Source organism: Hippocampus guttulatus, chromosome 10 (assembly GCF_054856545.1).
Source record: "Hippocampus guttulatus isolate MCC_2025c chromosome 10, RoL_Hgut_1.0, whole genome shotgun sequence".
NCBI lineage: Eukaryota > Metazoa > Chordata > Actinopteri > Syngnathiformes > Syngnathidae > Hippocampus > Hippocampus guttulatus.
Window position 1 is genome coordinate 3087599 of NC_141270.1, and position 276881 is coordinate 3364479.

At 44.3% G+C, this 276881-nt stretch overlaps 11 protein-coding genes and 1 long non-coding RNA gene across 22 annotated transcripts in view; 4 read left to right on the top strand and 8 right to left on the bottom strand.

Annotated features, from left to right (window-relative positions):
- The window catches only part of LOC147198915 (uncharacterized), a 17278-nt gene extending 5156 nt beyond the window's left edge, over positions 1-12122 (top strand). Inside the window, exon 3 of the long non-coding RNA XR_015101953.1 lies at positions 12021-12122. This is a non-coding gene — a long non-coding RNA (uncharacterized LOC147198915). The remainder of the gene's footprint in view (positions 1-12020) is intronic.
- Positions 12123-17230: 5108 nt separating this feature from the next.
- On the bottom strand, positions 17231-48290 carry LOC147198916 (protein FAM53B-like). Of its 2 annotated transcripts, XM_086121981.1 has the most exons (5): positions 48136-48290; positions 33024-33264; positions 30595-30649; positions 27922-28772; positions 17231-18274 (listed from the first exon to the last, which is right to left on the bottom strand). In XM_086121981.1, exons 2-5 carry the CDS (start codon positions 33102-33104, stop codon positions 17954-17956), a joined length of 1308 nt encoding a protein of 435 aa, XP_085978107.1. In that variant the 5' UTR covers positions 33105-33264; positions 48136-48290; the 3' UTR covers positions 17231-17953. The 2 variants fall into 2 exon arrangements, with proteins under 2 accessions (XP_085978107.1, XP_085978108.1); XM_086121982.1 differs by lacking the exons at positions 33024-33264; positions 48136-48290 and adding an exon at positions 31819-31989.
- A 2916-nt stretch (positions 48291-51206) lies between these two features.
- Positions 51207-55198, bottom strand: eef1akmt2 (EEF1A lysine methyltransferase 2). Of its 2 annotated transcripts, none has more exons than XM_086122178.1 (6): positions 55076-55198; positions 54791-54856; positions 54209-54323; positions 53912-54013; positions 52680-52887; positions 51207-51891 (listed from the first exon to the last, which is right to left on the bottom strand). In XM_086122178.1, exons 1-6 carry the CDS (start codon positions 55171-55173, stop codon positions 51794-51796), a joined length of 687 nt encoding a protein of 228 aa, XP_085978304.1. In that variant the 5' UTR covers positions 55174-55198; the 3' UTR covers positions 51207-51793. The 2 variants fall into 2 exon arrangements, with proteins under 2 accessions (XP_085978304.1, XP_085978303.1); XM_086122177.1 differs by having other exon boundaries at positions 53906-54013.
- Positions 55199-55269: 71 nt separating this feature from the next.
- On the top strand, positions 55270-63013 carry abraxas2 (abraxas 2, BRISC complex subunit). 2 transcript variants are annotated; one of them, XM_086122175.1, is made up of 9 exons: positions 55270-55354; positions 56199-56289; positions 56395-56431; positions 57004-57070; positions 57203-57393; positions 58075-58197; positions 58788-58872; positions 58957-59074; positions 59700-63013. In XM_086122175.1, the coding sequence occupies exons 1-9, from the start codon at positions 55283-55285 to the stop codon at positions 60242-60244; spliced, it is 1329 nt and encodes a 442-aa protein (XP_085978301.1). In that variant the 5' UTR covers positions 55270-55282; the 3' UTR covers positions 60245-63013. The 2 variants fall into 2 exon arrangements, with proteins under 2 accessions (XP_085978301.1, XP_085978302.1); XM_086122176.1 differs by having other exon boundaries at positions 58078-58197.
- Positions 63014-64105: 1092 nt separating this feature from the next.
- zranb1b (zinc finger, RAN-binding domain containing 1b) lies at positions 64106-79513 on the top strand. Its single transcript, XM_086122297.1, has 10 exons — positions 64106-64440; positions 65988-66996; positions 70731-70918; positions 72022-72175; positions 73095-73166; positions 74954-75152; positions 75728-75848; positions 76014-76143; positions 76419-76648; positions 77227-79513. The coding sequence occupies exons 2-10, from the start codon at positions 66069-66071 to the stop codon at positions 77443-77445; spliced, it is 2241 nt and encodes a 746-aa protein (XP_085978423.1). The 5' UTR covers positions 64106-64440; positions 65988-66068; the 3' UTR covers positions 77446-79513.
- Positions 79514-82862: 3349 nt separating this feature from the next.
- Positions 82863-123634, bottom strand: ctbp2a (C-terminal binding protein 2a). 6 transcript variants are annotated; one of them, XM_086121738.1, is made up of 11 exons: positions 123337-123630; positions 112691-112826; positions 89372-89526; positions 88134-88278; positions 87563-87769; positions 86701-86915; positions 85523-85653; positions 85082-85209; positions 84638-84755; positions 84254-84332; positions 83614-83758 (listed from the first exon to the last, which is right to left on the bottom strand). In XM_086121738.1, exons 2-10 carry the CDS (start codon positions 112746-112748, stop codon positions 84266-84268), a joined length of 1224 nt encoding a protein of 407 aa, XP_085977864.1. In that variant the 5' UTR covers positions 112749-112826; positions 123337-123630; the 3' UTR covers positions 83614-83758; positions 84254-84265. The 6 variants fall into 6 exon arrangements, with proteins under 6 accessions (XP_085977861.1, XP_085977859.1, XP_085977863.1 ...); XM_086121735.1 differs by lacking the exon at positions 84254-84332 and having other exon boundaries at positions 82863-83758; positions 123337-123634; XM_086121734.1 differs by lacking the exons at positions 112691-112826; positions 123337-123630 and adding an exon at positions 104993-107529.
- A 4407-nt stretch (positions 123635-128041) lies between these two features.
- Positions 128042-130088, bottom strand: tex36 (testis expressed 36). Its single transcript, XM_086122125.1, has 4 exons — positions 129878-130088; positions 129419-129559; positions 129043-129117; positions 128042-128856 (listed from the first exon to the last, which is right to left on the bottom strand). Exons 1-4 carry the CDS (start codon positions 130046-130048, stop codon positions 128554-128556), a joined length of 690 nt encoding a protein of 229 aa, XP_085978251.1. The 5' UTR covers positions 130049-130088; the 3' UTR covers positions 128042-128553.
- Positions 130089-130222: 134 nt separating this feature from the next.
- On the bottom strand, positions 130223-132414 carry LOC147198922 (autophagy-related protein 16-1). Its single transcript, XM_086122126.1, has 6 exons — positions 132221-132414; positions 132086-132149; positions 131910-131991; positions 131765-131838; positions 131022-131273; positions 130223-130963 (listed from the first exon to the last, which is right to left on the bottom strand). The coding sequence occupies exons 1-6, from the start codon at positions 132306-132308 to the stop codon at positions 130846-130848; spliced, it is 678 nt and encodes a 225-aa protein (XP_085978252.1). The 5' UTR covers positions 132309-132414; the 3' UTR covers positions 130223-130845.
- A 618-nt stretch (positions 132415-133032) lies between these two features.
- edrf1 (erythroid differentiation regulatory factor 1) lies at positions 133033-143944 on the top strand. The gene is made up of 25 exons (XM_086122545.1): positions 133033-133497; positions 134020-134234; positions 134477-134543; positions 134623-134748; positions 134844-134968; positions 135063-135201; positions 135797-135898; positions 135980-136101; positions 136188-136299; positions 136367-136514; positions 136589-136700; positions 136790-136901; positions 137855-138148; positions 138238-138309; positions 139374-139506; positions 139585-139776; positions 139858-140058; positions 140725-140940; positions 141027-141253; positions 141340-141498; positions 141586-141735; positions 141845-141998; positions 142093-142208; positions 142612-142766; positions 142862-143944. Exons 1-25 carry the CDS (start codon positions 133414-133416, stop codon positions 143022-143024), a joined length of 3696 nt encoding a protein of 1231 aa, XP_085978671.1. The 5' UTR covers positions 133033-133413; the 3' UTR covers positions 143025-143944.
- A 391-nt stretch (positions 143945-144335) lies between these two features.
- Positions 144336-191620, bottom strand: adam12b (ADAM metallopeptidase domain 12b). The gene is made up of 23 exons (XM_086122600.1): positions 191046-191620; positions 182916-183028; positions 179900-179973; positions 167351-167429; positions 166652-166728; positions 165436-165625; positions 164837-164902; positions 164135-164206; positions 163863-164032; positions 162742-162826; positions 161423-161571; positions 155544-155721; positions 152513-152602; positions 151482-151677; positions 151272-151380; positions 150041-150239; positions 149497-149574; positions 148904-149012; positions 148495-148633; positions 147970-148084; positions 146642-146902; positions 145356-145531; positions 144336-145215 (listed from the first exon to the last, which is right to left on the bottom strand). Exons 1-23 carry the CDS (start codon positions 191155-191157, stop codon positions 145164-145166), a joined length of 2889 nt encoding a protein of 962 aa, XP_085978726.1. The 5' UTR covers positions 191158-191620; the 3' UTR covers positions 144336-145163.
- A 1883-nt stretch (positions 191621-193503) lies between these two features.
- Positions 193504-203274, bottom strand: LOC147198925 (uncharacterized). Its single transcript, XM_086122367.1, has 8 exons — positions 203143-203274; positions 201851-201971; positions 200765-201327; positions 199130-199260; positions 198279-198441; positions 197283-197346; positions 196356-196455; positions 193504-194331 (listed from the first exon to the last, which is right to left on the bottom strand). Exons 3-8 carry the CDS (start codon positions 201225-201227, stop codon positions 194302-194304), a joined length of 951 nt encoding a protein of 316 aa, XP_085978493.1. The 5' UTR covers positions 201228-201327; positions 201851-201971; positions 203143-203274; the 3' UTR covers positions 193504-194301.
- A 9121-nt stretch (positions 203275-212395) lies between these two features.
- Positions 212396-242129, bottom strand: insyn2ab (inhibitory synaptic factor 2Ab). 3 transcript variants are annotated; one of them, XR_015102154.1, is made up of 6 exons: positions 241878-242129; positions 241635-241752; positions 232191-233325; positions 227528-227599; positions 215164-215630; positions 212396-214492 (listed from the first exon to the last, which is right to left on the bottom strand). XR_015102154.1 is itself a non-coding variant. In XM_086122824.1 (5 exons), the coding sequence occupies exons 3-5, from the start codon at positions 233318-233320 to the stop codon at positions 215447-215449; spliced, it is 1386 nt and encodes a 461-aa protein (XP_085978950.1). In that variant the 5' UTR covers positions 233321-233325; positions 241635-241752; positions 241878-242129; the 3' UTR covers positions 212396-215446. The 3 variants fall into 3 exon arrangements, 1 of the variants encoding a protein (XP_085978950.1); XR_015102153.1 differs by having other exon boundaries at positions 212396-214495; XM_086122824.1 differs by having other exon boundaries at positions 212396-215630.
- Between the last annotated feature and the right edge of the window lie 34752 nt (positions 242130-276881).

A 276881-nucleotide genomic window follows, 5' to 3' on the forward strand; every position in this document is an offset into this window, starting at 1 on the left:
TTTAGGGGGCAGTCTATTATATCCATTTCACATTTTTCCTGATTCGTCAGTGCAGCATTGGGCACACATGGTGGAAAGTAAGGTCAGAGATAGAGATAAGATTGTGCTTTAGCATTTCTGTAAGTGGTATGTGTCACCCTTAAGGTCGGGATACTTTTGGACCATTATTGCTCAAAATATTTTTTTCTAATCCAGATTTGTTCATTTTCCTTCAAGATCTGTATCTATATATCAAGATGATCCTGGCTCGGATCCAACCCATGACTCTGACAATGATAGTACCTCAGTCTTAAATAAGAGTGTCTCATGTGGCTCTCGTGATGTTATGCAGGAATTGTCTGAACATTTTTGCCTTTACAAAGTGAACGACGCTCTGTTTGGGTTGCTGCTGTCTGTTTCTAATATTTGGGTTCCTATCCTGTTCAGTTAAGACTTCGAGTAAAGCTCGGGAGAGGTCGATGCACATTAAGAATTCTTCACTAAATACTTGAAAAGGGCCTCCATCAATAATTCTGGCCAGTTGAAAAGAGGCTCATCTGCCCAAGGGGCCGTTGCTCATTAGTGGCTCCTAATAAGATATGACTGGACCTTCCAGGAAATTAATAGCCAACCACCATTCTCTTTAACCTCATTGATTTTTTTTTTTTTTTTGCACTACACACCAGGAAGTATAGTCTTTGTCCTTACTCAATGTAATTCAACAAAAAAATCATTTTGACTGAACATTCGGATTATTTTACTTGTATTTGTAAATAAATTTTATGATTTAAAAAAAAAAAATAAGAAAACCTTTATTTGTCTCACAATGGAGAAGTGGAGAAAAAAATTAACCCACAAAAATTACGCTCACAGGAGGAATTGGAGAAAATTATGAGAATTTTTCCACCCCGCCAGCAAAAAAGAAAATTTTTTAAAAAAAATCATAAAATACAGTCCAGTGCACAGTTGCATTTATTTATTTATTTTAAAATTTTAGCCGATTACATATATTTTAAAACATTAGAACCAAGGCAGCATGGATGCTAGTATCATTAGCGTGTCAATCTTATTTTTTATTTATTTATTTATTTATTGCATTGTGTGTTAATATTTAGCAAGCGCACGGCAAAGTTACCGGATGTGGTTTTGTTGAATAGGCAACGTGTAATTGTCTTTGTGTGATGTTGGGTTTTATAGTTGTTGCTGCTTGTTGTGAAGTTCGCTACCATACGTTACATGTACCTCCTATGTAGGGTCACTCAATCATAAAACGAGGTTGCACTGTATATATTTTAGTTTACTCCAATAAGTGTCCAGGTTTGACTGAGAGAATGTTCACTGGGTCTTTATTAGAATTAAAAAGACATTTGAGTCTTGCTTTTGAATTCTTCCTTTGTCAAAATGCGTTCTTCATCACGCATATGGGAGCATCATTAAAATGCGCTTTTGCGCCTTCGTTCAATAGATGGATATACTTTGTTACTCCCCTGAGGATAATTAGGGAAATTAAGTCCTAAATCACTCACCAAAAAAAGGACTAATTTGACCCATTCAAGTGCACAAAAGCATGAAGTCTGCCATCGTGCTGATGAATATGCCCCTCTCGCTTTTGCCGCTTTGTGTGCCTCGATGATGATTTATCGAAGCTTTATGGTTGTTGACTCGCCAGGGCTTCATGGGGAAAATGAGATGTGAGTTGTCTTACAGCCGGGCCACTCGTCTCCTTCGGTAAGCGACAATAGGTTGTGCGAGAGGCTGGGGGATTGTGGGGGGGTGGTCTGGTCCTTTATCGACACATCCCATTACTGAGGTCTTCACGTCTTACGGCCATTTCCATAAATTCTGGCCCTGGGGACAATCTCCTGGCCTGCTTGGGGCTGATGGGGAGATCGTATTGAGGCTGTCGTTTGACGCTTCACCACACACACACACGCGCGCACACTGGAACGTCACCTCCATCTCCACTCAGTGATGGAGGCCATCCCTCCCAGTGTTGAATGAGTTTACCGATGATGAGAGTCTTAGTTCAGGTCAGCGTGTATTTACAGCTCAGTGACTCCGCTCCCTTGGTTTAGAAAGCAAACAGAGAGGGTTAGGGTTAACCGATCAGACCTCTGGGAGGAATCGCGCAGGGGGCAGGGGGAGCGCTATTGTCCTCCCATCAACACTGCACTATTAATCCATTACAAGCGAGTTTTAACATACTGCTCAATTAAAAGGCAAACGGCGAAGTAAAGTCCAGAGACAAGGGAGTTCTATGCACCTTTTAGATCTAGTTGTTTATTTCGATCTGTCTGACTGGCTGTCAAGCTCTCTGTTTTGTCTTCTGTTGTTTTTAACTTACATTTAAATATTATTGTGGCATTCATTTTCAGGACCTTTTTTTTATCTGTTGTACGTACAGTATGTAAAATATTTCCCTTTATATGTCAAATATTCGAAACATTTCTCCATATGATACATTGTAGTCCTGCAGGACTACAAATTGTAAACACACTAATACTCATATTGTAAAAAAATAAAATAAATAGAAGGTATTATGTTTGTAAAGGCACAATTTAGGCTACAGTATTGTAGCTCTTTGATTGGATCTCACTTTTGTGTTTGTCGCCTTTCCTCAGAAGAGGGCGCTGTGAGTTTAAGATTCTGTGGATAAATATGACATCTGTGCAAAGTAGCATATTCTTTTAATATATATATATATAATTACCAGAACATTTCAGAAGTAATGTGTCACATGAATAATTATAGTTTAAATTATAATTTAAAAGCATGACATGGTTTGGCCCATATTTCATTTTCATCACTAAAAGTCCCAAACAATTTTTTATTCCTTAAAAAGAAATCTAAAGCCCCGTAATATGATTTTGTAAGAAAATACTGTCTGTGGTGTGAATCCGTTTTTCACCAACTCTGCGAAGTAAAAACAATTTGTAAAATAACGCCAGCTGCTGGCTGTCGATGGTAGTGCACGTTCCTTCACCCTTTTTTCCTAATAGATATTTGTTGAAAGCTCTGCGTGCGCCCGTGCGTGCACAGATAATTAAGAAGGCCTGTTTGCAGTTGACATGTCAAATGCACGCAGGCAGACGCACACGCGCACACACAAACTCTGCTGTCACCTGCGTTTGTTAAACATTAGCAGGCATCATCGCGGTGTGTCATTTCAGTAATTGAAGGATGGTTGACTGGCATAGTTAAACACACACACACACACAACCACACAAAGACACATGAGCCTCATCACCCAGTATCAACACGGTGTGCAAACACTGCAGGGCGCAGATGAGGAATTCAAAACGCTTGTTTATTGAATGTAATTTTGCTGCATATCAGACGGTCAGCAGCACCTCGATGAGGGCTTCCTGCTGAGGAGCATTGATGTATGCCAGAGACTGAACGTTTTTCCTTGGAGTGGGCCCACACAGGACTACTTCGCCAAACGCAAGAAACATATATTGTCACTTTTGTTTTGGGTTATAGACACAGCAATAATCGGGATAAATCTAAGAAGTTTGCGATTTTAGATTTTTAGAAAATGGAACAGTTGGATCGATTGGATCCACTCACACCTTCTAAATAAAACAACGATTTTCCGATTCTAATCCTTTTTTGGTTTCACCCCTGGATACCAGATACATTTTTGTCACTTCTAATGTGTAGTTGGCACAGCCGAGACCCCTCCTTTGGCACCCTTTTATTTTCTTTAATAGATATTGATTCATAAATATTTCACTTAGCTGTGTGGCCACACATATTGCACATACCAGAATCCGCCTGTGGTTGGCAGGTTGAGGAAGAATTGAAAAACATGTTAAAAAAAATTGTATATTATGTGCTCTCCGTGTTCACTTTTGGACAACGTTTGAATGTTATCGCGACACACAAAGACAAACCGGCAGTGCACTTCCTTGAGTGAAAGGCATGCGTTGCCTCTCTCATTATCTTTATTCTGCTTCAATTGCTGCGTATTGTGCTTGGCGCCGGCCGAACTGGCTTTGCAGAATCCTATCGGAGTTACTGCTTCACTCCCACAAGACGTCTCAATGCCAAACTTGGAAGACAGATGAGTGCCACTTGTATGTAGCGTGCACGCATGCTTCTGTTGCATGTGTTTCGTGTTAGTGGCTTCTTTGGTTCTGCTCGACTCCCGCTCGCTATTTTGATTCAGTGAGAGGCTTGACATCAAACCCGAGTCTCCCCCGCCACTCTTATCTCGACACTCGGGTGCCGTCCTTGTTCCCATAAAATCTCTCGGACCCTGTCCAGTTCTGGCACCCGTTCCCCCGTCCCTCCATCCCTCCACAGGGACACTCAAAGACCACAACAGGAACCACATTCTTTCCTTTGTGGCCCGTCTTCACATCCTGGGCTGAACCAGAAATAACCTGCGAGCGAGCATTGCGAGCTAGAAATGGTAGCTTTTGTTCAAGTTTTGCAGCAATATGTTGATTAAAATCGGCAAACTTTGTGAACTGTCCCAATATAGCTGCATTGAGTGAACCCAAGGTAGCAGCCTCGGTAGAACATGTTGCATTGGGTTTGTTATTTCACAGATGGACTTTCAGGTACCAAAAAAAAAGTTGTTTTACTCCCCCAATCTTGTGGCATCTTTCAACCAAGGAACTAAGTCGAAGTGAGTGGAGACCCCTCATTTAGACATGCTTTCTCTGTCTATTAGAAAAGTTGTTCTTTGGCGCCGCCCTACCTATAGGGAGTTCGAGCTGAGTTTTTTGTTTTTGTTAGTTTTACAATAGTTTTCGCTATTTGCATCAGGCCAAGAAAGCAGGCCTCTCTATCAGCTAAAAAAAAAAAATGTTTTCACAGCCACACGCCAGCTCAACATCGCATCTAAAGTCAACCGTTATGTCAAGTTTGGACAACTGTCACTCCTGTTGACCCAGAGGCAACGGCAGCAGCAGCAGCAGCAGCCTGCCAAACGCAGTGAGACAGGATCTAACAGGACAAGACAGTGCAAGGTGTGGTGTGTTTATCTTGTTCGTTAGGCTTCCTTCATTACGCACGCACTTCCTGGAATGCCGATAACCCCTTTGGAATGGCCGTAAACATCGGGCAGCCGAGGGCCACATTGCTGAACGGTAATAGTAGTCCAACGGAAGTGCAAAATTCAGGGCGCGTGAAAATCACGTGTGAATAATCCAGTCAAAAATCTGTTGATTTGAAGTGTGCATGAACTTCAAAAACCTACCTGCAAATTCGGGTCCTACCACTCAAAAGTCCAAACTGTAATCCCGAACTTCACATTACTGTACGCGCTCCCGACAATATCTGTTCAAACAAATCAAATATTTTCCAGACTCATCTCAAAATAGCACGTATGGATTCAACATAGCGGCCTTGTTTTCAGATTCTTCAGTAGTGCCTCGTGAAATGGCCCGAGTGTGAGGTCCAATTCTATTGTAAGGCCAAAGCCAAATCTGTTCATGTTATTCACATTAGGACAAGCTCCTTTAATATACATGGCTGTGATACAAAACATGTGTTGAGCGCAAAGCAAGGGAAAACCTCCCCCATCCATCCAGATCGCACAAAAGGAGGAAGAGCGACGTTTTAGATCGCACGCTCGCACTTATATACCTTCAATTTTCCCATCAGGTGTATTTTTTTTGTTCCCATTACCACTTGACAGCTTGAGTTGGACTCGCCGCCAAGAATCACCTAAAAAATAAACGGCTCGAAGGTGTGGAGGCCTACTGGGGCAAAGGAAAAAAAAAAGTCATGTATGAAAACAAGCTGGGTCAGGACATCTGGAGTCAATCCAGTTCAGGTATCTATGATGAGACGACAAGGGCTTCAGAAATCACAATTGTCAAGACTGCTATTCCCGTTTCATCAAACAACAGTAATTATCGGTAAGATTTATGAGGTTAACGTTCATCAGTCAGTGTTTACAAGGCCGTGTGATGCTGGAAAGTTGCTCTGCGTTGGCATTTGCCCAAGTCTTAATTACACGTTTCTGTTTCTTTTACAAGGTGACTCGTTGTAAGAAAGTGGTTTTGATATATGCATCGGGCCAAGTTGGGGTGGTGAGAGAACCGCCAGATCTAGCGGATGCCCGGTCATGAATTTCCAATCAAATCAGGATGTTTTTAGGATTGTTTGTAATTGGAGGCAGTGCCGTCTAGTAGCTCTCTGTCCCTTCAGGTTAAATCATACACAATTTTTCGAGGACGCGGGGGGTGCCGGAGCCTATCCCAGCTGTCTTCGGGCAGTAGGCGGGGGACACCCTGAACCGGTTGCCAGCCAATCGCAGGGCGCACAGAGACAAACAACCATCCGGACTCGCACTCACACTTAGGGACAATTCCAAGTGTTCAGTCAACCTGGCATGCATGTTTTTGGAATGTGGGAGGAAACCGGAGTAACCGGCGAAAACCCACGCAGGCCGGGGAGAGCATGCAAACGCCACACAGGAAGGCCGGAGCTGGAATTGAACCCGGTACCTCTGCACTGTGAGGTTGACGCTCTAACCGCTGGACCACCGGGCCGTCCTGAACCACAGTTATGGAGGAAAAACAATGTAACGGCTGTGGATTTGGTCAAAACAAGTCCCCTGAAAAAGTTAAGCATCCTCCCATTTGTAGGCTAGCGTGAAAGTAACGCCTACGATGTTCCCCATAAGTGACACTTTTACACACACTAATATTTAAGATCAACTGTCCCTAAGCGCCCAAAAAGTGAGCTTTTTGTATTTCACGTCCATATGGCTGCACTTTCAAGGTGTCGAGACTTGCGGTGGGGGAGCAGACAGATATGACACACATTTGAAAACACTTTGTGGTCTCTCTTTGGCAGCGACAAACACCGCGACGGCTCTGCGTGGTTTGCATTGCCAGAGAAAATATTCAGCGAAAGAAGTTTCCTTTGTTATCCTATGACGGTTTCATCGGGTCAGACCAAGAAAAGTACAATACAAATTCAGAGGATAATAACGCAAAAAAAGTCGTATGATCGAAATTGCATTTTTTTTTCAGCTTCATTCTTCCAAAATTTGAATCTCCTAAGATCCAACTTATTTCTCTGAAAATCCCATTGCCGTATCTTGTGTGAATTTAATCTTTATTTTCGTAAATACTTTTTGTCCCCTTTGACTTGATCCTCGATATTTTATCTTCTATGTTTTTCAGTCTCAGCGTAGCATCAATCAACCTTTTTTCTTAATTCCAACTTGATTTAGGTAATTTCTTCTTCTGTAATTCTTTTTTGTTTCCCATGTTATGTGGAAATGACTTTTCCCATTGTCATCTTAGCGTTATTCTGTATTTTATGGTTTGAACGCATTTCATTTTAGTTTCTTCCTTTTTCATTGCATCTTTTTCTCCGCAAATTCCGATTTTATTTATTTATTTGTATTTTTAAAATTTCATTCATACATTTTTTTCCCTGAAATTTCGACTCAAAATCCACTAATATGCGAGTATGGTTCTGAGCAGAACATGCATAATATTTTTATATGATTAGTTTGTTTTATTAGTCGTCATAGGAGTGATCTTAGAAGTAAAAGTCTTGTGAAAATATAAGGAAATCTAATATAATGACAGAAAAAAAATGTGTTGTTGGGATGTCTGCGCACTGCATGTATAATTCTGAGTTGTTTTCCCTCACAGTTCCCGTTTTAATCATTGATCGCCATCCTGTCTTTTTTTTTTTTTTTAAATAAATTGTTCCAAACGGATGTTAAGGAAGAGGAAGCTTATGTGTGCAGGGGCCAGTCAGGGTATTTTCGTGGCAAGTCCAAATAGGAAAATTCAATTAGGGCACATTCAACGTGAAAAGTGGTGCAATGCATTTTCTCCACGATCGCGTTCTTTTCACACATCGGGTTTTACTCTCTTGACACAAAGGGCATCCTTGTTGTTTTTATCAGCGAGTCCACATTGAGACGAGATGTGGCTGATGGGAAACAGAAATAGAATGAGTTAGTGACTAATGCAAAAAAAAGTGGAGTGCGTGCATGCTCATAAAACACGCGACACCCAATCAATCCCTGGCTGAAGTTCTGCCGGCTGCACAGGTCCACCCCTTAACAAGGCCTGTTCACATGCTCACATTTTATCGATGCCGTACGAAAGCCGACAAGAACTTTCTTTGTTTATACGTCGACGCAAACATCTGTGCGATTGGATCTCTGTGCGATTACATGGGCCTCCATGTATGCATGCACGTAGCGTGTACAAACATGTTGATGTGGCGCTGTCATGGGTCATTTTCATGATTGCTCTCGACCTGACTCAAAGTTCCAAACCTTGTTCCCAAAACAATTGAAGGATGAATAAAGTCTTGCTAATTTAGCTCAAAGTGCCAGGAAAACATTATTAATTTTGGGGGCGGGGGGTTAAAGTAAAAAACGAATTTTGACTCGCAAACTACAACATGAAACCACTTATTTCGAGCCGCGCATGTTAGTGCTAAATGCGCTTTCCGAAGACAAAGTTATTTTGGTTCTATGTAAATGCACGAGATTTCATTCTCTTTGTGTTATGTTTAGTTTTGCAGTAAACTTCAGCTTTGAGTGGCTATAAACATCTTAAAGCCTCTTTTCAAATAATCGTTCGCTTTTATCCAAACTGCCGCTGAAGTCAAAACAAAACAGAAAAAAATTGCCCCGAGGACGGACGGCCTTTGACAAAAACAACCTCAAGTCGGATTACTCAAATCTCAAGTCACCGCTGTGTTGTTTTCATGAATCTAAATAATGTCAGCCACGAAACATGCTCAGATTCCGGTAACAGTCGCAAATGAGCTTGCGGTGGGCTGTTTTCACATCATGACCTCTGACTGTTATTCTAACTTCAAAATATAAGAATGACTTGTGTGTGTGTCTCTGTTGTGTCCTCATCTTGCAGTGGTTTGAATAAATGAGCTTCTCTCTCACGGCTCAAGCCAAGAAGTATATGCCAGTTTAGTGTGCCCCCCCGCCCACTCCCGCCACCGGCTTTGTGTTTGTTTATTTACACTTACAGTGGATAGAAATCACAACAGTTAAAAAAAAAATCCTTGTGTTCTCATTCTCTATTCCTTCGTCAGGCTCACGGAGGCCATCTGAGCCGGTGTCCGTCTTAGGCGGGTGGTCCCCTGAGAGCAAGCCCGCCATAATAGGCGGGGTGGAGCGGGCTGGCGAGCTGTGGGGCTTTCCACACACCCCCATCCCTTCTCCTCCCAGAGTCCATAGAAAGCCTCGGTCAAACGGCATTGCGCTCAATTTAAAAATTCCAGCGTACACACCATCAGATGACAGCAGAAGAATGCCTTTTGTGGCCGTCTCACGCTGATGTTGGCTGGCAAATCCTGCAGCCAGCCTTGGAAATGTGCACAAGTCGTAATGCTGCCGCATTCTTGTTTCCATCGCTCCCTCCAATTTGCCTCTTTGACTCCATTTCTCTTTCCTCATAGATGTGGAAAGATTTGTATAGTCCGGGCATGCATTGTGAACCACTCCATAGTACCTTAAGATTCAAAATTTCAGATCTGTTTCTTCTCTCTGTAGCTTTGGTCTGGCCGGGGCATTGGTCTTAGGGTTGATGTTTCTCTGCTTTGTGTCTTGAAGCTTCTCTTTCCCGTGCCTTTGAGAAAACTCGTTTCTCTCTGGGATGAGACAAGCAGAAAGTCACAAAGCAACCGATTATCCCAAATCGGTGTCATGGCCTCAAAAGTGGTTTGCTAATCAAGCTTTGGACATTGGAGACGATGGGTTCAGAGTGCAATGACACTACCCTCAAATCTTGCCGTATGTCACCCAAGGGTGTTAACGAAATAACAAAAACTGAAACTGAAAAAAAAACAACTTTTCTTTCATGAAGTAAAAAAAAAAAAATAAATGCTTTTTAACAAAACGAAAACTTTTTGTTAAAAAGCATAGTAAGTTACCGGGGGCGGGGTGGCCGTCGGGAAAATATGTTAAACGCCACCATGCATGAAGACCTGAGCCAAGAATTGTCAGGCAGGCGAGCTCACCACTAATCCCACCATGCTGCCCGAGCATGTATTTATTAAGCCCCTCCCTAAATGACTGTGATCAACAGTTGAGACAGGACTTTCACTGGAGGAAAATGCTCCCTGCATCTCCCTTATTTTGAGTGCGTGCCTGTCAAACGAAGGGAGGACTAATGATAAAGAAGTCCAGTTTCTGAGAGGCGTGAAGTGCATTTCCAAACAAAAGGGCACCGATTTTCAAAAAAGACCAGGGACAGAGCATTCATTTAAAAAAAAAAGAAAATGCAAATGTGTCTATAGAATCATATTTTATTTAAATCATGAAATTCAGTTCATTCTCATTTGTAATTATATTATTTATCGTTGATTTACTGTTTAGAATTAACTGATTATTTTCTGAAATTTAAAAAAAATGATCATATTAAAAAAAAAAAGTCAAAACATTTATGTTCATCCATCGCTTTCTGCGTGTGAATATGTAAAGTAGGTTATTTTAAGACTTAATCATTCATTCTTACAGTAGTTATCAATTTTTTAGATGATGCAATAAGACACTGAACATATGTAAAATAGTTTATTGTACTTAATTTGACTTGTATTGTACAGTCACACCTCTGACCATTTTTAACAAGATAAATCAATGAAAATTACTTTGAAAAATGAATATATTTATGTTAAAAGTATGACGTTTGAGCGCTGCAAATACCGAGCCAAACCCTTTGCAGCATCTGCTTCCCTGACAGCCAGAGGAGGCCTTTATTGTCGCCGGGTGTTCCCTCTGCATGTGGAACTTTTCACACGATGGCTCGTGTTTGACATTGGCGGTGAGGGTGTAAAGGCGGCGCGAAAACACGAGACGGACGAGCGTGTGCAGGAAGCCTCAATCACACTGTCACCTTCTGTAGGCTTTCAATGTCATCGGACCTTGAAAGCTTTGCTGCACTGCTGGGGAGTGCTGGACACATGATAGCTTTATCAATGCTTTTATAAGACGGTGGTCCTCCTTCCCGGCCAGATCAAACGCGACTATTTCGACCTATCCTTGACTCGGAACCACACCAACGCCTTTTGCGCCCATTCGCACAGATTAGTGTTCCATTGTAGATTAGTGCTTGGTGGGAACTCTTGAGCAGGAAGCTTCTGTCTGGAGTATTCTGTTTAAAAAAAAAACAAACGTATCCAATTGAATGTGGGAGCGATGAAATATTGGTTAGCATGTCTGTCTTGTGTCTTGACTCTTCTTTTGCACCTTCATGGCATTGCTAATCATGACGACTGGTTTAATTTTTTTGTTTACGAAGCAGGTTGACGAGGCTTGGCTTTTAATGTGGACCCAGTTATCAGTTTCGTGTCCATCGGTTATCTTGCCAGCAGCTTAATGTCTGCGCTGATAACATCTCCCAGCGCTGCCCTCTCGTCTGCACATGTTTACAGATGTGTGACGGAGGCAGGCGCCTTTCCTGTGCACGCCCGTGCTCCAACAACTCGCCACCGCCGCCGTTGGTGATTATCCTCGCTTCCAATGGGGAATCCACACGCGATGCAAATGTCCCGAGCTTGCAATGCATTTACAATTCATTATACGTAAGGGGAGACGTATAGTTTTTAACCTGAATTTAAAATCATTTACGCTTGGTCCTGACTTAAGTTCTGTTTGCAGCTTTTCACATTGACGTTCAGCATCACAGCTAAATGCTGATTCACCATGTGTGCTTTGAACTACGGGCCCCGCTAATGAAGAAAATTATGGATGACGAATACTCGCCCTTGTGGTTTTGTTGGATTGTTTTTTTCTCACAGACTCAGTGACAGTCAGTTGACGAGGTCATTCACGCTTATGGGAAACCTCCCTGAAGGCAGCGAGAGGCAATCTGGCAATAAGAGCGGTGACTGTGTATTCATGTGCCTAACAGGTTTCGCCAACACGTGGAAATGTGATCGTTTCAGGCTGAATGTTTGGTTTTACTCGCGCTTTGTTTGCACTTCCACAACAGAGACCCAGTTTTATGGCATACAAAAACAAATTGAAAGAATCTTTAAAACCAGGTTCCGGATCAGGAGTTAGTCACAATCGCTTCTCTCCCCAGGTTATGATCATGCTGTTGGGGTCATCTCAGTCCATTCATCCAAGAGCCTCAAAGATATGGAGACAGCTGTCCACCTCCATCTTCATCATGGCTGCCATGCCCGTGAGTAATCTCTGATTTCACTCTGATTGCATCTCCAGAGGCCTGACTCAGCCATATTGGCTTTGGTCGCACATATGTGGTCATGCTTCAGATGCTCATAAATACAGTACACGCATACAGTACATGACTGTGTATTGTCCATGGAAGTGATCTTGATGGACGTTCCTGGAGGTTCCGTTTTAAGTAAGGTGTCTCCCACTCACAGTCCAGTCATTTTTTTTTTTTTTTTTTTGCTAGGGAAAAGTTCACAGTTGAGCATGTTAAGATTTGGTACGTTAATAACCAACAATCGTATCTCTTTCAATTCGTAATAACATAGTATAAAAGCTTCACCAAACTTGATTTTTTTTTTCATGTTCTGGTTCTTGGCCTAATTTGGGATCCTAGTTTCCTGGAAATTTTCGCTCAAGTTCCAAGTTATCCAACCGCCAAACCGTTCCCACTTCAGGCAACTGTAAATGGATATTTCCTTTTTCCGCACAGTTTTTGTCTTGAGCGTATGACTTGTGTTTCCAGTATGGCTGGAAAGGGAGGGAAGGGGGGAGGGGGGGGGGGGCGGGGGACGCGCTCAGCCAAGGCTGCCCTAGTCGACCCAGATCTTACCGAGGTGATGGATGAACTCGAACCAGAAACAACACATCTATTTGAGTCGGGCATTGTTGTCAATTCGGTGCCAGTGTATTATGTACGTGTGTGTGTGTGTTTGTTTCAACATGTGTGCGTCCACTGTAAAAGGCAGTTTCATAACACACACAGACGCACGCATGCACGCACTCTAGGCTGCTGTCGACTGGGAAATGTTTGGAAGGCATGGCAACCCATTTCCAAAATGGAATAAAAGCTTGGCAGCAGATGGACTCATCTGTGGGCCAGTGGCACTCCTTTTTCCTGTAATTGGAGAGCACTTTGTGGGCCTGGCAGGAGGAGTAGTGTCAGGGCCTGTGCAAAAAAAAAAAACGGCTCACAAAAACATTGCATTTGAACGAGTAGCACAGAACATTGACAGCAAACATACTATCCATCTGCTCCCCCAAAAGCTGATTTACAACGCCCGAGTTTCGATCTTCCGAGGAGTGTCTCTCACGTGTTAATGATACGTAGCGTTCAGGTGAAGTTTATCAACTACCATAAACACAAACGCTTCGCCTAACTGACAACGTGAGTCAAGAGGGGTGGGGAGAATGTGCATCCAACGGAGCATATGGCATCCAGACGATGCTAATTCATGGAAATTTAAAAAATGCGGTGGACCAGTGGTTAGCATGTCCGCCTCACGGGTCTGAGAAGCAGGCTACACCTTGGACTGGTCGCCGGTCAGGCGCCCACATAGCCAGAAATTCACTTTAGATCATGCAAAACATTTTATCTTGAATACGGAGTAGTCACTGAATCCGTACAGGGTTCCCCTGCATATTCACAAAACACTCCTTGCAGATTTTCCCGGTCACCTGGTGCTCCGTTATTTGCAGGAAACTCTTCCGCTTTTTTGTGTTGAGGCTAAAGTCCTGTCTAATATAAACGTATTGCTTTTGCGCCTTGTTGCTGCTACAGAACTATGTTGAAGTAAGTGGAGGAGGGAGGTGTGGGGGGGGGGGGGGGCTCTGTATTTTTATTTCAGTTATTTCTTTTCTTTTTTGGTGTGTGTGTAGGCCAAGTCTCTTTATCTGAATGTTCTGGACTCTTTATTTTGATGAAGAGTAGAATCATGCTGTGCCATCGTGTGGGCTAAGCTCAGTTTCCCATCGTTGGCATCATGTTTGGCCTCCCATGCTTTAATATGCGATGAATTAACAATCAAAATAAACATGTTCAATCTTAAACCACTCAACGTAATCCTCCCGAGCATTTTCTACAGCGCTTGTCCTCTTTGCCGACTGAAGTCCTTGACGTTGTTTCTTTGATTGTTGTCATGCAAATGTCCCCTCATACTGCTTGGGTCTGAGATTCCCACTCTCGGAGGGTGGCTGGCACGGAACAAAAGCCGGCATTAGGGCACATTTAAAGGATGTAAATCATACTGCCACGCCGGGCCAGAGGGGAGGGAATGGCATTCACTGGGAGCCACGGCGACAAAGTGTCGGGTTGCACTTTGTCAACTTGGTGTGGGGAATAGTCAATCAGTGACATGCGACACTGTCGGCCACCTGTCTGATGGCGCTAAGTGTCCAAGAGCGCGTAAGCACCTACTACGTGCATACGTGGAGACGAGGCGGGACCAGCCAGCTGTTCCGGACGGTGACTAAGAAGCACACAATGTTCCCCTTCGGCAAACGATTTTAATCATCCATCCATCCTTTCTCTGTAGTGCTTGTCCTCATTAGGGTCACGGGTAACTGGAGCCCATACCAGCCGACAGAAGTCGGGGGTTCGGATTTGCAGCCACTTTGATAGTAGCTCCTCTCACAAGCACAATGAATACTGATATAATTCCTGTCAAATGATTAGTTAGTCCCCGTCCTCAACGTCATCCATTCATCCGTCCAGTAATTTTCCACAGCACTTGTACTCATTAGGGTTGAGTTCTAGCTGCTGCAGCCTGGACTGGTCATCAGCCACCTGCAGATAATTGAATCGTTTGGTTCTCGCTTTTTGTTTTTTAATGTTCTTTCGAAAGAGACATATTTTTAAAAGAAGTCATGAATCAATGATGACCAGTGATGATGCTGATTCATCGTGGAATTGGTTGGATTCCGACTTTGAACGCGGTACCTTTCGCAACCGCAATGATTACATGATTAAGTCAAGTGAACCAGCTCACAGCCGCGAGATACGGGACGTACGACATCAAACTTCATTCGTCCTTATAAAACCCGCAACGAAGGTAGCCGTATCGATCCTACATTCTACATGCGTAACATGTAGAATGTAGCGTAACTACTGCTACGTTTTAAGTGGCTAATGTGTGAATGTGAATGTACACTCTCTTTTACAATGTTTTTTATGATTTGGATTTTACAATATAGTGTAAAAATATTGGTCTCTTTTTTGGGGGGGAAGAAGAGGGCTGGAACAGATTAACGACATTTCCATTCTTTTTATTTTCAATTTGCCTCTCAAGGCATCACAGTATGTGACTTCCTCCCATGGATGGATCGTAGTGTAGTGACGCAACATAACTTGTCTCTTAGAACTCCTCAAAAGACCCGACAAAGCTCTCAAGAGCATCACTGCGATACCACGCAGCGCCATAAAAGGCAGACAACTGACAGAAAATGACGGCACGGCTTTGACCTCGGCTCAAGTCCCTGAAGGGAAGTCGCGGCGCTTTTTTTTTTTTTTTCGCTGACAAAGTGAAAGAGAGTTTGCTTTGAAAACACGGACAATGTTTGCCCGCATGTAATCGAGGCCGTCCAGGCCGCTGTTGATTTGTGTAACGTAGCCTTTCCTGTCTACGTTGGCCTGCTACAATGCTCCCTATTTATAGTAGTTTTGCCTCAGATATTAGCACTCTGGCTTGCTCGGTTGCTCATTTCCTGCCTGAGAGGAAGTGCGTGCGTGCATGTGTGTGTGTGTGGGCGCGTGTGTGTGTATGTGGTCTACTGACCTTTGGGCTAACTTGGCGACTGCACAGCTATTGATGTCCACGTAATGGAGTCGAAATATTTGGTTATTGTTCTTAACGTGTAGTGGTCCCGCAATTTACAAGTAGAATCCAGCTCATATCTCTTAGAACCACATCAAGTTCGGCAGTTTGAGTAGCCTTCTTGTGTTGTTTTGGTTTTTTTTTTTCTCTCTCTCTTTGAGCTGAAGTCTGGAGGTTTTGCGCCACCACTGAACTGTTATTTGGAACTCACCAAAAGAAAACCATACAAACCGTGAAACCAATTCGGTTGTACAGTTCATAAAGTAGGTCAAATTAAGAGTGGAAATGTTAAATCTTGGTCTCTTTTTTTTATATCACAAAAAAAAAATTGCACTTCAGCAGGGGTGTGGAGACTTGATATTCACTGCACATCATTGACAGTAAACTGTCAATGATATGCAGTTGTCTATTATACATTTGTCCATTTTTGGTTTTACTTGATTGAAAGAGTGGAATCAGTACTGCTTTTACCATTATTATTTATACGAGCAAGTCGACATCCCATTGCTGCAAATAATTTTCCAGGCCAGCTGACAGTATTTTCTCAAGGTGTCAGGGGCGTGTGTTTGTGTAAGGCAACACCTCTTATTCGCAGATGTCAGAGTTTGCCATTCTCCAAGGCCCGTCGTCGAAGGAAAGTCTGCCGCTGGTCCGGGACATCCTGTTTTTGGATATAAACAGTTGTACAGCCGGGGATTTTCTTCCTTGTGTCGGGAAAAACAATCTGCGCACAGCCTCCCACCGCCACGGCGCCTTTTGATAAGGCTGATACAAGGCTTGAATGCAACTTAAAAAGAGCTGATAGAAGGACTTTTTTTTACAAAGCGGCAGCTTTTTGGAGAGAGTGGAGAGCGGTGGGATAAGAAAGCCCCCCAAATATTTGGCCGAGTCCGGTTGTGAGATGTTCTAGAGCAGGGGTTTGCTAAATTCTTGGGGTCCTTATGGCAGAGACATTTCAGAAAGAATTGAAGCTCAGAAATACAATTGGACCAATCTTCTCAGTTTGGCATTCGAATAGCCACCATTGAACTGATTTTTTTCCTTTTTTTTTTTTTATAACCTGTCCAGTCGCCGCCCAAAGAGTTTGCAGAAAAAAACACTTATTGCTATTTTTATCTTTTTTTTTGGGGGTGGGGGGGGGGGGTATTTTTGAAACCGATCTTGTAATCGCATTTTCTCAAAGGTTATTTTTTCATGGCACTTCTTTGGTGATTTTTGCTATCGCGTTGAATAATAAATAGTCATATGGCGAGCTACCTGTTGTTTACAAGACAAAGAAAAAAAAGTGGATGTTCATTATTTTTGGCAAAAAAATGTGCTTACAATTCTTGTGGATGGAGACTTTTCTAACCCATGGAGTGGTTCCTTTTTCAAATCATCTGTTATCATTCAATCTGTCCGCGTCATATTCACACTCGCTCGTCATTCTCGTGTTTATTTCTCATTTCCAACTCACGAAACGCACGCTGGATTTAACGTGTTACACATTCCCTTTCATTTCAAACCAGGAAATGAAACAAGACAATCGGTGGCGAAAGGAGATTTATTTCCACGTCCAAGATCATCCCTCCTCACGCTCTCCCTCCGCATACAAACAGCTCCATGAACAAAAAAAAACAAAACATAGAAATAGAAAAATAAACATTGATATCAGAACTAGCCATTTAAGAATTTAATTCAAATATACAATTTGCATATAAAGAAACTACAAAAAAGGAGGAAGGAAGTCAATGGCTGTGTTTACATGGACTGAAAGAACCAGTTTAGTTTCGGGAATATTCTTTTTATTATTGGCACTACAACTTCTGGTTGTTGGAAGTCTGTGCTAGGAAACGGATCCATAACAGGGCTGGTTATGATCAAAATATGAGTGTCCATGTAAATGCAGCCCACGTCTTAAAGCTTATTGAGCCTACATTCAGCGAGGGCAGGGACGCATGTATCCTAGTATACACGGCCGTCTCTGCGTCCACTCTTGAGTTGTAGGAAAGAGATGCTAAGCTAAGCTAATGTCGGAGAGCTCACCAGATGGGAAGACAATGGCGGATCAGTGTGCGTGTGTTTTATATTTATTTTTTTAAGACTACTAACCCCTTACTTTCACACTCCTGAGCACAGAAACAACTCAAGTTCAAAATAGTCCCAATATTCAAGGCAAATGCTCTGCGTCCTTTGCGATAGTCCAACGTCTTTCCTTTTCAACTGAGTCGCGATGTTCCTTACCCCTTTTCATTTGTCAACGTCCGCTTCAATTCCTCTCAATCTGCTCGAGGTCCAGCTCTCCCCCGAGCTGGAAAATATCCCTGGATGAGGCGCGGTCGCCCTTCCAGAGGGCGACTTTTCCCTGCGGGGAGCCGGATCTCGAGCCCACGCTACACGCCGAGTCGCTGTCCAGTTCCTCATCGGACGAATCCTTGCCGTCTCTCATCGCCTCCTGCCGCGGTTCTAGTCCCAGCTCGGACACGGCGGTAAATTCCAATTGGCGGTGGCATGACAAGGGCAGGCTGGATTGGCAGCTGTCGAAGAAGGAGAATCCGGGGCAACTCAGGCTCTGGAAAGTCTGGAGTTGCTGCAGAAAAAAAAAATGACGTTAATGTGAGAATGTGGAAGTAATCCAATAGAGTGCGGGCCCGCTATTTGCGCATCTGAAAAGTATTCACATCACTTTTTCCACGTCATGTTAGAGCATTATGGCCAAACGCTGCAAATGCATTTTTTCACATAAATCGCAGAGAAAATAATGTTAATGTTGGAAGAAATAAACATGGATTTATTGTGCTTGTGAGAGGAGCTATGAGCAAAAAAAAAAAAAAAAGTTTAAAAAACGCCAAGACCCGAGCTACTGATCCAGCCACCAAATGTGTCTATCATAAAAATTGTTTAATCAATGAGTGATCCACAGAATGCCGTCCTCTGGAAAGTCATAGTAGGCTACTCCTTTTGTTTGGGGAGGGGAATTTTCATCCTGGGGTTTTCCTGTCACTTTTTTGTGAGATTCGGTTTCGCTTCAAGCTGCCAAAAGTTTCATCTTGTGTTTCATTGAAACTTTCATCGCACATGCGAGCACACGTGCAAAGCCGTGGCCGTTCAGCCAAACTGAATGAAGTCGCAGAAAACGGCAAACTGTATTTTGTTTCCACAATCTCAAGGCGACTCGCCAGTAAGGCTTGGCTTTAAGTTTTTCGACGCTTGACCTTGTTGACGGACGTTCCAGCTGCGCGCAAGTCCTATCACGAGTTACCTCGATACAGGATGAACACCGAGCTCCTCTTTTGACATAAGCAAGACAGAGACAAAGCGGGGCTATGATGGGCGCAAAAAAAACAAACAACCCCCCCCCCCAAAAAAAAAAACATCCAAAATAAATTTCACAAAAATGTGTCTTCTATATGATTGACGGAGTTAAATTAATCTAATAATTTACAAATGTGACAACATTGATTTGCGAAATGGTCGCCTTAAGATAAATACTTTGTAATCTAGTTGCTTTGGATTTTGTGTCCAACATACAAGGTTGTAGGTTGTACCTGAACGTGTATTCATTGTGCTTGTGAGGGAGGTGGGCTACGAGCGGAGATGCCCAGGAGGTGATTTACGGAAAATGTCGCAGTCCTATCAAGAGTTTTTAATTCATAGATCCATCCACTTTAAGTTAATATCAGTCATTTATTTGTGATGAGACGTCACTGTTTATGCTCCCTGAAAAATGTTAAAAACGTCACAGGAACAAGGTTGTAAATGTTTGTTTGGTTTTTTTCAAAAGCAAGTCACAAAGTTAGACGAATAAAGTTGTAATACAGTGCAGTGAGGGGGTTAATAATCTGTGGAGCAGCAGATGTTTGGAGGCACGGGGATGAATAGAAATTAGTTTTTTTTTTTCCCCCCTTCCCCTTGAGCAAGGAACAACTTCCCTGCGGCTGTGCACCAGGAGTCTCTCGCAAACAAAAGCAAATACTTGAGGTGATAACCAGAGTAGTGGGAGGCCTTCGCTGTCTGTCACCGGAATGGAAAAAGGGGGATTTCTACACCCTCTCTCTGTTCAGTTCCCCTGGTATTACTTGACTACTAATTATCCCAGCAGAGGAGGAGGAGGAGGGTAAGAACGGAGGGGAGGGAGGTCGGGAGCTGCTTTGTCACTATGTGCTTTCCATGAAACCCACTGGGGACAGCCTGTGATTTGGGAGGGTCTGCAAGAAGCGGGGGTAACATTTCTGTATTGTGCCCAGCTTTTCATACCACCGCCGCACGAGATACACCCCTTAAGTATACCGCACATGGGCACACAATCGTTGTCAAATTGGGCAGATGGGCCTGGTCAGCCAAATGTTAAACATGGATGAAGAACAGTTCTTTTTTTAATATTAATTCAGTCGTCTGCGTTAGGTTCAGTGAAGACTAAAATAGGTCCTGGGTGTACAGATCCTCTCACAAGGATGGGTTTTAGATCAGGAGTCACCAACATGGTGCCTTTGGGCACCAAATGAATAAAAAAAATTGAAATGAAAAAAATTAAAGTGAGATGCCCCCCCCCCTCCCCGCTATTGTGAAAATGAATAAATGCCATTTACTAGTTAGCTGCATGTAACTCGTGTTTGTGCTGTTCTACTTTAAATCATGCATTGGCGTGAATGTCTTGACTGCGCAAAGGATGACTGACCACTGTTGATACACACACTGAACTAACAAATATGCTCAATTTACATTTAATCATGGTATTGTTTTTACTGTATATGTTATTGTTGCGGGGGGGGGGGGGGGGTTGATCGGCTAAGTCGACCACAAAAAAATTGTTGAATTAGAAAGCAATTTGGTGACTTCTGGTCGAAACCAACACAACCTCAGCAAGGGGGAGGAGCAGGCTAGCGTTTGTGTCACAATTCTGTTGACAGGACTTTGTGTATTCACTGTGCCTCAAAGTGTCGGTGTGTTAGAAGTTTCAATACTGCCATAAAAGGGCACGAAAACAATGCTGACTTTGCTCAACACAATGACAACGGCCTCACCTATGAAGCAAAAGCGCAAAGAAATATCAACAGGGGCTATTTGGAAATCAGCAACGTCTTTGGAATGAGGTCAGTCGAAAAAACGCAAGCAAGCGGGGGCCTCGGAGTGTCTCACAAAAAAGACGTGCAAGGAAGGAATCTTGCACTCATCCCCGACAAACAGATGACACAGCAATGCACTTGCGCATCAATCATTCATCTGCGCTGTACCGAGGCCAAAATGCAGATAAGCGCCGAGAGTTTAGGAAGAACAGAGCGCGGGCTGTTATTTAATGAGACAAACCATTTTACGCAGCGAGTCGCGTCACCGTTCCCACATTGCTGCTCAGCCATGCTCGCCATGTCAGGAATGAAGAGCCATGAGACTGGGGGCGTGTTATTTAATCCAGCGGGAGTTCTAGCATTTACGCAACCACTGGTAGTTTAGAAAATATTAGGGATTCAACAATAAAGGCAACATCGCAAAATTAAAATGGCCACAGTATCGTTGTCGTCATGTCGCGATATTAAAAGCACCACGTGTGTTGACCAGGCCAGGTTATTCTTAATTGTTGCAGTTCCAGTGCCCTCTGATGGTTAGTTTATTCATGTACCGTATTTTCACGACCATTCGACGCACCGTATGGTTGGGCGCAGTCTCATTAATGGGTGCTATTTCTGTATTTTACACATAGACAAAACGCACTGTATTATTGGGCGCGATTTTAAAGTGGTAAAACATACGCCAGTTTAAACATACGGCATGCATGCGCGCACGCTAAAAACACGTTAGCTTGTAGCATACGGTAGCATGCCAAGACATACAGATACAAGCTAAAAACACGTTTTTAAAAAGGCAACGAAGCAAAACGGAGTTCCGTTGTATTTTATTTAGCCATCGTACAATGTACTCACGTTTTTCGATCAATCATCACCCAGAAATCCATCAAAGTCCTCATCCTCTGCATCAGAATTGAACAATTGTGCAAGTACCGGTAATCCATCAAAAACGCCGTGTTCCCTTTCGTTGTCAGTCACTCTCATTGCCATGTGGCTCCACAGAAATGATGCCGGCTTTGCCAAAAACTCGAACAACAGTGCAAGCAGACACGTTCGTCCAAGCAGCCACAATCCATTCGCAAATTGTGGCGTAACTCGCCCGGCGCTGCCTCTCACTCTTTGTAAAGTTGTGTTTGCCATCGATCATTCATTGTTCCCATGCCGCTCGCAACTTTACTTTGAACGCCCGGTTGATGCCGATGTCCAGCGGTTGGAGTTCTTTAGTCAAGCCTCCGGGAATAACGGCAAGCTCAGAGTTCATTTGCTTGACTTGGTTTTTCACCGCTGCTGTGAGATGGGCACGCATGCCAAAAGCATAACCGATGGCTTGAAGTTTGAACTGAGCTTCGTAGGCGTGTCTCTTTGTAGAATTTATTTTCGGGGGTTCTTAGAAACCAAAACCGAAGTTGTTTTGCAACAATGCACATAGCCACACTCTATACAGGTGTTGGTACCTGCTTGTAGCGTCGCTTTAGCGTCCACTTACACGCCCACCCTTCACTCATTGGCGGCCTGCTTCCCCGCATGCCTGTCACTCACGTCTGCCTTTTCTCTCTCTTTCTCTCCATATATGTATATATACACGCCCACCCTTCACTGATTGGCCGACTTCTTTGCCGCATGCCTGTCCACAGTCACTTCCGCCTTTTCTCTATATAAACAGCGTGTCGGCTTTCAGTCAGGTTTTGGAACTCAGCGCATAGACAAGACGCTCCGCCTCATAAGGCGTCCTGTCCATTTTGGAGAAAATTTTAGACTTTTAATGGCGCCTTATAGTCGTGAAAATACGGTAGTTTCATTTGAATTGGGCATGTTTTGGTCACGTACATTGAAGTCATTTAAAACTGAATTGATTCGCAAAGTGTGCGTGTATTAGTAAGTGCGACGATATGAAGTGTGTACTCAGCCGAATACAGCATGGTGAACTACTGAAACAATTAAACTTTGTTTTTACTTCGATGAGCCAATCGCACTTGACGATAAAATTACTGGCGACTGGCCAATGACTTTTCACTGTTGTTACGCCCATTTCTTGAGATTCTTTTTTTTTTTAATAACACCAACTTCCCCACAATATCGTGATATCATATCGTGATATTTGGATACCATTACATCCCTTGAAAATACAGCAGCCATTTCTCCCGTAAAGTGGAGAAAAATTACTTTGGGTGAAACGAAACATCAACTAAAACAGTAAGTTAAACGCAATTTATTTATTTATTGCTTTTGTGACATCTCTCACATCGGAACAGAGGGGTTTGCTTCTACAAAAAAGCTAAAGCCCACATGTACTTTGTAAGAATGACTCGAGAGTAAAACGATGTATTTTCCAATGTACACATATGTCAGTCACAGGCTTGTATGCGTTTTTGTGGCTTTTTATATGGCGACCACCATCTTTGTCGCATTCAGTTGAAGAATCTCTGTCGTACACGACACACAGACAGTGCGAATACGATAACCTTTACACACTGTTTCGAGTCTAGAATATCTACGCTTGTCCAACCTGTGATCAATTTCCTCCCCCTTAATCACTCGCGTGTACTCAAAATATGGGCGGATCTCAAATCCAAACCCCAATCCCCACTTTGAGAAACTCTCGAAGAGCGAGCCGCAATGAGGAGTAGATGTGACAGCTTCCTTGCGTAAATAAGATCGCCCCTCTCCCTCATCCCCTTAAATCACTCGAACGTGGCGGCAAATCACAGCCGGCAGCCCCCCCCCCCCCCTTCCGCAAAAGCGGCGTTGACATTTCATTGAGCGAGTGGCCTCATCTTTGCCGATAAAAGCTCAGCCTCCGTCTGACGGCTGTCCGCAGCCGCTGCAGAGGAGGAAAAAACACGGCGGCCGGCCAAGCTGGAAGGGAAACAGCCTGGCGTGCAAACAACGCGGCCCGATAGCTTGCGAAATTATTCAAGGAATTTGTTTTGAGGATGGGGGCGGGCGTCCTGCGTAAATACCCATGACGGCGGAGCGATCATTGACCAGCATGTCACGAAAGCCCCCGAATTCACAGCCGCCGTCGGGTGACGTGCGGCAGGAAACGAAAGGCCACGTTACTGCATGTTGCGCTGACAGCACACACTGGGGACTTGTTATGTGCTGACCTTCCTCAACCTCGCGCGCACACACACACACACACACACACACGAATATCCACAAAGTTTTGCAGCGACAAACGTGTGTCTCAACCACTTTGACGTGGCAAGAAATTTCACAAACTTTGAAGCTCGTACGATTATGGCGCATCTCAAAAATGTCCTTTCACCCCCCCCCCCCCTCCCAGCCCCCATTTGAAATACAGTCGCTTTTTCCAGCCTCTTGCACATATGGGTGTGTCGACAAAAGGAAATGAAATGAACAAAGATTTATGTCATGCTTGGGAGAATAAATGAATTTTAATGCACGCGGAAAAATGTTAAAAGAATCAAATTGGATTTTGTTCTGGTCGTAATGAAAAGTGAAAGGTTTTACTTGTAAGAATAGTTCTGATATTTTTTTCAATGCTACGAGAACATTTTCATGCGATAAAAGTGAAGTCACAGCGTTGGAAGAGTGCAATCCAAAGACAGTTTGTCACGAGAATAAAGTAGTCATGTGATGAGAATAAATTCGGAACTTTTCAAGAATAAATTCCAAATGCCAGCAGAATAAAAGTTTGATTATTCAATCGTTGTCAAGGCACATTTGTAGATTTGACATTTGTCTTGCAAAATAAAACTTTCCGCCAAATATTTGGACTTTCTTTTATGAGTTCTTTCCCACGGTGTACCCCTTTTTACCAAGTCACCTTACAACAACATGCCAATAAAATCCAGGACAAGTTCCTGACGGTTTCAGAGGTAGTTAAAAAAATTAAATCCGAACAGATAGTTTGGTAGTAAAATGAGTAAGTGCCTTGTTAATCTAGAAGTGAACGTCAGCGGGAATAATCTTTAGGAAGTGTTTGGTTGCTCGGTTCATCTCGCCCGAGACAAAGTCCACTTTATGAGCTTCCTATTGAAATATTGACCAAAAGATGAAATGAGAGATTTGATGCGTGAGGTCAATGCTTCAAAAATCTTACAGCAAGTATCACCGTAAAAAAAATTCCTCGAGTGCCACCATAATTAAAAAAAGGAGTCGTGTAGTTTGGCCTCCCCGCCGAAAGGCCAGAGCCAAGTATTGTATATTATTATTATTATTATTATTGTGAAAGAAAATATGAAGGCAGAATTGGAATTCAAAAATTCATCGAGAAAAGTTCACTTGCATCCCTTTCGCAAAAATGCATTGACCGGTGTGTATTAATGATCCAGTTTAAATGGATTACCCAGATGGTAAAAGTTAAATCTAACTGAACGGTACTTAACAAATGATTACAAAAAAATTGGAACATTTGATTTCGTGTAAAACTAAAGAGATCCTTGCGTACCATTCGTGCTATTCGTACCACATTAAGAAAAAAAAATCACAGAATGAAGTTAACGACAAAACTTCAATTGTGTCAAGCTAGAAAAGATTTGACTCTCACTCTCTGGCACTGGTAGCGTTTTCGACAAAACCCGGCAGCTCTGCAATGAACATTTCGACAGAACGACTATTTACCCAAATGTGAACAAGCTGTGGTTTTTTTTGTTGTTATTTTACAGACAATTGGTAAAAAATTATTCACATGAAAAAGCCGTTTGGACTAATCTTAAATTTGATGTTGCTTCCAAATGCTCACTGTGTAAAACAACATATTTCAATCCATTGTGTATGTCAAATCTCAAAATTCCCATAAACAGATCTGTGTGGGGGAAAAAAACCATGAACAACAGCTACCGAAGCCACCTCCTTTGAAATGTGAACGCAGGCAACGTGTCCGTCTGTTAATCCCCGAGACATCTTTGAAAGCACGGTCCTAGTATGTGACGTGGGAGCATTCCTGCGAGCCGAGGTAACGTCAACGTGATGAGCGTGTGTGTCGTCGCGGCTCGGCTCATTGCCCCGCCTAGCACCTGGCACGATTAGAGGAAACTCCGCGCGTCCAACTTTCGCTCGCCCGCCCCTGAGGGGGACACAAATCTTTAGGAAAAAGAGATTTGGGACCTTGGCCTTCAGCGGCAACTTAATACACCTCCTGATACCTCGATCACATTGCAGTTATTTAAAAAATATGACAGCGTGCAACTGTGCCACATACAACATTTGGAGCAGTTCGGAATTTGGTCCAAATCAGTATGTATCAAATACCGTGATAAAAACATTGAGAATTTTACACCATAATGAAGGCTTTGATACTCGGATGTTGATTGTGGTTTCACGTGTGTAGATCGCTCTTGACCGTTTTGCAAGTCTAAAATTGGCTGTAACAACGTTGGTGATGACCAACCAACCCGACCACAGGATAGTCAGGTGCCGACCTCATCGAGGGCCAGCGCTCTGGCGCTGGGAGGGTGAATTTGAAATCCGGGGAAGACAAGTCCAACGTTTTCTTTACAACTTAGTCATCTCAACTTGTTTCGGCGCAACAGTACGGCACTGATATTAGTCATTCTTCGCTGATGATTAAGAATGTATGACCGCGAGTCCTGTTATATTTCTTTCTTGCGCATTGCGCAGTTTGTGTTCATTCCATTGCTTAAGGGGTTATAGCTAGAGCCAACCGATACTTTTTTTTTTCTTTTTAGGCCAAGGCTGATTCTGATATGAGGATAAAATTATGGTAACTGACGAATTGGCCAATTAATTTAAAAAAATGTAACTTTCTGTTTTGTGTTTAATTTGACAGTAAATCTCAAACTAATAGTGGCAATAATCTTAAAAGCTGAAGAAGTGTTTACGCTTCGCCAAAGCGCTGCTTCTTGTGAAGTGAGTTTGAGCTCACCGCCATCGTAATCCGCTCGTGTCTCAAGTCAGTGCAAAAAAAAAAAAAAAAAAAGATCCCAGAACAACGGCTCATATCTCAAAAAAGCCACATGGTCAGTCCCTTGTAGACATCGTACAGCAATTTCCTGAATGGTATATTGCATCTTTCAACAGTGTTCCAGATGCGTATCTCCCTGCATCAAAGAGTGCATAGCATGAAAAGACTTGAATGCTTCCATTTGAGAAGCGAAGGGCTCATTTACAATCACTGATTGCTGGGGCCAAGCATAACTTCAATTGGGTCTTGCGGCTTTTCTGTCCACAATCACTTCTTCTCTTCTCTCTCTCTCTTTTCTTTTTTTAAATATAATTTGACCACTGTGTCACTGCGATAAGAGCCAGATTGCTGCAGGAAATGACAAGTATGAGGGTGGGAGAAAATGGACCTCAAGGGGGCCCAACCTTTTGGATTTACCCAACAGACGCGATGAGAGGTTAACCCAAGCCTGGTTCTTTTTCGAGTGTGTGGCGTTAAGCGGCATGACTGAACATGAGGCATGTTCCATGAGTAAGCACCACTCCCTCCGTCGGATATTTAAAAAAAAAACACTTCAGATGGTTTAGTTGTGAAGATTTGGTTGAATGATCGAGAACATTCATTCTGATCAGATTGATTTACTGACAAGTTTTGATTGATTTAAATGACAATATCTTTTGGGGTGGGGTTTTTTTCTGATGCTAGTTTGCATTGCAGACTTTGTATCGGTCTGTCGTGGTGAGGAAGGAGCTGAGCCTTTCTCAATTTACCGGTCGACCTATGATCACGAGCTATGGGTCGTGACCGAAAGAATGAGATCCGGGATCTTAGAGGCCCAAATGAGTTTCCTCTGCAGGGCGTCCGGGCTCTCCCTTAGAAACAAGGTGAGAAGCTCGGTCATCCCAGAGGGGCTCAGAGTCGAGCCGCTTCTCCTCCACGTCGAGATGAGCCAGATGAGGTGGCTCAGGCATCCGATTAGGATGCCTCCTGGACACCTCCCGCCTGCTGAGGTGTTCCGGGCACGTCCCAGCGGCAGGAGGCCCCCGGATCGACCCAGAGAGACTAGTGAAAAAAAGAGTTTGGACATCCCTGATTTACTGTCTTCAGTGAACCTAACATATGCTTTCGGGATGTGGGAAAGCAAGCACAGGAAGAACGTGCAGATTTGAACTCTGACCCCGTCACCTAAACAATGTTGTGTAAATCCAGCCTGCTGTTTAAATCCAAAGTACTTTCATCACGAGACCTCGGCAAATGTTTTCCTGTGTGCGTTTTGTCTGCGCGCGTCAGCCAATTGCAGCTCACCTGAGTCATCTTTGCCAGGTCCAGCGAGGGCCTTTGCTCCTGGGCATCCTCTGGCCTCCGCCGCTTCATCCCGATCTTTTTGTCGTTCAGCACGCAGGGCTGCGACCTGCTACGAGACAGGCACCCCTTCCCGTCGCCTCTCTGGCCGGACCGCCGTCCCAGTTCCGGGGTGGAATCCGGAGAGCTGGCCTCTGAAGCTTCTTCCCTCTGGAGTTGGGGCAGGCTGATCTGCTCGTGGGAGAGGGAGAGAGGTCGCAGGCAGTGGCCACGGTAGGACTGGGGGAATTGCGAGCAGGGCGTGGTGGGGGACACGGGGGAGGCGGTGAAGTGCGGGTGGGCAGGCAGTCGCTGGTTGAAGAAGGGCAGGTCCAACGGTCCGTCCGTGGAGATGCTGGTACGAGAAGGAAAACTGAAGCTGGAGCTACGCTGCATGGCGAGGCAGTGTCCACCGGAGAACCCCCCACCGGCACGGACGCTCCCGCCACTGTAGCACCTTCGCTTCTCCACCGCCGTCCACACACGGGAGCCCTGAGGTCGCCACGACGAGCGAAAGCCGCCAAATTCGTCGGACAGTGACAAAGAGCGACATTGGCGCTTGCTGGGGGGCGCCGTGGGCGCTTGGCTCGTGGCTACAGTGGTGTAGGGCGAAGTGCTGGGGGGAGCGGAGGGGCGGGCATTGCTCAAGGTGCCGTCACCCAGGCTGAGATCTCTGATCAGGCTGGTGATGGCCATGGCAGCGCCCGGTTCCTTGGCCCAGGGGCGTCCGCCCGGTTCGGGCATCTCATCCCACAGGCTCTCCAGACTGGTACCTGACTGGAAGCTTAGCCCTGGGTTCAGCCATCGGTCTGCCTCTGCAAAAAAATAAAAAATAAAATCAACACACCACAAAAAACTTGAAAAAATCAAATTCAAAACACGCTGTAGTGTAAATGCCAGATAAATTGTTGGCGATAATACGAGGCCTGAGCTGACGTCATGTTGTACCTCTGTCGGCAGCAAACCAGTCAAGAGTAGACCAATGGCGCCTCACAAAGCCTCATTCATGATCACAGTCAGCGTGAAAAAACACATCACTCTTCCTAATCTCAAATTTAGGCCGACATGGTTCAATGACTGCGATGATTTACAGTCACCACGATTCAGGCACCCCTCGTGATACGTGAAAGGCACCGCTCCCAAAGTACAGTTCAGTTGTATTTCACCTTTTACGGCAGCATGTTTGCATTTAATCCATCCATCCCTGCATTTAATCTTGTTTTTTAAAACTTTTTATTTCCTAAAATGGTTGCGAACCACTGGTCTATATTGTCAAGGTGGTTTGAGCCACGGAGCCAAACAAGATGGCTTTTCTCACCCTAATCCTGTCCATTTTGGATCATGTTCTCTGACGCCGGCCTGTAAATGGTTTCTTTTGGCCAGACCATTTAAATGCAGCAACGGCCTGACAGGAATGTCACGAAAACAACACAACAAAAGAGACGACTTCAAAAGTGTCTTGTGACGCCCGAATGAACGAGGCACGCCATGCAAATCCCTCGCCACACGCCTCTAAATGTCAACACCCGCAAAGAAAAAGAAGAGAAGACGAGGGGTATTTTTAATCGAAGGAAGTGTATTGTTGCGAAGCTCCCGTGAGAGCGTAACGTGCATTGTAACATGGAGCAGGTGCACGTCGATCACGAGATGTTGTCGAGAGGAGAGGAAGTGAAAGCCAAATACAGCGGAACCTCTTAGTTGGAACACGATCCGTTCTGGCACACTTGCAGTTGCGCTGAAAGTCGGTTTAAGATGACCAACAGGACTACCTCACAATGTAGGCTCAATATTATGATCGCAATAATTTACATTTTTAAGAAGTTTTAAAAGGCATTTGAATACATTTCGAATAATTTTAACTGAAAAATGACGCCAGTCTGTTTTGTTTGTGTCGGTGGCCTTTTTGAGACTTATTAGCTTCACGAAGTTCATCAAGACCTTCATTTTGGATAATTAGATGCATGTTGTTTTTTTTAAGAATCCACCAACAACCACTAAGTAATATTTTAAGATTCTTGTCTTTCACACAAGTATAAAAATAAGTTAACTATTGTCTTCCTTGACTCTGATAGCACTGCATGCCGTCGTAAGTGAGCCAAGAGACCCTGTAATACTGTAACATTAACGGTCATAAAAGTGTAACAAGTTGAACATTGTTAATATTTAATATATTCCATCTTAATTATAAGAGCTGGTGCAAAGGTTATTGACACGTCTCATTTTAAGACGTCCAGTGCGTAAAACAGCTCAACGTGTCTGGTGATGCTGCAGTCTTTGACTGCGAGTGCATACATTACGCAAGTCATGCGTCACACGGTCAGTTTTTAAACATCGCCGTACAAGTGTAAAAAGAAATTAACAGCAGTGCCACCTAAAACCTGTCCACTACAACTCTGACAACACAAAATTGACACAGAGAGTGAAGCTGCAGTTTGGATGAGAGTCTGTTTAAGTCAGTGGTTTCCAAACTACGGCCCGGGGGCCATTTGCAGCCCACCATCAATTCTTCAGCGTCCCGAGACATGACCCAAAAAAACGTTTTTCTGGTTGCATGTCTTTTCTGACATCTCCGTTTTGCGCAACTTGAGAGACATGAAGACACGAATGGCTCAAATGACTACAAAGTAGGCAACTCACCAGCACTTCCACAAGAGAAGAGGGTCGTCCCTCTGCTCATGGTGTGGTGCTCACGCTGAAAAGAAGCCAAAAAGTATCAGAGAACCGAATGTATGCAAAGGGATAACCCAATATGAATGGCTTGATTGAACCCCAATTTGGATACACGTTATCCACACCTTGAAGAGTCACAGTCAAACGTGAACGTTTGTGTTTAGAAACTGTTTGGAATCTATGCAAAGAGTATCACATTCCAGTGGAGAGGTGGCTAGAATACTGCATTCCAAACCAGTGGCCTATATGTGACGCATGCCTCAGAATTATCATTGCTCTGGAAAAAAAATTCATGTAGCCATATAATTGTCACACGCCAATGAAAATAAAACATCTAGCTTTGAGTTGCGGGTGAGCTGCAGCCTATCCCGGCTGGCTTTGGGATCTGGCACATCCTGGATTGGTTGTCAGCCCATCTAGAAGGCACATATAAACAAACAACCGTTCCGACTCACACCCGTGCACAATTTAGTGTTGAATGAAACTTCATATTTTGCGGGTGTGGAGAACCCTTGCAAAACCCTTCCCAGGCACTCCCGCCTTTCAGGTCCTCCTTGTAGCTCCTTTAACACGCACGACAATACATCATGTTACGCAAAACTAGTGAACCAAACGTGCAGCCCAAAACATGACACCTGATTTTCTGTACACCCCTCAGGAAGAAGACAACATTGTATGCAAAAAAAATTAAAATATACGGATCAACTTACAACAAAGAATAACATTGTTTCGTTTTTTTGTCCTTAACCGAGAAGATTTAAAGTGGTGCTGCCTAAAATTAAAAACAATCATAATAACAATGATTGTGCCAGTGCAACTTACTTAAGGAAACACATATTTAATTTTTAATTTTTTTTAAAGATGTTCTGCCTGGTTCACACACATTATTTATTGACAAATTTATATTGTCCATAGGTGTCAATGATTGTTGGTCTCAACATGACCCGAAACTGACTGGCACCCGGTCAATGAGGACAAGTACCATAAAAAATGAATGCATGGATGTTCTATTTCATGCGATGTATCAAAAAGCATATTGATTTAGCCTACAAACGCAGTACAACCAACAAAGGTCTGTGTGTGTGTGTGTGTGTGTGTGTATACACAAAGGCCATTGTGCATTTCACTTATGGAATAATGGCTGACACGTCGCCCAACAGGCTGTTGTTATGCAAATAACAGCCAACTTACTCAAGAGGAAAATGCCATCCGATCCATTGATACCCTGCAAAATGGTCCATCAATGAAGACTCTTGTTCACATTTTGGCTTCTATTAACTTAGTTTAAGTCCAGTGGTGGAGGTTTCCTTGCGATCGTGGCGTGCGCAGAGGAAGGTTTTTGCCTGCACACTCCTGTCTTGTGATCTGTCAGTTCACTCGTTTGCAACAGGGTGGCGGCTTCTTTTGCACACGAGGGACAAAAGAGAAAATGCAGAGGGAAATTACGGGTGACTCACGCTGAGGTTATCACTAGCGCAAGAACAACAACAAAAAAAACAATAAACAAAAGACAAAATATGTTTTCTTTGGTGGAAAATGGTGCCGATGGCTTTGCGGGGCAATCCAAAACCTGTATACAGACACGTATGAAACGTTTATAGTGAAACCGCACTTTGTGACTTATCTATTTTCTATGTCTTTTTTTCCACTTCACTCAAGCGGCGATCCGTCTGAAGTTTACAACTATAATATTTTGTCTTGCAAATGTGGAATCAAAAAGTTCGTAAATTTGGGCACTTTTAAGGTCAGGTCCAAGTGTATCGGACTATTTGCAACAACTTGTGAGGTCGCTAAATAAATATAAGGATTCAAGATTAAAACGCAGCATGGCTCCGGCTTGTTGCTACATGCAGCGGCTGTGGGATGACATGAAGTGGTGATACTCATCTGACAAGGGATAAGTAGCTGCTAACATTACGCTGATGTGCTGTCAACCTAAACTGACGTACATGTGCAACAAAATGACAGACGGTCAAACGCAGAGGTACGCACGAAATACAAATTTTCTATAGGCAATAAACACAAAAGACTTTTTTTTTTCCTCCATGGAATAATCTTTTGAAGTTGGGCAGCACGGTGCGCTAGGGGTTAGCTTGTCTGCCTCACCGTTCCGAGTTCGAGTCTTGGCCAGCGATAGGCTGGCGAGCAATGCAGGATGCGATCGAGGCTTCCACTCACCCGCAAAACGAATAAAGGGACAAGCGCTGAAGAAAATGGATGGATGGAAAGAATTTGGAAAATTCAGATAACGACTAACGACACGTAAAAACACCACCCTGCGATACCAAATGAAACCGCTGGCGTTTTGAAAACAGAGTCCGCATTCTTCCCAATGGAGGTCGTGTCGTCAAAAAGGCCAAAGAAAAAAGCAAAACGGTCCAACTCTCGTCTCTTACCGGCTGTCGTTCGCTGCTCTTGGGCCTTACATCATTGACACCCTTCTTCTTTTCCAGGCTTTTGGAGAAGATGATCACCATGGTAACGCAGCGCTCTTCACAAGTCTCATCGGGCAGAGCAACAGGAGGCCACGGGCAGTCATCTTGGGCGAGGGTCCGAGACGGGCTGTCACTCAGTCAACTGGCACCTCCCATTTAAGCCAAAGAGCAGGTAGGACGCCCCTGGCACTTGAGACACTCTCTGTTCGGGACAAAAAGACAAATATGGAAAGTTCTTCTGGAATCGTTTCAAACATCTGTACAGTGGCGATGCTATGCAGGCATTGTCTTCTGGAACAAAAACAATTCCACTGTGATGCTGGCATGTGAGATATTAGATAACACAAAGCAGGTATGAGCGACACAATTTTCCAAAACATGATCCATATCTGGACACCATTCCTCGAATGGCATAATTGTGGCCATGAAGTTACAAAAATTGCTTCGCATTCACTCCGCGGCTAGCTTAAAGTGCTACCTTGGCTCAAGGGTTTAATTCGTTCTTTGACCAAGCTTGTCAAGTCAATTTAGTCGTATAGCAAATCAATTTTCACCACTTAAATGAATAAAAATGCCATTAATCCGTTCCGGCCCTGAAAAAAAATAAAATTAATAAATGTACGTGCTTCTAAATAAAGACAAACAGCACTGTTCTGTAACATAAAAAAAAGGGCAACGTAGGAACCAATAAATTTAGCTGAGGACATCTAGCAAGACTCACGCCCAAAATACACACAATTTTAGTGTCTGTTTTCCTTGGCCAAGATTTGTTTCAGTTTTGCATATAAATAAACTCATTAACTCCTTGTCAGAGTCAACAAAAGTTAGCACGCATCTAAAGCGGCTAAGTAATGCTGTCGGCTATTTGATTCGCAATTGTTTCTTTACAAAACAGCCTCTGTAGTTTGATGCGATTTTATAAGGTGCTTTGTTTTTTTTTAACTTAAGACAACAACGCGTGTTTAAGTCGGGCTTCTTCTGCTCCCCCTGGAGGTCTAACAGTGCAGTTCAGGACATCGTTCTTCCAACATCATGTGATGTTTTGACGACGCCTACAGCCACAAGTGCTTCATCCTTTTCCACAACACGCATCCAGATTTTTCCGTTCATTAAAATCCTGTTTTAGGAGCCAAATGAGTACTCCCTCAAGCTAAAAGCTGACGTACGCTTAAACTGCTTCCTCGGCCAAAACATGTGGAGAAGCAAACATGGGGGGAATCATTTGGCCAATCCTGGGTACAGGCGGCATGGCGAAAGATGTGGTCCAAGGCGCTTATATGGAAGTGTGGTTTGTTTCATGCACACATTGTGGCTGCAAGCAGCCGTGGTTGCTGTAAAAGAGGTTAACCCTTCGTTTTTTGTTTTTTTTAGTCATTTTGGTTTAGATGAATGAGTACGGCTTGAATTTGACAGATCTATTTTGATGTATATTGTTAAGAATGCCTATGATCCCTAAATTAACATAAAAGTGCAAAGCCGCACCAAAATCTCATTTACAGTATAACGAAAAAGACAACAGCGACATACATTTTACACATAAAAGATGTAAAATATTTGCGGCATGCTTTGAATGGGGGAAAGAAAAATTGTGCCGTTTGGTGGACAAATTAAAAATTATTTGAATGAATATACAAAACAATTTTTTTTTTTACATCAAAAGTAACTTCTGCTTATCAGGGAAATTCTCACTTCAACTTTGAATGGGGAAATGTGGTCTCACCGGATGGGCAAAGATGGAAAATCTGAACAGAAGCTAGAGTGGCAATTTTTATATATTTTGTCATTTTAATTGCTTTCGGGAAGAGAACCACACCAAGCTAATGGCGTTGGCAGGCCCGCCTGTGTAACGTGCCTACCTGTACACGTTGAGCGGAGGTTGCCACACTTATAAAACACGCCAGTGCGAGATTAGGTATTCCGCACACAGATTTCATACCGGCTTGTGTTACTTTCCATGTCATCTCTTGCAACCCCATGACCACACTCAAAATGTTTTACTTTGGCGAGGCCTAAACCAACTGCCAGCATATGACTCCCATTAGCTCCATTTATCCCGGAAAGTCAGTGGAGCACAACGGGGCCTCTCGCGGGAATAGAGGGCCCGTGTTAGCCTTCTTGTTTGGAGTAAAGAACGGGAATTTTTTTTGTTGATCGGTGTGTGATTACTTCGGCTGATTTGGACTGACAGTGAGTAATGGGCGAAACCCACGAGTGGGTTTTCGTGCGAATGTTGGGGAGCGTGGCGTTTTCATGCAGGAGTTTTACAATACAATACATCTTGACTTAGCGCTTTCACAACAGCTGCAGTTGCAAGCGCTTTACCAAACATTTTAACAGAAAATAAAAACAACACAACAGAACACAACATAAAACGTGGACAATAATACAATCGGAACACCTATTCCTGCATATGCCTTGTGTTTCTTTTTGAAAGAGGAGCGGTCTCCTTTTTTCCCTATTGTGCAACTGGACACAAATGCAAGGCAGTTGCCGGAATGTGTTATACTATCACCGCAGTGTCCTAGACAGTAACCAGAGAGTGGAGGACACATACCGGAACATGTTAAATAGCTACCTTAACGTGTTAGATATTTACCAGGTCGACGGCGACGGGAACATGTAAAACAGTGAACATTTTGCTAGGGAGTTACCAGAATGTTCCTGACACTTGCCGCAATGTGCCGGACAGTTAGCGGAATGGGCTGGAGTTTCTTAGACTTTAAAATGCGCTAGTTAATGAAACATATTAATCAGTTATAGGACTACACTACCGGATTGTGATATGGTAGCTACAGGAATTGCTCCTAACAGGTTCGAGAATGTGCAAGACAGTTACCCGAATCGACCAGATAGTTAACAATAAAGTGTTAGACAGTTACGAAAACGTGCCGGGCTGTTCCTGGAATGTACTGGGCAGCAATCAGAATGTGCCAGACAGCTACCGGAATGGCCAAATCACTGGTACGTGCCAGACAGTTTCTGGAACATATTCGACAGCGATGGAACATTTTAACAGTTACCAAAACGTGCTAGACAATTCCAGGAATGTACTCGTCAGTTACCGAAGGACACTTGCTGGAGTGTTTTAGACGCTTACCACCACGTGTTACACTCCAATTAGCTGTATTTATCCCTAGATGAAGAAGAAGGGGAAAAAAAATCAGTGGAGCACAACTGGGCCCCTCGCAGGAAAATAAAGCCTGTGCTAGCCTTCGTGTTGGGAGTAAAGAACGGGAATGTTCTAGCTGATCGGTGTACTATTACTTTGTCTGATTAGGACTGACATTGAGTAATGGGCGAGGCCAACAAGTGGGTTTTAGTGCAGGAGTTGGGGAGCAAGACTGTGACATGCAGGAGTTTCTCCTATTGTACGACTGGACATGCCGTGCCTGTCTTTAAGCCAACTGTGAGCGAGGGTGCGCGCGTGTGTGCGTAATGACTGGCAAGCAGGGGGTCATGGGAGAGGGCAGGGTGCAAATCAGAAGCCCCGAGCCATGCTTACTTAATGAAGCGGCTCGCCATGATAGAGAAACCAGACCCCAATGGTGAAAGAAGTGTCGTGAGCCCATACTCCGGTGACGACGGATTACATCAGCTAGCTCGTCAATGATCCTCTCCTCTCCTTCGCTACCGATGACACCGAATGCTCACTCTTTCGTGTTTGTTTGCTACACGGTGTAAAGGGGGTGAGGGGGAATGGGGTATCCACGTGAATATGGTTTTCCTTACCATAACAAAATTATATTCAAAAGATAAATGCTCGGCAATTGTTCAAATGTGCTAGACCATAAATGTCAAACTCAAGGCCCGGGGGCCACATCTGGCGCGCCACATAATTTTATGTGGTCCACGAAAGCAAAGCAAAAATCGCTGAAACCTCTTCAAAAAAATTCTAATTCTCAGTTGTAATAAATAAGAGTGACACTGTATGCATTTTCTTGTTACAGTAACTTAAACAATAGATGGGGGGGGGGGGGGGGGACATTATTCTTGACTTCTTTATATGGTTTCAGTCATAATGGCCCTCCAAGGGAAACTGTAAATAAAATCTGGCCCGAGTTTGGCACCCCTGTGTTAGACAGTTAGCAGAATGTTCTCCAAATGTTTTTATTATTGCTCGTCAAACACCAAAATGCCACATAGAGAACTGGAAAACTGTTACTTCCCACTGTTGAGCTACAGAAATGAAATGATCTCAGGAGGTCAACCCACTATTTGGCATTAGAGTTTTGCCTTGGCAGAGGCCTGCGGTTTAACGAATGCTCTCATTTGATCTGTGGAATCGTGAAGAAATACGGTTGCCAGGCAAGCCAAGCCACGAGCGCAACACTTATCGAATTTCTAAGTAACGCAACCGCATGTTTCAAAAGAGATAAACAACGGCTGTTGTAAACGTTCATACTAGCCTCAAAAATTTGGTTTGTTCACTTCCACATAAGCTTACGATGACCTGTATTACCAAATAAATCAAATTATATACAGTATATAACAGTCCCGTTTCTTGTCTGGCTTTGCAAAGGATGTCAGGGCTGCTCGCTGTTACATCACGTCAGATTAGAGCTAAACTGAAGGGAAGCTTCATCACTAAATGGGAACAAATCTACCGCTAGATCGCTCCAGATTCAATTGGGCCTCATCAAATCGAGTGGTAATTCCAGTCGGATTTGTGTACGCCGGGCAAGAGTGCAGACAGCGGCTCTTGGCTCATAAAGAGCAAGAGACTGGGGAGGGCACTGCAAAGGGCAGCTAAGATAATGTGGCTCCTTGCCTGAGCTCAGAGTTGTGCGGGCAGATCAATAGCCACCTATTTGGGGCCCTGTGAAGCCCTCTCAGGAGGGTGTTTTGTGCCCATCGGCGATTGGCTTGACCTACTGCATACTTGTGCAGAGCGTATCTGGTGTTAAGACTTTGATCGGTGGCTGCAGCCAGTGGGGGGGGGAACAAAACAAACAAAACTACCATAAAGTTACCATAAAGTGCTAGACAGACACAAGAGTGAATTAGACATTTTAAAGAACGTGTTAGGGTGTTATGAAAATGTGTTAAGAATTTACCATAATGTGCTATACAGTTACCCCGATTGTTTTGGTTGCTGGAATAAGCGACACATGTAACAGAATGTGCGAGACACTTATTAGAGGCAGTTAGCGGAACGCATTGGACGGTTACTGCAGCATGCTAAGCAGTTAGCGCAGTTTGACATTTGCTGGAATAGCAAACAGTTCCCTCGATCATTACCGAAACATAAAATTACCTGGGTGTGTTACAGTTTGCAGAATGTACAGGACAGTTACTGGAACGTGTTCGATGGTTACTAGAATGTGTTACAATCACAGGAATGTGCCAGACCGTTGCTGGCAAATGCTCGGTAGTTACCAGAATGTTGTCATGGAATCAAAATAAGAGCAACAAAAACAAAGGTTTCGAGCACAAGTGGCTGTTTTTGTCGGTATGCAAGTGGGACCCATTATTTTCCTTCCAAGTCCGCAGGGTGGACCATCCATTCAGAGTGAACTCGCAGCCACCTCACTCACCAGCCGTGAGGTGCGGGTCATAAAGATGGTTCCTAGAGAGGTCAAGACATACCACTGAAGGCTCAGACCATCACCCCTAGTATCCAGGCGGGTAGAGGGGGTTACATCGGCCCCGGAACACTCACTCCATCTTCACAAGTAGTCAAACAATGAGGCCAAGATCATTTTTACTTGTCATTTAATCAATGATGTGCTTGAGAATCAACCTTTAAAAAGTCCAGCTGTACTTCTCAGTGCTGAGTGAGCACAAAGAGCGAAGACACAAATGGGAACACTTTTCCCGTGCAGCGCAAGGATGTGAATTCCTTTGAGGTCATCACATTCAGAAGAGTCATTAAACACGATGCATTTCTTAACTTTACGGCATCATCCGGAGGGCTGTGTCCAATACGTTGCCCAAAACATACAGCATAAGCATCCAATGTTAAAGTAATACTTCTCTGACAGTGTCAATTAAAACCAAGGTATTATTTGGGTCATGGCAGAAGTTTGCAAACAGCTCTTGTTTCGATCCCATGTAATGTAGAGAGGGCTAAGTATTTATTTGATCCCTTGCCGAATTTGAGCGCTTGCTCACAGAAGTTGGATCTTCACTGTTGATGGTTGTTTACCGATTGTGCTAATAGACAGCATTTTGAGTCATGAAATGAGTACAGTAGTTCTGGCCCCCACAGACTGACTGGTGCCGGCGAGGCAGACGGCTGCGCGCCAATCACTGAACAATTCCGATTTCAAACGATCGTGTGTAAAAGACTGGGTGAGAAGGTGGCAACCCATTATTCCAAAGTGTAGGACACACAAAATGACCATCAAATGCCCTTGATCTGAGCTACATTCGGAATTGTTGAGAGAGTCATTCATAAGCGATGATTCAGAGTCACCTATTACCGTCATTACCATCATAAACAAACCAGCCATAGGAATTGACAATTGTGTCTCCCGCCCCTGCAAATCGAACTTGATGAAACTATTACGAAAGTCGCGATATCACTCGTGCACTTGTGAGGTGCCTCAAAACAGAACAATGAAAACCCAAAGTTTGTTACATGCGCCGCCGCGCGGTTTGCCAAGCTGTCGTGGCGGACCAGCGAGCTGCAAAACACACCACAAGGCCCTCTATGTGGTGTGTAATGTATTCGGGGGGTCGAGACCCCTGTCTCAAAGTGGGGCTTATTCAAAGTGAAGCCCTGACGTGCTTGACAGGCGCAAGATCAGGTGTTTTACTTTTGAGTGCGAGGAGGTAACACGGGGCCCCCTTTGTCCCAACCGCGGTGACCCCCACATGCCTGGACTCTACATATACCAGGTACCTCCCTCGCTAATTACACCATCCCCCACTCCTCGCTATGAATCTTTGCCTTTCCTGCCTGCGGTTTCCGTCATTATCCGCGAGGGCCTCTTCAGTTGCGTGCACACTAACCAGACGCTGGCCGGCAAGCGCTCCCAATCTCGCAGCTCTAAAAGTGGCGAGGCGCCTGCTGCAAGTATGCTAAGCACAAACAACAAGCGACGACGTAAAACCTCACAGATAGTTACATAAGATGACGTGTATGTCACGGTTGTGTGAAGCGAGAAGATTGTTGTTTGGAGAAGAAAAATCCCATGAGCGGCATGCCACCGCCCCTTCCATTCATTCGCGAGGGGGCTCGGCCAAGGACCCTCTGACTGCACAGCATCGTGAGAAGAACAAGACGGATGTGTACAGGAAGGCTCGGGGCTTTCTGTGTGGCCTCCGCATGTGCTTTTCTAAGCTCTTAAGCCAAATAAATCACCATTTTGAGGGCTTCGCCATACTCAGAAACTCACCAATTTCCCCTCGAGCCACCGCAACTTTTTAAAATTCTGCCCTCGAAGCCAGTTTTGTTTAGCAATACATCACTTGGTTGGCCTGACCCACAAAAAAAGTCTCACAAACACAAATACACGGGAAGTCAGCTTCTTTTTCTTTTCTTTTTTTTTGGTGAAGCTGCCATTTTAGCGTCATTTTTGGCCATTTCCTGAGCATCTCACAGATTTATCCGACAATTTTTGTCCCAGGGTTATGTCAAGTGTGAACCACATAAGATAAGATAGGTTACACTAAATTGTGAAAATGAATGTTGGCCATTTTGTTTTAAAGCTACCATTTTGGGATCATTTTGGCTATTTCAAAACCGTCCTTCAAAGATCCGAGCAAAATGCAAATTGATATAAGTAAACCCATTAAAAAGAAAAGTCCCAAGAACCGGTGACCGAAATGACATGGAAGTCGGCCAATTTCTTCTGAAGCAGCTCAACATTCGGCTCATTTTGCCCATTTAAAAGGCATGTCCTCAAGATTTTGTCCAAAGTGATCAAGTTGTGTTTCTGGTCATTAAACAATATTTATTTAAAGAGCTTAAGGCGTTAAGTGTGTTGGCTCTCTAAACATTAACCGCACCGCTTTAAATCCTGCGCTTTGTTGATCTCTGATTTGCAGATCCGATCTCCTTTTCGGTGAGCTCAGCAGTTGCAAATGTTGTTTGCAAAACACTTTGCAGGTGTATGGAAAAGCTGCCAACATGCAAATCTCCACTCAACCACGCCAGCCACTTGGACTGACACATGTCCCCTCCGCCCCATCATTCAAAGCAGGATCGTCAAGTCGGGACTCTTTCTCTCGAGTCTGAGCTTGCATCATGCGAAACTCTCGCATATGAAATGTCAGCTTTGTATGAAGAGGGGAGGCTGTTTGAGGTTAACTGTATAGGAGCAGAGCACAAAAGAAATTGCATAACTGGCGGAGAACAGGTTCTCAATGTAGGCCGTCGACAATTAACCTATGTGTGCCACACAATGGAGGCTTTAATTTGGCGAGGCTGCTCCAGCCAGCGCCAGTGTTGAATACACAAACACACGACGCTGCCTCGTGATGGCTGATGAGTAAATTAGGACAATCCACTGAAACCACGCACACCGTGATAACACATTAGCTCACTTGTACTCAGTTTATGCACACGCCCTGTCACTTACTTACACAGCGACCTGGTAGGGACGGGTTGTAAATAAATATGTGTCGGCGTGGAAGTGCTAAAATGTCTCTAGATTCTGCAGTGAGCATGCCAGGCCAGTAGTTGGCGACCAACTTTACACAAAACTGTACTGGAAGATGGCGCCCGAGTAGGCAGACTTCGGCAAGTGCTCTTCAAGAGCCTTGCTTTTTTGTTCTTTTTTGGTGTTTTTGTCTTTTGTTTTGTCACGTTGTTTGTTGTTTCATCGTGTGGACCTGATATGGACTGTTTTCAGCGTTTTTTTGGCCACGACATTCGTCAATGGAGAAGTATCTGTGCTTGGTGGTTGCGCCTTCTCGGCAGCACGCCTGTACTAGCACAGATTTTGATTGGGAGGAATGTCGACGCCATTGACTGTCAGTGCTGGACAGACCTGGGGCGCTTGTGTTTTTTGCGCCTGTAATGGGCAGCATTTTTCACAACCCCGTTTTGTTCAGTGGATATGTCGGCGCTGTTGGACAGTCAGCGTTGGTGCGGCTGGATGGATGGCTGCTGAAGTTGAAGTTGAGGATGAGGAGAGAGGAGCATTGGTGCAGAGCGCCGATGCGTATTTGGAACCAAGAGTCGCCGCTTGGAATTGAAATGGATTTCCATGGGACAGGAGAAGTGAACCGATCTCTTTTTTGTCAATGGATGCTACAGCTTCCTGTTGACTTTGAAACTTAGCTTGTAGCCGACGTGTGCACATTTTGAGCATGACGTCTCTGATCCACTGGTTAAAGGACACTTTGATTCTCTCCTCTTTCATCTCAAACTGCTTCAAACAACAAAGCGTGACGGAAAAGTGGTTAGGAGTGCACGACTGTCCGTGTTTTATGTTATGTTTATTATTTTACTTTATGTTAACTGTTTTGTTAAGCGCTTTGTTACAGCTGCCGCTGTTGTGAAAGCACTATATAAATCAGCATGTATTGTATTGTATTGTATTGTATTGTAAAAAATACACATGTAGGAAAACTTTATGCTGACAAATATTTGCGTTTTCAGATTCCTGAAATGCTATTTTCATGCCAATGAGCACGACATCACCCCCAGCATGCTTTTCATCTTTTAGAGAACAGGTGTCAAACTCAAGGCCCAGGGGCCAAATCTGGCCTGCCTGGTCATTTTACGTGGCCCGCGAAAGCAAATCATGTGTGTCAATTTGCTAAAATATGTACCGAAATGTCAAAATTGTCACATGTAATAAATAACGTTGATATTTTGCAATCATTTTGTTACCCGGTTTGGACTCACTTGAAATATAATTTAAAAAACTATTAGAATTGACTGATTTCAAAATTAGTAATCTATTAATTTGTTGTGTACAAGTCATAATTTTGTGGTGTCGCTGTCATAACGGCCCACTGTTTCCAGTGTCCCCGCAGCCGCATTGGTTTGAGTTTCACTGTTTGTAGTTACGACTGCGGGTCACAGAGGAAGAAGGGCGCTTCTGAAATGGAGAGGAGCGCGAGGACACGCACACACATAACAAATACACGCGATGGAGGCACGGAGGACAAACTCTTCTTTGGTCGCTTCGCCGCGGGCCAGCACAGGCATAAAAGAGTGTCAGTGAGAGGGGAACAGAAAGCTAAATGACACACTCACTGTGAAAAACAGGAAAATAGCCAGACTCAGACGACACAGTCACAGATAGACAAAAAAGGCAGAGAGGGTGGTGGTGGGGGGTAGGGGGGGTGGGGGGGGGGTCCTTCAGATTGTACATCAGCGTGTGTGTATTGTGTGTGTTGTACACAAAGTGCAGAAGGGCCTCGCTGGGCATGCAGCTGCAACTGACAGAATGGAACACAGAGACGCAGCAAACTTGAGCACACGCACACACAACTTGACACTGAGTGACAACCTGCACTCGATGTGGTTTGTGCCCCTTCCTTTTTTTTTTTTTTGCACTCGTGTGCACTAAACTACAGTGAAACCTCTACATTTGAATGACCCTTAAACCCATAGCAAAAGACAACTCCCTAGAGGCCTGCGGGTCAGAACCAGAAGCTTGCCACAATGTTTCCTTGACGTCAAAGCTAGTTTTCCATCGGAAATTTGATGATTAAATGCAGGGCTAATTTGGCAACAAAATGGGGCGATGATTAGGGTCATTACACAGATCATATTAACTGAGGGACAAGAAGTGTAACTACCACACAACTGGTCCGCAAACAAACAGTCCAGCTCAGCTTCTGGCTAGCGAATGTCATGGCTATTTCATTTAAGTGTCATTAAATCGGTTCCTGTTGCTATAAAACAGAGGGGGATGGGGGTGTTCCCCCTCTGTAATCAAAAGTAAACCCAACCGTGACCATCAAACCAAGAACAGCTGAAGTTTAAGAGTTAATCACAAGCATTTTTTGGATGGTGGCATGTGTGTGCTAACTCCAATGTAATATTTTCATTAGTCCAGGCTATAAATGGCCCAAAATCTTTTGAAATTATTCAGCTTGCTTTTATTTATTCATTTACCTCAACTTCCTGATATACTTAAGTCAGGCAAGATCAACAATGACCACAGAACCACAAAAAACAATGTACACCACAACACAAGCTGTGTTTCGACCTCATGCGACAAGACTCGCTTCCCAGGCACACAAAGCAAACGCAAGTCGTCAAAATGAAGAGTCCATACTCAAATGTTGTTACTTATATTTACACTTATACGGCAGTGGGGGTGGGGGGTGACTTGCTGCCACTTCCTGTCCGTCATGCATCATTAAAGAATGAGACTTGTTTTTTACTTTCGACGTTTGCCACTCGCCAATGATTTGTGCCCCTTATACAGATGACATTATTTTCTCCGAGATAAAATTCCAACTGCATGTTTTGTATCGCTTTTATTTATTTATTTTTTTAACTGTTTGACTTCACAACGTTCCACTATTCAAGAGTAAGAACATCAAAGTAAAAATGCAAGCGATTCCGTGATGTTTAACACGCATACATGGCAAATTACACAATAATCCAATTGGATCAGATGATAATACATATCATTTTGCAGCTTCGCCTCAAAAAACAAAACATTACAGTTCTGTTGGGGTTTTTTGTGTGTGTGTGTGTGTGTGTGTCAACTTTGAAAACACATTTTCAAACATGTCGAAGCATCCGTGGGAACTCTGCATTCAAGACACTTGCACAAAAAGGCTTGCAAAAGGAAATGCAAACAGGGGCCGGATATTACTGTGAAAATCTGCTCGTATCTTACCATTTTTCCCATGAGTGTAAAATGAACATTCCTGATAGTGCGAGCTGGTTTGCCACAAGGCCAAACTGGTATCGTCTTCTGTGACAAGACATCTTTCACCTTCCCCGGCGTCAACTTTTTTTTTTTTACTAACATTTGACCAAACGTTGCAGAAAGAGACCTCTCTGCAAGAGTGGGACTGCAACAGTTCCAGGTATTTCCATTAGGGTGCCCTGGTGCTCAACCAGTTTCTCTGTTGACCGTGTCCACATGGATCAAGCAAACCACCGCGCAACATTAAATACATACGGGCGATACAAGAGCACTTCCGAGCCGGCACAAGAAAGGGAAACAGTCCGATCATCAGTTTCAGGTCATTGCAGCCAACCTGCTTGCAAAATGTCTCAGGATGACACAACTGCTTCAGTCACATGAGAATCCCAATCAGATGACACCCAACGTCTTATTAAAACTGCCAGCGAGACACCAATTTTAGAATGACGACCGTGTTTTTTCTTGTTAACATACCTTGACTTGCAAGTGTCCCAACTTTTGCAAGCTTCGAATAAAAGCGAAGTTAATATTACAGTGGTTGACATATTATAGCTTTTATATAAGAGTCAATTGCTGAAGTCCAGACAGTGTAAACGGCTGCTTCTGTTAGCTAGCTAGTTAGGTTTGAAAATTAGAGGTGACTTTTTCATTATTATGAATGAAGCAGTCTCAGTTGTTAACCTTTGTTCACATTTAGGTGGCACTTAACATGGCGAAGTCTAAGCAGTGAATTCATTTGCTAATGTTAGCTGTTAGCCACATGCTACTTTGAAGGTTTAAACATTTATGATGCAACTTTTAAAGTATTTTACTGTGTTTTTGTCAGTCCTGCAGGAGTTAAACTATTTTTACCCATACATGAGAGTTAAGAATGTTCAGTCCAGGCAGTGTGGTTACTTATGAATGTTAGCTGATAGCCATTTGCTAGTGGATCAAAAATGACATGTAAAACATGATTCTTAATGTTTAAAGGGTGTTTTATGTTTTGTTTACATATTAATATGACAGTAGTTAACCATTATTTTCACTTACACAATATTTTACACATCACGTCATGTGATTACAGACGAAGATTACTGACAGTCTAGCTATGAAGCATGACAGATGTCGAAGGTGGAGTGTTTTCTATTACAAAAAGGCCAAGTTCTTATTAGATGAGGTAAAATGTGACTTCCATGACAGTTAATATGGTGACGATGAGGCCTTCGTGACTATCGTCAGAGACTTAAAAAGTTCTTGAAAACAATGTGGCCCATTGTTTTTCAAGCACTTGATTACCCCTCCACCCCCCTAAAAAAATCAACTCCCTGCTGGAGTAAAAATAACTCATCCATGTCACAGGACAAAGACAACACACAGTGTGTGCGTGCATGTGTGTGTGTTTCTGCACCACAACTTTTGCATTGTAGGAGGACAACTACGTGTTACTCCTGATGCAATACTGCACTAGTTGACAGTTGTGCGCTACGAGTATTTCCGTACTAGTAAAGCAATAGGGGTTGACAAGTGGACAACTTCTGCATACCATTACAATTAAGCACATGATTTTAGTGCGGCAACACTACTAGCGGGAATGTTGGTGCTACTAGTAGGGTCCATAAGGCTACGAGCCAACAACTTTGTCTTATTAGTGTTACTACAGTAGTTTACTGGTAAGGTTTAGTTATGTGCTTATACTTTAGGTCAAAAGTGGTAATAGTAGAGGAAAAACATGACCCAAAAGAGTTGTTCTGCTAGCGCACCATAGCCATTCTACTAGTGCGCTAAATTGTCTTAATAGTGAGAACACAGAGTACATGGACCTTAAACTGGATCTCATTTTGGTGCTACTAGCCCACGAAGCTACAACTGGGTGACACATGCCTACTAGTTCCTTATTCAAATCTCTGAATAATCTCGCGCCACCTTACCTCTCTGAGCTCATCCGCCCCTACACACCTGCCCGGCGCCTCAGGTCTGTGGACCAGACTTTATTAGAAGTACCAAGAACTAAACTGAGGCTCAGAGGGGATCGAGCCTTTTCTGTTGCTGGTCCCTCTCTCTGGAATGACCTCCCACTGAACATTCGGCAAGCCTCCTCGCTGCCCATCTTCAAAACCCTCCTCAAAACTCACTTGTATTCTTTGGCATTCGACTCAGCATGACCTAGATTTGTTCTTGGTTTTACTGTTTGGTGCTTTCTACCGCCTTTATTACCGATTTGTCTTACTGTTTATTGTGCATGTTAAATTGCTCCATGTACAGCACTTTGTATGCAGCGATGGCTGTTTGAAAGTGCTCTATAAATACTGTTGTTGTTGTTGTTGTAGTTGGGCCTAGTAGTGTTATTACTATGGCACAATAGCTTACTAGTAAGATTTAGTTGCAGAAGTAGGCCAAAAGTAACACTAGCAGTGGAAAAACATAAGACAGTCAATCCACTATTACATACGAGTCGTTCTACTCGTTGTGTTGTCTCGATCTAGGAGCCGTGAAATCCATCCTATGGTGCACGTACTGTACTAGTATGCTCTTTGTCCTCACAAGTAGGACAACTGTGGCATACAAAACTCTACGCGTTAACATCTAACGCTAAAGCTAGCAGTACGAGTAATGTGCAGATGTCCACTCCTACAGAGTTTTGCCTCAATAGTAACACGTAGTTGTTTTACTTATTTACCACAGTTGTCCTGCTCGTGTTTAGAAAACTCACACAGTAGCTAGTAGTGGAAAACAATGCTACTAGTAAGACAGCCGTTCTACTAACGCGCTGAACTGTCTTTCAAGTTAGGACAAAAAGCGTACTAGGACGTGAACCTGAAGCGATTTATCAAATGCGTAGTCGTGTGTGTGTCACGCACATGAAGCTTGATTGTGACCACACATCGATGCAATGCATGCTTTAACACATGCAGCGACAGGTTGTTCATGCATGCAACACCACACATACTCACACGTACACACACACACACACACTGGAACTAATAACAGTTAATCATGACCCTTAGAGAACACCAAGACAGAAAGGCTTTGAAAAAGCTGCTGTATAACGAATACTCTGCACAGAAGAAGCCAAAACACACAACTTGTAAGAATGTTTTCACTCTCTTAAAATGACGAAATCCTGCAAGAGTACACGTACTACACGCATATATATATATATATATATATATATATATATATATAGTACACGTACTTATATATATATATATATATATATGCGTGTAGTACGTGTACTATATATATATATATACACATACACATACACACACACACACGTTCTCACGATTGGGTGTCATGACTACCTGGCCAGCAGAGGCTCGTCTTCTCCTCGATTTAGGACATATTTCTTGGGGGGTTGGATAGGTGAGAAGACGAGAGGAAGCTAGAAAAAGTTCCAAGGCAGCCGGCCTGCCACGCGAGTGGAGCGGAGAGAGACTGCGAGCAGCTGAAAACTTGGAGCGGCTCTTTGCTTTTAGATGGGCGACCGAAAAATGTCCGAGTAGGGAGATAGGTGAGATGAGTCGCTGCTGGTTAATAAACGAAATGCTTTTAAAACACTAAACAAACACCCCGTATCATAACAAACACTTTAAATATAGTAAACTCAAACATGGACTTTATATTTAATGGCAACGAACGATTTAAGGATGGCGTGACCAAAAGTTAGTCACCCCCGCCGAGGTGGTACGCTCCATTGTGGTCCTCCCTCTGGATCTACATTACCCGTCTGGCACTCCGCGCCCTTTGCCACTCCATCAAGGCAGATTCTTTTACAAGTTTACTTTCGCACTATCTGCGGTCAAATTTGCCCATAACGTCCATGATTGCATCATAGATAGATAGATATGCACACACTGTAGATACAAAATTGATGAATTATTGTCTGACGGTATCTGACATGCATCGCCTTAGCATTGAGCACTGACATACAGATAGTCATGCAAAGAAACTGACCTGTGACCTCCGGATCCACACAGCGACAACATGAACTGGCAGTCACAGATAGTTTAATGATGTTCTGCCAAAAATGTTGTTCCAGATGACACTGGTGTTGATGCCTTGTTTCGTCCTACTTTGGCAAAACTCGTGTGAACTAAAGGAGCCACAGCTGACACGGGCTCCCACAGGTGAATTCATGAATGCTCAATATGCATGCAGCTGTTCACTGTCCACATATTTACACCATACCCATTGTGATGATTATTGGACTAGTGCTGTGTCCACTTAAGCATAAAAGTACCCATAATTTCTCAATCAACACATCAGTTTAACGGCATTTTTTAAGTGTCTGACCGGAGGTCATCAGGTTCAAAAACGTATTTTGTTTAAACTACTGCACCTCCCATGAAGTCCTTCAGCATCCCTCAGGGGAAGTGCACTTCATGCATACATGACTTTGTGTGTTCTTTATCATTCGTTTCTATGTACAAACTATGGAAATGTTATAGCCGTACTTGGCTTATTTAGATAAGTTAACGACCAGTAGGTCTCCCGCCTTCTGCTGTGGAAATGTTGTCCCGCAACATGTTGGGAATCATTCAAAAACTCCTAGCAGAGCACCTTTTAAATGTTTCCGAAAGAAAAAAAAAAGACAAATATTTGCAGTATCACACTTAAGATGTTAAAATGAAGGCGTAGTATTCATGCACCGAATTCACAAACGTATAGGCTAATATTATGAGCCACATAAAAGTGGTCATTTTGAAAGCCAGTGCCAGAAAGTGCTGACTTGTGGGCTTGTGTGCAGTGCCAAACAGCATTTTTTTATAACGTACATTACTAATAGTTGCATGAGTGAGAACGACAGTATAATTTGACACTGGCAGTGGTAAAACATAATCTGTGATCGGAAATAGTGAACACAGTTTTTTTTTAAACTGTAAAAGGAGGATTTGATTGATCTTGATTCTTGAGATTACCTTTTTCATGGGAAGGTTTCTGTGAATGTCTCCTGATGTGCATCGGAGTAGGATACTGAGAACCTTGTAAAATATTTATATATATTTTGCATATCTATCTGCCAGGTATTCTTGTAAAACTAATATGTGTTTTCTGAACGGCGTGTTTTTGGGTTCGGCTGTCTCCCATCGGTCTACTGGCCCGGTTTTCCAATCAGGCGCCCAGAGTGGGGCAGTAATTTATGAGCAACGTGACAGACAAGCCTTGTGGCCTCTTGTTTATTCATTATGTCAGCAGCTCTTCATCACGACTCTTTGGAGCCCTGATTAGTTCCTTCGCTGGAGAGTCCTTTTTCCTTTTGAACTGGACAGATGGTTGCAGTTAGCCACCTTAACACAGAACAATGTTATCCAAACTTGTGGGTCAGAACTAGACAAAGACCCTGTTGTAAAAACAGGTTTTTGCAGATGTTTTGGGGTACTGGCGTGAGCATTTAAATCTGGGCTCATGCACACAATGCTGGTTTGAAGTGGTGAGCGCAGTGTTGTATTATGACGAGATGGAAAATGGGGATGAGTTTGATTCATTTTTGAGTAACCGTGTTTGTGCTGCTGAAGAGTTTTTTTGCACGATGAATGTTTAACTTAATTATACTTTCCGTGGGGGGGAAGGATACATTTTAAAACAAGACTTCAGCAGATGTAGTACTTACTCCTGGCCAAAAGTGGTAGCGCCACCTACCGGCCTGGCATGTTATCTCAGTCATTTTTAACCTTGTTTGTAGGTAAAACTATTCCAAAATCAAGTTTTATTTGCACTCCCTGAAAACTTTCATGTACTGTGCACAACAAAATCATGACTACTCTTGAGCGGCACGCTTGCAAGAGATGCCCTGCAAACCAGAGGCCCAAACAGCAAAAAAAAAATTAAAAAAAATCGCCAAACCCGAATTCCTGTTAAAATAAATAGACTTCAAAACCAGCCGAATACAAAAAGATGTGATTTTCTTCTTGAGGTTATTGTAACAGGAAACACATTTTGTCCTGCGGGTCACTCGCAGTCAAATCAGAGTTTGGCTTCACGATCCCCACAAATACCAACAGATGAGAAATTGAGCAGTGAAAGCCAGGGCGCGTGTTTGCGCGTGGGCTACTTTGACAAGTGAAAAGCATGACATGGGAATCTTTCTCTTGATTCCAAACCAGTATCTCTTCACCGGGCCAAGTGCTCATCAGCAGTAAGAGGTTCCATGTGAAAACATTTGGACATGATCACAACGATCTGCATCGGATGGGAGCGTGATTCGGCGTCTATTTAAGGCCTGTCAGTCAGGTTTTATGAACAATGGTGTCCAAACGAGTGGGTTGAGGGCTTTGGGTACATGTTTTAGGAATGGGGGGGGGGGGGGGGGGGGGGGGGGGAATAACATAGGGATTTTGCTCACCGTGGTGACATGAAAATAATAATGATACAGTTGAACACACTCGGATTTATTGTCGGGATGGTTTATATTAGCTTCAGAAGAAAAGAAACTATGCTCAAGGAAGTTGTGTCAAGTATTGAGCTCAGACTTCAAGTTAAAATCATTTTTCTTCATGCCCATTACTGGCACAATTCTGTTGCTTTTCATCAATCTTTTATTTTAACATATTATGCCTTCCATATTAGAGCGCATTACTTAGCACGACACATTTTGTGAACAACAAAACAGACAGAACAGACTTTGAAGGCGAGATATCCGCAAGAGTAAACATCACTTTTAGGGGATGTATTCAAGTACAAATGGGGAACTGGATGCCAATTTGGCTTTGAAGTCAGTCACTGTTTTGGACATTGAGGGCACATGCAAAAGGAAATCAGTAGCAGGCCGGAAAGTAGCTGTGCTGCATTATGAAGCATCATGTCGTGTCATTTCCCGTTTTTTTTTTAATGTAATGAAAGCAAACTAAACCAGAAAGTGTTGTTCCTATTCGATGAAAAGCATAATAAAGAGGGTCCTTTAAGAAAAAAAAAAGCACATATACATACAAAAGCAATGTCCAAAAACTACTGTCGCTTGCGTCACCGTATTCGTTTGAATATCAATGCAGTCACGCTGTTTCCCTTCTTGCCTCCAAACTGGAAAGTGGGCGTGGGTAACTCCTGTACAAATTCAAATCCTGTAGGGCGTCAAAGAGGGAAAAATGTAATTAACCACACAAACAGAAATACAAAGGCCTCAGACAAACATCCCGGGATCTTGAATATTTAAAACACGAGAGACAACCTGCAGGCACGCCCGTGCAACTCCACTGACAAAAAAGGTGACAGCAAACTGGCCACTTGCCAGAAAACACAAACTTCAGACAGTTGTCGCCCGGAGCTTGACGGTCCCACTTGAGGACCTGTGTGGTTACCGAGGTGGGTCGTACAACAAAAAGGGCCCGAATGTAAATATTCCAATGCCCACAGCCATACGTTTTATTGCCAAAAGTGAAATGAACCTCTTGGGTGTGTAAAGGTTTGCTGTGTTTTACTTTGACATACAACACAGAAACAAACAGAAAGGCTTGTTCTAGGAATTAAAAAAAAAACTAAACTAACAAAAAAACCTGCAACGTATGCAGGAGTGGACAGCACAGTTTGTGCAGTTACGCTACCTAGAGGTCAAGTTGGTGAATGGCATTGATTAGATTTTTTTTTTTTAGCAAGCAAGCAAATAGTCAAGGTCATTGCAGTTAAAAGCAAGCTAGAAAAATTTCGAAAACTAAAATTGAAAAAACATTTTCATTTATGACATTAACAAAAATGCTTTTAGGGGGAAAAAAATCTAACTGAAACTACAGCTTACGTTTGACAACAAAATATGAATGACATGCATTTTAATACACAGTCGCCAGCTCACTCGCAACGCTAATGAGGGGCCACATGCGTGACAGAAAATGGACGGATGGCATTTTGGCCTCACCTTTGAATCGCTCAAGCAGCTGCTCTTTTGTCCAGTTGCAGGACGTAATCGAGAAGAGGCCTTGATCCTTCAGGGAGGCTTTTAAAGCTTGCACGTAAAGTCTTTTCACCCCACCAGTATTGTCAGGATTCAGGCTGATGGCGTCAAAAGTCCCTTTGTCGACGCACAGGTCGTAACCCTCGAGTCCACCTTGGCAGAAGTCCGCCTCCTTTAAAAAAACAGAAAAAGTTGACACAATGACTCAAATATGAGCGTGACAAAGTAAAACTGAGCAGAAGGACAATGATCAAGCAAATAGATGAGGTACACACACACACACAGAAAAATAAAGTGCCGAAAAATAAAACAAGGTGATTTTAAGTTTTATTTTTAGGAGGGGAAAAAGTTGTAATTTTACAAGAATAAAGTTCTAGTATTGAGATTGTAATCCAGAAATTTACAAGACGATGTTGGAAATTATGCAAATAAAATGGTAATGATAGGAGGAAAAAAATAATAATTTTGCAAGAAAAGGCTCATTTTACAGGAATAAACTTTTGTAATTTTCCTAGAATACAGTTGTAATAATCACAAGAGAAAACCATTAGTCCGGGTCCTGTACTACTGCAACATTAAAGTTCTCGTTTTGCCGAAATAAAGTAATGTGACAAGACTAAATTTACAACATAATGAAAATGAAGTTGTAATTCCACAATTGACAAAGACGAATAAAGTTGTCGCTATACGAGAAAGTCTACAATGTAGATTTCTCTCTCTCTCTGCCTCCCGCCCTACCCCGCTAATGTCAATATTGACATCAACGGCAATCTTTCTGTCCAAAGAACGCACACACAGTCACTGGCGTGCCAAGTACTGAACATATACGCAGGGTTGTTGCACATACACACACAAGACACACCCAGTGGGACCTCCATTACGGAGCAGATGTGCTTTCATTTCTTTGAGGTTTAGAGGTGGTCAAATGTGAATGGTGGGCAAACCTCCATCACTTTCAGGGCCATTTTCAAGCAGGCCACATGTAAACAGCAAGTTTTCCTCAAACTCATCCAGGACCGGCCGTTAAGTCCACTACGGAACCTGGAATGGACCACACATACTTCATATCTATTCATTTTCTGTCGTGCTTGGGGTATAGCCTGGACTGGTTTTGTTTGGGGCACTTGGAAGTGGATATGCCATGCACTGTACATAAAATGTTGTGTATGTGGATAAGATACAAAAGCCACCTTCACATCGACATGTGTCAAGCCCTCTGCCTGGAGAACACTTTTTGCCAGTTCCACGGAGGCCGGGGAATAATCGATTCCCGTTAAATTCTTGTATCCATGTTTAGCCTTATGACAAAAGATAAAACACATTGACATGGAATGTCAATTCAAAATTCAAATGACACGATGAATATTTTGGTTACAATGTGTTATTTCAGAGATGATAATGCTGTTTGGATTGACACTCTCAGAGAGACTTGTTTGATTGATATTCATAAGAAATTATATTGATGAAATTGTCCCGTTTCCCTCCGCCCTTACCATCTCAACTAAAAAGGCTCCATTTCCTGTGCCAATGTCCAAAATGGCAGCGTCTTCCGGAATTTTAGCATTGTCCATCCATCTTAGCACACGGTTCATGCTTTCCTCACCAAACCTCATGAGAAAAATAAAAGCACGATTAATTAGGCACAGTGACAAAAAAATATTGTCTTCGGGGTGAGGTGACATATTACGCAACAAAATGTGTTGCCTAATGCTGATGGAGTCATTATTTTGAATAAAGTTGGACGGAAAAAAACTATATATTTTAATCCCCTGCAAAAAATAGAAAATTAAAAAACGACTAATCGACCTACTCAGTTGTAAGTCTTCGTGTGTTCTGTATGTCTGTATTACACTGCTCCCGGGTGGCCAAGGTGAGCACACCAGCACAATCTCAATGGGCATTAAAAAGCAGGAAATCATGAAGCAAAACGGATTATTTCCATAACATTTAAATATGGAATTCGTGTATGTTTTTATAAACTACAATGGTATACACTGCTTCTGTGCATATTTTTAATTAAATAATAATAAAATGAATTTTAATAGATACTTGTACAAAAATATATATATAGTTACCATATCTCACCAACGTCCCCAATGTCTTTGAATGTTTCCAACTCTTTTTGGTATGCATCTTCCCAACTGCCGAATCAAAATTGACATTGTTATAATTTTTAAAAATCAATCACAGCACCTCTAAACAAATGGGGGCATCACACTGTGAGCTAAACAATGTCATTTAATACAACCACAGTTTGGGTTTAACGCTAGTTTGTTAGCTACTGCTATCAGTGGCTGCAGAAACGACATGTACTGTAATACCTCTTTTTAATCACTTCATTATATGCTCTAATTGCTTACTATTCCTTCGTTCCTAACTGTGAAGTTTCAAAGTCATTATCCGAGTCGCTGTCCTGTTCTGAGTCGCAACCACGCGTGCTTCTTACGGCGGATTCCATGTTTGCTCAACAGCGAAAGAAGACGACTACATCTCCCATGAGGCAACGCGCCTCTTGCAGCGCCCCCTCAACCGCGGGGGACAGTGGGATTGATAGGGATGTTTCCATCATGGCGGCATCCATTTCAGGTTATACTTTTAGTTCTGTGTGTTACCACAGCGCCAATAGCAACTCGGATCATGTGAGTAGGCCGCGTCGCGTTGCCAAAAGCGAGGGGAAGCGTTGCCTCTCCGGCGTCGTTCAACGGCGCCATTAGTTTGTGTTGCTTACCCGCTGTCGTGATCTGTTGCTCGGCTAGCATTTGATGGTGTCGTCTATTTACCGGTCAAATCTACTCATAACAGTTTCTGGAGTTGAACACCTAATTGTCGAGCTGGTGTTTTTACGGATACACACTAATGAAACGTCTGATTATAATTCTAAGTTACAGTTGCTTATCGGTGTTAGTTTACAAGAGGAAGTGTTCGGGGGAAGTGTTTTAAGTTCCAGGAAATACTCAGCTGTTAGCTCCCCCAATGGCTAGCAATTGTAGCGGTTGAGGCTTCTGAAGGCTTAATCTATTTGTCACCAATTGAAATATGAATGAATAAATGGTATTAAAGCGTTGCCTCCATTTTAATTCACCTCGTTTCCGCGTTGACAGTCAGGTGATGCCTGTCAGTCAACTTGAGTCCTCTTAATCTCACAGGTCTTCAACTTTACCTCTTTCGATTTGTGTGAATGTTTTCATGCCTATGCAATCATTTCATCACGCGATCATTTCAACACAAGGAGCAGCACTGCACACAATTGGAGCATACAACAATAAATTCTCTCTTCCATTCTGGATTACTGGAGTTTAGCTGGGAGGACCTTGGCGTTTTCCTCCAGTAGAGTTCAGTGCCGCCCTGCCCTGCTCAATGGCCTGATAGTCTGGAAACTAATCGCTGTACAATTTCGGAGGATACCAGCTAATCCTTACATTGCAAATGCTTTAACTTGAGAATATTCAACAATCTTGTTATATCAGTTTTGTGTTTGTACAGGAGGGCTTCCTTTTAGGAGAAGTAAGGCAAGAGGAGACGATCAGCATCAGTGACGCGCAGATAAGCAGCGTGGAGCTCATCCAGGTTGTAGGTAAAGGCTGTCTGTCTACTTGCCTGTCCGTCTACCACCCTTGCTTATCTTTCCATTAGATTTAGGCATAGTGTAATTGCAAACGCCTGTCTCTGTTTTCAACAGAAATCCATAATCATGACCCCTGTGCACGGTTGTTTAGGTAAGCTTTGCAAGATATATATTTTTTCTCTCTGCACTTTCTTTATTGACAGTTACAATATGACTCGGATCTTCATGATGCACACGCAGGTACATCTCAGTTCAAAAAGTGAAACTCGTTTTATGTAACCTCGTTCAACACGTGGAGAAATGTTTCACTTTTTGAATTGAACTGCCGAAAGGAACGAAGTGTCCCACTTACATTATAATTTATTGGGATGCACCCGAATAACATGTCTTTGCTACCACCAGAAGGCATCGTAAAGAAAAGGAAAAATTCCTTTTGTAAATCATAATAGATGATCAATCCGTCATTAGTATTTATGACAGTGAGTTTGATAATAATGTATCATTATGTTAAAAATGCTGACTAAACCAGAAAATATATTTCTGCCTTTTACCTTGTGATCCCTTGATTTGTTAACAATAATTCATGCATTCAGTAATTTAATGAGTTGATCACTTAGGACCTTCATACCCATTTTAGGACAGCAGATGGCTCCATCTTACAAGATTGCAGTGCCAGCAAACAGGATTGTGACATCTTTTTCTTTCCCCCTCCCCTGTCACCAGCTTTTATGACTATGCGGGCAAAGTCAACGAAGAACATCTCAGCAGTCTTCTAAAAGATAGGCGAAAAGTGAGTGACGACGTCGAGTTTGTCTGGTCCATCTCGTCATGCCATCCGTCACCCGAACAAATCCACTCTTTAGATATCGAGCAGCGATCTATTCAAACTCAAGGTCTTTTATTTCGCTCGTTCCTTGCCCAGCATGTGATTGGCTGGTATCGGTTTCGGCGGAACACGCAGCAGCAGATGTCCTTCAGGGAGCAGGTCGTCCACAAGCAGCTGACGCAGCTGCTCGGCGTGCCCGACCTCGTCTTCCTCCTCTTCAGCTTCATTTCCACGGCCAACAGCTCCACGCACGCGCTGGAGTACGTGCTCTTCCGACCCAACCGCAGGTATTGATTGAGTGGCTGGATGAGCAACGCTTATCATCATGCCTCCATTTTTGTTGAGGACTTTATTCATACAAGAACTTCGGTGGGCTCTCGGAATTTAAATATCCATCCATTTTCGGAACCGCTTTATCCTCACAAGAGTCGCGGGGCGTGCTGGAGCCTATCCCAGCCGTCTTCGGGCAGTAGGCGGGGGACACCCTGAACCGGTTGCCAGCCAATTGCAAGGCACACACATACGAACAACCATCTGCGCTCACACCTAGGGACAATTTCGAGTGTTCCATAAACCTGCCGTGCATGTTTTTGGAATGTGCGAGGAAACCAGAGTACCCGGAGAAAACCCACGCAGGCCGGGGAGAACATGCAAACTCCACACAGGGAGGCCGGAGCCGGAATCGAACCCGGTACCGCCGCACTGTGATGTTGACGCGTTGACCACTGGGCCACCCGAATAATTCATTTTAAAAGAAAATTTGAAGCAACGGGCAATTCCAAGATTTTTTGATGGCTTCATTTACTTGTAAATTGTTGTTGTACACGGCAGGGCTGCGGGGAACTAAATCTCCTTTTGTTAATACAAACAGCAGTTCTGAGAGTCCACCGAAAATGACTTCAACAATATTCTAGTGTGGTATTTCACGGGTCATGTTCCGGGTTTGCTCAGCGGTCGTCTGCACTCAGTAGGTACAGCCAGAGAATCACCCTCGCCATCCCCAACCTCGGCAACACCAGCCAGCAGGAGTACAAGGTCTCCTCTGTGCCCAACACCTCGCTCAACTACGCCAAGGTCATCAAAGAACAAGGGTAATATTTGCTCTCCAAACATGAATCGGCACCGCTTCCGGGCTCACTGTTAGTTGCTGAACAAGTGTCCCCTAGTGTGTGTGTGTGTGTGTGTGTGTGTGTGTGTGTGTGTGTGTGTGTGTGTGTGTGTGTGTGTGTGTGTGTGTGTGTGTGTGCGTGCGTGCGCACCTATTTCCACCTGAGCGCGTGCCAACATGAGACTTTTTTTTTATTTTTTAAGTTTACACAGAGCGTCAGCCTCCTCTCTGATTAACTTCCATAAGGGGCAACGTGACAAACTGTCGCGTGAGTCGCAAAGAGTTGCCCGGCTGTGCCAGAGGGCGCCACGCACTCATGACACGCACATGGATTGAGCGCCGTTAATACCTCCTGCCGGCTGTGCGGTTTATAAAGCAGGGGCGAGGCACAGTATTCTTTCTCTGTGTGAACTGACCGCGACTAATGGGACAGCGGAATTTGTTACACTTGGCTTGCAGCCGAAATGTAACGACAGTACTGTTGAGCTCAACTTCCGTCGATGACTTCCTAAAAAGCAAATCTGTATCTGCTGCGATGATACGAATGTCTACGGCAATCCCACTCCACCGCAGGGCCGAATTCTTCGACAAAGACGGCGTGATGAAGGATATCCGAACCATATATCAGGTGTACAGCGCACTGCAAGATAAAGTGCAGGTCTGTCAGACTCCCAGAGTGCGTACAATAATCTTTTTATGATATTTTCTCATCTGATTTCTCCTCCCGCCATCTAATTTTAAGGCCGTGTGCGGGGAGGTCGAACAAAGTGAACGCGTGAAGGAGAAAATTCAAGACGACGTGAACAAGCTGAAAGAACAAATTGCACTCAGGAAACGCAAAACGGCAGAAGAGGAGCGGAGTAAGTATTTATTTGAGAAACGATGTATTTGAGCAGCACGGCCTCACGAGCTAGCGGTTTGAATTCCGGCTCAGGTCTTCGTGTGTGCAGTGTGCTTGTTTTCCCCGTGCTTTTCATTTCCATGAAGAGTGGAAGAAATGTGAGCGACCGGCATGCGCATCCGAGAGTCGGAAACAGTCGCAATGTGGTACGACATTTCACCAAACTCCGCAGCGACATCTCCCGGGATCTTCCTCGCAGGAAGCAGCCACATTAAGATCGTAAACGAGCTGAAAAGTGCTCTCCAAAAAAAAAAACATTCCAGACCAGCCCACAAGAAGTGAAATCCTTTGTATAAATAAAGCTGATTTAAATATTCTTAATGCAAACGGCATATTTTAACAGCACTTACGGCACTTTTTTTTTTTTTTGGAAGGTCATCATTCTTTAGCGTCATTGACATGATTTAATGGGACACCTAACGAGGAGCGTTAGCGACATATATTGTCGCCAACTATGTTTTATTCATTTATTTAATTTTTATTTTACAGGAATGGGCTGACAAAAGTGTTGGCGAACTGTGGTTTGATCTTTAAGCAGGGAAAGTTGAAATGCTTTGAAGCATTGTGTCCCGTGTGCTCCACAGTGCTCCGTGAAGCCCGGCATCTCAACTCCACTCCGGAGGAGAACACGGAACCTTCCGAGACGTCCCTCCCGCCGAGGACACCCTTCCACGCGCCCTCCGCACCCGAGCGGCCCAACATCTCCCCCAACCCGCCCTCTTATGCCGACCTGCTGTCCCAAGTTGACTCTCTGCTCTCGTCTTCTTCCCCGGCCCCCACCAGCGCTGCTCTGCTTCCCCGCCCCCAAGCCGTGGGTTCTCCAGGACACCCCACGCCGGGCCCGCTGGCCACGGGTCTCGGCACGGGCCCGGGCGTCTCCGCCCCCTCCAATCCCGTCAGCGTGCCCGGCTCGCCGTACCTCGGCAACGGCGACGGGTCGAGCTCGGACTCATTAGACAGGCAAGCGGCGGGGCAGGAGTTCGACGATGAAGACGAGGACAGTAGCGAGTACGAGAACCTGGTGAGCGAAGCCCCCCGCCTGCCCGTGACCCCCACCAGCCTTTTAGCTCGAAGTCGATTGTCGGCCCTGGGCCCTGACGGCGACGCTCGTGGGTCGCAGGCCACATAGAAATGCGGCGCCGGGTGTGTGCGGGACACTGACGCACCTTCTCAAGCAATCATGGAAAAAAAAAAGTGCCAGTCCTGAAAGTGAACGGCATTTGCACCAAGCATCCCATTTTGTTGTTGTTGTTCTTGTCTTGTCTCCATTTTAAGGGGAAACATTGTCAGCTCACTGGAAGGGGGCTCTTAATGTGTGTGTGTGGGGGGGGGGGTTCCCCCAACAAACCCCCACACCGCCTATGGGTGCTGTCTGGGTACTTAATTTGGGACATGTCTGGTGTTTTAGGGTTATATACACAAGGAGGATGTTACCTCTGCCAACCAGCGAAGTCCACAGAAAGGCAGGTCCTGCTTCCCCCTCTCTGCCCCCCCCCCCCCATATTACACTAACACACACTCTTGCATCACTTTTGCACTATTTATTGCCTTCTTTTAGAAACCACCTCTCAAAGAAAACAAAACAAAAGGGATGTGATTAATCTGCCTTTTCACTTTTGTGTTGGACTACAATTGCTTTCTCGTGCACGTTGTCATTTTTGATTTGGAATTTGTAACTCTTAACGAATGATCGATTCAGTACAAAAAAAAAAGAATTGAATAATAGGGCAAGTAAATGACAAATAGATCAGCCACGTATGGGTGCTTTATATATAAAATCTATATTTTCTTTTGATGTGAGATTAGACGCGAATGTCAACAAAAAAAAACACTGAAATTGTATCGGGCTTCGCTGCACTTAACATAAGAAAAATGTACGATTTTCTTTGTGCTATACCAATGAGGTCCTGTCTTGCTACTTGTAACGGCCTGTCTGACCACTCCAGCTCTTGGTACATTGTACAAGGGGCTTCACAGGGCACACACAAACACAATGTACTGTAGCTTTACTAACCGGATGCTTAAGGGGTTCCCTTCTACTGCTGCAACGCACAGAGCTACCACTACACTTCATTTACAGAAAAAAAAAAACACGACAACCTGGCTGCTCTCTCCACTTTCCTCTGCTCCTTGCTAATATTTCTGACCATAATCACTTCTCGCTCACTTGTTCACTATTAAAGTCATTCATGGAAGGCTTGGTAACATTTGTAATGTGTGACTTTTAACCGCGGTGATCCATCACAACAGCTTTGCTTTCTATTTATGGCGCAGCAAAACTTAGGTCTCTATTACAGCTTTGGTGGTGGTTCTCCCCTCTTGGTTAACAATGGCCACCCAACTGTCGCTTTTCCCATCACCCCCCGCCCCCCTCCACCCATCTCCCCTCCAGGAAACACTAAAGTAGAAGTACAGTAGAGTCACGACTGTGACTTTGCCGTCTTTGTTGATAGAAACAGAAAGCCACTACAAAGGCGCATGAAACCCGCTCTGTCATTTTGAGAGGACTAAAATAAAAGTGAACAGTCTAGTTTTAGGGCAATGCAGAAGCTGACGTATTTTGTCTGAAAAAACAGCTTTTAGCCATGTAAATATATTTGTGTGCACATTTGTGTGTGTGTGGGGGGGGGGGGCTTCAGGCCTGTCTCATTTGCATCACTGATCAGGAACTGGCATTGTTTAAATGTGACTTCACAATCGCAATCTCATGACGTACAAAAACCTGACATTTGTTGTATGCTTTTCCCTGGAGAACTGGAGCGTGTGATGAGGAGCAAAATTAAGTATTGAATGTACAGTTGACGAGGGGGTGGGCGTGGTGGCATGAGTTGAATTTTGAGCCAGGAGTTTGGGAGACATGCTCTCAAAAGCCCCTCCAATGATTCCTATCCCGTTTGGATGGTGGCTCACTTCCAAGTTGTTGTGGTTTCAACTCGAAATGTTTCCCATCCATCCATTTTCGATAGCGTTTGCCCTCATAAGCGTGTTGCTGGAGTCAAGCCCAGTTGAATTTGGGTAAGAGGCGAGCTACACCCTGGATTGGATGTCAGACAATTTGAAATTTGCAAACGGCCCCATTCTAACTTCCGTGAAAGTTAAAACCTCTGCGTAGTAAAACTAGACTAAATGCGGCTAATTGTTAGCTATTTTGTTTTTAGCTACGTGCCGTTTACATCAGTTTTTTTGATCCAATTCATCTTTGTATTGCACGTAATTAACTGAGCAGTCAGGGTCTTTTAGCGTCACAAGAAGGAAAAAAAAGAAAAATACCAGGATTTCCATTTCAGATGCTCACTGGGCTGAAGTCTTATACTACCTGATGTCACCCATGGTGGGTGTTTTTGAAGTTGTAACTCAAATTTGTTCGCCTCATAGCATAAAGGACCAAGTATTTTTTTGTTTGTTGTTTTAACATGTTCGGAAAACAAGAACAGTCCAGTAACCTCGATTGTTCGCAATCTACATGTACTTAAAGAAGGAAGCACATTGATGTATTTGAGTGAAATCAAGACGATAAATGTGACTTGGGCAATTTTGCGATGAGGCTAACACAATTGTACCACCTTTCAGATTGTTCATTGTATTGACTCTTGTATCCTTGCGTAACCTCAACTTGATGATCAAAAACACAGCAGGGCTTTTTGTTGTTGTTGTTGTTTTTATTTTTTTTAAAGATGTAATGGACACTCATGTACTCATAATGGCACGGGGTAATACTTCCTGTTCTCTTCCTACGCTGAATGGGACACCATGACACCTCCTCCCTGAATCACAACGCCAAGGGAGTCTTCAAGCTTTGATCTGGATTTGTGCAAATGGCAGAAGAGAAAAGGCATGGTTGATTTGAGCACAGTATGGTGTTACACTAGGGGGTTAATAAAGAGAAGTGTGTATGCGGGATGATGTGTCTGTTTTCTCTGAGGTTTTTTAAAATGCATAAAAATTCGTGGAGTTTGCAATATAAAAATGGGCAATACGGCGCTACATGGCTTTTGCTCACTGGTCTAAGTTTTATGGTTGGGGTTTGAATCTCTGCTTCCTCCTACCCCCCAAATATGGATGCTTGGTTCATGTAAGACTGAGCACGGCGCCTGTGGGTTGCCTCTGCGAGGACCACACACTTGCTCGGGGGCCTGTTCTAAATATAGCTCACGAGTTATGGTACACAGAAGTGATAAATTATCAATTCATTTAGAATAAAAACACTTGTGAAGATTCATAGAAATAAAATGTAGCACATGATCCATTTCTTTGTTGTTAAATCATATTTGATACTAATCTGTGTCTTCAAGTCATTGAGCGACAACAAATTTATTTCAATGTGCATCAAAACAGTAGCCCCTCGCATTCATCAGTGCCCGAGAAGTAGGTCTCAGTTTCAAAAAGGTTAGTGACCCAATAAAATTGTTCAGTGGAGTGATGTAAGGATTTTTTTCCCCTTCGGGGTTAATAAAAGCGAGATATGTATACAAGGCTTGGTTTCTGCAATATGTTTTAAATGCAACAAATTTGTGGGATTGCATTTTTTTTTAACAAAAAAAATCCTACAAAAGAGTGGAAAAGGCTGCTCAAAATCGTTGATGAAACATGACTTCTGAGGCCAGTGTTTGCGCGTCGGGCTGACATTGAAGCTGCCATACATTACTGCAGGCTGCTTGCAGTATTTTCACGATGACATCATCCCTTCGGAGCCTATACCACGTGGTTAATTACTATTCCCGCAACAACAATGTATACACACACATATTGCCAAGCCTGCGATCAAAAAATAAATAATATATTCAATTTTGCTCTTAAATAAACAAAGCCGCCGACTGGGCTGGGGGAAACTGAATCAATTGGCAAATGGGGTTGTTATTCCGGATGACATTGAAGTGTGTTTTGCTCTGCCGTACCCCTTTAACATGGACAATGAGGTACGTCTGTTGTGATTGGTTGACGCGAGAGGATGCACGGAAATCAGCCAATGGCAAGGCGCGGCAGATTCAGGTAGTAAATCCCCGGTCCACCCTCCTCAACAGTCAGAGGGCTTCCATACTTCTCTCGTTAGTGTGTTTTTAGCCCTTGCCTCGTTCGTTTCCTCCCCATCCGTGGCGTCATTAAAAGCCCTTCTGGTCGGCGAAAAGGGAATCAAAATGATTTGAAGAGTCCAACTCGGACAACCGAGGAGGAACGGGGCTAGAGAGAGTGGGTGGAGGCTCTCGCCCTGTGGCTTATATGGACCTCCGCCATCCAGCCAAGTCAATATGCGGCTAGTGTCGGCTACGTGAGAGAAGCCCGAGTGGCTTCGGCTGGGAGTGGGCTCTCCACGGCGAACGAAACGAGGTAAGGGGCTTCTTGTTGTGTTCAACCTAACGACTTCCCCCCTTAGGAAGCGCAACAAAAACATAACAAGTTCGTGTTAGCAGCGCGCGGGCGGCTAGCTTGCTCTGTAATTACTTATCTGGCAGGCTGTCAAATCTCGTTGAGTTTGGAACGCGAGGAGGCAAATCTCGCGATATTTCAATCGCTCGGGGAAGTTGTTGACGCGCTGCCTGACGCCAAAGCGTGTTTCGTAGCTGGATTTGAGCACGAAACGATTAGCGCGTCACCTGTGAACCTGTTCAAAAAGAGCGTCGTACCTTTGGAAAAAAGTGGCGCGAGTCAGGTTGTTGTTGTGGGGATGTGAGGGGGGAAAAAAGGCGCCTGCGGTGCGTTTTTTCGCGCTCATGTGATGAATTTCTCACCGTGTAAACAAACATCCCAGCCCCAATGTAAGCAATGCGCATGCGCTGTGGATTATTCACATTTTCTATTTATTTATTTGTTTATCTTTAATAGGCTTTGCGCTGAATTAAATTCCACTACGTGGGTTAAGTGTCTAGGCAGTCACGCGTCTTCCCTACTGGGTGTCTGCTTTCACCCCCCATGTTTCTTGTTACCAGCCTCCTCTGTGGTACTGTAGGCCACTCTGCCCCCTGTCTATAAATTAACTTTTACCGTATGTGTTTATGGTCCGTGTTGGGTTTCCATGCTGGATTGTTTATTGCACATTGCTGTGTTGTGTGGTGTCAAATACTTCCACGGCAGGAGCAAATTGCACCGTGTGTACTGGAAAGTCCAGTGTGCACCGGACACTCCTTTTATATTGTGCAGATGTGCATTAGTAGAGATCAACACGCGATAGCGGTATTCTGTGGAGCAGATTATAGAAGATCCCCCCTGCAAATCGTGCACTCAGTGAAATAAAGCTCAAATAGAAAACAAAAATAAACAGTGTTGTAGATACTGTATGTCTCCACCTGCCGCCTCATCTTTTCTCAAGCTAAAGCATGGATTTCATTTTCCCAATGCCCGTCCTGACATCCGTGTCTATAACGCTTAGTGTTGTGCGTGATGACCGACCGACGTAGTGTGGGCCCTCGCGCTGACCTATTGTCCCTTCGCAGATGTGCTCTGACACGACATTGAAACTACTCCTCTTGATGAACATAGTATAATCTGGCCGATATAGATTGTCCCTACTGCAAATTGTACATTCACCGTCAGCATGATGAAACCTCCATTAACACTTCAGGCAATGTTTGAAGTAACATTATGAACGATAAACTAAGTATAAGGGTAGTTCATCCGGTCCATCTGTCGTCAAACTACTCCCCGTTTGATGAGATTGCCACAGTCTGATCGCCGGTAGTTTGACACATCGGCGAATCATCATCCGGATCGGACTTTTTTTGTCATTGTGTTTAAATGAAATTTTATATATATATATAAATATATATATATATATATATATATATATATATATATATCGAAAATACGAGCGGTATCAATCCGGAGAATAGTAACATTGAACCTCCCTCATAAAATGTTCCACATGCCTTTGGTTGCAGTGCACCGTTTGCTTCCGAGTGGACCTGCCGAGCTGACAACCCCACCGAACGGCAGCGAGACTCCTCGGGGCGGGCGCGACGATGACCGAACTGGTCTCCAAGTGGGCCTGTGAATACTGCACCTACGAGAACTGGCCGTCGGCCATCAAGTGCACCATGTGCCGCGCGCAGCGGCCCAGCGCGGGCGCCATTATCACCGAGGAGCCCTTCAAGAGCGCCCCGGCGTTGGACCCCGCCGGCCTCGGCAACAGCCCCACCCAGGGGAGCTCCTCTTTGCTCATTTGCCCCGACTCCAGCGCGCGGCCCCGCGTCCGCGCCAGCGATACCCCCGAGACCAGCTCCAAGTGGTCCTGTCACATGTGCACCTACCTGAACTGGCCCCGCGCCATCCGCTGCACTCAGTGCCTGTGTCACAGGCAGCACGCTCAGCAGCACGCCGGCCATCAAGGACAGCCGCGCAGCCCCACCGAGTCGCCCCAGACCTCGGGCTCCGGATGCCGCCCCGCGCCCTCGTCCACCGTCACCGACCCCTGCGAGGAATACAACGACCGCAATCGGCTCAACACGAACGCGCAGCACTGGACCTGCGCCGCCTGCACTTACGAGAACTGGTCAAAGGCGCCCAAATGCGTCGTGTGCGACCACCCGCGGCCCAATCACGGCCTGCTCGCCGAACCCATCGAACTGGCGTCCGAGCCCGAGCGGCAGCAGCTGTCGTCCAAGTTTATCGATGCCGACAGGGGCAACAGGCGGTGCGTCGGCAGCGGCGCGGGGGGCCAGGGGGTCGGCGGCGTGGCGGGTTTGGTCGGGGGCTGCAGCACCAGCCAGAGGAGGTCGCCGCCTTCCTCCAAACGCGAGTCGGAGGTGACCATGGACTTTCAGAGGATCGAGGTGGCGTCGGGGGCCGGGGTTGGGAGTAAAGAAGAGCTGGAGGTGGATTTCAAAAAGCTCAAGCAGATTAAGAATAGAATGAGAAGGATGGATTGGCTTTTCCTCAACGCCTGTGTTGGTGAGTTTCTCGTGTATACGGTGGGTGGGGGGGTGTCAACAAGATATGAGAATACTACAGAAAACCCAAATTTATTTCAGTCTCTCAATTTTCAAAAGTGAAACTCGACAACTGGAGATGAGCACTTAGTCCAATTCAAATGTAGTTGAAAGTGAACTCTCATTGAAGTTACATTAAAAAAACAACAACAAAAAACTCTCTCCGACAAACTCAGCTCAATTTTATTTGTTGAGCACTTTAAAAGCAACCGTAGCTGTAGTGCATACAAAGTACTGTCCGGAAAGTAAAAATCAGACATGTTAAAAGAAGAACTAGTAAGTCATGGTTCTTTTTTTTTTTTTTTTGGCCTTTATTTTAGAATAACCGTCACCGTAAAAAACCAAACCATTTCGCTTTTTGTAATACAGGTTATTATTATAAATTTTGGGGGGGTTATATAGATTCATGAATTGATAGTGTTTGTTAAAAAAAAAGAAAGGAAAGTAAGAAAACCTTTAAAAATAATAATAATTTTGTATTCAATGGCCATATAGAAGGGGGAAAAAAATTGTGATTCGATTATTTCTCCAAATCATTCAATCTGGTTGGCATATTATGAAGCCTTTTGTTTTCTGCACAGGCAGCAACTGAAGTCATCACCAAATCTTTGTCATCCACCCTTCAAGAGACGTTTTAAGAAGCCTAAAAACCGATCTACCTCTTGAGTTTTCTTGCGTGCTCTTTCTAACCGCGACATTGAGTCGAGTTGCACGTTGGGCCGCGACTGAAAAGGCACGCCAGTACCTCAGCGTCAAAAACGCTGCGAGCCTCTGTCTTCTTCGCGCCGGTATTTTTACGAGCGGCCGTGTGCGCTTGGACGGATGGTGAACAAGAGCCCAAGCGTGCTTGGCCCAAGCTATTTCATTGTCCCAGTTGACCGTAAAACAAAGATGAGATAACAACCAACGTCTGCGAGCTAAATGCGACAAGCAACACAAAACAGGGGGTGTTCTGTCTTTTATATGTTCTGCCGTTTGTAGGATTGCACTGCTTCTACTGTTTTTTTTTTTTTGCCATAGTATCGTTTCACACAATCGTTATTAAGGTACTCAATAAAAGTATCGGCGTCCAAAAGAATAAGTCGCCGTAGCTCGCTAGTACCTTATTTTGCCTTAGCTTGGTGAACAAAAGTCAAATAAAGGATGAGAAAGACCTGATGTTTATTCTCCTCACAGCATCGAGTTTACATAGCCCCCGTCCAGATTTGATCATTTGTCTCCTCGCATGCTGATACGCCGCAACGTGTGTGGCTATCGGCGAGCGAGTGAAACACAGGCAGCGAGTGCCCGGCCACCCACACTATCGACTGGTGAGTGTGGAGTGGGAGGATGAAGATTCGAAGGAAAACGAGATTTATTATCCCCCCCCCCCCCCTCCCCTTTCCTCTTGTCTTTCATGCTACTAACACCGTGCTCTTGAAGTTCATGTTCCGTTGGGTAGGATTGATGGGCGCTTTGAGGCCGCGGGGACGTCAACTTGGCAAAGAGGTCGTAACCCAATTGTGCTGTCGACAATCCGTCACATGAATTTGTCCTCTGTTGCTAGGGAGGTGAAGCGTGACACATGCGGCGCGGGCTTCCGACGGCGAGCTGTCGCTTTTAAAAATAGAGTGACAAGTCGAGCCGCGGTCAGAAATATATATATATATACACACACCGCTGGACGTCTTGAGCAAGAGTCGTGACTTTCAGCCTGCATTATTGAGCACCTGACAGCGACTTGCCCCGTCAGTCATCGTGTGACAAACGCACCGTCCAGCTTTCAGAACGCACCGATCGAATGCGCTTTCATAGTCGGTGTCATTGTGTCACTTTGAAATACTTGGTAAGGTTTTTTTTTTTTCCCACCTGGAGCATCAGACATCAAAGTATATGAAATAAATACAAGCGTGCATTAAAATTCATACGCATATATATTTGCCAGTCCTGCCATCTTATGATTTACGAGCTTGTCGACCGGTTTCTTTGCTGCATTTTGGATCAGGGTTGCAACGATTACTAACGTGAAATCGCTTTTGAGTCCTTGTTTCGTTCAAAACGGTCCAAATCGTCGAAATTTCAGCCTCTCAACAGTAAACGTTCTCGCATTTCTCGAGTTCTCTCTTTTCAAAATAAGACATTGGCAATCATCTGCTTTTACTTTGGAAAACAACAATTTAGCCTCTTTTCTGACATTTTACGGCCCCCGACCAAGAAGTGAATCCTAATCAATTTTGGTTTGTGCATTTTCGGCACCATCAGCAGGAACTAATGTTGCATTTAAAAAAGAAAAATCAGATTCACCAACGCTTAATGATAGTCAATTATTCAATTGCAGCCCTGCGATCGCAATCGCATTAAGAATGGGAGGAACCTGGCAGATCGTCTCGCTGATCTCCTTTCCCACCCGTGTGATTGACTCCTGTCTGTGCTCAGCCGGGATTGCCAATCACAAAATGCTCGACGTTCTCTCCCGCAAGTGTCCTCGGGCGAGCGCCGCGCACATGTCGTTTTCTCGGATGCGGGTGGCGCGCGGGGCCGGCGGCGGGGCCGCGGGCACGCCCACGCCACTCTGCTGGTTTGTGATTCTCTCTTGTCACACACTGCATTGCTTTTGTGTACCCCCCCCACTTATCTCCTCATCGCTTGCAGCGCTAGCCCAGCTCCACATGGCACGGCGAGTCCTTCCACCCACTCCGTGTCTCTCTTTCTCTCTCTCCCCGAGCGTTGTTGTGCGCGGGAAGAAAAAAAAAGCGCCACAGTGTTTCCATTGCTGTCAAGAGGATGCTGTAATTGTTGGATGGGGCACCCAAGATGTACGGCGTACCAGACATCATTTACGCTTGGAGCTTTATTTCATTCTGAAATGACTCACTTGGCGTAAACAGTTAGTTACGACTATAATTCATGGAGATTAAACGCCAAAGGCGCGCACGACGTAATTAAATCCGGTACCGGCGCTTCATCAAAGCTCTCGTATTGATTGCTTTGATTGGCACTGTTTGAGAGTTATTCATTTAGCAATGTGCTTGTCACTGTGATGGCAGTTTACGGTGGTGTGCAACTGTGCCGCTTTGTTCTGAGAGAAAGGGGCGTTGCAAAATATTAGAAACCACCCGGATCGTTGTATTTGGTCTCCTCACATCGGCGGGCTGTATCCGAAGAACATGAACCAGATCTCATTTCATTTTATGCTTCAATTTGTTCAAGTATCACACGCACTGTACATCATGAGTGCCACTCGTACTTTCCTGTACGCTCCAAGGCTATATGGTTCAGTTCAGAGTAAAAATACAAATGGAAAATTTTGCTCTCAAATGCCACATTTACATCTCGGCAGCGTAAAACTAAGAAATGCACGCAAAGGGGGGGATCTACTCACATCGAAATCGGGCCTTTTAACTCATTCAGTACCAACCAATTCTGGACCAAGTCTGAAAAGACGTTTAAAAACGTCTTTGGGAGTGAATGAGTTAAAGAAGTCGATAATCATCGGAGAAGTATCGGATTTCAACGCCAGCTCAAGTTGCCGCGTCAACGCGCAGATCGGATCTACGCTGTCAATACGAGTGTCTGTCCAAACGACGCAAATAAACACACGCCGTAAATGTAACCGAGCAAAAGTGCACGGTTCCAGACGCTCCAAATCATTGCTTCTCAACGACCTGATGGGGTATGACTGCACCGTGCTTAATTTCCTCTCGTCTTTCCACACAGGCGTGGTGGAGGGCGACCTGGCGGCCGTGGAGACCTACAAGACGTCGGGGGGCGACATCGCGAGGCAGCTGTCGTCCGACGAGGTGCACCTGCTCCACCGCCCGTCGGCGTTCGACGTGGGCTTCACGCTGGTGCACCTCGCCATCCGTTTCCAGCGGCAGGACATGCTCGCCGTGCTGCTCACCGAGGTCAGCAGCCAGCGCGGCGGCACCGGAAACGCGCCCGTGTGTGCGCCTTTGTGTGTCGGTTCGTGCCCGAGGCGCGCGGAGCAGCTTGCTTTCTGACGGCAGCGTTATCCCAGATTATCTGCTGACCGCGCACCTCACCTCACCGCTCTCTCGCTCACTGGCCCAATTTGCCGTCAGAGCGGGTCAGCCGGTGAGCGCCGAGTTGAGACGTCGGCGCATGCCTGCAAAAATGTTCGAGAGCCGCCGGGCGCAACGACTGAAAATGTTTCAAATGCTTTCCTGTTCTCGTCCTCACTGGCACCTAAGATAAATCACAGCGGGATACAAAGACTCCCAAAGTCAAGGCGAGGCGGCTTTATTTATATTGCACATTTCATACACAAAGAGATTTTTGGTCTCTTTATAAACACATTGGCGAAACCCCTGTGGAACGAAAAAAGACGTCCGCTATTGTCTGTAGAAAAATATATATTTGGACAGAAAAAGGAAAGAAAGGAAGAGTAACATACAGATTGATGGACAGCGTGCCCGTCCGACCTCGAGCGTCGTTTCGACTCAACTCACTAGCTCAGCTGTTGTCGTAGATGCAAGCTCTTTGATGTGTAACGTCCGTTGCGTCAGCACGGATTGGTTGAAGGCGAAAGACGTGCGTGCGTACACGTCCGCGCTGATGCACGCACAGCGGAGAGCGGCGGACTATCGACTGCTGAGTCGCGCTTCACTCGAGTGGCGTCGCTACAAAGTAACTCGGTGTGCTTTCAATAGTTCAAAGTACAATATTTAAAAACATTTACAAACTAAACACATTTCAAAACAAAGTGCGGAAATAAAAGGCGTCTTACTAAAATGATTAAAGGAATATACAGTGCAAGGAAATATTTTTGGAACAAAGTGTATTTTAAAAATTGTGCGTGTGGGAGGGGTACATTTTAACCACATTTAAAAGCATGCTCACTTGGGGCTCACTTCATCTCTGTTGGGAGCATAACAGCGAAATGCTGCTTCACCATGTTTGCTTTGAATTCTTGATTTCCTCCCCCAACTGTCTAAATTCTTTCTCTCCTTATGCATCCCCCCCTACCCCCACCCCCGCCCTCTCCCAGGTGTCCCAACAGGCCGCCAAGTGCATCCCGGCGATGGTGTGTCCCGAGCTGACAGAGCAAATCCGCCGCGAGGTGGCTGCCTCCCTCCACCAGCGCAAGGGGGACTTCACCTGCTACTTCCTCACCGACCTGGTCACCTTCACCTTGCCCGCAGGTCAGCGCCACCACCGCCGCCGCTGCCGCCGCCGCAGCAGCAGCATGCTAACAGGGCGCTAAGAGGCTGTTAGCTCCAACAACCCACAAGCTGTGTGTTTCTATGCCTTCCCTTCTGCTAGTTTTGAACGCTGTCCAGATGAGACAGTTTACCTCTGGCTCACAATCTGGACTATTGTTTAAAAAAAATATGATCAGTCGTTCGACGTGTGCGGGACAACGGCGACCTTGGCTTGTGGTCACCAGCGGAGAGTTGCACAGTTTTGGCTGCGCACAGTCGATGCATTCATTTGTCTTTTCGTCAAAGAATTGGCTACTGTGTTGACAAGAGCCACCCGGCATTGACGGAAAGCCACTGGCTATTGTGGCCGGAACAAAAAAATAAAATAATAATTGTGGCGTAAGCCTGTGTTCAAATGCCAGTTTTTTTTTTAAATCTTCAAACAAAGCGAGACCATTGGAAAAACTTTTCCCACAACTAATGTGACCCATAACCTGGACAACCCAATTGGGGAAAAAAGTAAAGTAAGAGAGGGAAAAGTTAAAAAAAAACACAAAAAAAACCAAGTGAGATCACGTAGTTGCGCAAGTGCGCACACCCTCTCATAGCTGGGGATGTTGCTGTGTTCAGAATTAACCAATAACATTTAAATGGCGAGTCGGCACACACCCGACACCATTCAAAAAGCAGCCGATGAACCACAAATAAAGTTCAGCCGTTCATACGCGACACTGTGTAAATGTGGCGCCTTGATTCATTTGCAAATATGACCAGAATAGAGTAGAAAGCCTTTGTCGTTGTTTTCTGGAGTTTCAAGTTTGTCAAGTATAATTTTCATTGAATATCCACTTTAAGAACGTACTACTTAAAAAAAAAAGGTTAAAAAATATTTTTTTCTTTCTGGTGTATTTGTATTCAGATATTGAGGATTTACCCCCAGCCGTTCAGGAAAAGCTCTTTGACGAGGTTTTGGACCGAGACGTACAAAAAGGTAAGCTATACGCTGTGGTATTTAGAGCAGTGAGTGCATGTACAAATTGCTGTTGGAGGGAGTTAAACCAGATTCAGGTTGACGGTGGTCCAAAACACACACACACACACACACACACGCTCACACACACACGCATGTGCGCGTGCTTGCACTCATCCTCCAATAGGAAGCACGCCAAGTATTTGCAGTGGTTTGCCAGAACGGTTAGTGTCTCCTTGATGGTCCTCCCTCTGCCAGCTGCTTCTTTTCTTGACTTTTTCTACGTTTCTGAAGGCTTTTTTTTTTTTAACCTTTTCCCAGACACACGCACGCATTGCCGTAAAAGGCAACGCTTTACCTCACGCGCATTGAGTCACAGGAAGGGCGTAAAGATCGCATAACAAGCATTTGGGATTTTACTTTTGCCAGAAATGTGGACAGAAAAGACTGCTGCCCCCCTCCCAGTTTAGATGAAGAGATTAGGATTTAAAATGTGTATCACGTGGTTTTGTAAAGCGCTCGGCGACTTTCTGCGCCACCCCCACCCAGAAAGTTCCTCTGTGATGCACAAAATGCAGCTTCCGATTCCAGTCGGTTGTTGCGTCAGTGACGCACTGAGGAGGTCCGCTATTAAATAGATTAAGCTCGCTGTGCTTCAAAGAGAGCACGGCACGCTCGACACAAGTGGCTTGTTGTCTTCCCACCGGGTCACATGTTCCGTCCGCCCTGTAGCAGAGTACAATCTCTTAGCTGGTGTCATATTTGTAACTGGATTCTTTTTTTTTTTTTTGTCGCAATAAAATTGGCCTGTACGGATAATCGCCCACAACTCATTCTTTAGCCATCTACGATGGCTAAAGAGTGAGTTCAAGGGGAGTTTGTTTGCAACTATGCAATGGCGTGCGCAAACACAAAACGCGCAGAAGCAATCATACAATGGCGAGGAAAAATTGTAAAAAATGTAGAAACACTGAAACTTTCAAATGTACATCTTTATCTGAATCGTGCTTTACAGAACATTTAACATAAGCTAATACAACAGAAGATTCATCCATTTTCACTATGCGGAAAAACAAATGGATAAAAAAAAAATCTCATCTGAATGTAAATGTATGGCAAATCATAGAAACGAAAAACAATAAATCATGTGTGAAAAAATGTTTTGGGGAAAACGAACAAAAGCGGGAAAAACCATGCAGAGCAAGCTATAAAACGATGAAAAGCGACATACTACAATTCAAAAGTATAAAATATCAATCCTGTAGCTAAGTAATGATTTTGAAAAAGTATGAGTGTGAAAAATGGAATGTAGGACTACGCTGTCATTTATTCCTAAGAGAGTGACAAATTAACAATTGAAAAATATATATACATCGACAATGTTTGCGTTATATCGGACAGTTTTTTCTCGTTATTTGGCTCAACGAAATAATCCTGGCCAATTCTCAATTTTGAGCTTTCTAATCAACTTTAGAGCACTGTTTTTTTTTCTTTCTTTTAACTCATTCAGTTCCAGCCAATTCTGGACCAAGTCTGAAAAGACGTTTAAAAACATCTTTGGGAGTGAGTGAATTAAAGATTGGCAATCTTTCATAACTGTAAGATAAATTCAAAAACAGGCCATAGTGGTATCTTGCCATGTTCTTGTCTCTTATCCAACAAGCTCAAATGAAATGAGAGAAAAAAAAATCACTTGACCCAAACAGTTGACCGGGTTTGGATCTTGTCAAGCTGTTACCATGGCAACAGCATCGCCCAAATCACACGATGTCACAGCAGTTCCTTGCCCGTCGACTTTTTCTCCCCAGAGCTGGAGGAGGAGTCTCCCATCATCAACTGGTCGCTGGAGCTCGGGACCCGGCTGGACAGCCGGCTCTACGCCTTGTGGAACCGCACGGCCGGGGACTGCCTGCTGGACTCGGTGCTGCAAGCCACCTGGGGCATCTACGACAAGGACTCGGTCCTGCGCAAGACGCTCCACGACAGCCTGCACGACTGCTCGCACTGGTGAGGCGCTTAAAAAAAACTTTTTTTTTTAAAAAGGCGCATCGAGACGCACTTTGGGCGCTCGCTTCCAACATGGTGGCGCCGGCGGCACTTGCCGCCTCTTGGATCAAGAACAGGTGACGTGAGGCCGCGGTCGGTGGCGAGTGAATGTACAGTATGCGGCGAACATTGCTAAGCTAAGAAGCGAGGAGGCCGTTTTAGTCCTGCATAGCGGCGCGCTCTGCGGCTGTCGTCTTTTCTTGCCTGTGGTCCAAGAAATTTCAAGTCGGCCAAGACAGCGGACCAAGGACGGCAGCGACAGCAGCTGAAACGTGACATGCGGCCGGCTCGCGTTGCTTGTGCTTTACACTTCGACGCAACGCTTGGCTTTGAAGATTGTGCCGCGTGACAAATCAAGCGTACGTCTGCTAGCTCTATGCTAATATACCATGCAAAATGCCATCAACAGGCTAACTGAAAGTAGCATCCTTTTTCTGGTCGTTTTAAATCATCAGGCAACTTATTTTTGCATAACCTGCAGTAATACATAGACAGAAGTCGAACCCTTTGAAAGTCGAGTGTGTTTGTTGTCCAAGGTTCTACACGCGCTGGAAGGAGTGGGAGTCATGGTATTCGCAAAGCTTCGGCCTGCACTTTTCCCTCCGGGAGGAACAGTGGCAGGAAGACTGGGCCTTCATCTTGTCGCTGGCCAGTCAGGTAACGTGCGGTTGTCGGAAATTGTCAATTGATGCCTTTGCCAATGCTTCCTGCATTGGAGTAAGCGGAGGTGGGTTAGCGTTAGGCTGCATGCGTTGTTGTTGTTGTTTTGTGTGGCCGCCGTGCACAGCAAGCAAGCCGATGCGTGTGTTCTTTCCTGCGCAGCCGGGATCCAGCTTGGAGCAGACTCACATTTTCGTCCTCGCGCACATACTTCGGAGGCCCATCATCGTCTACGGAGTGAAGTACTACAAAAGTTTCCGTGGGGAAACGCTCGGGTTCACTCGCTTTCAAGGTGCGCAGCTGCGAACTCTCAAAGTGGGCCGCGTGGGCGCCCTCTGGTGGTGTGGTGAAGTTCTTGGCGATGAAAACATGAACCCATCACATCTCAAAACACCTTCTTACACACGGCTCATAAAGACAAATTCAAGAAAAGGCAAATCAATACATTTTCTGAGCCACTTTATCCTCACGAGGGTAGCGGACATTTCTGTGTTGAGTTGTGAAGCGTGTTGTTGATGATGCATTGTGTGCGTGTGTGTGTGTGTGTGTGTGTGTGTGTGTTGCTAGGCGTGTACCTGCCTCTGCTGTGGGAGCAGAGCTTCTGCTGGAAGAGCCCCATCGCGCTCGGCTACACGCGCGGCCACTTCTCGGCCCTGGTGGCCATGGAGAACGACGGATTCGACAATCGCGGCGCCGGCGCCAACCTCAACACGGACGACGACGTCACCGTCACCTTCCTGCCGCTCGTCGACAGCGACCGCAAGTTGCTGCACATCCACTTCCTCTCTGCGCAGGAAGTAAGTTCTTTTCATGATGCCCCCCCCACTCTCCCATTATTTTAACACACATCTATGACCACCGAAATCATCATATTTGCGTCATTCCCATGGTAGTATAGTCCAAAAATTCACAGCTGGAAGGCAGGCTATTGTTTTTCTCATTCCCAAAATTCAGTTGTCGCAAATTTCAACACTTTCCAACCCAAAACTCGCCATTTGTTCTCAGTGGGACATTCAACACAAGAGATTCATTCACATTGTGACCGTTTGAAATTCAAAACATTCAGCACATTCATTTCACCTTGGAAAACATTTTGTATCCGTCCATCCGAGCGCATTTAATTCACCTTGGTAACAATTTTCGACATCCGCAAAATTTCCACATCCGACAAAAATTCCCCATTATTCCCATTCCACATCGTTGAATATCATTCTACTTTTTTTTTTTCCATTTAGCATTTCAGCATTCACTCGCAATTTCTTTCGCCTTTTTTCTTCATACAAAAAATGGCTGAATTCATTTTAGTGTATTAGAAGTAAAGATGAGCGCCGAGCGCAAGTCACCGATCTGACGCCGGCTTGTGCGTTTTTGCCAGATGGGCAACGAAGAGCAACAGGAGAAGCTGCTGCGCTCTTGGCTGGACTGCTGCGTGACGGACGGCGGCGTGCTGGTGGCCCTGCAGAAGAGCTCGCGCAGACGCAACCACCCGCTCGTCACGCAGATGGTGGAGAAGTGGCTGGACGGATACCGGCAGATACGCGCCTGCGCCGCGCTCTCCGACGGCGAGGAGGAGGAGGACGACGATGACGAGTGAGCGCACGCTCGCCAGTTGGTACTTTGGGGCAAACTGTGACGGGCGCGGAAAATAAAAAGGTTTACAAATTCAAACAACACCCCCCCCCCCCCCCCCCACACCCCACCACCACCACCACCACCTCCCATTTGTATCTCCACCGTGACGGATTTACTCCACGTCAACGCATGGACAGAAAGCCCCTTTGAAGCATTCGGTCCACAACCCGAGGCTCCGTGCACCTTCTTTGTCCTCACGAGTAAGACAATTCAGTGCGCTGGTTGAACAAACAGGGTGCACGAGGAGAACAACCGTGTCTTACTAGTGATGGTTTCTTTCGGGTTTTTCATCCTACCCGTCACACTATTTGGCCCATACTTGCCGCTTGAGCGTTTATTTGTTATCCATCTTAAGGTCCGTGCACTTCTTCGCCCTTTTGCTCCGACCAGTAAGACAGGCTAGCACGCTAGTGGAGCAAACATGTCTTACGAGAACAAACATAAGGTGAATATCAATGGAATAAATGCACAAGTAACTTTATAAGCCTTAGTTTATATGTACAGTGTATATATAAAATAAGCCTCGGTTGAAGGTCCACGTCCTAGTATGTGCTTTTTCCTCCCTAGTAAGACGATTCAGCCAACTCGTCGGAACAACTGTCATACTTGTACATTTTTTTTTTTTTAACAAGTGCCACATTTGGCCTCAAGCCATTTGAGCATTTATTTGATAACAGCCTCAGGTCCCTGTGCTATTCCGTGCTTTGTCCTGACTAGTAGGACTACTATTCAAAACACTAGTCGAACGACTGCGTCTTGCTAGTCACATTTTTCCCACCCACATTTTTGTTAGTAACTGCACACTAGTAGGACAACTACATATTACTTTTGAAGCACTACCAGTTATTTCGGCGCTACTACCAAATCTAGAAGGCCTACTTGTACATGACACATGGCTACTAGTTTGGCCTTGTAATACTAGTGCAGCATAGTCGTTTGTTATTTGGTTTTATTAATTGTGTGCTGGTAGGCCCAAAAAGTGGTACTGGGCGTACTAATACACGGAACTTAAGCTGGCTAGCCATTGAAGCATTTATTCATTGCCCTTGATAACTAGCCGAAGGTCGTAGCAAAAACAAATTGTATTACGGGTGAAGACAAAGAGCATACTAGTACATGGACGTTTTAAGATACAGTAAATATCAAGGATATGGGATGAATGCTCAAAGGGCTTTCCATAATTATGCATGTGGTTGTTGAAATGAATTCGACGTATAGTTCAACATGAACTACGACCAGCATTGATGTGTTCCGTTCAAAAAGCAAGCACATTATTTCCGATTTGGATTTTGGAGGAAAAAAAATGGACAAAGCCATTCTTGTGTTTAGGGGTTTTATTGAAGCACTGCACATTTATGACGACATTTCTACACGAATGCGATCGCTTGAACCAGGTTAAGGAAGCGCTTGGGGAGAATTTAAAAAAAAAAGGGAGGGAGACGTTCCCTTTAATAAGTGGACTCACATTATAGAAGTTTGCTTTTTGTTTTGAGTCGACATATTTATTATGATTGTATTTGGAAGCTCATAATCTGTATATTTTTCTGGTTTTTTGGGGGGTTGAGGCAGTGATGAAGAAGCGACATCGCGATGACGTCAAGTTTACCGGTGGTTTTGATTTTTCGATAGTACCTCAAGGGGACGTCTACAACCTGGTGCTTGTTTTTTTTTCTCTCACTTTTTCATTTCATGTCAGATGACTTCAGCTCTTTCGCCTTTCCGGGTCACCCTCACTCACCTCGTTTGTGTGGTAAAGCATCTCGTCACAGCAATGACATCAAAAGCAAAGGTGACGGAGCATTCACTACTACTTATTACTGTTTTTGCCACATTTCTTTTTCCACCCTTCGGAGCGTCCACCTGTGGTGTGTTGCTTGATATTGATGCAATAGTTGGTTTGTGGATTATATATATATTTTTTTCTAGTCCTCATGTCACCAGACATACATGCAAGAGTGTAACTTAAACAAGTGAGCAAAAAATAAAAAAAACAACAACCAGAAAAATAAACATTTTTTTCAATGTTTCAACTGTTGACTTTTATTTACAGTATTTATTGGTACTTATTTTCATTCGGACAGGATGTATTATACCCTCTAGTGGAAGTTGCAGCAGATGCTACATAAAATTAAGCCGGAAAAAAGCGGCTAAAAACGCTTTACTATACATGGTCCTTTTTTTCCGATAAAAACACCTTACTATACAAGGTCGTTTTTTTTCGTCTAAAAAACATGGTACGTGGTAAGCCAAACAAAAACGACCATATATATAGGAAGACGTTTTTAGCCGAAAAAAACGACCATGTATAGGAAGGCGTTTTTTGACGAAAAAAACAACCATGTAAAGGAAGGCGTTTTTAGCCGAAAAAAACGACCATGTATAGGAAGGCGTTTTAACCTGAAAAAACGACCATGTATAGTAAGGTGTTTTTAGACGAAAAAAACGACCATGTATAGTAAGAAGTTTTTGGATGAAATTTTTAGCCGAAAAAAACAACCATGTATAGTAAAGCGTTTTTAGCCGAAAAAAACGACCATGTATAGTAAGGCGTTTTTAGCCGAAAAAAACTACCATGTATAGTAAGGCGTTTTTGGACGAAATTTTTAGCCGAAAAAAACAACCATGTATAGTAAAGCGTTTTTAGCCGAAAAAAACGACCATTTATAGTAAGGCGTTTTTAGCCGAAAAAAACGACCATGTATAGTAAGGCGCTTTTGGACGAAATTTCTAGCTGAAAAAAACGACCATGTATAGTAAGGCGTTTTTGACCAAAAAAAACGACCATGTATAGTAAGGCGTTTTTAGCCGGAAAAAAAACGACCATATATAGTAAGGCGTTTTTGGACGAAATTTTTAGCCGAAAAAAACGACCATTTTTGTTTTTAGCCAAAAAAAACGACCATGTATAGTAAGGCGTTTTAACACGAAAAAACGACCTCGTATAGTAAGGCATTTTTAGACGAAAAAAACGACCATGTATAGTAAGGCGTTTTTAGCCGAAAAAAACGACCAATGCTAAAAATGCCTGACTATTCATGGTCGCTTTTTTCGGCTAAAAACGCCTTATGATACATGGTCCTTTTTTTGGGCTAAAAACGCCTTACTATACATGGGAGTTTTTTTTTCTGCTAAAAACGCCTTACAATACATGCTCCTTTTTTTCGGATTAAAACGCTTTGCTATACATGGTCGTTTTTTTCGGCTAAAAACGCCTTACTATTCATGGTCGTTTTTTTCGTCTAAAAATGCCTTACTATATACATGGTCGTTTTTTTCGGCTAAAAACGCCTTATTATTCATGGTCGTTTTTTTTTCATCAAAAACGCCTTACTATACATGGTCCTTTTTTTCGAGTTAAAATGCCTTACTATATATGGTCGTTTGTTTCGGCTAGAAACGCCTTCCTATTTGGTTATTTTTTTCGGCTAAAAACGCCTTACTATACATGGTCATTTTTTCGGGTTAAAACGCCTTACTATACGTAGTCGTTTTTTTGGGTTAAAAAGCCTTACTATACATGGTCGTTTTTTTTTCGGCTAAAAACGCCTTACTATACATGGTCGTTTTTTCGGGTTAAAACGCCTTACTATACGTAGTCGGTTTTTTTCGGCTAAAAACGGCTTCCTAAATATGGTCTTTTTTTTGGGTTAAAACGCCTTACTATACGTAGTCGGTTTTTTTCGGCTAAAAACGCCTTCCTAAATATGGTCGTTTTTTTCGGCTAAAAACGCCTTACTATACATGGTCGTTTTTTTTTCGGATCAAAACGCCTTCCTATACTTGGTCGCTTTTTTCGGCTAAAAACGCCTTACTATACGTGGTCGTTTTTTTTTTCGGCTAAAAATGCCTGACTATTCATGGTCGCTTTTTTCGGCTAAAAACGCCTTATGATACATGGTCCTTTTTTTGGGCTAAAACGGCTTCCTGTACATGTTTTTTTTTTTTCAGGTTAAAATGCCTTCCTATACATGGTCATTTTTTTCGGCTAAAAACTCTTTACTATATATGGTCGTTTTTTTGGGCTAAAAACGCCTTACTACTATACACTGTCATTTTTTTCCTCTAAAAATGGCTTACTAGACATGCTCATTTTTTTTCGGCTAAAAACGCCTTACTATACGTCGCCTTTTTTTTTTCGGCTAAAAACACCGACTACACATGGTAGTTTTTTTCGTCAAAAAACGCCTTCTATATACATTGTCATTTTCTTTCGTCGAAAAATGTCTTACATGGTCGTTTTTTGGGGGTTAATGTTCAATAAAAGCCAAAAGTAAAAAGACATTTCTTTGCTTGATAATTGTTGCTATTTGCAATCAGTAGAGTGCAATATTTAGTTCACCAAGTCATTTATCAAAATGTATGCTAAATTTGTCATAAATATTTAAAAGAAAAGCTAAAGTTAAAAGAGCCATTTTAGAGCCAAATCCATTTCACTGAGCCGATCCAAATGAACCGGATCACCGAAAAGACCCGAAAATCCCATCACTAGCGGCGAGTGCAATTGCGCGAGTGCGCAATTTTTTCTTCGTTGGTTTCAACAGTTTTCTTCATCAGTGGACGGGGAAAATTGAAGGCCGTCCGTCATTTTGACGGGTTGAAAATTGGGCCGTAAACCACCGCAGCAGTACATCCTTAAGAATCTAGCGCGGCACTATGAGAGAGAGAAGCAGAGAGACAAAAAAGAATAATGATGGGTGGATCATAGAGACAGGAAGGAGTTATTTGAATTGTCATTGCAAGAGTTTTGTACAGTACGTGTTGTGATGAGGAGACTTCAGTTTTTTTGCGAACCACGGTCTCTCGTGGCCAAAACTATTGACGGCCTCGAAAAAAAAAAAAAGTCAGCGAGAGAGAAGCCCGACCCGACCCGAACCCGAAGCAATGATTGCCATTTTAAGGCCCGATCTTACCTCTAAAACCTCTTAAAGGTTTTATGATAATCTGGATATACTTGGCAAGTATATCCAGATTATCATAAAACCTTTAATTTTTGAGTGTTCATTTTATAATATGATAATTCTATTACAATTACATTTTAATGTTTGTAAAAACATTTTCATTTTATATCACCGCTTTAATTACAATCTAATCATTGTAATTGATAAATTCCATGACAGCATTAATTACTATTTTGAATCAGTTGAATTATTACATGTGTGTCCTTGAGTAATATTTTCCTACATTGGCACACAGAAGCGTATCACTCTCAAATATTATTCACAAATCTGTCTAAATACATTTGTGAGCACCTCTCTTTTGCTGGGATAATTTGTCGCATATGAAGAAGCCCTTTTGACAGCACAAGTGTGCCTTTGGCTGCCCACGATAAAAGGCCACTCATATTTCAACGAATGCACAAAATCACATTCCACCAATTCGTATCATCAATCAGGACAGCATGTATTTATTTGTGGTTTCCAGCTGCACTTAATGTCATGTTATTATACTGAATGGTTGCCTTGTACAAGAACAAAAACACAAACAGCCACCCTAAAATAAGTGTAAAAAAAAAAAAACTCGACAAGGAGCAGTCACATGATTTAAGAACATTTAACAACTGCACATCAACTGAATTTGACATAAAAAAAAAGGAGGAAAAGAAAAAAAAAATCCAGATTTGTGTCTATTCAGTTATGGCTTTAAGTTAATTCTCGCTTTTATTTTGTCCTACGTTTCTAGCTCACGATGACGCAAATATAATTTACTGAATGGATGATTTTACTTTAAAACGTTTTTTTTTTTGGTTTTTTGGGGGGGTTTTTTGGGCTTATGAGGACGATTCCTGTTGAAAAAACACACGTGTAACACTTGCAAGAAACAGGACAACACTTGCAACACAACATTGAAAAAAAAGAAGGAAGAAAAAAGAAAAAAGAAACAACAGCTGGAAAGAGGGAATGAAGGAAAGGAGCGGAGTAAATGATCATTCCGTCCTGCAAGTCCAGGAGGGCTCATGTGACAGTCTCATCTGTACGTCCTCCGTCTGGGGTTTGTGTGTGTATGTATGTGTGTGTGTGTGTGTGTGTGTGGAGGGGGGGGGGGGGGGTGGACACACGTAGCCCGGTAGGCGGGGGGCGTCAGTGCCTGGTCACGGCTCGCTCATGTGCTCTCTGGTGGGATCGCCGTGTTTGGAGGGCTGGTTGGGAGAGGTGGCCTGGGATGCGTGGGTGCCCGGGGGCAGGGTGTGGGCCACGGGCACGCCGCCGGGCAGAAGCCCCTCCAGGGGCCGGGAGATCCCGCCGGAAGCCACGCCGCCCACCACGCCCGGTGGGAACCTGCCAACGCAGAAAAGGCTTCATGTGCTTAGACAAAAACATCATTTCTTCTCCTACTACAGTGGACACCTATTCCAAAGTTATTTTCCTATATTATGTATGATAGAGATCAGGGATGGGCAATGTAAATGATGAAGGGGGGAGCCCACAATTTTTCATCAGTGCCACTCGGGATCCGCACGCATACTGCAGGGCCGCGCACTTGAACATGTTTATAAGTCTCCCCACCCACAAAAGCTTTTTTTTTTGATGAATCGAGGGTCCACTCACAGCAGGCTACGAGCTGCCCATCCACGATATGGATAATACTTTGGTCCACATCGCTATAATTTAGGGTGAATTCGGGTGGGGGTGGGGGGGTCATATAGGGAACACACGGTTGGTTTGGAAGCTGGGGAGGGACAATGTGGTCCAGGTGAATGTAACACACATTGAGGTTTTCCAGGGAAGGTTTTTTTTTTTTTTTTTTTGTGCGCATCACCATGAATCATTTACCTGCTTTGACATTTAGGAATATAATTTGTCCTGCATTCCCCCCGTTGCTATGGCGTGTACCATGGTTTGGTTCACTCGGCTGTGTGTGAGAGAAGCAGTTCAGTCCCGTTCAAGCCAAACATGACGTTACGCACGGCGGAACCTCCAAAGTCCATTGCTGTCACTTCTTCTCTTCTCAAAACACATTTTTGGCTCACAAAGCAAATCGTGTCAAGTTCTTTTTTTTTTTTTAAATAATTAAGATGTGATGATTTTAAATCACTGATGGTGTAGCAGGACATACTCTATGGGCGCCCTTTTTGGGGTGCTCCACTTTGGAGATTCCGCTGTATTGGGCCTCGAGCGTAAAAGCTTCCCCGTCAGCATGCGCTACAATCCTCCTACCTGTAGGCGGCGCCGTTGATCTCTGGGTGAGGCTGCGGCTGCTCCATCACTCCCCAGGGCGCCGAGGTGATGAAGAACTCTTTATTAACGCAATTCCGCAGGCTGTCGGGGATGCGACCTAGATGGGAGGAAACGGACGCAATCGGCATGGTGTAAGTTCTTAAAAGAGTTTTGTTCGTTTAAAAAAAAAAAACGGATTGTATTTTTGTTTAACATTGACAGTTTAAAGTTCAATGGTTACTAGTGTTCACGTGATGATAACAAAATACAGATTCCAATTCAGACTGCCTCACTACCGATACTGAAACGATATCAGGGCAAAAGCTAAAAACATTAGCAAAAGTATGGACTCTTTTTTTTTTTTTATTGATTATCATTATTATTTTTTTTTTTTTTAAACTGGAGGGGGGCGGGGGGGTTTCCCTGTACTTCAGCCCGGCCTACCTGTGATGGCTCGGCGGATCTCGGTGGCGGCGGCCTCGCGCATCTCCAGCGACGCCTGCTCGCTGTACCAGGCGGTGTGCGGCGTGCAGATCAAGTTGGGGGCGTCCTTCAGGGGGCCTTGAGAAAAGCTAAAAAGAGGAACATTTGGATGTGGAGGAAAAAAAAAAAAAATTGAAACCACGTGATTGACACTCGAAATGCATTAAGTTAATTGTAAAAATGTGACAGATGCCAGTTTCATTTGGTCTGAAAATGATTTATTTACAACAAATAATGTTCACCTATGCCAGCGACGTACGGTAACACGCAAAACTGTTCTTCTACTAAATGGAAGAAGGTACCATAAACCCGTGCATCACGTTGGTTTTGGATGACGTCGTAGAAAATCGTCCGCCGTAAATAACGTCCCATTGCTAATTTAAGATTGGGAAAAGAACGGACCTAAAGGGTTCCGACTCGTGGACGTCCAAGGCGGCGCCGCGTATTCGGCCTTCTTTGAGGGCCTGCGCCAAGGCCTTCTCGTCCACCAGGCCCCCCCGCGCCGCGTTCACCAGAAAGGCGCCTTGACGCATCTGCAGGCAGACAAACGGAACTTGTCAACGCGTCAACAAACATCAAAACCAAATTTACTGAGATGTAGAACAAAAAGCGCGTGTCCACAAAAAAATTATAGGGGGGGGGGGGGCAAGAACAATAATAATCCAACAAAATTCACATAGGTTTCGGATGCTTTTGGGGGGGGGGGTTAAAAAAATAAGTTTTTGTTTTTATATAAGATTACAAAAATAGTGTTTGGCGTTAGCGTATATTCAGTACGGTATGTTTTGTTGGACTCTTAAAAGGCTTTTCTCATTTAAAATGGATTCAAAAAAATTGGGATTTTTATTTTTTTTGCTCGACAAAAAAATTGTTAAACAAGAAGCATGAATCGTGATATTTTTTGTTTCGTTTTTTGAAGCAACAACTCACAAATTTAGTTAATACCAATACTATGAAGACGACCATTATTATCATGTTTAATTAATTTAATTTAAAAATATCAAAATATTTGGTGACTTTTGAATTTGTATCCAAATTCCTTTTGGAAAAAAAACAACAACTCAACTTGGAATTGTTTTCTGGGAGAGGAACAAAAGCAATCCAACAACCTTCATTTTGTTTTGCTTCTTTTATGTTTTCTTTAAATAAGAACCTCTTAATATTTAAGGAGACATGCATTTTTTTCTTTTTTAAAAAATAAGACTTTTCAAATGTTCAGTTTATTTGATGTTTTTGGGATTAAAAAAAAAAAATCTCAATTTGATATAGATTTTATTTTTACCGAGAAAAATAATTAGATCTGTTCCTTGTTATTGTATTGTCATTTTCTATTATCACTGTCCAACTTTCTTTTTTGTTGTTTATGGTTGTTTTTTTCTGGGGGTTGGGGACAAAATAAATGAAAACAGACAGGGATGGTGGCAACAAAAAGCGTGTACTGTGTCTCCAAATTTTTTCTTTAAAGATTTTTTTATTTTTTTTTTAAATTTGAGTTGCATCTGTGGCACAAATTACACTTTAAAAATGTCTCTTAAGAGTCACGCAGCGATTTGATGATGCGGGCGAGCGTCGTGTCGTGCCTGCTTGATGGTGAAGTCGTTGATGAGGTGGTGGTTGTGCTCGTTGAGGTTGCAGTGCAGAGAGACGCAGTCGCTCTGGTAGAGGAGGTCCTGCAGCGTGTAGACGCGCTGCACGCCCAGCGAGCGCTCCAGCCCGTCCTGCAGGTACGGGTCGTAGAAGATCACGTTGAAGCCGAACGCCTTGGCCCGCATCGACACCGCCTGGCCCGCGCGACCTGCAGGGGGCGCACGGGAACATGTGACGGAAGGCCGACGAGAAAAACGTTTGATCGTTCGCGCATCTGGACTTGAGTTTGGCTGGGAGGTTTTCGTGTTTTTGTTTTTTTCATTTCGTAAAACAACATTTGACTTGAATTAAATTGAAACAAACGTATTTCTTTTGAGGAAGTGCGATATTTTTTTGTGACGGTGGCTGTACCGTCGCTAAAACTTTTATGCATTCGTCTTGATCGGTTTATTTTTGGATTTAAAAAAAAAAAATAAAGACAGGACATTTTGTAAATACTGGTAGTGCCACTTTTTATTCATGACTGTACCAGTGAGCCTATGTTCTGTCTACATTAGTATTAGTCGGAGTCATTGTAAAGATTGTGGCAGAGCAACACTCGGAGCTCCTCAACCTATGTCGACAAAGTTCACCGGCACCAAGATGCCACAAGAGGGTGGCATAAACAACTTTTGGCTAAATAAAGCTCCTCAACTCACTTCAACAGACTTCCTCGGTACCGAGATGCCACAGGATGGTGGCCCGAGTAAAAAATTAAATAAAATAAACGATAGCCAAGTGAGGTTTTTCAGTGAATAATGGAAGGGGCTCGAGTATGCTTGGGTTCCTTATTGTCGTCGTAGTAGTTCAGCTCACCGAATCCGATAAGGCCGAGGGTCTCTCCTCGGATCCTGGCCGCCCCCGAGGCCACCTCTCGGATCTGCTCCACGCTCTGGACCCGCGTGCCCTCCCGGAGAGCCTGGTAGAGCCAAGTGTTCCTCCTGTACAGGTTGAGAATGTGACAGAGCGTCGAGTCGGCCGTCTCCTCCACGGCCGCCGAGGGAATGTTGCACACGGCGATACCTGCGGAAGCAACGGGGAGAACTTTTTGACACCCGATTGGGTCAGGAAAGAGTCGCTTTGAGAACACAGTTTCGCACGACTGATTCCGAAGGCCGCGGGCGGATTAAATTGACACGGCAACACGGACTGAAATCTGATTGGACGAAATAATCTCATCATTTCCAGGCGCACACTAGAAGCGCCGCAGTCAAGAGAAACACGGAGAAATGTTGGAGAGACTGCCGGGGATTAATTCAAACTATTTCATTTCGCAAATATTTGCTTTCGATTGCAAATGTTTGTCAGGGCTTCTTCTGATAACGCCGAGTGAGCGCCCGCCACCGGGTGTCCGTCCTGCCGTTTTATTCGGACGCCGGCGTCTCACCGAGCTCTCCGGCCGCCTTGATGTCGATGTTGTCGTAGCCGCTGCCGATGCGGATGATGATGCGGAGCGCCTTGAACTTCTCCAGGTCCTCTCGGGTCAGCGTGATGGTGTGATACATCATGGCCCCCACCGCCTCGCTCAGCACCTGTCGGCATCAGCGGGGTGACTTTTGACCTTTCGGACACAACACTGCCTCCTCGCATGAGTGTGCTCGGTTTGATGACGTTTTTAAAACCGGTTTCATTTTCTACCCGCGGTCCTTCAACGCTAATATTGATGATTATTTCTTGTTTAACCGTTTCGGAGACAGCGGCTACCACGGCGGACGGCTTATCGTGTTATCCGTCTCGCAAAGATTTAAATGAATGCGCGGCGCAGATTCTGCCTAGCAACAAATGACATGCAGGCGCCTTCGTGTCAAAGTTGCGCATCAGTCACTCCAGTGAGCAGCGATTCGAAACTGCCGGCTTTTATATGCGCCGGTCTTGGTACCATCGGTCACCGCGGTGGACACGTGAGAAGAAAAAATAAAATAAAATGCAGCATTCCGAACCCGCTCCCCCGGACGGATGTAAATTTTTACTTGCCATCATCTAAATGCAAATGTCTTGTTGTGTGTGCATTTAAATAAGGAGAAACTGCCACATCGACAGTTTGTCACATTAAAGTCGAGGTGGCGTAGCGAGCGCTTATGAAAATAACAGGCTTAAATTCACAAAACTAACCGCTAACGGAATTAACTTCGCCGCTGCGGATTAGCATCGCACCAGGGATTTCCTTATACCCATTTTTTTCTTTCTTTTTTTAATATATTGGTTGCCGGAGGGGAGCGAAGGTGAAGAAAGCTCGTCTGTCTCGTGCTTTATCTCGGTTTCAGAACCGAACAGTCGACATCATAAAAGCTCGATTAAGTGTTCGGGAAAATGTTTTTTTCAAGCAACATCTTTAAATGTCATAAAAAGTGTAAAAAGGGAGTTCACCACTATACGACAATGCAGCACATCAAAACTATGCTTGTACCAAAATATGGAGGCATAATCAAGCTGATATTGTTTATTGTAATGCAGATTAATTTATTGCTTGTGTTTGATTAAAAAAAAAAAATGAGAAAAGGACCTTGAAGAAAAAAATGTACTAATCCCATTATTGAGTGGGGGGAAAAAAAATAAAAATTCCAATTAGATGATTTTAAAAAATCCTTCTGACTCGTGTGTGTAAAAAGCAAAAAGGGATGCTACCTTTTCATGTATTTCCTGCGTGGACTGAGCGTCGCAGAAGGCCACGGTGGCCAGGTCCTTGAGGATGGGCATCTCCACCGTGCAGTCGCGCCCATCCAGCAGCGCCACCAGGGGGCGCGGGTGCATGGGCCCGTTCATGATCTGCGGCCGGATACCTGCGCAAAGGCAGGCCGCTTGAATTATTCATCCGAGGCGCTCGCACGACACGCAGGAAGAGGAGGAGGGGGGGGGACGATAACAGGAAGTGTTTCCCTGCTCCAATCACACACACACACACAAAGCGGTGTGACTGTATCAACTGAGTTACCCAGCAACCGGTCCTTTTCATCCCATGAGGTCACCACCTCAATCATCCAATCGGGTCAGTTCGTGTCTCTCACTCCAAAATAAATTAAAAAATGAGGAGGAAAGGTGTTGGGTGTCCACACATTATTGGCTGGGCCCCGTTGCCTGTTGTCATGGTGATGGGCAGACTAATGATAGAAATTTGAGTCCGTCTGATGGCGGGAATCTTTGGCGGGTGTGAAATTTGCAACCCTGAAAGTCAAAAGTTTGGTTTGTCATTCAATAAATTGGCTCGGTATTTTACTCCTTCAAAGGGTCTATAAGAGTAAAGGGAAGGGCGACTACCGACTACTTATAAGAGATGCAGATACCAGCCACAGATACTGAAGGCAAAACACACCTGACATCAAGTACGTCTTCTTTGCCAGCTGTTGGGATTGTTCGGAATGATCTGTCCTTGTGTTCAATGAAATTTGATGTATCGTGAGTACGACGGGGGATCGGTCGCGGGTACCGGTGAGTACTCAAGACTGACTGGTATCGGTCTGAAAAACGGTGGTATCGAGGAGCTGTTCGAGGTCAGGTGTGCGGCGGGATATTCCAATGTCACTTCATTGGTGTGAAAATGATTGTTTCACGACAAATAATGCATTTTTTTCTATACGGGCAACGGGTCGCGGGGGGTGCCGGAGCCTATCCCAGCCGTCTTCGGGCAGTAGGCGGGGGACACCCTGAACCGGTTGGCAGCCAATCGCAGGGCACACAGAGATGAACAAACATCCGGAGTCACACTCACGCCTACGGACAATTTGGAGTGTTCAATCAGCCTGCCATGCATGTTTTTGGGATGTTGGATGGAAACCGGAGCACCCGGAGCAAACTCACGCAGGCCACGCATGCAAACTCCACACAGGGAGGCCGGAGCTGGGATTGAACCGCTGCACTGTGAGGTCAACACGCAACTACTGGACCACTGGGCCGCCCACAATGAAATGCAGGAGAAAAAAAATAAAAGAAAATGTGATCAATTTTGGTCCAAGTTCGCATCTAATTAAGTACGATTAAAAACACAGAAAACAGCAGGCCCAAGTAGACCAAAAAAAAGAATAATGGGGGGGGACGGGGGGATCCGAAGCCTTCAATATTTTCTATTATGACAGAAAAGTATTTTAATTATGTTCCTTGTCGTCGCGTCCCGTCTCATTTTGCTGTCATCACTCTCCTGTGTTGAATGACGTTTTTATAGCAGCCTTGTAACTCACTTTACAACTCCGACGACAAAGAGATTGAGTTTCCCTTTTTTTTAACTGCACATTTTTACATCACAAAGCTTAAATGTTAGAACCGCGCGGCACTGCGAACAAAAGCCGTACTTCCTGGCCGCGCCCGAGCGGGATATCACGATGAGAAGTGCAAAGAAAAGGTCGTCGACGGGACGGTGAATGACAGACGACCTTGAGACGCGGCTCTGTTTGCGCTGTCGTTCGCCGCGGCGACCGCACGCACAGTTGGCAAGACGCAAGAGTCTGGCGCAGAAGGGAAAGAACCTTTCAGAAGTGTAACTGTTGATTCGTGGCGGCTGAAACGCTTTCCCCGCCGGCGTTAATAAGGCGGAACGTGCCCGGCGCGGAAAACCTGCGGCGGAATCTGGAGATAATTAACTCTGGAGCGATGCTGTTAATGCGCGTTTTAATAGCGCGGGTATGAGAGTAATCCGCGTAAGGAGCTTGTTGGCTCGGCGCAGAACAAACAACAAACGCGGGAAAAGAAATGATGTGTGGAAACGACGTTGGGATGTGAAAAAGCTCAGGATGGAAAACGGTGGTCAAAAACGAAAACCGCTGTCTTTTATATGGGCGGGTCTCGATAAGATGAAGAACACAATGTACGTTGAAAGCCGTAAAAAAAAAAAAAAAAAAAAACAATTACACGAATAAACAGACTAAAACAGAATTGATTTGCGCTTAGGTATTTTTATTACTCCACCCCCCTCCCGCTAGCGTAAAAAAAAGAGCTCGAGTGGGGGCTGCGAGTTGAACATCCGCGCTATTTGTTAGCAGGTAGCACACGAAAGATTTCAGATATCTTCCAGTCGCGCTAAGTCGAGTCTCTAAATGTTTCCGGCCGCTGCGAGCATTTTGCGCCAACTCGCCACGTTTTGATTTCGGCGAAAGGCGTCCGTGTCGCTCATACGCTAAAGGGTATTTTGATCATTTGACTCCAAGCTAGAACCACCAAATGTGGAGCAGATGACAGCGGCATGCCACAAAACTGAAACAAAGTTCAGAGGTTTGAAAGAACTGCCCCCAAAAAAGGTTAAAACGTCTGCCGTCAGGTTCCTGGATTTTCTCATGCTAAGCTAACCACCAGAACGTCTTTGACTGCCTGCGGAATGTCAAATCCGGACTCAGCTGGAGATGTACACTTTTTCTTTTGTCTTTTTTTTAAGTGCCCAAAGCGAGAGAAAAAATGTAAATAGCGACGTCAAAGCAATCCGTGCTCGACAGTTGATATTTTTGGAGTCCTCCTGGGCGGCAACCGCTCAAACGGCGCTTTGCATGACGGCAAGGCTCGTCTCGATTCACACGATGACACTTCCCCCGTTGGTTTATTGGCCCTCCAAACCACTAACCCAAACGAAACCGGAGCCCGACGTCTCCGCCCCAATCGGACCCTCTGTGACGGGGAAAAAAAAAAAAAAAAAAAAGTCTTGCTTTGAAGTAAACATTCGAAAGCACATGTAACAATGCGACTGAAGATGTTTTAAATTAGGCAGCGGGATCATTCGGGCTGGAAGTCTTTTTGGCTACAGTTGCAAAGTGCTTGTGCCAAAGCCCCATAAACGTACTCAAAGTGTTTTTTATCATTTCCCAACAGCCAGCCAGCCGTGTCTACAAGTGAGGCGCAAAAGCCCCGCGTTTAAACTCGCCGAATGTAAATAAGGCTTTATCTGACAGCAGGTCGCCCTCTTCGGTGGAGGTCTGCGGGGATTTAATGTGCTGCTGCAAGCTTGAAGCCTTGATAGCGTCCTCCGGCCAACACTAATCACAAACTGAATGATTCTCCAGGAGCTATGAAAAGTTTTTTTTTTTTTTTTTTGCCAGCTCTGGCAAGCGAGACCTCGAAACCACAAATGGATTGCAGATGTTCTAATCTAAAAAGAAAAAAGGGGAAAAAAATAAACTTGCGAATGTTAATACGAGACGAAGATGGGGAGGGATGTAGAGAAATAGAAGGAGGAGATATATCGGTTCAGAGTGTACGAGCAAGGACATGAGTTTGTTTTGGTTTGGATTCTTTTTTTCTTTTGGCCGAATCCAGCCGACATGTCGGACCCTTCCCACTGAGGTCAGCTAGAATGACAATTGTTGACAAATGTACCCCACTCGGGGCACGCACGGGTACCACTTCCTCGGACCAGAAGCTATATTGAAGTGTTCGTCGATACTGAGAAACGATACTTGAGAGAATAACGTTTGATATCGTCAAAGTGGCTTCATTTTATCTGTTCATTTTTTTTTAAAGATTTTTTTTTAATGGATTGACTATTTGCTTGGGAAGCCCATGTCGCAATTGGTATTTAATCGAAGTAATCGGTCTTCACACCGGATTCAATGCTCTCCAAAAGTGAAACCGTTCACTCGATGCTAACAAACACTTTTATTCCGTTGCACAATATACAACAGCGGCCCCCAAGCTTTCTTGCCCCACGGACCGGTTTAATGTCAGACAATATTTTCAGGAGCCGGCCTTTAAGGTGTGGCGGATAAATGCAACAAAATAATACGATATGACCTGCGTGAAAACTGTGGTATTTTCGATACATAATAATAAACCCGAATCATGTCAGGAGGAACGTCCTATCTGGCCGCAACACTCTCTGGTCGCTATGGTCACGGTTAAACGTGCCTTCAAAATAAGATACGCCGCAAATACAAAGTGCATGAAAAATACGGTTGACCATCGCCGCATATTATGCAGAGTGGGCTTGCTGCGTGGGAATCTCCCGTTGAGAGCAATCCGTATTTTAAGGACTCCTGATACTGTCTATTAAATGTAGCCTTCTTTTTCTTGAAAATCTGAGGCTCCTCTTCTGTCTCCTGGCTGGGCCAAAGAAACTTTCCAAAGACGTTTGTTTTTTACTCATTTTGCTAGCTCCCGAGTGTCATTTTAGCGATAACCTATCACGTGACTGAGAAGCACGCCTTGACCTGCGTCAAGAGTGACATACTGTAGAAGAATGTAACAGAGGATCCAGTCATTTTTCAAAATAAAACATCTTTCAGAATCCGAAATGAATAAAATGGGAGTAATGTAAGTTATTTATTCTTTCTGTGTGGCCTGGTACCAAATGACCTACGGACCGGTACTGGTCCGCGGCCTGGGTGTTGGGGACCGTGGATATACAATGTTATCTTGAATCTCTAGTCATGGAACTCCGAGACAGATCACCTACAGAGGAGTGACTCACTTCGGGGACTCGTCTATGCCCCCGCTGTAATATTCTACTCAACGGCCAAGTCGCTTCCACTTGTCGAGGTTCAAACTTCCCATCGCCGAGTGGAGTGGGAAAAGGTGCCGAAAGGCTCCCCGCCGCACTCAGCGCAGCGCGACGCACGGCACGGACGCGCCCCCCCCCAACCCCCACCACCCTACATCGGGCCCCTCCGTGAGCGTAACAATAAAAGTGCAAAAACAAAAGGAAGTGAGGAAGATTTTCCATGGCGCGATGATGTCAAGGCCACGGCGGCGGTCGTCGGGTTCACGGCGAGCGTTCGCAGGAAAACTTTTGCGCGCTTTGACCTCGAGCCAGGAGCGGCTCAGCGGGCTCGGGACCAACAGCTGGTTAAGGTTACCTAGCAACTCAAAAGCCGGGGGCCTCGGCGATGGAGAATGAGAGCGTGAGTAGGGCAGCGGGAGCTGGAGGTGCGGAGGAGGGTAGCGCCTGGAACACAGTTGGGGTTCTTTGTGGCAAGTGCAGCGATATTAAAGTCTTCCCAAACAAGGAGGCAAAGCGACGTAAGCCCGGAAGCTTCGAGGACGCGGGCAGGCAAGAAGGATGCCGTTTTGATCAGCTCAGTAGGAAGTAAAGAAAAAGCTTGATTAATTTGCCTGTGACACTGAGCAAAAGAAAAAACAAAACCAAACTGTACTGAGCAAAAAAAAAAAAAAAAAAACCCTTAGGCCACCACTCGCTCTGCAGTTTTCATGACTTTTTTTACAGCAATCATGCTGACATGAAAATAGTAAATAGTAAGACAAAATCTATTTTCATGGGCCAACGAAGGCATTAAATTTTAGTGACAGTCGAGTGTGTCATTTTCCATGAATTCGGAAGTAGCCTGTTACCTAACATTTTTTAATATGCATTTTACATTCACTTTTTTTACGTCGACACACGAAAATGCTAATCTCCGATTTTTTTCCTTTTGTTGACGTCAACGGCTCGCGGAATCAAAAGGCACCCGTTCCCATTGATTGACATCATCGTCCACGAAGCAGGAAATAACCGACGAACAACAAATAAACAAAACGCATTCGACTCAAACCATTCCCCGTCACATCATCAAAAACGCCACAATTTCATTGTTTGACGCCATTCTTCACTAACCATGACGTAGCCTAATAACTAACAAACATGGATAACAAAAAGATGTCACTCTACCATTTAATAGCGTCAACCCCCCCCCCCTCGATAAAAAAAATGGTACATCCCCGTTGTTGTATGTCATCCCCCACAAACTAGCAAGTAGCATGCTAACCAAAAACCAACTGGAAAACCCCAAATACATCACGCGTCGCAATGCTTGCTCCTTTTTTTTTTCTTTGGCTTTTAAAATCATGATAGAACCATTTCGCTGTGCTGCAATCAAAAACTGTTAAATTGCTTGTTTGATGTCATCCTCCACTAAGAAAGAAGTAGCCTGCTAGCTTTAAAAAAAAAACAGATGGGCAATTACGGCCACCAAGATGCTCTCATTTTTTTGGTGGCACTTTTATTCTGTTACAGGCACGCAAGGACCATTGTGCTTTCCCAACAATCACAATTTTGGTGAACATTCTCTTTACACTGAACAGTCTCGCTCTAGTGACCCCCCCCCCCCTTCCTCGCATGTGGCGATTAGCATTTTATATAGCACCAGTGCGAATTCACAACTGGAGATTCAATTGCAGGGCTTCACAGATGCACTGCATCCAATGTTAACCACTGCTGTCCGGTCATTTCCACTGGCGACAATACAAAACATTCACTTTTGTGCATACATACGAGCTACAATAGAGGGGCCTGTGTTCCTGGCACTGTCTACTTTCTGGAGTGGCTTTTACGATCCCTTGGCATCGGGCAAGAAAAAAAAAGGAGGAGGAGGAGGAGTGGGGGGGGCAATTTTTTTTGTTGGCAGACTTGCCCCCTCTGAGCCAACCCACCCCCCCCCACCCACCCAACCTCCCTTTGCCCCAGCTGGACCCTATCAGCGCCCCGTCTACACCAGCAGCCTATCTCGTCTTCTACTATGTGGACACACACAAAGACCTGGTTTGTCCATTTCCTCCCCCCCGCCCCAAACTTAATACAAGACTCAGTGTGGGGAGGAAAACAAGCGTGGGGAAAGGGGGGGGGTTGTGAAGGTGATATCAGTAACAAACAGGAATGGAGACAAACACTTTCACTTGTGAAGCAGCGAGATACGAAACCATCTGCCAGTATAGATGACGCACACACACATGCGCTGGTGTGACAAACAGACACAATCTTGGAGGAACTGCAAAAAGAGCTTCACAGAAACATTTTGCCCATAAATTGTCATTAGAAAACTTACAAACGTGTTCATCCCCCCCCCCCACCCATTTCGTATGGTCTCCAGGAGCATCCGAGCTAAAATAACAAATCACACCGGTACGTAAAAAGAAGTGAGCCGCTAATTGCTGCTGTTTTTGCTCAATCCAACGAGCGCCGGACTGATGTTCAACACACTTTTCCGCCAGGCTGACACTCGCGAACACACACGCACTCACACACGCACGCACACACACACTCAATTTGTCTCTGGCCTGCAGATGATGACACATGACAACCTTTACAATCACCATCAGCGCTGCCTCGCGCCCCCCCCACCCCCACCCCCTTCCGCGTTGCAGCAGTGCAGCCGCTCTCCAACGCACACGCATGACACACTTCATTGCAAACACATTCAGGAGGCTCATTAGACACCAACGCCTCCTTCGTCGGCTCGACTCGATTTGGAATTTTTATATCCGCACCAACACACAAGAGGCGTTGCTCCTTGCCTGGGAAATGCTGTCGCCACATTCTTCCGATCAGGAGCTGCACATGGTCCACAAAATGTGTTGGGGAGGTGATGGGGGGGGGGGGGGATTTAAAAAAAAAAAAGAAGTGGATGTTTTAAAGGATTCTCTCACGTCCTCTCTTGTTTCCAAATGTGTCCTCCTCCTTGGTCACCTCACCCCCTGAAGCTCCATGTCTTTTATTTCCTCGAGGAAGGGAAAGGATGGAGAATGGATGTTGAATCAAAAATTTAAAAAAAGAAAAAAAAACTCGGCACTCCTTTTAAATCTCCACTGAAAGTGAACCCCAAAACAACCACCCCCCCCCCAAAAAATAAGGAATGGATTTCTATTTATCTCGAGCCAACAGCGTCGAGCGCTTCTCTACGCGCTCCTCTTTTTCTTCTTCTTCTTCTTCCTCCTCCTCGTCTCGTCCAGATCACTTGCACCTCCCTCTACTCGCAGCACTCCCACCCCCCCCCCCCTGCTCTTGGAGACGGCAGGTTTTTGGTCTTTTCACTCAGACGTCAGGCAGCCTTTTGTTGCCATCCACAGAGAGGGAGAGAGGGAGAGGGGAATTGGGGGAGGAGGGGGGGGGTGGAATGGAAAAGCCCAAAATGAAAAAAAAAAAAAAAAAAAAGACAGAGAGGGGAGGAAAAAAATGCACGAGGAGGACCAGTCGCAGCGAGTGTCGCCTCCCCTTGTTCTCTTTTGCTCATTTTTTTTTTTACATCCCCTCCCTTTTTTTATTAGTGGTGATGTGGCCTTCAGGGTCCTTTAAGAGCGCCAGATTCTTTTGTATCCGCACACTCAAGCTGTTTTTCTCTGGTATCGCTCACATTTTATTTGTACACATTCCTCCAAATGTCATTTCAACCGGGAATTAAAGCTACTCGTCCACACATACAAGGTTATTATGTATAAATCTTCTTTTCACCGCTTCCGAATCCAAACATGATGTTCCTCCGACATCAATGCCAAGTGAAAAGTCTCGCGCAATTGCAGGCTGTCAAGTGCATACCAAAATAACAGGTGGCGCTATAACCCATATTCAGGACATCATTGTGGCCGAAACTGATGCCCGAAGAAAGCTACTTCTAGTTTGACCCCTCTCACACACAAATTTATGAAAAACATACTTTTGAAAGCCAGTTTCCACGAATGAGTGTATCATATATCATTTTGAGTAAATGACATTCGCACAGTTCTCCTCATTAGAGGCGCAGTGTGTTCGCTTCAAGCTGTGGTCACTCCCATCTGAGGTTTACTATTGAACTGACACATAAAACTAAAGAATTAAACATTATGTCTAAAGACCGAAATGTTCAATAAAACCAGATCATTTCGTCTATGGCTAGCTTAACGTTAGCATCTAATGAAAAAGGTCATACCGTGAATGGGCTGACAGAAATGAGGCGAAATGTTATAAAACGTCTTGCTTTTAATTTCGCTGAATCCTAATCAGGAGGGATCATGTTGTGGCGCGTCTCTAAATTAAAACTTGGGGGGGGGGGCCTGACTGCTTATAGACCCGTGTTATACTGGTGGCGCTAATGACAAAAACGAAACCAAATTAAATTATATTAATTTAAAAAAAAAAACTTTAAATTTAGCCGACTTCTTTCAGCCAAGACGACACACGTACACAAAGAAGCAAACAAACAAAAAAACATGCCTGAGCAGGTACGCCGCATGACGGCAAAGACCTTCAAATCCTTCGGTTTTAAAGTCTTCCGTAAATAGGGATTACCGAGTGACAGATTAAAGCTGTTACTACCTCTACTACGCGACTATGATTGACAGCTTAATTGGATTTATCTAATGAAGGTTAATAAATTAGACCTCCAGGTTACAACTCTGAAGCCGTTCAGTCAATTAACGGGGAATTGAATACCCGCCCGGCAGCAGGATTGATGTTCTATTGTCTGTTTTGACACCGGGTGTTATGAATTCAGCTTTCAGGTGACGGCTACTTTTATGATGGTTGGAGATTGATGGCCCTACGAGTGTTTTCCAATGCAAACAGTGACTGTGAATGACGCCTTCACGACCGCATTAGCATAGCTTAGCGGTTTGAATTTATCCCCGGTACAAATAAAGATTCATTTGCCAATTTTTCAAAATCTGACCCGCAATCGCTCGTTCACCACATGAGGTTCACCCTCACCTAATGACGAGATCCCATTCCAGGTTGGCCAACTATTGAGCCTTTAACGAAGACATAAATGACGCCGTTTGTAACTACCAAATAACAGTACCAAAAAAAAGCTCTTCGGACTACAAGCACGACTTCATACAAAGCGAACGCGAGCATTTAAAGCGTTACAACCAGAGTCCAAAGGCGAGCTGTAGTTTAAAAAAAAAAAAACAAGACCTCATTCATGACAAGAGGACCGCGAACAGAGAGAAAGGTCAACTGCATAATCCCACCCCTGAAAAGCCGTCATCCCCCATCCGCTCAGAGCACCCCCCCCCCCCCCGCCTTAACCCTCTCGCAACCAACACTTAAAGTACAAACACCGTTCTGTACGAGGGGACGAGAATACGTGAGTGGCGGTGAAAAAAAAAAAAAAAAGGAGGAGGAATGAAAGAGAGATTGCACAGCTGCAAGGGGGACGACAGATGTTCGTGTTGGAGGGGTCGTTGTCGGCGCATAAATTCTCATTCTCTTATTCATTCCTTGTCTGTGTGACACCATCACTCTTGTCCCCCCCCCCCCCCCCCGTCAGCCTCGTGCATCACCTCGCCGCAAAAAAGGACGTGAGGAAGCAAGTGAGCGAGACCATGTGTGGTTGAAGATAAGATGGAGGAGGGAATGTGATGTCGATTGCACCCTCGTGTGAATCCAAAATGTTGCGGAGTTTGAAGTGGGCATGAGTTGAGATGTGCACATGAATTCTGGTGATGATTGACATGAAGTTGTCCCCCCCCCCCCCCAATGAAATGCTTTCGACTGTCTGTAGTCAGTTGCCATCGCGAGAATTGAAGCTACCGGCGGCCATCTTTCGATTACTTGAATACATTGATTTCTCTGCGGTGTTTTTCACCCGATATTCGAAAACGACGCAGCGTCCGTGCGTCTGGCACGCAACTCGCCCGGAAATTTACAAACAGAGGTTAAACAAATATGGCTCAGAAACTCAAGAGGCAGCACAGAACAGCACTTTTGGAACGAGGAGGAAACTTTATTGCTGTCGCGAGTGGAATGCGTTATTTATTTATTGACGGTACAACGTAACAAGTAGAAATCGATTTTTTTGCGTCATGACGTTAGCCGCACGTCGCTTGTTTCGATCAAGAGATTCCGATGGATCACACTTACCATGTATGTGGGAGTCACTCTGTCCAGTCACGCGTATAAACGGGCTATCCCGAATGTTTTCAGAAACCGGGATTTTGACCACATCCTGAACATTGACTGCGTGCAAACGTAGTTTTTGCGTCTCGGCCCCAGTTTGTCCTGCACCAAAATAAAAGGGGGACCGTATACGCGGGTTCTTGTTTGAACACAAAAACCTGTGTATGAAACTGTACTTGGTGGAAACGTGGCTTTGGGAAGTCACTCATGTATGTTAAAACCAGCCTCTCCATTTTGTGGTCTTTTTTAGTTTGAGCGGACAGACATGAAAAAAAAAAAAAAAAGCACGGTAATGAATGAAAAGTGCCGAGTCGGGTATGACGTTTGTTTGGAAACATATTTCTCTCATTAACCCTTCCTCCACTGCCCACCCCAGACACACATATACACACACATACACACGCACTGCAATGATTTGATGATGAAGAAAGAAGGCCCGGGGATCAGGTTTTCCTAAAAGAAGACCAGCCAGAGCCAAAAGGAGAAGTGGAGCAATGCATGGATGCAAACCTCGCACACTTTATCCTTTCATTAGGCAAAGAGGAAATGATCCTGCCTGATATCAAGGGGAACAGCTGGTGGGGGGGAAAGGACCTCTGCGCCACTTGCCAGCACGCGCTTGCGCACACACACACACACACACACACACACACACACACACACACACAAGCACACACACACAAGCACACACACAAGTGGACATGCAAGCTGTAGAGAGCCAAAATGGAGGTGCTGCCGTCTTCTGGTAACAATACTCTCAAAGTCCATGAAAAAATAAAATAAAATAGTCATCCAGCGGGCATAATTGAAGCATGTTTGTTGTGGCCTGCATTTCAACTAGCAGATTCCCCAAAGGAGGCTTTTGGACTCTAATTTAATATTCCAGCATGAGATTAATGACTAGTATGGATCACATCTTCATTCAGGATTCCAAAAGTTTTACGCCCATGTAAACCTTGAGCGTGTCTAAATTGTCAAACTCATTTATGTCGAAAGTTAGCAGATTTTTTTTTTAAAAATGCCTCAGCGGCAACCAACTAAAGCAACATTGTACATTCAATGGAGACTTTTTTTCTTTCCCCTTCAGACTAATGTTTCCATTCACTTCAGTCTGGATCAATTCAACAACTCTTACACGGCTGCTTTCAATCATTCACTGGCTCAAACTGACGTTTTAAAATGTGACGTGCGGCGGCTCCAAATGGTCAACGGGGTGTTGTTTTGGAAAAGCCTAAATTTGACTAAGTTAAGCCTAAAACTAAATTTGTGGAGAATTTGATAGTTGCTAAGTAGGTATTCATTTTTAAATCGTGGGTATGAAAGCAATGTGTTCAGCCAGCTCTTCATTTTCTCGAGCATTTATCCACATTTGAGTCATAGGTGAGCTGCATGACAGCTTGTCAGTCAATCACAGAGCAAAAAAAAAAAACTAAACTAAATCCACATTCACAGCTATGGATGAGGCAGACGTGGTCGCCACTCGCCAGCCGTGCCTCACTAAAACATATGTGACTAAAACTGAATTTGTTCGGTTGAAAGTGACACATCACACACACAAACAAAACAACAGTAAAATAAAAGTAATGCCTGCAAGTCTTTCAGAAAAAAACATTCAAGTCTGCTGTTTTTTTTTTTTTTTTTCCCTGCTGTGTTTCAAAATTTGTCTTGGCTACACTGTTGGCCCTGAGCTGAAAACATGCAAATATGATGCGTGCAGAGTCGACCATCCTCTCAGGATAAACGGAAGTAAATATTTATCCCTGTTATGTTTGGGACAAATAAGCGGCCGACAAACAATGCGAATGCAAAAATGACGATGTACGCGGATTCAGGCCACGGTTTGTCCAAATCTCTCTCTCTCTCTCTCTCTACGTAGCGAGTCCAAGGTTGACCGACAGCTGTCACCGCCTCCTTTCCTTCCCCCTGCCTGCGACCGTCAATCATCAGTCAGCGGCAGGACAATATCTGTCAGCCCGCCCCCACCACCCTCCACTCCCCCCCCCCCCCTACCTCCGTTGCCTAATCCCTCACTCAACTCAACAACTGCCCGCAGTTTTGACCTGCTCTGCCGGTTAATACATAATCTGCCATCTCCAGAACGAATATGCGCATGTCCCCCCCCCCCACCCCCCTTCGTCACGCTACGGGAAATCACGGCTAGTGTGTCACGCAGAGCGGGACTGACCTGCGTTGGCAGCGGACTGCCGAGCCTGACGAGAAGCGGCGCAGCTCTGCGGGGTGGAAGTAAAAGTAGTGGAAATTCTACTGTGGCAAATATGGCCAGCATGCCCGTGTGGTGGTGGGGGGAGGGGGGGAAAGCAACTGCGGGTTAGTCATACGGAGGCGGGGTCTTGCTCAAGGGCATGCAACACAGCATCAGATACCGGGACGGCTTATCAAAGTGATGCAGATTGTGATGCTGTGTTGTGTTTGGTAAAGAGGTTAGTCAGTACTCGTGGTGAACTCCCTTTTACACTCTGATGGCAATTAAGAAAAAAAAAAGTTTTGTTTTTTCTTCCTAATAGCGGCTGTTTTATTTGTATGACTGGAGAGAAGCGTTAAAAGTTGACTTCAAACATTTCCGAGGCCTGCCCGAATAATAGAAAAAAAATGGAGTGCCCCCTTCCTAAACTGTTTCGTAGTTGCCTATATTCACAAAAGAAAAATGCTCCCTAACGTCCAATAACAACCATCAAGCTAACGTTAACCTTAAAAATACAAAGCTTGTCTCTCCGCCAAGTTTTATCACTGCAACATATTTGACACTTTTCTATTGAGATAGGGCTTTTTGCACAGACAAAACAACAACAAAGAAAATTCAGCAAAGTGGGGGAAGGATGTGAATTTGTGAACAGGGATTGCGGGATTACTGTATTTCTATTTACCGTATTTTCCACACTATAAGGCACACCTAAAAGCATTCAATTTTCTCAAAATCCGACAGTGCGCCTTATAATCCGATTCGCCTTACATATGCATCAATATTCTGATGTCTTGGTTGTAGAATTTTAAATATTCTGTAAAGCGCTTTGTTACAGCTGCAGCGGTTGTGAAAGTGCTAAATAAAGCTGTATTGTATTGTTCCCTTTAGCGCAGCTCCATCTAGTGGATGCATAATGCAACCACTATTGTAGCTTCGATTCTATGCGCCTTATAATGTGGTGCGCCCTATATATGTAAACAGTTTGAAAATAGGCCATTCATCGAAGGTTATATACCTTATACTCCGAAGTGCCATATAGTGCGGAAAATACAGTATTTGTGCGGTTCTTCTGGGGAAAGAAAATTCTTTGACCTTAGAGAATCCACTGTATGTGTAAAAATAAAAGACATGACAATAACATGACAAAACAATAGTTTCTCCTTGATAAACTCAGCAATCTTTCATTAGAAAAAAAAAAAAAAAACACAATCACCAACTAAACAAGACTTTAACCAAATCCAAATATGCCCAAATCCAATTTCGCGAATGCCCACCAACGCACAAAATGACCACGCAACAACAAATGTCTTCCCCGCAGGCAAACAAGTGATTCTTTGCCGATTGCAATGTACGCATGTGACATTCCGTGCAAAGACACCAGCGTTTCATTGAAGGAGATGCCCAAAGAGTCTCTTAATACTCTCTCTCTCTTTTACACTTCATAATTGCAAAGACAATAAGACGTGCTTCATTAAGAAATCTGTTGCAGTGCCTCACTGTCAAGCTCCTGGCTGTGTGCAGAACAGACTCTGACAGAAGAGGACAGACTGGCAGTATTTGTGGATTAGCGCAACAGTGGAAAACGCAGGATCTGAGAGGATTAAATCTGTGCTCTGTCTTGTCACTGTGTCGTGCGCAGCCAAAATGGCACCGTCACACGTCGGCCATCGGCGCTGTAACTTGATTTTATCGGCGCGGTGATGCTGCGAGACCGGGTCGTTAGCATTTGTGGCTAAAATATACCCTGATGTCGCCACCCAAATGAGCAAACGGGATATGAATAAGTCTGATGCACAAGCGCAAGAACGAGACAACGCCGATATCTCTATGTGGGATGCATGTCAGTGTGCACCGTGTTGGGCTACTGTAGGTAGATTGGTTAGCCTTAAAGCCTTTTCCAGGCTATTCTGCAGCACCCTCATTATCATAATGGAATAAGACATGCATGTTTACAAAAGCATGAGCTTGGGGGGATGGAGAGACTTACTGCATTTAACAGTGATACTACATCTGCCATTGTGAAATGTCCTCATCGCCACAGCAGATTATGGTTGTATAAAAGCAGTCTGTGCCGCCGTTTGGTTCAATGATTGACAATGTTGCACACTAATGAGAGTGAAATGAGAAATAAATCCTGGCGAGGAGACTGTGGCCAATGACTGCAGACCATAACAAATGCAAATTAAGAAAGCAATGCCTCAAAGTCCCAGTGAATTAAAGATATCGCCCAACGTACTGGGCTGCAACTGCACACACGAACGGAGGTGGTCCTACGAGGTAAATGAAAGTCTGACAAGCGCCTTTTGCCAAACTAGCCAGACATGTAGAAAAAATAGACTCGGGAATAGACTGACAGGATTTCTTCTAGGACGGGCACAAATCCAGTGAAACCTTCTTTATGCAGTAAGATGAAGGCAGTCAAGTATACCGCAACGAACTCCGAGCAGGATCAAGACAAATAACAGTTGTTCAAGAGTAAATACACATTTACTTGTGTCGGGAGATGCCATAGTGGACACGATGACTGGTGGACCGGTGCGGCGACTTAGCTTCTGGTTAGCAACCATGGCGCCTTGTCCTTGAACGGAGCCTCCCACAGGAACCAGGGCATTGTCTGCTGCTCCTCCACCCTTCCGTATGAGCTGGGCATTCGGGTGAGGGCTGTGCATGGGCGACAACGGCAATAAGCTCCGGTCCCTCTTCATTAGCTCCATGGGCACCGTGTAATTGGTGGAATACGCTTTAGGTAACTGCTGTGGCGCTTGAGGTAAAGCTGGCATGGAGACGGGCATGTGCTGGGGCATTCCTGGCATGGGGTGGATGGAACCAGCTATAGCAGGCATTGATCCGGTCATCTGTTGCGACATGATCTGCATACCCTGCACGGGCAACCCTTGCATGTTCATCCCAGATGAATATGCAGACATGGGTCTTGACTGAACGGGCATCATGGCACCGACATATGGCCCCGGGGAACGCGGTGGATGGCCTGGGTAACCTCCAGAGGCTTCTAGGAGCTGCTGAGAGGGTGCACTGCTGGGCCTTCTGCCTACTACCTCTCCAATCCTTGGCGAAATAGTCTGCATGGCCCCAGGTGTTGGCGGGGGGATCAGGTGAGGGTCGACATTCAAAGCCTGTGGAGGATGTAGAGGTTGGTGGTGGTGCTGCTGGTTATAGACGTCCGAGCGATGGCTAAAACTATTAGAACGCCCCCGCATGGGTGTCTGAGGCTGAGAGGGGACCGGCGGCGCCTCAGCGGGTCGCTTGCAGTTGTGGACCACTCGAGAAAGTACCCGTGCCTGCCCGAGATTGGGCGCTACAGTACGTACGTCGTTATCCTCCATGACAGCCAGCATGCTCGTGGAGTCAAATCCCTGCTGAATGAGCGAGGAAATGGTGCTCTCAGAGATGCCCTCGTTTCGCAACAAAGCAAGAAATTCTGGATCGGCTGCCCTCTTGGGATCCACGGGTAAAGGTGTCTGCGGGGCCGTAGGTGGAGGGGCGGGAAGGGGAACGGGAGGTTGAGCAGTCGGAGGGGCCGAAGTCGGCGCTGCCTGTATCGGGGCGGGCGCAACTGGGACAACTGTGGCGGTCTGCAAGGGGGCGGGCGAAGCGGGAGGAAGTGCAGCCGCCACAGGGAGTTTAGGGTCGGCGATGGTAACGGTGTTGGGAGGCGGCAAAGACGGTTGCAGATGCTGTTGCAGCTGCTCCTGCTGAAGTTGCTGCTGCTGCTGCTGCTGAAACTGCTGTTGCTGTAATTGTTGCTGTTGGAGTTGCTGCAGTTGCTGCTGCTGCAACTGCTGCTGTTGAAGATGCTGCTGCTGCAGTTGCTGCTGTTGCAGTTGCTGTTGCTGCTGGAGTGTATAGGGCGAGGCGGTCTCCTGTCTCATCATCATACCTTGACTGGAAGGATCCACCACTAGGCAAGTAGCAGCCTGCTGCTGCTGCGGATCCAACGGGCGACCATTAACATCGGTATAGACGGACTGACCGGCCAGAGGTGGTGGCTCATTTGCGTACCGAGGAGATGCGTGTTCCACGCTGTAGTGAGCAGGAGATGTATCCCGAGAGGGTCTGCGCTGACTATCAGGCATCATCTTGGGAACGCCGGTTTCCCTGTAAGCCCGATTCACATCGTGAGTCGGAGTCGTCGGAGGAGGAGGTAAATTGGACGGGGGCGCCTGAGGTCCTCCTCTCCCGCCCTGAGCTTGATCCCACCCAACACGAGCCACGGGTCCCAAGCCAAAATGAGAACCTGACCTACTGAGCGGATGAGGGTGAGGCGGTGGAGCCTGGTGCTCGGCCCGGTAAAAGGCTTCAGGTGCACGAGGAGTCATGCCCGGATCGGGAGGGTAGTAATCTTGATGTGGGATGGATCCTCTGTGAGCCATGGCTGCTCGTTCGTAGTGGTTCAAGTCTGGCACAGAGCCCTTCCTCAGACCCCCTGGGTAAATCTGTCCGTAGTCTTGGTAGGAATACGTATCCTGCTTCAAATCCAGGTCAGGAGGACGCACCCCTGCAGAGGGTTCATACCACCCTCCTCCCCCCTCTCCGTATGACAGAGAGCTCCGCCGGCCAGCTACTCTTGCCTGCTGCTCGTAGACACTCTCAGCCCTGTCCCACTGACTCTCATTCCCCCCCAAAGTGTCCCAACTGTGGGATCGACCGAGACTTAACTGTTTGTTGGTGACAAGCATTTGAGAAAAATGTGGAAAAACAAAACAAGTACTGTACCACACACCAAAAAAAGTACTCCACTTGTGTCGTTAAAGTCTTGGTATGTAGTAGCACCCAAAGATGAACCAGAAAGAGGTAGTTAAGGAACCAGCCGAAAAGAAGACTAAGCAGAGTTTGGCGATTTCACCTGATATCCGGTCGTAATACTGTATGTCCGTGCTTTCAGGTGGCTCCCCCTCCAGCTGATAGCCCTTGAATAATTAATCTCCGGTTATGCTGGCTTGGAAAGAGGACACCGCACATAAACACACCACGAACCACACAAAGGCTGTACACAACCTAGGCAAATCTACGCTGAGACAGGCTGCACGATTGAGCCACCAAATGTCGATTTAGAAAGAAAAAAAAAAGAAAAGAAAAGGAGGGGCTAGGGTGGGTTCGATGTAGGGATGGGTTTGTACTAATCCAATAGGATTTATCTCTCCCTTCTTTGGTACATTTTCCTCGCCCCGCCGATTGCTACCAGGGATTACAACCAAATAAAGCCTCTTTAATTCCACTTCGTAGTGACGTCATGTGAACCACAAACGAGTGTACACGGTGACGGCGATGGCAATCAATTGGGCCAATGACCCAGAGTCCGCCCGCCTCAGGGACCCCTCACGCACCTCTGAAGTCTCACCTACCTGATGGTGATGATGTGTCGCCAACAGGTTTTTGCCGTCCGTATTCCCAGCAGAGGGCGGGCGCTGACTCGCGCCGTTATGGAATGAAATACGCTTCCCTCCGCTAAGTCCCATGCGCTGTCAGTAAATGTCAAATCCACTCTGATTGGACACTAATCCTCCAGGCCTCGCGCTAGCTGCAGAGTCCCCACGCAACTGCTGCCCGCCCGGTCCGGAATCAACCTCGGTGTCTCTGTAGCTCGAGTTCACTGCCCTACTCAGAGTTATTTAGGGCTTGCTTATGCATAAGAAATGGGTTACATGGTCGACTCAATTTGACAAAAGGCCCGCGTAAACCCGTAATCTATCACTGCTCATTGATACATTTGTATATACTGTACGTGCTCTGAAATTGTATTTTGTTCATCTTTTACACTTTGAGTAGTTCTATAATCTGCAAACAAAACAAAACAAAAAAGGCAGTGTATGCGGGGCGGGTGGGGGTCTGCGCTTTGGTGTTGTAGCCGCTAATCCAACGCACCAATAACCTTTGGCTTCTAAAACAAAAGGTTACATTTGAAACATGCCACCGCGGAAAGAGCTTTTGTCCACGATTTGGTGGCACTTGTCCGATTCCTGGCATTATATGGTATCGTGGACGGATCATGCATTTTTTTTGTTTTTGTTTAAAAGTTCGGAATATTTGAGTGTCAAAGCTTACCTTAAGGGCAACTAAAAGCCGACACTTTTGCCCCCCCTTTATTGATGTGTGAAAACATGATCAAGAGAGGGATAATCATTTGTCATCTTGGTCAGTGGTCCCCAAACCCCGGGCCGCGGACCGGTACCGGTCCGTGGGTCATTTGGTACCGGGCCGCAAAGAAAGAATAATTATTTCCGTTTTATTTATTTCGGAATCTGAAAGATGTTTCATTTTGAAAAATGACTGGATTCTCTGTTACATCCGTCGAGAGTATGTCACTCTTGACACAGGTCAAGGTCAAGGTCCGCTTCTCAGTCACATGATAGGTTACTGCTAAAATTGCAACCCAGGAGCAAGGTAAATGAGTTAAAAACAAATGTGTTTGGGAAGAGGAAAAGACCCAGCCAGGAAACAGAAGAGGAGCCTACGATTTGCAAGAAAAAGAAGGCTACATTGAAAAGACAGATTCAGGAGTCCTACTTAAAATACAGATTGATCTCAACGGGAGATTGCCACACGGCATAATATGCGGCCATGGTGAGTTGTATTTTTCCTGCACTTTGTATTTGCGGTGTCTCTTATTTTGTAGGCACGTTTAAATGTTAAAAGAAAGAGGATAGCTGAAATTCATTTAATTGAGCAGACAATTAAATTAATTGAAGTTGTGTTGTTCTACAGTCGAATGTTCATGAACTCTGTCGAGACCTATGAATAGTGTAATCACATTTATTCAAGACATTTCTTTTCTGAAAACTCTGCATTTAATTAGAAAATCTTCAAGATCTCCTCATTTTTCCAGCCGTGGTCGAAGCCTCGGCCGTGGCGCGCTGTGCAAGAAGGAATAGAAATTTCTTCAAACCAATACAATGAATACAATTGTCTCCTGTGCTGTCACGGAACCAAAACATGCACCGAATGTTAAAAATCTCATTTGATTTATGTCGCGGTGAGGTGCAGGCGTCCCCAAATGGAAATGGGATTACAGTAGGAGTGTTCACTGCGGAGAATAATGCTGTCAACTCAATTGCAAGACACACTTCACAAACATTAAGTGCACGGGTGCCTTGTACGCGAGACCTGTGATCTCGTACTTGTCATTGACAGCATCTCTATCGAGGATATAAAATTGGTGATTGAAGCTAGTGGCAATCACAAACTTGATGAAGAGTAACATTATTCCAGCCATCTATTATCGGAACCGCTTTATACTCGGGTGGGTCGCGGGCGTGCTGGAGCCTATCCCAGCCGTCCTCCGGCAGTCGGCGAGGGACACCCTGAGCCGGATGCAAGCCAAACATTCACACTCACAATCAAACCTTGGGACAATTTAGAGTGATCAATTAATTGTTACAACCAACAGTTTTTAGAAATACTGGACAGAATGTTTCGTCGACATTATGGGTTTTGTCATGGAGAAAATTTGGCAAGTCGTACAGCGGTGAGGCGCGGAGACTGTTGACATTAGTCTGCAGTCCCTTCAGCCGATTAGGATGCAGAACATACTGCACTGTTCAAAAAAAAAATAAAAAATTTAAATGCTTGAAAAAAATCTGTGAAACGGCAAAGCCGTGAAAGATGAACCGCGTTATCGCGAGGGATTTACTGTACCCGGAGAAAACCCACGCAGGCACGGGGAGAACATGCAAACTCCACACAGGAAACCCAGAATCGAACCTAGGACGTCCGCATTGTGAGGCAGACGTGCCAACCGGTCGACAGGGCCACGAGTCAGATTGCATATTATGATTACTTGACAAATCAAAGGAAACACACTCAAGAGATCAATTCCCCTTTGTGGCAGAGATAAACAAATAACAACAGTAGACTCATCAAAATCATATTTTAGGTGTTGTCAAATATACAGATGTGTTTGTAGATGTACACTCCCCCCCCCTCCCTGCAATAGAAACACTTCACCCACCTGTACTCTCAGCAGCTGAGCAAATAAACCACCGCCCACGAACACTGCATGAGGAGAGACAGTAATTGTGCCCTCTGCTGGCTGCTGTCCCCATAAATCAACTTAAGTAAACCTTCCACGATGACAGGAATAGCACATAACCCTCAATAATACGAATGACAGCTTGATCTGACTGCTTTGTGCAAATGCAAAATCTTGACTCGACACTTCTCGTTTCTAGTAAATAGCCAAGCCATGCCAGGTGCCAGAAGCAAACAAGGTGCAGGAGTCCATATATTTTGCTTCAAATCAGCTTCTCAACCCATAATCTGTCCCCCGGGGGGGATCAGCCTCCGGTTCGACCCTCAGAGGCAACGAGTCCATGTAATACTAAGGAGGTTATTTTGGAAAACTTTAAGGAGATTTGCGCAGGAATCTGAGCACAGAATTTGTGAAGCTCGCGCAACACACAAATTGCTGCATGATTTTGACACAACACTGTGTGAGGTTTCTAAGCTCCTCCCTGCAGCTCCGCAAAGCCTCTGAAAAGAGGGGGGCTTGGGGGGGGCGGGGTGGGGGGTGAGTAGGTTTTGGTCAGGAGCCTGGAAAAAGCCCAGAGAAGGGGTGTGTAGTGACTGTGGTATCAGAACCAGATCTCGCCCCAGTGACCTCACAGCAGAGCAGGATGCCAATACGGGAGGAGGAAGGATGAAAAAAAGAGAACATTATTATTATTTTTTTTTCTACATGGCTCATCCTCATCGGGCTCTTGGTTTTTGGCTAGATCGGGTACGTTCACAGCCACGGACAATTTCAAGCCTTTCAAGAAGCGTCTACGCCGATGCAGTTTTTTCATGACATGCCAGATGACGATTTGTTTCCATGACTGTAACGCCTTATGAAAGGCCAACCCTAATAAACAGTGTGTCATATGATTGATTACCACACATTACCAAGTCTAATCGTCACCGTTGGACTTGCCAATTAACATGGCGGAATCATCATGACGAACTCTGCGGTGCCGTTTTGGAAATATGAGCAGCCCCGCAACCCGTCCCTGAGCTCTGGACAACTGCAATGGTGGGCACCGGTGCTGCTGCCTGAGCCAAAATACATGCTGGGAAAGCAGATGGAGCGGACATAAGGAGGGAGGAGGGAAGCGATGGCCGCGACAGGTGTTTGCCACGTTTCCCTTACTGCCTTTCGACTCTTCTTGGCATCTTTATCAAAGGCCCAACAGACAGAACGCTTGTGACACGAGTTTTGTCAATAGAGGTAAAATCTTATCTTTAACGTGTGAATGTCTTCAACGAAATGATTGTGATATCGTAAAAATGTGCCTTGAGTTGATTTTTTTTTTTTTTCCTTCGGAACTTCCAGACAAAACATTGCCAAGCGATTGCTGGTAAGGCGAGAAATCCGGAAATTGGGTCACTTATACAGTAAGTCGAGGTACGCCGCCACTGTCGGGTCGTTCCAAGCCAAATCATCCAGCGGGTTCAACCAAGCAGACTTTGATTTGAATGAAATGTGATGTAGTTGTTGATGGAGATGTCACAGCGCAAAATCTGAAATTTTAGGTCAATCGGAGTGGGGGGTCTGGGGGGTGGGGGGTAGGAGCTAAGGCCCACCAAATATGGTCTAACCGCCTTTCTTTGAAGCCTTACGACTCAGGAACTCCTAGGTCAATTTTCCACAAAAACAGCTTTTTTTGCAATTCAGAGAGGATTCCAATGCGAATTTGACCGTCAAATTGAACTTGTGGATAACGTGTCCTTCAAAAAGTTTTTCTCACATGTTCTCAAAAACATTAAAAACATTTCAGAGATGTCTTTTTTGTTGTTGTTGTTGAGCTGCGATAAGGAGTCAAAGTACGGATGACTTCAGGTATTCAGCTCGTCATCGAATATTCATTGAAAATTGGAAGATGGGATTTACGTATGAAAATCGACGTTAAAAATGGTACATCACTCCCGAAGCCGCTCCCCTTAAATGCCCACATACGACACGATAGCAACTGTTGTTGCAACTCGTCCTATTCCCATTGGACAGTAATTGCACCTAATAAAATTATTTATTTATTTATTTTCTCGTTTAAGATATTTTTATATTCTACGATGACATTTGTGTTTAAAAAAAAAAAATTGACAAAAATATTTTCGAGGGTTGGGAATGGATTCCTGTCATTTTTATTTGTTTTAATGGGGAATACTTATTTGAATCATAGAAAAACTCTTTTCTTACCTTCACAAATTTTGTCGAGTCGCTGGCGTTTCACTTTATGCTTGTCGGTCAGAGCCATGCTTTCTAAGTCTCTCGCTCTTCTTCAGCGTCACATCCGAAGTTGTCCGAGTCCTCAGTCTGTTGGCTTAGTGGCGTTCTGCGAATAAAAAGTCAAAAAGTCATCAAAGGCCGGTTACTATAATTCAGAGTAAATATTCTGCCTTTTATAAGGAATAAAAAATAATTTCTTTTAAATTATCGGCCATTTGTTTAATAGCATATTTTAATATCAAAATTACTAGTGGTATTGGTTATTTGGTATCGGTGAGTACTTATGAGTCGAGTACTTATACTATCCGTTTGAAAAAAATCAAAGTGGTATTCGATTAATTACCCAGTCCTATGTCTGAGTGCCGTCTTTCCACTAGAGGGTGTTTTAGAGTGCACTGATTAAAGAAACGGTAAATGCACCAACGACTGGAGCCAAATGCCACAGATAAGAAATCGCAAGGAAGGAGAGGGGGGGGGGGGGAGTGACCGTGAGTGGTGCGAATGAGTAAACAAGGCATTTTCCTGATAATTTACGTTCAGTGAGCGATGCGCCCCGAAAGAGCAATCTTTTAATTGGTTCCCGCTGAGGCCTGCGGGAGGCAGTGATGTCTTCAGGGGGGGGGGGGGGGGGGGAATGGCAGGCGGATGCAGAGCAAAGCATCACCAATGCACATGCACACACACACACAAACAAAAGAGGGAATGTGGGTCAGTTAGTCAGCAGATAGGATGTGGTTGCATCAGCAAAATAAAGACATATAGAGCGTGGAAGAGGAAGGGAGTGAATAACACAGCGGGGTGAGCAGAGTGTCGCTCATCTTCCTCCTGCGTGTTTTTCTCCACGACTCATTTCCTGAAGGCTGTAGGCTGGCTCGCTACGGTGCTATCGTGACATCTTTAACCACGATTATAATTGGGATGTTGAGTGGCGAGGCACAGCCAAGCAAAATGGTGGCATGGTAATGGAATTTTACGCGGCCAATTGCGGAGACATTACAGGAGGCGGCATTGTAGAATTTATTCCCCCACGCTTGCGTCTCCAGTCAGCTTCCTGACCCAAAAAGTGAAGTTCACATTGGAGTTAGGGTCAGTGAAGTGGGCTCATGAGAACTTAAAATCTGCCTTGAGGCCAAACAAGTTAGCAGAAGGCTGCTAACTGGCTAGCCGTGTTGGGCAGTCTGCGTGTTGAGTGACGAGGGCCTCAGTTGTGGTCCGGTTTGTCTATGGGTTTCTTTTGATAAATAAAGTGATTCAAAGTGCTGTTTATCCTTGACAAGTTGTGGGAGGCATTACAATACTTTCAAATTAGCGTTGGTAGCATATATCATGTTAGCTAACAATCTCTCGGCAACGTGTCGACAGTGAGGTTCCCCTCGTCAACATGTTCCAAAAGAATCGTGCATCAACACCACAAAGCGACTTAAAGCTGGAGAGGTGATGATTTACGCCCCAAAAAGTGCAATGTGGCAGAAGAAGAGGAGGCAGCCAGCCGAGGCCGCTTTTATTTTTCTCGCCGCTCATTTAACAAGCGAGTTGCGGGCTCTGAGGGACCCGTAAAGCCATCGTTCAAACTGCTGATTTATACCCTCCTCCTATTCGGGGGTCCTCTCCATCTCCATCTGACAGAGTTGTGCTTCATCATTGCGACATGTCCATCACATCACATCACATTTTCATCCCAACTGCAAGACACAACAACATCATCAAGTACTGGTACTTGGTGTCGGTATCTACTTCAAACAATAACAAAGCAAAACAATATGGGCTCATTCCAATCGATCCCATCATCAACAAACAAGCCATTCACAGCTCTCTCTCTCTATCTCATGTCCCATTCGAGCTCTCTCTGACTTGTCTTCACATCAACTCGAAACGGACGGAGACTGCGGCACGTTTAACTGCTGACTCCGGCTAATGCACATTTTACAATAATGCGTAAGTCACGGACCAAACGCGTAATGGCGACATTATCGCGCGCTGCAGACAAACTCGTCGAGGCCAGCGGCCCTCCTTCTCCCCCATACAGCTCTTTACTTATAATGAACCCCGGCAAAGTCCCGCCATTAAAATCTCAACTGGAGTAATTGGCAATTTACTTTCTCCACAGCATCATTTAATAACACGGACTGCCGAAGCTTTACAAACCCAACGCCATTTGTTGGGATTAAATAAAAGGCAAGAAGAAACATTGCAATATTTTGGAATTTAACGCTGAGGTGTTGCATGTTTTGTACTTGCATGTTTTGGCAATACGTGATGACCCAGTTCACATATGGAATTCGTCAGCCTTATGCCAAAGCAGCCCAGATTTTCCTCTTTTGTCACAAAGCTGCTGTGAGGAGGGGAGGGGGCATGCTTTTTTTGGCTTGTTGTTGTTTTTTGGTTTTTGTTTTTTTTTTGGTTTTTGGTTTTTGCTGTAGTAGTCGAATGAAGTGTATGTGCACATCCACTGCAGTAGGGGGCAGTGGCACTCTCACTTATGTTTAAATTATTATTTTTTTTATTACATGGAAATTGATGCATTTCAAATCTTTGCTGTTTTGGACTTTTTACAATGTTAAAGTTATTCTTTGTTTTAAGTTGATCTATATTACTTTCCTTTTTTTGTTTGTTTTTTTACGTTATTAAGGATACACACACACATATATACACATTTATATATATATATATATATATATATATATACAGTATATATACGTAGATATTAGTTAAATAAAAAATAATAAATACAAAAAATGTTAAATAAATAATAAATAAAAATACACGTTGAACCACCTCCACATATTACATACACAGTGAGATGGATAACTAGTTTTGACATCAGAAGTCAAGAATAATGGATTATTTAAACATTGTAATTATTATATTATATATGAACATTTTCAAGTTTGGTTAAGACTTTAGCAAGCGTCGTGGAAGTTGACATGCTTAAATTTGCATACGCGGGCCACATAAAAGGATGTGGCGGGCCAGATCTGGCACCCGGGCCTTGACTTTGACACCTGTGGTATCGAGGAAGAAAGAAGCACAAAACTATCACAACACTGTGAGGAAGAAAAATGCATTTTAACTCCCGATAACACGTAATTAGACGTGTTCAAAGTATACCCTCAGAATCAGTCCAGACACATTAGTTTGTCCCATTTTTTGTGCACCGAAGGTTGCGAGCGTCAATTTAAACGGTTGAACTTAATGATCTTTTCCGCTGAATTAGCGCACGAGCACCTGATGCATATGCAGCAATTATAAAGGCTCTTGTGCGGCAAATTAAGAGGTCACGATGAGAGGGGCCGGCGTTCATGTTGAATGAGTATCGGTTCACCAGTTGACATGTCTGGAGGGCCTGAAACATGATAGGAAAACTTAATTAACACTCAGAGAGCAATTTGTGTTTATGTGAGAAAAAGAAAATCCGCTTTAGTTTCGCTGTCACAGAGCGGCAACAAAACGGTTGATTCTATTAATGTGACCGAGTAGCTAATTTGTGAGGGGAAAACGAGATCGAGAGGGATTTTTTTTTCCCCCCCAGTCAGTCTCGCACGGAGAATCATTTTGAAGCATGACATGCATCACTTCTAACTTAACTTGTCGACTGCAAGATAGAATTTCACTTGTATCTTGGCTCAGAGAGGAAAGGCAGTTGCAGCAAAGAATTGTGTGTCTTATCAGACACGCATCCCGATCCAAGGCCAGAGGCTTATATTCAGCAGAGACTCAACAAAACAAAAAAAAAAAAAAAAGAAAGCGTCCACATACAGCTAGGCCACCTCTCAGGCACCTGTGAGCGAGACATCGACACGATACTGAGGGGGGGGGGGGAGACAAGGGCAAAGACAGCTTAACTACAATTGAGAGAAAAATATGGCCGAGAGAGAGCTTAGCGGCACAGAAGAGAAAGGTCAGGGAAAGAGGCGTAAGCAATGAAGAAAAAGTGGAGGGAAAATAAATGTGTTTTGGGAGTTCTTTGAAACGTTCCGGTAGTTCAGACCTCGCCTTGGGCTTCGAGGACCTGGAAAGTTCAAGTTTATCATCATTTCACCTTGCAGTGCACAGTGAAGTAAAAACACTTTTCTTATTCTTCCCCCTCTGGACAGTCTTGCAACGTGAGATGCAAGAAAATGAGGCGGGAGTGGAAGAGCCAACGACAAGAAAGTGAACCATTTCCGTCGGTGCCAAAGATGCATGAAATAAACGTGAAAAGCAAAAGGAAAACGTTCAGGCGGGCCATCTAAATATCTTAAGACTGACAGATGAACGAAAGACAGGGATCAATCATAGATACTGTCGACCGGCTACTGTCTTTGGATAAATGTGAAAACGTTACGGTCACAAAAGCGCCGCCATCCCATCAATGCGCTTGTGTGACAACAAATCCGATAAAAGAGAATGAAATAAAAAAGTAATCATCTGACCCCCGTGAGTCAGCGGCAAAGCAAAGAGCTGGCGTCACAACTTTAATGGCTTCAATCCTATATTTCGCCGTCCCCAGACGACAGCGAGCGGAAGGCGGAAACATGAACCCACCCAAATCCTTTTTGTTCAGGATCGCGGATCAAACATCTTCAAACGCCTGCGAAAAATCAAACACGACTTTGTGCAGAAACACGGCGACGAGCTGAAAACGCCGACCGTCCCGCTGTGACGATGACGAGAATCAAACGAATGAAGCCCAAGCGCAATCATAACGGCGATAGCTAAGACGATAAAATGTTACACCCCTCCCCACCCCACTACGAAAAAAGAAAAAAAAATCATCAGGCAGTCGCCCGCTTTGTCAACAACAATGAGAAGATAATCGCGGCGATTATGATCACACTCTTGATGGCGAATGATGGAAAATGCGTGTCGACGTGCGCTGTGACGTGTTGCCGGCGTTTAACGTCATTTCAATCAACTGCGGATGTAACCGTCGAGTTCAGGAGTCAAACACTTTCATGGACATCTGCCAGCTTTCCTTGTTGGACGCCGGCCAGTGTTTTACGCAAAGCAAAGAGGCCCTTAGACTGCGAGGAGGGGGGAAAAAAAAAAAAAACAGCCATGGAGGCAGATTGAAGATGACTGCAAGGATCAACTGGTGGCATTTAAAAGGCAAAGTTGCAGCGAGGACGGTCTCACTTCCGAGCATCGCTTGGAATAGCGTCCACCTCATTTCGGGCACACTAAGCTGAAAACCATCACAGCTGACTTTTGGGTGGGCACCCGCAACGGCTCACCAGCCAATCACAGAGACAAACACGTTCACACCGACGCACAATTTAAATGACCGCGATCGCCATCAGGCTTCTGCAGAGCTTCCTGACGCTACCAAAGACGAATTTTGTTCGTTTCGCATGGAGATCCTTCAGCTCTATTCATTCATTACGCAATCATTTTACTTCAACTTTTGACATGTAAGAATTTCAGTTCCAAGCGGCATTTTTAAATTGTAACCAGACTGCCTCGACTTTCGTGGACCTCTTCTCTTTTTTTTTTTTTTTTAAATGCATTTCAAGCACCTAATCAAAATATTGCGCCATCCTTTGTTTATTCATGCGGTCAGAGAGTCTAAGTGGTTCCTCTCTCGGGGAATTAGAAGCAGCAGTGAGTTGTGAGGACTTGTAAAAAATGTTATGCTTCTTTGCGATCCCCTCCACCCTGTCCAAATGTCAGCATCACTCCCTCCCAAAAGCTTAAAACAAACAAAAAAAATAAAAATTCTCCCGATCAGCAATACAGAAGGCAGAGTGAGTGAATGAAGCGATGCCCGGCCTTGCTTCAGCATCTTCGACATCTTTCAGTTTCCACCTTTTCCCTTAACCTCAGCAGGACACGTCCACCTGACACAAGTACATGTCAGCCGCGCTGGAATAGACGACTCGTGCCGAGACAATGTGAGCCTTTCTCCTCCTCTTCATCCTCCTCTTCGTCCACCTCCTCCTGCCACCTCTCTCCCGAGGCTCAGACAAGAGAGAGAGTGGGCAGGAAGGAAGGGACAAAACACATATAATGCCAGGGAGTGAATTAAACAATATGCATGCAAATGCTTTCAGCCCTCGCTGGCCACCCACACAATCTCTGTAATTCTGCTTTTACACACACACACACACACACACACACACACACACACACACACACACACACATATACAGTACACATCTCCATCCATTTTCTTATCTTCACAAATGTCGCTGGGCAGCACGCGGGAGACACCCAGAACTGGTCGCCAGCCAATCACAAGGGTACAAAAGAGACAAACAACCATCCGTGCTCACACTCACACATCTGGGGACTAGTTTAGAGTGTTCCATGAATCTGCCGGGCATGTTTCTGGAATGTGGGAGAAAACCAGAGTACCCGGAGAAAATCCACGCAGGCACGAAGACAACATGCAAACTCCACACGAGAAGGCCGGAGCCGGAATCAAACCCTGCACTTCTGCACTGTGAGGCAGACGCGCTTAACCAGTCGATGACGTCTCTCCGTCTCTCTCTCTCTCTATAAACGGGTGTTCATCTCGGCCCAAAAAGACATTTCGATACGGTTTTCAACAGGTGGGGTGTGGCGAAATGATTTAAGGGCCGTCTGTTTTGAAAGTGGAACGATCCGATTAGCTCCGTCTCAGTGGGAGCACGATTCGATGCGATCGGGTCAAGTTCGAGAAGGCACGACGCAATTACTTTTTGGTTGTCATTTTTACATACGTTTGAATGAACTCTACCTCTCTAATAAAAAAAATATATAAATTTAAAAAAACGCTTTGATACGCATCTCGATTCATTTCAAAGTGGAACGATTTGATTCAGTGGATTCACATCTTTTTTCACCCACCTTTTCTGATGCAAATCATTTATTGTTCCACTCCTAATATACAAACATCTTCATATATATACTGTATAATTATATTACACAATCTAATTATATTACACACATTAAAAAAGCTCAAATGTGAAATTATGGCAAAAACCATGACGTAGTGAGACTCCGTCTCATGTATTTACTACTCTTTGAATGCCAGTGGTGCAACCACCACAATTGACACGTGAAATGAATCACAACTGAGCATGATTACCTTTGGACATGTCATGTCATTCCGTGATGCGGGTGTTACGCTAAAGAAATTGGGCTGCGATATTCGGAAGCCGTCAGCCAATTAGTTACTGCGTCCTCCAGTCCATCCTACGAGTACATGATGAGCTGTCAGCGTTAACGGCTTCCTCACAGCGATGACAACGCCTCTCCCCGCAGAATGCGTGTGCGCGTTCAGGTGGCGCGTCCTTTCGTTTTCCATCTCGTCCGCGGCCGGCTTCAACGCCGGCGTTAATGCGAGCCATTCGCGGCACTTTGGAGGGAAATGGCTCGTCGTTAACGAGGAGCGCGTGGGAGGTTATTACGTGGTTTGAGCAAACTCCAACTGTCATTAATACCAGGAAGAGTAAATATCCACACCCCATCATCACTGGTCATAGTGAGTTAATAACAGGCAGAAATGATCATTTATGAGTCCGCTACTAGCTGCTGTTCGACCGATAATGATTAAAGAAAAAAATGGTGAGCCTTTATGGAGGCAATTACACTACAGTGATTCTAAATGAAAACGGATAACTGCCGGCGTCTTGGAGCCTGTAAATGCAAATTTTGGGAAATGGCTCTCACGGGGACATTGAAAATGACAACGTTATTGCTTCGGTGTAATGCCGCATTCCGGAAAACTGGGAAGTAGGTCAGGAAGTTTGTTGACCTCTGACGGGTAATAACGGCGTGCTGCCAAATTACCGGCAAATCAATGCACGCAGACGGGAACAATGAGGGCGTCCGTCATAAATGTAAAACATTTAATTTGGTGGAATTGTGGGAATGCGGTGAGCCGCAGCTGCCGACGAAATGGCTTCACTTTAGTCAGAGTGAATATTTTCCCTTGAACATTTTGGATCATAGACGCCAACAGAGACTGGCACCGCCCACACAGACAAGAGGATCACAGCATCCAGTGTCTTTTATCACTCGGGAGAATCAAACACCTGCTTGCTGGCCACATCCAGCCTGTCCCAATTTCACAGCTGGGGAAAAGGAGGAAGGAAAACAAAATTTAAAAAAAACAGCCGCCAAGCATTTGTCAAGCACGCCAAATCAATTCAGTACACAAAAAAATGTTTGAAGTGTCTTCCGCTTAAAATGTGAAGATAGCGCGGCGGCTCGGAGAGGTGTAAAAGTCTTCACAGTACAGCCATTGAGACGACAACGTTCACAGTGAAATCCTCTTCTAAGTGCCAAAGCAGCGAGAATGTCGTTAAATGATCCATGTCACTCGGAACAGGCTTAACTGGATGAATGGCTGCGGTACTCGCAGTATTACAGATGAAAGCCGACACCTTTGCCAAGGTCCAACAATCCTAATTTGGATCAGCACCAGGAATCTCGATCGCAGTTGGAATTTGAACAATTTGTCTTTGAATAATACCATCCAAATTTGTTGCCAACTTTTTAAGTCGTGTTGGGAACAAGCAACCGGTCACAGTCGGAAAAAATAACCTCGTCCATTGGCGGATCATTTTATGGGAAAAGAAATACTAGTCAGTTTATTTATTTACAGCCATAATATTAAAAACCCATTTTTGTCATGCACCGGACTTTCCGCACTATAAGGCGCGAACGGCCTATTTTAAAACTGTTTTCATAGATAGGGCGCACCGCATTGTAAGGCGCATAGAATCAAACCTACAATAGTGGCTGCAGTTGCGTAATGCATCCACTAGATGGAGCTAAACTAACGGGAATACAATACAATACAATCCAGCTTTATTTATATAAAGCTTTCACAACCGCCGCAGCTATAACAAAGCGCTTTAAAGAACATTTTCCAATACTACATCCAAGAAATCAGAATATTGATCCATATAGTCGACGCATCGGATTATAAGGTGCACTGGAAAAGGGAATGGTTTTAGGTGCACCGTATAGTGCAGAAAATACGGTAGATGTTTTGCAATATATCGTCATAAAATCAAGTGCATAAACCGATTGAAAAAAACCCCCGAAAGAATCATCAATTGTTAAAATATTCAAATCGTGACAGCCCTTGAGACAACTTTTACAAAGTTACTGACTGGGCGGAAAACCCAGTTTGAACGGAAGTCAAGCAAGTGAACCACGACAACATTCGTGACCGTCCTTTGACTAAACTGAATCGGCACGCTAGTTTTCATGGTCTCATGTGGTTCTGCGCAACTTCTTTCACGCCAAACTGATCCACACATTCCATTATGGATCTCACATTGTGCACTGGGGCCTTTCCTAAACTGTCGCCACAAAGTTGGATGCACGTAATCTCACAAAATGGGAAGACTGACGGGAGAACTAGGGAGGTAGAGCCCACCACCGGATTAATTAATTAATCAAGAGGCCTTTCGTCGGTAAAGCACTCTTTGATTTTTTTTTTTTGCATTTTCCCCTGGCGGTTTCCTTCCGGTGATTCATCAAGAGGCCTGACAAGGAGCCGCCAATTCCATTGTGAAGCAGCATGTGATGTGTTTGTGGTTTTTCATTTCGGAACACAAGCGGACCGCGGGGACGCGAGAGGAAGTTCAACTCCCAGCGGAGTCGAGCGATCGGCGCTGCAAGCCAGAATGGAGACGGCTGCGATCATCACCCGTCAACGCTGGCGAATCGGAGATGTGACAGCACAAGAGGGAAAACGTTGTTGAAAATTGTGTTTTGGAGACAAATATCTTTTTTTTTTCTTTTGTGCAATCAGAGCCTCATAAAAAAAATGGAAAGCCAGGTGAGCGTGCTGAAGACTTTCTTAAATGTTTTTTGGGGGGTACAGTCCACCTACTACTAGGGGAATTACAGTAATTGGTGACATCCCGACACAAAAAGTTCCCTGCTTACAGGTGCCACAAACTGAAGGTAAAGCTTTACATTTGTTTTACATAAGATCCTCAATTGACTTCAACATAGTTCCTCGGCACCAAGACCTCCCCAAAAGCAATACTTTTATATGTCCTACCATAACCTGGATATACTGTGTGTTTGAAACTTTCCCCTTCTCCATTTTGACTTTCTCCAATGAACGTACACGCGAAATTCCCCCCGCCTTGTGACAATGCCCAGTAGGGAAGAGAGCAGATGTCCTTTGCCAATAGCACATCTGCATGCAGCCTCAATCCCCACCCCTTCGGTGTCCAGACAATAGCACAGCCTCCCCTCCTCCCTCCTCCACTTGAAGATTTCTTCCACTGGAACCTCCAAATGCAGCAAAAAAAAAAAAAAAAAAAAAAAAATGCAAAGAGTTGCCCTTTCTCACCCATTAGAAATGCTGCGACTCTCCACTTTCTCTTTTCACGTGCGGGTGCTCTTTTACGCAACATTGACTCTCTCTCTCTACTTATTAGTTAGTTTCACAATCGCTGTGGGAACGTTCAGTTCCAGCGAACTTTTTTCTTCTTCTTTTGTGTGTACTTTAATCCCACTTGTGACAACATTCCGTGTTAAATAGTCGCGTGAAGAAGTGAACGCAACGCGGACTAATTGGGGAATCTTCTCGTATTTCGACACGATGGGGGTCGGGGGGGGCGCCACACACGTACAAATATTAGCATGTTTTTTGGGTCGAATCTTTATATCTCAACACTTCCTACCTCCTTGGTGGATGCTGAGTGGCAGTGAGAACGTCGTATCCGGAAGCAGCATCGCAGGTTACGCGCATTTCAAATCGCGTCGGATTTGGATCATAATCCACCTCTTGACGAATGTCAACACCAATTTAATCCCGATTCCCGCCGCCGGCGCTGGAAGGTGTCCCGTTGTTGACTTCAATGGCGCGTAAACAATTTCCTGCTCTTCTACCTCCTCCTCCACCTCTTCTTCTTCTTCTTCTTCTTCTTCTTCTTCTTGCCAGGATTGAGAGGTGCGTATCACTTTTTTCCCCCTCCTCCTCCTTCCTCTTCCTTCTCTGTCGCTTTGTGAATGAGGCGGAGCCATTTGCTCAATAGTAAAACACATACACAGAAACACGCGCACACACACAAGTGCGTGCCCGCGCAAACGTTCACGCACGAACGCACGCGCACACACACGCAGGCTCGAACATTTCTTGGCAAAGTTGCTTCTTCGAAAATGTTCGTAATAAAAGAGTACTATTTTTTAACCACAGTTATATTGATAACCTGGTAATCTAACGCTTGGTGTCTTGGTAGTTTTTACATCTTGATGGAACACCAATCGAAAGCGGTGTTCCTCACGGGTCTGGTTTGGGGGCCAAAATTCTTCATCTTAATGACATCACGAATACACCACAAAAATGTATTTAATTAATGAAATAAATATTTTTGTAAAAACAAACAAATATTCAGCAGGTGTATATCTGTATAATAGAAAAAGAAGAAAAATTTGAAATTATTAAAACTGCTAGTTGATTTGGACTTTTTTTTGTTTGTTTTATAATCTTTACATTTTTAATATAAAACTTGGTGAATTAAATATTCATAGAACTGAATGATCAAATTTGTATACAAATCATAAAAAAAATTAAAGTACTTCGTATTCACTTAGTAATGAATAAATGTGATTGTTTACTTCACATATACAGCAATATGGCAATGTGAGAGGGCTTAGTTTCATCAACTCTGCTTCTGCCCTTTCATTTTAAACCCATACATTTTTAATGCCTATTTTTAAATCTCCCTGGAAATAAATAAATAAAAATTACTTCTTTAAAATCCAACGTGCTGGGTCAAATTCCTGGAGCAAATATTAAAATTTAGGTTGTAAATGGGGGGGGGGGGAGTCAGTGCTTCTGGAGTTCAGGCTCGACCTAGCAGAGAAGGAAGGAGCAGAAACAAAATTTATGCACTGTGAAAGGCAGCTGACAAACCACACGATGGAATAATTCAATATTTACAGCATCTGATCTTTGCCACATGACTACACATTCAGTCTACGAAAGGCAATAAATAACAGCTCTGTCCATTTTGAATCAAAATGACAAAGGACACGATAATAAATCAGCCGTATGCTATAATTTAACTTTACTCGCTCGGTGCACATCTCTCACATCTTTATCTGGTTGTCATGAGCCTGAATATGCGAGCACACAGAAGGAGATCAGCGGTGTGCAAACATTTACAGCACATCTGCAGCGAGAGACGTTCACTCTCACAATTCCTCCTGGCGCAAATCCGAGCGTTTGACCTTTTTAAAATGCAACACCAATGCTTGGACTTGAGAGTGTAAGCTCATCATGCGTGCTTGCTAAATCTTAAGGACTCAAACGCACACCGGCAGAGAGCCGCGTGCTCTCCGCCTGCTAATGCCGCACCTTGCTTATTGGGGGGGCTGAGGGTTATGCTAATAATCTCGAGATCTTATGATGCACTCTGCTTTAAGCAAGTCTCTCGTGCTTTTTATGACCTTATGGCGTAAGACAAAATGTGTCCTCTGCAGGTAATGAGGTATTCATAAAGATAGTGAAAAGACGTACTATTATTTTTGTACGCTGCGGATTTCATTATTTGTTGGTTATGATTATTAGCAAAAGTAATACAAGTAGGATTTCTATTGCAGTAAAATGTTATGATATTCTGTTACTATTATTACATCTTATGATATACTGTAGATTGTTTGTATTTGTTTTCTTCACATAAACATTTTTCAATGTGATTTTTCAATAATTATTATTATTACTTTTAATTCTGCTGCTGTTAGCACTTTTTATTTTTTCATATTTTATTTTTAAATACACCAAATATTTATCTTTTTCATACACCCAGCATACAAGCAGTTGGACAAAAATCTCACTTTTCCATTCATTAACTAAGAGCAAGTAGTGAATATGTTTCATCGATAATATTGATTACATGCCATCTTTTAGATTTGTATGTATTATTAGGGTCAGATTATACACAGCGTGTATGCTAACTACTTTAGACTAAATTGAACAGTGTATAATTTCGAGGCTCCCATAAACTGAATTTATGTTGCCAAGTTGATTTCTCTCATCTATGCATAACAAGCGCATTTGCTAATTAGCATGTAGCACTGGGTGTTGGGATGTTTGAAAAACAAAAACACAATCGGCATTGGGTGTTGGGATGTTTGAAAAACAAAAACACAATCAACGAGATACGTTACTCATTGGCAGTTTTGGCCCTTTGGAGACTCGTCGAAGGACTGGTGAGATTTTCGGCCGCCGACGAATGAGAACCAGTAAAGGTGTCGCTTGGTGGTGGCTTCACGTTGTCAGAATGTTATCTCCTCTGCTGGGAATAAAGTCGTCACATTCTCAGACTTGGAATGTCACCGGAACAAGGCCGCAATGCCTCGTACTTATCACCTCCACGTATGTGCTGAGTTTAAAAAAAAAGTGGCATTATGAGCCTTGAAGTGCTGTGGGATTCTCGTTATCATCATTATTTTGGTCGTCAGCCAACATGACAATATTAAGTCCTCGGGAGGTGCAAGCTTGCCCATATTTGGATGTGGTCCCATTTGTCATCTCTTGCCCTTCTGAATTGCCCTCACCTTCATCCGGATCCAAATATTCTCCAATGGGTTTTATGTAACAATTGATTGGTAGACTTTTGTTCAGCCTTCACTTCTTTTCTTGTCGCTGATAATGCAACTGGCAAATCAACCTCTTGCTACCCCCGCCCCCTCCTCAAACAGGTGCAAAATCTCTTCGCTTGACACATCAAAAGCACACACACACACACACACCTGTGAATAAATCACAGCCAACACTAAGAATGAAGAGAGCAAAGAGTGTGTGGATTTAAAGCCCCGTCTCGTTTCATATTCATGAGGTGCAAAGCTCTAGTGCTCCCCGCGCTTGTTTACCGCCTTGTACTGCCTCGTGTCCTTGGGAGCAGGTTTGATATTCCACCGAGCAAACGTGTTGACATAAGCTTGCCATTTTGCCTTTCGACACGATGCACATGATGCACTGCACACACACACGCGCACATACACACAGACGCACACATCATCCAAGGTGCCCTCCTATGACGCCTTGTTAGGTATTAAAAGCTGTCCCTTGTGATGTTTGTAGCTTGCGTTGAGGCGTTGAAAATATTTTGACTGACTTATCTCGCTGCGTTAAAGCGGCAAAATACTCGACAGCTCTCATTACGATGCAGTGAGATTTCTACCCGAGTACTGACAAAAACACTTTAAAAATCAGAGATGGCAAAAGTACTCACATTGTGTACCAGGGTTGGGCTTGGCATGAATGATGCAAACACAGGAAATTGCCTCGGGCGTCCAAATGTCTTGTAAAAATGGACGAATAAAGTTGTATTCACTTTCAAGCAACCAAAAGGTTGAACAAGTTGTCAGTGTCCGTTGAGGATGGAGTAGAGATTAAGTGAAGGCTGACACAAGGGGTGCTGCTGTTCATTAAGAATCTAAAAACATTAATCGGTCAACTATATTTAAAATTAATTTTTTTCCCCAACATCAGTAAAAGTGTGATTGTTTATTTGTTGGATATTAATTTAAGTTAAAGGACTTTATCTAGGTCAGGACATGTGAGAATTTTCTCAATTGCCGCTCGGCATTTTGAAAATTGGCGCTGGCCTGTCCCAGAGCCTTTTTTTGGGGATGAGTTGAATCAAACAAAACATATTTGATACGGTTGTTGGCTTCCACAAAACTATCAGAGCGATAGATTTCCTGGAGCCGATCCCGGCTGTCTTCGGGCAGTAGGCAGGGGACACCCTGAACTGGAATTCATAGTTTTTTTGTCTTCCCGAACACTTCCAATTCCATCACTTCCGACTTCATTTTATGCTTTGGCTTCAAAAATCAAGTGATCCACAGCGAAAACCATCAGTGCTACCAAAAGCACAAAACCCTCTTTTAAAAGTGGCAGCCTACACTGTGAACATGCAATTTGGCACCGGCTATTCGTTCAAGATCACAACCCGAGTAAAATACCCACAAACAGTACCCACCGTCTATGAAGAGCATTTTAGCGCCTGCGATTTGAGATCTTAGTGAATCAGGCCAAATTAAACCAACGAAACTAAAAATGAGCAAGAATAAATTAAGAATTTGTCTTGGTAAGGTTAGCCTAAGCTAGCTAGCTAGTTAGCTAGCCTAAGCTAAACCTACACATACTGTAGCCCCTTATAACATCAGTAGTATATAATAGCATTTAAAAATGATTTCAATTGTTTACATATGGGAACGGTGTCGATTTTGCCGTGTAGGCAACAGAGGCACTTCAAATAATGAGTGTTTTTTTTTTTTTTTTAATGTTTCATGATCAAGTGGTTGATGTCTTTTACAGTTGTGACAGTTTGGAGTTGAACGTATTAAGACGACGTGAGCGCTATCCTTGCAACTGTGAAACCGCAGCTAATTAATACTTGGGAGCCTCTCCTCTCCCCGATGAAGACTTAAGTAGCAGCTGCTGCCCCTGAAAGCACTCTGCAGGGAAAAGCAAGCAGCTTTTAGGCTGGGGGAGTGCTGCGCCTCCCATAAGTGCTTTTCTCCCATTCGCTCCCACGCGTCCCCCTCTGGAAATAGCTTTGTTCATCTCACATGTTCTCATTTGTATTGATGAAGAGCTAGTTGACTGCCTGGGTTTCTCTTGTCCAATAAAAAAAAAAAAAGCCAATTACTGTAGTCATTTTAAACAGGTCGATCTGACATCGTGCTGGTGCCCCCTGTTGGGCACTCCAAAAACATGCATGGCAGGCTGATTGAACACGCTCAATTGTCCCTAGGTGTAATCACACTATCTCTGATGAGCACAATGTGTTTTATTTACTTCTTTTCTTCATGGTGGTGATATTAAGAGGTGGGTTAAGTCTTGCAAATGCCCAACGTTCCAAAACATCCAGTCCACCAGCAGTTTACAGAGGTCTGGAACCCGCATTAAGATTGGCAAAGCCCAGCACTTCCATACTGTCGTAGTCATCGTAAGTGTCTTGTCCGAACCACATGAAGTCTCCTCCATCCAGAGGCGCCTGCGCGCACTTCCTTTTGTGGTCACGTGCAAAGCGCCGGGCCCTGGTGGGTTCCACGGTAGGCTGCGATGCAAAGTCAGCGCCGTAGACTGAATTTCTCTCAGTGGTGGGTGGGATCCCGTGTTGGCACAGGCAGAAATGTGACTTGTGTTGATTGATCTCCTCGGGACATTTTTTACGGCCTGCACCCTGACGGCATGAAACACAAAGTTTAGTTAGACATTCTAAAAATAACCCAGCGTGGGGGGTGGGGGGGGGGGTGCAAAACGCCTCTTGGGTCAATTTGACCCAACTTTCTGGGTTGTTTGGTACATATGTTTTAAATGTTGTAAGTTTGAAGTGTAGGTAGGCAGGTAGGTAGGTGTCGATACTCACATCATCGAAGACAATGATATTGTCATGAAAGGATAGCTTGTTGTCATGCTGCGAGACTGTATAAGTCCTGGATTTCTATCAAACAGTGAGACATTCAAACACACAAATACAAAATGAGAACTCTTGTAGGAGCTGCTGTAGGCCACGACTCACGCCACGATGCTCAAACGGAGCCAAATGGCCATTTGTAACTGTAGCACTCACTAGGCCACACCCCCTTAAAGTTAAAAAGCCAGTTTATTTCTTGACATTCTCTTTTTTGTGTGTTTTGTTACGTTTTTGTAAAATTTTTCTCAAGAACACAAACCATTTCATTTCCCCTTCCAACAGGATTTGAAACAAAGACTAGGCAGTGAGGTTCGACACACATACATACCGGCCCCGGTCTCGTCTTGGTAAAGCGTTCAAAGTCAAAAGCTTGCGGCAACTGCGCGGGAATCTGAGTCAGCATCCTCCCGGTGCTTGTGGACAACTCCCGATTCCGCCCCTCGCTGGGCGCAGCATCTGGATGAGGAAACTGAGGAGAGTATGGGCCACAGTGTTAGGTACACCTGAATCCTCATTAGGGCTGCAAGAGCACTAAAAAGAGGGGGGGGGGGAACTCAAACGTGATGTCACATGTTGGCATATGGTAAAATAATGAATTGCAAAAAAACCCCAACAACACACAAACTGTGAAGTATATAATTGACAGAGAGATATGAATCATAACACATCGATCAGTGATTTTCTGTTGGTCATCCAACACCTCTGAGTCAAATGCATACCATTAAAACCACACTTTTGTGTCCAACTGGATTATGCAGGGAAGGGTCAAAAAGCAAAGTTGTCTTACCCAATTGCCATCGTTGCTCATTGGCGAATAACGCTTGCCACCTTTTACCATGCTGACAGTTTGACAGAGTAGTTTCAACTGCAAAACGGCACACACACACACACACACACACGCACACACGATCCAACCCAAGAGCTCGTGAAAACACTGGTGACTATGGAAACTGTGCATTCAACAACCAACGTGATATGTGCTCTCAGTTGACCATCGAGATGAGGAACTGGAATGCATAAGGGGGGGGGGGGTGAAGACGGCAATCACTACTTTCAATTAAAGAAATAAAGTGATTAGATGAATTACAATGCACTGAGATTTGACATCAGAAAGACACTATACTTAATAGAATAATGCTAATTTAGCAAATCGGTGAACTTTATTACCATATTTCTCAGGACAGTTAGCTTATTTTATTTTACACAAACATTGAGCAGTTTATTACCAAACACACTTTTTTTTTAAACATGTTTAATTGCTAATTTTCTTAACAGACACATTTCAAGCAAGGGATTAAAAATGTTAAAGCTTATTTTCTCAGTCACTTTCAGCAAGTTAAAAGTTGACAACTCACATGATGGAAATGAGACAAGCCTGTTGTAGATAAATGACAAATTGCATCGCCTGGAAAACGCTAGTTTGTTTTAAAAGTAACACTGAGAAGACCCCTGCAAAAATAAGATGACTGAGGACATACATCCTGCGACATCAAGTGTGTAATAAGGTGACACAAAGTCCTTTGATGAGGTGCGACTTCTTATTACATCATCATTGCGGTCAAAAACAAAGACTGTAATACCAGTTAGAAATGATTAATCTCACTTGGACTACTTGCTAAACCTTAATCAGGTGATGACAGTCTTTTGAACCTAACTTACAAAACGCCACACCGGAAGGCTCGAGCCGAGATTCAAACTCGGGACTTCTCTACTGCGAGGCGGACATGCTAACCACTAACATGCTGCTGTTATCCATTACGAGGAAGCAAAATTGATTTGAGCGTCACTTTTAAGAGTTGCTGCGATGGGCTCACTGGCTTCTTTCTTGTTCCTGTACAGGTGCCTCTTCAAGTGCCTGGCCACACGCTGCCACCTGCAGAAAATCGCCTGATGAGTCTGGGAAACCATCTGATGTACGTCTTTGCGCGTACCTCTCCTGTGCGTCGTTGTACTTATTCAGCCGATCTGCCTCTTGTTTCTTCTCCTCCATCCATCGCCGCAGGAGATCTTCCTTCTCGCGCCAAGCCTGCGACAGCGCCTCCTTCAGGCCGCTCTGCTCCACGTGCAGGGTGGCCAGTTCTTTAGTCTGTTGCTCGATGGTGTACTCATGCTGATAAAGGGTTGCCTTCAGGACGTTGCTTGCCTTAGCCAGAGTGATAGCCTCTTGGCGGTGGTGGGACACGCTGAATTGGAAGTGTCAAGAATTATTGATTAAGCCTACATTTGACATAAACAAAGGAAGAACAATCATAAAATTAAATGTGGCTTTTGAAACGTTACGAGCGCACAGGAAGTTGCACATGATCAAACTTGACAAACGTAGCAGTCCAAAAGGTCAGAAGCATCCAAAAACTATATGGGGGTACCGCAAGGATCTTTTCTGGGGCCACAACAATTTTGTTCTGATTTTATTAAACCATCAAATGGTTAACAACTACTACCATTTTGAAATATCCCAATTAGGACAAGGGGAGGTTGCACACTATCAAAATCAACAAACACGACTTTACATGTGTGGTACCACAGGGATCTGTTCTGGGACCACAACTAATGAGTTAGTCCGAGGAATGTATGTGTTTTGGAACCCTACATTCCAAGAAGTAAGTTGAAAGATTCCGACCAATATACATAAAGTTGCACCCCATCAAACCCACCAGCTGGAGGTCATTCTTACCGTGATTGCCAGTGTTGCAACTCAGCATCTTTCAGATACATGACGGTGGTCAAGTCCGAGACAGTCTGAGACAACTAAAGAGACACAAAACAAGAAAATACCACGAAGGTGCTCCAGAAAATCAAAGTTCAATCTCTATTCTTACCTTTTCAGCAAGATGCTCACTTTCTCTGAGGCCAAGTTGAAGTAGTCTGACATTCTCCCCAACTTTTATTCCATCTTCTGAGCTGTACTAAGTCGATGTTGACATTTTATTTGTCAAGTGTCAACAAGTTGGGTAAATTACTACAGTACGACAAAATAAAAGTTGACACTTCTAACCTTGCTGACTGGAGATCTTTGAAAAACTGCCGGCGAATTTCAAAGCGTTCTTCCAATTGAGACACTAAAACGTGGGTCAAGTCAAGGGTAGTAAATGCATTGAATATCTCAAATATATAAAACTGGGAATCTTACAGCTTGTATACACGCCCTCGTATGGAAGTTTCTCTGTTTGGTCTCTGAGTTGCAGTTGAGCACGCGCATGATTCTTCCAGTTGGCCATGTTACTTCACACATAAATATCGTAAGTTTACTCTTCTGACTCACCAAATTGAGTTTTTCTGAATCTTCCACGCCCGATTGTGTGGTAGCAGGACACAAAAGCTGATTGTTAAAACGCTGCCGTCAGCTGATGAATGCCCCTCCCACAGTTGGCACCGTGACTCCACCTTCACACAATCAGCATCTGACTGAAATCATCGTTTTATAATTATGTGAATAATAGAAAGTAGTCGTAGAAGATAACACGATAGCCTGTTTGTTTTATTTTGTTAATTTGCGCGTATTTTTATTATTCTGTACTACCGTTGAAAATACGGCTAAACCAAAATTGCTATTCATGTGGATTTTTTTCACTTGATTATTATTATTTTCTTTGCTATTGTTTTTTGTATTGTCTTAGTGTATAATATAATGAAGTGCACAGTTTACCTGGGTCTTTTAAAAATATATTTAATAATTAAAAAAATCAGAAAATGTTTAAGGCAAACCAGCATAATTTAATATGATACAAAATGTGGCATTGCATATTTTTAAAACGATAAATTTAAAATATATTACATAAACTGACCAATTTCCTACCAGTTCTTTCCAGAGAAAATAATATTCTCAACTCTTCTAGAACCAGGGCCGAGCAAGTGCTTCCGGGTTCACGTTCTCGAGTTTAACCATTTTATCTGTATTTAAATTAACATAAAATAAAATTTCCTTCGGTGTCATTGTATTTTTCGTAATTTTCAATGCTTGTATTTCATTTCATACGAATATTTTGGTAAACGAAATCATTTTTTGGAAAAAGCGGAAGTTATGTGTCGTCAGGAGACGCGACGCCAACTGGTCGCTTAGGGGGAGGAGGAGAAGCTCATTTGTTCATAATGTGGCGACTGCACTTTTCTAAGTTTGACAACATGAAACGAAATAGTTTCCTTCAGCGTTAACCCGAATCCCGTGGTCTTGTCCCCCGCATTCTTAACGTGTCCGATCTCCAGTGGCTGTGTAAGAGATTGTAGCATGCTAAGCTAGTAGACGTCAACTTTAGCTCCATTGATGATTGAAGTGTGTTGGCAGAGCCATGGAAAAGCTCGTCTAGTTTTTGTGGCTTGTCCAGTATGAGCTCGTCAGGTGGGTACACAGAGCCTGGGGATCATGCCCAGGAAGAAAACATCATCTCCACAGGAGACAACAACAAGCATGTAAGTAGAAAGATTTGCTGTATATACTGTGTTGGAAATCATTCACTCACTGTAGTATTGTGTAGCGTGACCGTGGGATCACTCAAAATTCAAATAAAAACTAGTTTTCGAGCAATACTTGGCTCCGTCGTTTATTACATGTTTGTTGTCTCATTATCACAGGATTAACGTCAGATTTGGACATTCGGTAATAAATATTGTACAAAGACTGTAAATACATGGTCGTATCATATTGTTTGAGACGATTGATTTTTCGAAAACTAATACAAGCAAAGCACTTTCTGTCCATATGTTTTGTGATCTTATGAACGGTAGCAGACAGTTCGGTTCAAGACACAGAGGGGGAACTGCACTAATTTGTACAATCTATTTATTACTCTTCTTGTAACCATCGGTCGTTCAATACTTTTCAAGATACGCTGTGACCGTCTGTTGTTGCATTGTGGGATGCATTGAGGTCCCAGCATCATGTGTGTTTGATTTTGTTTGGGTTAACGCGCACTTGCTTTGTTACTTGTGAAGGACTCGGCGATATGCTCGGGAAGTAGCAGCAGTAAAATCAAGAGCTGTGCTGTGGTCAAGTACTGCGCCGCCCCACCTGCCAGCACGTATGCCCTGTTGCAGGAGAAGACCGACCTCAAGCTGCCCCCTGCCAACTGGCTGAGAGAGAACGCCCAGCTGGGCACCGCTGGCACCACTGTGTTGGGCTCCAGCAGCAAGGGCAAGCCGTTTTCAAGGTGGCTGATGTCATTCGGTGGTGGGATAGAGAAACTTGAACCAGTCAAAATTTATCTCCCGTAGAATTATTTATGTACTACAATTTTATGTTCAATGACCGATGGTCAGAACAGTTAAACGCCTTTTCCACTAGATGGCAGTCGGTGCATAATTCACCCGTGTGCCCACTTCTTGTGACACTTTAGTTCAGGGGTGTGCTGTGAGATTTGATGCCTCAAATGCTTTTTTTTTTTTGGGACAGTTTTGGAATGGCGTATGACTTTATCGACTGCATCGGGGATGACGTCGACGTCGTGTCAGATTCAGAGGTCCGTGGGACAGGCCGCACCTTGACTTAAGCGTCTCTGTAAACACGCCGTTAATGCAAAGCGTCCACCCCCCCGACAGAACATCAAGAAGCTGTTGAAAATCCCCTACAGTAAATCGCACGTCAGCATGGCCGTCCACCGCGTGGGTCGCACCCTCCTCTTGGATGAGCTGGACATCCAAGAGCTCTTCATGAGATCCTCGCAGGTCCTGCCGTTTGCCGTCCAGTCCCATCTGCCACCTGTGGAATGGCATGAAAGAAAAAAAGCCTGGGAAAAAAAAAATGTTGGTCTGCGTTGTAGACGGGCGATTGGACGTGGTTGAAGGACTTTTACCAGCGGTTGATGGATCAGAAGTGGCAAAGAAAAAAGAAGAGCAAAGAGCATTGGTATCAGAAAGCCATCCTGTCCAAGTTCCTCTACTACAGGCGAGTGTGTCAAATGACTCCAAACAATCAGGCGGAGTTTTCATGTCACTGAGCAGTTCGTCTTAATCGTCAAAACGTCTGCGTTTTCTTGCAGTATTAACGGCGACTGCGCCGCCGAGCCGGTGGCGGAGAACCTGAACGACGACGAGGAGTGCGGCGGGCGGGAGTTCGGCTCGTCATGGCCCACCGCTTTCACCAGCTCCGACGCGGAAGAGTCGGCCGCTTGTAAACAGGTCCATTGATCATTTGACATCGCTCAATCACATTGCGGCGGGTGGGCGATGGATACATTGCAATGGGGGGAAAATCCACGAGGAACGGATGCCTCGGGATGAGGGGTAGAGCACCACATGAAGCTTTTCACCTTGACGTAGTTCCTTTGCTTGAAGATGCCACAAGAGGGCAGCAAAGCAATACTTTGACGTTAGACATGGTGAAATTATTATTTTTTGTGTGTGAAAGAAATTGGTCAATTTTTTTGCTGATTTGTGCTATTTTTTAAGTTTTTTTTTACATTAACGCATTACAAAATAAGATAAAGACTTGTGCTCCCCCCCCCCCCAAAAATAGCAAAAAAAAGATTTTTGTAGATCTATTGCTTGTTATATATTTTCTGTCTGATTAATTGTTCATCAGAATTTTGCTCTGCGAGATATTGGAATTGGCATCGGCCTAATAAAACATTTTAAAATTCCGTATCGGTTTGGGCCTTGTTTTATTATATTTTTTCATACGGTCTCTTGGATTGTCAGCTATGGAGGAGGGTGGGTCTGGAAAGTATCCATCACCATATTCCAAAATGAATTTGTGACTTCTCAAATGTTTTAGGAACGCGTCCCCATGGACAGCAAATTCGCTTTAGGCCAGGTGACGTCGGCGCCCCAAGAGCAAAACCTGCCAGCGCTCTTTAACGAAGGCGAAAACAGCCAGGTCAGTTCTTTCGGTCCGAGCGGACGCGATTGCACTTCACGGTTGAACGCCAATTTTTTATTTATTTTTGGTACTCGACAGGGTTTAAGGAATGACTTTGTGCGAAATATCATGTGGACCTTTGAGGATATTCATATGTTGGTTGGCTCCAACATGCCGATTTTCGGAGGCGGGCGCTACCCGGCTGTCAGCCTCAAACTCAGGTTGGAATTTGGGATGGAATTGTTGGTTAAAAAGCAGCACCGGCGGAATTTTGACAAGAGCGTGTTAAGACTTTTTTCCCACCCAGGGACAACAACAAACCCATCAATATCCTTACCGGTATCGACTACTGGCTGGACAATCTGATGTGTAACGTCCCCGAGCTGGTCATGTGCTTTCACGTCAACGGTATCGTTCAGGTAAGCGTCTGAATTTGCGTCCCTTTTGTCGGCCGGCCGTTGTTCCATTTCAATCTGCGTTTCACAGAAATACGAGATGATAAAGACAGAGGACATCCCCCATCTGGAAAACTCGACTTTTTCCACCAGGGTCGTGAAAGACATCGCTCAGAATATCCTTTCTTTCCTCAAGTCCAACTGCACCAAAGAGGGTCACACCTACTGGCTTTTCAAAGGTAGCAGAGGAGGGAATTAAACATTTGAAATGCGCGGCCATGTTTTTAAACAATCGCCTGTCCCCTATCGTTAGCGAGCGGGAGCGACATCGTCAAGCTTTACGATCTGACGACACTGTGCGAGGAGGCCGAAGAGGAGAAGAGCCACAATCCCTTCACGCTTCCCGTGGCTGTGTTGCTTTACAAGTAGGAAAATGTCTTTATTTGGTACAAAAAATAAGCAGGGGGTGAAAAAAAAAAAAAACCTGCCCTGACTGGTTTGCTTTGCGCTTCAGGGTGGCATGCAACCTGATGCTCAAGGCCCGAGAAAACAGAAAGCACTACGGCACGATCCGAACTTTGCTTTTAAACTGCGTCAAACTTCTGGACCAGGACAGGCATCCCCAGGTGAGTTTCTTTTGCGTCACTACGCAGTGGTACTTTTCTTTCAACTTCAGATAGGCAGACATTTGAGTGAAGTGGGAGGGGGGGGGCAATTAAAGTACGTCAATGCCCTCTTATTTGGGCAAGGAGAGCCATGGTTGTCATAATGAGAACACTTGCAAGGAGCTGCCGTAGAGCAAAACTCAAGCATGGACAAACGGGGATGGCAATGGCTAGTGATGAGAAAAGTGGAATTCACAACAACAACTCCAGCTCTTGACATCACTCACTCATGCCTTTTAAAGTTACACGAATACAACACCAAGTACAATAATTACACTTTGTAGAAACAGACTTTTTTTTTTGTTAATTCGTTGTTGGTTTTTTTTTTTTTTTACAAGTGGTTTTTTTTTGTTTATTAAAAACACATTACCCCCTAAAAAACACAATTTCCCCCCCCAAAACAACAAAAAATTTAATGTTTTTTTTTAACGTAAGTATCATTCATTCTTAACACTGCCCTTTATAAAACAAAAAAAATGGCGATATTAAATTTGAGATAAAGTGTGAACATTTTTTGCGTTGTGTGAACCGTTTTTGCCACATTTTTTGTTTGACTTCAGCAGACGTTGCGCCGCTCCTTTTTGTACGTGTTTGTCTTGGCCACTTGGGGGCAGTATAATACCGACTTTAAGACAGTAAGCTGCACTCATTGTAGTCATTTCTTCCAAATGTTTAGATTTTTTTTTGTTTGTTAGTCCATGTATGGCGTTGAGCATTATTTTCTAGAATGAAGCGAAACGGAATTAATTTAAGCTAAAAGCTATGTGGTCGTGTTAAACACTCAATGTGTACTCCTCTTTGTTTTATGTTTAGTTTGACAACGATTACTGTCAAACTAAAGATAAAACATAGAGAACAACTCCACAAACCAGTCCCAATCTCACCTTCCCCCCCCCCCCCACCCACCCACACAGATCATCGCCTCGGCCCACTACATGCTGTCCGAGCTTTTCCAACTCGATGAACCTCAGGAGGAGGACGACGACGGAGGCGAGTCTTTCCGAGCCTGCGGCTCAGAGGACAGCTACAGTAACGATGACCGTGAAGAGGAAGACGACGATGACGACGACGACCTGGAGGACGAGAGCGACGATAGTAGCTCGGAGAATCAGGGCCGCATGCAGGACGCCAGTAAAGCCGTGGCGGTCATCCGCTCTGTCGGAGAACTGTCGGTCCCGGAGAAATACAAATCCACTCAGCTGATCCGAGTCAGTGTATTTTTTATTTTTTCATTTTGCTTTTTCGTCACCTGTGCGTTAAATATTTTACGTTTTTTTTTTTTTGTCTGTCGCTGCAGCCGGGTTGCGCTTTCCCCATCTCACAAGACAAAGAGGAGCGATGCAGACATGTCCTCAACTATGTGCTGAAGGCAAGTCTGCGGGATATTGAAAGTTTTTAAGAAGGCAGGATGCCTAAAAGCAGGGATGGCAATTTTCCGCGGATACGCGGTAATCCGCCATTTTATTTCTTAAATTGATCATTTTAGTGAATCGTCTAAATCAGTTGAGAAAATTTTAGGGGGGGTCAGGTACCTTATTGAGTTTTCACAAGCTCTCCCGATCAGTCTTTCCATCTTCCGATTGTAAACAGCCCTGCAATTGGACGTGTATGATGTCTTACTTGTTGTGATTGGTCGCCCCGTCCAGACCACACCCCTTTCCACTTTTTTCATCACTTGCCATTGCCATCCATGTAAAAGAAATTCGACAGTGCCAATGCAGTTAAAGCGCAGTCCATTCATTTTCACCAACAAATGAACAGATTTTTGTTCCGTTTCTAAATAGGATTTTTTTCCCCATCCATTGTTGCAAATAAGAGTTCCTCCGGAGTTGAAAAAAAACACCACATTAAATACACGAATCTAAAAAAATAAAGGATTAAATGTAATCAAAAAATGTTAAATCAGAAAAGTGTTACAATTTAATTTAATTTATTTGAATTTGTGTCAAGATGATAAAAATCAAACGCTTAGTACACAGTCAATTTGGAAGAGTACGTTTAACCCAATAAATAAATAAATAAAATGGCCACAGTCTAAATCGAGTAAAAGTTGAGGGTAAAATATTCAGAGTCGATTTTACACTGAAAAAACTTTGCGGCAATATGTACTGGAAAAATCCTTGTAAGGTTGTTTTTTCCCCAATCAAAAAATTCTCAATAAATTTAACAAGGAGAGTTTTTTTGGGGGGGTAAACGTGACTTTGTATTTGTTTATTAAAAAAAAAAAAAAACTCCAAACCTTCAAAAGCACACAAAAGTGTTTGCTGTGTTTACCCTGGGACCAAATCTCATATATTTAGCATAAAATATACTTAAGCAAAACGTTCTGCGTACACCGCAGTTGAGTCAATAAATGCCCCCGGGCAGTATTTGAGGGAAAATTGCAATCTTGGTCTGACGGTTTGATCGGAGTGTCCGCATAACACCGCACAGGGTCTGAAGGCCGTCGATAGCAGCATCAAGAAGGAGAGCGAGCTCCCGGCCGTGGACCCCAACACGCCCATCCCTCTCAAGTACGAAGACGGAAGCGCGGCGGAAAAAGGCGTCTCTCCTTTCCTCGAAAGAGGTCACCATCTGATCGCGCATGATGCTAGCAAGACAGTGGAAACTTTTGGCTTCTTACCCCTCACGTGGTCTGTCTCAGTGGGGCATTCGCAGGCGGACCAAAAGCATCCCACACGCTCGGGCATGATTCCCGGCACCTGGCAGCACCAGATGAAACTGCAGCTCTTCCTCAAGGCCTCCAAGGCGTACTACGTGCTGTCCGACGCCGCCACCAACCTGCTGAAATACGGCCGAGCCTTGCGCTACATCAAGCTGTCCCTGCAAAGCTACGGTAAGCTCGCTGAAAGCAAAGTCCAGTCCTTCTCATCACGTCGCCGTCCTCGCCGTGCCCCCCCCCCCCCTCCCCTCGCAGATGCCTATTGCGCTATCGGAGGCGCGCTCCACCCGCAGGCGCTCCTTTTCCACAGCCACTGCCTCTCGCTGTGCGGCGACATCCAGCTGATGTTGGCCCAGAATTCCAACAACAGAGCCGCGTACCAGGAGGAGTACAGCTACCAGACCAAAGAGGACCAGGAGATCTTACACAGCCTACATCGGGAGAGCAGCTGCCAGGGTCAGCGACGCCGACACCAGTACAATAAAGTCTTAGTTGGTGACTGAGGGCCCCCACAAAATGTTTAGAATTGCCTGTATTAATCGTTTAAACTAGGCATGGGCGAGCATCTGATACCAGGTGTCGGTATCGTGCCGATACTGGCCTTGTTTTAAGGTCTCGGTATTCGTTATGGATGCCGATATAAGCCATGTGACACATGAGTTCACCATTATGTCTCCATTCTTTAATTGAAATTATATGTATCAAAAGTAGCAACGCTATCGGTACCTGCTACTGGTATAGGTCTGACAAAAAGTGTTATTGAACAAGTCTAAACTATAAATATAGACCGAACACATTTCCACTTTATGATAAATGGCCGAGTATCTTTTCATTTTTAGGTCATCAACATTTCATACTTACATTTGAACTATGCATAGCAGCGGTTAGCTTGACTTCTTCTTCCCGACAGTGTAAATAAGCGGGTACTCGGGAGAAAAAAAAAAATCCCGCAAGCATTTTATTGAACTGAGGTACTCGAATTAGTCGAGGACCCATTTTCAGCCCAAATTAAATGTAAGCGTGTGCCTTTAAGAGGCGGGGCTTGCGGGTGTGACTCATTTGTGAATCTTAAACTGCGACTAGTCGGTGCTCAGTACTCACACTTCCAATTTGAACACTCAGCGTTCAACATGGCGACCGACCTGGCCACCGACCTCGAGTACCAGCTGTTTGTGAGCAGCAAGTGCTACGAGGCCGCCTACGAGCTGCTCGTCTCGCACGCCTTCAAGGAGGAGGCGTCGGATCAGCTGGCTCAGGTGCTGAAGCGGCTGGGGAACATCCGCAACGAGATGGGCGTCTACTACATGAACCAGGCGGCGGCCATGCAGACGGAGCAGGGTGAGACCCTTCAAACCAAAAACGCAGACGTCGGGTGTTTCTCGCCAGCAATCCGCCGTGACTTTTTTTTTTTTTTTTGGGGCCAGTCAAGACCTCGGTGTCCGCCGCCGAGCAAGAGATGTGGAAAAAGAGCTTTGCCTTTTTCGAGAAGGGCATGAAGGACTTTGAGGCCATCGGGGACAGCACCAACAAAGCGCTGCTGCTGTGCAACACGGGCAAGCTGATGAGGATCTGCGCCCAGGCCCACACGGCCGTCTCCGTGGACGACAGCAGAGGGGAGTTCTCCCCGGAGGAGGCGCTCTACTACCACAAGGTCACGCGTCTCGGTCAACGATTGCAAAAGTCCGACACAGCCGTACTGATATTTGGCACTTTCCTGTCTTTTGGCAAAATAACCAGGCCATCGACTACTACTTGCGTGCCATGAGGTCATTGACATGCCGTGAGAACCACCAGCCAATTTGGGACAGCGTGAACTGGGAGCTGTCCACGACATATTTCACACTGGCCACACTTCTGCAGGACTACGCGCCTCTCTCCAGGAAGGCTCCGGAACAGGTTATCACCTCACTTGGTCACTTTGGATTCCAAACCGCCAACTGATATCAATCACGTCTTTTCAAAAAAACAAACATTTTTTTTTAGATTGAGCGAGAGGTGACTGAGGCCATGATGAAATCGCTCAAGTACTGCGACCTGCACACCGAGTCCGCCCGCCAGCTGCTGTACCAGTACAGAGCGGCAACCATCCACCACCGCCTGGCCTCCATGTACCACAGCTGCTTCCGGAATCAGGTGGGCAAAAACCGGCGATGGCTTCCCTCGACTAAATCTCAGCGTTACCGACAAAAATTGCGTTGATTTTAAGTGACAGATTTTTTAACGTGTGCAAACGTCCATCTAGGTGGGCGACGAGCGCTTGAGGAAGCACCACCGCAGCCTGGCCGAGCTCCACTACAGCAAGGCCGTGTATTTGTTCCTCAGCCTCAAAGATGCGCCGTGCGAGCTGCTCCGCGCCTTACTGGAGAGGGTGGCCTTCGCCGAGTTCACCATGGCGGGTGCGTTCCCCGGCAATCTACGAGTCTTGCTACTTGGATCGTGGCGTTTTAAATTCAATGCCGCCGCTCCGCGTTTTTGTGTCTCGCCCCGCAGCTCAGAACAGCAGCACGGCCAAGCAGAAGAGCCTGACTGCCGCTTTGGAGATCATTGCGGAGACTCGCTGCGCCTTCCAGATGATTCACAAAGAACTGCTTGAAGAGCAGACCGAGGTTGTGTAGCAAGACCCACCGGGTTGCAGTCTAATCGCAAATTCGACAAAAAAGATTTAACACGGCCTGCGGCATAACATTAACTCTTTGGATGTCATCAGCAGGAATCAGAGCAAGGATTTTATACATCTTTTTTTTAATACATTAATGCTATTTACCCAAAACATTTAAATAACGCCCACTCCCAAATTGGGTTGTTTTGGGGGGGGGGGGGGGTTAATTCAATTTCAATTTATTTGAATGGATAATTCGGTTTTCTTATGCAAGTAACTTGACGTGGGCACAGAACTTGAGAATCAAGGTAGCGCCTTATTTGTCATCAGCCCATTTTGCATAATATGTCCACCGGGTGGTGCTGCGGTGCTGAGGCACTCACCTCTCTTGTCTCTTCCGCGATGTGCAGGGAAGCAACGCAGCTCTTCCGGGATCTTCGGGTTGCCCTGCGCCAGGACTGAACCTCCAGGAAGTGACCAAGCTGACCGCTCTGTTTGAGTCACGCTTCTCCGATCTGCTCCTGCAGCTCATCAAACTCATGACTAAAACCAAACGCAAACCCAGGTGAGGACCCCCCCCCCCCCCACTGAAAAAAACAAAACTAGTTTTGCATCCTTCGGTTGACACGCCGAGAGCCTCACAATTTTATTGACGTGCAGCAAAAAGGACGAAGAGCTGCTGCAGAGTTACAAGAACGTTTACTCCAAGCTGCTGCGCTGCGACAAGAACACGCCTCTGCTCGCCCGTGTCGGCCTGTACGCCGAACTTCTGCAGCAGCTTACGCCCAACGCCGACGGCTACGACGCTAACGTGCTATCGTGACGACGCCTTCTTTAGATATTGCGGACTGAAAAACTACTTGCACATTTTTGAAGATGCTAGATTTGTGTTTCAAGTTGCACGGTTTATCCGATACTCACACATTTTTAGGGATATTCAAGCTTTCGGGTGAAAATTCAAATTTGCAGCAGGGATTTATAACAACACACCAAAGCTTCTCTGACCTCATCAGTACAGCACTATGAGTCATTCTACGCAGAGGATAAAGACTATAGCGAGTACTGTGATACTGTCTGCATACATGTTGTTGAACCGTTTCTGTTCGATCTGTTGCTTAAGGTGTGAAAGCAGCGCAACATCGATGCGAGTGAGCATTAGCATGAAGCTAGTGGTGCCTTTCTTTAGGCAGCCTTTAAGCCATTTTTAAATACACCAGAGCATTATTCCCTTTGTGTTAAGTTTGACGATAAATTTCCACTGAGCGTGGCACGAAATTGCTTGAGGCCTCCTTTTTTGATGAATTGTTCACTATTTGTCGAACTGCTGCTTGTTTTGAAGCGCGTCGAGTTGAATTCACCGAGTCACTCGTATCTCAAGGCACCACTGCACAGAAACGACATGACAAAGAGTGGCACATACCATCCAAGCGACTTTCGGTGATGCGAGCCATAAGGAGAGCCTTTGCCTTTCATACGAGACCCAGTGAGGGTGTGATTTTTGCGGGCATCCCGCTTTCAGATCATTACATGCATGACGTCAGCGTGACTGTCGGCACGACAGTGCTGTCTGTGCTCAATCAAGAATGATTTTTATTATTTTTGATATCCAGAGCTTCCGTTGGTGCTCGGTGATCTTTTTTTTTTCATGTTGCTTTCTCAAAACCAAAACAGTGCAATTATGTAAAAATGTTTCAATATTGGGCATGTTTGCTGTGATATAGAAATAAACTTTTTGGAATGTGATTATTGTGATTATTTCCCCTCTTTTTTTTTATTTTTGGAGACCGTATATATTTTTTTGTGTGTAGATTTAATGATGTACATGTTTGCAACAAAGCAATAGAAATGGCATTCAGTGTCATGTCATCCCCTGTAATTGCTCACGATGCGTTAAAATAATACAGCAATGGGTATTTTTCAACGTCAACGTTTGGTGATTTTGATTTGGTCCAATATGAGGCCTGGTCAAAACTGTTGTGTGGGATGAGATTTGTAATCACTTGCCTTTTGCAGAAGGTGGCAGTGTGGTACCGAATGCTCATGTTCCTGGGACTGGACGGAGGGAGGGAGGGGTGGGGGCAGAGAGAGAGAGAGACTCCAAAATGACAAAAACAGAAGCCATACACATATGCAGTGGCCCTTGAATGGCTTTTGTAGCCTTTATGTAAATAAAACACACACTTGGGATGTAAAAAATAGCAAAAATTTGAACCAGAATTGCGCGCCGTATGTTTTTCTACTCGCACGCAACACTGTACACTATTGGAAAAAGTAAAATTGAGGTCGAGGAAGAAACACAACCAAAAATCCAAAACGCGATGCTATGGTGAGAAAAATTTTGCCCAACACGCATATGGAGAAAAATAAATACATTAAAAATGCGGATCACATGATCACCAAGCTTGGCTGTAAATTAGAAAATCATTGTCAATATATATCAGTTTACTTCAACGGCATCACGCGTGGTATAAAATTTCAAATGTCTTCATTCTGCATCCAATTCGTTCACAAATTCTTTTTGTCTGAATTTACACACACTTGATTTTGCACATTGAAGGAGGACAAAGTGACTTGGGTCCTTTTTATCCTTGCACCTACGGTTATAAAACACACACATTTTGCTTTCTAAATGTATAAAACGCCTCCTACATAAGCGTCCAATCTTCCTAGCGCGGAAGAGTGCGACAAATAAAATAAATAGTCCATTGGTACCTGAGCGAGGACAAGATAGAGCACCTTTAAGTGGGAGAGCACCACCGACCATGTGATGTCAGCGTCTTCGGTTTTTTTTTTTGCTTCCAAATGTCCCAAAAAGTGTGTCACACACACACACACAACTATTCCGCCGCTCTTTTGACACACAGGGCGTCCATTGTAGGCGCAGCGACCAGTCCAGCTGAGCCTCCGTGATGAATTAGTGCAAATAAAAGAAAGAGAGAGACTCGCTCCACCTGGGAGATGCTCAGCAGTTTTTGGGGCTCTTTGGTGGTCTGTAGGGCAACACTGGTGCGGGTCTGAAAGGAAAAAACAAAACAAAACAAGAACACATTTTTAATGTTAGTCATGATGACGGGACTTGAATAGGCGAGTTAAAGAAGCAGTGAAACGATAAACACACGTGAACTCGACATTGAATGATGACGTTCGGACCAACCTGCTGGGGAAGGGGATCGCGGATGGTGGTTTGGGCACAGTGGGGATGGGGACGGGCAGCGGTCCTCTCCCGGGGACGTGAAGGCCCAACGCGGAGGCGCCGTGACCCAGGCGAGCGCTTCGGCCCAGCGGGTCGGCGGGAAGCGGCTTCTGCGGAGGACTGGGCTTGTCCAAGTCCTGCGGTTGACCAAGCAGTTCAGAGTTTTGTGTGATGCAGAGGCAGAAAAATGCAGTTTCCACAGTCAGTTGTGAAACTCTTCTTTGGGTGTGTCGCGATGACTGGATTATACTGCCTCCAGGTGGCCAAGGCGGGAAGAGCAACCACATCAATTGAATTGAAGTAAAAGCCGCAACCGCCACACCACCACCCCAAAAAAATCAAACCAAAAAAAACCCCTGGTGAATTCTTTACATTCTATGTCATTATTATTATTCTTTTTTAAAAAATATCTAATATCACGGGGGGGGGGGCACGATGGGCGAGTAGTTAGCATAGGGGTGTCAAACTAATTTTTGTCTCGGGCCAGATTTTAGTTACAGTTTCCATTGGAAGGCCGTTATGACTGTACACCTCTTCCTGCCCGGAGACAGCTGGGATAGGCTTGAGCAATCCCCCCCCCCCCCCCCCCCCACCTTTGTGAGGATAAAGCGGATCAGAAAATGGATGGATGGATCATATTAATGAGTGACTTTGTGGGGGGGGGGGGGGGGGGGGTCTAGGAGGCTGAAACAGGCTAAATGGCAATTGTTTCATTTAAATGGGGATCGGCGATTTGAGCTCTCCGGATCTAAAGTCCAGAAATAAATGTGGGGTTTTTTTCTCTCTCTCGTCATTTCAGAGTTGACGCAATACGTTGCTGCAACACTGACAGAACTTTGCTGGAAAGGCAACGAATGTTCTGCACGGACGTGATTGGCCTTCAAAGAAGCCTTTCCCAATCACGAATATTAGCGGTGACAGAGGCGGCGTCACGTCTCACGGTAAGCGGCTAAACACATTTTCCTTCGAGGGTTGCCGCTCGGCTCGCACCCGCCGCCCTTTTGATTGAATCTCTTATCCGCTGTGTGACACGGCGTCTCTCCGCTTGATTAGAACCTGACCACTCTGCTACCGGCGCCTTGTTTTGCAAAACAGGGCGTACTTTTTAGGAGGCAGACAGCCTTTCATCTGGCTTAAATGACCATTTAGCCCACACGTCTCGACGCGTTGCATCTTGGGAATTCATCGTCAGCCATCCGAGAGCGTGCGTTTCACACCATCTCTGTGCTCACATGTTGTCGACATACCTGGCCCAATTGGTAGGATGCGGGCTGGCGGGGCAGACTGAGGAAAGGCGGCACGGCGGGCGACGACAGAGCATTGGCGGCGCGTTCGGCTGGGGGCAGCCTGTGTCGGGTCGGCAGAGGAGGCAGCGTGGGCTGGCCCACGCTGAGTGACACGGGCATGGGCTGGCTGATGTGCAGCGGCTGGTAGAGCGGCAGGCGGCGCAGGCTGTGCGAGTGGAACTTGTGCGGCGGGAGCAGAGGCTCGGCACTCAGCAGGGATGGCTGGGTGGAAAAAACCCCACTCAGTTTTGTGATTGATACGTCATATTTTGATAGTAGAGATACTTATATTTAGTGTTTTTGGGGTGGAAATCGAAAGTACAGATGATTAACTGCCGATGAAACCAGATTGCGGCAGACAGCGAAAGTCTTTTACATCCAACACTTCCCCACTCACGACAGGTTCTTCCCCAGGGCTCCGTCCTGGGGACCCTGGTCTTCATTGGCAATGCCCCCAAAACTCTGGGTTTCATTTTCCATAAAATCAATTATCACTTTAATTCCTTTGCGGATGACACCAAGCTCTACTAACCCTAAAAACCACACGACTCATTTCCGCACTGACATTTGACATGTTTCAGTTTTGTGCTTAACACGCCACCTTTTAAAACTACGGATCCTGATTCTTCTGCACTTTGGGATTGAAATCGGTGTCGATCCAAAGCAAGAATGAATAATTGTTTTCTTCAAGCAGATGCAGAAACCAGACTGCAGGCAGGTGATGTCCATCACAATTGACAGCTCTGGATTCACCACAGGTATTCCTCAGAGCTCTCTCCTGGGGTCCTTGCTCTTTGTTATCAATGTCCCCACACCCTCTGCCATTTCGTGTAAATTCGGTTTTCATTTTAATTGCTTCGCAGATGACATCAAGCCTTCCCTATCCTCCAAACCAAACATCTCATTTTCACCCTCCTCCCTCATCTCATGCTTGTCTTCACAAATCATATGATCTGCGATGACATCATAAAGCGGAGAACATACAAATCCACTTGAGTGAACGTCATCAAAGTTTACAACATTAGAGGTGACGTTCAGAAAAAGTTGCTAACATATGTACGGTCTGTAATAAATTCTGCGTGTCATGATCAAAACGTGTTTTCATTGTCTGCTGCCAACATTCATCACCTCTGCCGACTTGCTATTCAGAACGCTTTTCGAAGCTCATCTCAACAAAATGCGTTTCTGTCAACTTCATTCATATTTCCTTTTTAGGGGAGGCTGAATTGATGACAGGAAGCGCACATTCCCAAATGGATCCGCCAAAAATAAATCAATAAAAGACTCACCTTGTAGATGCTGGCTCCCAGTCCGCAGGGTTTGGGGGGAGGTTTACGCTGTGGTAATGGTCTGCACGTGAACTGTGTCCTGGCTGGGCTGGTGGGCCTCTTGGCCTCGATGGATCTGCAAAAGGTCATGAAAAGGTCACCAGAATACTTTCTAAGATGTCAGTGCACCTCTATTATGGGAAATGCAACTTTTTTTTTTTAAAGCTACAGTAGGTAATAAAGGTGAGCTGCTTTTTTTTTTTTTTTTTTTTTTTTTTGCTTAATGGCTCCTTTGCAAACAACATTCTTAAAACAAATAAATAGATAGGTAGAAATTTGCTTCGACTATGTTGCACTGCTTGGACTGACATGCCAATAACAAACCAAAATTGAGATGTGTCCTCTGTGCCTCTTGAAAGGGAGTCTAATATTATACAAGAGGACACTAAGGGCACTGAGAAAACAGAGCGCAACACCAAAGCGAAGGCCACGGAGTTCAGTACCATGATTGGGAAGCTGCCTTGCGTGTGATTTTTGCGGGCTGACCTGAGCTTCTCCAAAGTGCTCTTCCTGTGGGTGAAGAGCAGTCGCAGCAGCGTCTTCCTCTTGAGGAGAACGAGGCCGCTGGCCAGCAGCAGGCCGCTGGCAGCCACCAGGACGGCCACGGTGACCAACGCGCTGTCGGCTGACCGCCACATACAAGACGCGCATTAATGCACACACATCTACGGCCACATGACGACCAGAGGACATGCGCAGAGAGCGTGAAGGGCGGAGTCATCATTTCAAAATGAGTCACTTTTTTTTTTTTTTTAGGATGACGGCGCGGTGTAATTTACCGCAGAGGCCAATGGGAGTTGTGTTATTCCAAGAAATTCAGAGCGCAACAGCCAAGAAAAGAGTTGTGACACATAACAGCTGTGGTTCAGCAGTGAAATCATTGCGAGAGGGCTACCTGCCAATCTCGTCGGCCCGCTGTCGATGCTTCCGCCGAAGCCGGCCCCCTCGCAAAACGGGGGCGCCCAGTGCGCTTCGCAGTGGCAGTTCTTCTTGTTGTTGCACACCTGAAACGGTGGATGATAATGTCATGTTATACAGTGAAGTAATATTCTGTATTTTATCCCACGGGTGTTTTAAACTCATTTAAACACGAAAAAGGTGGAGCTTGTATTTAACAAGAGTTGGGAAGGAAAAAAAAAAAAAAAGAAGGAAGTGGACAGATTCGAAGACGAAACAAGGGCGATCATAGAGGCTGCCTTGAATTAGCCACGTTGAATTAGCAGAAGTCCAAAATGCATGCTGACCAAAGTCCTCTTACTACACAACCGGCTTTTGATAAACTTTGTTTTGATCTGATTCTGAGAACACATTCAAACAAGCAAAAGACCAAAAAAAAAGAAGCGTATGAAGTGGGAACGTCAAGTCAACATGCTTTTAATTAGCCAAGTAGCTGCGGTGATTAAACGGATAACTTGCTCACGAGTCAATTAGAGTGTAAGACAGGCTGCGGCGCCATTAAATATTGAGTCGCCGCTACTTTGTACTCACCCCACGTCCGTTGCACTTTCCCGAGCACTTGTGCACGCCGAAGACGCTGATGTTCTGACACTGGCGATTCAAACACACCTGCCAACAGGGGGAAACGCAGAGTGAAGCACCATGGTGAGGTTCACTAACTCGAGTGAACCCTCTGCTACGTGCACATTTAGCATTCACACAATGACTGCGCTTGGAACCCATGTGTTGCTGTTCCACGTGTGTGCAAGCAGCGGTTGTGGCTGCCGTGGCCAGTTGGGGGCAGTGCAAGACAGACAGATGAATACACTGTTCAGTGAGACGTCTCAACTCATCAGTACGGCATTGATACGTCGTTCAATACCGAGGATGAAGGCTGTGTGACTGCGCTGCACGTTTGTGTTCAAGCTGTTTCGTAAAGTCGTTACAGAACTGCGACGCACATGCTATTTAGCGTTAGCATTAAGATAGCAGACTAAATGGCTGAACTATGTGATTGTTTTAATCATACATGGTGGAATTGTCTTCATCTAGGGTGTAGCATTAAATTTTTTTTTTGCATTTTGCGATAGCTCACCCTCCCGTCTCCGCACTTGGTGCCAGCCAGAACTAGACCCGGATCGGGCATGTCGTCCCCAAGGTAAACGTGCGTCCCTCGACACAGGATGCGGCCGCCCTCTTGAAGCGGGATGTTGGTTTCGATGGAAACGGCATTGGTGCCGATCACTGGCCGGTTGGCGCCGCCCTGGCACTGGATTTTACCACACTTTGCATCTCTGGATAGGACAACAAAAGCACAGGAAACAAAAGAAGAATCAGACAACACAGACGCAGTGAAGCACATAGAGGGCCTTTCAGCCACAGAATAATAAAAGACTGCTTGGCTGTAGTGTGGTGGTGGTTGTTGTTGTTTTTTTTAAAAAGAGTTTCAATACATCTGTCCACATGAAGAGCAAAAGAAAAAATATTTTACTCGACGCTATTTTAGCCAATCAGAGGCCTCAAGAAAGTCATTATCAGAAAAGCCACGGTTGAGAAAAAGGGATTCATACCTGTGGACTCATTAAATGTTCGCTTAAATTAAAAAAAAAAAGTATGATAAAATATTTTTGGATGTTTGATACAATTACTATTATGTACTGTATATATTTTACGTTTCATCATTTTTATCCGATATATTATTTAATCATATTTTTTTATAATGCTGGAAAATGACATTGAGCGCCTAAAATAAAATTAATCATGATGACTAATATTTACATCAAAATGCTTAATACTTTGGGACACAATCTTTTTTTTTTTGTTCTTCCCCTTAAAAATATAATTTGGACTCTCATTAAGGCTTTTAGCGAATCCAACCAAGAATAAAAGCATGAAACGATGCATGAATACTCAATTAGCTGTCTGAATCATTGATGGTTTTGCTGGCCTATTGCCTCCATAATGACGATCGCTAATGACACAGATTAAGCTAATTGTTACATTTTCCTTGAAAACAGCATTTAAATGAACAGCAACAAGACGGGGCAGAGAAGGTCCCCTATTAAGCTCCAGGAAGAGTCATTCTTCCCACAGATCAGGGAGAACACTTTGCTGTATTTTCTGCTTGTATGTGTTGCTGCTCCACGGGCGTTAAAGTAGTAGTTGTTTGAAAGTCCCTTTTTTTTTATTTTTTAGAATCACTAACTGTCCATATTCACAATCACAAAACGTTATTATCCTTTGAATGAATTTCCTTGATGAATAACTTGAGCATGAAGATCACCCAGCCCTGCTCGAACCCTTGCCGTGCAGCTGCAGAGCCCCACCTCGCATCGCATTTGGCAAAGGAGCCTTTGGAATCCTTCCCGCAGTTCCCGTAAGGGTCCCCCGCCGAGTTGACTCGCTCAAAGCAGATACCCGGCGCTGGCTTGGCTCCTGCGCACAGGACGGCACGGGTTCAAACATAAATGACACAAAGAGGGCCGTTCAGAGGCCAACGTAGTAGAAGAAAAAGAAGAGAAAAAACGAAAAGTGACCTGGACCCCAAAGGGTGATGCACTGCTGCTCGTGGGTCTGGCAGATGCCGTTGTAGCAGTAGCCCTCCACGGCGTGGCAGGCGTGGCCGTCGTGGAGGTAAACGTTGGCCGGGCAGTGGGGGTCGGCGCCCGTGCAGAATTCGGGCAGGTCGCAAGAGTTGCCGGACTCGCGACACATGGTGCCCGCCGGTTTGAGCTGGAAAAATCAATCAAACATCAGAGCTTTGGATGTGAGACTTGGGACGGCTTTGGGATTTTATCATCATTCATTTTCATTCCGTTATAACCTCTTGTGTGAAGAGCTAGTTTAACTAAAAAATGATTAGTTTTAGTTAAAAAAAATTTTTTTTGGAGTAGTTGTTGAGTGCAAGTTTAGAGAAAAAGTATCGTGTAATCATGTAACGTAAACTACAATCCTCAGACTATTTGACCTTCCTTCCTTCTTTATGGACATACAGCAATACTGAAATGAAAACATTTAAAATGATTACCGAAAGCTCATATATATTAACTGACAAAGGTGAAAATGAAGAACATCCTCACTAAAATTATTAGTTTTAGTTATATGAACATAAGTTGTAGTTTCAGTGGTTTTTTTTTAAAGCATTTTCATTTTATTTCATTCATGATTTTTTTTTTCAATTTTAGTTTTTTTTGGGGGGGACGTTACTTTGCATTAACTTGAATAACTTTGGTGCTTGGCAAATTAGACTTCCTTAGTGACGTTATAAAAAAATACGATCTAAAATTGCCTACATATGCCACCAGATGGCAGCTTTTGAATCGATGAATATCAACTGACACCGACATGTAGTTCCTTGACACCAAGGTGTCACAAGATGGCGGTAACGCATTGCTTTTGTCCATATGAATCTCCTCAACTCACTTTTACATAGTTCCTTGGCACTAAGATGCCACGAGATGGTGACAAAACGACATTTTTAAGGCTCAAATGATAAAAATTGGTATGTGTGCACTTGGCTTTTGACAGCAGCATTTGTCAATGTCAAGCTCGTGAGCGGAAGCGTCACCTGGCAGTCGTCGCAACATTGTCCGTGGGCGCACACGGCGTCTCCTTTCAGTGTACAAGTAGTGGCGTTGCAGCATGGATTCAAACATTCCTTTGGAGAGGAAGCGGAGAGACAACCAGTTGAAAGAAACCGCATCGAACAGACAAAATCAGCACTCCAAGTATGAATTCATGGCTGATTTGCCGCAGGTGGTTTGCATTGCCCGTGGACGTTTCAGATGTTCTAGTAGGCGTTTTTTAAGGTGGAAATATTAATCTAGGTGAAACAGGTCCATATGTAGAAAAGGTTGTGACCGCTGTGTTCAGCAGCATGTGGACCCGATCTCCGTTTTGGGGGACTGAGAGAAAAGCTGGCGTTGCCGATCAGAGTCTCTTGGGACTCACGGAGCAATCGTCAGCTTTGAAGAAGACCTAAATTGGGAGCGCAGACCTTCCTCTGGAGATCTTCAAAGCGTGACGTGACATAAACTGACTTGGTCCATGGTGGACAAGACTTTTTTGAGGCAGAGAAAGAATCTCCACGGTGACAGGACCCCCGCCCCCCACAAGGAGAACCCAAGGGGGGGGGGGGTGGAGCAAAAAAAACCCGAGGCGATTTTTATCTTTTATTAGATGCCAAAACACATCAACTTTATTTCCTCGAGTAAGTCACGCATTGCACCATCACGCAAAAGAATTTAACTCGCTTTAGTGGTCTCGGCGCGGTTGTTTGGTGGGTCTCGGAGGTAACGGAGAGAAGCGCTGCACGTCTGACAGCTGAGCGGAGATGGACTGTTTATCTACCCCGACAGAAGCTTTTTTTGTTTACAGAGGACACAAAAGTCGGCTTTCATCTCCTCGTATGAGTGCGACTGCACATCAAACAAGCAGCGACATTATGCACAAATGACACCGCAACCCGAAGGTCGACAACTTTTCACAAAGGAAATACAGCAGGACTTTGACTTGACGTTTACTTATAACAAACCACTTCCATATGCTGTGTCTCAGTTGTGTAGCACCTCGAAAATAACCCATAATGACCAATTACAGTAACACGGTAGGCCTAAGTGTTCATCAAAAAAACAAAAGAGGCGGCGGTTTTATTCCTAATAAGTACATTTACTATTATTCCACATCGCTCTTATATGATGCACAGTTTGAACATAAACACCGCTCTTACATATGGGGGAAAAATATATTTCATGATTCAATTAAAATAAAAGCTAACCGAAATTAATCTTTCTCAACAAAATGTTTAAAATGAATTGTATTGTTCTGAAAAATTAAACGCAACCGAACTGTACGTGGCAAAAGTATGGCAAAAGAGTTAAGCCACTGAAATACTCTGCAGAGATGGAAGTTGGAACGATTTAATTAAGTGATTCTTTTGCGTACCACTAGATGGAGCCTGTGTACCACTAGTGATGCCACACCGGGAATCACAGATGTTTGTCAACAAATACTAAGAAGTCAAACATATTTAAAGAAGAAAAATAAACCGAATAAAACTCGGCTATGCATTATTGGTAACAAGGCAAAATTTTTCTTTTTTTTCAATTAAAAAAATGTCTGATTGCTGTGATACCTTGTAAAATTCAAATATTAAATATAAATAAAACATCACATTTTCACAACAATTTTTTTACATGGAAAAAAAAGTGACATTATTATTCTATATTTGGACAAACCAATTAGAGCAAAACTTCTGTCTATAAGAAGATTTTATAATCATCATATGCTAATCTTTGAATGCCTTGATTCCTGTGAACAGCACTGAATGCCATTGGAGGTGTTTCTAATATTCGGCCTCTTACGCCAGCAAAGGAAGAATCCCAAGGGCATTTCTGGACACCCGTTTCTTGACTGAATAATGCATGAATGATAATGACCAGCGGCCGTGTGTCTTTGGAGGTACGGATCGAAATTAGAATTATTCAGCCTTGAGGGAGGCCCGCGCTCTACATTTGAGAAAAAAAAAGGCAGCGATGATCAATCATCGACTGAAGCCTTTGTTATACAGCATGTGACTGAGTCGCCTTCCTGAGAGACGAGCGGCTGCAGTCATGCGTCGACAAGGTGCCCCGCAGTGTGTTTAAGTCCGTGTGAGTGTGTGTGTATGAGATGGATTCACTCATCAGCTCAAGCTCGTGTGGTGGTGACAAAGGCAGAGGAAAGTTTATTTCAGCCTGGACCCGATCAAACTTTCTCTTTTTGTCACACCGCCGGAGAGCAACTTGATGAATGGGCCCGTGACTGGGAAATGACACCAGTGTGATAGCCTGTCACACCAGTGACTGAGCACCAGGTGGCGGGGCTCGCATTGGGTGCCGTGGAAGGAAAACACTTGGAAACGACAGCTTGCATGGATAGCTCTGTTTTTAGATGTTTGTTTGTTTAAACAAAATTGACATGACACATTCAAAGTCTGAGATGATGTAAGACATGCTAACTTCTGTTAGCTGATTTATGGCGTCCGTCATTAGATGATAGCAAGAAGCTAATGGACTCAATGGACGTTAGACCAAATTATATGGCTTGCGTTTATACTTCTATACGGTTATCCTAAGTTTTATTATAATGTGTATAAAATATGTGAACCTCTCTTATACTTGTGGGTGTGTGTGTTTGTGTATAACTGCATCATCTCTGTTCATTTCCTTTAGCCTATCAAAGACAATTCACATTTTGTGTTAGCATTGAGCTAGCAGACTTTTATTAAATAGCTTTTTAGCAGTTTGGTGTTAAAGCATACAGTGTGTGTGTGTGTGTGTGTGTGTGTGCGCGCAACTGTATCATCTCTGTTCATTTCCATGAGCCTATCAAAGACGATTCACATTTTGTGTTAGCGTTAAGCTAGCAAACTTTTATTAAATAGCTTGGTTGGCCAGTTCGGGGTTAAAGCATACAATGTTTGACTCTCTTTTGTTTTACGTGTCAATTTTGCCGTCCACGTGAACTATGAGTGACAAAAAGTAAAATGTCTCAGATTCCTTCAGGACATGACATGCTCACCGACATCGTGTTCGTAGATGGACGCCCCTTGTCCTTACCTCGGGCTCCCCGCAGTCACACTCCTCGCCTTCCTCCACGTAGCCGTTGCCGCACTTCTGGCCCCCGTAGAGCACCTTGACCTCGGGCATGTTGTCCAGACACATGCCCACGCCTTTCTCCAGACTGGCTGCAAGGTCCTTCTTGCTGCACGTGCTGAACACCGTGGGGAAGGGATACCTAGCGGAGGTGGCAACAAGGTTGATGACAGTCAAGGAGTCCCAAAAAAAAAAAAAAAAAAAAAAAGATGTGCGTGTAAAGGTAAATATTTTTTATCTCTTCAAAATTCTGATTATTATTCAATATTTTATTAATATCATATCTCCACCTTCATTCTTAGCTATTGCTAATTGTGGAAAGGTAGATATTTTTGGCCTTCAATGAATCATAGAACTCTGTGATTTGATACTGAATTGGCAAATATTATATTTTTACACAGCCCTCCTTTTTTTTGTGCTCAGGACATGTCATGTCTCATATAAAATATTTCCCTTGTGTCATTGCATGGAATTTTTGTACCAAGCAACAATGCTGAGCTGAATTTCGTCAGGCCCGAAGTAACATTTGGTGGTGTGAGACGAGCAAAGACTTCTTGAGTTTCCACGTACATTTGTTTGTTCTAGCACACCCGACCGAGTCCATGACCCCCCCCCCCCCAAAAAAAAGTTAGACATAGCCTTATCTAACAGGAAAAAAATGCTTTACTTCCACTTTGTGACATCTCGAGGCAATTACAAAACAATTAACACATACACTCTAATGTGCGGTGTTTTCGATGTTTTTTTTTGTTTGTTTCTTTGTGTTCAGATATGTTTACGGTGTTTGTTTATTTTTATTTTTTTAAAGTACAACACTGGTCAACCGACCGTTCTTCAAGAAACACACCCTACGTAAAAATGCATCCCAAGATGTGCTCCGTTTGGAGTGGCTCCAGATCGAACGTGTTTGTTTTGACAGCTGAGGCCACCGGCTAGAGAAAACGAGCCAAGCAGAAAGTGTCGACTTCCTTGAATAATATTGGCTCGAAGCCCCGCAGCGTCTCCAGGTGTATCGTTTGCCCGAGCGGAACTAATTTGGCTGAGCACAACAATTAGTCGCCGTTTAATTAGCCAGCCCCCTTTTTCAGTCACAGTGAGAATAAAACACGGATGAAGATATGATCTCACACCTTAGGAAGGGTTGGCGGGCGAAGGTTCCGTTGCGCCATCCGGCTTTCGTTCTGCTTTATTGATCCAGATGCGAGGATTGCTTTGAAATGCTCATCAAGCGAGAAGAAAAATGCTAATCGACGGTCGCTTTGGGATTTTTCAGCGAGTGGCTATTTTTTTTTTTTTTAATATCGCAGTTTGACTAGATGGATTAAGTCTATGAAACATTATCGAACCAAATCATTAAAATTCTGCTTTCAGTGCACCGAATGGTGTTCCGACGATTAAGTCATTACTTTAAAAGCCAATCATATAAACCAACGTGCTAATTCAACAGATCGTAACTGTATACTGAAAAAAATAATAATCGCATTTGGAATCGCAATTGAAATGCTGAGGGTGAAAAAAAAACCCCAATCCGACTCTCTTTCAGTTGTGGTGGCGCTATTGAAGACACCGACCATGAAGCCCTTCCTCGAGTTTCACCTCCTCAAGTTCAGCCTCCGAGAAGCCGAGTTTCTTCCTTTCCCTCATCACCATAATTCACCCTTCACGTAGCATTGATCAGCATGGCTCATTTGTATTCCTATTTGGCTTCGCATTGACCGAATATTGTTGCCGTGGAGAGGGCTTGAGATTTGAGAATGAGCCACAGCACACTTTTACAAATGGACTGTGACTTATCAAAGGTAAGATTTCCTGCCGTTGGGTGTACACGCGGTTTAATATAGGTCTGATTAAACGTGTGCAAAAAGCTTCAACTAAAGTGCAAGTGGCACCTGCACCCATTGGTTATTTGGTATGCAGCCCTCGATGCTCAAAATTTTATTCTAAAACCTATACACCGCATTCCTGCCGACTGTTCTGTATAGTTCTATATCTTGCCGATAAATGCACAAAACAGACAAGGGGGTGTGAGGTAAATGTTTGAAGAGAGGCAAAAATAAAAAGGGCCCTGTCACTTGATTGACGGCTTCAGGCCTAAAAGTGGTTTCTCCCGGTGACCGTGCTGCGGAGTGACAAATATTTAGTCCCGGCTAACAAGATGAGACATGTCTGACCTTTAAGCAAATGTTAGGTAGGCTATGACACCATCGGGAGGTGTTGGTGATTAAAAGAAAGGACACGTTGCGCAAACGCCGGGTTGTCTTCGGGGAATTATATGCATCATTTTGCTTAATCTCACTGTGACAGAATTTGACAGCTTTTTGAGCGGCTCGGCACAAGTAATGCACCCCCTTTTAAGTCGAGTAAATGTCTGCTCCTGTCATTACGTCTACGAATTCCTTCATCAAGGCTCGTCATGACGGTACACTCATTTCTTTCTACTTCACTCAAATTCTAACGTCTTAATCACAATGTGAAATGAATTTTAAGTATGGGAGACACCACATGTTACGGGGGGGGGGAGAAGAAAAATTTGAAAGTGTGCTCTTACTGCAATTACAGTGTATCATTTAGTATCCGTTGAAGTACCGAGACTGACATGTGAGGGGCAGCATGTACAAAGGGGGGTATACAGACTGCCGGAAAACACAAGTTAGTTGTAGAAGAAGAAATAGAAGACGCTAGGTTAACTGTTAGCGCATATGGTTATGCCTTGTGGTCTTAGTGTCATGTTTTTCTAGTGGATGACTGTTCCGAATGAGGATTTGCGATGAAAAATATGGAACATGTTGAACATTTAATTGTCGTCTGTGACTGATTTCTGAGCTGATCAATTAGGAGAGAAAGAACTTCCCCAATTGGGCTTTATTGTAAGTGTATTAATTTCAGTGTCACTGTTCCGGCCGTATGGAAGAAGGAAAAATCATTTGGGAATGGTTTACTTTATGACACTACTCAGTGAGGGTTTTTTTTTTTCCAATCTTGCACGAAAATACTGCATTTAAAAACTAATATTAAAACTAACTAGCAAACCGCATTTTTGAAAAATGACAAACTAATAAAAATGAACTGTCTCGGCTCAATTCGGTGTCGACCACACACATAGGACTTTGCGATCGTAAATAGTGAACAGGTTTAACATCTACGATCGTCCACCCTTAACTCATTCACTCCCAAAGACGTTTTTAAACGTCTTTTCGGACTTGGTCTAGAATTAGCTGGTACTGAATGAGTTAATGTATATCGAGCAGACTGTGTGTGTGAGGGGGTCGGGGAGGGGGGGGGGGGGTCATTTTAAAGAAGTGTGACACCACAACCAAAGCGTCAAGAGAATATTTCGGGCATCCATCAATCACGGGGAAAAAATAATATTCAAATTTGGTCCGATTATCACAGTGGATGTACGCCGCTTAAGAGATAAATACAAGCCTAGCTTGCTCGCTAGACTCGTCGGCGCTATGTGTCGAGGCCTAAAAGCGCCTTTCTGCGTGTCGCCCTTATCCTGAAATTTAGCCGGCAGTGCCACCGATAATCACATCATTTAGATGCAAGACCGTTCTCTCCCCCATGAGCAAGTTTTAAGTGTTTAAAAAAACAAAAAAGAAGAAGAAGGAACATCTCCATGGTAAAAACCAAAAATGTGGGATGAGAACCAAACTTCAACATTTACTGTATGACCTCAGAGTCACAGATAAACTCTTTGGAAAATAAAATTGAGCGAGCTGTGTTTTCTTTGAATAATTAATCAGCACAATGACTCACACTGCCGGGTTTAGATCATATCGTCATTTCCCCCTCGATTGCCCGCCACGACTGCACTTGTCCTGGTGATGAGGCAGACGTACATCAAACACGTCGCTACTACTTTATTGTCTGCCTGCTCAAAAGGTACTTTCAGTTCATCCGTGGCAATTATTGTTAGTCGTCGGGTAAATTATGTATTTTGCCGCATTTTTAAGTGATGTGGCCACAAGGCAAATGCTTCATCTCACGTTGTCTGAAGTGCGTGAGTTGTGTTTGATGGCTTGGCTTGATTTTCAGTAAACTCAAAGGATTAACTCACTTGTTTACACAGGAAATAATAATGGAAATAATCTGTTGCCATCACAATACTGCTGCAAAACACCTCCTTTGAATAGTTGTAGTTAAAAAACAAAAATTATCAGTAATCATCAGCATAAAATAAATAGAAATGACTAATGAAGTGGATAAATTAATCTTGAACATCACTTTTACCTTTACTGATGATTCTGGACTTTCTGCCATAGAGTTAAAAAAAAATGTTTAAACAGCAATGCAAGCTTTCATTAAAAACTCAAACCTCCTGGGTTTATAAATCCTACATCCTGTCAAAAGTAAGGCCTTCAAAATAAAAGCACTTGAGTAAAATATCACTTTCAAGACACTTTGGGCTCTGTAGTGGCTAATTTAGCAAAAACACTCAAACTATTTTGTGAATACAGGAAAGTATGGTGAAACGTTTTGTTATGCTCATGCTTTTATTTTGAAGGTCTAACTTTTGAATCCACCTTGCCGTCTGTTATACATGTACACACACTTTTGTATGAACGCGCATCAATTTGGGCAAATGAACAGCCGATGAATGAAATCCAATACAGACGAAAAAAAAATCTCGGCAAAAATCACATGAAAACTAGGGCATACCAAAAACGGAGGTTCCACTTTATTATAAAAGGTTGCTCCAATACAGTTCAAAGTCCAACTGAAATTTTGCAGTCTGGTTCGTTTTGGCGGCGTAGCGGAATGCCGCCCGGTCAAAACTTCCAACAGGGGAGTTAATGAAAAAAAAAAATCAGTTTGCTGCGCTTTGGACTATCTTATCAGCTTTGGTGTTTACTAACATGAGAGTCCATCGCTCTCGGCCACATTGTTATCTCAACAACCCAGGCGATGTGGGCGGAATACTGGAGCAGCTGCTTCAGTCTCGGGCCACAGTGTGTGTGTGTGTGTGTGTGCGTGTGTAGCAGCCTTGCGATAAGCGTGATTACGCGATGTGAATCCGCAGAATCATTTACAAATGAAAATGAGCTAGTCTGACTCCATACATCTTGTTAAATGAGATAGATTAGGCATTTTTTCAAGAAATATAGCACAGATTATAAAGCAAGTCTTTTTGTCAAGCTATTTTCGGGGTATTGTATGCTACAAGGGATCCAGCCCTCATTCCACCTGATTTTTTATTTTTTATTTTTTCTGAGCCAACGCCAAGTCTGGATTTTGTCTCCATGACAACCAATTACAGCGAGAAATTGTTTTGACGTCAGTTTCAGTGGACAGCAGGGGGCGGTGCTGGATAGAATGTGAGCCCCCTGAGATGGTTGTAAGCGAGTGGAATAATCAGTTTTATTCGTATGCCAAAATTTTACATTTTTGACTTGAGTTCCTCTTTCATACAGCACCTTTAGATTGTGTGTGTGTGTGTGTGTGTGGCGCTGGGCCACGATTCGCTCATCGCGGCCTCCAAAAAAAAAGCCCCATCCCACACGCTGCTTCAACAACAAAATATGTGCATCGAACAAAACTCAGTGCAGCTTTGCTTACCCTGCGTAAAGCCAACGATGGCCAATTTCACCATATTCCCGATGAATTATTTTAAAAAAACAGGATTCTTTGATGAAGAATGACTTTCAAACAATTTTTAAATAAATGCAAAATATTTTTAAAACTGCAGGGGCATCACAGTGGGATTAGCAGTTAGCATGTATGCCTTGCAATTTAAGGGTTCTGGGTTTGAATCTTAGCTCTGGACTTTTTAGACTTTGCATGCTCTGCACATTGCCATGGTGAGGTAAATCGGTTGTGGTGAATAAAGGATGACGTCTCACCCCGTGGAGGGCGTCATGATGCAGCCGCCACGGTCCACCGTCATCCTGCAGCCGCAGCCGCGCTCGGGCGTGTCGTGATTCATGCCGAAATTGTGGCCCAGCTCGTGCGCCAACGTCACGGCCGCGCCCAGCGGGTTCTCGGAGTGATCCTATGAAAGGGATCAAAAAAAAAAAAAAAGAAAAAAGAATACATTAAAAAAACAACAAATTAAAAAAATCAAAAATAAAAATGTATGGCAAAAACAAAAGAATAACATACAATGTCCTATTGAACTCTTCTCACAGTTCAATTGAAAAAGATAATGAGACGTGGTTGCACAAAGTTCTGATGTTCTAGTAGGCTTTTCCTGACATTTTTCCCCCTCATCTGATTTTCGAGGACTTCCAGTGAAACTTTCTCAGCACTCACATTGAAGTTGCCCGTTGAATTTGAGGTTCCATCCCAAACACTCTTGAATATGAAAGTCTTGCTTTGAGGCCATCCAGAAACCTTTTTAGGAGGTAGGAAGGGGTCTTTTTTTTTTCTTTTTTAATACAGATTTACTTGCAAACACTGTACTAGATTTTGGTGGCTTTTTTGTTGTTGAATCCCAATTGAAGGAAGTGTGATGTGGTTTTTCCCGAAGTGCCAACATAGGGACATGCAGGATAAATACAACTTTGGTGGAGGCCTTGTAGTTTGAAATAAACATTGAATGTTTTTTTGTTTTTTTTTGCGGGGGGGGGGGGGGTTCAAGAGTTGTTTTTCCTCTCTTGTGACTGGCCACTGATGACTTGGGTAGCCTTTTACTTTTCATGGCTGGCATCTGCCACAAGTAAAGTAACGGGTACATAAACATCTGGAGAAGGCTCTGCCCGAAGAAGACACATCTATTAACGGGAGGGCAGGTCCATCTGGGCCGGTGGCTAATGGCATCAAGCAGATAACCAATTTGCGATCTGGCACCACCGTCTCGCGGACGGACAGCCGGGACAACGCTGGCAGCTCGTTTTTACCGGACTAGCGAAGAAAATACGTTGTGATCGGAACGAGGGCTGGCATTGGCTATTTATCAAAAAAATGGAAATGTGTAGGTGTTTTTTTTTTTTTTTTTTTGAGTGCGTAAAAAAACACAAACACCTCAGCAAAAACCGAACGACCGAAAGACCGGCAAGGTCGTTACGCCGGCTGGCTGCAGGCCTTGTACGAAATAATATCATTTCATAAAGCGTGGTGTCAGGAATGTGCGCGAATGCCCTCGTGGCAACGAGTCAACACCTCTTTGGATGGATGCAACGCGACACGGAGGAAGAGAAGGCGGGAAGTCATCACGGCTCACCATGACGATGCCTCCAGACTGTTCTGCCGTGCACATGCTCATGATGGGCGCCATGCCGATGGTGGTGCCTTGGAAGTAGACCCCGCTGCCAAAGGATATAAGCGTTATGTCATCAGGCATTTCGAAAGGGAGAGAATAGCTTGGCGGGGAGTCGTGAAATATTGCATTCTGCATAAAGCTTCTCTGCAACATTTCGCGGTTGCTGGTCATGAACCACCAATGATCCAGTGATGACCATTTGTTTATTTTTGCGATGTTGATTTGATGAATTGGCACATTTGTGTCCATGAGAGATCATTAGGTCTGCCAGATAAGATCATCCAATTACCAGTCACTACATCCTGACCGGCATTACTCTCAAGTTGATCTTTTGGTGACTCAGAGACAGCGAGAAAAGGCAAAAAGTTGCCAAGTTCTATTTGGGCTCTTTTACTCTGAAATGTCCAACCCACAGAAATGACAACACCTAACTCTTTTGGAATGTTCAAATTTCAATTTAAAACTTCATTTCTACACTCTTGTGTTGGTTAAACCACACCCGGCATGCACCCCATTGTATTTGTATTTTGGCCTGTTTTACTGCCACTTCTCTTTCATTTTCAATTGGTGGTGTGGCTGGGGGAAAAAAAAATCACTTAAAGGGTTATAGAAGCACAACATAGTTGCTATCTAGCATGAGCATCAAGCTAGTGGACTGGTGTGATTGTTTTGAACACACCAAGGAGACACTTTGTTTTATCTGTAGTCTGTGTGTGTGCTGAACACCTAACTCTTGAGAAATGATTACATCTCAACTTAAAACTTCATTTCTACACCCTTGTTTTGGTTAAACCTCACCTAGTATGAACCCCATGACATTTGTATTTTGGCCTGTTTTAGTGCCGCTTCTCTTGCATTTTTATTTGGGTGGTGCGTCTTGTGTGTGGCTGGCAAAAACTGGCTTAAAGGCCGATACCGCAACATAGTTAGCATTAAACTTCATTTTAAATATTCACTAACGCTGCTATTGGATTCGATCTTACTACAGGGGGACCATTGTATACACTCGTTCCATAAAGCACCTTCTCCTGATTGCAATATCGAGTGTGCAAGTCAACCAATTGCCAAAACCTAGCAAGCACCTTATGAGCTGAGCGTTGTCGTGAGGTTTCTGGGGCAGCAGCTTGACTTTGCGCCAGTCGAGGAACTCGTGAAGGGTGGCGAAGGGATCCTGCGTGACGGGACATTTGTCGTGGTCGCTCCACACCTCCAGACCCACCAAAGCCACGCGGATGTTCAGCGCTCGGTAAAACTGGACGGAAGAATGAGAAGAGGGCGATGAGTAGCTTTTAATCTTTGTACGTAGTTAATGCGGCATCTGCTCGTATTTGTGTTGCGTCTATGCAGTTTGTACCTTGTCCACATAATTGGCAATTTCCGCAAGTCTCTGTTTCACCTTCTCCACGTCACTACCTTGTTTTTGAAACTAGACAAAGAGTGAGAATGAAAATAGACAATGATAGGGAGACCTAAAATGTGTTGTTAATTTAAAAATATATAGATCATACAATACATTAAATCAGTGGGATGTGAGGACATCTATTAAATGAAGTAAATGAATGAAACACACTGAATCACATACGCCGGAGAGGATCTGACAACGGAATAAAACAATGCACGTCCCTCGCGTCCATTCTTGAGGGAAAACTTTGTCCAAGACATTGTGGTGAATGTGTGGGAATTGTTATCCATTCGTGCGCCAGAGCATCTGTGAGGTCACATGTTGTCAACTCTCTCTCCGCGTCGCTCCCCGTTGTTGATGGGCTTGAGTCCTTTGGACTCGCTGACATTGGGAAAAGCGGGAGGAAACTCAGCGTAGATCTTGTTCCTGTTTGCTCGCTCACTCCGCTGGGGAGTCATTTCCTGTCAAGCCGCTGGCACCAAAGCACACAGCTTGTTGCACACTGACCTATATGTGCGGCTCCACTCTTAATGGATCACCACCCCCCCCCCCCCCCACCCCCAGCCCTCTCCCCCCACCCCCCCAATCCCACAACCCGTTTCCTGCTCTCGTCGTTGTGGAGAAGATGAACGGAAGCGAGACGGGTGGCTTTACCTCTCGGTTGTCCGCGACGATGATCAGCTCCACGTATTTGGTGGTCTTCTGCACGTCCCTTTTGTGCTGAGGGTTTAAAAAAAAAAAGATGTGGATTAGTTACCGTTACAGTTCTGAATATTAAAAAAATAATACCCCCCACCCCAAACATGGCTCAATTCTGACAATGTATCGTCATCATTATTATAATTGTTCTCATTGTAGCTAATTGTTGTTCTCATTGTAGCAGTAGTAATACAAACAGAAATATTGAAATATGTTAATATAGGAAATAAAGCTGGTATTTTTTTAATTGTTTATTTGAGGTTGCATTTCAAAGTGAATGATTATTTAAGGCACGGCTTCTATTTGATAAAAATGTCTTGCAACATACATAGGTGCATGTTACCTTGCGCTGCCTGTTTGTAAATATTTGCTCTCGCATGGACATATGGCCGCGAGCGCCCGTTTTGGCCAAAACTCTCTGGAGGGAGCCCTCAATTTTTGGACTTGGATGACAAAGCCCCCCAGGGAACAACACTTTCTGGGAACGTCTCCAAAAAAACAGTTTGTACAACACGTTGGCATCAACAAGGTGAGTACACAATTTGTCCTCTCACCCTCGTGTGGAAGGCCCGGAAAGGGCTTTTAAGGTCATCGTCCGGAGCCACGGAGGACATGTTGAAACCGTGACCGCAATCGCCCGGGGTCAGACGCAGTTCCTCCGCTCGGTAGATGAAGTGGACGTCCGGGTCTTTGCCGGGCGCCGGTTCGATGACCAACGACTTATTTTCAAGCGCGACGAAGCCTCTGTAAAGAGCAGCGGGAACAAAAAATGAGGCAGCACAGAATTGCCCTGCTGCTACCACTTTTTTTTTTTTTTTTTTTTCATGGCATGCTTCCTCGGGTGCTCCAATTAAGTTTCATAGAAACTTCAGTCCGGGGTGCCCGATTATTCACGTCCGCATGATGGCTGTGAAAAAGCTCATTAAAAGCAACAAAACAAAAGACTTTCCCAAGGTTGGCAATTGCCTTCCCTTTCACCAAGCGTAAAAGCAAAATTCTTCTTGCAAGTGACATCCCATCTTGGCAAAGAATAGTAACTCCTTTAACGATCTTAAGGCCATCACGCCAAAGTGTGTTTAATTAAGCGGGACGGTGCAGGATTATTATTATATATATTTTTTGCAGATGCCACAAATCGTAATATTTTAACTGCGGTTCCTCATTAGTGACATGAAGACGCCAATTAAGGCAGAATTGAGGACAAACGATGAGCTGCGACATTCTCTTCTTCCAACAGCGGCGTAAAGTTCAAAGTGACATAAGGAAAAATGTCGAGCAGTGACTTTAGTGATCTGTTTTGTGGATGGACCAGCCAGGACACACATTGTGCAACACATTAAAATGACCGATATGGGGAGCCCGGGAGCTGGAAATGCCAAACTTTGCCTCCTCTATATTGACTGATGACGTTCAAACGTCTACTTTGAGGGTTTGTTTTTAAGAGTGGATTTGTCACATGCAAGATTTAAAAAAAAAATAAAATAAAAAAGGAGTCACACCATACTTTTCTTCTGGCCATACAGTAATACATTTAAAAGCACTCCCCCAAAAATACATAAATTACAAAAAAAAAAAATCAATCTAATTGACAAAAATGAATAAAAAGGACATTTTTGGTCTAATGCGAGCTTTTTTTTTTTTTTTTTGGTTTTGTTTGAGAATATCTCCTCCTCGCCACCCCCCCAATTTATTTGTGTTATTTTCCTTATCTATAATAAACTTTGCTGACACATTCCCATCCTACGGCGCCAAAGCATAAACATTTCTTACCGAAGGCCTGAGCAGGCGCTGAGGGTGACGTCAGAGTTGGGATGCGCCTGCACTTCCCCGTGGTAGTAGCAGTTTTTCTAAAAAGAAATATATATATATATATATATATTGAAAGTCTGTGGTGCCGTGACGTTCAACGAAGTGCCACTTGATCATATAGAGTTAAGCGAGGATGCAGTCAGTTGCATTGTGGTCCGTTTTGATCCAACGTTATTGGAGGGGATGCTGGTGGAGCAGCAGCCAGGGGGTATCTTTCAACACCCAGATGCTGATGCAATGCCGTTCAATTACACGCCACGTCAAAATAGAAATGTGTGCTCACAGCTAAAGGTGACCTACATTACGTCACCTTTGGCATGTGAAAATACAATGTCGTAAATAAAACAAAACAAAAACATTTTGACTGAGTGTGATTTTTTTTTCACTTGCAGCCAGGAATGGCTCAGCTGGTAAAATGGGATTCGATAATAAAACCCTGATGGCAACATTGGCTGGAAATATATATATTTTTAAAAAAACGGAGCTTATCAACAAGTAGGCCACTGGATAAATGTCGTGCTACGCTACGGCCACACGCTCCCACGCATCGGGTCACGTTATAGTGATGAGATCATTCCGGTAAAAACAGGCTCGTTCCAAGTCCGATTGGCACGTCGTCGATGCATTTTTGTGTGGCGTTCGCCGCTTTTGGCGTCGTACCGTCGAGTTGTGCGCAGCGGTGAGAACGCGTCCATTGTTCTGGTAGTGCGTCTCCGTGTAATGGCTGGCGAAAAGACCCCTGTGAAAAAAGGACACGATGGGATTAGGAATGTGGAGAAGGAGATTCTTAGATGTTCAAGAGAAGATTCAGTGAGGATTTGTGAGGTGGGGTGGGGGGGGGGGGGGTCGATTCTCTCATGTGAATGTCTGCCATGATTAGAACAGCATCTCTGTAGAGGTAATTATTTTGTGTGTATGTGCCTGAGTGTGTGTGTGTGTGTGCGTGTGCGAGCCGCACCCTGTGCGTAGGCCAACTTGTGCAGCTGCATCACGTGGATGTCAGGCGGGATGATGTCAGTGTGCGTGTGCGCATGGTTTTGTGTGTGCGCGCGCGCATGATGTAGTACTAAAATATATTGATTTCCCAAGGCAAGTTACACGACAAAAAGACATTTGTCCAAAATTGCCATGTCAAAGCATGAAAAAAAAGTGCCCTCCCCAAAAAACAAACAAACCCCCCCCCCCCCCGTGACTTTTGCACAAGAATCATGTGAGATGTGCAGAAAGGGAATTTTCAGAATGTTAGTCTAAAAGGGAATCATGTCAACAAAACAATGCCGAACTTGCCGACAAAATATAACCCATGCAAAAGTGTGTTTTAAGGTTCTTCCTTGATCGCAGGTTTTTAACGGTTTGCGGGTGATTCTGGAATGTATCGGCCACGATAAAGAGGGCGGACTGTAATATTAGTAGCAGGTGCACTCTGCATAATGTAACACGACGATGTTTCCATGAGGGCATGCGAGGATGCACATCGCACTCCAGATTGGATTAGCGACACGTGCGCGGTAAATCCAAGCAAAAAGCTCCCGTGCTGCATGTTGGCAACATGTTTGGGGAAAGCCAGCTTAGATCCGAGTGGCATGACCATACATCGCGTATTAAAGCCGCCGCTTTTTGATCTCCTGGAAGCTGCCTGTAATCAAATACTTGGCGAAGGCACGCGAGTTGATGTTTACCCGACCCCGGTTTTTGACGGGGCAGCACGGGATCCACCATTTTTCCATCTTGACATTCCAACTCTGCCCCGCCTCTCTCGCTCTCGCTCTCTCTCTCTCTCTCTCTCTCTACCCCTCCCTGGCTTCCTCCCATATATATATATATATATATATATATATATATATATACACACACACACAAACACTATTTCGAGAGCTCACAATGAGTAAGATGCTCAAAACCAAGAAGGGTTTTGCCCTAAGTCACAGGGGTCAACCTATCAAACTTAAGGCCCAGGGGCCAGATCTGGCCCATGACATCATTTTATATGGCCCGCGAAAGCAGCTCAAACATGTCAACTTCCATGAACCCTTCTAAAATGTCTACCAAAGTTTTAATTCCTCATATGTAATAAATAAGAGATATAGTATTTTCTTGTTACCAAACCTCAATTTGGCCCGTGACATAAATGAGTTTGACATCCCTGCCCTAAGTGGACAAAAAAAATTCAGTTACAAAATGACTATATTGTTTTACACTGATTTTTATTAAATTTAACTATTGCACCCTGAATAAACCTGTTGCTCACCAAAACAGCTGCGCCTATCGAAACATGTCAATGCTCTCAAATAAAGGAAGCGCTCCCGTTGTGGCCGAATATAAAAGAAAAATGTGAAGGTTCGCATTCGACTGCAACTAAGTGAGGACGAGAGAAGAAGAGAACTCATGCACCGCAGTTCTGAGGATTTTGCTCTTTTCATTCCGTTTCTTTATACGCCGCGAGAAAGTGAGGAGACGCTCGGCTGTGCGCAAATCAATTTGGAACGCGGCCGCATGTGGAAATAGAATTAGCGTCGTCGAGCCCACCTCTTCACTTCCTCTCTCTGCTCGTGTAATATTAGCAACAGCAGTAGTAAAAGTGGTCTTCTTCTTCCATATGGGGCCCTCCAGCAACAGCGGTATAGAAAGGCTTTGGGTTACACTGATGGTGAAGGGTGGTGGGTGGGGTGGGGGCGATTAAAAGAAAATCACCGCAGTTAGCAGTTCCTCTTCAAAGGAAGCGTGCAGGGGAAGCCACGCTTCTTGCCAATGTTTTCACGCTCGAGGGGCTTTGCGCGGCGCTGAATTATTACGCGGAGTCACATGTACAGTATGTAAATGAGCCAGCGATCTGTGCTGGATGCTGTGCTGTCGGAAGAGATGGCAAAAGTACTCGCCCTGTACTTGAAGCCCCGTAAAAGTGAAAAGAAATCGGACACACCACAGAGAACAAACAGTGTTGTTCGCAGCCGAGCCAAATTTGAATCATTTCAAAAGACAAATCGCAAAGAACATGCAATGAGGCTTCGAAATCTTATTCACAAAAAAATGTAAAATAAAAACAAACAACAACAACAACAAAACTATGATGTCGGCATTAATGTGCTTGAAACCGAGCCCTGCTGAAAAATGTCATTGTGAATCTTGTTGGCTCCATGTACGTTTCGATCCAAGTATCACAAATGCAAAATTAGTTAATGATGACGATTTAAAAAAAATACATTTTTTTAGTCTTCAGTAGATTGAGAATTTTCAAATGCTAGAATCTTGTGGGGGTTTTTTTTTTTTAAAAGGCTTTTACGTGACGCATTTGTTGCAAATCCTCCCTGGAATCGAAAACATCAAACAATTCTCTTGACGCTGGATGGGGAATATCTTGCTCGTCTGAATCAGTTACCATCATTGTTAAAGGATTCATTTTCCTTCATGTCAAAGAAAAAAAAAACGTAACGAGCATATCGCGACAAGGTATTGGAGTTAAAAGTTCAGATCTGGAGTGAAATTAAAGTCAATCAAGTCAAGTGCCTAGAAAAGTATTTGAATTGCTTCCAATGACTGTTTTCAACACGTACTCATGTCAAAAAGTCTTTTGACAGTTGTAACAAATCAAATATCTCAAATTCGCGCTGACTTTTTGTTTGCGCATCCCGATGTCATTTCAGGTGCAGCGCAGCCAGCTATACGGTCACGTGACTCACAAAAGAAGACGCATGTTCTACGGCGCTCTGTAATGAGTTTTCTGCTGCGACCATGTTGGCATGATCCCCAGCGCCTGCGAGTGTCCACAAATCTCCGCTGAGCATGAACCGAGTGTATTGTTGGACTCATATTCTTGACTGCTACGCAATTATGGGGGAGAGATGGGGAGACAGACTACTGTAGATAGCAAGTTGAAAGGTCAAGAATAGGAAGCCCAACATTGCTGTGTTTGCAGTGTCAGTGTGGATGACATTGAAATGATCCTCCTGGAGATGGTGATAAGCCGCAATCCCTTGGGGAGAACAATTCGAGTCTACCCGGACACTGACATTTTTTGTATTTATTTATTTAGTTCGTTTTATGATGTGAATTTTGTCCGGTCATTCAAAATGTATTTTTGGGGAACACTCCCAGCTCCAATTCCAGCTCCAGCTCCCACTCTGACCCCGAACAGAATTAACAGGAAAGCATATACAGTAGGACGGCTCAATTCCAGGCTGAACTGGAAGGAAATTTGAGAATCATTGATGGCCAATTGAAATGCAATCTTTTTTTTTTTTATGTCTTCATGACTAACCTTCATGTCATTTTCTCTCTATTCTTTTTTTTTTAATCATCTTCTCTTCCATCATTTCTTCTTTTACAAACTGAGAAATGACAGCAAGTGTGAGTTTGCTCGCAAATTGTTTTATGACCAAACACCTTTGAACAATTTAGTCTGCAATGTATCATCGTTGTTATTGCACCTTTTGCGGGCTTCTGACAAGCCGAATGGCCTCGTGATCGGGAGTTACGGTGCCACCTTTTACTTCAAATGGCCATTTTCCTGTGGACTAACGACATTCGTATTGGAAATAAATCTTGCGGAAAATAGTTTTATGAGGCGCCGACGTTTATTTTGATCGATGGTTTGTGAGTTTAGATGAACAGGAGATCATTTTTGAAGGGAAATAACAGGGTATGTTTCCCCGGCTATTAAGAGCATCTCATTCATCACAATTAACCCTCTGCGACCATTAGCGCATCCATAATTAGACCGCCGTGTCTGGAGATGCAGAGCGGCCGCACCAAATCGATGTGCGCCAACTCAAGCAATTACGGGAGCGCCACAAGTTGCAAAGACAAACGTGATGAGGGAAGTAAAGTCAGGGTAGTCACTCAGCAGGAAATGAAGGAATTACAGTCAACGGGCTGGGTTTTGTGAAATGTCAAGCATGATCGATTGACAACAATAAAATAAGAAACGTAACTACCGCGCCACCTCGAGTCGGCCAATTAACAAAGGCGCATTCCATTTTGGACACACTTGTGAATATCTCCCATTGAATATAACAATATTCAAAGACATTATTTATTCGTTGCAAAAATGAACATTTCTAGGGCTTGTGTAGAACGGATTAATGCCGTTGCCATTCATCTTAATGGGGGAAGATGACCTGGTGTAACCAAGCTGAATACGAAACAGTTAACAAATCTTACATTCTTACTTCTGCGCTGTGTTGGTGGTGCAAACCATGACTGGATAAAGCAAACTTAATGACATCAGCTGTATACACACACACACACACGCACGCACGCACGCACGCACGCACGCACGCACGCACACACACTCAAGCTCGTTCAGGCCACTGAACAAATGTTGTGCCATTACCAAATTTCTAGATACCCACTCAATCGACCGAGGGACTGACATTAGCACCGGCAGAGTCATAAAGCAGATCAATGAGACAGATAGTAGACTAAAATTTGGCTGATATAAATTGCCAAACAAACACACGAGCTGGCAGGGTGAGGCCATTTACATAATGACTGCCACGAGCTCCTTAACGATATCAGAATGTCTCGCAGAAGCCACAAGGAAAAACAGCTGGTTCCCTTTTGAGAGATTAACTGGCAGAAGCTAGGCACAGCAAATGTATCTTCGGAGAGATTATTCAGGACTAGCCGTGGCGCGTCGTATTTATATGCACCAACTCACCCAAAAGTAGTGAAGGCCGACAGCGTGAGAGATGTTTCTATTTTATATTCAGGCTACACACCTTGCCAGCATATTCGCTCCAAGGCCAGGGACATCGGCACAAGTCAAATGAACTCATTCACTCCCAAAGACGTTTTTATACGTCTTTTCAGACTTGGTCTAGAATTGGCTGGTACTGAATGAGTTAAACAGAGTTGCGGTCCGATGACAATATCGTTTTAAGGTGACCTTTGTGTCTCTGTGCTTCAGACATTATTAAAAAAAAAAAAAAAAGATTTAGAGTGGGAATAGCAAAACCTCACAGATGCTGGGAGTGAACGTCCAAGAGTGAGCAACACGCTGCTTTGTAAAACACATAAAAAAAGAGCTACAGCCAACACTAAGGTGTTCATAAAAAAGGAGGATGCTTGTAGCGAGGCTCATGGTAGGTTTTATGACGGGTTTTTTTTTCTTTGTATAGGTGATATCAAGCATGATAGAGGAATACAAAGTATGACGACCTACATAGTGTACAACTTTAAATCGCTACATTTAAGGAGGCACGGGACATTTTGACACACTTGTGACAGTCAAAGTTATTCATCCCTGCAATTGGAAAAATGAAAGAATATGTTCCAATGCTCCTTTTTTTTTCATGACTATGAACAGGCTCTTTTATTTTCACATTTCTTTGTGACTCACGCATGTTAGTATCGCTACGAGCGCAAACAACAGGATTAAAGACAGTGTTTTATGTGTCCAATAAAAGCCCAATTGGGTTTGGACGCCGACTAATTCCTGTGAAGTCATGTACGTTACGAAGCCTATTTCCCCCCCCCCGCCCGCACCAGAGGTGATCTGCAGCCGAGCTGAACGATAACGAGCCATGCCCCGGCCGCTGGCTTTTAAAGTGTGTTGCAGGAATAAACATGTTTTCCCTTGCGCAAAAAGGTATGACTTCATATTCCCAAGATGACCGTAAAAGGGAACGGTTTTGAGAAACAAAACAGCAAACTTAGTACGTGGATCCAGCTCATCCGTCATCATCATCCGTGTGTGGAGCAAAATTAGCTGCAGGCAGTGATATCTTCCACTTGTAGCACTGAGGTTGTTTGTTAAGGGAGCTTTATGGCGGCATTACTATTTATGGTGTTCAAAACACACCTTTGGACTGTCCGAATTGTTTGTTTTGTGAATGCTAAACGGCATTCACACATGAGGTTATTCTGCGCCCAAATTCTTTATTTTTCATATGGTTTCGAAGCAAAAATGCCACCTGTAAACGGTCATCTGTAAGGCGTGAACTGTGTTTGTTTTCAATATAGCTCACGTAGCATGTAGCATGTAGCATGTAGCATTTCACATTTGGGGTTTTCCTTTCTTGGATTTATCCCTGGTTTGCCTACTGAAGTCGAAAAGCTTAGCTATTGAGACACATAGTTTGTGTGACCAAAACAAAAAAACAAAACAAACAATTTTTAAAAAAACGTTTTATTCTATTGACTTCATTAAATTCCTTATTTTGCTCTGGACAACAAGTCAACGAAAAACAAACGAAGTAAATAAAACTAAAATTGAAAAATAATTTTCATTAACAAAATAAAATACAAAAAAACAACAAATTAGATTTTTCGTTCAGAAAAATGACTATAACTAAATCAACTTACTTTTTGGTTGAATCTTGCACTCCACCAACACAATATATTAAAAATAATCCTAAATCTATTTTTTTTTAAAAACTATTCAGAACTAACAAACCCACCCTAAAAATGAATTAAAACTAACAATGAAAAAAAAAATAACAAATGCAAAAAGAAATTAAAAAAACTATCAGGAAAAAATCCCAAAATATTTTTACTTTGCTCTGGAGTTGCTGTTTGCAGACCCTTGCTGTACAGAATATTTGCAAAATGATATGCACTCATAATACTTGGAAGGCAACCTTAACACAAACAAAAAAAAGTTTTCAACTTCTTTCAGATGACTACTACTGCACTATTGCTCACATTCCATTCCAACAACTAACCTGTCCTCTTGGGGAAATCAGGAGGGGGAACACCTTGCACCATTAAGCCCCACGCGCCAAGTCTCCCGTAAGATAATAGCGTACAATCTGTCGCTTGTTCGCCTCATTGCCTGGCAAAGATGACGGCGACGGAAACTTTGCTCGCAGCTGATGTATCATTTTGGCACGAGGATGCGGGTGAACGATCTGTCGCTGACGCTAATGCGCCGGAACATGTGCCGTAAATGGCCGCCGGCTTCTGAGGAGATAATGTCAATTATCAGATGAGCCACAGGTAAAATGTCTTCATGCCATTAAAAAATTAAAAAAATCGCAAGTGTCTGGAATATTTGAGGGAAATGGAGCGCGATAATGTTTTATCGTGCACAGGCGGAGAGGCGCCTTGTTGCTGGCTTTTAATGCTTTCTGGCTTTAAGATGTTGGAGGATTTGTGTTGCTACTTTGTCCATTGGAAGACACCTACAAATACAATTGGTTACATTTCTCACTTTCTAGCTCAATGAAATAAACATAATACAGTATTTTAATCGATGCTCTCGTTCTCTCTCTTACTCTTTATGTTTATAAAAATTGGGTAATCATATGTCACCCTGACTTTATATGACGTCTTCGAATCAACAAGCTGCTATTGATTATCATGAGTAATCAAGTAAAGCGAGCGAGGCCGCGAGGTCAAAAGCGCCGCATCTGTCAGCCATGTCATGACGCGCGCTTCCTTCCCCACTTTTGTTTTGTTTTGTTTTTTTTCCCCGCGCCAGCAACAGCTGGTCCCGTTTTGGACACATGCTTCCTCTTACGTGCGCGTAAGTACATCCGAGGAGGGTGTGCACACTTTTGCAAACATTAAAATGGAGCCCCGCATCGTAAAAAATTGAGATGAGAGTGTGGATCACGCCAAATGTACGCTCCGAGATATGATTTGAGTTTATTAAAACCCTGACATCAACATTTTGTAGGAGTATTTGGCGCGCGGGGGGGGGGGGGGGGGGGGCGCAAGATGCTTCCATGGCATCTCTCAAGACAGATAGCACACGAATGTCTGCATGCTGTCTTACACTCACTTGGGTATGCAAGGCGCACATGTGCATTTTCGTATCTGGAGGGAAATCTTTGTCTGCAGAAAAAGGTAATATAATCCCTCATGTGCCGCGCTCGGCAGAACGCGTTCCCCGTCTCGTGCCGATAAATGACAACGGGGATGATATTATGCCCCATCAACATCTGAAGCCCCGCACTCCGCCGCCTCCAAAACACCACGGCGGCCCGGGTAATGGATTTTCTTCTCACCGGCGCTCAGGTCGCACCGAGTAAATCTCAAGACGTGCACCCCGGCGCCTTGTGAAGGACTTTCAAAACGAGGCTCCCATTTGCGGGTTCTTACTGGCTGTGATGTTAAAAAAAAAAAAATCACGCGACACCGCTCACGTGCATGCTATTAAGCGGGGTTTGCATGGCCGGAGTCAACGGAGAATAGAGCGGACCCTAAAAGGCCGAGCGAAATCCGTCAAGGAATGCCGGACAACTGCACATTTGATCAGATTGTGTGACTAAACTGAACCCCCCGTCCCCATTCATTAATTGCAGCAAATATGTTCAAGACCCAACCGCAATTTGTGAAAATCTAGAGAGAACAATTTTTGTGACAAATTTAAAGGAAAGCCTCGCATGTTTGTGGTTTTGGCATTTTGTGATAGTGTTAGCGCCACCTGGTGGAATCTTGGTGTTGTGAGGTCAACTTCAGGCGTCGAGTTTTTTTCATTAGCGTTCTTTTGTTGGGAGTCCTCGCATGTATCTCGCATGTCAAAAGGGAAAGTGAAAGTATGATTCCGCTCCTGATGCCAACTATGACGACAAAGTGCGTACGATGAAAAATGAAAACTTTTTGTCACATCGCTTCACTCCAAAACAGTCAAACAAAAGGAGTCGAATTGCGCCCTGTGATCGACTGGCAAAGAGTCCAGGGTGCACCCCGCCTCTCGCCCAACGTCAGCTGGAAATAACTTCAGCTCACCTCGTGACCTGAGGACAGGTGCAATAAAAAAAAAAATCGGTGGATTGAGCACTAGGGTTCCAAATTGTGCCACAAAATGAGATAATTTCCCTAACGTCAGAGGAACTGCACACATCCGCCGACCGAGCCCCTATTCATTCCGCGACCTGAGCGTCCGCCGCATCAGCTGTGAGTCATCCGTCACCGGCCCGAGGCCGTCGTGCTCGCTGCCATTCCCATCCGCTCCGCTCGCCGCCGGGCCAGATGTGTCCTGTGATATCTCTCCGCCGGTGCGGCCCACTCAGAACAGGTGGTCCCTGACCTCAGCCAGTCTTAAATGACGGCACTGTGGGCGCACCTTCCGAAAAGTTCTTTTCAATGCTCGACTTGATGCTTTCCAGGGGTAGTTGCAAGGGTGGCGATGTCTGCATTTTTTTTTTTTCCACCTCGTTGCCGCGCTACAAAGCACAGCAGCCCGCCGAGCTGACACACGTCGGCATGAATATATTTGCAGGTTATTTCGCCTGCGTTGTACGCATTCAGTCTGCATTGGAGTCCGACTTCCTCTGATCCGGTTTGATAAGGATCGGCTATATCTTGTAGAGGGGTCAAAATTCATTGACAATCGCTGATCAAATTCATCGAGGGCTATTTTGATCATCGCTGAACCCTTTCGAGCCATTGTTGAACTTAACCCTTTCGTGCACCCTGATAAGCTGTCCACTATAGTAACCGCTGTCCCTGAAAAGGGTTCAAATTGATCCCTTCATGAAAGCACACCGATTATCTTTTGTGTTTTGTCAAGTAAGACACGTTATACCAACCAAACAACGGCAGCTCTAAAGATACATCAGGTCTCGGAAAAGTGCAATTTTGAACGGAATGAACTAAAGTGACAAGTCAAGGCACAGAAGGGGAATTTTGGGCGGGGGGGGGGGGGGGGGGGGTTCTGATGGGCTTCATCCTCACAAGGGTTAAGGGGCATGCTGGAGCCGTTCCCGGCTGCCTTCGGGCAGTAGGCGGGTGACATCCTGAACCGCTTGCCAGCCAATCGCAGGGTATACAGAGACGAACAACCATCGGCGCTCACACTCACACCGAGGGACAATTTAGAGTGTTCAATCAGCCTGCCATGCTGAATGTGTTTTGTTTTTGGAATGTGGGAGGAAATCGGAGTACCCGGAGAAAAGCCACGCAGGCACAAGGAGAACATGCAAACTCCGCACAGGAAGGCCGGAGCCGGGATCGAACCCACAACCTCGGCACTGTGAGGTTGTCGCGCTAACCACTCGTCCACCGAAGGGGAATTTGTGAAGAGTCAACTGTTTTTCTTTGCGCTACAAACAACAAAGTACCTGCAGGAGAACACTGATGACATCATCATGTTTAACTCATTCACTCCCAAAGACGTTTTTAAACGTCTTTTCAGACTTGGTCCAGAATTGGCTGGTACTGAATGAGTTAAGAGTGAAAACCGTTTAGAGGCTAAATCCGTTTTCTCCGCCTCAGACATGAGCTTCAAATGCACGCCGCCACGCTCAGCCCTCGCCATCCTCCTCTGTTCTTACTGCAACCCGGTTTTGGGCTTTTTAAGACGAGGGCTCCACGCATTCACCGCAGCTCAGACTGACCTCGTGCAGAAAAAAAAACAAAAAAACCTCGCTTCCCATTGAGAACATTTCCTTTCATTCTTCTGCGGCAGGAAAGAAAAGAGGAAAAAGGTCCCCGTTTGAAACACATGGCAACATGGCAGCGACATCATTATGTTGCTGACAGAAATCCCCATAGCAACATCCTCTTGTGTGTTTTCAAAGGGAAAGAAGATGCGCGCGCCGTATGAAAGCGCTCGGCTTGACAATGCCAACAAATCTCCCGGTGTGCGCGTTATCTCGTCTGCAGCAACTTCATTCATTCCGAAAAATAAATAAAATATAAAATAGAAGGGCTAGATAAACTGTGTAAATTTGTCTTTCCTGTCTGGGATGTTGGAGTGGCATTTGTCTCTTTCTGTTGGTTGTTTAACTCATCTTTCTGGTGCTAACAATTGCCGCTTCCCGTGTTCCTCCATGTTGAGTTGGTGGTCGTTCCCGACCCGTTTGTCTATCTATAGCCAGGTTGTCCTTATCTCTCGCTCCCGCTTCCCAGATTGAGCCGAGCGCTTCGCCAGGCAACCTCACAAAGCCACCGTGCCGGACTTCGATGGCTCGCGCTTTGGTGCCATCGCACTGGGCTGTTGTTTCCAAGTCTTTTCTGCGGATGCCGAGACATTTTTGTTTTCCCGTCATAAGCTCGGTCGGGTTGAGCAAAAGGGAAAAAGTCTGACGATTCAAAACGTAACGTAAGGCGAATTGCGACGATAGCGTTTGTTTGTGTTGGCCTCGTAGCCACACATAATGAGATGAGCCTGGTCACTTTAGAGCGCCTCATTGTCAAGGCACGTTAAAGTAACACGACGACCCGGTGGGACAAATTCCAGCCACCCGGGGCTTTAAGTGGATCCATTTTTAGGTCTCAAATGTCGAGTCACGCCGGAGCACGACAAAGATGCTTGACGAAATAAGCGTCCATTGTTCCGGGTCGCGGCGGTGGTGTTTGATTGACAGCTGACGGTCGAGCGGTCATGTCAACGTTTCATACCAAAAAAGCGGGCTTGATGCTTCGTGGTTTTGAAGCGTCATTTTACATCTCTGATCATTATTTGAATCATTCCAATCGGACGGGGTTGTTAAGATCACTCCTCTCGGCGGCGTGTCAAATTTAAAAGATATTTATTTTCACTTGACGGGGTGTGGTACTGTCATTATTCTTGATCCTTTCGGGCATTTACCTCACACCTGTTCTTTTGGAATTGCACAAAACTGAACCAGGACCAGATGTGCAATGCGATGAATATTTGCTCGCCGGAAGATCCAAATTACAAGTGCGAACACTAAAAGGATCAAAAAAAGATGACAGCGCCATTCCCTTTGAATAAGAACGCCTTGGCAGAAAGAAGACTTGAGTCAGCAATGGCATCATGCTTTGGAGAACGTAACTCTCCCCTGACGTGCAAGCTGGCCTTTGCACATTCTTTTCTCGCTCTTGTCCCCCCCCCCCCCCCTTACCTCGCCCTTCGCCCCACCCCGGTCTATCGCCATATTTATGAACTCGGCACAATCCCCGCCCCTCGCTTCGCCGTCCGCTGTTATTCTCGGCGGTCCGGAGGGGAGCGATGAGAACAGAGAGAGGCGAAGCGAGGGGGGGAGAGAGAGAGCGAGAAAACAAGCTCGTCCTCAAGTGTTTCTCCTCCGCCGCCGCCGCCTTCTTTATTGCCTTTCATCTCTTTTTTGGCCCTTCAGAGAAAGTGAACTTTGAAAAGGGCAAAACCGCGAGGGGATATATTATTTTCTCCACCCCCCCTGGCCCCCCTCCCTTTTTAATTCACTCGATCATAGTCCAAACTTGTATGACTTCTCCATTCTTGCATGGCGAGAGCAGGCCATTCATCTGTTTGCGATTAAAAATGGATGCGTCTCGTGTCCGCGATGACCACTTGCGATGAATCGCATGAAAACTCACTCGTTTTTCTCCAGCAGCAGGACGAGCTGTTGGCCTTCGGCACGGACCAGCAGGCGCAGTGACGGCGGATAACCCTGGAACAGGGAGGGGGCGGGGGGGGGGGGGACAGGGGGTGAATGAACGGCAGGGACGATGGCAACCTGATCCAACCCATCCTGCCTTCACCTCAAAAAGCAAAGCAGGATGCGAAGACGCACAATGGAGACGGCGGGGAAACGGAAGGCCGCTTCCGCATCATCCGTTTCCCGTGAGCTCGGACAAAAGTATTGGGACAGGAAGTGAATGTGGGAGAACGTCTCGAGTTGGTGCTCAGATGGTGCTTGGTCAATTTCCCATTTTCAAGATCATTGATTAGTCTGTACGTGGTCTGTTTTTTTTGGGTTTTTTTTTTAAAACAAATTATTCACTAATCGACTGTTTAAAACACACTCACAGCAAATCTCTCAATTGTATTAAAGCCTTCAACGATCTGAGAAGTGTTGTGGCCCCCACTTTTGACTCTGTGGGAGCGTGGCAGCGTTATATCTCCTCAAGCTTGGAAGTGACAATGAGCAAGAAATCCTCAGTGGACAATAATGAGTAAAAATAGAAATGTTAGATACATTTGCTTACACCCTGAAAGCTGAAAAAAAAAGTATAAATTTTTTAAACCCATATTGGGTCGTTCTTTACTCATTTAGGTGATTTTTAACCCGGCGTTTTTTCTTAAAAATGGCCGAATACTTTTTGTGATAGCTCACTTTTTTTTTTTTTTTTGGTCTTGCATCACTCACGGTTCTGAGAATTTTGTAAAGATGATGTCGTTTTATTGATGCAGCATTTTGGTAACTCAAGCAATACGCCTCATTCACTCCCAATGACGTTTTTAAACGTCTTTTCAGACTTGGTCTAGAATTGGCTGGTACTGAATGAGTTAAAAGGCGTCAGCAGTGGTTCAACCTTTCTGATGTAATTAAAAACCAAACGCCTAATCAACCCCATCGGGTTTAAAGTTTAAAGCTCTGCCTTTCCAGAGTAGCTGATAAGTGGGGGTAATTAACAACCCTTCTCCGCCTTCACCGGGCAGGTGACCGACTTTTTTGCGGGGAACAACCGAGTAGGAACGGGAAGCTCGCCGCAACAGGAAAAATGTTTAAGGAGTTGTCACCACCTACGCACGAGCGTTTCTGCCTGGAGGCTCTTTCTAAGAAGCATTTTGATAGATGCATTTTATTTTCCGTAGCGCTGCAAAAGGTCTGCTTGGCAGCGCATATGGAAAGCGTTTGTCAATCGCGGCCACGACTCCGCAAAGACGAGAAAGGTTGGAACACTGGTGGCGTCTGCAGGGGAAATGTAAAAAAACAAAAAAAATTCCAACTCGGATGATACTAGAAAGGCGAGGTAAGACGTTCTCAAGGGCCGACCAATCACGATATGGATCGTGTATATTATACAGCGAGAGCTCGCTCGCTCTCTCTCTTTCTCTCCCCCATTAATTTCTGAATGCGGCCTTTGTTATAATAAATCAATCAGCCAGTGCCTGCTTGAAGTGTTTCCTTGCCTTGTGCTGCCTAATGCACTGGGCTCCGTGACTCTGTCAGTCATTTTTAAGGACACACCAAACAACCGAACGGCACATTTGAACAATGGTCTGAATTTGGCTGGAGTGAAGCAGTGCGTGGTTCCGACGGTACCCACGATAAAGTACAGCGGTTTTGGTGCTCTGCAGTTCTTGATCTCAGTTTTGTACAATCAACCCCCCCAGTCCCCCCCCCCCAAAAAAAAGCAATGTAACACTTTTAAAGGATCCACAATGACGTCCCTTTTGTGTATTCTGCTTATAGTCTCCTTGGCAGAGTAAAAGCGAGATGAATTTGAACATAAACAAACCGACAAAAACAATTGGTGGGGGTGGGCGCTCCGTCTCGAAATGAAGCCTGTCATCAAAATTGAGCGATGACTCACAAGTGCTCTGCTGTCATCTTGAAACACTCTAAATGGATGCACATGCGGCCATAAAACAAGCGCCCTGACATTAAACTAGCATTCGAACACGTGTTGGATTCTTGGTTTTTGTGGCGCGGCAGCATGACTCAAACAAATGCTGCGGTTTGAGGGCAAGTTTTTTTTTTTTTTAAAAGCTGCGGACACTCTGTTCTGGTGTATTCTTGGCAGCGATAACAAATTAGAAAAGAAAATCAGTTCTACTTTTACAGATGCTATTAAATATATCTTGTTCTTATTAACTATTGATGGTTTCTCTAATTTGCGACGTAACACCGGTGGTGTTAAGAAGTGGATTGAGTCAGGTAAGTCCCTTGCTATCAAATTCACGGGCTGCCACTGTATCTTGATCGTAGAAAATCGCAGGGCTCCCACTAATCTCATGAAAACGGATCAAAAGTTTTATTGAAATCATGTGCTTAAAAACACACGAAAATGCCATTAATTAATTTCAAATTAATAGTTAACTATTAAATTAATTATTGTTATTATCATACAAATTATTTTAATTAATTAATAATTATTTATATTAATTACTATGTTATTCAAATTAATATAATAATTATTAATAATTAATAAACACTGTGATCGTTCCAAGTGCTCTCCCTTCACTTCTGATGCAATGGACTATTCCATCTTCTTATTCGGATGTGTATCTCCTTTTTTTTTTTTTAAGACGACCAAACGTTTCAACCTTCTTCACGTGATACAGAACGTACAAACTGACAACAGTAGGAGCCAAATGCTTTTCTTAGCAGCGGTGGCGCTGCTGTCCGTGTCAGCCGAGGACGACGCAGTCGCGACAAACTGGAAAGTGACAGGAGTGACACTTTTCCTTCTGAAAATGTGAACATTAACGCAGCCGAAATGTGAAACTATATTCAATCTTCTTATGAATATATATCATGTGGAAGGTTTGCCTTGGCCCCACGCCAAATGACAAAATATTCCCCCTGCTGATCGACCTTGGTGAAGGTTTACCGAGTGTTGTTCCGAGTGAGTGCGTCGTCGGAATGGCCTTGCGAGTACCTACCCCTCGCTCCAGTCGGCTGAGGGGTCCGCTGTGTCGGCCCGTAAGCAGCAAAGGTACGGTGGTCTCGCGGCGTTCTGCTGGAGTCGGCCGCTCGGCCTTGGCAGAGGCACTTCCTGATCAACACAAAGCGACAACACATGACCTCGACATGAGTGATGATGTTTAAAAGTCGACAAGACAAAATCTCACGCGTTACCTGGACACGCTACACATCCAGATAATCGGGCCAAATGTGAACATTTTCGCCTCAAAAGTCAGGAGATTTGATCATGGGATGTCGCGGTAGGATTAACCGCAGCAATTAGCTTTTGCTATGGGGTGATGAATGTGATCAGGTGATCAGATATTCATGGTCACAATAGAGAAAACTATGGCCTTGCAACTTCAATGAGTTTGCCACCATTCTAAGGGTATTTGAGGTCATACAGTGAGCATTTTTTAAAAAAACAAAAAAACAAGAAAAATATGCTTTTGAAGTCACACAAAAACTCTTGACTCATGCAAGATGTCATTTGAGACCACACGAGCTTGGTTACCACAACAAATTAAATTCATGAGCGGGGGCTGGGTAGAGTCGCCAAAGATTGCTTACTTTAGAATGTCATGACTCAAGAAAAAGTCAAAACTCGTCCTTTAAAAAAATAAAAAATACGACGAGTGAGACTATTCAGTGGGGAGGGGAAATAATTATTTTTAAGGAATGTGTAAATTCAAAATAAAACAATTCCGTCCCCAAAAAAACCAATTGAACAATCGCAACTTAAATCTTGATGACAAATCACAAATGAAGGCAGATTCAGCCACCACCAAAAGTCTTAAAATAACTTTTTTGCTCACTGGCGAAACAGGACCAGTTCAAAGTTTTGTTCTTGTAGGCTGAAATGTGGACATTTTTAGGCAGGCGGCGATGACAACGCAAGACACAGATTTGAAGTGTGTCGGGGAAACATTGTTTCGATATCAGGGATGCTTAACGGGAAAAATAAATGACAATTTGAAAACTGTGCTCGCGTGCGCTCATATGACTGCCCGATGTCAAACGTTGCCGTCGTGTTCAGCGGGGTTGGTGATGTCACAGAAGCGCCTCCGACAACCTCAAAATATCGAAAAATAGAAGTGTTGTTTTGTAACAAAAATACTCAAGTAAAAGGGGAAAACGTAGCTCACTCTGACACTTTGAATTTGTTCCAAATATTACGAAAACGTAAGTGAGTATAACCAAACGACCTTTAAGTCAAGGGTTCCGCTGTCTAAAAAAGAAGAGATGAAATGCATCCGTTTTGGGATTTCTCATCGCATCTCGTTGGAGCTTTGAAGCTCCACCGTCTGATTCTCTCTACAAATGTCAATCAAAACTGAGCCCCCCCCCGTTACCCAGCTTCTTGTATTGGCTCTCATCCGACAGACGGCGCAGGTGAACCTCACAAAGCCGCTCCTCGCGAGTCAATCTTGGAATCTCAGGGCCCCCCCCCCGTCGCAAATTGGGCTATTTGAGTTGAGTGAAACAAAAAAAACGTTTTTTTTCCCAGAGATACGCGGCATCGCAGCGGGACACGGCAACTGGATCACAATCGCATCAATAATACATGCGCACTGTTTACTGTGTGAAAAACCTCCGCCTTTAGGAACGGGCACACAGGATGGGAAAAATTTCCCTTCCGCGTGATCAGATGGAGGCCTTTAAATGCGTTTCCTCCCATCGCTATTAATGAGGTCACATGAGCAAGCTGTAAATACGGCGTGCGTGCGATGAAACGTAATAAGACAAAATCAAGGCGAATGTGGGAAACCGTATTCCCGCCGCGGTCTTGCAGTTCTCCTCCCACACAACGACGGGAGGAGAGGAGTCGAGGCCGAGGAAGGAGGAGGAAAACGGCGGCGGGATTTTCGGGGTGCCACAACAAAAGAACGACAACTCACGCCGTGGCCCGTTTTTGACGGTCCCTCGGGACACAAGCGTACAGCGTCTGTGGGAATGTGTGGCAAGGCAAGAAGGGAAAAGAAGGGGTGCACCCGGAGTTCAGTGGTGCACTCCTGCCTTGGCACATACAATGTTTACCATCCCACTCCTCCCCAGGGGGGGGTCACGTCTTCATTTATAGCCGGGATACGTCCGTAAATAAAGTCTGTCGTTGCTCTTTGAAGACGAGTCGAGACTGCATTTCCGTCAACTTCAAACGCTGGAAATGAGCGCGCATTGATCCATAAAAACAAGCGGGTGCGACGTGTCGGATTGTTGCTTTAGAAATGGATCAGGGCGACCTCCAATAAATGCTGCGGTTTGAAGGCTAATTAAAAAAAAAAAAAGAAGGAGCAATCAAAAGGAAAGTCACACAGGCTTGTTAACGAAAGATTTGTAATTCACGTCATATATTAACAACGGGACTCGCCTATGCACCCGGAAAGTCGTGCAACTTGTATAGCTGCGCGTCCACCCATTTTCTGTCGCGCTTGTTTTAATGAAGGTCGAGGGTGAGGTGGAATCTATCCCAGATGTGCGTTCCGATTGAAAAAAATTTTCATTTCGAGAGTGACGTCGCAGTGCCGGCAGTCAACGGGAGAGAGGCCGGCCGAGCGATCTCACGAGTGCAAATGACAACAGACGTACCAGCGTAAAAAGCCATCATACGCAAGCACTACGAGCAAGCTTGCGACGGGGACAACTGTTGTCCCTGCACACCGTCCAAACCAAACCAAGAAACTAAGTGCAGTGTGAAAAGGGTTTTTGTTTTACTACTGTATTGCAGCATTCATTTTAAATTCTTGATTCCATTGAGAAAATGTGCTACCACGTCAAAGCACACCGTCGAGTTGGACCACGGCTAATAATAAACAGATTTTACCTAAAAAGGGTTCTCGAGAGTCGATGGTAGACCAAAGAAAAAAAAAAAAACAATAACGGCGCTTTCCAATTTCTGATTTCGGAGGAAAACAAATCCAGTGAAGAGAATGATGAAAGAGCTCAAACACAAATCGTTTCACAATGTCAACTTTCGACAATGGAGACTTTGTAGAGCATTCAAACCAATTGTGGACCGCACATAAATCTTCACATCAAATCAAGTTGTGTTTGCAGGAAGGACCTTTATGGAAAAAGCGCCCCTATACCTCCACCAAGGCAAAACATTTCCTTTCGCTTACTTCTCATCCATCAACTCCCTCCGTTTTTATTTCCCAAGTGACAACACATCAATAGAATTAGAGGAGAAGTTGAGAAGGTGCTAATCCCCCCCCCCCCTTCGACGGGACCCCCAGCACCACCCCTTTCCCCGAACCGTAGCAAACAGGAATAACCTTTAAGATGGAATGCCTCGTCGTAATAGGAGGTTTTATCCAGTGTCATCCCGAGGGAGCGAGCGGTCGAGGAGTCAATTCCAGTCTTGTCTCACACAGATTTGAGCCTGATGGGAATTTAGCGGGGGGATTTAGGGATTAGCGGGAATTTATTACACATGTTGGGTCACCTCCCAGTCAGTGGTGATGGCTTGACAACCTCCCAATGTCATGTTTTTTTTTGTTGTTGTTGTTGTTTTGTTTGCTTTTACTTGTTCTTCCAAAAAACCAAACAAAAAAAACTTGCGTATTCCTTAAAAAGCACAAACATAAATACCTATTTTCATGCTCAGATGTATGAAGCACTTTTTGTCACTCCGTTTCCTTACTCAGGCAACCTAATTAACGAAGGGATGGAATGAAGAACAGAATCATGAAAAGGTGAGATGATATCGGATAATCACCAAAGGAACAAAACAAATGCGGTCCGCGGAAACCTATGGGCCCAGATTTTATGAATAAATCAATGCGTTTGTTCTGCATCGTGATCCAAATGTCAAGGGGCGGGCATGAATTTCGATTGTCTGAGCTTTTAGTTTTTAGGTTTTAGTCAATACTGTGGCACTCCAGTCCTATAGGTGGCAGTAGTGCATTATAAGTGGGTTGCTAACTGCCCAACAACGCACAGCGAAGGCAAATGATATTTCTATTTTCCGAGTTCCCACGCAGACCTCGTCCAAGGACGACTACTCCACATTCCCGATCACTCTGGATGATCTGCAACGATCCACAGCTCAGGTGGGGGAAATCCGTCCGAAAATCGGTCGCAGACTGCACAAATCTGGCCTTTACGATTAAAAGTCAAGTAAAATCTTTAACTACGATTACAACCTAACCTTGTGTTGTGCAATTCAAGTTTGGTTCGTAATTTGAAACATTACACAGGGGCTTACATCTTTTGAAGTAGTTTTTGCATACCGTATTTTCCGGATTATAAATCGCAGTTTGTTTCTTAGTTTGGCCGGGGGGGTGTGATTTATACCCTGAAGCGATTTTATTATATTTCACATTAAATTGCAAGAGGGCGCTCTAGGCCTGTGTTGATACGTCGACGATGAGTCTGACATAAGCAACGTAATTTGGAGTGGCACTGATGGTTTGGTATGCTTGCTAGCGTGTTCTTTATGCCGTCGCTATCCGAATAACTCTTAAGTTACGTGAACATACCAATCACGTTCTCAGTTCGTTGTTTACGACTCATGTAACGTTAGCATATCGTACACTTGTTTAGCCTGTTGTTCTCTATTTTATTTTAAATTGCCTTTAAAGATGACATGTCTGTTTTTGGTGTTGTATTTTATCAAATACATATCTCCCAAAAATGTGATTTATACTCCAGTGCGACCCATCTATGTTTTTTTTTCTTTTTTATCATGCATTTTATGGTTGGTGTGACTGACACTCCGGAGTGACTTATAAATACGGTCATTCAGCCAAGACACAAACAAAAACCGAGTGCAGGTTATTACCTACTTAATGGGGATCGGTACCTGCCTTCAGCACCTGTCTGAACCCGATCAAGGAAGTGGAACAACACAACCATCAATCAAACACTCCACGGGAGAAGGCTGCGTTGTCTTGTCTACCGGATGGGTTTAGTACTTGTGACATGTGGAAAGGATCCTTCCAGACGGATCAGCGTGTATGACACGGCCAGGCCGACATCTGATAACGTCGGCGTATCCGTGGCGTGTCTTCCGAGGATGCCGCCGAATCGCGCCGCGAGGCCAACTGAGGCCTCACAGAAGACGACAATCAAGTCAATGGCAGCCTGATCTCAAAATATCAAGTAACAAGCCACCCCCGGCGGGCTTCGAAAGACAAACCGCGGCCAGGTCATTTCCTAAACGGCTTCAGCAGACGTCGCTCGTTTGAAACGGCGTGGCGGCTATTCGTCAGTGAGATGCACGATTTCCATTTCTGGCAGAAAAAAAAAAAAGCGCCGAGAGGTGGTTCGCGCTCCCACGGGGGAGATGCGAGAAAGAGAGAGGGATGTCTCGCTCTGGCTTTGTTTGGCCAACGCAGACGTGCTAATCTTTCTAATGAATGCCGTCTGACGCTGCCGCCGAGACCAGGCGAGAGCCACAAATCCAAACCAGGTCATTTGGTTATCGGGCTAATTATTTATTGAGCTTTCTTTGCGCAAATATGAGAAGAGAATCCTCCCCCTGACAAGCGGTTGACATGCACGAGGAGAGACGTGCCGAGCGATTCATCATCGTGGAAAAATACAAGATGTGAAATTATTTGGACTGCTGTTTTTATCGCCGGCGCTGATAAAAACTTGATTTACACACATTTTATTTTCCTCCTAGTCTAGTAATAAATGTTGGATTGACTCTTTGTCATCCAACAAAATACAGGACAATATTTTATTTTCATGAAGCGGGGGCAATTATCTTGATTTAATCACTACAGACAGTTTCATGGACTATACATTACTGCGCAAAAGTCGAAGGTCACCGCTCGATTTCGTTGTTTCAACGCTGCTGTAATGATCGTGCATAACTTGAACGTTAGCCGGTAGAGTGCAAACCTCCGCCGACTGTTCACAAAAATGGAACAAAAGTGTCAAATTTGTGCTTGTTTTTAAGTTGGCAGGCAACTTCCTGGTTGACGAGGGATGATGGGCGGCACCGGCATGATTCTGTGCTTGACAGGCTAGCAGGTCTGCCTCATAGATTTGAGGTTCTCGGTTTGCATGTTTGTAGCGTGCTTGCCTGTTTTTTTTTTTCATCTCCGACTCTAAATGATCCATAGGCATGAATATGAGTGCAAATGCTTGTTTGTCTATATGCGCCCTCGACCCTGATGTAGAGTCGTTATAAAAAATGGATGGATGAATGGTTTCATTGCTAAATCAAGTCCTCAACTCTGTCCAGGTAGGCGTCCCGAAGCGATGTACGCTCTGATGTTTTCTTGACTCCATGTCGGGCGTTCTGCCATTTTTGGGCGACTGAACTACTAAACTGAGCTCGGCCTGGATTTGGGTACGAATCAGTCAGCGCGTGGCAGAATCCCAACGTTGGCTCTCGTTGCAAATCTGACTTGCTCATCTGGCAACTGCTTGGACACAGACCACTAAGTTCCTGTCTCTGCTTGTAACACTTTTTTTTAGGTTTGGTTACATTGTCAAATAAGGTCAAAATAGTTATCTATTTTTTTCCCCACACAGAGATCACACATTGGATCTCATTAGTACCCAATATTGTGGCTTAGGTGGAAATTGGAAGAGCGCCATGACAAACAATCCACAGAGGCAGCGGAGTCGATACCCCGCTGATATCAAAGAGAAGCCTCGTGCTGCCCTACTTCGCACTATTTTTACTACACGCTGCATTCACACTTGGATCAACTCCTCCTGTGAGTGAAAGTTTTAACGACTCCGCTGAGATGATGATGTGAGTGCTAAACATCTGGATAGCATTCTTGACAATGTTGGGTGATAAAAGAAATACATTTAAATCAAGAGCAATGATCGATATGGGTCTGACACAACAAAGGCCACCCAGAAAAATCTGCCAAGATATTATGAACAGCTCTAAGTTAGAGGAATATTTGTACACCACTGCAAACTGCAACCACAACAATAAAAAAAAAAAAACACACACAGTGGTGCCTTGGGATCTGAGTGGTCCAACCTGAAACATGAGATCCAAGTGCGTCAACTCATGTCACAAGAGCAGTATTTCGGCAAGTCAAGTGACCAAGTCTTTAAAAAAAATAAAATTAGGTCGCAAGCTGTTATACGCACCTCCTAGTTGAAGTTTACTGTCAAACTAAATGTCAAAGACAATTACAATTGATGCAAAACTATCACGTACAGGCCTTCAGTCCGACAACCTAAAGCTAACGATAACACGATGGAAAAGTGTATAATGGTTATACGGTATAACACTAAGCGACTGATATTTTAAAACAAACAACACATTTAGATATCTAATATAACAGTAATCTGTCATACATTCTTTATCCTCTGCGAGGAGCTGAGCTGTTCAAACCCTACATACGTTTATGTACAGTACACTAGATCTAATCATTCTGCCCCCTGGTGGCCAAGGTGGGCAGCACATAGGCAATTCAATTGATGTTAAGTATGACAAAAACTGTTTCTTTTTCATTCAATTTGTTATTCCTGTATGTTTTTATACAGTAACAGTACAATATTATAGTGATATTTTCCTCATTACAACACATTACACATTTCAACATAATTTTGTTTATTTAGTCTGAAACAGATTAATGACATTTTCAATCACTTCAGCCGGGAAAGAGGCTTTGAGTTACGGGAATAATTTAAGATTGTACAATTTCAAGGCACCAAATTATATTGTAAAACAAAATTTAACACTATTATGTGTTTAAATGCATATTTTGGGACGCAGCTCTCGTATTGGATGTGATATACTCTCTACTTATGTCTCTTTGTTCGTTTAAATTAATTGATTTTGCACTTCATCGAGCTGTTGAACGTATGCGTGTCTTTTTATTACATTCCAGAATCAGTTTTGTGTTCAGGCAAACATTTCACACAGAGTAGGTCAATTTGGAGAGAAAATGGGGCGAGTTCATCATTATTTCAACATATTACCATTCGTGTCCGTTTTGGTTGGTGGTTTGCCATGAGATTTCGCATGAAACAACACTCATATAAATATCCCCCTCCACTCTATATCAGGATTTTCAGGTATATATATGATTTATTGATGAGGAAAAAGACCATAAAACAAAAGAATCAATAAATGGCGGCACAAGATGTGAATGAAGGGCTCGGGCAGGTATGCTGCTTTCACTTACCCTCCAGAGTGTTGTAAATCGTAGTGTCAGCATAAGAGATAGCCGAGGTCAGGCACCAGATGACAGCCAAGACGAGAAAGCCAGAGTTCTTCCTCTGGCGCGACATTCTCATGGTGCAAAACTCTCCACTTCTGACTCGTAGCCGAAACAAAAGCGGGACTGGCGAACCGTTTCACGTCAAAACTTGTTGAACCCACCAGACTCCCCAACACAAAGCTGTCACCGAGAAGCTGAGGAAAAAGTTTGTATGAGTGTGCTGGTGGGGAAACATGTGTTAGCTTTGTGTTTCCGTGTGGGAGTGTTGCTGGAGCGCCGAGGACATGACAGCTGGAATGGGCAGCGAGGAGCGAATGAAGGCGACCAAGTCAGTGAGCAGAGGAGTGAGGCGGATAACTCGCCGCCAGCCCTCAAACTGCATGCGGGAGACATCCAAGTTGAGCCATGTGCACTGAAGAGCCCGCATGGTCCTAGTGCCAGTTAAAGCACACACAAAAAAATGTAAGACAAAATATGTTCAAATAAAAATGTTAATAAAATACAATAAAATAAAAGCATTAAGATATTAAGTTAAATAGACAATCTAAAAAACACATTCACTACTCATAACGCTAAAACTATCGATCTAAAATTGCAAAGTAGACTTTTGAAAAGTTACAAGTTCAATTACAACATAAAAATACTAAATAAAATGTAAATATTTAAATAAAATTAAAATCTAATAGAATTTTGGATCTAAAATGAGAAAAAATACAATTAAAGATTCAATTATGTATAAAATCAAAGTAATCGTCAATGAAATTGCATTCACATTAAACCAGGGGTGTCCAAAGTCGGTCCTCAAGGGCCGCTGTCCTGCCTGTTTTCCAGCTCTCCCAAGAGCAACACACCTGATTCAAATCATCAGGAACGTTCTAATGCTTCTTCGGAGCTGGCTAATGAGCAGATCATCTGCATCAGGTGTGTTGCATCCGGGAGAGCTGGAAAACAGGCAGGACGGCGGCCCTCCAGGCCCGGAGCTGGACATCCCTGCATTAAACAATTGAAAAAAATCTTGTGAGGTGAGGATAAGCAGTTCAGAGAATGGATTGAAGGAAAATTGAAGGAAAAATAAACATTCATTCATTTTCCGAACCACTTTATCCTCACTGGAGCCGATCCCAGCTGTCTCAAGGCTATAAGCGTGCGACACCCTGAACTGATTGTGTATGTAAGCATTGAAAGAAAATGTTTGGCCACGCCTGATTTAGGCCGAAATCTGGAACGACACAGATGTATACACGGCTGCCATATTAGCCCACAGTCCGTAAATCCTCGGAGAATCGCCTTGGCCGACTTTGAATGAGTTTTACACGACTGCATACTTGGCATGTGGTAAATAGAGTTGACTTTAATGGAGGTTGGCAGTGGGATGGAGGGTGGCTGCGTGGGGGCACCAGCATGCTCCAGCATCGGAGAGGACAGATGTGGAGATAATAACGTGCGGGCGATAAACGAGCAAACACTTTGCAATCAGCCGCTCGGCGTGATTGTAATGGTCCGCATTCTATGAGACCCCCCCCCTTATCCCGGCACTTGGTGCCGTTTGAGTCAGCTGGGGAGACAGTCAAGAGGCCTCGGTAGACAGCATCCACATGATGATGTCGACGATGATGATGAGGAGGAGGAGGATGTGCGATGCCGCAGCCTGGCAGGCCTTCTTCATGAATACGACGGTGTGTCAGTTCGTTCTCGTTATCTGGAAACGAGCGACGTGGCATCATTGCCCCCACGCGATGCCCCCCCCGCTGCCATAACATCTGCCGTGTCAGAGCACAGTGCACGGACGTTATGGTCGAGCACCCGAGGTCATAATCAATCGCAAGCATGAGACAACACGGAGACCGGTAGCTCATTTTGACACATTCCCAACTTGTCCAAATTGATCAGGGATGACACAAAGAAACTTCTCGCTTCTATTACGATGGCTTCTATTACAGCCGTGCAGCCCAACCTATTAAGCGAAGCTACCATTTCCCCTATTTGAAATGATTTGAAATGCTGTTAATCTGTTCCAGCCTCCCCAAATAACCATTTTTTTGCTCTTAATAAAGAATATTATATCCTGTGACAATACAAGCACCAAACCTACCATAATAATACGTCCAAGCTAAAGTCAAATATAGTCAAATTAAAGGCATGGGGGCCAGATCCGGCCCGCCACATCATTTTCATGTGGCCCGTGAGATTTTCTTCACAAAATCTATGATTTGGTTATGCGCTGCAACGTTGACTTGTAAGTGGAGCGAGTTTTCTTTCAGTTAGTTAACACATTAAAAACAAAAAAAGGCTCAGGGACTATGCATAACCATTATTACACTATTAGAGTGTGAGGTGCCTAAACTTGTCCGATTTCCAAAGTGTCGGTATTTCTCACCATCATAATCAACATCACAAGCTGATATTTACCACCTCATCTTTATCGTCCACGCAGAAACGGTGCTGTTCTCAGATAAAAAGCAATTCACGCTGCCATCTACAGGGATCTGTTAGTCATTACAGTGATTTACAAACCTGAATTTGGTCCTCACAGCCAAATAGATGAGAATTATGTCCCAATATTTATGGACCAGGTTGTAGTGACAGACAAAAAAAACAAATATGCCACGTATAGTTTTTTTTTCTCATCCAACATTTCAACTCTATTGGGGGCTGCGACACATGTCAATGTTATTCCTCCCCAGGCTGTGATTAAATGTCAGTCATCTTATCGTGCTAAAGGTGGTCTCCTCTCTCCTGTTACAATGTCACCTCCTGCTACGCCGCTCGGTGACAAAAGGTCCCTTTCAGCAACGCCGTTGGTCTCCTGAGTTCGATTAGCTTGGAATTTCGACGCTCCGGATGGGAATTTCCACAGGGGAGGCCTCGGGGTCAAGCGTTGCATTTTATTAACTTTAGCAATGACACCGTCAAGGTGCTTTTTGCTGAGGGGGCTCCATTGCCTGGAAAGTCAATACTCATAACGTCCTTGGAATATTTTGGACTGCACTAAAACTCACAATATGAATGCAATTTGAATCACACTCCCTTTAGTTTTTGAATTTTGATGAATTTGACCGTTGAATTTCTGTATTCTAACAATATTCGATTTAAGATATTCTTTGATTTATGTGTTATATCAAATGATTATATGCATGTGCTATGGTGCATAAAAACGGAGATGCAATGACTTTACTGAACATATGGATGAAATAAGTGTTTGCCGTTCCGTGCAGCTTCTTCATTTCTGCAGGATGTGGTCCAGAAGTCTCTGCCAAAGAAGAAAAATAACATTACTGATGCACCCCCCCCAAAAAAAACAAAAAAAACAAACAACCCCCCCCCCCTCCCCCAATATCATCACTGAAGACCATCATAATCTCCTATGAGGAGGACCTTGGCCACGAAGCAGCAAAATTGCTTTTTCACTACATCTATGGGTGCGAGGGGCATGCAGGTAGCGGCAATCACTTTACTTTACTATCTGACTGTTCCGCCGGACAGCTGCCAGCTCATTTTTAAAACATCTCTCCCTAAGCCCCCCCAAAGAGTAAATCCAACTTTATCAACCAAGTGTAAATCTTTCTTCAGTTCTGGCCAGGTAATACGTTTATTTGAGAGGTGTCGAATGCAGCTCACAGACGGGGTAAAACACAAAACGGACATTTTCACTGATGAATCCAGCGCAGGCGGGGGGTAATAGAACGTACACCCAGAAGAGTGTACCAAATAAATTTACCACTGTATAATTAAATTACAGTCATTATTAAGTGTTTCAGAGAATGAGGGTATACAACAACATAAATATTAATTTATGATCTTTATTAAAAAAAAAGATAAAATGATATATGTATTCAATTCAAATTTGTTCACCTCGAGTAGTAAACTATTGCTTCTTTCCCCCACAGGCACACAGACACTCTGACAGGCGCACACATAAAAAAAAACAAAAAAAACAACACATTTTAACAACCGTATGAAATGTGTGTCCCCTGAAAGGCACTCCATAAATCTAAGTTAGTGCTGAGAGTGCTCAACACATTTTATGAGGACACCTAGCATGATGCAATGCTTTAATGCGGACTCTTTTCAATTTCAGCCAGCTCTTGACAGCCCAAATTTGTGTGTGCACAACAGTACCATTAAAACGCCGTGAATAATACTAACAATGATATTTTAGCATGAAAAAATGTATTGCTGAATGTGATTTATTAGCGATTATAGAAAGAGAGTACGATAATTCGTGTTATTACCAAAAGCACGTTTGTGATCAAGGGAAGAGTAGGGAAGAGGATTAGGGCCAATGAAGGGGAAAAAAACAAACCAATTGGCAATATCTCAATTTTATGTCAGACTCTTATCAGATTTCCCACTTTAAAGACAGAATTCCGACTTTATTCCCAGAATCCTGACAAAGTAAAATATTAAAAATAAATTAGCAATATTGAGAACCTTGGCTTTTTCCCTTACTTGGCCCCAATCATCTTCCATAGTGATCGAATGGCATGTAAATCTAAAATTTTACATGGACGTTTCACTTGCTTTAACTCAGATCGATAATATGCTAGTGTAGACTCTTATGAGTCATGATATTTTACATGCATTTTGACAGAAATCGTGAAAAATCATCGACAATTGATTATACTCCACTGCAGGTGTGAATGAAGCACGGCGAGAGACGACTTGACTTTAACAATCAAAGAGCGCCCTCTGCTGTAAAATAATAAATATTCGGACGTCCATGTGACATGGTTTATACGTTTACAAATCGATTCCATACATATGTCACCAAGTGTTGTGTTTTAAAGCTACATATTACTCTGACAAGGAAACGAAGGACAGTAAATAGGAATAGTGTGTGACTTAACCTTGGTAACTTCAAGGAACTTCACATTAAGATAATTTATCGAAACCACATTGAGATTTAAAGGGCACTTAACAAAACCTCTTTTTAACGACTATAAATTAGTGTTGGGAATTATTTTTGACTTAGTAACCTTTAAAAACTCTCAAATATTTCAAATGATATTACTATAGTATACAAAATTAATGAGGATTAAAAAAAAACATATCCTGAAAAAACATTTTGATTCTGTTTTTAATAGCTTACAGGAATAGCATACCGCTACGCACACAACACATACCAACAGTACATGCCGTACATTTTAATGACCCTATGAAATACAGAGATGCATCCCGGGGTCCTTGAAAGGTGCCTCATAAATCTAAGTCATGATCACTTAACTAATTATTATTAAATATAATTTCCATCGAACGGTATTAAAAGGTGTCCACCTTCTTAAAGAGGTCTGCTCGCAGTCTGTTGGCCTGTGACACTGCTCTCTTCTCCTCCTCTTGCTTTTTCCTTTCCACCTCTGGCAGCTTGTTGTACATCCTGCACACACGCGCACACCACCATTAGGGAATAGTGCGACACGGGGACTTATCTGGAAAACGGGTCTAATGCACAAGACTCCCCTTTCATTCCTTTACATGCCGCTGGCAGCGCGTTTGCAGATCCTAGCAGTCAGATAGTGTCACCTTTGAAAAAGTTACAATGGCTTGCCAGCATCTGATTGGAGGAGAGTGGACTAGAAGTGTGTTTGTGTGTGTGTGTGTGGGGGGGGTGGATGTTGCAGATAACCAAGATAAAAATGAGCAGATAAGGCACATGGAGGGCTGTTCATATCTCCTGTCATGACGTCCAGACATCTAACATTGCGTGTGTGTGTGTGCGCGCAAATGTGTACGTGCGGCATATTGTGGCTAATATGCACGATATGATGAATAGTTACTTAATGCCGCAGAATATCTTTTAAGTTGGAAAGCCCAATTGAGTTCACATTGAAATCTATGAAATTTTAGGATTCAGACAATTTTTAAATCAAACAAAGTTTATAAACATTGAATTGATTGCCGTAAATAATTACAGATTTCATTCATTTATTAATCGATTATTTGTCGATTAATCGGATTATTTGTCGATTAATTGTTGCATCTCTATAGTCGTAATGTGGCCATTAAAAATGTTCCAATGGTACTGACAACACTAGCTGTGCAGTTAATAAACTTTTTAAGATGACCATGGTTTGACTGTGAAACTGCTTAGTTGGGAGAAAAAAAAATCATTTCACAATACAAATGAATTGGAGTTTGCCCACCTGTAAAATTGTAAGTAAATGACTTCATCATGTGTTGTTTGCCGTGAGGAATAGAACTCACCTTCTTGATCGCTGCTGCATTTCTCTGCCCGAAATTGACCTCTCTCTTGGCTTGAAAAGGTTATCTAGGACACACGCACACACATACACACACACGCACACACACACACACACACACACACATATGCACGCACACACAAGCTCTGAAACTTCCAATGTGTGAATAAAATGAAAACAAAAGTGTTAAAAAAAAGGAAAAATCTTTAAAAAAATTTAAATAAGGAATGAATAATTTTATTGCACTCTCAAAAATAAAATAAAATAAAATGAAGAAACAAACCAAAAAAACGGGTTTTTGTCGTGAAACATAAAAAAAAATCAGAATCCAATGAGAAAGTTGGATTTTAGAACAACAATCTGAACAAAAAGTCAAAACTTACAGAAGCTAAAAATAATATTAAACAACTGGAATAATGCGGTTGCACAAGTGTGCACACCCTCTTCTACAACTGCGGGTAGTTGTATTCGGAACGAGGCAATTTACAATTCGAACTCATCTTTCATGGGAGTCAAGTCATTCTTAAAATATATAAAAATAAAGTACAGATGTTCTAGTAGGTTTTCCCGGACATTTTTAATTTCTCTCAATAGTCAACATACGGTTACGTGACCCGAAAAGCTCACGTATCGGTGTACCTAATAAAGTGTCCAGTTAGTTTGCACGGCTGGCCCACGTTTAAATCGAGCTGCAACGCTGCATAACTGCCAATAGAGGGCAAAGTTGGACAAATGCCACTTGAGGAAGCCCGCCCTCATATAACAAACTACCACTATAAGTCTCCGAACTCATTGAGGTTTGAAGTCGAAATGAACTCGTCCACAGATTTAACCGTAATAAATTCCCCTCCATTGGCTTCTAACTGCTTTCTTATAAAGTTTTCACAAGAGGTCCTAACCCCTTAAAGTGTGTTATCATGTGTAACAAGTGTAAAAAAAAAAAAAAAAGCAATAAAAGGAGAAATGAACGCAGGCCCGAACGTCCCGGGTCAATGCTCACCGCTTAGCGGATCCGGTGTGGTGCACCTCCTCATTCGCACGCTTCCGTCTTGCGCCGGGCTGGCGCTCCTCCTCTTCACTGTCCTCCTCCTCCTCTGTTCCATCCTCCTCACTCGAGCCCGAGATCGGCTGATGAAGTCTGGCCTGAAGAGCTCCAGAGCCTCCTGATACGGGGTAGAGGTGTGAGAGGAGAAGATCCAGAGAGAGCCGCTTGCTTATTGATGGGAAAAAGTTCAGTTCACTCTTTGACACTAATCCTGCACGAAGATGGAGTTAAAAAAAACAAAAACCAAAAAACCGCTCGGTTCAAGCTGCTCGGAACATAATCTATTCCTTAACGTTGATAAATCTGCTCCCCGGCCTTGTAATAGGGAGGAAGTGTTCACGTTATGCTCTGCTACGGAGGGGATGAGAGCATCGGGAGCGGATCGCAAATCCTCAAGGAATCCTCCTGGATTCACCCACAGAAGCACATCCGGAGATGATGAAAGAGGGAAAACGATAAGAACATTTGAAATCAGGAGAAATAACGATATTAGAGGTGCAATGAATTGATTCTTAATTGTTATGGAAATAGTGGGCCCAAAACAAAACACACAAAACAATTAAAAAGTATTTTGCTCTGAGGCTGGACTGGATTACTGAAATTCCCGTTCACTTCAATGGGGAAAGGTTATTTGAGATGAGAGTGTTGTGTGTGTGGTCATGGAACAAAATCAACTTGTATCTCAAGGCACTGCTGTACAGAAGCGTGGAACCGCCGCCGAGGAGTAAACATTTTTGACTGACAAATACATTCCAACATATTTGGAAATACGACTGCAGTACTTCCAAGACAGCGAAATATCCTACTTTGAGACCGAGGGACTCGGGTGAGGCTTCCAGAGTGTTTGTCTTCAAGTAGAAATGACAATAATCCATCTCGCGACCCGTTGGCAACCTCGCAGGACGTTCTTGGGCTTCTTCTGTCCTGTTGTGAGTTGCTGAGGGAGAAGAGAACAATTACATTAGGTGAATGAGATTATTGAATTTATGGTCAAATGGCCGCACCACAATAAATATTTCCACCATGTTCTGGAGTTCCATGGGAGCTTTATGATGCGTATAAACGAGAAGAAGCAGATGAAGAAGAAGAAGAAGAAGAAGAAGCCATCTTGAAAATGACCACCAGCAGCGGCTCATAAAGTGAAAAAGAGCCGTCGGCAACGTGAGTGTGGCCGATGAATAATGCAAAATAGGACAGTGCATCTATCCTGCTTCTGTAATTTCCGTTCATGCTGCTTTTATGGAACATCTCCACTGAATTCACATTCAGGACCGAGATGCCGAAGGGGGCTGCATTGCTTTCTGGAGTTGTTCCCCCCCCCACCCCCTGTTGTGACATCTGCACAAAGTCATGCTGCAAAATGTGGAGCGATGCATTTGGAAGTGTCAACGCGGGAGAATGTGGCTATAAATAATGACAGAGAGGATGGCTTCGTGCCATGAACTGTCACCGGCGGTGGTGGACACCTTAAATCCAGAATATCTTGACATTTTTCTTTCAAAGACCCAGGAAAATGAATTCTGAGATTTGTTTGAAGATATTTACAGAAAACACAAAAATCTGCCCGCCTTTGCAACGGTGATACCTTTCCTCAGAACCGTCTGTTGGCACGACCGCTTGAGAGCGCCTCGTTGTCTGCTGTGAGAGTGCGCACGTCACACAAAGAAAGATGGAAGAGCGAGGAGACTGTCAGCGTGTGTAATGGGGGCTTTTGGTTGGGGTGGCTGCTTTCGAGTGCCTCATTGTCGGGTATGAGTGCATGCACGTCATGGAGAGAAGGAAAACGAGTGAGTAAGTAAAAGGTACTTAGACACGTCCAACGTGACAATCAGCATGTGGGCAGGGGCTTTGCATTGGCGTCAGACAGACGGACGAGCGAGGGAGAAGTCAATTACATCTTGTTTTTCAAGTCTGATTTTACAGCTCAAGTGTAGACAAGGCTTTTTGCTGGGATGGCCACTTTAGAGTGCCTCGTTGTCAGCAAGAGTAGGAGAAAAAGAAAGGTTAAAAAAAAATGTGACAGCCAGTACGTGGATTGCCGCTTCTGGCTGAGGTGGATGCTTTAGAGAGCCTTGTAGTTGGCCCCGAGTGCAGGGATGCCACAGAGGGAATGAGGAAGAGTGACGTAAAACAAAACAAAACAAAAAAAAGTCGAATGGAACAGCCAGCATCAGGATATTGGTCGGATACTGGTGGTTTGGCCCCTTTAGAACGTCTCGTTGTCGCAGTTTGGAAAAGCCCCGTGACAATCTAGTGTGATACGGTACAGTATCGCACAGCCTGGTGGAAATTCATCTCCCAAAATCAGTTTCACTCAGCAACATGGCATTTGGTAGACAAATCTATGTATGAGTGAAGAGATCAAACGTGAATGGCAACGCGGGTGGCCGGATGAACTTTGGGTCTTGCTTGAAACGTTAAGCGTGAGACAGGAAACTCACATGTCACTTCTCCGCTCTGAATCCAATTCTTGCCATCGTCGTGCTGCTCGCTGCCCAACACGGCCACCCCGGGAACTCCGGAACTTTCTTTCGTGGAGGTTGAGCAGATCTGAACAAATGCGGTGGACTTATAGCGAGCGTTTTGCCCCGCTCCTCTCCTGTCCGGTGGCACCAAGGAGGCTGAAAATAGCTTGTCCAGAAACACAACAGAGCTGGTGCACCTCGGAGGCACCTCTCGGCGAACGCAGGTCCGGTAGGAGACCGGCGGGGACGTCGGAATGATTGAGCCATCTATCACCACGCGCAGTCCGCTATCCCCCACCGCAATCCGAATCGTCCTATTTGCCGCCGCACCGCTCGCCGCCAATCCATCAGCTGCTGAGTGGGCTTGTCTGCCCTCATTAGGCCTCATGATTGCAGAATCCCGTTGGCACACATCCTGTCGGCCGTTGCAGAATCTCATGGCCTGAGTGTATTCCAGCTGGATTCCATCTGGAGGAATCTGTCATGTACTGGACTGCGACGGATCCGTAGCAGAATCTTTCTGGAATCTCTGATTTGGACTAAAATCCAAAAGAAAGTCATGGACAGGAATCAGATTTTGGGTCAAGCTGTTGCTATTATCTAAGCTTTATGAATTGCACAGGCATGATTTTTGTCCAAATTGTGCCAAAAATAACATGTCCAGAAATGAGTACACGACTAGCGCCCGAGTAAAAAAAACAGTCACAGATATAAATAGGTCGATACAACATGCGGCTTTTGATCTGCGTGGCTACGACGATGCTAAGCTAACATCCACCCGTTCCGTTATCGTCCATGGGACAGTTGCCCAAGAGAGCACGGCTGCCACATGAATGCACTTTTTTTAGCCTGCTCTAGTCTACTGTCCAGAAAGATTTCGCAGGGGCGGACTAGAGGCTATTTTTCGTGCGTTGAATCTGGGTTTCGTTGATTCGGGGGTCCGTTAAATCACGGTTCCACTGAGTATTGTTCACATTTTTGACAGTTCTTAACCGTTATCCAAGTGAAAAAAAAAGAAGTTAACTGCCACGAAGAGTATAAAAACATTCATTGTGTTCTCACCCTTTGAAGCTTTTATTCCCAAAAATATATTCTAGTCATCGCTTATTGGTGCCATGTTGTTCAGGGACCATTTCGGGTCTTTACTTCTTTGTCATCGTGGGTAATCTTCTGTGTTGCATCGCTGCAAAAAAAACAACAACAAAATAAAATAAAAATAAAACACAGTCAAGGATAATTGAAACACACATCTGATATCATTTAAGAGGCATCGTCATCATCCACCACACTTGCTTGCTGATCCCGTTGCCCTGGCAACGTGGTTTGAAATAAACACGTGTACCAATATGACAGCTGCAAGAAAGAAAGAAAAAAAAAAGAACACACTCAACTCTTCCTCCAGCTGCGAGAAGTCAAACCTTACACTCCACATTTGATTTATTTCAGCGTGAGCTGCTTTTGACAACACACGGATGCCTCACTTTTTTTCTTCTGCGCTTGAAGGTTGTCTGATAATGCTTCCTCTTTTGAACATAAAACATAAACTTTTTAATCCTGTACCGATATCTGCTGGCTCTCTAAAGCTCAAAGGAACTTTGAGGGGATCACTCCAATCCTTGTTCTGTTAATTCTCTATCAGCAGTAGCAGACATACTGTAGATTTAAAAAAAAAAAAAAGTACACAAGACAACTCAATGTGCTTCACACAAAGCAAACAACGACATTCAGAAGTAAAGCAGAGCAAACAAAAGTAGCTTAAAAAAAGAAAATACAATGACTACATTTAAACACATGAGAAGAAGACTTTCAAACCATTCAAACCATCTAAAAGTAAAGGAATAAAAGTAGATGAAAAAAATACGAAAAGATTATACAGTGGAATTGACTTAATCCAAGTTATGGGTAAAAATTATTCGCTATGCTAATAGCATAACTATTAATGGTGTGTTTCTATAACGCTGAATGGGATTGGTTTACATTTTTTGGGGGGTTTGTTTTGATTAGCACATGCAATTAAAAAAACAAAAACTACACTCTAGTTTTGCTTTAGGATCTGTGCAATTCTTCCTTTTTTTTTTTTTAGTTTTTGATCTTTCTGTTTTGCAGTATGTACAGTTGTCCGCAAGTAAGCGATGAACATTTTTCTGATTTCTGAAGGCGGAGATGTCTCGCTGTCTGTCTGATTGGTTGATTTTCCTCTGGCACGGTGGTTTGCAATTTCAGGTACAAGACGGGACACGTTTTTCATTTTTAATCGCAAACTTCTGCTTTAATTGCAGCCGGAAAATATGGTTTTAGCTCACTCTAGTTCACGGTTGCTCAGCGTATTTCCATTATTTTCTCAAGACTACTACCTTTAGGGGAAGTGTAGTCAAGAAAACAGCCTTCAGTAACTTTCCAGTTCATTCGACCTTGCAGGTAATGATGCGAGTAGATGTTTACTTCACCGACGTGAGCTGTCGATCGGCTTCCAGCTGGAGAAAGCCAACTCGTTTCTTCTATCCCTGCTGCGAGTACACAAGATGAAAGAATGCGGCGGGCCTCCAGAGTGAAAACAATCACACTCACCATGTTCATCACATGTGAAAATAGCACTTGATTATCACATTCTCCACTTCATGCTTTTATCCCAACCCGCAGCTGAGATTCGTTCTTCCTTCTGGCAAGCAGACTTGACGCGAGATCAGCTCGACTCGCGGCGCACGGTGTGACTCTCTGGCATGTGCTTCTTGTGCCGTGCACATTCCTGATTCGTCCCTAACACTGAACAATGTTAACTCGGGAGTGTTAAGGCCAATTGTAACACGGAGACATCGGATAGAGCTTATCTGGGTGGTTTTAGTTGTTGTTGTTTTTTTTTTACCATGATCTGATGCAGAACTCAAGATTTGACTATTATGAAATGTTTTTTTTTTTTTTTGTCATGTGAAATATAAAAGTAAGTCCATTTGAAATGTTCTCAGGCCAAAGCGATGTACAAATATTGCTTCGGTGCCAAGGAATTACCGTATGTTTAAATGAGAGGAAGAGCTCAAAGCCTTGTTTATTAAAAAAACAACAACAACAACCAACCATTGCCACCATCTTGTGACATTTATAGGAAAATACAAATCTTTCTGGGCAGGCATCAATTACTTTTTTTAATTAATTGTGCTACTTGGGGCACGCCGTATTCAATATTAAACACCAACCTTGGATGCATGTACTGTGGAGCCATCTTACCTTTTCAAATGTCAAGATGCCAACCATTGTCCTTTTCTTCTGAAACTCTCCGTCATTGGGCAGCGTTAAATCTGAACACCCTCAGTCAAGATAACAGAATGAATGACCTCGGTCATCAGATGGTATCTGGGCTCTCTGTTGAAACTGAGGGGGGGGGGGGGGGGGGGGAGACAAAAGCTCGTCTCTCTGTGGGTGTGAAACACGAATAGTGAAACGTGAACCGTTGAGAATCCTAATAGATCCATGACCCAAATTTTAGGTCAAGCTAGCTTTTTTCTGTGGATGCTTGAGGAGTTAAGACCTGCTGAAAGGCAGCAGCAGCAGCAGCATATGAGGCTCACGTAGCACAGCGGATGGCTGACTCTCAGGTTGCCGTCTTGGCAAAAGAGCTTCCTATTGCACACCTGAATATTAATGAGTTACTGGGAGAATATAGAATCGCACGGTGTGGTACAAGCAGCGATGACATATTCCCAACAGACAATAAAGAGTTAAACATTTTTTGCCTTTTTTGGGGTTTTTTTTTTTTGCTTCAATTCACTGGATATTGTGCTGCTACTTATGGTGCGCATGCTTTGGCCATGTGGGGGCAGCATTATACAGCCATCGAGAGACGCACAAAGAAGAACTTGTTGTGGCCATCATTCGCTAAATTTGAACATATTTTCCCCAAATTCCCAGTGTCCACCCCTGTTTCCCATCATTGTGCTGCTGGACTGCCACACCACTTAACAAACCATCTGTGGATGGATTGATGATCTCGGGCCAACAAATAAAGACCGTCAGCTGTGGGGGAGAAAACTGGAATGAGACAATGTTGTGGCTTGTGTTCTCTCTGGCAAAATATTGATTGGGGCCACTGTGACAAGCCACCACTGGAACGATCATTAGCACACTAGATATCGTTTGTGTCAAGCTGCACTGCATTGTTCTGCTTTGGGAGCCCAAAAAAATGCGTCAGGAATGATGCAGTAGCAGACACTTTTTGAGAAAAATGAATAGTTGCCATCATAAAGTTGCCGTGATGCTTATGTATTCAGTTGCTTAAAACTACTGAAAAGTTTAATTAAGGTGAGGGTGTCATTTGTACAAATGCAGATAGGTTGGGGTGGGTCAAATATTTATCAGTGTTGCATTACTGATGGAAGCGCTGTCTCTGAAACTTGTGGCTTAACAGTTGTCGCTCAGCTGTCTACTGTCTATTGTCTAGCTAGCTAGCTAGATAGACAGATAGCTAGCTAGCTAGCTAGCCTGCTAGTAGTTAGATCGATAGATAGATAGATAGATAGATAGATAGATAGATAGATAGATAGATAGATAGATAGATAGATAGATAGAAGGCGACTTAGTGGCTGAGCAAATGAAAATCTCAGTGACATTGACGAACACGCCTTGAGGACCACCATGGCCCCATGTGTGAGATAAACGATTATCTCACAAGCGGCTACTCTGCGATGATGATGGAGCGAGAGCCGAGGTGATAGCAAAACTCAGTGAGCCTGACACCCCAATGGCCCCGTTGTGATCGATGGCTTCTTGGTGGCAGCTCTGTCTTAACTGTAAGTGCATCGTTGATTGAGCGCCTGTTTGTTATGCATTTGCTGACCTCTGCTATTTATTCCCGCTCGATGGCATTTTCATATGAAACCAATTAGTGGGGCACAAACCATTTAAATAGGATACATGATAGGTAAATTGAAGTACGGCGAACCCGCATTCCTCACTGTGGGGGTGGGGGGGGGTGGTATTCGTTCCCCATCCTTATACAAAAGGTGAAAAGCCACGATATAGAAAATCATAAAGGATTGAAAAAAAAATTTAAACACAGTTTAACATACTCCTAAAACCCATTGTAAATATATTTGAACCCACAAAAATTGCAAGCATAAAAATGTATTGAGTTTCTGTATGCGCCTGTGCCTGTTAGAGGCGCGGCCTGTTGGGGTGGCGCGTGATGTCGGTGAGTGTGCGGACTCTATTTTCTGGAATGATGAGAATCTTGCATGATGTGTGGCGGATCTGAGAGAAGGGAGGGTTGCGTCACTGTGGGTGCGGTCACAGCTGACCTCAATCATGAACAATCAAAGAGTAGATCCTTCAGGGAATTGAACATACATGATTTTGGAATATGGGTGGAAGGATCTAGATAAAGAAACAAAGAGATTCGAACCTCTGAACTGTGGAGCAGACGTGCTAACCACTAGTCCAACGGACTACCACTTATTCTCCACAGTTTCAAATGCTTATTTACAATAGAAATGCATGCTAACTCGCGATGGTGAATCCGGACGATCGCTCGTGTTAAAAGTGTGGCCAACCGTGACAGTTCTCTGGCTCAGCGGATGAGACGGGCGAGAAAGCGACGCTCTTGGCAGCCAGTTCAATGCGGCGAAAATCTGCGGCCCATATGTTAGAAGAGCGCGGCGGCCAACGTTGCCGAACGACGGGCCTGGCCAGCCACCTGAAATCAATTAGAGACAGCCGGATTAAGCAAACGCTCTTTTAAAATAAATAAAACAAGAATGAGCGGGCATATATAAAGGGATACATGCATGTTGTGTAGAGTGCGTAAGCGCATTACCTGCTCCAGTCGTTTACATTCGAGCAGGATTTGCAGACTGTGAAGGGCTCGGAGGAGATTGCGCCGCTCTGCTGGCTTTCATCAAAGATGGGACTTCACAAGCCAAGTCATTGGACATAACATGCAGTCCACCTGCATTTCAACCATGTCGTTGTACCAAACTTTGTTTCTCATATTTTGGTAACCTTAACCCTTTCATGCACCCTGTAACTTGATAACATGATAGTCTGCTCACCGTGGTGACCGCTGCAATCGAAAGGATTAAACACAAGGGAAGAAATATTTGGAGCTGCTCTTGTCATGGTGCAGTGCAGTTCTACGCAAGCTATAATAAGAATAATGAATACAAAAGGATTTGGATTAAAAATCAGATTACGGAAAAATAAACTTGTACATGTTGGGGAATGTTTTGACTAGGTTGATGAAAGATTCAAGCTGGAACATTATTTTTGTGATTTTTTGAAAAATGGATTTTAAAAATTAATTAGTCATTTCATGAGAATGAAATTGGATATTTTTGAGTGTTTATCATTGATTTTTGAGATATCTCCCAATTTTCAAGCTATTTTGAGCACATTTTAAAAATGTGGTCATATTGGAAAATATATGACTTTAATCTGAAAAGGATTACTTTTTTTCCTCCCCAAATTTTTACACAAAATGTATTTATTTTTTTCGTGTGTGTGTGGTCTCTTTCGATTGCGCAGAGTACCTAAAAGTGGATAATTTAATATAGCATTTTTTAAAAAAACTACCCAGGTCAAGGTTGTTTTCTCCACAGCAAAACGTAATTTATGAATTAAAACAAAATGGAAAACACGTTTTTTTTTTTCCCGTCAAGGACCACAATTGAATGAGTTTCATTCCAAGAGCTAGACACTGGTAAAATTTGCAGCTACAGACATACGATGTATGTTTTTTCGGAACGAGGGAGGAAAAACCAAGTGGATGAAACTTTCCGACTTGGGGAAAAAAAAGAAACACCGGCTTTAGATTGACAGAAAGACATTGAGGTTGCTTCAAAAGCGCAACTACATTGTGCGGAGAGCTATTTCGAGTTCGCTCGTTCCCTGTCGCTATTGTTTCAGATTGTTTTAATGCCGAGCAGACAGTAAACAACTCTCATTCCATAATGCAGGTATACGCATTGTGTTGCTCCCATCAAAACCGACGCACTCATTTCAGCTCAAGGTTACTTTCCCAACCAATGCGGCGGACTCGGCGTGCATACGGAATGACGGAGGCCGTGTCAGATCTGGCTTACGTCTCATTTGTTGTGGAAATCAAGTCGCCCAGGTGGCGTACAGACAATGTGCCTCCTTCCGCCACTTGTGCGGGCCAAATGATTATTTACTGCCTGCTGTCACACGCGGCTCCAATGAATCCATCCTCGCGTCGGGCCGAGGCGGGTAAAACCGGCGTCCTCTACGAAGACATTTATGCAGGCGCGCACCACGGCCATGCCCCCCGTTGTCATCGCCGAAATGGATGCAATTACAAGTTGGAGCAGATGTTGTCTGTGAAAAGAAGTTGGATAGTTTAACATCTATGAATGGCCGAGATTCCTCTTCTCGACATATTCGCGGTGTATTTTTATGACTGAAATCAACTCAAATGCTAATACTGCAATCTGTTCCAGCTTCCCAAACAGCCACGGGCATTTTTTTTTGTTTGTTTCTTCTTTAATAAGAAGAAAGCCGAGTTAATTCAGGGCTACTATCTTGTCCGTTCTCCTTGTGACTGTTTTCATTTTGTATTTGCGTGTTTGACTGTTTGTCCTGTTCGATAAAGTACTTTGAAGCTCTTCAACACACTTCAACATCATTTGTTTGCACCAAGATGCAAAATGTCGGCAACCCACGCCGTAAAAAACTTTGGACACCATTTACCATGAGTGCTGTCTAAATGGCAGCAAATGACTAGTTTTGTCTAGATATGAAACTCCACAACGAACCTGAACATAGTTCATTGGCACCAAGATGCCACAAGATGGTAACAAAGCACAACATTTGTCCAAAATGAAGCTCCTCAACTCATTTCAACATTGTTCCTTGGCCCTGAGATACCACAACATGGCAGCAAATCCTCATTTTTTAATTCTATATGAAGCGCCTCAACTCACTTCAACACGGTTCATTTGCACCAAGATGGCAGCAAATCACGACCCATGTCCATAGGAAATTCCCCGACTCACTACACTACATTTTTCCTGGGCACCAAGATGGCACAAGATGGTGGAGAACCTCTTACCGTTTTCTTTGTGAAGCTCGTCAAACTCAGCTCAACATAGTTCCTTGACGACAAGGTGTTACAAAATGCTCGCAAAGCACTACCTTTATGTAAATGAAGCTCCTGGACACACTTCAGTATTGTTACTTTGGTATAAGATGGCAGCAAATAACTACTTCTGTCTAAATGAAACCTCTCTACTCATTACCACATTGTTCCTTGGCACCAGGATGGCACAAGATGGTGGTAAAGCACTGCTTTCGTTGAAATGAAGCTCTTTTGTCAAAGGAATACTTTTATTTTGGAGGGAAGCTGGAACAGTCTAATGGCATTCATTTTAAAAGGGGGCGCACCACTGAAGGGTGAATTGTAGGCTAGGTGGAACCGAGTGGAGAAGCTTCATTTTATCAAGCCAAGGTTTTGTCGAGTTGAAATAAAACTCGATCCCCACCATCTTGTGGCATTTATAGGCTATTCTGAAAACTTTTGGGGTGGGCGGCAAATTTTCTATCCACCAGGTTGTGATCCAGAGAGCTTTCGACTGCCGGTGGACGTGATATTGAGTGATTGAGTTATTTAAGATGCAAGCACAAATGCTCACGCAGCCACTCATCATTGGACACTTTTGGCTCAGTGGCTTGCAGCCAATTTGTGTGCGCGTGTGTGTCAAGTCAAGCTGCCAGAGATCGGCGACAAGCGCGATCGGCGCCGTTCGTCATCCAAATCGTTTAGTCTTTTTTTCTTTTCTTCCCCTGTTGACACCCGCCATATGTTTGTCACATGGTGTGGCGGCGACAAGATGGCGCGCTGGTCCTATTTGTTGTCACGCCACCGGCACGTCGCGTCCACCCTGTCGACGGATCGCCTGTCACGCTTTGTTACGCCGCCCGTCGTTCATCGGCCTCTCACCGGTCACACGGCAAGACGCTGTGTCGCTTAACTAGACTGCCCCCCCCCCCCCCCCAACCCCCTCCTGGGTACGTGCTGGATAAAATATACGTTGAATAATTCAGCCAGGTTATTAGCGTTCAATGAATGTTTGCTTGCCCGCGAGCCCTAAATGAGTTTCAAGAGTTTCTCTTTAAAAGCTTTACATTATTGATTGGAGTACACAAGCAGAAAAACATGGATGGGGCGTATTAGCGCTAGCGCTTTATGTTTTATTCAGTCAAAAACAAGAGGGCGGCTAACCTGCAAGATGTTATTAGAAGTGTTTTTCTTGTTGTTATTTATATATAGTCGCAATCTGGCTTTTTTTTAAACAAAACCTAAATATGTTTCAAGTTTCATTGTGGTCCCACGTGTGTGTGTGTGTGTGTGTGTGTGCACCGTTTGTAATGGCCTGAGAACATGGCCTACCTCCGCTACTCAACAGATGTACACTGCTAAGCCCATTTGGACGCATTTGTTTACCAAAACAGAAGCTGGCAAACAGTGCTCTTCCTGTCGCATTGACAGAATATTTATCACAGAATTTCCTCTAATTATGGCCTCAACTGAAGTACATGCCTTGCCTCAATTCATCACAAGGGAGGGTGCCGACAATACAGTTGTGCCTTTAGATTTGAGTCAAATTTGTTTTGTTCCTTGACCATTTTTCCAAATAATTTTCCCCATTGAAATGAATGGAAATGGCATTAGTACATTCCAAAATTCACCCCAAATCTTTTTTTTAAATAAAAAAATATCCCTCTATTATTTTGCACTTTCTTAAAGATAAAGCCATGACATCATTAGCATCAGCTTTCTATTTACTTTTTGCTTCAATTCATCGCATATTGTGCTCCTCCTCACAATCTCAGTAAATCATTTTTTTCGAGGATAAAGAATATACGCCTGTGAATCAGTCTACGTGTGTTGCGCCACCGTTTCCTCTGACGTTTTCTAATTATAAATCTCAAACGGGTGAACTTGACACACAATATATCACAAGCGTTAAGAGGAGTACAATTCTTGCTTTCTGCCTTGTTAATTCTTACTTTTCCACAGGCATTTCTCCTTTTAAATTAGTTTTTTGTGTGCGTGTGTGTGTGTGGTCGCTGATTGATTAAACATTCATCCCACGCCATGCAGGTCATTTGGGACGGCTGATGAAGTTACTGATTGCGGCCCACATAAAAATGCCTCTCACACTCCGAAATCCCGCAGCAGGTCATTTTGTTCTTATTATCCTCCCGATGAGCCTTCTTTAACATGATCTGGCGCGTGTGTGCGTGGTGAGCAATCTGCAATGTTTGATGGAGTCCCGCAAAGTAGGCGAGCCTCTTCATGAGGTGATAATGAGCAGTGCTGTCCTCGTACATGCAAATGGTTGACTTTGTGCCACCCGCGTTTCCCCGTTTTCATCTTTAAAATCCACATTGCGCTACTCAATTTGTCACATTCTCACCGAGTTGGCCGAGCGCAACCGGAGCGGAACATCTTAGAAATGGAATTTGATCACGATGTGATGGATGATGTCACATGAGAACTCAGTGAAAGACAAGATAAGAAAACCTTTATTTGTCTCACAATGGAGAAATTCCCAATTTACAGCAGCAAAATTATGAAAGGGAGAAGTCGAAGAACAAAAAGGGGAAATTTGCAGAGTTTTAGAATGCTAGCAAAATTTGAAATGGAGCCAATTTCACCAGTGACTTATTCGTAGTGACGTGTTAGTGTCACTATAAAATGAAATGTTCAAAGTTTTATTTTTTAGACCGTTCGGTCAATTCAAAATCAAAAAGGATGAGCTTACCTGTTGAGCAGAATTTGGGAAACTCATGACTCTAGCCACTCTAATCTTGTCCAGGTGTGCCTCATTGTCTCGTCATTTTGTTTATGCTGTGGTAGACTATAAATCCATTAAAAAAAAAAAAAAAAAAACGTTTGGGGACCCAGATTCTTTTATTTTGTGCAGCCACTTGACGAAATAAAATTTAGTAAATTCATCACACCCTTTTTTTTCCAGTATCATTCTCAGTTTGTAAAAGTTCATGACCCCAGTGTAGCTGAAAAAAAAAATAAACTCTTGCAAACAAAGAAACCAATGAATGACTGATACTGTTGGGGAAGGACCCGGCAAAAAGTACCGGTTTCATAAAATTAGCAATAATTATCCCAAATGAGAAAAAAATTTCCAACTGCGACGCCTCAATTTGGCTCGACAGAAAATTAGATTTTCCATTTGTTTACGAGCGAGGAAGAGACAGCAAGCGCGTGGAGCTAAACACGGTGAATTATGAACTGTGGAAATAAATAGATTAGGCGAAGGCTGCGGGAATCAAATGACGTGAGAAAAAGAGAGAGCTAGGGAAGGCAAGCGGCGCAGAAACAAAAGAGAAGGAAATCTGCTGAGTCTCAAGAATAATGACAGAGCGGGCACACCGCAGGGGGTGCGATAAAGACAAAAGGATAATAGATGCACACGGTTCGGTCACTCTGATGAGCTGGACTCCCAACCTCTACGATTCTACGACAGAAGTGTTTCTTTTTTTTTTCCTTTTTCTGTGACGGATATTCACATGGCATTCGGTGCCCCTGAGTGCCGGCCATGCTCCGCACCTCTGCAGCACAAAAGAAGCCACGGGGAAGGGTTGATGACTGAGGCTGTGTCGTTGAAAAGTATTTAATTGAGATGTAGAAAGAGAAGAAATGAAATCACAATGTTGTCACAACTGCACAGTTTGGGTTACATCAAGTTGGTAAAATGACACGACGTAATGACAAGGCAAGGTCAAATTAATACTTTGGCGCTGTTGTTTGCCTTTTTTTGTTGCCAAGGAACTATGTTGAAGTGAGTTGAGGGGATCCTTGCAGACAAACAGAGCTTTGCTACCTTTGGGCACTTTGTTGCTATGGAACTATGCTAGAGTCAGTTGAGGAGCTTCATTAAGATACGATTAGTGCTTTGCCACCATTCTGTGGAATTTTGTCGCAGAGGAACCATGCTGAAGTGAGTTGAAGACACAAAAAAAGTAGAGAACTATGAGGAATTTAATTCAGACAAAAGTAGTGATTTGCCCCCATCACCCCCCATCATTGAAGTTGAAAAGCTTCATTTATAACTGGACTTTGCCACCATATAGTAGCATTGTCATGCCAAGCAACTATGTTGAGTGAGTTGAAAAGCTTCATTTAGACAAAAGTAGAGCTTTGCTACCAGGTGGCATGTTGGTGCCCACGAACTATGTGAAACTAAATTGAGGAGCTTCACTTAGACTAAAGCAGTGCTTTGCCACCGTCTCGTGGCATTTTTGGTGCTGAGAAACAATGTTAAGGCGAGTTGATGAGCTTCATTGAGACAAAAGTAGAGCTTTGTCACCCTCTTGGGGTATTTTGGTGCCACGGAATGACATTGAAGTGCGACGAGGAGCTTCATTGAGACGTAATTAGTGCTTTGCTACAATCTTGCAGTATTTTGGTACCCGGGAACTATGTTGAAGGGAGTTGAGGGGCTTCACTCGGATAAAAGTAGTACCTGGCTTTATTGTACCGGCATTGTGACAGCATGCTCTTTCAGTACAACTGCCACATTGGGTACATGTAAAAAATATATTTTTTTTCTTGGCTACAATTCTGCTTTTGAGATTGTTAGTTTGAGCGACTGAACGGCAACTAGAAATGTTATGTAGTAAAGATGATCGCAATGTATTCCTCTTGGCATCCTCCAGTTGTTTATATACAAGAGAAATCTGCAGGTGACATGGTAAGAGAATATTGTGACATCCATGAAAACAAAAACTTTCTAAGCTTGAGCCCAAGCGTGAACAAATTGATTTCTACCCACTGCTGCCTCCGGAGGAGAACAGTGGCATTTCAGTACAAGTTCATCATGCGATAAACGATCATCACAACATCAAGAAGGCCTTTCAAAAACAGCCTTTACTTCCCACCGGGACTTCCGAAGCATCACATCATCCCCCAAAAAATACAAATACAGTATGTATGCATGTGTTGTTAAAAACGTGAGCTCATCCAGAAAATACCGTTTTTAAAAAATGAAGGAGAGACTCACTCATGCCTTTTTTTTTTCCTCTGCCAAATTGTCATTATCTTTTCTATAAATACGTTAATTAAAATTGAAAGTATTGGCTGTGGCTGTATTTACTTGGTGTATTTTCTGCAGGGTGTTTTTATTTTATTTTTTCCGGCTGGTTCATGCGCGACTATTTTTATAACCCTGACTTGATCACCTCAACTCCACCTGCCTACATCTGAGGCATAAAACTACAAAATTCAAGCACCTTTCTCCATCATGTCGCTGCTCAGCCGAGCCTGCAGAAGATCCTTTACGGTGCAGTAAACACAGCCAGTGCGCAAAACCCCCCCCCCCAAAAACATTCATACATTCTGAACTCCGTGTACCATCCATTAAGGTGGTGGTGGTGGTGGTGGGCGGGCGGGGGGAATAAACGTGATGTCTTGTCTAAGGCGATGTCGGTCGGTTGTTTGCACGGAGAGCTGAATTCAAAGGAGTGACAGAAGACGAAAAAGCGGCGGGCGAGCGATCGGCCGAGCGGGAAGCACCGTGCTGAACGTCAGTCCTTGACACGTGTTCCTCGTAAATAGTCAATTGTTGTGCTTTGCCGGAGGTGCTGTCCATTCAACGCTTACACCTTCACCAATCAAAGGCCGCCCCCCCTCGCCCCCGACCCCCTTTCACGTGGCGTCTCCTCTTGTTGCCAAGCGGTCTGCTGTCAAGGCGGAAAAGAAGAAAACACGTTTGGCGTCAGAGTGTGAATTCAAAGTACGCAGGTTCTATTTTTTTCATAAAATACAGTATTTAGATGAGTCTCCTGTACGGCGACGGAATACCCGTCGCCTTAAAAAGGAAGAATATGAAATAAGAAACAATCAAAATGAGTCTCGATATCGAAATGTGTTTTGATTCATCTGTAAAATGTCCAAGTTTCACTTTTTGAGGTGAATCACTGAAATGAATCTTTGGGACGGACAGCTGCAGTGTACATGCGAGTTGATGAATTCAACCACAATTTCTGAGGAAACTAAGCGAGGTTTCGACAAGTGTGTTTCACTTTTATGTGGCACTACCAGTCCCGGAGTAGCCCCTCTGTAAGCACCGTGAAAATTCCCGGTGGGCTGCCAGATCCTTAGAAGTGATATCGGTACTCGGTATCGGTCTGAAAAAAAGTGATATCGAACGCACTTTTTAAAAAAAGTCTTTACAACTTGTATGACAGCTATGAGGTGCCGAGGAAAAGAAAAATTGGACTCGGACGCTTATTGAAATAGAATTTTGGATGGAAGAATTGAATTTTCAATCCAAACAAGTTTGACCAACGTCTGCCATTTCGCCACAGCAAAGGAATATTTGTGCAAAAAAATGTATTGCGAGGCTCACCTAGATTTGCAGGTGTTCATTTGTCCTCCCCAGCTAACGAGCCAGAAAAAGGTTTGGCATAGTTTGAAAGATATATTTATTTTTGTGTGTTTTGTTTTCTCCCCGCTGACTTGACGTGCAGTCTCGGCTCAAAAGCCTGCAAAAACGAACGGTTCTCTACTGTACTCTTATCCATCCTCTTGGCTTGGTTCCTCCTCCGGGATATTCGTTTATCCGTTTTGAGACGAGCACGGGATATTAGGGCGCCCGATAAAAGGCCGTTTCCAAAGCATTCATGTTCCATTCAAAGGAACCACAGTTTCCAGCGGGCGTGCTTCTTAGAGTCAGACTTGGACTTGCGTTTGGGAGTGGATGTGAAGACTTCGTTGGAGTAAGGCAGGGCGGGACATTGTTGGCTGTCCTGGGGGCAAAGTCTCTTCATCAGCGGCTGCAGCTTGTCCTCCTGCAGCTTAAAGTCCAACTCCACGCTGCAACGAAAGCAGAGCGGGAAAGGGATTAGACCAAGTCTTTCTAGCACGCGCACTGACTGGTTACGGTTTCACCGTCACAAAAATGAGAATGTGACATTGGCACCATATTTTCGGATGCCAGAAGAGTGATTGATTGTCTACCCCTGACCGGAATTGAAAGGATGACAAAAGCTTGTCGTGTTTGAAGCTGCGGCGCCAAACATACCCTACAAGATTTTGATTAAAAAAAAAAAAAATCATAATAAAAATCGTAAAATTAAAATACATGAATCCAGTCAGTGGAACCTGAAATGTTTGATTGTTTATTCGGCATTTTTACAAAACCGAATTTCTACTGCATTGCTCTATACCCATTCGAGTGTCAAAAGAGAACATCGGTGGCCACCAGTCGCTAATTTAAGGTTGTCGCTCACTTGTTGTTAGGCAGAATTCATGGCATAATAAAGAGTGAGTATGCTGATTCCTTAGCTCGACTACAGTGGGCCTTGGGCAGAATCTATTTGCTCGTTAGTGTTTCTGGCGTGTTCACTCGTTAGAATTTGTGGCCTAAGACACACTGGCTCTGTCACTTCCTTGGCTCTAGTGCACAATACAGCAGATAAAAGACAGGGAGACACAGCATGAACACACTTAGAGGAAGTGAGTGAGCTATAGCTAGTTAGCATTGTTGATGTGGTCCCTTGTCGAATTTGTGGCCACTCGCAATGCCGTTTTCTTGGCTCTACTGCCCCATACAGCAGAGAAAAGACAATAAGAGTTGACATTAAAAACATTCGGAAGCAATGTAGCGTTAAGCTAGTCCGTGGACCTGATCACTTTTTGCTAGGCACCATTTTTGGCATTAGCCAAAAACACAAGACAAAAGACAATGGGTAGGGAACATAGTCCGAGAGGCACAAACTATTGCCTTTTACCTGATGTTAAATCACCACTTCATTTTTATCCAATACGCTATAAGGCACTAGAAGTATTTTTCTAGTCTTAATAGGATGTCAGAAGATGCGCCTCGTCTTCCAGCATTTCCAAACTTTGACGACTTGTCTTTTGTGTGGCTGTCACACGCATCACTTTGCTTGTTCTTTATGTTAATAAGTCACTGATCCAGATGGAAGCTGGGAGGGAAGCGCATATCTCTTGTGACACACAATCCCTGAAATTGCTCCAGTCGGCATTTCACACGCATGCAGTCAAAGGGCTTCCCCCCCGACTAGATTATCTTTCCATTTTTAAAAAGAGCCTTCGCGGGTCTTTGCGTGCGTGCGGGTGGCTTCACCCGACCTAGGACCGTCCACATCCGTCACTCTAATCCCGGGCTGGCCATTGTGTGACATTTTTGTAGCAGCACCCGACTTGAACTCTCTGACCGATTAAATCTGCCCGGCCCGAGAGAAGTGTGCATCTAAATTCCAACCAAATGCAAGCAGGCAGAGGCCAAGCATGCCATGATGAACTACGCGTATTCCAGCGTGGAATAAATCCATCATTAGACCGCATTTTCTTTTGCCGTATTGCTATTGATCTGCTGTGTTGTGTTAATGTATTACTCCGTAACCATGCACTATATTCCAAGACGGTCATAGCAGGAATATGAAATCAAGAACGTCGGGCAATTTGCCCACTAACATGACTGCCTTCACCTGAGAAAGAAAAAAAATGTTTGGGGTTTTTAGGGGCCATGCACATTTCTTTACAACCCTGAACACAATATTAAAAAGGCTAACTGGATTAAAGAAGAGACGTAGCCAAAAGAGGTGACATCGAGGTTGACCTTGTTGGCAGGCAGATACTCGCTTGAGCATTACTCCCGGGGCCTGATGGGCTAACTACTGTGATGGGCAGCGCAATTAGCCCGCTGACGGATACGCAACAATCACAGTGACATAATGAATCCTGGGGACTCGTCTCAGCTTGCCGATAAGTGTCAGTTAAGAACAGAAGGCTAATAGAATCATAACGGATCGCTGGGTAGTATTTTGGTAGACTGGAACTTCCCACAGCTTTTAGTATCTGATGAACCCCCGCGATCATCAAGATGTTTATGATAATTATCAATGATGTTTAATTTATCAGCAATAAGGATACACGCTTAGCTCAGCATGTTAGCCAGCTACTAGCGCTGAAGCTATGCGCTGAGAATACTTTAGTATATGACCAGTGGGGGAAATTAATGTACCGTATTTTCACGACCATTCGACGCACCGTATGGTTGGGCGCAGTGTCATTAATGGGTGCTATTTCTGTATTTTACACATAGACAAAACGCACTGTATGATTGGGCGCAATTTTAAAGTGGTAAAACATACGCCACCTTAAACATACGGCATGCATGCGCGCACGCTAAAAACACGTTAGCTTGTAGCATGCCAAGACATACAGATACAAGCTAAAAACACGTTTTTAAAAAGGCAACGGAAAACTGAGTTCCGTTGTATTTTATTTAGCCATCGTACAATGTACTCACGTTTTTCGATCAATCATCACCCAGAAATCCATCAAAGTCCTCATCCTCTGTATCAGAATTGAACAATTGTGCAAGTACCGGTAATCCATCAAAAACGCCGTGTTCCCTCTCGTTGTCAGTCACTCTCATTGCCATGTGGCTCCACAGAAATGATGCCGGCTTTGCCAAAAACTCGAACAACAGTGCAAGCAGACACGTTCGTCCAAGCAGCCACAATCCATTCGCAAATTGTGGCGTAACTCGCCCGGCGCTGCCTCTCACTCTTTGTAAAGTTGTGTTTGCCATCGATCATTCATTGTTCCCATGCCGTTCGCAACTTTACTTTGAACGCCCGGTTGATGCCGATGTCCAGCGGTTGGACTTCTTTAGTCAAGCCTCCGGGAATAACGGCAAGCTTGATTTGCTTGATTTGCAAGTTCATTTGCTTGATTTGGTTTTTCACCGCTGCTGTGAGATGGGCACGCATGCCAAAAGCATAACCGATGGCTTGAAGTTTGAACTGAGCTTCGTAGGCGTGTCTCTTTGTAGAATTTATTTTCGGGGGTTCTTAGAAACCAAAACCGAAGTTGTTTTGCAACAATGCACATAGCCACACTCTATACAGGTGTTGGTACCTGCTTGTCGCGTCCCTTTAGCGTCCACTTACACGCCCACCCTTCACTGATTGGCGGACTTCTTCCCCGCATGCCTGTCACTCACGTCTGCCTTTTCTCGCTCTTTCTCTCCATATATGTATATATACACGCCCACCCTTCACTGATTGGCCGACTTCTTTGCCGCATGCCTGTCCACAGTCACTTCCGCCTTTTCTCTATATAAACAGCGTGTCGGCTGTGAGTCAGGTTTTGGAACTCAGCGCATAGACAAGACGCTCCGCATCATAAGGCGTCCTGTCCATTTAGGAGAAAATTTTAGACTTTTAATGGCGCCTTATAGTCGTGAAAATACGGTATTCATTAACTTGCGGGGGAAAAAAAGAAGAATGATCTTTCCAAATTCGACCGTTACAAGCAGCTTGTGATCGATCAAAGTGTTTGTCAAGTCATATCTAGCAGAAAGTGTGTCACAAAACAGAGAAAGGACGACGGACATGATTTAATTTAGAAGTAGGAGCAACGACGTAATGTACATACATACACACGTGAATGGAACAAAATATACACACACACTACTTAATACTACTACTACTAAATAGCGTGCAAATAGTTTGTCAAGTTAGTCATATATAAACTTGGTGTACTAGTGTTTATTTGTAAATACATTATTCTGTTATCATTGATGCTGTTGGTATTTTCGAGAAGGACTGTTCAGATGTTGACATTTCATTTTGTACTTTCTGCGTTTGCATAAATACATTTTCTGCAAGCCTTGAAAGATCAGTCAGAATGTTCTAAACTGGCAAATTTTCTCTCTCTCTTTTTTTTCCTTTTTAATGGCCGGCATTGAAGGAGTTAACAGTAGCACGACAGCTGGACCATCAGTCTTGCTTGATTTTGTTTTTCTTTATGTACAATGTCTTTTACTCTCACTGTGTGAACAGGCAACACATCAGTATGGAGCACCACCAAATAGCCCCAGTAATTATTACGCAATTAATTACTTGGCTGATCACGGCAGTTAGTGGATACCGTGGACAAATGCCCGGGCAGAAGACGCCGTTTATGGGAGGTGGTTTAAGGGGGAGGGGGCAGGTGTTTGAGCAAATGTAGCCAGTAACTACAGGAAGAGCACTTTCACACAGCCGCTGGAGACACAGGAGCTTTTCTAGGGTGCTCAAAACGGGAGATTCATCATTTGTTTATATAGGCGGCGAACAGTTTTTTTTTTCCTGCTTCCGTGACATTCATCGTAAAGTCATATCTCCACCAATGACTTCCCCTTTGGTCATTTCACACTTGAAAAGTCCTTGGTTGAGGCGCAACAGTGTCGTAGTACGCTGAGGATACAATCGCCAGAGTTGACGCTGTTTCCTCTCATGAGAGTTTGAAGTGTTAAAAAAACAAACAAACAAACAAAAAAAAACGAAAATTCCCCACAGGTTATGTAAATGCTATGCAGAAAATCTGCCTTTGTCATGTAAATCGCAAGCCGACGGCGTCTATTACATGCTCTGCGCTACACAAACACACAGGCAAAAGCCAATCTCATTAATGAGAACAAAACAGGATGCACAAATCTTAACAATTGTTCGCCAGAACAACCTCTGCTCTGCCGCCTCAGCGTGGGACACCGGCGCTAATGAGCTCCTCACTCTCATCACACTACACCGCGGCTACATTTCATATCACTTGACTGTTTTTCAAACTTATTGTCTGTTCCCAATTGAGAACGCTACATGGTGTATTTTTATGCAAATGCTGTTTTGTTTGGTTTTTGTTTTTTTGCTTGCTTGTTTTTGGATATAGTTCAACAGCATGATTGCAGACGATCCCTGTAATGATGTAATCAAGCATGTTGTGGCGGACCCAGTGGCAGGCCACTCATAAAGTGCAACGGCGCTCTTACAGCGCTGCCGTAAATGTGCTTTAAGAATAAGTGGGCCATAACGCCTCCCCTTCGCTAACGTGATGGTGCTCTCAATGTACAATATGCACAGGAACTTACAGCAGCGTGCACGTAGGACAGCGTTCTTCGCGATCGAATTGGGGAAGACCCCCAAATAATATTCGAATGGCCTAGAAAGTATATGCATTGTTTTAAACTCAAGTATCCGATAATCTTAAGATACTTTTAATAAAATTTTAAAGTCATCTTACATCAGTCTTAATAAATTACTTGTCAAGACACACACACCAACAAATTTACATGAAATGTGAGGACGCTGGTGTGCATGTGGCGGCTTCACAATTTGTGAAACAAATATACCAATTACTACTTTCCTATTCATTATTTTATTGTTTTTCAGTCGGGAAGACAAAGTCTCATTGAAAAACACATAGTTGTGGAAAAATAAGAGAGCACTGTAAAATGATCCGTTTTTCTTATTTTGAGTATAACATTTTTTTGTCTGTTAATTAGCGCAAATGCTAACTAGCCAAAGCCAACAGTGGCGATAAAATGAAGCAGATGAAGTTTGTTTTACTGTTTCACATCCACAAGTTGGTTAGTGGGCACCCCAAAATGAGCAAAAGTTACATTAAGTAATCCGGAAACGCAAAATGAAGCCAACTGACATGATGACCGTGCGCTTGTTAGCATGGCGTTAGCATGATGGCCGAGTGCTCGCTCCCGTTTGTACACTTACGTTAAAAGTTCCAGTGCTGCCATATGGTAAAAAAATTACTCGCGGAATGATTCTTATCCAATCAAACTGCTTGTTTGGAACTAACTGTTGCATAATCTGCATTTAGTAATGTGAACACTAAGAACACCGGATGAAAAAGAAAATGCCGTGCGGCAAAAACGAATTTCTGCTCTCCTCCACTGTATTGACAGAAGCAGCAGACAAATAACAGAAGTGTCTCAATATCAGGCCAGGAAAGTGAAAAATGTCTACCAAATGACCTTTTCTTTCATTTCTCTCCCGGTTCGATGCAAAAATTACAGCGCACGGTTATTTCCCTGATTCATCATCCACATTTTGAGCCTTTTTCTCCCGTCTTTTGTTTTGCCAAATATGCACCCCATTTGCAGCGGTGATTTATGAGAGTCGGCGGCATTCAGGAGGATGGGGTGCAGGGGGGTGGGGGGGGGGGGCGCGGTGTCAGGCAGGCGAGAGCTGAGGTCTGGATAGGAAGCAGTGACTCTGATTGAGCACCTCAGCTCGGCAGCTGCCGGATTCCTGATTTTATCGGACGTACACTCCAGAAGTTGTAGTGCTCTGAAATTAAAGGGATACATCTCAGGGGATTCTAATCTATGGCATGGCTGCGACATGCCTGCCGAGCCAACTTTGAGCAATAATTGATTTCCCCTCGTGACCCCCACCCCCGCCTGGCCACCGCCGGCTGTTTCAAATGTACGTCAGTCACACTTTGTCTTCACCGCCTGCCACCCGGTCAGCCGCTTAGCTTGCAAGTCCGTGTCGGAGTTGTAATGGAAGATCCTGCGTTTACAATATTTATGCGATTTATTTTTGCCTTCCAAACAGAACGCGGAAAAGCAGGACGTTTGCGCAACATAGCATCCAATCCACCCATTCTCTACCACTTATCCTGAACTCATTCAGTACCAGCCAATTGTGGACCAAGTCTGAAAAGACGTTTAAAAACGTCTTAGGGAGTGAATGAGTCATACAAATCACAGTGGACTGTAGGCAAAAGACAAACTATAGGTCCTTGGTTTTTGGACGATACATTTCAAATTTGTGGCACTGTCATGACCCTGTTATCCGTCTGTTTTTTTTTTTTTTTTAAATTCCAATTGCCCGGTAGTGTGGTCAGCCAGATTTTTAAGTGGAGGAGAAACAGGAGAGACGCCAGACTATTGCCAACTCGCCAGCACTCCCCGATGTCCTGTTTTGGCTCATTGTGTGCTACTTTGCTTGCTTTATATCATTTGTATGCTGGCGTTTTCTTCCCCTTCTTGGCGGTTGCTGACATAAGTACAGCTTTCTGTTCATCTTGATCCCGTTGCTGTTTCTAAGCTCGTGTACTTTAGATTTAGTTTCTTTCATCAATTCGAGTTACACTTTGCCCTTCACTTGTATGGTATAGACTCAGTCCTTATTTTGTCCGTCATCTTCTGCTGGAGCTTAACCTGATGCGACCTGGACATAAAGAGACTTTGAGAAGATTAGAAAAAAAAAGGCAACCATTCACATTCACACCAATGAACAGGGGCTGCGTACCACGGCGCTATCAGTGTCGTCCTGTCATCTAACAATTTTATACATGGCAACACCAGTCTGGTGTGACGTACAAAAGAAGAAAAAACAAACGCTTTCAACAGAACAAGGTGTGAGAAGTAAGTGTCGCCTTGTCAAACGTCACACCTCTGTTCTGCCTTTCTGACATCCCCTCGCACACGAGCGACTTTCACGGCGCATTCCCGGTGAAGTCGGAGGTGTAACAATAGAGCAGGGATTTCATTCTTCCGTGCCTTTCAAAAAGAAGGCGCCAAAGCGGGACATTGCTCTGTCCCAAGTACAGTATGTGTCGTACGTACATCGCGAACCAGGGGGATGAGGTAATTAGATCGATGTGGTGTCAGCGAGACCGTGATAATTGCTTTCAACACAAAGGGGGCCTGAACAGTGAGTCAGCTTAGTATTCCCCCGACACGTTGGCCGTGTTTTGCCTATAAATCGACCCCAGAAGGCGAGAAATGTGCTGGTCCGCTTCAATAGGCTCATTCCACATTGGCACCTTACGGCAGTGCTTCTCAAACTTTGTGGGTCCAGGGACCCCTTTTGAAGGGGTGAATTTTTCCAAGAACCTACTGGAAATGCCATTAGAAACATCCATCCATCCATTTTCTGATCCGCTTTATCCTCACAAAGGTTGCGGGGGAGTGCTGGAGCCTATCCCAGCTGTCTTTGGGCAGCAGGCGGCGGGCAATGCCAGCCAATCACAGGGCACACAGAGACGAACAACCATCCGCGCTCACACTGAGACCGAGGGATAATTTCGAGTGTTCCATCAGCCTGCCACGCATGTTTTTGGAATGTGGGAGGCAACATGTCGTACCCAGAGAAAACCCACGCAAGCACGGGGACAACATGCAAACTCCACACAGGAAGGCTGGAGCCGGATTCAAACCCAGTACCCCTGCACAGTGAGGTCGATGCGCTAACCACTCGACCCCGGGCTGCCCTAATCACATTATTTGGAATTGAATTTGTAAAGTACCTTTAAATTTACAGTGGATGTGCACTGCTACCACTAACAACATGGCTGGAAACAGAAGACATAAACACCGTGAGCGGAAACGTTTTCAATTTGTGTTCCACATTACGAGGGAGTAACGATCAGATTAACTAACTAGCAAGGCTAGCTTATTTTCATACTCTCAGACCTGCACAGACATACGAAGGCTGCGTGGTCTTGTCGGTCGGGCATTTCGCTGCTCCACAGAGCGCTGTAGCCCGACGACAGCAGAGGACGGGTGAGTCGACTCGTCGACTAATTGGTTAAACCCTTTGTGGAGATACTTCTTTTTTTTAATATCATGGATTCCAGCTTGCCCGACATACAGACGTCGAGCAAGTAAAAAGTCTCGGTCGTAGCGGATAAAGCGCAAGTGGCTAATGTTGCCGCCCAACTTTTACTATGGCTATGATCCGACCAGCTAAAGCGGAAAATTGCATAGTCGTCCCTCCATTCTGCTCCGGTGCTTATTATACAAAACGGCAAAGGGTGTAAAAAGCGGTGACAGTAGTTCTACTGAGCTTTTAGAATACCGGGCATCCAGGATATTCGTTGAATCAAGGGAAAAGATGAAAAGCGACCCTTTGCTTCAATGGGCCCCATCAGCATCAGTCAGCCTTGAAAGGTTTGCGCTGAAGAGTGCTAAACTGTTTGGAGATTTCAAAGTGTCTCATCATGTTTTGGCAGAGATGGAGAGAGTGGCGGCAGATGGTCTGACTTGCCGGCTTTGTTCAATGACTCTTTAAAAAAAAACAGTTGGACCAGCTGAAATAGGCAACTATTTAATGATATATGCCACATATGAAATGATGATGTCCCACTTGATTAGCATTTGGCTAATGCAGCGCGTCTTCATTGTGTTTTTAATCGCCACTGGACATCTTGTGGTTTAGTGGCAGTGGGCGCCATTTGTTCCCTCGCTCAATTAAGTTGCTTCGGAGTTTGCATTCTGAGATTCTCCTCATTCCCCGGTGCTCCTGTAAAGCGCTCACAGTGGCGCGGTCGAATGAAGACGCGAAAGCACCCAAAAGGCTCGTATGTACTCTTATTGATGTTTTACAAAGAGTCTTGCGGATGCCAAATGAATTTGGGTCTGACACCAGCCGTTGTCGCATTTTTCAGTGACAACCCTGAGCCGGGAAGACAAGGCGCTAGCAAACATTAGCTTTGTACATTTCGGTAGTTGTTTCAGTGTCTGGTTTTGCGTCGAAGGTCGTCGCCAGAAGAATCAACGAAAAGTGGGAGAGCTATAAAACACGACATTAAAATTTCATCTTTGCCACCACCAACACACACACACACACACACAAAAAACCCCAACAACATTGTTTTCTTTGTTGGGGTTCCATTGCTGTTGAAAATATTACAAGTTCATCATTTCAAAATGGGACTTCGTTGAATATACATTTTAGACTACTGTAATATTGCTGTTTTTTTCCACATTGTCTTTTTTATCTGGGCCCAAATGGGTTTGATTTACAGTATATGAGATCGTGACTGTCACCCCCAAAAAAATAAATAAAAAATAGAACACAGTTGGTCAAGAAAAATTTCCCAAAAGGGACATTCAAATAGTGTACGTTCGGCCCTATCCTAACAATAACACTTACCCGAATATAAGTGTTGTCACCTCAAAAACACTTTCTAACCATCGCCATAATGACCACCAAAAATAATGCGCCATAGTCTAGTCAACCAAAATGTTCATCAAAAAGCAAGACAGAGGATTCATTCATTAAAATTTCTAAATGATTGTACGCCAACGTAAGATTTCACGCTTAATACCTAAATAAACAGTTTCAAAAGATGAACCGCAGATGTCTTGTACTTAAAAGTTAAATATAACTGAACCCCACTTAACAAATGTAGTGAGCCGGATGAAAAAGTTCCAATGCGCGGTTGGAACATTTAATTCTGTGACTCATTTGCATAATACTCGAGGAAGGCCGCAGAGGACTTTTTAGAATCACTGCCCGAGTATATTTTTCTTACAAATGAGACTGCACCACTTGTAGTCCAAAAAGTCGTAATGTAAAAACGGGGATGCTTTGCATTGTCGCCGATGTCTCGAATTTGAAGAGGCCTTTTCTTCCCTGATCCGAATCCCTCATACTGCATACGGTTGTTTCTCGTATTTTGCGAACCATCTCTAATTATCAAAGCACCTTTCATGATATTTTCAAAATGTCCAACTCCAACCCCCAACAATAAACGTACGGTCGCCTCTCGGTCCCCGTTAATTAAATCCACCGTTCTACAGTATGTCAAAGGCTTTCCTCCTGAATGTGATGTGAAATACGAAATATTCATCTCTGTAGTTGAGCTGTGATTTTTTTCCTCTCTCTCTCTCTCTCTTTTGTGTTCCAAATAAACCCCAATCTAGGTCAGCGAGAAATGCTGCTTTTGTCGAGAGGGAGAGAGCAATTTGGGGAGGGCGGGCAGGGGGGGGGGGTGTTCCTCGATTAAAATATCTTTTCACAGGTACAGAATGTGTCCAGTCATGTAACACAAAGCCCAAATAGTTAAAATGTTTTTTGTTGGATTATTTTTTGTGTGTGTGTAAAACCCGTGCCTTGAGTCAGGACCTCCCTTCCCACACATTTTTCTGATTTCGTTTGAAAGGATTTTTTTCCCCGAGAACGCTGACGTCCAAGCACAGCATAGCAGCAGTGCATCCCATCTGCAATATAGGAAATTTTGCAATATGGAGACCATGTTTAAAAACCCCCCCATTAATTTCATAGTTAGGAAAAAAACACAAATTACATAACATGCAGAGAAAATATACGCAATTGGAGTCTGTGTTTACATGCATCTGCTTTTAAGAGGCGCAGCATCTGACTGAAAGTACACTGGCGATTGTGGCTCTCCTTTCCCACATCGCAAGGGCATCACAGTTAGTAAATGTACCGCAATCCATAAAGAACGATCGCTTTGAGGAATTTTGTAACAGCAGGGAGCACAAAAATGATGACGTATTTCCCATCAAATAGACATGACATGTGGAGTCCCTCAAGGATCAGTCCTTGGACCCCATTTGTTCAACCTGATGCAACCCTTGGGTGAAATTCTTCAGAATGCCAATGTTGGTTACCATGGCTAGTGTTCATCTATCTGTGTCGCTTTGAGGAATTTTGTAACAGCAGGGAGCACAAAAATGATGACGTATTTCCCATCAAATAGACATGACATGTGGAGTCCCTCAAGGATCAGTCCTTGGACCCCATTTGTTCAACCTGATGCAACCCTTGGGTGAAATTCTTCAGAATGCCAATGTTGGTTACCATGGCTAGTGTTCATCTATCTGTGTCAGTGTCTTACAGAACAATAGCAATGTAACAATAACGGCAATATTGCAATAATAAGACACTTATTCCCATTACATTGTGCAGCTCATTCCGACATTTCTGCATGATGACGTTGTGTGTCGGTAACCGACCATTGCAGTTACAGTCCCCGGTATTTTGCTTCTATTTCATTTAAATATTGATTCTCCTCTAAACTATTGGTGTCTCTGCGTCAACTTTGGCTGTGAGGATCCCTCGCTTACCGAGCCGAACCATCAGCGTGCAAAAACAGAACTAAATGCAGAATTAATGACACGCACCTGCAGTGTAGCTACCCACCTGTAAATGATGCATGCGCTGTTTCGACAAGTGTCACAGTTCGCCGTGTCTTGTCCTGTTCGGTAGGTGAGCCTGCAGAAGAAGAGGAATGGAGAAAAAAAAAAAAAGATTAACGGCATTAATAGCTGCAGGCTGTGGGCCACCAGCCAAATTTGTTCAGGTTGTTTCGTTAATCTCAGCTGTTTATTCCTATCAGGTGGTAAAGTCTCCACCTTCATCAAGTGTGGAGACTTTACATGATGAAATTATCTGTGGTGCTCCGTAACATTGTTTGATAATGAGTGGCCTTTACATTCCTGTCGACACACGGGGATGTAATTCAGTGCAACATAAGTCACGTGGAATGGAGAGTGTGTATTGTTCGTTTTTTTTTCTTCCATTTTTTGATTGGCAGTCCAAAACTAAATTAAAAAAAAAAGAAAAAGTGGCTGATGACTTTATTAGTCTTCCTTTTTTGCCGTCTTTCAAAATGTGATCCACATCCCATGAATAGAACATGGGCTCCATTCAAGGTTGTGAACGAAAATATCTGAAACTAAAACTGTGAAAGAGCATTTTTGTCAACGATATTAAAAAAAAATAAATGAAAATGCTCAAAAAGGGGAAAAACCCCAAAACCTGACATTTATAAAACTTCTCCCAAAAAGCAAGTCACTGGTATTTATTGAAAACGGAACATTCAAATTATTCTTTGGTGCACGATAACAGATGACACCCGGATGAAGGTAAAGCAGCGTGACACCCCCCCCCCCCCCACCCCCACCCCGCATTGACCCAGGACACAAGCTTGTTACCAAAATAAAATCTAACTTCACTTAAATAGACAGATTCAGCACACGACTGGGCACCCGTTTCAAGCCGTTATTCAACTCAATTGGCCGGACATGCGAGATAATCGGAGTGATAAATTCTCGCTTCTCTGCGGGGCAACGTCACCTCGAGGGTCCGGTTGCAGTCGCGTGCGAGAGCATTTGACAATCCTCCTGACAGTTGTACTGCGCCGCATTAAACCACCGAAAACACGAGTGTTATGCTTTGTGAACTTGTCTGTTTTCTCCCCCTCCTGCCCGCCGGAGTCGCAGGGAGGGGAGGGGGGTCGTGCCTCGCGAGCGCCCGTAATTGCCTCCTGTCACGGTCTCCCCTCGGCCCTGACAGATGAAATGCGGCGGGGTCCAACCTCCACGAGAGGTGACCTCCACGGAGGAACGCGGGAGGGACCGAGTGCAGCTGCTGATCGGCGCTCAAAGTCAGAGGGTACATCCGTCCCGGCTCGGCCTGTCCAGCAAAAGAGGCGACAGTAAACTCACCGATTGCGATACTTGAAGTCTACTTGTTATCTACTGCGTCTTAATTGAAGGGGATTTTCCTCACGTGATCGAAGCTCGCCGGCCTGAATTTATAAATCGCCGCGTGCAAATACAGTGGCACCGCTACTTACGAAAGGAATTGGTTCGGGAAGAAACTTCTTAACGTTTTTCTTAAGTAGAGACGCGTTTTCCACATAAATTCTCATAATCTCTTCCAAGGCCCCCCCAAAATCAGACATAAATGTTTTCTAAAGCATAAAACTGCATCAAAATATGTAGCAAATACATGCTACAATTAGACTATTGCACAATAAATGAGAGTTGTGTATAATGGAAAAACAAAGAATAGAGTAAAGAATCGAAATAATGCTCATTTAACTTTTAACTGTGTCCACATCGTTTTTTTTTTGCTTTTTTTAGTTCATGTTCTCTCTCACGCCCGAAGAGCGAATAACGAGGACGCTGCATCGACACCTATCTAATCTGTTTATCTGTCAACACACGTAGACACATAAAGTAGAGATTCCTCTTAGCCAATGGGATGCTAGGAAGATGCTAGGTAATAGCCAATGAAAGAGCAGCTATAACTATGTTGTGTTCAGGAAACTCGGAGCTTTGACTAGCAGCCCATACTGTATTTTTACCTTTCGTATCTTGAAATTTCTTTCGTAACAAGAGGCAATATTTTCCTGTTGAGGTGTTTTGTAACTTGAACATTTCGTGGGGAATATGTCCGACGACCGCGGCTCCTCAATCTGACTTGTGGTACGGAGCAAGAGAGAGAGGAAAACGGGTGGGGGTGGCGGTGCAAACAGAAAAGCTTCTCCTCTGAAAGTCATTCTCTAAGCTGACTGCTGGCGGAATTCCAACGTTGTGTTGTTTGCTCACGTCAGCTGTCCTGGGAGATGTCCTGCCCTCTCGTCTGTTTCACTGTCCACACGCTAACAAAAAGCATTCCACCGCTAACCTCTGCGTCTGCCGGCGGAGGTGATGTGGCGAAAGCCTCACAGCAAGTGCGAACACACATTTTGGATTTGATTATGATGATGTGGTGGTTGGTGTGCAGCTCGGGCCTTCAAGGCCTTCCTTGCGGGCAGCAAATGCTCTCAGAAGCAAAGAATCTACATTTGAAACTTGACATGAAATGGAAATGATTTTATTTTGGCCTCATTTCATCGCATGCGTCATCTGTGGGTCAATTTATTTATTTATTCATTTATTTATTTTTGTCCAATCAGATTTCAGTGTCAATGCGTCGTCATGCACATATGTGGTCGAATGCTTTCAGCACCTGTCGTTTTCCAACCAATCACCCCCCCCCCCCCCCACTTTCCCCCAAACATACAAATAAATAATTTTATGCATTCCATTTTATGCATTCCTCCAACTCAACAACTGACAAACACTTTGAAGTCCTGCCAAAATCTGTTTCCATTTCCCCGGCCACCATGATTAATGCAGCAAAACTTTTTTTTTTGGTAGAAATTCCTCCTCCATTCTCAGGTTGCATCGCTTGAAGATTCATCAAACTTGCTTTCATCGTGTAATATTTGGGAGGAGAGAATCATTCGTTCTGCTACCTTCTGGCAGGATAGCGCTCGCGCGTCCGACCTCTAATAAGCCACGCGCGGCGTAATAAGATAAAACTGCATTTTCATCTTCACTTGTCATGATTTTTGCGGTAAAGCTGGCGAGTTGGAAGGTTGCCTTTCCTCACAAGTCATTTCGACGAGACACCACTCTAACCTTTCGCGGTGTGTCTAGGCTAAGAAGAGTGCCTAAAAACAAAACAACAAAACCAAAAAACTTTTTTTTTTTGAAGGTAAAGTTGGCGAGGCGCATGTGGCAAGTAAGACTCAGTGTCGCACGACCTCGCCTCCTCTCTAATAACCCTGATAGAACCTATCACGTGACTGAGAAGCGCGCCTTGACCTGCATCAAGACTGACATGCAGTAGACGGATGTAACAGAGAATCCGGTAATTTTTCAAAAGAAAACATCTTTCAGATTCTGAATTGAATAAAAAAACGGAAGTAATGTAAGTTATTTATTCTTTCTATGTGGCCCGGTAGCAAATGACCTATGGACCGGTACCGGTCCGTGGCCCGGGGGGTTGGGGACCGCTGGGTTAAAACATTTTATTTTACTTTTTTTAAGAAAGGTACATCCCTTCATAGAACCTGATGATTTTGTGACAAACCAGATGATGGCGTGTACAATTATGCATGGCAGCTAAAAAAGGTGATCACGGGGACTGGCGCCCGAGAGCCTCGCTTTTCCACCCCGAGGGCGCCGTGTTACGTACCAATATTCTGCTTTGGCTTAGTGACGTGAACGACGTCCAATGGATGTGAGACAACAACCAAATAATCTTCCAACATGCCCCCCCCCCCCCCCCCCCCTATCCCCTCCTCCCCCAGAGTAACGTTTGGAAAAGAGTCAGCTGGCATATTGAGTTGAGTGCGTATATTTCGCCCCTCGAACGCAACTGTGGAAAAGTCATTGTTATTCCTTTCAGCCGAGTGGGATATTTGTTCATTGCCTGGTGTAAATTGCCAATATCAAGCAGAATCGTGTCGCTAAAGGGAATGAAACGAGGCCGGACTCAGTAGGATTCCTTAATCATAATCAAACACACTGTAGGTATTGTGCAGTGGATCAAAAGCCTGTTCAAGCAATTTCTTGGCTTTTGTTCCTGGTGTTTTGGAAGACCGATGTTTGGATTTTTTGGGGGGAAGGCGGGGGGGGGGGGGTGTCAACTCTTTGCTATTTGTGAGGCGGAACAGTGGTTAGCACGTTCGCTTCACAGTGCAGAGGTGTAGTGTTCTAATCTAGGCTTGTGTGGAGTTTGCTTGTTCTCCCTATCAGTTTTTTGAAAAGCGGGGTTGTTGGCATCTGTTGAATGTAACTATTAAAGTCACGTAACTTAGTTCCCATGACAATTGAGTAATGAGTAACTGAACTAAATTACTTTTGAAGTCAAGTCAACCCTCAAATAACCAAGTTACTTTTTCAAGGTAACTGTGGCTACACTGTGCGCAGCAAACCAAATCAGCTTTCTCCATTGAAATAAATGGAAATGCCGCTAATCCGTTGCCCCATGTTTTTAGTTGGGGCATTCGCAAGTCAAGGCAACACTGGACTGTGTTTGCCAGATTTTCTCTTCCTCTTCTGAGGTGACTGTTTTGAGGAATCTCAGGCGACAGTTTGCACTGCAATGAATTTAGGTGAATTTCCGTCGTGGACAGAGTGACACTGCTTGGCGTCAATTTTAGCTCAAAATAAAAATTCCTGTCAAACGGTTTTCAATAAAATATGCCATTTATCCATCCGTTCATCCATCGAATGACACTCACCCCTCTCGCTGCGCTTCACCTTTCTCCAACTCTTGAATAACTCCGAGCAGGACCTTGATGGTCTCCTGGCTGGAGTTGATGAGCGTCTCCATCGCCTGCAGCTGTGCTTTGATATCCTTGTCATCAGATAAGGGAATTATCTGTTGGCCGCCGCCCACGCCTAGAGCTGCCCCGGTATTTCCCGGGGGGAAGCCCGCGCCCGTCCCCGGCGTCTGCTGCAGTTTAGAGGACGCCGACGTGTGCCTCGTCCGACACGGTCCTTCCGACTGCGCCGAACATTTGGCGCTGTGAGGGAGCGTCTGTGACTGCTGCTCGCTCGGCTGCGCTCCCTTTTTTCTTTTGCAAGCCTTGGAGGGGCTCCCTAAAGACTCCACTCGGGTCAAAGAATTCCACGCGACCGGGCCCCGGCCCTTCGCGAAGTCCGAGGTAGCCAGCTGACGCTTGGAGGAGGCGCCGGCATCACTTTCGTCTCGGTGTAATCCTTTGTGTTTGGTCCTTGTGCCGCAGTCCTGGTGCTCCGGTTCACTTTTGGACGAAGGGTTGCTCAGACGGGAGTCTTGCGAGAAATGCGAGTCCGTGCAAGAGGGTCCGTCCACACAGTTGGCGTCGCAAATCAAATCCTCCGTCTCGCTGCTGTCGTTGGTGTGATGGAGCAACGCTTTGGTCTGCCCCACAATCTTTCCCTTGCACTTGGAAGTCACCCCGATGGGTTGCCCGTCCTCTCCGACTGCTTTTATGTCACTCAAAAAGCCATTATTGTGTCCTCTGTAATCTTCCACCAGGGCGGCGTGTTTAAACGTGTGGCCCTTTTTCCTCTCAAAGGGAAAAGTCTTGTATCGTTTGGTCAGGTCCGGCGATGTCTGCACGCCGGTGCTCCTGGTCACGTTTGGGATGGATCGTCTGGCGGGCATGGTCATGTACTGTCGGTGGGTCACTTTACAGGAAATGGATCTGGTGTGCTTTCCTCGATACTCATGCTGCGCTTCGCAGATATCCTGAAATCGCACCTGCAAGGCCTTGTTTTTCTTCTTCACCTGCTGCTCGTCGAGGTTGTGCGCGAGGCCCGGGTCGGAATCGGAGTCATCGGAGTCTGACGCAACCATGCATTTGCCGTCCTCTTTGCTCACCATATTTCCTAAGAACGGAAGACATAAAATGTGAGTATATTCCAGGGCTACGGCGCGGTAAAATATTTTGATTTGGTAGTGCAGATGCTGTGAAGGCTCAACCGAGTCCAAGACTTTAAATCACAGCGCAAATGACACACAGCCATCAATAATAAAAATAGAAAATGATAATCGCAAGGCGGACGGACGGGTGAGGAAATGCTATCAATGCAAATGTATGTGAAAGTGCTTCATAGCAATTCGTGAGAAACGTCCCAAATAATTTTGTTTTTTGGACTCATGTTTTTTTGGGGTGGAATCAATCCTCAGCTATTCACGGGAAAACTCACCTATTCACACTTTTGTAATAACAAAGACCCCACAAGATGGCACCACCACTAATGGGAAAGTAGTACAGTCCAACCTCGTTACAAGGCACCTCGAGGGCCATTGCGAACATTTAATGACCTGTCCGCCGTCATTTGCTGAAAAACAATCGTAAGACGGTGGTAAAGGCCTGTTAAATAGAAAAGCAGTGCTTTGGTCCCAATCCTGCTGCCAAGGAACTATGTACCGGTGCATTCCCGCTATCAACGGGGCTGAGTAGATATTACAGACCGCAATCTATGACTATTCAAATTTGTTTGTTTTTTTCCGCAGAACAATTTCATAAGTGGAACCGCCGTTTTGTGCCCGCTGCGTTGTTTCTCTTCCATACAGTATTCGTACCCACCAAGCTGTGAGCGTGAAGTCTCGCACTATCTGGCATTGATCTTGGTGGCCGCCTGAGCTCTCCGAGTGCTCCGACGGTTCCCATTCAACGCGGTCCCTCTGTGTGCTTTGCTGCAAAGCAGTTTTATTGCCACTCCGCTAGACCTGCATGGGGACCCCCGCCCCCTCATCTTCCCCCCTTATAAATGCGGTACTGCCGCAATGGTAAAACACAAGCTCTCATATTTTTATTTAGTAGGTGTTTAGGGCTCAGTTAGTATAGGGGCGGAAGTCTTCTTACGCGATCAATCGGCGCATTAACATTTGTCCACACGGAGTATAATATCGGGCTGTTACGTTCGGGAAAACACTCCAACTAATGCGTGTCTGTGACAGCGTGAGTTCATGTTATTTATATCATATCTGCAGATACGCTTCTATTCTCTGTCGTGCACCACAGTAACCGTGAATTCTCTGTATTCGACACCCTTTTTACGGTCACCCCCCTTCGTCTACGCCAGGGGTGCCCATTACGTCGATCGCGATCGACTGGTAGATCGCGGACTGGTCCCCAGTGGATCGCGAGGGGTGTATAGGAGAGAAAACAAACAAACAACCAATTGTGTGTCTTTGTGCATGTTAGTAATATTTTTTTGTGTTAATGTACACTGCACCCTAATCATCCAATCAGTCTCATTTTCACAAAAAGTATTAAAATAATGAAATAAAACAAAGCAGGTAAATCTTTAACCTACGGTGCCGCGTGACCTGCGTCACCGGAAATTGTTAGCGCTCAGCGGTCTGCAATAGCAGCTTGTGATCGGAGCTGTTGCGCTATATCTTTTATCGTTATCATTATTCTCATTCAGAGTTTGTTTCATGTACAATTCACCAGGGGCACGGGCAAAGAATAGGAATCTAGAGAGCTGAGGGAAGCACTTTAAAATGGTATGTGTGAGCTACGATAGTTAACAGGCTGCAAAAGTGCGTCGCATGCCTCCACGTCAGGTTGTTGTTCGTCATGGCGCGCTTGTGTATGTGCATGCGCGTGTGCGGTAACGGGAAAAACGCGGGAGGTTGGTTGATCGAAAAGGCGATCTTTGGTCCAAAAAGTTTGGGAAATGATCGCTCCAGGCAATGTATGTCTGAGTAAAAGAATATTACGATCGTTGAGGAAAGACCAAACGTCTACATGAGTAGTGCGCTCGTCCGCCAGGGTCCACCTGTAGGCTCTGGAGTTCCTCAGGGCGACATCAGTGTCATCATGCAGTCTCAGCAGTATTGAGCAAAATGATATAAACTCTGCGCTGGATGTTCACAAATCTGTCCGGTCTGACCTTCAACTTGAAAAGGCTACGGAGCATATCGTGATCCTTTTTAATGCAGTCCAAGTAAATAATTTTATGCCTGACTGGAAAGTAAACAAGCACGCACGCGATGACAGAATATCCGCAAACAGAATCAGAACCCGTGTTTGCGCATCCATTTATTTCCTTTAGATAAACACGAGGAATGTTTGTGCTTTAATTTGTCGATGTTAGGGATGTTTAATGAGCTACCCGTTCAAAGTCATCCGGTTGTGTCTTTGCGTTTACATGTAATGAAGCTTAAAAGGCTTTGATCAAATTGACATTTGCAGTCCGAGCATGTGTTGCTTTACGGTCGTCACACGTGCGCGGTTCGGCGATGAATTATGAGCCTCCTCGGCGAATGTGAAGTCATACACGTTGAACTTTGAGGGAATTATATTCCGCACCACGTGGCCCAAAAAAATCAGCGAGTTGAAAAGACACCAACTGATGGAAAGAGTTGTGGGAAGAATTTATTGCCATGTAATTCGCACGCAGCTGATTTGACAATAATCAAGTCGATCATTATGAAAGTAAATACGTTTAGGATTTTGGTGTAGTGGTGACTTTTAAACTGGACAGTATATTTAACTGGTACAGCGTCGACACTGCATTTTCTGGAGGCTGTGTTTTTTTTGGTTGCTTTTTTTTGGGGGGGCTGTTGTGATTTTACATGAGTGAAATTGACAAACGGCATCCATTCAGTTTCTGCACCGATTGCCCTCACTAACTGGGGCCTAACCCAGCCGACTTTGGGACGGAGGCGGCTTATACTGCTACCGTACCAAACCAATCGCAGGGCGCAACACGGCACATTTGCAAGTTTCACAGCTTTGTTAGATCAATTAGACACTAACGAAAGGGTGTCGACACTGGGCAAAGGCTGCTGGTGCAAGTGTAAAAATAGACCACTATTTATGTGTTGTTCATCTGTGGTTTTTATCTGTGGAAAAAAAACAAAACCAAGGGATCAGTAAAGTGAAAACGTGATCTAAAATTTGACACATCAGAAGGAAGAATGATATGACTAAACATGCCACATTTGAATGATTAAAAATGGAAAAATGCTACTTTGCTAGCATCATCTAGGAATATATCCCACAATGCTGTGATGAGAGGTGCTAGCTACCAGGTAGCTTACAAGCTAACGGGCTTCCGGGGCTTCCCTCGGCCTGGAGATGGGCAGCGGGCTTGTTTGTGATGTCACTATCTCACTTTTCTCTTTTAAATAATGACAGCAAGCAAGTTTTGGAAATTGTGGCATGCCGGAAAGCTGCATTTACCGGGTGAAGGTATAGCTAGCGAGCTAAATGGATATTGTAGGCAAGGCAGCTATTTATATCGCACCGTTTTATACACAAGGTCACACATTGTCATCACATATTTTATAAGCATTTACAAATAAAAGAGCCCTTCTTGGGTTGATATTCCATGATCATTTCTTGATTGTAATCAGGACCTAAACCGTTGGCCAATTTATAGACCGGTAACAGAATTTTAAAATGTATTCTACAATTGACCGGCAGCCAGTGTAAAGGAGACGATCCAATGAACTTTTACACACTGACAGAAGGCAAACGGCTCGCCCCCAAAAAATAAAATTTCCCGCAGCGCATATGCAGAGTGAACTGCTAAAAAAAAACGGCTGTTGATATTTGCTCGAGTTTATCTGATTGCCTCTGTGCCCCGTTGTCACCCTTCTGAATAAGAGCACTTTCATCTTAAGTGTCAGTCCTCGGGGGCCGCTGCCTCGCGTTTCACCTTGCAGACGGTCAACGGTGACCCAGCCTCCATTCAAACTGCGGTGGTGGACAGGGAATATATTTTGAGCCGACCGTGTTTCATCTTGCGGGCCATAAGTCAGCGCAATGGATTCGGTGCCCGGTGAGGATCATACCGCAGCGCTACTTGCTCATCCTGATTATGCACAAACAATATACTTTGCTGTCTTGTGAATTTACACAGTGTTGCTTTGAGAGCAGGAGCAGCTGTATTTTTTTTTTTCCGGGGCGGTCGGCATTTGTTCCAAAGCATTGCCTGACATGCACTTTGATTTCAGAGTAGGTTGCTTGTCAGAAGCAATTGCGGATGTACTGTTCTGTAGAATTCCACATGGGAGTCGACTGTTTTATTACCCCACCATCCCCCACCTAAAAAAAAAAAAAAGCCAATCCCACACCACTTAAGAGGTAATCACGTTTGCAGAACGTTAGCTGTGAGCACGAAAAGTGTCTCATGTAGCCATAAAAACCATGTAAAGCAGCCAAGTGGTAATCACACAAAAGGAGTTAGCGCAGGGGGGGGGGGGGGGGGTCTCTTCCTAACACCCTTAAGTACGAGATAAATCGAGAATCTCCTTTCTCCTCCTACTCCGCGTCTTGCTCCTCCTCCTTCTCCGGGGGCCAGCCACATCTCCGCTAATGACCCGAGGTCCTTCCCCTCGATTTGGCCGCAGCTATCCAAAGGATTATGAATAATGCATTGACTCCAAAATTGCAAAAGTAATCCTCTGAAATCTCCTTATGTGCGCTGGCGGAGCGCGTCGTCTGTTCCAATTGCCCCTCGCTCCTTCGTGCTCAAAATGTTACGTGGGTTTAAAAATATACACCTTGCTCGATGGCGCAGCGATTGATTTATTATGACTGCCATGTTGTTCCGGAAGGAATTCCGACGGGGTGCGTTGCTATTTTCTATGCAATAGGAGTTGGGGTGGGGGGAGGGGGGGGGGGAACAAAACAAAAAACTGCTGATTCACCTTTTAGGCCAGCGGAGAGAATGAGGCGGCTTAGCTGGTATCATCTTACGTCGTCGTCTGCCTACATGGATATTTACGTCGGATAGCCCGGTCTAGCCTCATCTCATGACTTTTTAAGTCATGCTTTGAGAGCATTTCGACCTACACTGGGACTTGCCACTGGACACGCTCGGGTGTTCTGTATTCATGATCTTGCAGGTTGAGCCTGCAAGTCGTGCATTGTGCGCTGCATGCAGTGCAGTCATTGTGCATGCAGAGGGTTTCCTCGCATATATTTCAGAGTGTGACATTGCACCAACGACGTCTTCACAAGTGCACCGTAAAGGACGAGCTCGAACACTCCGGAAGGTGTTGCATGCAATGTGTTTTTCATCATCATCATTTCGACAGATTGTGTGCAAATGTGAAGATTTTTATCTCTTATCCTGTGGCTTGAAATGTGTTAGGTGTGATTTTTTAAATTTTTTTTATCCTCCCTCTGCCCAGATTCTAGTTGACGTTGACAATAGTAAATATTAACCCTTTTTAGGCACAGCGGTTACTACAGTGGACAGCTTATCATGTTTTCAGGTTACAGGGTGGGTGAAAGGGTTAAATTTGTCCTGCATTTATAACCAACCAGGAATCTACCTCAAGTTTATGCTGTTGTCGGATGTAGATAGTCTATATAATAAATGTTTGAGATGAAGGGCCATAAGTTTCTTTAAAAAAAACAAAAACAAAAAACTACCATCGAGAAAACGTGTGGTCTATTTATGGAGCAATTATTCAGTAGAGATGGCAAGGTGTGAATCCGTTCGTTGAGTTTAAAAATATACTACGACTAAAACGTATAAATATGAGAAACAACACTGAATTTATTATTCCAGGGTCCTTAGGTTTCGTTGCGTGATAACATTAACTTTAATGTCTTTGCGTTTTCCCTGTTCTTTGTTTTTCTGAGCGTGTCACCTGAATAACGTGTCTGCATGTCACGCTCATATCTCTAATGAGCGGAATTTTTTTTTTAATTCGGGATATATGAATCTACAAAGTATATGGATAACCTACTAGTGAATTAAAACATAAACTGATTGAAAATAGAAGAGGTATTGCTGATCTTGATTTTATTTATTATTTTTGGGTCATCTTTGTGATGTGTTTCTATTTTCAGTCAATCAATCGACTAATCCAATCAACCCAATCGAGGAGCATCTGGTTTGTGTTGAGCAGCGTTTCCCCAAATTTACTGAGCCAGAGCACTCGTTTCCCGGGAGGAAAATCTCACAGCACAACGTCCAAGAAAGATGTTCATAAAAGGTATGAATAATGAAATAACTTAGGATCTGATCTCACCGTACTCACAAATTGATTTAATGTGAAATCTGGGGCCTGTTCAGGCGAGCACAAAGTTATCGTTTCCGTTTTGTGAACGGCAACAGGTGGACTCAAATTGTCGCTTGAGTGTACCTGCTGCCATCTAATGAAGGAGCATTTCAATGTTCTGCCTGCCACTACAAATCGCTGGCATAAATAGATGAAAAAAATCGATAGTTGATTGAGAAAGAATCATTTTTAGGGAGCTTGAAGTGAAATTTGCGCCGGATGGTCGGGAAAATAATTTTTTTTGCGAATCTGGCAGGAGAATACAGTACAATATTACTCTTCTTTATCTTTTCTGGTGTTCTGTGGCACCACGCTGCCCCTCACAGGTTAGTCTTGGTAGTTCGGCAGACATCTGGTTTGGGGGAAAAGACTTTGCGATAGATTTGGGGCGGGGATATGATTTTGTGTTTCCTGGTTTTTGTCATCTCGAGAACATCACAAGCAAACTTTGAATATGGGTTCAGATATTACAAAACGCTTTGTGCGTAGCGCGCTTTAAATGGACCTCGCGTCAGCAAATCATAAGAGCCGCCGGCATTAAAGGAAGCACGGATGCTCGAAAGAGACGTCCAACTTCGTCTAAAGCGGAAAGACTCTTGCGCTGTCCACAAACGTTTGTCTCGTGTTGCCCAGCGTGTCAGTGTCGTGCCAGTCACAGATGATGGCCAAGTTTTAATTTGCCAAGTCTCGATAGGATGTCCACCTATTGATCGGCGGTACCGATCAGCTTTTTGTGACCAAAGGACTTTGATATTTGTTTGCAAAGAAGGAGCCGTGGGAGAAGATGTAGAAGTCGACTCCTACGTTAGCTTTTATGCTAGCTGCCGACAGGCTAGCTGCCATCTGCGTTTCACTTGTGATCAAAAGGCACAGCGGTTGTTGTTTGCGTTGTATATTACGCAAGTGGTAGGTTTGACCGTCGATTGGCGTTTATCGCATTTTAGCATCTGTCGTGAACATTAAGAGCGCATTTAAAAGAGTGTTTGATTGTTTCTAATGTATTATGAAATGAATGAAGGCTTCGCGCTTGAGCGACACTTAATCACGTTAAATTGTTCCAACGTTGCCTCGACAGTAAATAAAAGTTTTTTATGATGGTGACAGTTGGGACTCTCTCACGAATGACTCCAAATAAGGTTTCATTAAGGAAATGTCGTTTTGAAAAGTCAACCGGTGGGGAGGTCGGCCGGTGTGACACAAGAAGATTGCGTTCGACCGCTGTGAAAGTTGGCGCTCTCACATTGTTTTGAACGATTTATCAAAGTCTGACTACAGTCAGCGTTTGGAATCCGCAACCTTCGTTTGTCAAATTAAAGTCAGGCGGGGCGAGTTCGTGAGGACACATTTGGGGATTAAACCCAATTTTGCGGATGCCTTTTAATGTTTGTCGTGTCTCTCACACCCACACCCTTTTGCCTCACCCTGATGAATCCGTCGAGCCGGTAAGGTTGGGCTGCGAGCACGCAACCTGATGATGGAGTGCGATGCGTATCTGGATTTATGTAACAAGTGAAAAAGAAACTGCTGAGGTCGGCAAGTGCTGCGGTTGGCGCCTTGAAGCTTTGCCCTGAGTGATTCCCATCATTCCAGGTGAGCTATGACGTGGCGAGACCGGTTGAAAGTGTGACTGTATACGTGACGCGGTACCCTTGAGCATCCCGGATTATCGCTCGTAATATTCCTGAAACCAAGGCGCTTTATGTCCGCCTTGAGGACCGCATCATCCGTTCCGTATAAATGTGTCACGAAGCTTGTAAAAGCGGCCTTCTTCCCTCGTGAAGGACAGGCCTTCCTGTGGTCAATCATCCGACGCGACTCATGAACCCTCATCTGTATTTTCTGTCCTCCCGCAGGTACGGCCTACTTGAGGATGTCGTGCAATTTAAAGCCACACGCGTAGGTCAACCACATTGCGTGCGAAGGAACTGTCAATCAGTAAGGGAGAAGACATTTGCACTGATTCTGGAGGCAGAAATGCCCCCTCCCAATCTCGCAGGCAGAGACCACCCGTTCACACGCAACGCCAACGGGGGACGGTATTTTATGAGAATTTATTGCTCAGTTATGACAGCCGCATAAGTTGTTGCCGGGCGTCTGCGGATTGAAATATGTGCAACTGGGGAAGGGGGTGTCGGGGCGGAGGATTGACAACTCTTACCTTGAGACACAGATCAGAGGTGCAAAGGACAAGCGAGCGCCTCTCCCCCGTGTCCATCCGCGCGTTCGTCGGGCGCCGCGCTTGTGTCCAGCCAGAAAGGCAGCCGGTGCGGTGACAGCTGGAATAGTTGTGGCATGTTTCGGTCATGAGAGCGCATGAAAACAGAGCAGAAAATAACCTCTGCTATCTCTCGGACTTTCTCCTTCACATATCCGCGACTGACACTCTTGCTTCGGCACTCACCGGTTACGGGCGCTCACAGCGGAGATCTCCATCTCGGGGTGCTGCTGCTGCTGATGATGATGATGCTGATGCTGCCGCTGCTGCAATCCCTGTGCATTCATGACTGAGTGCGAGTGTGTATGTGCGAGGGAGAGGGTGGGCTGGCGGGTGGGGAGGAGGAGGAGGAATGAGGAGGAGTGGAGGGGGATGGCATGAAAGCTGCTGGGGAGAGTCCGCTCGGCGGTCCGCATCGCTGGTGAAGACCCCCTTAACTTGTCCTCCACAGACTGGATGATTTGACACTGAGCTGTTATGTAATCCGAATGGGGCTTGGGAAAGCGGTGGAGGAGGAGGGGGGGGGAGGGTTTTTGGGGAGGTGGGGCGGGGGTGGTGTTGGAAAAAAAAAAAAAGAGAATGCATTGTGCTTTTAATTGGATGTCTCCCACTCAGCCACTTCCAACAGCACCGTCGCCGACACCTCCGCCCGTCTATACATCTGACACTTTGTTTACAAGAGGTATTGAAGGGGCCGAATTGACCCGGGGTGCCGCGCAAAACCGGGGCGGGGGCGGGTCAGCACAGCGCCAGTCTTAATGAGACTCATGCAGAGACGAGTGGGAGAATGAAATAACGTGAGAAAGTAATAGAGACAGTGAGTCAAGGCAAGAGAGAGAGAGAGAAAAGCACTCGTGCTCGGCTAGCTGGCTGATATTGATTGGGCGGCCACCTGATATTTATTAGGCGGCCTCTAAATTCATTCGCTCTCTCTCTCTGTGGCCTAATGACGTCTAAAATCCTGCCAATAAAGGCGACGGGTAAACACATGAAGGACTCAGTCGGCATCAATTATAAATCTGTAGCATGCATGTTATGAGCAAGAAAAGCCAAAAATCGGATTGGGTGATTTCGTTTGAAGGCATTTTGAAGGCCGGTGTTAGCGGATCAAACATTGCGTTTTGTTCCCGTAAACGGCCTTTGTAACCACTGTTTGGAACAGTTTTTTGGTGAATAGCTTGCTATTATTGATACATAACGCTGAGTCTAAATTCCAATAACCGCCCTCCCACACATGAAGTTACTCTCCATCTATGACATGGATCGGCTGGGCTGGGTCAAGATCCAGAGCCACTTTCAAGCGACAGACTCCAACCCACTGGACTTCACAGTTGGGAAAAGCCATCATGCAGAAATGCGACGGTCCTGCGACCAAAATCATTTCGTGAAATCCAAGCCCAAAGGTAAGCAGAGCTGCATGAAGTTAAGATTGGAGTCATCAACGTGTACTCGATTGCTCGGCGAAGTTGTCGATGGCGTGGCGGTGGGAATGTTTGAGTTTGGTAGCGCGTCCATGTGCCATACTGTCCCCCGAAGTGTACTGCGGGAAGTGCTGCCTCCGCAAGTACAATGCTTTTTAATTATCTTTATGGGAGTCTGCTTTTTTCCCCCCTCAGTCAGAGCTTCTGTTCCGCATGTAAAAGGCCAGTGTAGTCACCAGGCTCAGACTACTCCCCCCCTGGTCGTCATGGTAATGACCAGCCGTCCGAACTCACTGCTTGTATGAGCCCTTGAGATGGGTTCATTTTGACATCCGTCAGGTCGTTAAAACACTTGTAATCCACACACAACCATTGCCGCGCAAGCTAATTACCTTGCTAATGCGAGCGGCTAGCCATTTTTATTCGACGGCCTGATTTTTGTGTTTTTTTTTCTTTTTTTAATTATTCCTCCTTTTTATCACGTCCCTGTACACTCACTCGACAATTTTGACAATTTGGACGGAGCCATAACCAATGTGTCTGTAAGCCGTCTCATTAGTACTTGATACACTTGCTCGACTCTTGTAGCCGCGTGAAAGCACACACCGTTATGGGATTTTACGAGAAAGAAAAATAAGACTTTGTGTCGTAGTTCTCGCAGCACCTCAAACTGTAAAGGCAGATTTTTATTGCCCACCTATTCTACTGTGCAACTTCTATGAAGCGTGACTGTAAAAGAAACGATTTCATTAATTAGAAAATTTCAAAGGTGAGAATTTTGTGGGCTCTTTGAACTGAAGCTTGCTGCTATAAACTCCACTCAAGACTTGCTGGCTTTTTTGGGGGGGCTCATTTCAGAAAAAGGATGAGAAATGAGTCCTTCTCTGAGTAAAGGGTGAGTGACATGACAACGAAAGTTGGATCATTATTTCCTCATGTTAGTTGCCTTAACGCAAACAAGAGAAATGCTTTTTCCAAGTGAGGTTTCTTTCACGAGGTCAATCGGGGGGAAGCGTTGGGTCATTGCTGGGATCTGCTGACTGTTGTCGTATTGATTTACTTGTCTGTTCGCGGCCCGGCATGTTCTTAAACCTGACGACAAGCTTCTGGGCCCTAAGACGCCGCACGCATGCTGATCGCAAACCCCACAAACAATTTTCCTCGCACGTCAGACTCATTACCCGCAGGGCAATTCGGGCATAAGTAGGGGTGCATTTTTTTTTCATTCGGCCAGTCTTTGCACACTGTACGTCACCTGACAGCTCCAAATGACCGAGACACGTTACGCCAAACTAGCAAAAAAGTAGCTCTAGTTATCTTGCACATCTCTGCTAGAACTTATTTCAAAATAAAGCTAACTTTTTACAAAATGTGGGTAGTGCAAAATGCTTTCTCGGCAGCCCGGTGGTCCAGTGGTTAGCGCATCGACCTCACAGGGCAGAGGAACCGGGTTCGGGTTCGATTCCACCTCTGGCCTTCCTGTGTGCAGTTTGCATCTTTTCTTTGTGCCTGCGTGGGTTTTCCCCGGGTACTCCGGTTTCCTCCCACATCCCAAAAACATGCATGGCAGACTGATTCGACACTCAAATTTGTCCCTAGGTGTGAGTGTAAGTGCGGATGGTTGTTCGTCTCTGTGTGCCCTGCGATTGGCTAGAAACAGGTTCAGGGTGTTGTCCCCCGCCTACTGCCCGAAAACAGCTGGGATAGGCTCCGGCACGTTCACGACCCTTGTGAGGATAAAGCCGATCGGAAAATGGATGGATGGATGGATGGATGGAAAATGCTTTCTTGCTCATCTCAGCTCATGGCATGCTTATTCTCTTCTCAGACAGGACACGACCCCTTGACCATATAAAGGAAGAAAACTAGTCGTCTTCACTTTTTAGTTGCGCCCTCTGGTGGAGGAGATCATTGCAACGTGACAACTTAACCCGTGTGACAACCAGCCCCGGCCAGTTTCCCTACGACTTCCTGGAACAGATTTTAGAATTGCGTTTTTTAATGTAGGTCAGCAGAGAAAGCCTTCCTGGCTCTGACAGCCAACCACTGTCGCTGATCCTGTTCGGGGTCGTGCAGCGTTGGAGCCCATCCCAGCAGACTTGGGGTGAAAGGCAGACTTCACCCTAGACTGCTGGGCTGATATTGAGGCAAACACCCATTCAGACCGTCAGTGCGCCGAAGTCAGGCATGTCAGTGATCTCGCCGTGCGTAATGAGTGGTACAACGCGGTTGACAACCGGGTAGAGCTTCACCCCCCCCCCCCCCCCTCCCTCAACCGATTCGCTTCATTCCTTTTCTTCAAGTGCTGTGATTGACTTGCCACAGGCTGGAATACATGAAAACGCTTCCTCATATTAATGCAAAAAAGATCCCCCACCCCTCCCCAAGTGCTCACTGATGAGTGTCAGTTTAACCATTCATTACGGGAAGGGAGCCCTGGAGCCTCCGGGCCGTTGCACACGCGCGCACGCCAACTTTCAAGCATTTGAATGAAGACGTTCCATAAAAGATGGAAGGAGAGTTGCGGAAGTTCCCACATAAGCACCGTTCTATTTCTGAGATCATTCCGCGCTTCCGCAGGGGAATGCCTCTGTCTCAAATGTGAGCCGCGCGAGTAAGTCAAATAAATCTCCCGCATTCACAGCTCATCCCCAGGTGAAAGGGAAATGCCTATATTAACATCTGAAAAAGCCAAGCAGGCTTTCATACATCTTTTTTTTTTTTGTTTAATCTAAATTGTTTGTCAGTGTTTTCAGACTGTACGGGGGATCAGGACAAGAGTGATCACTGGAAATAGCAAACTTGAATAAATGAGACTTTTGTTTCTGTTCCTCAAACTTGCTGTGCGTATCTCGGACCCTGTGGATCACAACAGAAAATTTTGCATTTTTTAGTGAGGCGGGATTTCTCTAGTTATCTTACTGACACAAGAAGGGGCAAACCATTCAATATAAGGTACACTTGGTTTGGATCTATTTAGAGGAGTGGTTCTTAACCTTTTTTGAGGTACCGAACCCAACCAGTTAATATGCACATTCGCCGATATATAGTACATATTTTTTACAAATTCAAGATATTAAAAAAAACCAAAACGCATTTATTAAAAACAGAAAAAAGTAAATACATTTTTCAAGAGATAAGTATACTTTTTTTTTAAATTATTGTATGACGTACTATCACGTACTATCCCAAAGCACTGATTGGACAAGCAATGCCATGTGATCATCTGCAGCCAATGATGGCCAAGCGGACGTGTCATAACTAATTAACATGTTGAGTCGCGTGTGTCTTACCTTCCATGGCAGAGGTTCCGTCGAACCCCTGAGACCGATTCGCCAAACCCCTTGGGTTCGATCGAACCCAGGTTAAGAACCACTGATTTAGAGTATGTCGGAGTATCTAATGTTGTGTCCAGGTGATCCTTCCCCCACGAGATAATATTCAATTTATATTCCTCTTTCGACAGGTTACTTCAAGTGTTAATGCAATAAAGTCTGCCCTATTAGACTCTTGGGGCAGTTTTACCCCAGTGAGAAACCATTAAAATCTGCCACAATCCTTCACTATTAACTGCCGTGGAAAAGTGGCTTTTAAAGCAAATGCTAATTTGTCAAAGATGTTACAATTAAACACGGGACAAATAATCAAGTCATGTAACTTGTCACGTAACACAACACTTCCTTTTTTTTGGCTGCGGACGAGTCCTAATCTCAGGGTGGCGATCTGGCAGCCCGCTCTTCATCCTCCACTGAAAACTGTCTCCTTAACTATGAGGAGTTTCTTGTGTAAACTGCAGTCTGATAATCGTGTTGATTTATGCGCTGCGTATGCAGTCCTCGCGAGGACACGTTCAAGCTCGGCTAATCCGACACTGGGCGGCTTCTCCTTGGATCAACTGAAATGAGTGACGGGGAATGTGCCGAGCGCACTTTTTCATGTTCCGACGCAGTTTGGATTCAATTTGGGCAACGAGCTCAAAGTTACCGCGGCCTCGGAGAGCGCTGGCGCGGAAAAGAATGATGGAACTATTAGCGTACGAGCTGTCGAACGGTAGCCACGGCGCTCGTATTTATTTTTTAGCGCCGGAAATCGCACGGCCCGCTTGTTTTAATGCTGGCAGAGTTTGACAAAGACAAGAGTTGTTATCAAAGGCGGCGAGGGACGTGTGGGGGCCGGGGGGAGGTGGGTGCTTTGAGGAGGAAGCCATTCAAATTTGAGGAGTTCGACAAAGTGAAGAAAATAAGCGGTTGGATTTAATTGTTTTTAAGTTTCTTCCCCTCCGGAGGAAGACAAAAGCGAGTTGCACCCTTAATGCTGAAAGAATGAGAATTAAAGCAAGCAACTTTCGGTCAAGCGGTAGAAAATGGACGAATGGATGAATGGATATGACAGTGGTACCTCTACTTACGAAATTAATTGGTTCTGGAAGAAATTTCTTAACTCGAAAATCTTGTAAGTAGAGACGCGTTTTCCATGTAAATGCCCTAATCCGTTCCAAGCCCCCCCCGAATTCTGACATAAAAATGCATCAAAATATGTAACAAATACATGTTGCAATTAGATTATTGCACAATAAATGAGAGTTGTGCATAGTGTAAAAAACAAAGAATAAAGAATAAAAATTATAGTAATTTCACTTTTAACTGCATCCTCATCACTTTTTACCCTCTTTAGTTCATGTTCTCTCTCAGAAGTGGTTTTTGCCTGGCGTTTTGTAAAAAACTGATCCAAGGACATTTGCTTTTATCGGTTTTTCAACAGTCCTTCGAGAATGTCCAAGGCAAACATCAGCATCGTGAGCGATCGCCCGACTGGTGAACACCTTTTCTGGGTGAACGCCTCATGGCCCGAAGGGTGAATGACGAGGACACTGCACAAACACATATCGATCTATCTACACTCATAGACGCATATGGTAGAGCTCCCTCTTAGCCAATGGGATGCCAGGAAGATGCTGGCAATAGCCAATGGCAGAGCAGCTAGCAGTATGTTGCGTTCAGGAAACTCGGAGCTGCGATTAGCAGCCCAAACTGTATTTTTACCTTTCGTAACTTGAAATTTCTTTGGTAACAAGAGGCAATATTTTCCTGTTGAGACGTTTCGTAACTTGAAAATTTCATATGAAGAGACATTCGTAAGTAGAGGTACCACTGTATCTGACTTTACTACTGCGTTAGTGTGGTTTGGTTATTAATGTATAAAATTGGAATTGGCACATATATGAATGACTCAGTGACAAACAATTAGAGAATCCCAAGTCCAAGTTGAATTGCTCCAGATGAGATCACAAACGCAAATGTTGACACTTATTCCGGGTTTGTGTCCATCCAGCCGTAGAATTGTACCACCACCTAACCAGCTCATTTACACTTGCTTGACTGACACATTTTACCCTTGTTTTGACTCTCACTTAAAATTGCAATTTTTGTAATCATTGTGGTGTAAACACAATCTGAGTACGGGGCTTCCACTTGTTCAAACTTTTTATCCCGAGAGGATCATCGCTGAGCCCGGTTAATCCTCATGTGCTTGTTTCCTTTCAAACACAACATCGAGCTCAGCGTTTGTTTGAATTGCTGCCCGTGCGATGAATCACAACAGGCATCCACTTATTCAGCTTATCAAAACAAAGATGCTCGACAGGAGCGGACGTCCTAATTAATCACTCAAGATTTCTTCGAGAAGAGTTTTGCATGACATCAGAGAAGGTAGATTTAATAATGATCACGTTACCTTTGCTGCGTCTCGACGAATATGAGAAGTCTTCTTCCTGTGACTCGCCAAATGCGTCCGCGCGGTTTCAGAGTGCGAGGACACGCCATCTCTGTTCACCCGAATAAAACCACTGTTACTCATCCACTTTCCCCATCCGAGCTCCTATTTCAGCGGTCGTGGCATCCGGCTGGGATGCAGTGGAGCAGACGAATGACTTGCCGGGACTTTAGGCGGCAAAGCCATGATGCGGCATCTTTTCGGATTGAAGTAGCAAAGAGATGCCGCGGCGTCTACAAGCTTGTCAGCCACAGGTTGACAATACGGAAATATGGAATGGAATTATAATGTCACTCAAACCCGAGTCTTCATCTTGTCTACCGGGATTTCAAAGAGTGGAATAAAAATGCAAGCAAACACTTTTTGTCTGCGCTCCCGATATGCTTGGAATATTAAACGGAAGTGTGTTCCTGTGTGGCAAAGTTAGCGTCAGTCCGTTATGTAGTTAAGTCACGTGAATTATTTTTAAACAAGAGCGCTATCAGAAAGTGCCGTATTAGCTCACTAAACTAGCTAGCTAAGAAGTTAAGTCGTGTGAATTAGTTTCAAACAAGAGCGCTATCAGGAAGTGCCGTGTTAGCTAACTAAGCGTTGCTTGCTAAACAGCGCTGGACAAATGTTGCCTTATTAAATGCCTTATCCCTTGATATGTGCACTTGCCTTTCGGCCACTTTGTGTCCTTTTTTCCATTTTAACAAGAGATGTTCAACAGCTCATGCTGTATGAAGTACATACAATCCTACCCTGAATCAAAAGCCGAAAGTCATGGCAAGTCGCCATGGGAACATCCGTTATGTTTTCCTTCGATGACTTGCAGTAAGTCAGGCGTGAAGACGTGCCTTGCACCAGGCGATGTTCAAGTGCACATCCGGGACTCTTTTTTATCATTTCGTCAGTGATTCACAGACATGGCAATAAGCATTACTTGAATGGACTACTCTACAGGCTACAGACGTGCGTTACGCGTGATTTTATGTGCCTGCTACCGGGCTGGAAGCACTTTGATTAGCACCTTTGCCATTTCTTTCAACCTTTCAATTCCCTTTCTCTCCCAAGTTGTCTTCTCGCCATCTCACCGGGATCGTCCCGACCGCGCAAGCACAAGAACGAACATGCGAACTCGTGCGGCCGAAGGTAATTTGCTGGCGCCTCACGTGAATCCCTGCGGATTGTATTGATGACTTCAGAAGCACCGGGCAAATCGTGTGTCTGAATTCATGCGCCCCTCGAGATGAAAGTGCGGCTTGGCATCACTGAGGGAAGCTGCCAGATCTGTCGGCGGCCATTGTGGAAGTGCTTAGTCATGCGCGGGCTCTACGCACACGCCGACACACACGGTACGTGTTGTCGGAACATTCTCCACAGCGCACTGCACAGACCGGACACACACACGGACGTTTCTGAGTCGAATTCCTGTTGACTGCTTGATAGAATCTCTGTATTCGCGGTATGTTTGTCACAGTGGGGCCCCAAACTATTAGTTTGCCTTGCACACCCGCGCAAAGGCACCGAAGTTGGTCTTTCAGCTGGTGCGACTCAGTAGAAGCAACTGTTGTCAATGATTCAAGAGCATAAACGGAAAAAACATTCAGCCATCTAGCCGATTGCTTGAAGGCCATAATCGGCTGATTTAATCGGCTGGCCGATTAATCGTTCGTGCCCTAGTTTTCATCAGCAACAACGTGACTCTGGAACACAGTACTTCACTGAACATTATTTGTGAATGTTTTTTTTTCCTCTCTTGGAATAAGAACAATTTATAAGTCAACTGGTGTTGGCAGTTTCACCGTATTTCTCAAGATGGACGCCGTAGGCCGACCTTAAGGTCCATCACCAATTTCAGGTCATTACAGCTCTAAGTTACAGATCGTGGGCGCATTGTTTATTCCACTTTACGAGACCCTTATGTCATCTCTCCTCGCTTATTCTCACGAAACCACCTGTGTTTCATAAATGTTTGGACACTTGATCAAGAGACGGGAACACGTTAAAAAAATTGATTTGCGGTTGGGTGGAAAATCGATTTGGACGAACACCAGAGACATCGGTGCAAGGTGCATTTGTGTAACACAGTCACATGCTAGGTGTGTGTTAGTGTATTTTGTGTGTACAGGTACTGAGAGACGAGACAAATTAAATCTGTGAATTTGTATGCGGCAATTAACAAAGCATGCTTGAGCAAGCTTTGCACAGGCATCGTCCCACTGACCTAATGATGGGTAATTTAAGACATCATTGATTTCACAACGTATGATTTTTACAAGATATTTCACAAGCGTTGCCCCGGCACACCCCGAGGCATTCTTTAAAAGCAATCACAGTTTTTGACAGTTAAGTACCTGTCCCGCGATGAGGAGGCGATCATTACGCATGCAGATGAAGATAGATTGCTGCCGACCAGAAATGCTCTTACTTGGGAGAGGAGCGTCGAGGGGAACGTGGTTGCTAAGGAACAATGACGAGATTGTGCAGAGTGGTAGAATCTCACACTGGCAAGGCCATTAAAACAGTCCTTAGTCATATGCAAAACCCCTCCCCCAAAAACAACTACAAGCAAAAAAAAAAAAAAAACCCAAAAAACCCATCCATGATGACAAAGAGTCCTTTTATCTAAGTGCACAACTCGCAGAGTAAATGTGTCGAAGACATAGATTTTCAGATGGAGTCAAACACTCTTAGAGAACATCCAGTTCAGTATCACACATTATGTATGGGAATGGATTTATTTTAAAAAAAGAACACCACAGGTGCTTTTAATTCGACGTAATTAACTCCAATTGACAATGGGCGCATGGTGGATTTTGGACCTGATTATTAACCTCACACACACACAAAAGAAAAGCCACCCAACAAAAACACTGTGACGTTTGGAAGGAGAGACTGGTTGGCGCTGAAAAGTACGCAGCCTCAAAAAAAGAAAAACGAAAACACAATTTTGCGTTCCTACGCAAATATTGCTCTGAACGTTTAATTTGTTTTTTAAATGAGCATTAATGTACTTCCGGGCCACATTGTCAACCGTAATCTCCATTGCGCGTTTGAAAAAAGGAAGCCCCTCAAAGACGGATAGAGTCATGAAGAAGGACTTGGAACTGTCGGTTTTAAATTTACTCTAAGGTAAAATAAAATAGGTATAAATGCTCATTCAAAACATGCGCTCCACTCGCAAAGAAAGTGTTATCTCGCGATTTTTGTGATTTTTTTTTTTTCCCCCCTCTCCCATGTCGCCTTAGTGCATAGGTGTCAAACTCAGGTCCTGGAGCGCCGCTGTCCTGCATGTTTTCCAAGTCTCCCTGTTGCAACACACCTGATTCAAATGAACAGGTTCAATGTCAGGCTTGCGCAGAGCTTGCTGATGATCTTATCATTTGAATCAGGTGTGTTGCAACAGGGAGACTTGGAAAACATGCAGGACAGCGACCCTCCAGGACCTGAGTTTGTCACCTATGCCTTAGTGGCTCCATAGAAAACTAAGGTGTACTCAATTTAAAACATTGTTACATTGTTTCTTCATAAAATATTGAATACGGACAAGGATGCTGACAGCGGGGGCCCGGTAGTCCAGTGGTTAGCACGTTGGCTTCACAGTGCAGAAGTACCGGGTTCGATTCCAGCTCCGGCCTCCCTGTGTGGAGTTTGCATGTTCTCCCCGGGCCTGCGTGGGTTTTCTCCGGGTGCTCCGGTTTCCTCCCACATTCCAAAAACATGCATGGCAGGCTGATTGGATGCTCTAAATTGTCCCTAGGTGTGAGTGTGGGCGTGGATGGTTGTTCGTCTCTGTGTGCCCTGCGATTGGCTGGCAACTGATTCAGGGTGTCCCCCGCCTACTGCCAGAAGACAGCTGGGATAGGCTCCAGCACCCCCCCGCAACCCTTGTGAGGATCAAGCGGTTCGGAAAATGGATGGATGGATGCTGACAGCTCCGGCTCCATTAAAATTTTATTAAAAAGTAACGACGAATGTTTATTTTGAAAGTGCCAAAACCTGTTTTACTTTGAAGTGCCACTGTAGAAACAGGAAGTGATGATGTTGCCCAGTGCGAACGTTGTCTTCAATTGACCAAGAGCAAAATTATGCTGATGTCATGAGAGTTTTGAGGTAAGTTAAAAAACATTCGCTGTGTCAATACTGTGAGCACTGCAGTGTGTAATTTTTAAGCAAATCGGCAAACTGTTGGCTAGCGCCCGTTTAGGCTAATTAGCATTTGCGAATTAAGTGAACCGCCATTCGCCGCAAAAGCGAACGCGGCTTTACATTTGTTTTGAACCAGGACGACGTTTCTCGAGGCAGTAAGGCTCGTGGATTCAAAGAAGTTTTAAATGAAGACGGGCACACCAACAACTCACCTGACCATCGTGCTATCCAATTTAGGCATGGCGGTCCCAGAAGTCGACAAATGACGTCATCGCTCAATTTAGTCGCAAGACCCCGCTCAATGACGCCATCACACACATCAATGACCACGATGCTGCTGCAATGGACACCGTAGGAGAGGAATGTCATGGAAGAGATGGAAGGTGAGTACAAAAGACGATCTAAATATATTTCGAATTACGAATGAACTTTCTTCAGTCGATTCTTATTTCCTTTATTGTCACAATTCCAACCCCCCTCCTTTGTCCGGGCTTGGGACAAGCAAAAGTGAACCATTAACGACACTCAGGCGCAACGGTTAAAAACTGCTACTTTACATAAGCCGTGTCGGCTGCAGAAGCAGTGTGTCATCTATTTGAAGTGAGGCGCGCATTTTTTGTGGTGGAAAGACACCCGAAGAACTTCTTTTTGTTTGAGCCCATTCAATATCTTGCTGGCTGATGGAGCCCAATAAACTCGCTGCACTATTTCAAAAGATGTTTCCCTGTTTGCTTGACGTGGTTCATCTTCTTTTATATATTTTATGTCGGTCACACTTTGGCGCTATCGTTCTTCACGGTGGCAGGTTCACTTGTGAAAATAATTCCCCAGAATTTCGAAACAAGAGTTACTTCTTTTCTGGTGCTTCACTCGTGCCGCATTGTCAGTGAAAAGCAACCTTCCGTCTGGTCTCTGGAGAATTGCGCCCTGCTAATTGTTTCTTTCCGACATGTTTATCATGCAAGTTACCCTCTTCTTCTCGCAAAATTACCGAGGCACAACATAGGAGCAGTGGTGCTTTGTTAATACCCCATCACCGGTAGTTCAAAGATTTTGTGAGTTGGAACAGTCTCTCACGTCTAATTAACTCCTTTGAAATTGATAGAATCTACAAATGTTTTACCATCCAACTTTTTGAGATGATGCAACCGCTTCCTGTGCTTGAATTGTACGCCGATGTCCTTGAATTAGCAACAAAAGCGGTTCGGCACAATAACGTATCATCGAGTCAAAGGAGTTTATGAGGTGGATCCTACAGTCAAAGTCAAATCCACAATTTGGAGTTCAACCAAAATTTCATGGGACAATCTGTCTTATAGAGACATTAACTGCACAAGCGTTTTGCTTTTCTTTTTTTTTTTTTTGTCACTTCGTCTTATTTTTTTTATATATATTCCTTTTATTGCAGAACTAATAATGGCAGAGAAGAAACAAATTGTAACCGTTGAACCAGAAATTGGCGAATGTTGCTGCCCAGTAAAATATGAGCAATAGAATTGTTAAATACGGATGACCAAGTGGTGAGCACATCTGCCTCACATTTTAGAAGTCTGTGGTTCGAATGTTTTCCATGCAACGATGAGATGCAAACAAAGAAGTAGACAACCGTTCGATCTGTAATTGCGAACGTTGAGATATCTGACTGCATGATCAATAAAATAAACCGAAAAGGCCGGCACCTATGGCTCGGCTTTAATTGCATCCCGACCCAACCCTGGCTCCGGATGTTTGCTCGTTTTCTTTCAATGAGCTCCGTCCTATGGTGATCAGTAAGCAGGAAATTACATTAGACTGTCGACTGGCCCCTGACACTTGCTGGCAGGTCACTTTTTCCTCTCCCGCAACTGCCGGAGCGCCAAACACTTAAGCTATTAACCTTATTTTAGTTTGGACAACCTGGATGGATTACCCTCTTTCTGAAAATGGCTTTCCTTTCCTTCTTTGTATGTTTTTTTTTTTTTTTTTTTTTTTTTTTGGGAAAGTTCTGGCTGTTTAGCCTTTCCTTTAATGGTCAACATAGAACAGGAGACGGATTTAAAAGTCTCCTCAAGCCGTCTCCTGGAGACAGGTATGTACTGAAACAGCCAAAGTGGACCAAATGGCTCTATTTGAGTGTAATTCAGTCAAAGCTAGCTGATGACTGCACTTGCAGTGAGTTGGCATATTGAGAAGAAAAGAAAAAAAAATCGACTTTGAAGTCTTAACTTGGGTTGTTTTCATCGTGAGGACTACTGGAACAAGCACCGTTATTTGTAGCTGACATCAAAACTCTACACTCGTTTGATAAATGCTCTCACCGGCAGAATTTATGGTTGTGGGCTCTTTTATTTATTTTTTTCCTCACATAATGCAGTACCTGAAAAATGAATCATTAGGGATGTTAGAAAAACGACCCCGAGCATTTCGACATTGATGGATGCGTGAATGCCAAATGTCGTGCTTTGTAATTGATATCAAGGTGTAACAATCCAAGTCGTAAATCACTCTTTGAGGATCGCAGCGTCTCGCCCGTCGGCATTAATAACCAAAGCCGTTCGTGTCGTATTGATTTCAATTGGTTTTGCATATGCTTAAGCATTGATAAAGCGACGAGAGGAATTCAATTGTTTTGTTCGGTCAATCTTTATTTCCATCCCTTTTCTTAATTGTTTAAACCGGTAAAGGCTGCAAGGCAAAAGTGTGAATTTCTCACTGAAAGCTGGGGGGAATAGGAAAGGAAACACTTACTGCTCTTGAGAGTGTAGCGAGCCTATTTCGGGAAGCTATTTAGCGCAAATAAAAACGGATGCGGATTTAGTTTGAAGGTGGGCATCGGCTGTGTGATTGTTTTTTTTGGATGACATTGAAGGCCCATGTGGTTTGGGACATCCAAAAGCCTAATTTTCCCCAAAATGTTATCATAGATTCCAAAAGGATCAGCTGTCAAGCACATCTGTTTCCATGTCAAGTGTTGAAAAAGGGGCCATATGCTCAGTCCTATGACGGTGAATTCCAAAAACCTTCACGCTCATCCCGGTATTCCGTGAGACGTACTGTAACAGGACTTTACTTCACATTTGAGTATTGATTGATGTTACTATGATGTGCTACTTTGTTGCGAAATGTGAACCAGACATAAATCACCACTTTCATTTTTATCCCGAGGCCCTAGTCAAAAGTGCCTTGTGCAAATGAAATCTGAAGAAAAAAAAAATCTGTAAAATATCAATCAGAACAGAGACTTTGAAGCGAGATGACTGCCTAAGAAAAAACACAAAGTTGGTGCTCCATTTTAGCGGAGCGTCTCTTTCACATTCAGTACGCTGGAAATTCATCGATGGAATCTCAGTTCTGCCAGCTCATAGTAAAATGTGAGGTAAATGACTAAATCTTGGTCAACACGTTACGTTGTACCGTCGATGTTGGACTCTACACGAGTAGATGAATGTGAAGGCGCACCTCCAAATTCAATGAGCCAATGGTTGCTTTATGTAACATAAATGAATGTTGTTCCATGCAAAGATTCGCTAAATAGCAGCATTAGCTTCAGAAATGGCACTCACTCGATTGCTACGTTGAAGAAGTGGGAGTGGCTTCTGGGGCCGCTATTTTGTTGCTGGTGATCTGTTTGATCATCACAGGACATCGGATGAGCTGTCGTTGCTCGTTGCTTTTAATATTCGCTTTTAAGTGAGCCCAGAAATTCTGTCAGTATTTTATTATTTTAACGAATTGTGGAGCTTAGATTGAAAAGCGTGTGCACGAAGGCTCTTTCTCTACGAATCAGCAAATGCAGGCAAACGAGGTAAAGTCATCTGAGGTGAATGCAGTACCAACAAGCAAAACTTGGCAGGGCTTACCGTGAAAGTGGAAACTTCCTCTGTCCATAATTTGCACAAAATTTCCTCACTTTCATCCTCAATGTTACCGTTATAGCCATATCAACGCTCTTGACAATGATGCACCGTTTCCGTAATGAAAGACAAAGGATAATAATTCTCAATTTGTGTTGAGTTTTCGTCTGCAAATGCTGTTTTTTCTTTCTTTTTTTTGTTGTCTTTTTTTAGGAGTCCTATTAGCATCTGATACATGGGAATTGTTTATACAGCAGCTCTGTGCTTTGTACAATACTAATTCAACAACCGTGTGTCCTGATTTCGCATGCCGCCTGCGAGCCAAACCGTGTTTACCTCACCTAGCAATTGCAGCACCGAGGCGAGCCATCTTCACTCTGACTCCTGATGCGTTTACGAGGGAGAGGGCGGGGGGGGGGGGGGGGGTCCGTACATTTTGGTGCATTACTGTCCACTGATTTAAAATGATCCTTGCAGCTTGTGGACGACTGGGTGTGAATACTGATTGGAGGGAGTATAGACCCTTGGATGAGGCTTCCTTATTACTTATTTACTTTTGTCAACATGCCCTTTATTACTTCCTGTCCTTTTTCTGAACCCGGCGACTTAAAGGCAGTCCTACGTTTGTACAAAAATACTTTGCAAACTCTGCAGTTATCGAGCCGTAAATTAAATACATTTTATTTCGCATAATTTTGGTTTTATGGACTGCTATTAAGACCGTGGACCAGAAACCCATCGGTGGACGTGCTCTGATCCAGATTCGGAACTGGATTTATCTGATTTTGAAAAATGCTTGTCATTTAACCACCATGACTTTTAGGGGTGAGTTTAACCTGCAAATGCATTTCTGGTACTTGCCGTCAAAATATATAAATTGGTAAAGACCAAGGCCAAATCTTACTGTGTGTAACAACTTGAGAAGCAGTTCATTCAGAGCATCTTTGTGAGGAAGTAAGAGGTAAGATGAACAGGTAACTTGGCATTCTTAGGCCGGATTGCGTCGACAAGGTTGACCTTTAAGCCTTACATGCACCAATAATGATAACCTGTAACCCGAGAACATGATAAGCTGTCCACTGTAGTAACCGCTGTCCCTGAATTTGTTAAAAAACATGATTAAATCACGGGGTACATTTCAATTCTCTTTCGCCACACGTTTAACCTTAAAATAACACTGAAATGGACAGTTGGGATGGTTTAACTTTTCAACATTTTTGGGGGCGTAGCGAGCAAAATTGATGACGTTTCTCAAAGAAAATCGATAGGCAGGTTCAATCCTCACCTAAGGAAGACCTTATCTTACAATAGGAAACATGACTCGTCACAGAAATCTGATGCGGGAAATGTGACAGCTGAAGCAATAGGGAACTTATAATTGACCCCTGCTGTACGCCACAATACATTTTAACTATCATCTTTTCTCGAGGTAATTCACAGGATTCATATCAAGTCATTTTCTCACACGAGTATGGGAACAAATAACTCATATCAATCAAGGCGAAGCTGCCAGTCATTGACTTTGAGTTCCATTTATTCTCCTTCTTGTTGGGGCAGATCTATCTTTCCAGAACAAGTATAGTATTTTTGTTTCACAACGTGCAGTATGAGAAATGCAAATTGAGCATCGCCCATAATGTCCGACAATAAAGGCAAGAGGAACACCAAGACGCAAAGATGATTTTGCATCCTGTGATTACTCCCCTCAGCAGCCGAGATGGAAAAGGAAACGATTCTCCTGCCATTACCAGACATTCTGCCCGGGGCGTCAGGCCGAGACTGTTTGCTCACAGAAAAGCCAAATGCTCTTCTTTGTTTTCTCCCCACACATCGCAATTCAACTGAACAGCTCACAAAGGAGCAGCAAGTGCTTTGTTTTTTTTTTTTTCATTCCAAGCTCTGCTCCTCGTATTCCTCTCTCTGCGGAGCCTGTTAGAACCGTGTCTCCCTCTGCACTTTCACTCGGCTGTGATCTCTTTACCTGTCAGTGGCTCAGTAAAGCCCCTCTGCAGTATCTTCACGCCGCATCTGGATGGCTGCGGTTGGTCTCGTTGTGCGCCGCCGGTTAGTCCTCATGCTGTCGCTGATCCTCGCTCGCTCCCCTACCAACACACTGAAAGGACTTGATGTCACTCAGAGGAACGGCTCAACTTGCAAAGGGTTAGTTTTACGTCATTCTTTCGGTGAATTTCGAGGAGGTCAGACGGGGAAAATTGGACTACATTTAGATCTGTCCCGTTTATGGTGAAGTGGAATTGGCGGAGATCTAAATTCAGGCCATAAATATTTTAAGAAACATAATGAGTGAAGTCACTGACAAAATAAATGTGTGTGTCCACAGGGAAATGGTGAGATGTACCCCTAATTCTCTCCTGGATGCCTATTTTTGGTTGTTACATGCGGTGCATTTAAGAACGTGTAGTAGTCGAGGGACTACCTGTAGTAGTCCGCTGTTCTTATTCTGCAGCCACTCCTCACTCGAACATCCTCATCCAGGCGGAGATTGAAGAGCAAAAGGGGTGAGCTGGCCAATTACCTTTTTTTTTTTTTTTTTTTTTGGATTCCATTTTAATTAATAAGGACGGAACAAAGCCACCCTGGAGCTGCCTCGCGTTTGACTATCTGGCCAACGCAATGACATCCAAGTACAACTCGCCATCCAAGTAGCAGCGCGTTGATCAATAAAACACATATCGAGAATGACAGGGAAGGAAGGGGGCGCGTGTCGGAAGCGGGGATGGGGGGGCTTCCACTGCGGTGGTTACACGTTTGGAGAAAATTTTTTTGCGGAATGCGGAAAATACGGTACTCTTAAATTCCTGTTTAGAAGGCAAAACGGCATGTGGCCATGACTCATGTGGGTTTTATGTCATTGGGATGCACGCAGGTATGTTGCACATTGCGTCATCGTATATTTTGTCACCGTTCACTGTAACGCTATCATCCGAACCCTCAGGTAAAACGCACACCAATGCCAGAATACTAATCCGTAACGGTTACCTCAGGCAAAGGACGGTGACCGACATGCTGAAGTCCAATGATTGGTTCAGCCAAAACCAAAAGAAAACATACATTGCCCCCCCCCCCCCCCCCAAAAAAAAACAACAACCTTGCAGTCATCTCGTAATCAACAGCCACATGCCAAGAAGAGAGAACACAAAATGTTGGCCGCCTCCCAACGTTCGCCTTTGTTGACTTTGTCACGTTCCTCTTCAGCTATCGCCATCTGGCCCACATGCCCGACGGTGGAAATGCAAACCAGAAAAAGGTTCACCATCAGAAGCTGAACTTTGGCCGCATCACGAGCCGCGAATGAGCCTTGACCGTTGGATGTTGACAAGGTGAGCTCTTTTCCGCACAAGCCGCGAGTTCAAACGACAAGGGTTTGGAAGCGCCTCGCCGCCGACGTACAGTTGGCTAAAACCCACTTCGGTGTCTGTGGAGAGCTGCTGATAATTTTCTATAGTCTCTTCACTGCAGGCAGCATTACACATTCTTTATTATTATTTTTTTCTGACACAAAATATCCATAACAGCCACTTACAGGCTGACTCTCTTTGCCAGGGATGGCACGTTCAAAGATAAAACTAGCATTAATCTCATGAATGGAAAAAAAGCCTTTATTTGCCCAAGCCGATAACTGACAGCAGCATCGCACGGGGGTATTAAAAACGGATTTTTTTTCTTTTTCCTTTTTCCCGAGAGACTGTAGTCTTGCCCGGAAATCCCCGTTATGCTGATGAGAGGTTTATAATGCAATAGCTCATATAATGGGCTGATGCGTAGTGACTTATCCGAAATCCCGAACTCATCTTCTTTTATTGCTGGCCACTTTGTTCCCCCCCCCCCCCCCCCCCCCCCCTCCCCGGCGTCGAGTGTCCTCAGGGTGCCGCCTGTCAATTTCTCCTCACGTTATGACCTGCACGATTCAATGGTAACCCAAATTTTAATTAAGCCCAAGATAAATATGTCGACGTTTCATGCCGACAATCTGTCCTCGGTGACAATGTGTGTCCTCCTAACTCCGTTTAAAAAAACAACAACTCACATCTCTGAATTATAATTGTATGGATGACACCATGACATGCCGGCGATATGCTGACATACACGTCAGTGCGGTTCGACTTTGACTGGCATTCATGAGCCTGAGATAAAGCCTATTCGATCTCATTACAGGCTGTAATTTCATGAACTAATAATTTTTGCATTCCATCTGCCTGATCCAATTACATTGTTCTTTGCATGACCGGTGTTTTACATTTTTCACCCTGGCATATCCCTGACTCAACTTTTAAATGAGGCCACACGCATCTTAATGGTGATTCAGCAGCTACGTGTGGGATAATTACGCACCCTCCACAATATTAATCCCATTTGTCAGGTTTTGCCCGAGCACTTTAGTGAAGGCAAATGCACTTGAAAAGTGTGCAACTTTTCGGACTGCATTCACACCAATTTGGGGATGTTTTGCTCGATTCCACTTTTTAAAACATTTTTTTTAATGTAGTGCTTCATATTGCAAAAGAAAACTGTGACTTCTAATGTGAATGAAACGCTTCCGTGAAGTCAAATTTATGCGGCTCAAACTTGACACAATTGTGGCAATTTCAAGATTTTTATGCTGGAACTGGTCAGTTTCCATATTTGCTGCCTTTATTCGTTCCACCCCATCTTCTTTTCGTCACCAATTGTTTTCTGCTCATCTGACCTGAGTGTCCATACTTGTCGCATTGCATATTCTTCCTATTTACAGTACCGTATTTTCCACACTAAAAGGCGCACTGGATTATGAGGCGCACCTTCAATGTATGGCCTATTTTGTCTTTTTTTTTTTCATACATTGCGCGCACCGCATTATAAGACGCAATCTACAATGCATCCACTAGATGGAGCTGCGCTCAAGGAACCACCAACAGAACGATCAGATGTCAATAAAACTTTTTTAATAAAGCAGAGCCACAGTTCACTTATCCGACAGCAAGTTATAACATTGACTCGTTAACGTTGAACTCTCTTGCTGCTGCTCTATTTCCGTGTTCAACTGCGTAACCGATCGCCTTAAGTTTGAACCCTGCGTTGTCAGGATGGCTTGAGCAAGGAGCCATTTTGAGGTCGACATGTTACCGTAATGACTATACAAAAGGCGCATCGGATTTTAAGGCGCGCTGTGAACTTTTCACAAAATCGAAGGCTTTTATGTGTGCCTTTTAGTGTGGAAAATACGGTATATCCACATATGAAAGAGGACTGGATCAGATTTGAAAAATCGCAATTGTACTCTTCATATTGCACTTTGGATACGTGTCGCCTATAGGCAATTTTTTTTTTCAAGATTTTTTTTCCTTGATGACAAGAAGGTGACTTTGATTATTCCTTGATGCCATTGACATCGTTTTTAATTCGCACTCATTCCGCCCGACGTCTTTGGTTGCCCCACCCCCAAGATTGTATACCTTCATTGACGCGCATCCATGCAGTCGGACGTTGTAAAACACCAATTCACGGACCGCAGCTGCAAGGTCGCTACCCCAACATAATAAGACAATATAAAGAAGTGTAAAAATATACATTTACGGGTGGAAAAAATGCTTTGCCATAATCTATTTTCAGCAAATGTACAGTTGTGTTTGTTACAGAGTTTGTTGGAGCAGTGGAAGGAGGGAAAGGGCTTATTGTAATTGGGAGACATTAAATTTGACCATAAAGAGGTTATTGATTATTGATCCTCTACGCAAACACTTCACTTAATATTTTATATCTTTCTATTTTATCGCGGGGCATTTGGTGAATTTTTTGTCGTAGTTGTGCAACAAAGCCTTACTCGGGGGGGCTTCACTGAGCCGAGTAGTTATTTAGTGGTCACTTTGTATTGATTGCCTTTTGAGCTGCAGTCGATTGCTTCCTCGGGTCCGTCGTTTCATACGTTTGGTCTTGACGTTGACCTCGGCAGCCATCGAAAAGCAATATCGTCATATATGCAATGTGGGGCGCAAGCAAAGTCGATTTTAATGTGTTTTTACGGGCCAGTGGTTGCAACTTGTTGTCGAAGGGACGTGAAGAAAGAGACTGAGTGATCAAGCGTTGCGTTGTGAACCTTGTTTCACATATCTCCCACTGAGGTTCCCTTGAGCAAGGCATTCAAGCACACAATTGCTTTTTCGACGTACCCTTTTCCACTTTCCCGGCCGGCCCTTTCATTGCACCCCGTCAAGTGAATGCGGTTGCGAGAGTGCGCTAATCCAATAGCAGTTTATCCAGAAGTCAATTGTGACCGTTACTATTCACTTGACAGTTCTCAGAATAAAATATGCAGACGAGTACGATGGCTCCCGATGCTTCATGAAACTCTGACACACTTGTGATTTGTTGACATTCATACTCTGGTTTTGAAATTGGCAAATTCACACTCCCTCGGAACCCCCTGTTGTCGACTATCTGCAGTGTTCCAAAGGAAAAAAAGGAAAAAGAAAAAGGAATTGAGCAATAAGTCTATTTGAAAGTGATTACATCAACCTGAATGCTCCGCCGTGAGCCGTAGGCAACTTTCACTCGTGAATATACATGGGACAACTGAGCCCTTTTAAAACGTATGTAATCCGACAAAATCCACAGAATAAAAAACACACTGGGGAAGATCTGCCCCCTCTGTACGAATATTAAGGGAATCTCCTTATTTTCTTTTCAGTGTTTATGCCTCGTCTTGTCCACTTAAGGAATAGGTCACTTGCAAAGATGCTTGTTTCCGTCCGTGGACTTCTCACTCGAGACTACCCGTGATGGAGACGTTTGTGAGTAAATAAATCGCAAAAGGTCAACACCTCCTCTTCTCCAGCCCTGCAATTAGAGCAACTCCTCAACTCTTAAGTCTCCTGAGAACCAGAAATGTTGTGTCTCAAAATCCCCCCCCCCCCCCTGCCCCCACTTCCTATTTCCCACCCGTAGCCTTGGCATACAGAACCTGAGTAGGCGACGGATACAGTGGGATGCAATTCCTTTTCGGATCTACGTTCAGCACTGGAACGTGATGCTGTGACAAACGCACTCAGATTCTGCTTTTTACAAAATGTGCCAGCCGGGTGAATCGCTACATCCACCTGATAGTCGCCCAAGCTTAAAGTGGACGCGTTTTTAAGAAAAAGAAACATCCCCGGCATACTAGTCATGAGCCAACAGATATGATGTCATGAAAAATTTAAAGGGAATGCTTAACAAAATACCTTCCGAAGCCACAGCCGAGGTTATGACACTCACTTGTTATGTTCTCTGTCAGCTCGTTCTACATGGACGAGAGTAAGGGGGGGAAAAAAAGATGCTGTGAGAGAATCCGTACGCCAGCGCTGTAATAATACTTACGCATGTGTACAACATAAATAAGCACCGGCGCCGTTGTCAAAGCAATATTACAGCTGGAAAAAAAATTCCACAGGGTGCCAATTTTAAAGGTAATATTTGCTTTTATTTAAAAGACGCTGAGCAAGTTGCTGTGACATCGTTGACACTCCCCCCACACCCCCCTCAAAAAAGAAATTAAATTTTTGCAACTGACACAATAAGTCATCGAAGCCCCATTGTTCAAAATTCACTCATGATGCAAACAAAAAAAATATTATTTCATGGTGACTTGTGGACGGCCCGGCCCGGTGGTCGAGCCGTTAGCGCGTCAACCTCACAGTGCAGAGTTACCGGGTTCAATTCCAGCTCCGGCCTCCCTGCGTGGGTTTTCTTCGGGTACTCCGGTTTCCTCCCACATTCCAAAAACATGCATGGCGGGCTGATTGAACACTTGAAATTGTCATCTGTGTGCCCTGAAATTGGCTGCCAACCGGTCCAGGGTGTCCCCCGCCTACTGCCCGAAGACAGCCAGGATAGGCTCCAGCACCCCCCCCCCCCCCCCCGCAACCTTTATGAGCTTAAGCGGATTGGAAAATGGATGGATGGATGGAGGTGACTTGTTACGTAATCACAGTTTGATCACAGCAGGGTGGAATGCAGCGCTTCATGATAAGACACCGCCGACGGGTAAAAAAAATAAAATAAAATCTACATTTGTCTTATTAAAATCGAAGATAGCTGGCTTTCAAAGGTGTGCTCTGAAAACAAATCAAAATGATGGCAGCAGTCGTAAGCCAGCCAATGTATTAACGGCGCGAAGGACCTTCCGTTCTCTTTAGGCGATTGATTTATTCAAGGCATAGAAATGGGAGCAAAACAGTATTTCATCGGGGCTTGATTAAAACTCAATAGACAGATAGAGCCGCCGCCTTTTGCTCTTTTGCATATTCATCCCGATTCCACGTTGAGAGAATAATTACGCATTGATTATCCATGTCCACCGCCAAGGGCCAATTGTTAACGGTAAGAGAGAGAGAGAGGGTTGTGGGGGGAGTGGAGAATCTCTCGAAGCCCGCCGGAGTTTGCAGACCCTGAAAGCCAACGGTGTCCTTATCATGGTTCCGTGTGAAACATTTGGAAGATGGTCATTATTTGGTGGGGAATATTCAGGGAGGATTCATTTGCATGCTCTCATTTCAAGTGACTTGTTTTTTTTTTCTCCTTTTAAATAAAATCGAAATGATATAACAGAACTTAAGATAGCTATGAGCCCAAACTCTCACCTGCTTTTAACATGGCCCGTTGCTGACAGAAACACACTTTTGACCTCGTCCTAATTTACAGTTGTTGACGTGTTGTTCAGGCGAAATTGTGTTGTCGCTAACGCCATGCATCTGTGTGTCTGTTTTAAAGTTGAAGCGGGTCCCCGAGTAATTCGAGCACCTCGCTTCCAAAAAAATGCTCGACACATTTTTTGCCTCCAGCCATTTTCTGTCCCGCTTATTTATGTGTACACTGTTGGGAAGAAGAAGACAAGCTAACCGCAGCAACAATTGTTCATGCTATACACGACAGGAACAGGCCGCCACCGTTGTAAGAAGGCCAACGTCAAAATACCATAACTAAAAAAAAATAACCCCACCCTTACCTGATCAAATAATATATGAACTTCAATGCCTTAGTATGCTTTTGGCACCAGGCAGCATTTCACAGCGTAACGGCCGACTTGACTAGACATCCAGACTGTTCGGGGCGTATATTGTTGTCAAAAACCTTTGCTATTGACATCAACAACAGAATGTTGTCATGAAATAATGTTTCATCACTAATTAAGGACACACAAAAAAAAGATGTAATTACGTTGAGGTTGTATTGTACGGCGCCTGTTGCTAGCGTTTAGCTAGCAGCGCTCAATAGACCTAAATGACTGTGCACACTTGGATGCCGACAGCCGGACACAATTGCCGTTTCTATTGATCGCCTTTTAATAGTTCAAGTGATTTCCGAAAGCTATTTTTTGATTCCTTTCTTGTACTTTTCGACTGTCTTTAAAGAAAAACCACGCCCCTTATCAGACGCTGCCTTCTGGTCCAATCGGATTTGTTCCTCACCTGACCATCTTGAATCTTTCTAAAATGGAATTCTGTATTCTAAACGCTACCCATGCCCGTTGGCATAGACTGGAGTTTGCCGATGGACGAACATGCCAGAACGTTTATTTCGTCAGCTCTTTCAGGCGGACACGATTTGCCACAGAGCCTGACGATGTTTGACAGTGGCCTTAGTGCCGCTTGTGGCGCCGGCAGCCCTATTAGACCTCTGTGCATATTGCATCGTTTTTCAACCAGATAAACTGCGGTTTTAGATCACGACGCCGGACAGCTTGGCAGATTTAAACATCAGGACCTTGCAGCATGTTTGGAGCACATAAAAAAACAAAAAAAAAAATGGGTGGAAGCTATTGTGAAAATGCTTCCAGACAATCCATTGGAAACGAAAGAAAAACAAATGAATTAGTGACATGCAGTGGGAATAAAATGTGTGTGTGGGGAGGAGGGGTGGTGGGGGGATAAGTAAAGCTGCATTTCAAAGTTTTAATACGCCTCGGTTTGTATTTCGCCATCTGGTAGGTGGCTTGAGTGACACGCGGCGACGTGGGGAATTGCGCTGGTGTGTGCGAGGTGAACTCCTGACATTGGTTACACTTCAGGCATTCGCAATTAAAAAAAACATGTTTATCACTGTATTTGGAGGCGTCGGCAATCAGCCGCGGAGTTTTAATCAGACGTGGGCAGAGATAGGCTAAAACCATGCGGGTGAACAATGTTAGCCACAGCTTCTTTTTTTTTTTTTTTTACTATTAACTTTATGACCCGCTGAGCCAAGCTGAATGATTAAAAGGCATATTAGGAATCGTGAGGCAATCCCAACTGTTATTGAGGGAGTCTATCCAAAAAAAAAAAAAAAAAAAGCGCTGCACTTTATGACGGTATACTGTGGAAATACGACGGTGCTTTTCAGGTCAAAGGAGCACAAATGAAACCTGCGCAGAGGGTGTGATTGGAACTTGATTTGCCACCAGTCGTTTGGAGCTCCGTGTCAACACGTTTCAAATGAGTTCAGGAGTTTGAGGACTTATTTGAAGGGAACCCCCCCCCCCCCCCCAAATCTATTTCAAATTATTCTTTCCGGTGTTGAAATGGTCAACGTTTCAACCAAACTTTCAGCCAAATTTTCCAGGATTTTCTTGTTCGACCGCATTTTCCACACTATAAGCCTCACCTATAAAGCATTCCGTTTTCTCAAAACTTATAATGCCTTATATGTGGATCAATATTCTTGCTCGGTCGTAGTATTTTAAATGTTCTGTAAAGCGCTTTGTTACAGCTGCAGCGGTTGCTCTAAATAAAGCGGTATTGTATTGTATTCCTTTTAGTGTAGCTCCATCTAGTGGATGCGTAGCGCAACCGCAGCCACTATTGTAGCTTTTACTCTATGCGCCTTATAATGTGGTGCGCCCTCTATATGAAAACAGTTTTAAAATAGGCCATTTGTTGAAGGTGCGCCTTATTGTCCGTATTTTCCGCGCTTGAAGGCGCTACGCCTTCTACTGTGGAAAATACGGTACTTAAAAGCTGCAGTCCAATTGGGTTTTTAAAGGACACATCGCCCTGCAATGGACGTTCCGGTCACTAAGTAAATATCTTGTCAGTTGCCATTTTCAGCCGTTTTTTCTTTTCTTTTTTTTCTTTAGCAATTATCCCATTTGCCCGATCGAGCAAGAGCCTGTCTGATTGCCAACGCGAGATGGTCAAAGGTCATACCTGAGTGCAGCAGTCATCTTGTTTACTGTTATTTCCTTCAATTGTCTTTTTTTTTTTTTTTTGGTCCGTGTGTGTCTGCACCGTCCTGATTATTACTTCCATCTGTCTCATCGGTTTTCAGTCCTCGTCAGCACTTTTCCATCAATCCTCCCACCTGTGTTATATCGTTGAAATCAGACCGTGCGCTTCATTCCGGTTTCTGCTCAGTCTTGTCTGATCCTTGTCGTCGTACCCGGCGTGCTCACTTTTTACTGATGGCTCTTCGACTCCAGCTGCCAATGTTTCTTTCGACAGTAAGCTGGCAAGGGTTGCTAAGGTGGAGAAGCAAGGACTTCTTTTTCTGAGTTTTGGGTCGATTGACTGTTGTACTACTTGAGGATTTTATTTGGCCAAACTCAATTGTTTTTCTTTTTACGTGCAATCAGTCGATTGTTTCAAGGCTCTTTTGAGATATCTACTTTGATCATGCTGTCTTTTGCATTCCCTTTTCGCATACGTGTTGGCAGTGCCACCTGCTTTTGACTTCATGCCGTGCCTATCGTCGTCCTTATTTTTTTTTTTTGCCACTGGTCTTTTCTCACAAGTCCCATATTCTTTATTACTTTTGCACTTTGCCACTGTTCTCCCCTCCAGGCGCATCTCCGTCTTCCTCTTCTCAGCCCCTTTGGACTGTCTGATCCCAATCATCCACCCGCAGACATCTCTCTCACTTGAGCTTTAAGTCTTAGGCGTCCCCGTCCATTTTGGAGAAAATGTAAGACTTGGATGTGCGTCGTATGGTCGTGAAAATACGGTTAATTTAAAATTGTCCGGATGCTCAAAATTTCAGCTTCTCAGCAGTAAAAGTTATCCCGTTTCTTTCTGTAGGTCCTTCATGAAAGCAGACAGATTACACTGGTCAACAATTCTTTTTATTTATTTATGAAGAACGATCATGATAAAATGGGTTTATTAATATTATTTATGAATAATATTTATGAATTACAGATTAAGTTCAGCAATAAGTGGATTTGGTGCACATGGTAAAATATTGCGCAAGCTTTTATAGGACAAATTTAAATTAAAAAAAAATTATATATATATATATATATATATATATATATACTGTATCTCAGAATTATGTACAAAGTACATAATCCCCATGTTTGCCTATTTTCGGACATGTTACCGATTGAACCAGCAATTCAATCATAATTAATTTGTCATTTTCAAATGTCCTGTTTTTTAATAAAGGCTTCGAAATGAGAACTTGTTTTTTTTTAAATTCTGATCCATCCATTGATTGATGAACAAAATAATAGTTAGTTGGCGCCCTCACGTTTTTTTTGAGAGAAACTCCAAACAATTATGCCAGCCTTGTTAAGCTTTCCTCACAAAATCGCCATTTTATTCTGAATCGGAGCAGGCGCCATCAACACCTTGTAAACTTTCTCCCGGGAGCATCGGGCTTGAAACTTCTAAGTGAGCCCTTTTAAGAGGGTATAAACGTCTGTAAGGGTTTCGAGGAGCCGTGATGTATAAATGGCTCTCAAAGTTGGTCACAGCGCCAGGTAGCAAGAGGCTGGGGGGGGGGGGGGGCTGGGTCAAGTCATGCGTTTGCGGGATGTCCTCTATCTTCTTTACCTACTTTTTTAACCTTATTGCATCGCTCTTTGGCTCCGTTTTTCATTTTGGACAGTGGATGCGCACGTTGGCTTTTGTCATGATTTATGGATGAGGTGATGACACGGTGGGTCAGGCGTTCACATTTCCTTCAGCGAGACTTTTTTTTTTTTGTCTGTAAAGGGGGTGCGGGGCAAACGGGGACAAACGGCTCTATTAGCCAGCCCGGTTTATAAATCGACCGCATCCATGTTTGTGCATAAGATAGCAACCGTGTACAAGGCAAAACGTTTGTGCCATGTTCCACGTTACCCGAGTGAGATGCGATTAAATGCGGCACAACCCGGCCCGATGTTTTGTGCTACCCACAAACCTTCCCTCCTGCCATATTTAATTCTTGCGGGCTCTCCAAACCGTGCCGCGCAAACAACCGGACCTGAATGTGTCGCAGTTCAAGCGCTTTCATCCCCCGGCCAGAAAACGGCAGATGTTGCCATACGTACGCCATCGAACGTTTGTGCCTTTTTCCACATCAGTGCACTGTTCAATCCATTGCGCGTTAAAAGTCAACATCAATCCCCTCGCGCGGTACCACTTGCTGGTCACAAAAAGTTGAAGAGTACGGCTCTAAGGATCCGAGCGTTACTTTTATCTCGTCCAACTGCACGTGTAATGGGATTCGGCCATTCCCTGACAAGGCAGTTGACGGATGGAGGTGATTTTACGTCCGTTTTTGCGCCATACCAGAGGACGGTCCCCACTTCCTAATTGGAAAGAGAGCAGATGACGAGAGACGAACGCTTTCCTTCTCCCCTTCTCCACTTCCCAGTTATTTGCCTAATCTCGTTTTATCCCCCCCCCCCCCAGGTCAATGGCCACAGGGCACAGGCGGGGAGCGCGATGGAAATAAACTTGCATGGGCGTCGTACTTTATCAGGGACAGATGTTTCTTCCACTCCCGCCGGAGTGACAGCAGATCTTTCTCCGGCTCCCTCAAGTGAGGAAGCAGCCTTTGGTCATCATTAATAACGGCCAAGTTTAGACTCACTCGCGGTCCTTTGGCTCGCACCTTTTCTTGAAGAAACTGAAGTCTGGGGGCACAAAAAAAAAAAAAAAGTGGTTTATGGTTTGTACTGTATGTGTGCATTGGGAGCCATGCTGTTGCTTTACGAGTTCGTGTGTGGGCAGCGGAAATTCGGACAGTGATGCAGCAGAAGCTGATTGACCAGTGCGCCTCGGCTCAAAAGTGCCCATTCTCTTTGTAACATCAGTCAAAAGATGAATCCCTCTCTATGGCCGACTCAAAATTGAATTCCTCCCTTTTGTTGAGGGTGGGTGGGTGGGGGGGGGGGGGGTGAAAAAAAAAGTGAGAGCATATTTTATCAAGGCCTTTTCAATACGTTTTAAATTGTACTTGTCAGCTGCCTGGTGCAAGAGAATGATGTCGATCTGGACTTGGGTGGCGGAGAAATGTGAGATAGTCCGGTGTGGTGAGAGGAAAAGAGAGAGAAAAAAAAAGAGAGATAGATGATATGAGATTATGTCGAGCCCCAGACAACTCCAACATTTGGAGGAGAAAACTTGAACTCAATTTACAGTTTGTATTCTCGACACTTTTAAGGAGAAAAAACACTTCATTGATCCCTCAGGGGGAAAAAAAAATAGTGAGAGTTTTTTTCTGCTTATTTACGCGTCCAATCATACTTATAAGTCTTATATCCGCACCCCCTTTACTCTGTACTCACAAACACCCCGATAGAATTTGTTGTGTGATTTATTTGTTGGATTTTCTGTTTTGGTGCATCTTACTGATTTTCCGAGTGCCATTGAAGGTATCGCTAATTGACCTTTATTCGAGGCGGTCTTTGAACGTCTCCCGAGCCGAATCGAGGAGGAGAGGCAGAGCTTTGAAAAAATAGTGTATGCTTAAAAGACAACCTTGGAGCTCTTTTTTTTTTTTTGAAATGTCGGAGCTGCAACACATACTTTCAGATTGAAGTATTTGCTTTGCAGCACGTCTTAAAGTCACGCCAGCTGTTTTCTATTCAAGCAATGACAGATCATTTCTTGACGCCTTGAAATAACGCCGGTATCGGCCCAATACTGACACTTAGTCTCAGTAGTCGCCCGTTTGTAATGAGCGCCTTTGGCTGAAGTTCTTTTAACTCATTCAGTACCAGCCAATTCTAGACCAAGTCTGAAAAGACGTTTAAAAACGTCTTTGGGAGTGAACGAGTTAACCACTGCCGTTAGGCTGTTTTTATCGCCATGACAATTATCACTTCTTTTTGATTATCCGGCAACACGCAGTAAATATTTTCTCCCAGATACTCAAGTCGCCACTTTAGGTGGTGAATCGAATGCGCAGGATCACAATCGCGCCTTGTCAAAGAAAAATAATCCTTCCCTTTTGATTGTCAGCGAGGTATTTACCAAACGACACGAGTTCCATTGTGATACCCGCGCCGCATCCTTCCTCTCATGTTGCGACAGTAACTTGGCACCACAACAGTTGTCATATTGTGAAAATAACACCCGTTGTGTTGGATCTCTTTCAAGTTTGCGCCGCTCATTAATCACCGCACCGCATTGAAGCGTTGGCGAGGCCAAGCATGGTTTTGTTTCCCGCGGCGACACCGCACGCACTTGACCTCGGAAGCGGCCAAAGAACGAGAACGCAGGTCGCTGGCGCCCAGTGCCGTTGCTCAAATATGCAACGTGTGCGCGTCCCGAATGAAAGATCACGTCTGGCTTGGACGAAAGAAAAGCTGTCATTCCTAAGAGGATGTGCCAATCGGAAAGGTCAGCACTGCCTGTCGCGAACAAACGGCGGCCGCTAATGGTTTTCTGCTGCCAGGCGTCCACAGACACAAAAGAACAGGTGCCCGTCTGAATCTTGATGATTCCCCTCCGAGTGAAATCATTAACATGCTCAATTAAACGGCGAGATGGAAATGATTGCCCGCTGTAAGCAGAAAGTCACACGGCGTGCCGTCGACATCGCGACAAGAAGGCGACTTTGTATATACTGCTGCCCAACAACTTCCCCCACCGCGCTCCGCCGCCGCCCGTACGAGCCAAAGCGCGGCTGACATTTATTACGCCGGAGTGAGAGCTCGGGAGCTGTTTACAGACCCAGTGCAGTTGCACCTTCAAGGTCGCGTGCGGTGCGGCGGGTGAGGAGGATTACGGCACCTAATGGACAGCGCTCGACACTAATGAAGAGCGGCGATGAGACGGCAGGCCGACAGATGAGCCGGGCCCCGCGTCACCCGCGCCACATGGAGAGTTTCGACAGCTGGCCAAGTCAACCCACGTTTGGCGCTGGGCGATAAACGCGTCGCCGGTGCAAGCTGTGCAGAGGCAAACCGTCGTTCGAATCGTAAAAGAATATTTTGCATGACAGGGTACGTACATGTACCTCATGCTCTGCTACTTTTTCCATCCATTTATTTTAACCTTACGTTCTGCTCGGGGCAAATTTGACCCGTTTTGACATTTGACTGCAAAATAAAGACAGGCCAAATATCTTTCTTTCATCCTGAAGTTTGATGGCCCAAAATCCATAGAAATGGAAAATATTTCAGTCTCTCGTACAGGAGCTATAAAGTCGGCGTACAGACTGTTGACTGTCTGAAACTGGACAGTGATTTCAAATTGGACTGGCAGGTTGGTGCCGTTGGTAAATCCGGTTTCTTTCGTTTTAGGCAGCTAGCGACATACACTAAAAGCCTCTCCGTTCTCAAGAGCACTTTGAAACAGTCATTCATGCCTTCGTCACATCTCAACTGGATTACTGTAATGCACTTGACTTTGGTGGCAGCCAATCCTCCATGAAGCTTCTCCAGTTGGTCCACAATGCTGCTGCTCGCCTCTTGACTGGTATTAGTGAGAGGGAGCATGTAATTCCTTCTCTGGCATCTCTTTTCTAGCTCTCTATACATTTTAGAGTTCTTTTTAAGATCTATAATTGAAATCTTGAAATGGCCTCGCCCCATCTTACCTGCCCGTGCCTCAGGTCTGCAGACCAGACACTATTAGAGGTACCGAGAACTAAGCGGATTGAGCCTTTTCCGTTGCTGGCCCCTCTCTTTGGAATGAACGTTCGGCAAGCCCTCTCGCTGCCCATCTTTGAAAGTCGTCTTAAAACTCATTTATATTCTTTGGCTGACTCAGCATGAGACTTGATTTTTAGTTGGATCGTTTTTATGCTTTCTACTGTCTTTGTGGTGAATTTATTGTTTTATTGTTGCATATATGATATTTGCTCCATGTACAGCACTTTGTATACAGCGGTTTTAAAGTGCTCTAGAAATACAGTTGAGTTGACTCGAGTTCCTGGTTCAGTTAATAAAATAGATTTTCAGTTACCAGTTCACGTCAAGTTACGCGAAATGGTGGCAAACTGAAACTGCACTTGTCATAAATTGTGTTTTGTTGAGGAATGTTTTTTCAAATTTCGATTGCAACATGTCTCTCCTTCAGTAAATCAAAGCCCACGCAGTCGTGCTTTGTTGATTTTGTTGCGAAAGAGCCCCCATCAATCACCGTGGCATGAACTCGAATGTCGACGGTGAGCGAGCCAGGTCCTCTCTCCCGTGTCCAATGTCGGTGATGAAAATTCCCAAAGGCACACTCCGGCAACTTGTCGTCCCCCTCAGAAGCCGCTGTAGCTGCAAAAAAGGGGGTGGTGACCAACTGCACTTTTTCTTCCATTTCCACTTGCCGCAGCTGTAATGGCCAGGTGGCCCATTTCGATTGTGAATGGCGCACTCGCGTGTGAGAAAGCTTCCCGATTACACATCGACGAAAAATAAATCACATAAGACTTTCTTTGTATTCCGCACAGCAACCGGGGATCATGAATTGTTTTGGTGACCAAGGCCCAATGATACTCAATCATTTTCTTATCAACGCTTTCCCGGCCGAGTCCGGCTAAAGGGATGACCCACTGAAAGAGGAGAAATGAAGGACGGGCGCCTTCTCACACTGGTGCTTTATTCTGCCCGAAATCCCCTCCTGATACCCACTCTGTGAAGGTTAATGGGGGATGAAGCATTTTGTCATAAAGCTCGCAGCGGCCTCTCTTCTCATGGCCTGGCCTGAGAGGCAGCAGGCGGGACACAAAGAGCAAATTTATGCCTCCGCCTACAGCCACCACTGAACAACGTTGTCACACTGGCCTATTTGAGGACAACGCGCCTGCCCCGGTGCCAAGCTGCTGCAGGTACAGGGACGCCACGCACGGCGCTCCGCCGACCCGATATGCAGACCGTCAGAAAAGGAACAATTTCTATGTTAAACCACAAAAGTGGTTGATGTCACACTGTGAGGGGGAAGCAGGGGACGGAAAGGGATTCTTACGTGGCTGCATGAAGAAAATGTTGGACCTTTTTTGAACAGCACTCTGCCCTGCGAACATAAATATTACATTCTTTCATTTTGGGGATGTTTGCTGTCAAAAGAGGAAAATTGGTGTTATTGCAAGACAGCGGCATCTCTGTATGGTCTCTCAGTCCAATATTACCAAAGCTTTAATAAAAATTTTTAAAAGGTGCGCCGCTACAGTGAGCTGAAAAATGAACTGGGTTAGTACTTTTTCCACTTTCATTCCCTGCAGGTCAACTTCTTTTTGCGCTAGTATAGTCATGGAGTTTCTTGTAAATGAATTTGAAAAAGTCATATTATGCCGTTGTCAGTCACTGACCTTTGACAGGAGTAAAGTTAAAATGGTTGAAAAACACTAGTAGGCCGAAAGTATAAAGTAAAATAGACTAAACATGGTAATAAATAAACATTTGGTGTCTGTTTTGATAACTATTGATTAAAGCGCGACGACTCGGTGTGATACGACGACCACTATTGGTATGCGGGCTCCCTCTAGTGGTAAGTGAAGAATAATACAGATAAAATTTGCAGCATTTCAAACAAAATGCAATTCAATTAGAACGTAAGATGGTAGCTCTGCATACAGCCTGGTAAACCTTTGAAAAATGTTCAACCCATTACAGTACCTTTTTTTTTGTCCCCCATGAGCAGTGCCTTTTTTTAGTCACTATTTTTGCAATCCCTGTTTATGGACATTTCAGTTTACAAATCACTTGTATTTGATATTTAACTTTTTTTCTGTTAATCTCAGTACAACGTGTTTTTTAACTCGTGTATAGGACATGTTTGATTGAATCATTAAATTAATCGAATTTAGAGGTAGAATAAACTGGGCGCCCACCTACTTTCACGTTATTTTATGTGAAGAGCGACAGTGGCCTCTGCTGGTAGCAGCCGTGCACTGCAAGACATGTATTTCATATGTCGGGTGACTACGCGACCATTTTGTTCTATTGTGTGCGCCGCTTTCAATAATTTTATTTCATTTGGGACACGCTTTATAATCAGCATTTTTTAATTATCTACAGTTGGCCTACATAAGTCTGGGATAATCACTGGAATTGATGACGTAATTTATTTGAAGACACTTGAAGGTGATACAAGTTAACAGGTCGTTCAGTGTTTGTTCAGAGACACTCAAATGTTACGGGGGGCATTTATGTGTGTAAATACTTTGTTGGGCCACTTGATCGTAACTTTTTGGGCACCAGTTTAGTGCCTCTCATCAGAGATAGCATCACCTCATTGACTCTGTGTTCACTTCCAGGAGAGGTCAGCAAAAAAACGGCGGTCGTTCCCACTGAATGATTTGTTTTCCTCAGCACGGCAAAATCAATAAATGACACGGAAGTTTGTGGAGGAAGATTTCCGCGTCGATATTTTCCAAGCAATAAACACCACCATGTACTACTTCCATCTTAATGCTATCCAATGGCTTCCCGTGGCCACGTCAGATGTGAAACGGGGCCTGCATATTGACAACAGCTTTCAAGTTTTCCCACCGGAACTCGCATATTTGACCGAATATATCGATGTACCTTTGACTCATGCATACTTTTTTAAATTTATTTAAATAAAGTAGTGTTTGGTGTAAAAGTGCACTGAGTTCGACTGACAGATGTCTCAAATATATTGTCCAAGCATGCCTTCAGATGTACTTAGTGGTTTTGGGTTACAGGACTATAAAAGTGCACTACATCATACCGAGGATGGTTTTTCGTATTTTGACCAAGTAATTTGGCAAAATCAGTAAAATCCCTTCTATTAGTTCTTTTTTAATTGGTGTCCAGTGTATTTGTTGACCATGTTTTTTTCTCTCTTTCTTTTCCAATTTGTAAAAGCATGTCAAGGCTCAAAATAAGCGCTTTTCACATCGCAGTTTGC

Bases quoted from the DNA above. Each gene is read 5' to 3' on its own strand.
- abraxas2 (XM_086122175.1), top strand. From the start codon at position 55,283: ATGGCGGCATCCATTTCAGGTTATACTTTTAGTTCTGTGTGTTACCAC. The intron at 57,394-58,074 runs GTATTGATTGAG...GTCTGCACTCAG, and splicing joins CTCTTCCGACCCAACCGCAG to TAGGTACAGCCAGAGAATCA. The intron at 58,873-58,956 runs GTCTGTCAGACT...TCTAATTTTAAG, and splicing joins CACTGCAAGATAAAGTGCAG to GCCGTGTGCGGGGAGGTCGA.
- edrf1 (XM_086122545.1), top strand. From the start codon at position 133,414: ATGAGCTCGTCAGGTGGGTACACAGAGCCTGGGGATCATGCCCAGGAA. The intron at 134,749-134,843 runs GTCCTGCCGTTT...TCTGCGTTGTAG, and splicing joins TCTTCATGAGATCCTCGCAG to ACGGGCGATTGGACGTGGTT. The intron at 136,515-136,588 runs GTAGCAGAGGAG...CCCTATCGTTAG, and splicing joins CACCTACTGGCTTTTCAAAG to CGAGCGGGAGCGACATCGTC.
- insyn2ab (XM_086122824.1), bottom strand. From the start codon at position 233,320: ATGGTGAGCAAAGAGGACGGCAAATGCATGGTTGCGTCAGACTCCGAT. The intron at 227,600-232,190 runs GTGAGTGTCATT...CTTCTTCTGCAG, and splicing joins GGTGAAGCGCAGCGAGAGGG to GCTCACCTACCGAACAGGAC. The intron at 215,631-227,527 runs GTGGGTAGCTAC...CTTTCGTTGCAG, and splicing joins AGCGCATGCATCATTTACAG to CGTGGAGTTGGACTTTAAGC.
- tex36 (XM_086122125.1), bottom strand. From the start codon at position 130,048: ATGCACAGTTTCCATAGTCACCAGTGTTTTCACGAGCTCTTGGGTTGG. The intron at 129,560-129,877 runs GTAAGACAACTT...TACTCTCCTCAG, and splicing joins TGAGCAACGATGGCAATTGG to TTTCCTCATCCAGATGCTGC. The intron at 128,857-129,042 runs GTGAGTATCGAC...TCATGCCGTCAG, and splicing joins ATATCATTGTCTTCGATGAT to GGTGCAGGCCGTAAAAAATG.
- eef1akmt2 (XM_086122177.1), bottom strand. From the start codon at position 55,173: ATGGAATCCGCCGTAAGAAGCACGCGTGGTTGCGACTCAGAACAGGAC. The intron at 52,888-53,905 runs GTGGCTTTTGTA...GTTTTTTTAAAG, and splicing joins TGACACATGTCGATGTGAAG to GAGGCGGACTTCTGCCAAGG. The intron at 51,892-52,679 runs GTGAGGCCAAAA...GACGCCCTACAG, and splicing joins GCTGCTTGAGCGATTCAAAG to GATTTGAATTTGTACAGGAG.
- zranb1b (XM_086122297.1), top strand. From the start codon at position 66,069: ATGACCGAACTGGTCTCCAAGTGGGCCTGTGAATACTGCACCTACGAG. The intron at 66,997-70,730 runs GTGAGTTTCTCG...CTTTCCACACAG, and splicing joins TTTCCTCAACGCCTGTGTTG to GCGTGGTGGAGGGCGACCTG. The intron at 76,144-76,418 runs GTGCGCAGCTGC...GTGTGTTGCTAG, and splicing joins CGGGTTCACTCGCTTTCAAG to GCGTGTACCTGCCTCTGCTG.
- adam12b (XM_086122600.1), bottom strand. From the start codon at position 191,157: ATGAGAATGTCGCGCCAGAGGAAGAACTCTGGCTTTCTCGTCTTGGCT. The intron at 151,381-151,481 runs GTCACTTTTCGT...TCCTGTGCGCAG, and splicing joins CATCACCCTTTGGGGTCCAG to GAGCCAAGCCAGCGCCGGGT. The intron at 148,634-148,903 runs GTAGCCCTCTCG...TGTGGCGGTCAG, and splicing joins CGGGCCGACGAGATTGGCAG to CCGACAGCGCGTTGGTCACC.
- LOC147198922 (XM_086122126.1), bottom strand. From the start codon at position 132,308: ATGGCCAACTGGAAGAATCATGCGCGTGCTCAACTGCAACTCAGAGAC. The intron at 131,992-132,085 runs GTTAGAAGTGTC...GACTTAGTACAG, and splicing joins AAAGATCTCCAGTCAGCAAG to CTCAGAAGATGGAATAAAAG. The intron at 131,839-131,909 runs GTAAGAATAGAG...GTGTCTCTTTAG, and splicing joins GTGAGCATCTTGCTGAAAAG to TTGTCTCAGACTGTCTCGGA.
- LOC147198916 (XM_086121981.1), bottom strand. From the start codon at position 33,104: ATGGTGATCATCTTCTCCAAAAGCCTGGAAAAGAAGAAGGGTGTCAAT. The intron at 30,650-33,023 runs GTAAGAGACGAG...GCTTCTTTTCAG, and splicing joins AGAGCAGCGAACGACAGCCG to CGTGAGCACCACACCATGAG. The intron at 28,773-30,594 runs GTGAGTTGCCTA...ATTTTTTTGCAG, and splicing joins CTTCTCTTGTGGAAGTGCTG to AGGCAGACCGATGGCTGAAC.
- LOC147198925 (XM_086122367.1), bottom strand. From the start codon at position 201,227: ATGAGATTCTGCAACGGCCGACAGGATGTGTGCCAACGGGATTCTGCA. The intron at 197,347-198,278 runs GTGAGCATTGAC...CGTGTGTCCTAG, and splicing joins CACACCGGATCCGCTAAGCG to ATAACCTTTTCAAGCCAAGA. The intron at 196,456-197,282 runs GTGAGTTCTATT...GCGTGTGTGCAG, and splicing joins ATGCAGCAGCGATCAAGAAG to GATGTACAACAAGCTGCCAG.
- ctbp2a (XM_086121733.1), bottom strand. From the start codon at position 107,198: ATGCTTGTCACCAACAAACAGTTAAGTCTCGGTCGATCCCACAGTTGG. The intron at 86,916-87,562 runs GTGAGCTGAACT...CGCCCCCTGCAG, and splicing joins CCTCGGCCTTATCGGATTCG to GTCGCGCGGGCCAGGCGGTG. The intron at 84,756-85,081 runs GTAGGCCGGGCT...CCTCCCATCTAG, and splicing joins GATCCGCCGAGCCATCACAG to GTCGCATCCCCGACAGCCTG.